The 257,086-nt window shown below is 42.9% G+C and overlaps 6 protein-coding genes and 1 pseudogene across 8 annotated transcripts; 5 read left to right on the forward strand and 2 right to left on the reverse strand.

Annotated features, from left to right (window-relative positions):
* The first annotated feature begins 16,569 nt into the window (after positions 1-16,569).
* Positions 16,570-17,701, forward strand: LOC144719660 (uncharacterized). Its single transcript, XM_078595798.1, has 2 exons — positions 16,570-17,208; positions 17,678-17,701. The coding sequence occupies exons 1-2, from the start codon at positions 16,576-16,578 to the stop codon at positions 17,699-17,701; spliced, it is 657 nt and encodes a 218-aa protein (XP_078451924.1). The 5' UTR covers positions 16,570-16,575.
* Positions 17,702-20,720: 3,019 nt separating this feature from the next.
* XNDC1N (XRCC1 N-terminal domain containing 1, N-terminal like) lies at positions 20,721-29,466 on the reverse strand. 2 transcript variants are annotated; one of them, XM_078595513.1, is made up of 9 exons: positions 29,357-29,466; positions 27,093-27,222; positions 25,963-26,118; positions 24,720-24,895; positions 24,418-24,512; positions 23,624-23,901; positions 22,752-22,896; positions 22,242-22,405; positions 20,721-21,463 (listed from the first exon to the last, which is right to left on the reverse strand). In XM_078595513.1, exons 1-9 carry the CDS (start codon positions 29,399-29,401, stop codon positions 20,988-20,990), a joined length of 1,665 nt encoding a protein of 554 aa, XP_078451639.1. In that variant the 5' UTR covers positions 29,402-29,466; the 3' UTR covers positions 20,721-20,987. The 2 variants fall into 2 exon arrangements, with proteins under 2 accessions (XP_078451639.1, XP_078451638.1); XM_078595512.1 differs by having other exon boundaries at positions 24,711-24,895.
* A 1,185-nt stretch (positions 29,467-30,651) lies between these two features.
* Positions 30,652-36,915, forward strand: OGFOD2 (2-oxoglutarate and iron dependent oxygenase domain containing 2). Its single transcript, XM_078595514.1, has 7 exons — positions 30,652-31,832; positions 32,243-32,296; positions 32,769-32,879; positions 33,921-34,020; positions 34,537-34,661; positions 35,437-35,694; positions 36,306-36,915. Exons 1-7 carry the CDS (start codon positions 31,137-31,139, stop codon positions 36,558-36,560), a joined length of 1,599 nt encoding a protein of 532 aa, XP_078451640.1. The 5' UTR covers positions 30,652-31,136; the 3' UTR covers positions 36,561-36,915.
* Positions 36,916-40,770: 3,855 nt separating this feature from the next.
* On the forward strand, positions 40,771-52,938 carry LOC144719518 (uncharacterized). The gene is made up of 9 exons (XM_078595515.1): positions 40,771-40,908; positions 41,604-41,670; positions 43,509-43,582; positions 44,312-44,441; positions 44,791-44,883; positions 46,993-47,077; positions 49,167-49,285; positions 50,408-50,571; positions 52,714-52,938. Exons 3-9 carry the CDS (start codon positions 43,566-43,568, stop codon positions 52,844-52,846), a joined length of 741 nt encoding a protein of 246 aa, XP_078451641.1. The 5' UTR covers positions 40,771-40,908; positions 41,604-41,670; positions 43,509-43,565; the 3' UTR covers positions 52,847-52,938.
* Positions 52,939-60,942: 8,004 nt separating this feature from the next.
* On the forward strand, positions 60,943-105,486 carry LOC144719519 (uncharacterized). Its single transcript, XM_078595516.1, has 5 exons — positions 60,943-61,585; positions 82,156-82,239; positions 101,145-101,372; positions 102,930-103,070; positions 103,901-105,486. The coding sequence occupies exons 1-5, from the start codon at positions 61,363-61,365 to the stop codon at positions 103,960-103,962; spliced, it is 738 nt and encodes a 245-aa protein (XP_078451642.1). The 5' UTR covers positions 60,943-61,362; the 3' UTR covers positions 103,963-105,486.
* Positions 105,487-120,711: 15,225 nt separating this feature from the next.
* LOC144719520 (huntingtin-interacting protein 1-like) lies at positions 120,712-243,579 on the forward strand. Of its 2 annotated transcripts, none has more exons than XM_078595518.1 (32): positions 120,712-121,063; positions 166,791-166,854; positions 167,512-167,654; positions 169,946-170,002; positions 171,833-171,913; positions 173,859-173,935; positions 174,893-174,954; positions 179,524-179,664; positions 181,242-181,299; positions 182,816-182,891; positions 183,147-183,290; positions 191,544-191,641; positions 192,619-192,691; positions 193,569-193,752; positions 193,924-194,012; positions 194,213-194,329; positions 195,981-196,082; positions 197,506-197,700; positions 205,130-205,277; positions 208,689-208,775; positions 208,899-209,006; positions 210,860-210,996; positions 215,898-216,008; positions 216,710-216,768; positions 222,634-222,664; positions 223,249-223,311; positions 224,508-224,608; positions 228,595-228,700; positions 229,914-230,037; positions 232,056-232,117; positions 232,655-232,766; positions 238,192-243,579. In XM_078595518.1, the coding sequence occupies exons 1-32, from the start codon at positions 120,956-120,958 to the stop codon at positions 238,200-238,202; spliced, it is 3,129 nt and encodes a 1,042-aa protein (XP_078451644.1). In that variant the 5' UTR covers positions 120,712-120,955; the 3' UTR covers positions 238,203-243,579. The 2 variants fall into 2 exon arrangements, with proteins under 2 accessions (XP_078451644.1, XP_078451645.1); XM_078595519.1 differs by lacking the exon at positions 120,712-121,063 and adding an exon at positions 149,067-149,533.
* Positions 201,006-202,605, reverse strand: LOC144719292 (protein FAN-like; annotated as a pseudogene).
* Positions 243,580-257,086: the final 13,507 nt, after the last annotated feature.

Raw genomic sequence — 257,086 nt, forward strand, 5'->3', positions numbered from 1 at the left:
ACCAATTGCTTAATGCTGCCAGACAATCATCTGACCCATAGGTGGCAGCCATCTCAAGCCAGAGGACGAGAGGACTCTAGCCGCCCCGATGCCACGCATATAAAGGATTTATAGTGAAAAACTTTGTTTTTACGGGTTAATTTTTTTTAGGGTTACAGTCCGGTACTTACACACTACATAGATAACGCAGCCATCAAGAACGTCCTCTCTAGACATGAGTCATCGCTTTAAAACGGAGTTGAGAAACCATTTCTTGAAATTATTCGCATCCTCCGGGAAATGTGTAACTCATCCACGTATTACATTCATCACACCTTCAATCCAGCGCTATATTCATTAGTCATGTTACACAGAGTCTGTCAGGAGAAGAGTAGGCTCTATAACCTCCTCACTTTCCAGCAGTACTTATCTGGGGGAGTTGGTGGCGCAATCGTTAGCACACTCCCCGAGTTCAATTCCCAACCAAGGCTAACTTGAGTTGCGAGATGGGTTGTCACCTGTCCTGGTTTTCCCAGGATTCTCTTCGTTTTGCGGCGTCTGTCCTGGAAAAGATGTCAGTCTTCCGGGGACATTGAAAGTCCTTGTTATTGTGTCAGTTGCGTAATAACACACCACTCGGCAGTGCGTCCACACGTATCGTGAGATATTCTTCTTTTCCATGGTATATCCCAGTGTTTTGTTTTGTGTACCTCAAATCGATATCTGAACTGGTCCTAGCCTCCACCTAAGCAGCACGGCCAATCAACCCCCAGTGACCCACATGAGCGGTAGGGAGGTCCCCTTCAGCCAGCAGTGGGTTGACAAAAAGTCTATGAATGATCATTGAAATAATAATAGTATTATTGTGATGATCACAACGTTACTTGGTCTCACCTGCCCAATTTTCGCATTCCTCAGCCGTGCCGGGCGCGGTGTCTGCACCACGAGGTGTCTCCTCCTTGGGGAGGACACGGAGATAGTACACAGTCGTAAACCACCACGCGTGACTCGCATTCCTTGGGGGCCCCAGACAGGCCTTGTACTGCGTTTGCACGTAGCATTTCACGGTAATTACTGTGTTTATTTGGAGCAAATTGTACATTTTGAATGTGTGAGAAAACATTACATAGAAATTACATACTCAATGCGTCCGTTCGTTTGTTTGTGTGCACGCGTGTGTGTGTGTCAGCCCGCTTTGCTTCATGTGCGATGCGGTCAAACCGATTGTGTTGCTGCTAACTTGCGTCAGGGAAAAATCACCTGAAATGTTTTGAAGTCTTCATTTTTATTAAGTACTTGGCAAACGACCGATGTTATTTATTCCATGCTATATTTTACGCACAAGTCACGGCCATATAGATTAGATTGGTTGCGCTCAGTTTTCTCCGGTTCTTGAAGCTCACTCAAGCCCATTACTTACGAAACGTTAATCCGTAACGTGAATTCATAGGCGGTATACCGCACATAAGTTAGAGATACATTCAATGCATCTGTGGAATTCCAACACGTGGAGATGTGAAAGGTGGCGTGGAGGCATTGGCCATGCATTTTAAAAAGCTCTACGTCAGACCTTATGAGAAGGAACATTGAAAAATTCTGCCAAGTTAATGCGTGGTTGAGTGACCACCAAGTTCCTGTGGATAGCGCAGCAGCTATAATAACACATACTGGACACCCTCCCTTCTCTGCTAGGATTCAACAAGACGCATGGCACTACTCTTAGGCATCATGCCATCTGGGGCTTTTATCATATAGGTGGGGCCCAAAAACGTAAATGTTTAAACTGGCCAAAATCACCCTGAAAGCGCCGATCTCGGAACACGCGCAGGGCTGAGCTTGGTTACGACTTGTATAGGAGAGTGCCAGGGAAAATGCAGACCATGTAGACTTGAGCTGGGAAATGGTCAGGAGATGGTAGTACTATACATCATTGAATCCTTAAATCTATATGCATGATGGGTTTTCTCCAGGTACTTCAGTTTCATCTCATGTAACAGTCATGAATGGAAATAGCCAAACAACCAAATGGAGAAGCCTTCTGAAAGAATCTTGTAACTCAGTGAGGCTTTCCTGTGTAAATAAATGGCATTGCTATTGTTCATGACTGAATACATTTTACTCACAATTCTTCACTCCTGGCATATGCAATCTGCAAAACAAAAAATATCTATATTTATACAAACACACAGCGTAATTGAAATAATAGTTATGCAGGTGCCGTTTACACACAAACTAAAATGGGCACATATTGCTAATTGTAAGAACATCACAAAATGCAACCATTGACTCGCATTGTTTACAGCACAATCTACGATAATTAATGTTAATTTGACACCATATATTTATGAGATGTGTATGCAATGATTGCTATTTTGCATGTGCACGAGAAGCGTGCTGATAGCGACTTTAATTGTATCATCGGTACTCTTATCCTGAGAAAAAGACAAATGTAGAGGATTTCTTTTCAATTTTTTCTATCTAATCAAACCTGTGAACATGCCTCTAATTTGACACGAGGAGCTCAAACTTTCATAGGCTTTCAGCAATAGGCAGTGGTGAGACCTAAGGCCAGTTAAAATAATGGGTGCTGCAGGATTTGCGACTCCATAGTATTCAAACACAGTATAATCAGTAGTCTGTCGATTTCTAAACACTTTTACTGCATACCGATTTTGAAAGAAAAATATACAAAAACAATGTATACATGCTGTACGTATAAAGTTGTATCAGTAGCTTTGAAAATCTGTATGCAGTAAAAGAGTTTACCAATTAACGGTGTATAGACTAAATTTACTGTATTGGCCAGTATTCAACATGGGCACCTACGATTTTTGTCTCCTCAATTTAAAAATAATTCCGTTGCTCACATTTGCAAGTGCCCTAATGTTGTCACTCCACATTAATTTGATCATTTCTTAATGGTGTGTTTTTCTCGCCGAGCTATTATTTGAGTACTTGTTTTTCATTTTTACCTAGAGGACATACCTCCGTGACTGCAACCTTATCATCATTTGAGCCTTTGTTGATTCTCAGAACATATGTGGATAGTTGTGATGCATCTATCACTGAAAACCAAGGAAACATTTACTATATATACTGTATTGTATATTAGTTGGTTGATATGAAACTGTATTTGGCCCACAGTTCACATTTTAGAAGTGGAGCCACTTAATATATTTAGGTTTCTTTTTAAGTATTCATTATATCAGGCACGTGACAAATCATCCGTTTATTATGCTTGTGATGTATGTGTAGTAACATTGAATGAGTCACTGTAGCGCGTGCCGCTGGGAGATTGGTAGACAATGGAGTTAGGGGTAGCAGCCCGATCTACCAGTTGCACCTGTGGGCAAGGCGCGGAGCCTTCTGGGGGATCCAGAGGGGTGCGGGGCCCGAGGGCGGAGCCGGGCCACGCTGGGCAGGATAAAAGGCGACGTCCGACTCACAGTCGGGGCTGCTGCGATCTGGAGTGGAACTCGTGCAGTCGTCGTGATCGTCAGCCTCTTTCAAGCTGTGGGTTTGGCAGCATGTTGGCTGTCCCGACCCGGTGTGTGGTTATCACCTAAGGCTGTGAAGGCCGGAATAAAAGAGAGAGAGTACCTCCTACTAGTGTCTGTGAATTAGTACACTACATATGCATTGAATTGTGCACCTGACAATTCATTTCATTTGTGAAAATTGTATGTCAATTATATATATTTTTGGGGATAGTGAACACACTGTACAAACGAGATACGGTGATGAGATGTTAACTACCTTGCCTGGTATGAAGAAGGTCGTGGGTTCGATCCCCACCCTGACACCTGTATATTTGGAGTTTCCATGTTCTCCCTGTGGTGGTGTATATTTTTCTCCGGGTCCTCCGGTTTTCCCCTCCACATTTCCAAATGCGTGTTAAGAGTATTTGGCTGCTGTAAATTTATACATAACAAGCCATTTCTTTGAGCTATCATGTGTGGCCAGGTCGCTTCTGAAAAAGAGTTCTAAAGCTCAGTCGGCCTCGCCTGCTAAATGAAAAGTGTTTAGTTTAAAACTGGAGACAATACAAATGATACGACACAAATGTAGGCGAAAAATAATTTATTGTCGAATCAAATTCCGCTCCCAAATCACGAGAATCCATCCATCGCCTCGCCGGGCGTGGTGGTGCGGTCTGCCTCAGACCTGGTGCAAGCAATGACATCGGGGGGCCTCTCCCCTGTCGAAGTTGACCCTCTTCGTATCCTGGCTCCTGGGCTCCTCCGGTCCATGGATTCCAGTTGACCAATGAGGTCGTGCAGTTGCACCTCCAGCACACCCGATAGCTATATCATAGCACACTCAGTGTACATAAACCCGCACACGTGGCATGTAAATCTAGACTGAATCCACAAGCACAACGAATGCGCAATCAAACAATCCAGCGTTGATGCGGCCCACTCCATACAATTTTGGTCACCTCAATGCTGCTGAGAAGAATGAATCTCTGATTTGAGGATTAGGGGGTGCAATTCAATGGTGGGGGAGGGGGGGTATTGGAGGGTAGAAGTGGTTGCTATGAGACCGATGTAGAGAGAACGTGCAAAATCTAAGGTTTCAACTTGTGTATTGCTATCATCTCCACCAGTGCCCTCCACCAGCACACGCATATGTCTAGAGTGCAACATCACCTCGGATAAAAACAAAGAGGTTGCACACGATTGGTTGAAACGTGGAATAAGTAACTTTCTATTACGGTACCTATAGGTTTTAGAAGCGTTCAAATCGATTTGCAATCCACTGCTGGATGAAGGCTTCCCCATGACGCGTCGTTGGTTGTTTGACCATCACGTGCCACTGACATTAGCCATGGCCAGGAATCAAACTCAGGTTTGCTGGGCTCCTAGTGGAATACATCTGGAGTGTGTGTTAACTTAGGCGCACACACTTGTGCTTGGAGGCAGCACGTTTATTTAGCACAACGGGTAACTCTGACAGGATAACAGCATAGGGTGGTGACCACCACAGCTAACTTAACAAACACTCGGATAGATAATTCTATAGGGCAGCTAACTGGCTGCCTGGTCCACGCGTGCAGACCGGAAACTGAGGACCGAGGATCGAAGATGGCGATTTTATTCCCAGAGCCGGCCACGAGGGTTCTGGAAGGGGGCGTGTCCAAGGGCGGAGCCAGCCACGCCCCTCTTCCAGAACTCTCGCAGGGACTCTGGATCTCTATCACATGATCCTCTCACCCCTGACTGGCCCCCCCCTGCCCCACCTCGTCCGGTCACGTGCCCTCCCGGGTTCACCTCCTCGCTGTCACGTCCTCACGCAACCCCCTTCTCAGCGACACCCGGGCTCACAGTACCACCCCTCACTCGGCACTGTCTCTACACCACGGTGGCCCCCTCGAGGCTATTACACATTAACCAATGCAGCAACTATAGTAAATATTTAGTAATAAGGTGCAGCAGTGGGGCAGGCCGTGGGAGTCATCATCTCAGGCAGATGAAAGTTGCCCTTTTTGGAGGTGGAGGTCTCTGTGCTCACAATAATGCACTGTGACTGAAAATAAATACAACGTAACTCCAATTATTGCACCCTACCACCTTTCCGTGTCGATTAAAGTACCCGTCTCTGTTTAAGTACAGGTGCACGTAACGCCATTTGCACCGTGCATTGTCTGATGTTTGTCAAACACTCGCCATGTGTGCTCGAGAGTGTCAACTGGACCATCCCACCCCCCCATGTATACGTATTTATCCCACGCGATGTAGCATTCTCTTATTTTGAATCAACCCTCCCTCCCTGGCACGTGGCACAAGTATATTAAACACATTCCTGCGGAGGGAGCTGGTAGGAATGTTGGGTTGCTCGGTCAATGGCCAGGGTCAACGGCGGCGTGGTGTATTCCGCAAATATGCCCGACTGTGAGGGCGGGCACAAGCCGGCGTGAGTAGGTTAAACGTTGAGTTTTATAAGGGCACCACGGGGTGACCAGCCCCTCCCCACTCAACCCCACCCCTCCTGCTCTCCAACCAGCCCCACGCTCCCCACCCAGCCCCTCCCCACCCTCCCCACCCAGCCCACCCAGCCCCACCCTCCCCACCCAGCCCCTCCCCAGCCTCCCCTCCCCACCCAGCCCCTCCCCACCCTCCCCTCTCCACCCAGCCCCACCCCTCCCATTTTTGGATGTAAGACGGACGGACGGACACAATAATCCCGTGGGCTGGTGTAACCAGGAGGTTCCTACCAGTATCATCAGTCGTGTTCAGCGTGTAGTAACCTCATTAGTATATGAAGGAATAAATAGGCTATGGTGGAGAGACGCACGGTGGTGGGCCATGAGGAATTGAGTTTGAAATTCCTAGCCATGAACAATGAAAGAAGTTCAACATACGTAGGTACATACGAAAGGGAAAATAGGCTTGTCGAGTTCCATGACCTTTTCAAGATGATTTCCCTGAAGATGTTTGGTCCATTTATGATTCAGTATTTTCGATCAACAATCTACATTCTGTACCGCAAACGTAACTGCTATTTATTGGTGCCAAATCACACATTAATCAGTATAACTTAAAGGAGTCCCCTGCGATCTGACATGTCACTGATGAGCTAGCGAACCAGATCCAAGTTTCACACCTGTCAAAACAAACATAATTATACACCGAAGGCTTTTCAGTTAAAGCTTAAGGTTTTAGATTGCTGATTGGTGTTTTTTATGTTAAAGTAACAGTTTTCATTTACAAAAATTATATGTAATTTCCCACTCGTACAGAAACAACATAATAACAAGGTGAGCCGTGAAATGCCACAGGTGTGCTTTTAAACACGATGTGCAGTGGTGGCGGTCCATGGCTCCATGCAAGATGAGGAGACTGCAAAGTCAACTTGGAGTTGATCAGTTTCAGGTGATAACGTGGACAGGTGGACTCGTTGGTAATTGAAGCACGTGGCAATGTGCGGTGATTGCAATGATCCATCGCTGGGCTCCCACCAGACCAATTCTCCTGGGAGGCTGCTTACGTGTGCTGTGTACGCCCGTCTGCTGGAGAAAGCGCTGACGATGAAGCCACTGCCAGTGCATTTTAGTTGCTCGTTTGCTTTCCGTGTCAGTCTATGGGTGTGTATGCGAACCTGTTGTTCTCTATGCGAGCTTGTGAGTCTCAATGTGACTCTCGGGGTCTCTTTGTGAGAAAGTGCTGATGATGTAGATATTGCCAGCGCGTCCCAGTTTCTTAATCGTTCTGAATGTGAGTTCATGGGTCTTTTTGTGAGTCCATGGGTCTCTATGTGAGATTGAGATAATGGTGAAACCACTGCCAGCGCATTCCATTCACTCAATAAGTTCACCTGCACGTGTCAGCTCAGACTGGAAAAGCCAAGGGGGACTTTGTTGTTTACGAGCCGCTACTCATGTGGAGGCACTTAACATTGTGACACAGATACTATGTAAAGGCCTAGGTTAAATGGGCAATTCGCTGTTTTGTAAGTGTTTAATAAGTAATATTTAAACATATTTTTTTTTAAACACGCTTTAATGAAATGTACCGTACGAGTAATGGCAGAACTCCACGACTCCAGGAAGTGGCCCCGAAGCTTGCCATAACGTATAAAAAGATTTCTTAGAAATATATGTATTTTATTTTTAATGATAGAATATAGTATTGTCATCAGTATGACATACGTATACCAAGTTTGCAGTCGATACGACATTGGGAAGTGGGCTAAAATTGAGTTACAACATTTGAGAATACGACAACAGACAGACTTGAGGATACAACAGACAGAGTGAGTCATTTTACCTACGTGACTTTACCGAAAAAACCTAAGAGTATGAATCCTTGCAGTCACGAAAGCTTCAAATCTAGAATAAAATCTAGAATTAAGAGTACAGACAGAGTGAGTTAAATAAAAACGTGTAAAAAGAGTGAACAGGTATGTGGTTCAGTCTATGTCTCTGTGGACTTAAAGGTCAAGTTAGGTGACACTGCGGGTAGAGCGCTTGACTCGCAATCGTGAAGGCTGCGAATTCAAATCCCGTTCAGGGGTCTACTCATCCCATCACCTCTCCAGGGTCGATAAAATAAGTAACACTTTTATGTAAAGTCAACGGTGATTTTCTGATAGAGAGACAGGCTCCTGTCGTGGGAATATGGTATTCCCACTAATGGACCAAGTACTCTAGCAAATATCGACATTCAAATAAAAAATCAAAGCCCCACTTTGACTTTTTATTTTATTTAACTTGCAGTAGTTAATTTGTCAAGTCATGTTATAATGTAAATGTTCATGCGAGGTATTGATGAGACATCACACTTCGGAGTAGCAAACAATAGATTACTTTTTTTTAATGTAGCGACCACGAGTGGCTGCAAGTGGACACACGAACCCATTGCATGCAATATCCATATACCGTACCAATAAAAAAATAGATTCTGACATGCGTGATTCTATACGTGCATTCTGAGCTTTAAGTAAATCGCTCTCATGGTGGAGTGGTGGCGCAGCAGTGAGCACACTAAGCTGTAAACCCGGCTACCTGATTTTGATTCCTGACCACGGCTCACACCAGCAGCGAGTGATATCTGGACCTGTCCTGTTCCCCCACTTCCGTCACCCTCTTCACCAACCCACACTAACCAGCGTGGAATGTGTGGCCGAAACACTCCCCATGACTAAGACAGTGCAGGGCGACTTTCACCCAGCAGTAGGTTGATAAGGGACAGTGAATTAGAATGATCATTACGGATGATTTTGTATGGCCATTGAAGAGCAACCATTAGAGATTCAGTTCGAAGTGATTTAGCCATTCAATCGCTTTGTCTGAGAATTGGTGTTTTTCAGACACGTACACCTGTCCCCTCAACCACTGACTCACTCACCCATAACCCCATTCGGCCACCACTTACTCATTCACTCACCCAATCACCCACCACCTTCAAGTTTATATTTGGGGCAGTGCGAAATTCTGTGGTCTGTAGTGCTGGTGTACATAGTCGCAGTGGCACACAGAGTAGTATTGCATCCTCATGTATATATTATCAGTACTATTGTTAACTTAGTCGTCGACATTAGTCGATCATAGTTGATGCACCATTGTACCCATGGCAGTTGTATTTCAATATGATTACGTGAGAGCTGAATTCACAACTGCATGCACTTGTAGAGTTCTCCTACGTGTTTAAGGGTGGTACCGCTTGTTGTTAGGCACGAAGCTCCCAGCACGTGGTAACGAAACGTCGGACATCATGCCGAACAACACGCAAACACACCGGGGAGAGCTGTACCTGCGCGTACAGGTGAGCTCCTACGTGCCACATCCACAAGCAACCCCTTGCCACTCAACAAGCAACGCGCTGGTCTCTCTCTCTCTGCCTTGCACAACCGCGCCCCGACACATGCGGGGCGAATTCATAAATAAGGGCCGGACCCTTCAGACACCACAGCCTCGGGCGAAACTACAATTACAGCTCGCGAGAAGACGCGCCGCTTTTGCGATGATGATTAAAGAAAGGGATTCGGCCGGTGATTGTGGGAAGAGTGCCTGGCGTCCGTCGTAAACAACGCGCCCGGCGACAGGAGGAATGACGGGGGGGAGGGGGTGATGCAGGCATCCGTCAGTCGCGACGCGCCCGCTGCGGGCGGGATTGTAAATGGGGCATTTCGCCTCCCCTCCCTCGCTCGCCCCACCCATACCTGGGCGCAAACCCACGTGGTCCTCCGGATTGCAGCGGCCACAATTAGAGAGACGTGGGGAGCGAGAGTTTTTCTTAGAATTATTATTTCCTCGGTGGGACTATTGGTGTCTTATCGACGATGATCATCATCATTATTATCGTCAACATGCAGCGTTCGTTCGTTACACGCGGCGATGGGAAGGTGTGAGACGATTGGGGACCCGAGCCATATCTTATTTAGTGGAGGGAGTGGGCAGCTTTTTCAACGCATAAAATCTCAGTAATATGATAGAAAGTATACACACAAGAGATGTACTGAGAATGGATACATGTTGACGAACATGGAGATGTAATAAGTAGAGATATTTATAATTATATATCCATGTTAATTAGCGTGTTTTGTTTGTGAGGGTTTGGCTTTGATGCGCGCCCTTATTTATTTCACCAATCCCGGGTAGCTGGGATCTGCTTGGGGCCTGAAGGTTTTGATTTCGTCAGCGACGCCACTTGACGCTGCGCGTGTCTGATGATTGCTAAATACGCCCTATACGTGACGTCGAGAGCGCAGATTCAATTGAAGATTAAAATCCTCAGTCACGACTGGGTGAGTGGTAACACGTTCCTGCGGAGGTAGCTGGTAGGAACGTTGGGTTGCTCGGTCAATGGCCAGGGTCAACGGCGGTGTGGTGTATTCCGCAAATATGCCCGACTGTGAGGGCGGGCACAAGCCAGCGTGAGTAGGTTAAACGTTGAGTTTTATAAGGGCACCACGGAGTGACCAGCCCCTCCCGACCCAGCCCCACCCCTCCCACCCCCCACCCAGCCCTACCTTCCCCACCCAGCCCCTCTCCACCCAGCCCCTCCACACCCTCTCCACCCAGCCCCTCCCCACCCTCCCATCCACACCCTCCCCTCCCCACCCAGCCCCTCCCTCCCCACCCAGCCCCTCCCTGCACGATGGACACAATAATCTCCTGTGGGCTGGTGGAACCAGTGGGTTCCTACCAGTATAAGCTTCAGTAGAACTCCGTTGTGGGCAGCAGAGGGCAGTGCAGAAAAAAAAGATTTGTTGTATGGGTAGCATGTTTCCACATATATGGCCCCAGTATTCATCAATCCGCAGTGCCCAACGTGGGAAGATCCTCATCCACCAATTGATTTCCAAGCGATATCCATCCATTTATTTCACCTTGTGAAATGTTTACATTTTTTGTAAACATTCATCTTGAGGGAGTGGCGTCGCACATTAATAACAGTTTGCGAACATTTCGAGACCTTGGCAAGGGTACAACATTCAGGATGATTATTTCCTGAAATACAGTACATGAATGTCAACATATTTATGGTTTATTGTGTTACATCAAAAAATATGACAAGTAAAAAAAGACAAATCTCTAAAGTACGGAAACAATTTTTATTACTTGTGAACGAAGTCCGTAACGAGTATTTGTCACGTGTGATTGGGTAAGTACTCATGTCTGTAAACTACGTAAACAATCTTGATTTGAAGCTTTCGTGACTGCAGGAATCCATACTCTTTGGATATGTCGGTAAAGTCACGACGTTTCGATCGTCTCTCTCCATGTGGATGTCTCTCTCTGTTTGTGGGTTGTCCCTCTGTGTGGGTTGTCCCTCTGTGTGTGTCTCCCTCTGTGTGTGTCTCTCTCGTTGACATGCTGGTCTCTCACAGTGCAGCGGCCAACGCCGCAGATCTTGTTTGCCTCGTAGTTGCTTTTGCCGTTTTTTTGTTCTTGTTGCCCCGCTCTCTGACATTGACACAGCCGCTGTTGCTGCAGCCGTCTCACATTGACATGCTAATCTCTTACATTTACCTGCAAATTCCATCTCTAGCTCCGCCCACTTACCCTTGGGTTGAGCCCACCTCAACCTTATATAACCTCGTGTTGCAGCAGTTCTTTCTCCAGCCTCAGCATTTCTCCTGCTGTGTTTGTCTCACCTGATGACGATTGCTTGTATTGCGATCGAAACGTCGTGATCTATCATTTTTTTCTATCTACGTGACTTTACCGAAATAACCAAAGAGTATGTAAACAATCTTTAAATTATGCACGAAGCCAGTATTGATTTCACTATGTAACACAATTTTTGTTTCTGGGTAGAAAGTGTTATTTCGTAATTGCTCATGCCTAAAAAGTATAGAAAATGGCTATTATTCCCCACAAACTTTGCTTTTGTGACCAGGACAGTGATATCTTGAAATGTAGGAAATAACACTTACTACCCAGGAACAAAACATTTTTTTACACAGTATTATTTGTCATGTATAAATTGGTAAGTACCCATGTTTGATCTGCCCCTAATTTAACGCCTGTGAAAAATAGCTTCATAGCTTCTCCGAGATAAATAAAGATTCTCATTCTGAAGTCCTAACTAAGGGGCGCTGCACTTGAATGCCGTTTGATATGTTTCCACGCGTGGAGTGTTTGCCACTTTTTCAAAATGCATTTATCGCCACCCACCCACGGTACCCTTTTGTCTGTTCACAGAACTCCTCCCATCTAATATTGTCCACTCGTCTGGCCATGTGCTGATATGTGCTGATACACATGTTCAACGTGCTGATGAGACACTGCACGTCGACAACGATCCAGAGTTTGCCTACACAGCACTGAATCACCGCTGCTGAAATGCACTCCCACAAGCCCCTCGTGGCCAATGGGTCGTGTAAAACAAAAAAACGCCTTAAATTTTTGTACGTGAATGGAGAGAGATCATGAAGGAGACGTATACGTCTCCTTATCTACTTTCTTATTATTTGGTTCTTTCGGTAAAGTCACGTAGATATACAAATGAAATGAATGAAAAAAAAATGTAAACACTAATATAGACTGTAGCCTGGTTCTTAATCGGAGTGAGTGTACTGGCAGTCTATAATGTAGACTGGAGCATTGGTTATTTTTTATTCACTTAATTTTTCTATCTACGTGACTTTACTGAAAGAACCAAAGAATATGAATTCCTGCAGTCACGAAAGTTTTAAGTCAAAATTGATCTATTTTCTTATTTATATCCTCCACAGCGATTATTTTGAACAACGTTGACGTAGACAGCGCCGATTCAAGTTAAGATAGAAAGATTGTGCGTGTGTGGGTACGTGCCAACAACATTTGGTTACGTGTATGTGGTTATGTGTGTGTGGTTACGTGTGTGTCCTGCGTGCTGTTCACTCAAATGCACCGCTGCCAACGGCAGCATCACACGAGGAGCCTATTGTTAAATCCTTTATATTAAGTTCACTTGCTTGCGCGCTTACGACCGTGCAAATTTTTCGGTCATTTTTAACCCACTTCCCGTGATCCAATCGAGCTGACATTTTGCACACAGACTCGTTGTGCGTGACAATTTATTTTCGTGAATTTTTTTAGGGAAAAAAATTTCACTAACACAATCATATATTTTTCCTAAACACAGAAAATTATTCTGGATGTGTGTCAACACACTATAAAAATGAAACTCTTACTCAAGAAAAACAGAAATGAATAAAAAAAAATAAAACCGATGCCACGCATATAAAGGATTTATAGTGAAAAACTTAGTTTTTACGGGTTAATTTTGTTTTATTCCAAATCACCTGCAGGAACCTGGAATCCTCAGTTCGATTCCCGACCGCGTATCAGTGGCGAGCGAAATCTGAATCGGTCTCCCGTCGGCCCCCACCGCCTCCCTCAATTAATCAACCTTCACTGACCAGCGTGGTGAAGTATGGTCAACCACGACCGACATGGCGCTTACATGTCAATCCCTTATCAGTGCCTACCTTATTACAGACCAATTCAGACCTTATTGGTCACCCCGTACCCTTATACATCTGAACATTGATCCTATAAAGTCCCATTACAAGGGAGAAACACAAACAAATAGATACAACAAAATGTTCGCCCGCATTGAAACAGCTGCACGTCGTATGGACCTGAAAACTCAATTTACCTGTACAAGAATACGGGGTAAACCGTATGGGTTGACAGGTATGACGTAGTGAGGAGGCCTTCATCCAGCGGCGGGTTCACAAAGGATTGTACATTACTCTCCATGTACTTTACTTAAATATACCGTACTCACGGTTGTAACATGTAACCTATGACTAAATCACCCAGAATGTGTTCAATCCCTCGTCACATCTCAAAAGCTAAGCAGTTTTTTGAGCCTGGGAATTGATCGGGAAAGTGTCCACCAAACACAAACAAGTTAGCAGGGAGCCGCAGGACTACGTGGTGAGCAGCAGCAGAGGGCTGTGCAGCAAACATTCATTGTTGTCATGTACTTCTATGCTTTGTCGCCTATGCTTCCCGCCGTCACCAACTCGCACTGATCAAGGTGGTGAAATATGGTCAAAATAACCCGCTCTGCGTGGGGAGGCCCTCATCCAGCAGTAGATTGACAAAACTAATTACATACATGTGATGTGTTATGTCTTTTGCTATGTAAGATATTTTTTAAAAGTCGTACTAAACTCATTTAGGGAGCACTAATCTCAAAGATAAAATTAAAGGAGACATTGAAACTATGAAAAATATATTTGCACGATTTTAATAATTTATTTGACCACCGGGTCCAACGTCAAACCGCCAGGGCGCTCTCCGTCACCACTAGCCAAAGCTCACCACTTGAAAGAAGGGCTATTGCCTGAAACGTCGCCAATTATATATTTAGGAATTATTAACTCGTGTTCAGTTTTTGGGGACCACTAGGGGCGCTCTTTAATTTTTACATAATTTAAATTACTGAAATCCAGTGCTGTGAAAGTGGCAAAATAGTAGCTTGCAGCCTCGAAGAGACTGGTCTTGTTATGAATTGCCATTTAAACCGCAGAGCAAATGCACGCGGGGGGCAAACGTGGCCGAATGGTGGCTGGCTGTGAGCCGGGTTCGAATCACCCAATGGGAAGGCGACATCCACTGCTGAGAGATGCACCCTTGATGCATCATCTTTCCTATCGATTGTCTTTCAATCCATTTTATCCGAATTAATTATCCAGCATAAGTTACAAAAATTCTCCGCTTTTGTTTTGTGCTTGTACAAAACAAACAAACGTGTGAATATTTTCTTAACGTGTTTATGTAATATTAAGTTCAAAAGATATATGTTTGAAATCACACAGAAGAGCTTTGAAACAGAGGCAGACCTATGCGCGCGTCGATTTTCGAGCAAATAAACTGCGCAAGACGCCAAATTTAATATAAATTATTTGGCGATAATGCGTTGGCAGTGGTGTACAAGCACAACTAACAAAATCAAACAGCATATTCGCCCGATTTACGAATGACCGCACAGAAAAAGCATTGGCGTAAAAAATATTTTCCCTTTCCCCCCCACCCTTCCGTTGTGAAATTTAAACATTTCGTGTTGATTTGCACGTAACAAACATTTTTTGTATTTGGTGTGGCTAAATAGACCGATCTTAAGGTGGGGCGTTATCTGACCAAGATAATGCCACTGCGAGTTCTGAATAGATCGTTTTAGACTCATGATATGGCGTTGGTAGCATAATTGGAGTATTTTTACGGGGAGCGGGGGTGAGGATTAAAGCTTAAATGAGACTCGTTTTAGTGATTAAATAGTCAGACACTCCATAATGGTTTGCAGAGTCTTGTGGTGGCTGGGGGTACAGGTAACAGAAAGGAAATGAAATGTGGCCGCACCTGCACCTGTAATTAAAGGGATTGACTTGAGGACCGACAGATGGAGTAGCAACGTCTGGGCTGCAGGAAACACAAGGTCGCTCCTTCTTCTATGCTACCCTCATCGTCTGGATTTCCTCCCCGTGACAATCCGTGCTGCCGACTTAAATGCCCCTGTTCAAGTCCAGACCTCTTTCGACTCCTGTGCCGATGACTGCATTCCTTCTCAATGAATGGTCTTGATGTGTACCAACGCTTAAAAAATATATCTGTACAACTCCTTTTATGGAAGTTTCCGTGAATTGTTCGGGGGGCTACCCGGGACCTCCCCAGGTCTCGTCGTGACCCCTAATTAATTACAACGTCTTGAGATGCACTTGCATATGCGCAATGTTGTCTTGTACTCGCATGGGTTCAGCTGTATGATGCATGCATGTATAACTGACAATGATGATGTAGTCATTTTACATTGGGGAGCCACGGTGGCGAGATGTTAACTATTCTTAGGTGCTGTGACTGTTTCACCTGAAGACGGAAGCTTGTGTTGCCTCCGAAACGTCGTGATTTTTATTTTATTTTCATTTTACTTTTATTAATTTTATTATTTTTTACCTACGTGACTTTACCGAAAAAACCTAAGAATATGAATCCTTGCAGTCACGAAAGCTTCAAATCTAGAGATGTTAACTACCTCGCCTGATGTACAGGAGGGCGTGGTTTCGAACTGACCCTGACGCCTGCTGCTGTATATTTGAAGTTTGCGTGTCTCTCTCCCCGTGGTCGAGTGGATTTTTCTCCGGGTCCTCCGGGTTTTCCCTCCACCTTTAGAATCAACATCATGCGTTTAGAGTTTTTGGCTACTGTCCATCTCCACATGATAAGCAACTTCTCTGAGCTATCATTTGTGGCTAAGTCGCTTCTTTAAAAATGCCTGTATAGCTCAGTGGGCATTACCTGGTAAAAAGAAAAATAGATTCGTTTTAGTTTCGTTTTTTTTATTCAAAATGCTCCAAATTTTTCATCTCGACTTGCTACGCATGCTTAACTTCTTTCGCACCGTACGTAGCGAACCGTGCTCATCGGAGGTGCTGAGCTAATCGGAGACGCAACGGTGCTCGGTGGAAGCGGCGCAAAGGAGCGAGGGAGGTGATGCATGGGGAGCAGAGGGGTGGGGAGCCGCGGCGGGAGGGGGCGGGGGGGGGCAGGTAAAGTCGGTGGGCGGATGGGACGCGTCAGGTGACGGTCTCAGCGAGGGGCTGAATAACCCAGACACTCGCCCGTGCACTCGCAAACCTTGCGAGAGACACATGCGCACCATGGCTTGCGGGCGTCCAAACTGGAACCTCCGGCAGCATCTCAAGGATGGTCACCCAGGAGCCAGCTCGCCCGATCAGCAGCAGCAGCAACCGGTGGCACCAGCTACAGAGGACATCGCCTGCAATCGCACACATATCTCCTCCTCTTCGTCCAACACCAGTCCCACCACCAGCTCCTCCTTATCCACCACCAGCTCATCATCATCCTCCTCCTCTTCCACCACTGCCTGCAGTCGTGCTCCCGGCACCTCAGTCGGCAAGCGCAGCCGCTCCAAGGCGCGCAGGAGGGCGGCCAACGTGCGTGAGCGCAAGCGCGTGTCGGACTACAACGAGGCGTTCAACGCGCTGCGCATCTCCCTGCGCCACGACCTGGCGAGCAAGCGCCTCTCCAAGATCGCCACGCTGCGCCGCGCCATACACCGCATCGCCTCGCTCTCGACGCTGCTGCGCACTCTGGCGCAGGAGGCTGTCCCGGCACCTGAAGCCACATCAGTACCTGCACCTGCATCCGCACGTCCATCATGTTCAGCAGCAGCAACAGCAGCAGCTCGTGCGAGCTTTCCGCAACCGCCGTCCACTGCTGCGCACACCCCGGTTCAAGCCCCAGTGGCAGCGCACGCGGTCCTGACCCCCGTGCGTCGCCACGAACCACCCATTGCTCCGCGAGACGCGGCTCCTCGCCACCACCAGCACCACCACCAGAACCACCAGCAGCAGCAGCAACAGCAGCAGCACCACCACCAGCAGCAGCAGCAGCAGCAGCAGCAACAGCACCAGCAGCAGCAACAGCAGCAGCAGAACTACGCGAAGCCGCACCGGCGGTGCCGAGCGTCAGGCGACTTGCAGCAGTTTGGCGCGCCCCCCCAAGGGGAGCAGCAGCCCCCCCAGAGACGGCTGGGAAGGGACGCACGATTGGGGGGCCTCGGCGGGTGGCAGACACGCTGCATGGAATGCTGACCGGTCGCCTTGTGGTTTTACAGCCCCCCCGCCCGTTGAAGTGTTGCTTGTGGAGTATTATTGGACTAAGTGGTCACGTTCCATCCATTACCTCCTGCATTCGGGACCCGTTCGTTGAATCTCCTGCGCACAATTTTACGCGCAGATGATGCGCGTTTATCGACAGTAAGTACATTTTCTTGGTTCTTTCGGTAAAGTCACGTAGTATTATGTTTTATTTTTATTATTTTATTACTTCCCTTCTACGTGACTTTACCGAAAGAACCAAGAAGATGAATCCCTGCAGTCACGAAAGCTTTAAATCGAAAAGTAAGTACATTGCAATGGCATGTGTGATCTGGCTGTGTACATGCTGTGTACGCTCACCTCTTCCAAGACGTCTGGTCAACGTGGAAGAGGAGACCAATACCCCCCCCCCTTCCGCCAGCAGTGGCGTGGGCATGTAAGCAATTGCAGGGCTGCTCCGTAACCTTGTACGTATACATGCCATGTGACGTCCGAATTAAATGTTTGGTGAGGATACAGTAAGTGCATTGCAATGACGAGCGTGATACACAGTGCACATATTGTGGACATTGGAATTAACAATGTCAGTAAATTAGACTCCTGATTTAATAGTCCTCTGAAACAAGGGGCTCATGCAAACAGTGATATGGTCGTGGAAATTGTTTGACAATAATTGACCACGCTGGTCAGTGCGGGTTGGTGGGGGCAGAAGGGGCAGCTTCAGACATCACTCGCCAATGATGTTAGCCGTGGCCGGGAATCAAAACTCAAGGCAGGCAGCTTCATAGCTCAGCGCGCTAATCACCGCGCCCCCAGAATCAGGCTGAGATAAGGAACTTGTTCTAGATTTGAAGCTTTCGTGACTGCAAGGAATCATATTCTTAGGTTTTTTTTCGTGACTTTACCGAAAAAACCTAAGAATAAGGAACTTGTTCTGTCGGACGTTATTTATACACGGCAGACTTCACGTTAATAAAGACACCGCTTCCAACGTCTCAACTTGTATCCAGTGCAATGTGCAGCCTCTTATTTACGTTTGAGTAACAGCCTTGTGCGTTCAAAACGGCTCGCTTATCTTCGTATAAACATTGGACTGACACGCAAAAAAAACGCGGTACTGAACAGATTTTCCGAGACACGACGTGCCAATATTTCAGACACCGCGGCGTATCGTAAAGGGTGGCACGATGTATTTCAAAGGGGTAGGATACAATGTGGGTACCCCCAATCCCACCCCCTTTGGACATTCTAAAATTGGCAGGCAATGATGCATCAGTTTATTAAAATCAACTGTTACGCTTACGCGACAGGACATGCTTAGGAAGCAATTATTTTGTATTCCGTGTACAGCATGCTGTAATTGGTTCGCGTATACCCCGCATGAACGAGAATCGTGCCATTACACTGGTCAACACACTTTTCTGGCATAAGGTATTCCAACGGTTTTAAGGTAATTTTGGGGTGCTGATTCCAAATCTGGCATCTGTTTTTTTGTCTATCACATCAGGTTTTTGAGATATCAAATATTGAATTTTCAATAAAAACTGCAGAAGAAAAATATTAAATAAATGTGGATATCTACATAAAATTATATTATAAACACACTATCCTAAAAATACAGCACCATATTTTAACACTAAAGCAGTCACTGACTCGCAACAACTTGCAATCATAAGTGACAGTTAATTTCGGGTAAAATCAATGAAAATGGGGTATGCCGATAGCATAAAAATGAGATGTGATAGAGCAAATCTGAGATCAGATTTGGAATCAGCACCCTGAAATTAGTCTAAAACAGCTGCAAAAGTCCAGGCCAGAAAAACATGTTTTTTTTGTTGACCAGTGTTATCTAATCGCGAGGGTGAATTGTTACAACCCTAATTGTAACCTCATTCGTGTGCGGTTAAGTGCATTCACATTGTTAGATATGCTGCTATAACAGGGAACACGTTGGTTGTACGTAAAACATATCCACAAGTTTGATGTGACGTTAAAGTTTTGTATCACTGTTTATATGAAAGTGATCTATGCTTAAATCCATGTTATTAGATGGCTCCAATAGATTTGACCTTGTCATTATTACGCATTTCATGTTCTCATCAGTTTTTGATCACATCAGTTCCTCATAAATATCGAACCGAAAATAAAAACAATTACACCGAGTTGGTCAATGTACAATATTTTAATACAAGTTTAAAAAAATATATAATCCAGCTTGCGAGTCCCAATTAAAATGTCCATTTTGGGAAACACTTAATTGCGGATCAGTCAGTATAAAAAAAATACGGTCGAGTGGAAAAAGCACATTACAATTTCAATATTAACGTTTCTGTAGCTTAATTTTGTAATTTGTGCTGTGTTCAATTTCAAGGTAATGTTTGAAATATTTTCAATTTCTCACGTGACGTTTTTGTGGTTTCGTACGTATTTTGCTTTTGCCATTTTAACGACCCAGGTCACTGTTGCAAATCAGTCTTCCCTGGTCTCTTGAGTTCTCACAAGGCTAAACAGAATAACTTGACACAATGTTAGATGCCAACAGGATACAGATCATATGGTTTCAGTCAGATAGACATTAATGCTGCAGGATTGTAAGGTTCTAATATACAACACATAAAAAGCAGGTTAAGTTTAAGCCTTGTATTTATAGCAGAGCTGTTAATTATCATTACGTGAAAATGAGAGACGTATATTCAAGATGCAGGCATTGAATCGTGTGTGAAAATCAATTGATTTTTTTAAAAATATGTTGCTATTGGTTAAAGTGACCCCCTACAGCCACAAGAGGTGTTATACTCTTTGGTTTTTTTTCGGTAAAGTCACGTAGGTAAAAAATAAAATAAATGAAAACTAAATTAAATCACGTTTCGGAGGCAACTCAAACTTCCGTCTTCAGTTGATATAATTTTGTTTTCATTTCTTTAATTTTTTACCTACGTGACTTTGCCGAAAAAAACCAAAGAGTATGAATCCTTGCAGTCACGAAAGCTTCAAATCTGGAATTAAGAGGTGTTATGTTGCACCACAGCATTAAAAGAATAACAATTCGTTTGAAAATCGAATCGTGACGATTCATCACACCGAGTAGGGCAAATTGTTGCAGGCCCCTTCTCACAGGGGTAAACTGCACATTTGAAATGCGAGTTAGCCCACTGGGGAAAAAAAACCACAATAAGCAAGACTGGAGCATAACTAGTGTTTTAAATGGCCAATAACTGAAAGTATATGATACATACTGCAAGTAAGAAATGTCTTCATCACAATACTGTAACTCAGATATTTGTAAATGAAGTTGCCAATGTTTCACACGTCCCTTTGGAAGTCACGCTGCCGATGTAATTCTCAGCTCAGAGACTGTAAACCATTGCTGGAACACTAAACAGGCAGTGCTTGTACATACCTGCAAGGAACAGGTTGTTTTATTACACCAGAATGAAGCAAGGGACATGTCAATGGGAATTGGACCTGTCAGGGTCTTCGCCACACTGGCTGGCGTGCTGCTCTATTACTCTGGGTGGAAACTCCTTCCTGCAGATGGGACAGGTGATTGAGGACATGAACATTTCACGTTGGCGAGGGACATCGTCGTCATCATCGTCGTCATCATCGATGTCGTCGACCACCAGTCCGCTGTCAGCAGAGAGGTCCCACAGGACCTGCACGTCTCCATCATCTCCGTCTGAATCACTGAGTATCACTGTGTCACGGTCGGTGTAAATTCCGTCACTGAGTGGACGCTCGTGTGCGTCGTCTGCGTCGTCTGTGTCAGATACGAGGAAGGACGTGCTGGAGGTTGTGTAGATGAGGTGGGGCCATGTTTCCTGCTGGGGGTGCCCGGAGTGTGCCTGCCCAGGTCCCTGCGCCTGTTGTAAATCATCCCCACAAGTGGCTGCGTGGACCAGTAGCTGCTCCATGTTGAACAAACCTGCAAAGAAAAAGACATCATCCTCAATGCATAATTCACTCACTTAACATGCAATCAGTCAATTCTCTTTAAAGTATGATGAACTGTATAAACGACAGCGGGTGTTTCGCTTCCTGCAGTTCAAAGTGGAGTCCAGCTTAGCACGGGAACTAGCTATTTATTAAGTGATCTAATTGTATAAACTTTACTCCCCTGCGGTATACAATAATAATTGTTTAGTACATTTGGTATTCATGTCAATGTTATAGTGCAGGGCCATTACGTTTCACAGATGAACATAGTCTGGGAGCAGGGAACATTAGTGTTAAGTTAAATTATCATATAATTTTTCACATTTGGCAAATTTAGAGCATGATGCCGACACACTACTAGCTTCGAATGACGTCAGGGAATCTTTAACGTCCACTGTGGAAGCAGGCAGCACTTATTTTCATGGTTAACACAGCCGCATTAATAACCAGGGCGACCTGCCAGATTAAAATAGCAAACCTCTGCAAAAAGCGAGGAATGTACGATTACTGGGCAATGTCACCACGCCATATCACGCAACGGTTTACCCTTGCAATGTCTTGGGAAGTTTTAAGATAACACAAATTAAAACCGCGCATATAATAAAGTCCTCAAGAGTGAATTCTGAAGAGCTGAGGTTTTATAACGGTTAATGGCAACAGATGCCAATAAAACGGTGCTTAATTACCAGTCATGTCCGAAAACACAAAACAGCTGTCGGATGACACAAGAGCTCAGTACTTCTTAAGCAAGAGAGGCGTAGACTCACCACTGCACATGGGGCAAGCTCGTTTGTGGTTTGGATCTGGGCCAGCTTTCACGTTCCTACGAGGCTCCACAGGAAGGCTCCTCACCGCAGGACCTCCCGAGAAGTCCCCCTGCCAGACCTCACCACTTGCTGGACTGGGACATTTTATGAAGTTCTTCACAGCCCTATAAAATACACAAATACAATTAAGTTGATACAATGTAATGTTGCTTACCCAGTTAGCAAAGCATTACTTTTTATTATAAATGTTGACGAGAGTACGTAGTTCTCTACATGCACTGACCACTATAATATGTATTTTGTAATACATATAGGGTAATTCTTTTCCCCCCTTTGCAATTGGTCAAGATGCAATGGTTACCTAGATGTTATATCTGTAGTACATCACTTAATCATTACACCGATGAAAATCCTTCTTAATATAATTGCATTACATTGGTACAATTCTGCAATGCCTGCTTTTATGTGTAGAGTGACATGTGATGCGTATCATGTTGACGAGTCCCTCACCTGGTGGCGTGTGGGGCCTGGGTGCATGTGGCCATGTGAACTGGTGAGGCAGCCCCAGCCGCTTGGGCCTCTGTGCGACGTTTTTTTCCCGACACAACCGAAGGCGTCTGAACCGCAGCCCTGCGAACAGCAGCAACTCTAGTACCTGTTACGATAACACAGCACAAGAAGCACATGTCACAGCATAGCACTGTTTAACCCGTTAATCAGCAGACATCCTCAGCCCACTACCGCAGAAAATAATTTAAACATAATGACGTGTAACGCTGGGTTTTGGACGATATTACGTACCGTGAATCCTAACACTGCAGTAATATGCAATGTCAAGCTCTTTGTTGATTCACACAGTGTCATACCTCAAGAGTTCAGGCTGGTGACGTGGGGGGGGGGTAGCATTATATCTGACTGTACAGTACATGAAACATTCTATTACATTTTGATTTAAAGCTTTCGTGACTGCAGGGATTCATATTCTTGGTTCGTTCGGTAAAGTAACGTAGAAGGGAAATAATAAAATAATAAAAATAGAAACTTGTATTGTTTAATATTTGTATTACTTTATTATTTCCCTTCTACGTGACTTTACCGAAAGAACCAATAATATTCAATTACATGTTTGTGCATACCTATTCCCCAAAGTGAATATTTTGCTAAATCATCATTAAAGCCTGTGTGTGTGTGATGTGGTACATGAAGAAATGAGAAACGTGCATATTGTATTGGAAAATTAAGTCAAATTTTTCACCATATTAAAAGAAATGTGCCATGTGTGCTTGTGCCCAGTCCTGTTTGACCAACATTAAATCACAGCAACTGCAGGGTTATATATATAAGCCTATAAAAGCAGGACGAAAGTTTCACGTTGCACTTGCCTGTAGTTTGCTGGACGCCGCATTCAACAGCAGGGGGCGTGCGAGCAGTGGTGGCCAATCTCCGGACAGAGAGGTCTCTCCTCCTGCTATCATCTCCAATAGGCGAACTGCTGCCCTGAGCAGCGTGGCTGTTGGCTTTGATGGTGGCCGAATGGTGGGCAGCAGCTGTGAGGAGCAGCCGTGCCGTCCTGGGAAGGGCTTTCTCGTCCACACAGCCACTCTTGGATTTGGGGGCCAGTCGACTCAGCCTCTCTTTCAGCTTTTCCACTCTTTCATTCCTGTACAATCATTCCATCACAATTACCGTTAGGCATGAAGTGGTGAACGCGTTCATCAATTAAAAGTGAATATGCTCAAGATAAATACACTGAATCGTGAGAATTATTTTGTATTCATACGAGCACCGCCAGTGCACTTGCACGGGATACACGGCATGGTGGAGAGTGTGTGGTGACGTCAGCATGCACAAACCTGGCTCAACACTGTGGGATACGGGTAACTTTATCATGTAAATAGACGAGGTAATGCCACCACTGAGTGTTTGTCCGCTGGGGTGCCAGCCAACAAAACTTTGTATAATATAGTATGATGCTGTTATTGTTTTCACATAAAATCTGTTACTATAAATTCTATAAGCACCGCAATGACAAAAACATAACTTTTCTTTCTCATCAAAATGTGAGTCCAATTTGTGACAATGTATTAAGTCGTGAGAGGAAGCCTGCATACATCATTAACCGTTTTATTCGGTGCATATCAAAAGGAAACACGCACCCCCTTTGTATAGAACTCACCTCTCTGTTGGTGTGAAGAAAGTGCGACGGATGGCTGGCAGGGCGAGCCATGGTTTAGAGGATACTCTATCCTCACAGGCTTTTGTTTTCACCGACTGCAAACAAGACACATTTTACTCAGGAAGGTCTCGTCCCATAAGCTACAGGTGAATAATAATTTACAACAATGCAATAGTACTTCAGCCACAATACAACTGCGTGCAATGTGCCTAGCTTCAACAACTAGCCTCAACATCATGAGATCTATGGTCTCAAGTGATGTGCAAAAAAGTAATAAGCAACGCTTTGCACACCTTAATCACCTGTCTCGATGTTGCAGGATATGAAGGCTTTACCAACTCAGTGACCTGGTCCGAGTCTCCAGATGTGCGAAAGCTGATGAACGTGACTCCAAAGGGATTGGACTTGTGGAAGGGTTGAGTGCAGGTGACCCGCACGCGGTCCCACTGCTCCGCCATCACCTCCCTTGTGAAGTTTTCTTCAAGCCAAATACATAACAATATAAAACATGTCATGTATTTTGAGACTCAGGAGTCACTCAATAAGTCCTGAGATTATTTTCTTCAGAAGAGTCCTACATTGCACTGTTGGCCCACTTCCATTTTACGGAGAATTTTGATTGTCAGAGTAAACTGGAGTACTCAGAGAAAACAAAAGCTTATGAGGCGATAACACTCAAAAGTTCACACTGATCGAGTTCACAACCACAATTTGCTGCAATGATATGAAATGGCCACCTTTCAAGTCAGCTGGCTCCATAAACTCTAGCGCTTATGACCAAGTCACTCAAAAGCACCTGATCTGATGACATCTCAGAAAATAAGGATAGGCTTGAGCCTGGTTAGTGTGCCTGAATGGGCAATCACCATGCATAAAGAGGATGTCACGAGGTTTGCGTAGTTACATGTTGGGCAGCAGAGGGTGGTTCGGCAAAAGCCATTGTTGTTATGTACTTCCACGCTGACATGTCTGTGCAACCCCACCTTTACCTACACTGCTTCAAACAGCATGGTGAAGCATGGTCAAAGAACCATCACGACCTGCACCGAGTGGGGAGGCCCTCATCCAGCGGATGCACTTACAAATGTTTAAAATACATACGTGCAAATTTCGATTTAAAGCTTTCGAGACTGCAGGGATTCATCTTCTTGGTTCTTTCGGTAAAGTCACGTAGAAGGGAAATAATAAAATAATATAAATAAAACATAATAAAATACAATTCTCACGTTTATATTTAAATATGCTAAATTCCTCTGTTGATATGCAAATTCCTTTGTCAAGGCGCCCTTCCTCCCCTAACCCAGCTTAAATATACGCTGCCAAGCTTGGTGGTGTTCATTCAGACGCTGTCTTTCCGACAGACCTGTTCTTCACCTGAGGACGGCTGCTTGCGTTGTGGTCGAAACGTCGTGAGAATTGTATTTTATTATGTTTTATTTTTATTATTTTATTATTTTCCTTCTACGTGACTTTACCGAAAGAACCAAGAAAACACATACGTGCACTCAAGCGTGCACCTGCTATGCTGTCTGGGTGGCCACCTACCCGAGTTGAACATGCGCACCGACATTTCATTGTGTTTGGCCTTGGACTGTGCTGCCGACAGCAGAACGGTTGTGGGGAGAAGAGTGACGAGTGCAGTGTCTTGGGCCCATGAGGAGCGGCCCACCTCCACCTGCAGAAGGCCCACGCCGACTGTCCCTACACAACACGACAACATCACAAAGTGAATGAGGGCACAAGCCAAGTTTTGACACGTCAGCAGATTTTCACCATCACGCACATATACAGCCTTTTCATCCATCCATCGCTAAATGAGAGCCACGCCACACCGTACGGTTATATGATCATTCTTTACCACGCTGGTCAGTGCGGGTTGGTGAAGGCAAGGAGCATAGATATAAGAGACATAGTAGAAGTACAACAATGGATGTTGCTGCTACCCTTTTCTGCTCAAAATGTAGCTCCACAGCAGCCTATAAAAACCTGTTTGTGGAGGCCCTTTCAGGCATTATCCAGACTCCATCGTGTTAATCTTTTGAGATCTGATGAGATCAGGTGCATTCCAGCTGATATGGTCACATGATTTTCCATGGAGAGTAATGTATAACAATGATATGCAAAAATGTGACGAGCATCCACGACCAATCGGATAATGTATTTCAAAAGACAAAACCAGTCTGTGCTAATGTCATGGGCAAATGTTATTATTAACTGCAATTAAAGCTTGCGCATCACCAGGAATGTCTCCGTGTCCAACAGCTTTAAGACGATACGTCACACTATTAAACATATTACAGCCTGTTGATTAGACATGTAACAAATGCAGATTCATCAATAAAAATATATATTCTTATACTTTCAAAACTGCACATGGAATCATGCATGACAATCATTTATAAGAAAATAAGTCTTAGGCACTACTAACCGTAACTCCTAACCATGAATGAAAACTGAAGTGGCATCCCTTCATACTTAATCTGCCGAAAGGTAAAAAATGGGCGTTGCAAAGGGCTCGTTATCGAGTAAACTCGGCCCAAGGTAAAGTCTGCAATTTGACAAAGTTATGGTCTATTTTTGGATAAATATCTGCGGGGGACAGTCATGTCAGAGACAGTACTCAACGTCTTCAAACTAAGCCCCACCACTGTCCTGCGCGGCCAACACTCACGCACCGATGTCGATGTAGGCGATGAGACTGGCCTGCTCCAGCTGCAGCTCTGCACGCATGAGGCCACTGCGGTCGGATGGATTACAGAGCCAGCGCTCGCCTGCCAGCAGCCCCTGTGCTGGGTGGTTGGGGTCCTGCAAAGGCACGCACAAAGCGTTTGCATCAAGTCACACACTGGGGAGGTAGGAATAACATACCTGGGGCTGAAATGTATTTCAAAAAATCACTTGGTCTTGTTGATACATACCTACGTGACTTTACCAAAAGAACCAAAGAGTATTGATACATATAATCTAGACTGTGTCCCAGAAATGTTAGAAGATGCACTGAGAAAACAGACTAAAGTAAAGTCATGGCTGCCATTATGGCACTGTAGAGACATTACTCCAATATAGCTTCATTGATAATTTTGTTTCACATGAACCAAACTTTGATCTCTAATTGGACGGCCTATTTACTGGGGGTGTAATATGCATCGATTTATTAATATCGATTCTTGACCCAACGATACATCCATGTCATCGCGGTATGTTTTTTTCATTGTGAAAGATTATATATAATGGGTTCATATGCCTCTTCCAACCACTATCGGCTGCTGCATTCATTGTGAAAAACGATATTCTGTATTCTTGAATCAAATCACGACTGTGCACCACAATTCCTATTAACAGATTCCTGCGGAGGGAGCTGGTAGGAACGTTGGGTTGCTCGGTCAATGGCCAGGGTCAACGGCGGCGTGGTGTATTCCGCAAATATGGCCGACTGTGAGGGCGGGCACAAGCCGGCGTGAGTAGGTTAAACGTTGAGTTTTATAAGGGCACCACGAGGTGACCAGCCCCTTCCCACCCAGCCCCACCCCCCACCCAGCCCCTCCCTGCACGAAGGACGGACACAATCATCCCGTGGGCTGGTTCAACCAGTGGGTTCCTCCCAGTATAACAGGCGTAGACTGTTAAACTCCTTCTAGATACATTGTTGTGTGGGTCATGGGAGTCATTTGACCATACTTCACCACGCTGGCCAGTGTGGGTTGAAGGCGGGGAGCATATACGTGGGGGCTCAGGGATACAGTACAACAATTACAGTTTGGTCTACACTGTTCTCTGTTGCATGGCATGAGGCTTAATCTTGTTTAACGTCCAATATCTGGCCTAAGACCAACCCACCCAGATGTACACCATGTGACGATATCTGGAACCTGTCTTGCTGGGCCCACTACGAACCCACACTGACCGGCGTGGAGAAGTATGGTTAAATACACCATATGGTCGACAGGGCGTGGAGAGGTCTCATCCAGCAGTGGATTGACGAATGGACAGAATATTTGTACTACTCTTGCGTATAGCAGCAAAATGTTAAGGAGCGAAATGCCAATGTCTGCCAGCCTAAGACGAGAAGGTTTCGGCAGGGAGTTTGTGTAGTTCTGATATCTCATCCTTTGAAGGAGCGCAGACGAAAGTGTTTAACTATACACAGCTGCCAACCCATAAGGTTTAGCCGAATTCTTGTACAGGGAAATTTAGTTTTCAGGTCCACACGGCGTTACAGCCGTCTCAGTACGGGCACATTTTTGTGTCCAATTGTTTGTGTTCATTCCTTGTGATGGGACGTTGTAGGATGAACGTTGATAATTATAAAGGGCACGGGGTGACCAATAAGGTCTGAATTGGCCTGTAATATGGGAGGTGCCGATAAGGGTCCGACAGGTATTAAACGATATTGTCCATAAGTTTGGGTTGCATAGTCACAACCGCACTACCGTGGCTTGTGTCTTTGATTTCCCCCATTTACGAAGATCGACCTGTTGCTCAATGTTTGTTGCAATTCGCGTTCAAGCAGCAGCAGCTACAGCTGGCAAGGAAATCGAAAACCACGTCCCGTCTACCACTACATGTTGTGAATGTGATAATTAATTAACACTCCGCGCCCTCCCAAAAAAAACCAAACCACACGCGTTACCCTCATTGCTTTGCAGAAACTCGATACAAGAGACAATAACGATGCGATCTCGGAGTTGCACGAACAATTAACTCAAATCCACGCGTAGACAGACGCACACAGTGACACACACACACAGTGACACACACAGAGGGCCCACCAGGTTCCTATTTCCCGCCAAAGCCGCCCGCAGCGAACGCCGCGGCGTGAACACGCGAGCGGAGCGCAGCTCTCGTTGGCAAAAGTCAAGTGGTGACGGTGATCGATTAATCGATTGGCGAATGCGGGGGGGGGGGGGTGAAGGGGGTGGGGGGCGAGGCTCACACCTACCTGGGAGGTGAACGACACGACGTGTCTGATGCGGAGCGGCGCCATGCGGCCGTCGATCGCAGCGCCACCCTCCTCACTGCGCCGGAGTCGCGCAGCTGCTGATTCGCGTGGTCACGTGGGTGGGGGGAGGAGGGAGAGGGAGGAGGGAGGGAGGGGGGAGGGAGGGGTGGAGGGAGGGGGGAGGAGGGGGTGGAGGGGAGGGCGGAGGGAGGGGAGAGGAGGGAGGGGTAAGGAGAGAGGGAGGGGGGAGGGAGGGGGAAAGGGGGTAAGGGGGAGGAGGGAGAAGGGAGGGGGAGGGGGCAAGAGGGAGGGGGAGGGGGCAGGAGGGAGGGGGAACGGGGGAGAGGGAGGAGGGAGGGGAGAGGAGGGAGGGGGCGGAGGGAGGGGGGAGGATGGAGGAGGGGGGAGGAGAGAGGGGGGAGGGGGGAGGAGAGAGGGGGAGGAGGGAGCTGTCATGTTTTTTATGAATTACCTTGTGAATATACAACATTATACAACATTAACAATGACGTTGTCACAGGATTTTATCCTCAATTGGCTTAGTTTCTGAAGAGTTAGGGAGTTATGAGCTGTTCACAGGGAGTTTTGTAGCCGCAATTAAGATGATGTTTCTTACAGAGCTGAACACGATGGTTGCACATGTCTCTGGACTAGTTAATCATACAATCAATCATTGTTTAAACAAAAATCAGATGGGAACTATCTCAAACCGAAAAACAAGATTGTTTTAGCCATTCCAGGAGATAACATCTAATCGTTTTAAAACAAAAAAATAGCTCAAACTCAAATCATGTAATTAATTACCTTATAGACATTAATAATTCTCAATTGTACAAAAACAACACATCTCGTCCCCAATTTTTTCATGCTGCAATAGTTTGCTTCAGTACGCATTTCATCCATCAATTAAACAGTTACTGAAATATATACATTTAAAACAGTATTTAAAAAATTATAGATACTACCCATAAGAGGTGGGTTTATTTGAGGTCAGACCGCGTGCATATCAAACGCGATCTAACCCCCAAAAAACACCTCTATTATGGATAATATTGATCGCGAAAAACCTACGTGTTAAACTACCGTGTATATATAGTCTATACAGCCGTGCAGAATTACATCCAATTACGAAAAATACCGAAATAACGAGGTTTTTAAAAGTTTCTAGTAATTTTTTTTTACAAAATTCGATTGACGCAACTCATGATCGTGCCCTAACAGATTCGTTGACGAATCGGTATAAATCGCCCAAACGGCGGCTGAGTCCGGGAGGTGCGTAGTGTTGTCATCACGCGGCCCGGCGTTGTCGTAGCAGCTTTGGTCGTGGAGGTGGTGGGGGCGGCCGATTTGTTGACGTTGCGAGTTTGAAAGCTTTTAAGCGTTTTGTTATTTGGCGTGGACAAGTGTGTTTAGGGCCTCTCGTTCTGTGTGGCGTCCTGTTGTGCGCGCACAGTCCCCGCTGGATTGAGCGGTGGTACGGAAGGCTCCCGTGGGTGGTGGTGGTGGCTTTGTGGTGGGGCGAGAGTGAAATCGGCGTGGGGTTTGGCCATAGGACTTCTTCGTAACGTAGGACGTGGCGATTACATTTCGAAGGACACGGGGTTAATCCGAGAGAGGCGACGCAGCTTTGGGGTTTCTGTCCAGGTGTACTCGTCTGTTGGCGGGTTGATTAGTGCCGTTTTGTGCAATGCCATCTTTAATTTCGTACATTAAGTAAATAAGTGATACGTTTTGCATGTGTAAATATACAGCTCCGTAGTGCATCGGTTTTGGTGTATACATGGCAGAGGCGGTCGAGGAAAAAGAGGTAGGGCGTGACATGGAGGAAGGTTTAGATGAAGCTGGGTCTAAGGAAGGTATGGCTGAAGGTGAGGCTAAGCAGGTATGTTCAGATGAAGGTGATGCTAAGCAGGTATGTTCAGATGAAGGTGAGGCTAAGCAGGTATGTTCAGATGAAGGTGAGGCTAAGCAGGTATGTTCAGATGAAGGTGAGGCTAAGCAGGTATGTTCAGATGAAGGTGAGGCTAAGCAGGTATGTTCAGATGAAGGTGAGGCTAAGCAGGTATGTTCAGATGAAGGTGAGGCTAAGCAGGTATGTTCAGATGAAGGTGAGGTTAAGCAGGTATGTTCAAATGATGGTGAGGCTAAGGAGGCATGTTTAGATGAAGGCGAGGCTAAGAAGGCACGTTCAGATGAAGGTGAGGCTAAGAAGACAGGTATAGATGGTGGGTCTGGGGATGCAAAGTCCAAGGATGCCGATAATACCGAGGCAAAGACTGTGACTGCAGCGTCCGGCAATGAACCGTCATCCGAGAAGAGGCCTTTTGATAAAAAACTCCAAGATTTGGCGGATACGGAACCTATTAAGCGTTTCTACACGTGTAAATGTTTCTACTCGAAGAACATCTTCGTGCCCGAGTACGAAATGTTCGTGACGTTCACGACCAAGGCGGCGTTCTGGCGACAATACAGCTCGGTACGGTGGTAACTAAACTCCTCTCTGCCGTGATGAAACACCGTGGCCATGGCATTTTGGGCCCGCCCGCCTGCCACCTACGCTGACGTTTTCTGGAATTCGTTTGAAGTTTTCAACTCTTCCAAGGGGGCTTTTTTTCTTCCCCTTTTTAATATTACTTCTATAGCTGTACTCCCAGTTTTATCCCAGTCGGGTGGTGGACGGCTCTAGGTATAATGATATGGGATTATATAATTGCCGTTTTGGCCTTTTTTTGGCAAGTTTGTATGTTTTTAATATTTGTATAATCTACTCCCTGTGATGCGGTAATTAATTTGTAATTTTTCCACCACGGTGTAGCGGCTCGTGTTTTCTTGGCTAATGGATCTGCTAATGTTGCTTGAATGACCTTTCCCCCCTTGCCTCCGCAGTATTTTGTGAGTAAAGGTTGCAATTCGGAAAAGTTCACGAACATCGTAAAAAACGTGAGTGGCCATTTTTTTAAGTGTAGTGGCGACGGCAGCTTGCCCAAATCGTAACGTGTTGACCTGGGCCATCATCTTACGCTATTTTCTTTGCTTTATTTAAAGGACCGTAATAGTTTGACGTACTTTTGCGTGTGCCAGTTGTACGTGTGCTGTAATGATGCACCGATTTTTTAAAAAAATACGTACTTATGCTCGCGATGCAATCATCGTTGTGCCTATGATGATGTATGGTTTGTGCCTAATTTTAATTGGTTACATTTCAGCTAAAGATGTAGGCAAAATTGTACGAATAATGTGGAATGCATGAGAATACAAATTGGATTGTAAAAGCAAATCTAAAAATAACAATCTTAATTAAATTCGCATGAAACGTCTATGGGTTTTTAGGTGTTTTAAACGGAATTAACGATCAATTGACGAAATGACACGCTGCCACCCATGATGTTTTGCCTCTTAAATGTGGCTGCAGATTGAGGATGAAATTAAACGGCGTAAGTCTCTTGGAAAAAATTACCTGGAAAGTAAGAGGACCATACGGCAGTTGTACAAGCCCCTCCATCCTCACATATACAAACTACAGGTGAGGCGGTTCCAGGAAGCTTGCTTCTGGCTTCTTGCTGTACTATGCCAGGCATGACTGCTTTTGTGTTTTTTAGGTGTCCTTTCCCCCGCACCTCCGATTAGCACTGTTGGCTACAAAAGAAATTCGACATACATAATATCACTGGTCAACAAAAAAAAATTCTGGCCTGGACTTTTGCAGCTGTTTTAGACTAATTTCAGGGTGCTGATTCCAAATCTGATCTCAGATTTTGCTCTATCACATCTCATTTTTATGCTATCGGCATATCCCATTTTCATTGATTTTACCCTAAATTAACTCTGTCACTTATGGTTGCAAGTTGTTGCGAGTCAGTGACTGCTTTAGTGTTAAAATATGGTGCTGTATTTTTAGGATAGTGTGTTTATAATCTCATTTTATGTAGATATCCACATTTATTTAATATTTTTCTTCTGCAGTTTTTATTGAAAATGCAATATTTGATATCTCAAAAAACCTGTGATAGACAAAAACAGATTCCAGATTTGGAATCGGCACCCCAAAATTACCTTAAAACCGTTGTGCCAGAAAAAGTGTGACCATGTATTTTACAAGCCACCGTTTCCCACATTTATTTGATTTTAAGTTCCAGCCCCCCTTGTCCAATCCACTGTTGTATGAAAGCTTTCTCAAGTCGTATCAGTCATGGGGGAATGATTGACTGCTTCACCACTTGTTGTTGAAAGGAGGGGGGGTGGGTAGCACAGGACATAAAACTCACCAATGATGTTAGCCGTGGCTATGAATCAAACGCTGGTCACCAGGTTCCTAAGAATGCACTAACCACGGCTATACACTGCTATCATTCTACAATTGTGAGTTGTATTACTAATTGATAATTCAACGAGCAATCTATGCATGTCTAATTTGTAAATAGTGTTTAATAAAAAAAAATACAAACGCAAAAATGTGAAACTAATTTGTGCAATAAAAAAACTACTTATTTTTGTCTACACTTTAAAAGTTTGTGCCACGTGATTGTGCAATATTTTACCCTGAATGTTATTGCCCCCCCCCCAGCCCTCTTTTCTGGCTCCGGAATTCCGGGAGTTGGTGGAGTACTGCAAATCTAATGATGCCTGCTTTGATGGGATCCTGCAGCGAGTCCAAGAAGTTCAAGGTACATGGCTTAACAACGTGATGTCATGCACTGCACATGAAGCAAAGAAACGCTGTTAATCCGAGTTGTATTGTAATGTAGCACCTCTGATAGGATGTGTAATGTTGCTCGTTTTAAAAAGTTGTTTTGCATTTCAAACGATGCACCGAGCCAATAAGCATAGCCATAAAATGATGATGTCATCACGGTATATCTATTGGTGGGTGGTATATGGCCTACCTTATCCTATATCACTGTCTTTTTGAACATGCACGCTAACTTAACATTAAAAGTATCAATACCCAGCTGCCAAGACGTTTGTGGATTTATTTTGGTTTTCAGGGAATATAAATTCCATTGTTTCACTTGGTTTGTGGCATCTTGCTGTCGTCACTGTCAGAAGTGTCGCTTTCATCCAGTGGACAAGCCGTAGCTGATATATACAACATTTTAGACTTTCCTACCATGGTTTGTAATACATAACCTTATCATATATCACGCTACAGCCTTTAAAATCTGTGCGCACGTGTGCTGCAGCCGATCGCGTGTACGTCTTCCCTGTATTCACGGAGGATTTCTGTCGCAATTTCTTGGAAGAGCTGCAGCATTTTGAGTCGAGCGACATGCCCAAGGGCAAACCAAACAGTATGAACACTTACGGGGTAAGTGCACTTTCTCTCCTCGTGATTCACTTGCCAAGTGCCCTGCTCTGCCAGCAGGTTTTTGACTTGTTGCAGATGTGGCATTTTTTGGGATTCGACAATACCCATTCTCTTTAAGACCTGAACTAAATACTGGTTATACATTCGCTAATATAACCAGCCTGTGTGCGAGGTAACTATCTGTAGGAAGGATACTTTATTTGATGGGTTGGCTACTTTTCTAAACTAACTACTGCCAACACTAAAATTGTAGCCCACATTGACAAAAGTGAACATCTGCTAGTTTTACAAATGCTTCCTTGTAGCCTTGAGCAGGTTGGAACCCACTTTTTAATATAAATTGCATTTTAAAGTGTTTACCTTGCATATTGTTGGACTCCGTTTCTAAAATTGTATATAAACCACAGTACTGCGGATGCAGACGTGCATTTAATAATCCATTATAAATAATTTATAGCCCTTTATGTCACTCTACTCTTGGATAAAGGCCTTCCGAACAGTCGGTTTTGATTACCTCACTACTGGGTTGCCGAATCGTCAAGTGTAAGGGTAAATGTCAGTCTGGCACGCTGACTATTGCACTCAAGCTTTTTACTCTTATCTATGCATTCTTTATTGTTGGCTTAGTTTACAGGGCTTCATCATTTTACTTGGCATCGTGATTGCTTGCTTGAAATGGTGAAAAATGACTCCACAATTTTTTTTAATTATAAATGCCTTTCATTTGTGTGCCATTTTTTTAATGATGCAAACCCTTCAACTGAATTGTGTTCAGGTAAACCTGGATGAGCTTGGTTGCGACGAGGAGCTGATCTCCCCGCTGCGGGAAGACTACCTGCGTCCCATCACTGCACTGCTCTACCCTGACAAGGGTGGCAGCTCGCTTGACTCTCACAAGGCATTCATTGTCAAGTACACGTCTGAGATGGAGCCTGGGCTCTCCCAGCATTTTGACAACGCAGAGGTTACGCTCAACGTATGCCTCGGAAAAGACTTCACCGGAGGGAACCTGTTTCTTGCCGACATGAGGGAGGTGCGGCCATGTGGGGTTTTTTTTTGGAAAGGCAGCGGTCGTTTATGGATTGTCACAACTGTAGGTTGAGGTTTTGTTCAAGAATAGCTTAGTTTTTGCCAAAATTTTACCATCTCGTTTTGATTAACTTTTTGTATCGATGCCTTTTCTAGTATAGCTTACATGTAATAACATTTACATTGTACGGAGTCAATTCTTGCATGCACTTTTCCATTTGGCGTGAGTGCAATAATTGTAATAGGAGTTTAGTAAATGCTTACAAAATATGCAGTCAGCTTGTCACAAGCATGGTGACACTTTGGACTAGTAATCATTGTTTTCAAATGCTGAGATGACCGATCAACGCACTCGCCTTTCCTGTCAGTCTCGAGTTGACCATTTATTGGGAGGTTACTCGTGCTCCTCTGCCGACCTCAGACTGGAACTCTTTTCCTGAGCCATCCTTGCTCTCGACTCCATGCTCTTAATCGCCAAGCTCAATACCTTTTTCTCCTCCTGACTTGACTGTTTTATAAATTTAAAATGCCCACGGTTTTCTAATAGGTAACGTTTCGTGATGCAGTTGCATTTTAGAATTATTCTTAATTAAAACTTTTTTTATTATTCCCTAGGAACAAGGGGAAGAATCCGTGGAGGTTGGTCACCGCAGGGGCTACGGCATCTTGCACCGGGGTCAACAAATGCACGGCGCAAAGCCCATCACGTCTGGCGAGCGCCTCAACCTCATCCTGTGGATGCGTTGCTCGTACCTACGCAACAAAAAGTGCCCGATGTGCAATGAGCTGCCTGTCCTGCAGGAGACTGATGGGTTTGGAGATGGCTTCACAAAGGAGCCGTCACAAATGAATTTCTGCAGCCTCGCGTGATTTGTATAACTATGAAAACCAAAAACACTTGCATTAAAAATGCTCAGTATATTTTTCGATTGTTGGACATGCACTATATTATTAGTTTGTGTACCAGCCACGGTGGGTAACCTTTTGCACTGCAATGTATTGCTGTAATAAGATGTATTTATGGCATCGGATGCCCCTAAAAATGTTTAAGACGTGTACCATGTGGCTTAAACACTGCCAATGCAATATTGTCATGGAGAGGAGGAAGATTTTTTGAAAACCAAGTCTGGAAGTTTATTCACGTTGGTCTCGAGCATGCATCAGTTCTGGTTTGAAGTGTCGAATTTTGTGATTCACGATTGAATAAATCTAAGCAAATACAAAATTTTCTTTCAGTGTTGGTTGTCATTCTCGGTCCCCATTTGTGCAGAGAGGCTGCAAACCAAAGTATTTTTCTGACGTGTCAGAAGCCAATTTTAATTTTTGCAATAGGTTTGCATAATGCTGCCTTCAGCTGTACGTAGTGTGCATGCACATGGCAACTATACCAGTGTTGTAGATTTGCAGTGGTTTTTTTTCAAGGGATTCTGAATTTGAATGCGGGTTTTCTTGGAGTGGTTAATGTGCTGTGATTTATGAACGGTGGTGACATGCATTTCTCCGCTGCAAACATTTGATACATATTTTAGCTGGTCCGGACCATGTAGCTTGCATTGGTCGGTGGTCCATTCCGAATACTGATATTAAATTTTATTAAGCGAAGCAAAAATAGATATTTGCATAATTTTTACAAAATATTGAAACACTACCAATGATGTACCTGCACTCGTAATCTTCATTAGTGTTAGGTCTCCGTTGCACAAGAACATGTTTTGATGGGCTATCACCTGGGTTTTAAAATACAATTTAGCTCAACTTCTGGTCCACGCTAAACTTTGGTAACAAGATTCATAAGGATCCTACATGCCACAACTTGCCGATGAGTGATATGGCGAGTTCCCTCCGTTTTGGCGATCTGAAGTTGACCAAAAGTTGTTCTGATGCCACTGGCTAAATGATCAGCGGAGAGCCATTTAAGCCAAATTTGTTTTTTAGAAGACTTGGAGAAATTAGTTACTTGCTTTCATGCACATGAAACGGGTTGAAGAATAAAAGCCATTGGTCTTTCTTATTGGTGTTCTATAATTTATTTGGGATATGAATTATATTTATACATTTCTTGTTTAACCGCTATGAGCTAACTTAAAACGTGCAACTGTAATTGGGAATGCCTTGATTCGTGATTTAATTATAAAGTTAATTGTAGAAAATGCATTTGGTATGTCACATCGATATAAAATAGCACGTACTGTATAACGGAATATACAGTATATAGCATATATAAATAGCATTTGAACATGCAAATAAACAAGAATACCCAGGGAAATCGAGTTTTCAGGTCCATACGGCATACAGCCGCTTCAGTACGGGAACCACTGTTTGTCTTTCTCCCTTGTGATGGGACTTTGTCGGATGAACGCTGAGCTTTACAAGGGCACAAGGGGGGGGGGGGGTGACCAATGTCTGAATTGGTCCCTAATGAGATAGGCACTAAGCGGTTGACGGGTATGTACCTATCTAATAAAACAACTATACACATTAAATACTTTTCGATTTAAAGCTTTGGTGACTGCAGGGATTCATCTTCTTGGTTCTGTCAGTAAAGTCACGTAGAAGGGAAGTAATAAAATAATAAAAATAAAACAATAAAATAATTCTCACGTTTCGGCCACAACGCAAGCAGCCGTCCTCAAGTGAAGACCAGGTCTGTCGGGGAGACAGCGCATTCAGAAACGTCGTGAGAATTATTTTATCATATTTTTTTTTATTATTTTATTACTTCCCTTCTACGTGACTACCGAAAGAACCAAGAAGATTAAATATTTTATTACATCATCATTGCAGTGCGACCCTTTAACGTCTGTGAAAAAGATCTCGGTAGCTCATCGGATTCCTCCAGTGTCAATAAATTAATCCTAAAGGTCGCGTCACCCACGTGCTTCTGCTGCCACGTGATGTCACCACCACGCAAATGGTTCAGAGAGAGAGAGAGGCCGTGATGCCACGTGCCACCAACCTCCACCACTCGTCACGGTTAACGGTGGCCCTGAACGCCACCCACCGTGACACGCAGGTCGACTGCACTCGCCGCTGTTGACGCATACGGTAATTATGCACTAACCACTTAACAGTGACTACACCGACCACTCGTGTAACTTCACACTCACAGCTGTTGACGTGTAACCCCACACTCACCGCTGATGACGTGTAACCCTACACTCGCCGCTGTTGACGTGTAACCCCACACTCACCACTGTTAACGTGTAACCCTACACTCACCACTGTTGACGTGTAACCCTACACTCACTGTTAACGTGTAACCCTACACTCACCGCTGTTGACGTGTAACCCCACACCACTGTTGACGTGTAACCCTACACTCACCGCTGTTGACGTGTAACCCTACACTCACCACTGTTGACGTGTAACCCTACACTCACCGCTGTTGACGTGTAACCCCACACCACTGTTGACGTGTAACCCTACACTCACTGCTGTTGACGTGTAACCCTACACTCACCGCTGTTGACGTGTAACCCTACACTCACCGCTGTTGACGTGTAACCCTACACTCACTGCTGTTGACGTGTAACCCTACACTCACCGCTGTTGACGTGTAACCCTACACTCACCACTGTTGACGTGTAACCCCACACTCACCGCTGTTGACGTGTAACCCTACACTCACCACTGTTGACGTGTAACCCCACACTCACCGCTGTTGACGTGTAACCCCACACTCACCGCTGTTGACGTGTAACCCCACACTCACCACTGTTGACGTGTAACCCCACACTCACCGCTGTTGACGTGTAACCCCACACTCACCACTGTTGACGTGTAACCCCACACTCACCACTGTTGACGTGTAACCCCACACTCACCGCTGTTGACGTGTAACCCCACACTCACCACTGTTGACGTGTAACCCCACACTCACCGCTGTTGACGTGTAACCCCACACTCACCACTGTTGACGTGTAACCCCACACTCACCGCTGTTGACGTGTAACCCCACACTCACCACTGTTGACGTGTAACCCTACACTCACCGCTGTTGACGTGTAACTCCACACTCACCGCTGTTGACGTGTAACCCCACACTCACCGCTGTTGACGTGTAACCCCACACTCACCGCTGTTGACGTGTAACCCTACATTCACCACTGTTGACGTGTAACCCCACACTCACCGCTGTTGACGTGTAACCCCACACTCACCGCTGTTGACGTGTAACCCTACATTCACAATTGTTAACGTGTAACCCTACACTCACCACTGTTGACGTGTAACCCTACACTCACCACTGTTGACGTGTAACCCCACACTCACCACTGTTGACGTGTAACCCTACACTCACCACTGTTGACGTGTAACCCTACACTCACCGCTATTGACGTGTAACCCTACACTCACCGCTGTTGACGTGTAACCCTACACTCACCACTGTTGACGTGTAACCCTACACTCACCACTGTTGACGTGTAACTCTACACTCACCGCTGTTGACGTGTAACCCTACACTCACCGCTGTTAACGTGTAACCCTACATTCACAACTGTTAACGTGTAACCCTACACTCACCGCTGTTGACACGTAACCCTACACTCACCACTGTTGACGTGTAACCCCACACTCACCGCTGTTGACGTGTAACCCCACACTCACCACTGTTGACGTGTAACTCTACACTCACCGCTGTTGACGTGTAACCCTACACTCACCGCTGTTAACGTGTAACCCTACATTCACAACTGTTAACGTGTAACCCTACACTCACCGCTGTTGACGTGTAACCCCACACTCACCGCTGTTGACGTGTAACCCCACACTCACCACTGTTAATGCGTAACCCCACTCACCGCTGTTGACGTGTAACCCCACACTCATCATTGTTAACGTGTAACCCGACACTCACCGCTGTTGACGTGTAACCCCACACTCACCACTGTTAACGTGTAACCCCACACTCACCGCTGTTGACGTGTAACCCCACACTCACCGCTGTTGACATGAGCGGCTACACACAGAGAGCCGACGCGGCGCAGAGCAAACAAACTCGGACCTCCCACGGCGCGACCCCCACCCAGGGTCAGGATGTGAACTCGTGTTGTTTTATTGCTTCTCCTCCCGCCGTTGTTGTTGTTGCTGGCGATGTTGATGGGTGTCAACTCGTCATTGCGTTGCTAGGTCAGAGGAATCCCCGAAGCCGGTTCGAACCATGCGCACACTCTTCAACAGTTGGACAGGCTCGACACGGTGACCGCGTTTGCTATTGGTATTGATTTTCACTATGAGACATCTCCTTTACCAGCGGCAAAATATAGTTGTAGGTGTTTTACCCTTTCAACTGGTACAAAAATCTGACACCTTTATACAAGGCATCGTGTTTGCAATAACCACAACGCGAGCAGTCAACATGCATTTTGACTGCTTGCGTTGCAAACACGATGCCTTGTATAAAGGTGTCAGTTGTTGTACCAGTTTAAAGGGTGAAAACCTGCTACTACTACCACTGCGGTATTGATTTTGTTGATCGCCGGCAATGTGTGACGGAGGAGTTCACTCGCAAAGTGCCTCCCGGTGGAGTTGGTGGGTGCCAGTGGTGAGCGCACCGAACGAACGACCAATCATCCGGCGGACCAGCTTGAGTTCAGGCAAACATCATTCCCATGCCCCCCCCCCCAGCGTGGAAGAGGACGCATTCATCCAGCAGTGGATTGTGTGGTCTGTGCACGGAGTGGGAACACGTGCAGGGGACTCGAGCAGATGATCTCTTGGGGGTTTCTTTCGCTTCATGGAATCTATGAATTTACTGAAGGTGTGCTCATGTGTTTGTGTTGTTGGGGGGGGAGTGTATTTTATGGTAAAAGGATCAGGCCTTGGATTCCACGTTTGCTCTATGGTTTTGTACCGCCCATTATTGACACAATAATTCATTATTATGAACTTGTGTTGATCCCTTTTCAACAGGAAGAGAGATATCTTACGGGATGACAACACGCCATCCCATAACAAGCAAGATCGGGTTTTAAGCCAGGTGAGAACCAACTGAGATGACACGACTTTTAGAAAAGAAACACCGGTTTTTTTTTAAATAAGGATAGTTCAAAGTGTAAATGGGAGGCAGTATACACCTGTGAAATAAGCCTCAAAGGTAAACAGCATACATTTAATCTTGATTTGAAGCTTTCGTGACTGCAAGAATCCATATTCAAGAGTAAGCATGAATATAAATTGAGCGGCCTTGGCCATGGTTTGGTTTTTGCTGGAAGAGACGGCAGCTGATGGGTAAATGTTGCATTAGGCACTTTTGTCAATGTGGGGAGGTTGACCGAGCGAGCAAGGTGAATTGTGAGCACGGTTGTGTTACATTAATTGTGGCTGTACAGGAGTACATTGATCACCGTGAGAGACAGAGTCTTTTGAATCTTGACTTAAAGCTTTCGTGACTGCAGGAATTCATATTGTTTGGGTCTTTCGGTAAAGCCACGTAGATAGAAGAATACAAATATCACGACGTTTCGATCGCAACACGAGCAATCGTCATCACCTGATCACCTGCTGATGACGACTGCTTGTGTTGCGATCGAAACATCGTGATATTTATTATTTTTTATTATAAATGTTCTATCTACGTGCCTTTACCGAAAGACTATACTCATTGGGTTTTTCGGTAAAGTCACGTCTGTAGAAATAAAGTAAAATGTAACTAAATAAAATTAAAATAAATCACGACGTTTCGAACGCAACACAAGCGATCATCATCAGGTGTAAATGGGGTAAAACACATAGCGAGGGAACACACAGGGTTACATCACGCACAGAGCACACAGAGAACGGCGAACTGCACGGAGGCAAATACAACAAGAAGATTGGAGACGAGAACTCAACAAACCTTAGAAACAAAATGTGATGCATCAATTCTATATTTACCGAAAGATCCAAAGAACAAGACTCTTTTGAGTTTGAGAACTCCCCTTCTGTAGTACGACTCCCCAAAACTGCTTTGGTGCCAAATACATTTCGGGTAAAGTATTAGTATAATCAAACAAAGTAAATACAGTGCCGAAATTAAAAGCACTGCAGACCAGAAATACAACATTAAATTACACCCCCCTTGTGAATCAAAATACATACCGTATAGTGTTGCAGAATCCCGTATTAAAACAATACACGTTGATATGTTTTTCTAAAATACCTTTGAGGTCATCAAGGTTAATGCACAGTGGATCGATAACCAGATCTATAAATTCCATCTTTCACGAAGTTTTCACCCTCTCAGAAAACCAATTTTCCATTCTTTACACAGGTCCTTGTGACACTTTGCCAACACTTTATTATTGGCCTTCTTGAGAGGCGGTGTAATACAGTGGTTACACATCCACTTTAGGGCTACAGTGATGTAGCTGCGTTGTCGATGATGATTTCCCCCCCCCTCCAGCTACGGCCAGGCATACTCCAACCCTGTGTTAACCACTCCCACCTGTTCTCCTGTCACCATAACTACACCACCACTTCTAAATAACCCCACTCTTTATTTCAACCACCATCATCTGATGTACACTTTTACGATTACAGTAAAGCTCTTTGGAATAAGGCGCTATATACATCTATACAAGGTACTATTGTCAGTGTTTTTAGTTTCAAAAACTTTCATAAAAAAAGGTAAACTAAAACGTTATGCCGATTTGATAAACCCTTAACATTCAGCCAAAAAGGGATATTTATATGTGTAGAAAAAAAGCATGATATATTTGTGGTACATGTATTGCTTTGGGTTCCTGTGCGCACGTTGAGCGATGCCCTTACGGTGTTGCCACATTTGTAGGTGCGCCGCACTAATGCATTGTCTGCTTGCTTTCTCAATTTCTGCAGCAAAGGCTCCGCTGGTTCACCCAGTCAAACTGTGTCTGTGGAACACCAGCAGGAACAATGGGGAAATCACAAAAGTAAATTCACTACTGACACCGTGCCCTTCATAGTCTGCACTCGTATTGCTCAAATAGTTGATTACATTTAACTCACATGCATGCTCTATCCCCGTAATAATTGTGTTCAAAATTATTAACGTGATGTAAATTCTTTTTTAAATGCATTGTAAATGTCATATTTACATTGCAAATTTCTAATTTCCCTAACGAACCTAGAAATGGATGATTATACATGTAAATCGTTGCCTTCAGCATGTGCAGCTTTGGCTATGTATAGCTTAAATAAGGCTTTTGGATATTTTTAATCGTTCAATGTGCTTTAAAACACATTACCCTTCCTGGCAAAGTCCATATTCTTCCAGACTTTTCATGCCATGTATTTGTTTTTAATCTGTGAGAATTGGCATACACACAGTGCGGTACTTATGTTTGTTCTCATTACTTAGCTGCTTGACTCTCAATTTGGCCTCTGTATTAAGTCTTCGCTTTCTGGTGACCATCACAAACAAGACAAAAAAGGAATTTAGGTTTGAAAAAAAAAAAATTCATCTTAAAATCACTGCCTCATCAGCTACATAGTGTTCTTTCAATTTCCAATATCTTTCATACTTCAGACCGTGGTAGCTCAATATATCTTGAATATTCACGATGAGGATAGCCGTGTCATCTAACAGCTAAGCTTTGTTAGGCAGCTCAGCATTACACCTAATGTAAACACCGTGCAATGCTGGACGATTCTACTTACAGGAAACCTCAATCAAAGCGATCAACCTCTGGCAAATCACCTGCGAAAAGGAAGAGAAAACAGCATGGCAAGGAGGCAGGGGGTGGACCAGCTCCATCAAGGCCAAAGAGTGCACTCATTTATGACCAACAGGTACTGCACACAGGTGGACAGCAGGGCACGAATGATAGTCTGTAATTGGTGGGCTCCCTCACAAACATTTCAGCCCAATGATAAATATTGGTCATTGTCAGTCATAATTCATCTTCTAGGTGTGGTTGGGGTTCTCAGCATGCTTCTGGGTAGTGTCTTGTTCCACACTGATATAATTTTGGCAGCAGCTATTATGGCAGCTAGTAAAGGTTGTTGTTGTTTGAACTGGGTTATGTTATTTGCTTTGCCCAACTTGTGTCCCAACTTGATACTTGAGAAAACACGTGATGTGTGTTGTGTGTATAGCTTGTGAATGAAAGCCGACGAATATTGCCGTATTGTGTAACAGACGGATCTCGAGGAGAGGATGGCTGCTTTTCAGAGCCAAACATTGCGTGATGACACCCAGGACTTCATGAGCGTGGGGAATTATAAAAACCTGGTAAGGGACGAGCATACACTCGGCGTATTCATAAATCACACGTTACAACATGGCGATGGAATGTCACGGAAGTCTCAAGCATCATTTACACGCCTACAACAGCTTTTAAACAAATGTTGGGTTGATGCAAATATATGAAAGAGTTAAGTATGCCTTTGTGATTGCTTTTGAAAAGCTGGTTTTGTTAGTTGTATAAGCTTTGTGAATGTTAATATTTGAAAAAGCTTTATGTGTTTCAGAGGCATAATTACAACTATTTATAAGTAATACATTTTTATTGTGTTATGGATTGCCAGAATTTATTCAATACGATTATCATTTTGCCACGGCTAAATGCAATAGCACTTCCGCAAAAATATACCCCGGGGGTGCTGTTGATGTGCAGAAATGCAGGCCACTGGATTGTACATCAAACAACTTATTTCGTGATGTTGCATTGGCTGTGGTGCACAAGCACAATTAAAAACAACCTCGACATATTCGTCAATAGCCTTCCCTAAAAAATAAATATATAATGGCCCCTTCTTCATAACACATACATTAATGTGAAACGTGACCCATTATACATATTTATTTTCAGGCATTGGTATTGACGAATGTGTTGAGCTTTTTTTAAATTGGTAAATGGCATTGTTCTGAATAGACATTGAATTCATTGTCAGTGTGCTCTATGTTAACAGTAGTTTTCGATTAATGTTTTAGAATAAATGTGTGCAGATTACATTGCAGAAATATGCTCTAACTTCAAAGATATATATCATGGGACCTCCTTTGCCAGTACCAAAATATGAGAATATCTATCCCATAGTTTTGTTACTAAATCAAGATATGTATGTATGTTCTATTCGAGTAAGCTTGATAAATTAGATATACATTTACTGCAACATTCAAAATCCAACCAGTCATGGCTACTAAGTTATCATTCAGCATTCATTTACCAGTTTGCTATATTTGGCTCCTGGAAAACTATTGTCTTTGTATCAGATTATATGTTTGGGTCATTGACGGTTTCATTGCATGTGTCGTGGGTAAATAATCGGCGGAGAACTACTTGTGAGGCAACACGATATTTATTAGGACTCTATTCTACAGGGTCCCTAACACAAAGGGGTAGCGGCCCCTTCACCCGATACCTGGCCTCCGGACTACACGGGCCCTCACACTGGGACCCCGTTAATTCCCCGTCCTCCGGCTGGGGGCCCTAGGGGAGGCTATGCTGACCTGACCGTGCCAGGGTCTTCGGGTCCTGACCACTGGTGTCACTCAGCTCCGGCCCTTAGAAGGACGACGGAGTTTGGTGTCCAGGGTCCTAACTTCAGCCTAGGTCTTCAGTCTTCAGCTTGGAGGTGATTGAGCCGGATCCTTGAGAGGTCCCTTGAGAGGTCCGACTTATATACTGGTTCGTGGCTTGCTCCTGCCTAGCCACGCCTCCCTTCCAGAACTTTCTGGAAGATGACATCATCCAGATTTGAAGCTTTCGTGACTGCAAGGATTCATACTCTTAGGTTTTTTCGGTAAAGTCACGTAGGTAACAGTACTCTCCTTTTTGTATTTGGATTGTCAACTAATATTGGGTAAAACAACATGTGCACCTGTTGTTCTCTTTTAGCCCCGCCCCCCCCAATACGTTCCATTCATTGGCTACCACATTCAGATAAGCCCCCCCCCTCCCCTCTTAACTTGTATTTAAGAGCTTGTATCTTGGAATTTTTGCCTCACTTGATACAGTAAATCTAGCTGTGGCGGTCCCACCTGATGACGGAGACTTGTGTTGCCTCCGAAACGTCATGATTTATAATTGTATTTCTATTATTTTTATTGTATTACTTTTTACCTACGTGACTTTACCGAAAAAACCTAAGAGTATGACATCATCCCCCAGTCCCCCTCCCGGGGTCCGGGGATTGTGTCCCAGGATCCGTTTCCCAGGGATTGTCGTTGGCCCTTTGAGCCAAGGTCACTAACAGTGGCGTGATAGCGCTTCCGCCCCCTGTTGACGAGAAGGGGGAACTACCAGCCAACAGGATGGGGAGTGCCGATTAATGCCTCTACACATGCACTAAATGTTACTGCTTAACCATTCTGATCGTGCAACTTACATTGCCACAGGAGATGAATTACACTCAGACTCGCCTGGCCGCTTCCAAGCTCATCTGCCACTTCCGGCTTCCAGTAGACATTCGCGGTCTGGAAGGTAAATTAGAATTCCTTCACACGTGTACATCATTATCCCATCCTTTCCCAGTGACCAGTCTTGATACACCCAGCTTGTAATGTTGTCCAATTGTTTACGTGCATTGTGATCGGGCATTGAAATTAAACCTGGGTCGTGCTGCATTGTCAAGTTTGGCTTTATCGCTGCAACAAATGCTTCAGTCAGAATATTACAGCGGATTCATCAGCGCTGGTTTCCATAACCCACACTGTACTGCGGTCGTTATTCAGAATCGGAATATTTATTCATGCTGGAGGAATCCGATGAGTGATGAAGCTCTTTTTCACAGATTTCCGAAAGTTACAACAACAAACAATACGAAAACACGACGGAGGAAGGTTAGCAAATCACAAAAAAAGATTTTTTATTTTAGCAGGTAAAGCCCACTTAGCTATTATCTTCTAATTCAGAAGCGACCTGGCCGCAAACGATAGCTCAACGAAGTGGCTTATCACGTGGAAATTTAAAGCAGCCAAATAATCTAAATACTGTAATATATATAATACGAGCGTACCGAGAGGGCTGTTCTAAAGTGCATGCAAATTTGAATGACCACGGATGCCCTTATACTTTCCTTGTCTGTTACGTTATAATGATGCTGTTACATCGACTACGTTGGCAGCCATTCTAACACGGCGAACATTTTCTCTTTATGTGTATGCTTTTGTTTCTCCAGTTATTTCTGCTTTGTTGAACAAAAAAAACCCACTAATGTTGGAGGGACACAAATGGAAACAAAGAAATAACCAGCTTCAGAGCAATGGACTGATGATTATGAATTTGTAGTGTGCAGCCTGATTTGATTATGTACTTACGACTTGTTATGTCATGATTCAGCAACGTGGTCATTATGGCCAAACATTGACTAAAAACTGAAACGTGCATAAAGCATGGAGAGATGTATGCTTCAATTACAGAGAGAAACAGAAATAGGGACACATGGATTCGAGAACATACACAGGTCTTTGACATAATTCAAACTGAAAAGTAAGTGGGCCTGAGAAAGACCGAGGAATGCAAGTTGTCGGAAAGGACATCCACCAAGCAGATAGAATGATGAAATCAGTTGCAGATATGAGATTACATGAGAGATGACAGTGGATTGGGAATGCCTTCATCCAGCAGTGGATAAACTGTGGCTATAGTTGACGATGATGACCTTCCATTAACATGGAATGGGATTAACTGCTTCATTTGTAGCCAGCGCTGACATTTTTTATCTGCAGGTTGTGCAGACTATGTAACTGCATGATGTGTCTACATCATTAGACCTCCTTTGCCAGTGTAGTAAGTATTCAGGAGGCTTGACGACGGGGTCGGAGGCACACTGATTTATTAACACCAACTTGTGCACAGTAACGGGTACACACAGTACTTAAGGGGTTATCGTTCCCTTTACCCGGCTAACAGGGAGACACAACATCTAACCCCGCTAACCTAAGCCCAAGTCCTCCACTACGGAGCTAGGGGAGGCTACCTATCCCAGCCCTGGTCAAGCTGGGATCCCGGCACCCTGAGTCTCCAGACTGGCTCGTCAGTCTGGGCTCTCGGGGCCACGCCACCTGCTTGCCCTGGTCGGCCCTGACAAGGACAGCGAGCCAGGGGAGCTCCGGGGCCTATTCTAGCTGGTCTTCAGTCTTCGCTGGTTTAAGCTGATACTCGACCTCGAGCCCTCCGGCTCACCACCTTTTATAGTACTCGGCCCCCGGGAGGGGCCCGTGGGGGATGCAGGTGCGGACGTCGGTGTGAGCACCTCCTCTGTGTACGGCCCTAACCACGCCCCTTGTGTTTGTTAGCCATCCGCGCCCATACACAATTACACCTCTACACCAGTACCAAAATAGCACCAATTGAGACGAGGCTCAAAAGAAAGCCGTCTCTGGTGTGGACCAATCAATTTCAAGGACAATGCATATAGTATCAGAGTGTGTTTTTTGTTTGCATTTTGACCACAAGTATTGTGGTTAATGCACACATGATTCCTCGTAAAAAGGTTTCAGTTTTGTTGCCAAAAAACAGGGGAAAACCCCTATTATTGCATGATGTGTTTTCCATATCGTCCCTTCAGGCATAACTCCACGGCAGTACCTACTGCATTACTGCACCGTAGACCGGAGAAGACGCAATCACTATCAATGCATTTTCATCCAAATGCACCTGGACAAACATGGATTCATCTCCTACAAGGTCACACTGATATGTGTACAAAGGCATTGTGATTGTTCAGCCTCTTTGCTAGATGACCACTCAATCGACATTTGAAAGTAGTTTATTAGAGGGGAATACCCAATTATAGTTTATCTTTTATAATCGCACCGCAGAGTAGTAATTTATTTAAGGGGAAACAAATATTTTTCACGTCACTGTTCTTTCATATGCCTGTTAAAATTTTCAAATACCTGAAAAATGTTAAGTCTAGATTACATACATGTTTAACACAGTGTAAACAATGCAATAAGATTATCAATAATTTGTGCACGAAAGATAACGATCGTACTTTATTTCCACTCAGCTAGGCCAGAAGTCGTGTAATGTTTTACAAAAAATTTAAGCACAATTGTAGCCTGTTGCTTTTTTCAAACTCCATTCGAAATAAAAAGAGGAAGAAGATCAGCGTAGAACAGAGGTGTGATCAATGTAGAAACTCCTGAAACTTTTGCAGAATTCAGGACGGGAGCTTTGAGTTTGGATGAGGTTGGTTACGTTAAATAAACGGGCTGTGAAACTGTAAAGAGAGGTATTATATTCTTAGGTTTTTTCGGTAAAGTCACGTAGGTAAAAAAATTAAATTTAAATGAATAAAAGCAAAAATAAAATAAAAATCACGACGTTTCGGAGGCAACGCAAGCTTCCGTCTTCAGGTGGAACCGTCACAGCACGCTTGCTGTATCAAGTAAATGAGAAATTTCAAGAGATCCGACCTTGTATATATACTGGTTGAGGGGGGAGGAGCCAGGGTAGGCCCCTGGATAGGAGTTTTTTTTTATTATTATTATGATAAGGTTGGTGCGGCTGAAGCTACGGCTAGTCTACATAACAAAGGACTGAGCCTTTTTGAAATTTTTTATCTTTTATTTTTATTATTTTATTATTTCCCTTCTACGTGACTTTACCGAAAGAACCAAGAAGACTGAGCCTTTGTTATGTAGACTGGTCGAGAGGGGGAGGTGCCAGAGTTGTTAATGTGCGGCTGCTGCTAATGGGACTGAGAAAAAAACCTAAGAATATGAATCCTTGCAGTCACGAAAGCTTCAAATCTGATGTAAAGAGAGGTCACCATGTTTATGGTGGTCATGGTGACGTGTGCAGGATTGTCAGCAGGCCCTCAGCAAGGTGCATGGCAACACAGTCGGAGCTGCTCAAATCAACACCGTCCTTGACATCGTCGGTGCTGACAACAACAGCAAGTTTGATTTGCACCTCTTCAGTGCCCTCTGTGCCCTCTCCGAGAGGATGCTCTACCACGTCTTTGTGTGAGTATCACGTCATCTCTGTACTCGCGCACACACACGCTGCAACATAGAGAACATGGACAGATTTGACTCGCATTATGCAAAGGGTGCCACATAGGCATTTAACGATTCATTGAGTAAAATCGCTTAAATTTTGACTTAAAACTTCTGTGACTGCAAGAATTAATATTCTTTGGTTCTTTCGGTAAAGTCACGTAGATATAAAAAATAAAAATAAAATATAATTTAAAAATTCTATCTATGTGACTTTACCGAAAGAACCAAAGAATAAAAAGAGTAAAATCGCTTGTTACGATCATGATACTTTCATCGAAGGGTGAATGTACAAATAAATTATTAACCGTTTATACAAATGTATTGGGAATGTTAAATTTAACCTATTTGAATGAACTGGATAGTTCAAACAAGAAAATAACATTGAGAGAGACTGGTTCAATAAGAAAGTACAAATGAGAAAAAAAAATTTAGTCGACTCACAATCGAGATTTGTAAAAGTTCACATCATGGCAGGGTAGAGCGGCACGGGTGAATAATTACATGCCTCGTGTTGATGGATAACACCAAATGATAATGAGCGTTCTGGTGAATATAAGGTAACAAATAACTTAGGGGATAATATCCCTGCTTCTCATGTCTCTCTACATAAAAAAAAAATGATATGCTTTGGGCCCTTGCCGATGAACATCTGGCAGTTTTACAGCGTTAGTATAAGCAAGCCTGACTGATGATAAGATTTGGAATGTAGAAACCAGTTCAGAATGTGCTTACATTATACCAATGCTGATTCATAATTGATTTTTGGATCAGATCGCGTAAGTAAAATGTACACTGTAATCATTTCTCCAGCCGACACAGGCAAATATTAAAGTTATGACGCAAACAAGACGTGTCAATGTATTACTGGTTTAGCACTACCGGTGTGTTGGAGAGCAATCCACAACACTTAACATTTGGGTACGACATTTCACTGGCAGTTATAGCCAGCATCATCAGACGTTAACCTATCTAACAGTTGTATTTTTGGGTACTGTGGAAAATCTCACCCAGATTTTTAAAGTTTTTCCAAAATTCTAGACGATTTAAAAGTGGCTCATGCAATACGTACACAGAGGTTTAATTGTTTTGGGTACATTTGCATTGTCATCGCTTGTATTACCTTACTTATTTTTAACACTCAGTGCTCTGTTAATTTGCGAATTATTTTATCCATTCAATCTCAGCGTTTTTTGACACGTTTGATTTCACTATTCAGACTTTCATCGCAGGACTGTTTTTGCCCAATGTTTGAGCGTCTTGATGACAGGGTTTTTTGTTCTCGTGGGTGATGATGAAAGTGTGCATTCAGACAAGCATCAGTGTGTATTTTCTTTCCATTTGGGTCATGACCAAGCAGATTATCCAGGAGCGGGAGAGTGTTGGCCTCCTTCACCTCCACAGTAAACTGAGGTGATTGAGGAATTCATGAATTGTATTTTCACCATGGGTCATACAACTAGTGTGTCATCCACGAATCTGAAGCAATGAGAGGGGTTTAATGTGCTTGAAGCTCATGCTTTCCTGCAAATATTTTCATGTATAGATGAACAATAACAGATGACAAAGAAACCCCATTGCTGCTCCTTCCTTGTGTGTGTAAATATCTACACTCGAGAGGAAAAAGTGTTCTTTAAGTAGTGTTCTGCCAATTTGTTGGATGTGTTTAGATAAACCTTCATTACTAACCACATCATCGAGTATCTTAATTGACTCATTAACTGGGACCTTGGTGAACTGAGAAATCACGTAAAAACTGACCAGATTCTTCTTCTTAAAGCTTCAATTCAAGTTTGACCAGATTATCTTTAGGGTGCAGTTTATTAGCTAATTATTTCCACGAGGTATTCATAGTTTTTTTTTTAATACAGAAAGGAAGCTACCAATGTGGGGCTGTATTTGTCTTGTTACGAATTGTGTTCATATATATGTAGCAGCACCGATCGTACTGACAATTAGTCTTAAATGAACACAAATTTTGTGAATCTTTGGCTAACCGTCAAAAGTCTTAGTGGTTTTAAGAGGACGTTTGTAGATCTTGCACTGATTAAGGTTGACCTGAAAAGCAGACTTAGTGACGTGGTTGTTCTTGCTGCATTGTGCCCACAGGACAGAAGAGGATGACCACACTGGGCGTGGGAAGAGAGATGCACTGGAGGAGGCTGACTTCTACCTACTGGATATGAAGCTACAAGGATGTAACATCTCTCAAGAAATGAAAAAGCTCTTCAGCGTTCTCTAAGATAGTCATCTTACTCCTGTCACTACACTGCCCCCCCCCCCGCCACCATGTCCAGACCAGCAATATAAGTAAAAATCAGTTTGTTTCAATATCACCTCCGTTTGTTGCATCCATTACATATAGTTTAAGGTTTTTAAATAGGATTTAATCAGGTAAGGAAGGGTTACACGTGTTATTATATAAAAAAAAATAATGCCCGTATTCTTCCATCATTTTAATTTCCACAGGAACAATTGTTGCTGATTGAGACACAAAAACTTATAATAACAAAATCAATTGGAAGCTGTCTTAAGGGTGTCATGTATTGTTGGAGGGGGAGCGGTAATGTCGTGGTTAGCACACTGCGCTACGAACCCGGAAATCTGAGTTTGAGTCCCGCTCACAATCGATAACAGTGGCGAATATTTAAGTCGACTCAGCCTTCAATGAGTATATGGTGCAGTGTGTAAACATGAGTATATGGTGCAGTGTGTAAACATGACTATATGGTGCAGTGTGTAAGCACTGGGGAGACAAAAACAGCCAGGCATGGTATTGGCTACCCACTCAACTCATGTGCCATGCCGGACTTCATAGGTTCTCGCTAACAGCATTTGCCCCAACAGCATGTTAACGTCTATATGGGGAATTGGTCTTTGACATTCATTTAAAACAGCAACTGCCATTCGTTACTAAGTGGCGGTGACATAACCACGGCGGTTGTGCCAGGCAAGGTGCACTTTGAGGCCACGTGCAGTGTGGAAGGCTCGTTGCGAACAGGTCACGGGACAAACCCAGGTGTTATGGGTTGACTGAGATGATTGGCAGATGTACCACCTGCATTCCCCACTGTGCCACCTTGATGCCTTTTAGCCGCCTGGCACTCCGCTCGCTCTTTCTGGAGGGGAACTGCCTCCTCCTGCCCAGTAGGATCCTTCATGTGCCTCCTCCACATAGGCCGATCTTGACACCACTCAGCTCCACATCCTTCTGAACCAGGTCTTGTTGGAATTCCCTACACCTCTGCTGTAGCAGACGGACAGAAAGTATGGCATCTGTGCAGGACCGCCCTTTCCTGAAACCGCATTGGAGCTGCGCAAGCCTCTCCTCAGCGTGCCTGGTAAGGCGATGTTGAATAATCCTTGCCAGGACCTTTTCACATACAACACATACTCATACACATACAATTATATATAGTTTCCAAATTTCGACAAAGGTTCAGATGTGTACACACGTACGTGTCCAAATGAACACACTCAAAACGTAATAGCCTAATTAGTTATTTCGCTGGATCCAAAATCATATTTAAGCCAAATCTTCCAGAATCATATCGGCCAAAACATCCAACGCTTTCCCCTTGATCAAAAAGCTAACCACACTCTGCAGCTTGTATTATAGGCAAGCCTCTTTACTTTCATTCAAAGGCATTTTCTGCGATATAATCCATCACATATACATTTTGTCGTAAATACAATGGGTGAAAATGTTATCTGCCTGATAAGTTATCATTTATAATTATAAGTATCATTTATAATTACTGTATAACTATTGATTAATAATGTGAAAATGTAGAATTTGTAATATCAGGTATTGTTACACCATTGATCTCAGAAATAAGATTGCTTTCACTGATGTAAGACAGTACTGTATATATGTTTCGTACAATATTCAACACAAAGCCAATATAAAAAACAATTTAAAAAACGTACATGTCAACCATATCATTATCATCATCATGTGTGTTGGTGGAAAATGTGATTTCTGCACTTTTGTTAGTGGGGACGGTGCAATATAATGACCAGGCTTTCAGGCAGCCATGTATAAAAGTGGATCCGTTGACAACAGCAGCCTCCAGGTGGCTTATTATTTGTGATGCAGACTACGTTGAAGGCAACAAAAATAACTCAACATATTCGTCATTAAAATTGCCTTAAAAGGAAAAGGATATATAACAGGCGACGTTTTGCGTCATGTGTGAAAAAATATGGCAAACGGTGAGGTCAGCCCGGGTTGTGGAACAGAGAGTAGTGACGAAGCATATTGTGCATGAAGACGTCAAGTCAGCTGAGATTCACAGGTGACACGCGGTGCACATGTTGTAAAGGACGGACTTCTAAACTTCTTTATGGCACACACTGTTTATTATCTTAATACACAGTCCCTATCACACAAAGGGGTATATGGTCCCCTCACCCGTTACCCTGAGGAGACACAGCCTCCGGACCTTGCAGGCTATCTAATCTCCCTGCTATCCCAGCGTCCTTTAGCTGGACCTAGGGGATCTCTCCCCGACCACTGGTTACACTGAGCCCTAGCCCTGATAAGGGCTGGAGGGCTTGGTCCAGGGTCCTAGATGTCTTCGGCCGACTTGGGTCTTCGTGTAGCAGAACTGGCCAAGAGCTCTCAGCGCTCTGGCTTTTATACCTGTTCGTTGCCGGGTTGTCCAATCCCCGGCCACCTTGTGGGACCCTCCGATTGGTCCTTCCCAATCTGGCGTTTGGATCCTACCTCACCCCCTTTGACCCTGACCGTTTGATTGAGCGGGAAAACCTTGTTTACGATCCGCTCTCTCACAGTTTGCGAACAGCGAGTAGTTAACACCACTACACATGTAATCGGATCGGTTGAAGCTCTTCACCAGCTGTTGGAAGTTCCCTGTGCGCGTGGCCACGAGAGAGTGAGTGTTGTGCGCCACGGAGGTAGCGAGAGAAATAAAGAAGGCAACGCTAGAGTACGGCCAAAAAGTAATTTTAACTTATTGATAGCCACCCCGATGCACTCAATAAAGATCGCGGCCAAGAAGAGTGAGGCATAGTGGGGATGGGTTACACACAGTTTTGGAGATGCAACGCTCGGATAATGCACCGTGTTTGATTGGTGTGCACGCATTAAAGGGCGGTGGCACACGTGTGATGGATATGTCGGCATGGTAGGGCCCAAATAGAGTGCTTTGACACCTGCCAACATGAAGCACGTGGAAAGCATGATTCTTGCCGATTGCCGTGTTACCGTCCGTGCAATTGCAATAGGAACGTGGATGAGCATTGGCAGCGTTGAAACTGATGCCATGCCCACTCGAACTTTCACATTGTGTCTGCCAGTTGGGTCATTGCTCTCGGCAAGCGTGACTGGATGTGCATCTACCCCGAGCTGCTCGCTCGATTGACAACAGAAGGACAAACATTCCTAGAATACATTGCCACACTTGATCAGAGCCGAGTTTATCGCCACACTCCAGAAATCAATACTTTCCAGGACGGAATCAAAACATACTAGCTCTCCACCGCCCATTAACATTTTACGGGTTCCTTTCCATGTAGAAAGGTGATTGCGTCATTGTTCTGGGATCAGAAGGGGAGCATTCATGTAAAGTTCTATTATCAAGAGCGCCTACGACTGCAGCGTCCTTTAGGATGTGTGCGCACTAATTAGAAAGAAACATCACGACCTACTGTCCAGCGGAGTTTTTTTCTTTTCAAGACAATGCTGAACTCCATGCAGCCTAAGCCACCACAGCCAAATTGAACAGTCTGGGCTGGGAAGTTCCTTTATTTGTCACAGAGGCCAGACCTGGCTCTCGGTGACTTCCATCTGCTTGACCTACTAAAAGAGCACTTTGGTGAAAACGTGTGTCCTAAACAGCTTCAATGAAAAATACAATTCCCAATATGCTGAGGACATTCATGCAACGTGTCCAACAGTGGGAGAAGTGCTTTGCTGTGGATGGAGACTGTTGTTGAACCACGTGAGCAGCCATAATCCTGGAATTAAAACTCTCTTCTATGTGAGCAAAAGTCAGGGAAGGACTTCAACCACCCTTGTTAAACTACATAGCATTTAATTGCCTCCACGTATTCACGTGCGACTAACAGCTATCACATAGACAAATAATGTTGTAAAATAACTGCATATTTTATCGACATTTATTCTCCAACATCCTTTTATGTTATTATATTATACTAGTGTGAAGTACCCGGTGTTGCCTGGGTCTTAAAAATATTTCAAAACTACTCTTCAAAATCTAACAGCAGTGCGTACTGTGGTGGTACCTGATATGATTACAGCAGTGCATACTGACTGTAGTGGTACCTGCTATCACTACAGTAGTACATGCTGACTCTAAAGCAGTATTTATAGACTGTATAGCACAAAGTACTCACCTGACAGAGTGGCGTGGTGAGGCCTAGTCCCGTGCAGAGCCTCCGGCCTCGCCTAGATTGTCCAGCTGGCCGAGGTGGCACCTTGGCAGGCTGGGGCTGGGCTGCTACCCCTGACCCCAAGCCCCAGCCACGATCTCTCCGACCGCTCTGCAGTAATATCTACGGCCCATAGTAGTAAAATTTAGCGACTGTAGAGTAGTAATAACTGTACGCATCGGGGTGGGGGGGGGGACATCACAGTGAAGAATTAACGTCAGCGTTTAATGTATATTTATAGCATTTTTAACGCAAAAGAAAATGTCCCCCTCACTCCCACCAAAGGCATGCGACATGGCATGGGCTGTCCCCCCCACCAAAGGCATGTGAGTTGGCATGGTCGTGCACGCGTCATAAATAAATAAAAGGGATGCGCACATAAATCGCACTAAATTGCTAATTAAACTAATTTAAAGTTGACGTATGTGAAAAGGAATAGCGCTTGCTCACCGCGGGGCTTACGGTGTGGAACCTGCCTATTTTTTTTTTTACGTAAACCCCACCGTCGGAGAGGCAAATCGTTCGCATATATATAGATGAGAAGGCAATGGTGATCAGGGATAGGTTCCCGAGCTCCACGTGCACCATAGGGTATGGGGCACGTGCGCAATATAGATTTGGGCGGAATTCGTGCTGAGGAATTGAGCTGCGGTGTTGTGAATGTGGAGGGTGTTTCTGATGATTTACTGCAGATGCGCAATTGCCCTTCTGAAGAAAACTTTCAAATAAAGTTTCGCCGTTTCACAAACCCCTGGTGCTCAATTATTGTGGAGTCGCCCACCTCTCCGGAGGATATAACAAAATGTGGAGTATGTTTTTTTTTTATTCTTGTTGCTATTGTCAATTTAGCCGACGGGAGGCGAGGGACAGGGTGGACCGGCTCCACATACACACCTGGAACGCATTCTATCAACCTATATTGCTCCCTCAGTCGTTCTTATGCTTGAACATCGCTGAAAACGGCCAGCAGGTGGAGACTTCTGCTTGCTGTGTAAACATCACTGGCAATCGTTTTATGCCAGGGATTGCTCAACCTTTGAGTCTTTGCGATAGAAGGAAAAAAACTAAGCTTAAAAAAATATACCAACTTGGGATTTGGAGTCTGACCACATAGTTACAGCAGTTGATCTTCAGTGGGAACGTGAGTTGGACAGGGTACAAAGACAAATGTTCCCCGTAGAGCCTTAACAGAATGTTAGGACAAGTGCTGTTAGCAAGCACCTATGAAGGCCGGGACTGCAAACAAGGGGATGGGTGGCTAGCACCACGCCCGGACGCCTTTGTCTCGCTAGTTGTGATGTTTGTACACTGCACCAAGAACTCATTTGAGGCTAAGTCGACCTAGGGGAGGACCACGACCGGTTCATATAATCGTCGCTGGTGTTGGCCATGAGCGGAAATGGAACTCGGGTATGCGTAGTGCGCGCTAACCGCTACGCCGCCATACAGATTCGGGAGGGACAAACCAAGCTCAACTTTGTGATAACTGTCCCATCCTTGTGTAATGACCGACTTCTGCGACACGGCGTGTAGATGGTACTCTTCTTTATTTCACATGCGGGCACAGCACAGGCTAACGTTATCTTCTCCCTCTTCCGAGTACACACTTTGGATATTAACGTTGTTACAGACTACACACATGGTTGATCACACGGCGGGGTTCCGGCCTCGCCGCTGGCTGACGGCATGCCGGTAAGAGCGGTGGAACTCCGCAGGAGATCCGCCACGTGGCCGAACGACGGAGAGAGATGATGGCGAGTAGCGACGCAGTCCGGACCCAAGACTCCACACACCGACCTCGAGTCCTCCTCCGCCTTCGCTTATATTGCCGCAGGCGCGGCTAGGCTCCGCCTCCGGTCACACCCTCTCGTGGAACTTTCTAGACGGTTCTCGGTGTTTCTCGGCCAGCCCCGCCCTTTACCCTTAGCCTTGATACCTCTCCCTTTGGGATTGGATAGTGTTTATAGTGGTGCCTGTACCCGTGCTTCCATTTTCCAACCAATAGATGTCACTATCTCATTACACTTGCATAAGCGATAACACATACCTGTCAACCCATACGGGTTACCGTATTCTTGTACAGGGAAATTTAGTTTTCAGGTCCATATGGCAACAATGTTTTTGTCTATTTGTTTGTGTTTCTCCCTTGTGATGGGACTTTGTTAGATGAACGTTGAGATTTATAAGGGCACGGGGTGACCAATAAGGTGTGAATTGGTCTATAATAAGGTAGGGCACTGATATGGGGTTGACAGCTATGTAGTGGTGTAGTGTATAGTGTAGTGTATAGTGTATGCATAGAATGAACGTTGAGATTTGTTTGGGTACGGGTGACCAATAAGGTGTGAATTTGTCTGTAATACGGTAGGGCACTGAAGGGGGTGGACAGGTATGGATAGCATCGCATTAAAGCTCTGGACGGCAGTCATGTTGGGCGGTTGTGTTTTTTCTCTCTCTCGCAGACCCTGACCAGTTTAGGTTTCACCTTTTTGTTTCTTTCACAATGTAAATGAGGGGTATCGCGTGCATCGGTCAAATGCGTGCACGCGTGGCAACGTTTGATGATCGTCCCACAAAGACGAGACTCAACTTTCAAAACAGCTGCCCTACGCCCAAAATTGCTTATAAATTACTTAACACAATTGGCTTCTCGCGATTAAACATTTAAACGGTGCTGTCACCCCGACAAAAGAATGTCCGTATCGTGTTGCCAGCAGGGGATATTGGTTGTAACCGTGCCGTACTATACACGGAGAAGTTCCTTCATGAACAATAAATAATTGCGATGCAGTACGAATTGAGGTTCCCAATAACTAAGTGCACAAGTTGGATTTGTGAAACACACAAATAATGACGCACATTCCATATTCATCGTTAACACCGTGGAGCTAATGTGCTTTATAAACAGGGTGAGCAGACGTACGGGTGGATGATGTGACTGGGAGACAGAAAAAAGCTACAGGATGGTTGTACAACATGCATGTTGAACTTCTTTCGCGCCGTACGTTGTCAACCGTGCCAATCGGAGGGCTGGGGGGAAGAAGGTTGGATGGTGTTGTGGGCAGATATTCGAGAGCGATGTTAATTCCAACTGCGTTGATGCGTTAAACAGGTGCTAGCTACTACAGTGAAAGACAGAGGTGTGTACGGCTGTGGAGGCTAAAACGCAGTGCCGGATTATAACATATGCCTGTAGCGTATGTTACAAAGGGGTCCTAAATAACAAACACATACATATAACATGTTTTACTTGCATAGTAAAGTAATTGTATTTTTTTTAAATTTGCTATACAGCCAGATAATACGATTAATCGCAAAGCTTAAACAGCCAGTCGTTCATACAAGTCGAAGACGGTATAGTACTATAGTAATAGAGCATGTGCAGAATCGCTCAACCGGAATTGATAGCTTGAAAGCATTTAGCGCGGGGCCCTTGAAAGTGCGGCGCCCGTAGCATATGCAGCTACTTTTGCTACGAGGAGGATAATCCAGCACTGCTAAGGCTATTGCTGACTGCTGCTGCTGCTGAAGGAGTGGGGTGCAGGGATATGAGAGCAGACGTTGGGTTTGATGAACATTGGCAAACACGGATGAAAGAGCGGCTTCCCAGGCAGCGGCGTGGTTGGCATGGGCCGCAGTACAAGGAATTAAATCCCACCCCCCCCCCTTCACAGGGCGGCCCCTGATCCCCTTGCAGTCCATGGATCTCAGCACCTGCACACTTCGATAGCTGTGCCATTGTTCCAGGGTTTTGTTCGGTGGCGGCGGTGGGGGGACAATAGAGTTGGCGACGTGACGCTGAGATAGCGGACAGTGACGAACGAGGGTGAGGTGTGAGTTTAGATTCGTGTTGGGTGGGGGATGAGGGAAGGTGGGGCGGGGTGGTGCTTGTATCTGACAGCGTTAGTCATCTCCATCTCCAATTCCACCTCCAACCCCTGACGGGTACAAGCAGAATGCAGACGTCCCAGCCAACGCAGAGCCAAACGCAGCCCTCCTCCCCATAGCCACCCCTCCCCTCCATGTGAAATCCGCCCCCCCCCCTTATCAAGCGGCGTAGAGCAGCCAGTCCCCGTGGTGCGCACATCCTCTTGACGCTCCACAACCCCACTCGCCCTCTTTGAGTTCCCGAGCCACGCACTTTTTGGTCTCGCAAAAAAACCCAACAACTCCACCATCGGGTCCACTCATACAGCCAAAGGCAACGACAGTCCCAGTGTAGCAGCAGCAGCAACAACAACAACCCCATCTGCGAGGTCTTCCGCTGCCCCTGCTAGAAGGACACTCTCGCACGCTCACAAGTCCCAACGCCGGTTTGCGACGCAGAGGTCCGTGCCCAGGATGTCTCCTTCGCTGGTGCTGCCACTCGCGCTGCTGCTGCTGCTGGGGTCGGCAGCTCCCGTGCGTGCGGACGAAGACGGCTCTGGCTCCGGGGATGGCTCTGGCTGGGACGTGGCCCCGCTGCTGTGCCTGCCGCCCGCTCGGTGGGACGGCGTGCTGGGGCTGTGCGTGACCGACGACAAGGGCGACTGGTCCCTTGGGAAGGCACCCATGTTGCTGCCCGGTAATGAGTTTGTGTGTCTCTCTCTCTGCGCGCGTGCGTGCGTGTGCGTGCGTAAGTTCGTCTGAGCGCACGATTGTTAGTCTGAGAGTTTCTTATCGCGCACTAATTACACGCAGTGAGCCCTTTGGATACGACACTGTTTTATGTCTCTGGCAAAACTGGCTCCGGCAAGGATCCCGACCACGAGCTGGTAACGCGTTCCAGGTCTGCGCGCACAGCACAGGTTTATACTGCTGTGACAATAACGATGGTAAATGTGCCCCCGTTAATTATGCCATTTCTTGAGCCAGGAAAGCCTCGGCGAGTATCGAGGCTCTCTTCTTTTTCAGCTCAGTCCCGAATTACTGGGCTGTTTGGCCAATTCAATTCGTGAGTGGCATCGTTGGAGGAGCCCGGAATACCTGGAGAAGATACACAATGCACACGGGTGGATAACACTCAAAGTTACATACGGGTAGATGAGAGAATCCACGTGCTACCATCTCCTTGTGGCCTAGTTTCACTCGTTTTCTGTGTGATCGACCAACCATTATCTCCAAAGTATTGGTCTACAGGTGTGCACCACCATTCCAACAAAATGGAAATGCAACTTCCTACCCCACCCCCGCCACCCAAATAATCCTGTCGCCCGTATCATTTCGATGAGCAATATGTAATGTTTACTTTTAATAGCGTCATTCATTTCATAGCATCTCAACGCTGATGGACTAACAGACAAGCCGGAAGGAAACCAGGCGGTGAGCCAGAGCTAACAATTGCCCAAAGCCCTGCAGCCCTCTCTGTATTAAGATGTTCTCAGCCGATTAATGAGTGTTTAGGCATGTGGGAGAAAACAGAAGCAATCCGAGAAAACCCGCGCGTGCGTGGAGGTAGCACTTTATACCCCATGCAGAATGTACAGATGATATTAGTCTGCACTTTGTTTGTAACGTCTTCTCCTGGTAAAGCCAGGATATGGCATCTCGACGCACCACGGGATGGAAGTTTTACACCGTTTGTGTCACTCCACCAACTCTCGCTGCCCTCACAGTTCCAGATTACAGGCATGCGTCACCACTGTCCGGTTGATACATATACACACACCGAGTTTTCTAGTTCGCTGTCCGACAAGAGTGTGAAGCTCTGTGTTCATGCACGAGTCCTTTAATCCGATAGAAAATTGAGCTGTGTGTATATGCCCTTTCTGTATACTTCCCTTGATGGGTCTGAGCCTACTTAAGCCTTTTTGAGACTGATGATGACCGATCTCTTTTTCTCTCTCTCTCTCTCAAATAAGAGGCTGGTGTGCCCTAAATTGTCACGCATATTCATTAGACGTGTCTCGTTGTATACATTCATAGATTCTGAAGCATCGAATCCAGGCCCAGCCTCCAGCTCCTCTTGGGGTGGGGGGTGAGGGCCGGGGGGGGGGGCAGTCAAATTACACAAAAGTATTGTGTGGGGGGCACCATGACGGTGACACACTGTGTCACCGTCATGGTGCCTGAAGGATTATCACGGTTGGATATGTACGGCGTGAAAGAAGTTCAACATACATTTGGCGGCGGAGGGCTCAATCCAGCACAACCCTAACAGAGGCCCTGATCAAAAATTGCCTGTGTAAACTTCATTTATTTATGTTGTACTTGCCTACATCTGCAGCCACGAGTGGCCGTTACATTTACCACAATAATTTTTTAAATTATTATTTAACCGGGACCCTGAATCGCAACAATTGGTCCAATTGCTGGGGCAGGGATGCAAGGTATACCACCGGTATTCATGATTCTCAAGCCACCTTACTACATATGTCGTCAAAATATGTATTTGAATATCACAGTAGGGCTCACTGTCAGTGCGCGAGTGATGTCACCAATTTGACATATTCAAAGTATGGAGTTCCATCGCAATAACATTTCTAAAGTGCAACACGAAAGTGCGTGAATGCACAGTCTAAGTGTGCAGTAGCCTTTAGAGGAGAGTTGCTTGTTTTGTTTGGGTGAACTCATCCAAGCGCCGCCTGTGGGATGAGGTCGTGGGTTCCAGCCTGACCCTGACGGTGCCTGATGTATATTTGGAGTTCGCGAGTAATATCTCCACGTGGTCGTTTGGATTTTCCTCCAGGTCCTCTGGTTTTGCCCTCCACATTTAAAAACTTGCGTTTACATTCTTTGGCTGCTTCTATAAATTTGTACCTGTGCTGGTGATGATATTGGCCAATTCGATGTACGATCACGTGTGGCCAAGTCACCTCTGAAAAGAGCTCATAGCTCAGTGGGTTTTACCTGGTTAATACAGTAGTTTTAGTTTAGACTTATGGGAGTAATGTTGCAGCTATGAAAATACATGTACTTGTATCTCTAGATTTGTTTTTATTTCATTTGTGTCACAATTTATTTTCAAATCTATTAAACAGACCAAAGATTGGAAAAATATGACAAACTATGCCAACATAAGCGGCTACAAGTTTGAGTGATTTTAAAAGTAATAATTTGGCATCTAACGATGTCATTGAGCTGCAACCTGTAGATCTAATTTTGGTGCCAGAAATGTTCTCACGACTTGAGAATTTGCGTTGGCTGGCTTCTCTGTTCCCTAGCCTCTAAGCTATCAACTTTACAGATGTTTATAACAACCTGTTCATTTATCCAAAGTTCACCTGATAATAAACTCCACCCATAGCAAGCAGCGTCAGCATTTTGTTTCGTGGTACAGGGTCTTGAATTAAAGTCAAAGTAAAGCCATGAGGCGTGGGTTCGAAACAAAAACAGCATCAACAAGAGGAAAACAAACGGGAAGAACAATAACATCTACACGAATCATCGATAAGTCTATAGCCCTTTATCTTTCCACTGCTGGATGAAGGCCTCGTCATGCCATGTCGGTCATTGGGGTCGTTTGACTGTGCTCTACTTGATGAATGGTGGGGTAAGTGGATTGAACTGGTTCAGCTGATAGCCTTGCCCGGGAGTCGAACCGAGGTTGCTCACGGGGTAGTGCAAGAGCACTTTGTCAGCACTGTACCCTGTAATTATCAAGATGCAAAAGAATGCTGGAGACCTTTGAGGCATTGAGAACGGCTTTGAGAGACCAGCTGGTGAGCCCCACTCACTCCACCCTGCTCCACCCTGCTCCACCCACTCCACCCACTCCAACCGCCTGACCCGTTCTCCTTAGTCCATCCGCTCCACTCACTCCACCAACTCCACCCGATCCACCCACTTCACTCACGAGACCCGCTTCACTCGCTCCACTTGCTCTGCTCACTCCGCTCGCTCCACCCGCTCCACCCAGTTCACTGACTCCACCCGCTTCACTCACTCACTCCACCTGCTCCCCCACGTCTACCCTATTATGAACTGCTATGTCGGCTGATGTCATGTTGCCAATGTGTACAAAGGTATACATTATATTTCCAGCCCACCGTTTTGGGGGTCGTGTGACCATACTCCAACACGCTGGTCAGTGCAGGTTGGTGAATGGGGTGCCCAGGACCATTTCAGATATCACTAGCCAATGATGTTAGGCGTGACACACAACTTAGAAGACCGTGCTCTCGATATAATGGATGGATCCGAAAAATGGACACTGACAAAAAAAATTGACAAAAGCTGAAAAGTAAGCAGTAAACAATACTTAGAATTACGTTGAGGGACAGAGGAGCAACATGGATCAGGAATCAAATAGGAATCGTAAATGTATTGACTTTGGAAAGTAGATTCGGGGATGGCATTTTGCATGGCATCCCAAAGGAGGTAACATGACCAAAAGAGCAACAAAGATGGAACAATGCGGTCGTTTCATGCGCATGAGTAAAGATGCATTGTGGCAGCATAGGACTCTGAGGAATGGAAAAGGCGTTGGGAGGCCTTCATCCAGAAATTGATAGATAATGGCAGTTGTTGACGCGTGATGAATATGCTGATATTGCAAGGTGCATTGGAGTGGGACCTCGCTAAGTGATGTAATACATTACAAATGTGACTTATCATTTATCATTGTGCTAACATACAGCTGGAAATAGATGGTCATGTTTGTTAACATGACGTTTTATAAACAGTATATATATACCAGCAACATCCATTAAGAAAGTATTCCCAACCCCTGAGTGAACAATGATTTATTACAAAAAAACACTACTCGAGAAAAGATAATTGGGCAGTGATAGAGAACAAGAGACTGCTGACCATGGCCGCTTTGCCGGTAGGTGGGACCATCAAAGATGGCAAGTTGATCCGTCTCCTGGCGTCGGCAGATATCATTCATCATGACCGCGGCAAACGCCGCCTGTGGGATGAGCCTGCCACTCAGCACTCCCGAACCGTCGGTGAATTATCAAGTGGAGGCGGGGGCTTGGGAAATGTCACCACGCAGCCGCTCATCCACTCCCCTGAACCACCGACGAGAGGCTGCGGATGGCACATCATTACTTACGCTACATTATCTACATTACAAGGTCGCACCCATTACACACAAAGTGCTTGCCACAAATGAACCCCAACACCTTGCCAGTCTCGTCAAGGAGCATACACCGTCATGCGCGCTTTCAGATTCGCTTCTGCAGCCTTCTAGAACACTCTGCCTGCCGATGATAGGAAGTCACTGGAGCTATGCAATTTTAAATATAGATTGAAAACTAATTTCTTTCTAACTGTTTTTGTGTTTAGTTTGTTGTATTTTCTCTCTGCACTTCTGATTAGCACCCCCCCCACCTCATTCCATAGGTGGGGTAGGTGTCTTTAAACATCAGTGTGTCCTCAACACCTGTGCCTTTAACATACCGCCCAGGGGATGTTCCACCGCCCCATACTACAGTACTGTTTAGGTATTCTGAAGGGGGCTTTGCCTTTTTTTTAAAAATACCTGATTGACGTGCCCAATCAGTACTGGATCCAGTATGTATCTACTCAAGCTGTCGTCAGTGTTACCCTTGTGGTAGCTCGTCCTCTTATGAGGGTATCCCGTTGCAAACTTTACTGTCAGGCTTCACCGCCTGACGGTGCAAGGGGCCTGGACACTGTGGATCTGCTTTGGGAGGGAGGCTGCCTTATCAGTAGGTGTATAGTCTGGACTCATCACTTGTGCCGCTTTTAAACGCGCCTTTAGATTATTTGACTGTTCTTCTTGGTTCTTTCGGTAAAGTCACGTAGAAGGGAAGTAATAAAATAATAAAATAATAAATATAATAAAATAATTATTTGTGAGATTTTTATTATTGTTTTTATTTGTATTATTTAATTATTTGTGAGAATTATTTAATTATGTTTTATTTTTATTATTTTATTACTTCCCTTCTACGTGACTTTACCGAAAGAACCAAAAAGATGAATACCTGCAGTCACGAAAGCTTTAAATCGAAATTAATTGACTGCTCTAAATTCCCACATGAGAAGCCACATCGACGAGCTATCATGTGTGGCGGGGTCGCTCCTGAAAAAGAGCTTCATAGCTCAGTGGGCCTAGCCTGGTGAAATAAAATAAATACTTTAAATAGTTTAATTTACATTTGTGAGGGCGCTGGTGAGGCTACTCTTTGTGAAGAGAGTGGCCTTCGGCTGTAGGTGCGCTGACCGTTCTACAGCAATTAACTCCGGTAAAATGTACTTATCTCTTTATTCTAAATAAATATTATAGAAAAAAAGAAAAGGGATTACTCTTTCCGGCAATAATACAGGTGTTAAAATGTTCAAACACCAAATGGATACCCACGCTTGTGGTAAAACATGCAAACATAGGTGCTTTGATAATTATATATGCATTGTCTTTGTAACTGATTTGCCTACACCAGAGACGGCCTCCTTTATGGCCTTGCCTCACCCGTGTTAGACCAGAGGACGCCAAAAGGCAAACAGCATAAAAGCGATGCTAACATCACGGCATTAAAAGCTCAGGTTGAGCAGTAGTATCTATGGGAACATTTTTGCCAGTATCAAAATGATGAACGAAGAATAGGCTTTACTTTATGCGGCAATAATACAGGAGGCGTTAAAGATGTTCAAACACAAAATAGACACCTATCGGAATGTGTTAAGTCTACATTAACTGCTCATGCTTGTGCTAAAATATGCCAAGAAATGTGCTTTGATATTTGCATTGTCCTTGAAACTGTTTGCTGGTAAGGGTTAAAGCCCATTCTTTTTTTTCCATTATTTTTGCTACTGGCAAAAAATGGTCCCTAAAATAAATATGTTTAAAAATAATGTTAATTTATCTGCTGCAGATTAAAGGAAGGACATCACTTCAAAATATCCATAGTTAAATGTTCACATCAGCAACATCCAGGGTATTAACAGTAGAATCACGTCTGTTCATCTTCCCTTAGAAGCAACGAAAACCTCGTCTCCTGTTGCTAACAGAAACTCAAATTTCACCATCACCTGACCTCACACTTTAATGTTGCCTGCCAACATTAATGTTGCCTGCCTTGGTCACTCTTTCCGGTTCAAAGGTGGAGTTTGTCTCTATTTCCCACCGCCCACAGCTTGAGATCTATTCCACTGGTTTCGATCTTATGTGATCTAGTTTTTCTACTTTCCTCCAATAAAATAATTTGCTTACTTTTTTGCTGACACAAATGTAAACAATCACATATAATTATTCTCTAATCTTGCTTCACCATCACTTGCAGTCATCATTACTTAGGTATCATCAGTATGGGTGCCTTCAAGCGTACTCTACAGGTGACCTGTCGGCTGATCTAACTCAAGTTTGGGGCTCAAGCATTTAATATTTTGGAAAGTCTATGATCGTAGTCTTTGGCATTTCGAAAGCATTTAATCATTCCTGGCATCACACACTATTTTTTGTAACTATTTTTATTTATTTAATTTCCCCAGGTAAGGCTCACTGCGCTATTAAGCTCCTTTTCAGAAGCGACCTGGCCACAAATCAGAGCTCAACGAAGTGGCTCATCACGTGGAAATGTATAGCAGCCAAATACTACAAACGCATGTTTGAAAATGTGGAGGGGAAAAACGGAGAAGCCGGAGAAAAATTCAAATGACCACGGAGAGAACATGCAAGCTCCAAATAAACAGGCGTCAGGATTGGGATTGAACCCACGGCCTCCTGTATATCAGGCGAGGTAATTAACATCTCGCCACCACGACACTATCTTGCCATCGCGGTACACTATTTGACAAGCTACCATCGTTTAGCATCCACTATAACCAGAAAACCTGGATTTCTCGCTTCCTAACTGATGGGTCAATATATACTGCAGTTGATGGTAGCCACTTGGATGCTTTCACCATTTAACTCTGGCGTTTCTCAAGGCTCTCTTTTGTGTACAACATTATCCTCTTTATTAAGGACCTAATATCCTCCACCCACAATACAATCCACTAAGAGCCTTCTGCAGGCAGGCTCCGAGATTGTGGAATCAGTTTCCTCAGTCCATTAGGGATTCTGAGTCTGTTTAACTCTTTAAATCACGTCTTTCCCCGTAACTTAATATAAAAAAGAAAACTATTGTTGTCCGATTCGATTACTCTGTAATAATTATTATTATTCACTTTCATCAGAATACTTATTGGAATTGCGAGTGTAGTTATTGATATTAACGCTATTATCAGCTTAGATTTTAACCATACTTGTGAGTAGAGTTTTATGTTTTACGGACAGCACTTTGAGATACTTCAATATGAAAGGTGCTTTATAAAATAGAGGTTACTATTTTCATAATTTGTAGATGACAGTTCAAGTCATACATCATATTAGTTTAAATCACAAGTTGAATATAATAGACATTGAATTTCCCAACATGCAGATACTCCGTAATCAAACAGCACTGACTTGAATATAGTTATTGATGGGGGTGACCAAAACCTGGCCACGTTCAACTCATGATGATATCACATTTAAAGACTGGTCATTCCACATTATTATAATTAATCAATACATTATATGTTATTTAAATACTAGTGTTACATTTAGGCTAATAGAGAAAACACAAACCTCTGCCAATTAAATAAAATATATATAAGATAACAAAATGGGACGAAATTTGTTTCATTATTGGATTAAATTCCCAGCCCAAATCATGACAAATGGAGCATTGTGGGTGGTGACACTTACAAGTCTGCTCCCAGTATCTACTGCCTCCCTCTCTGTGCCTCCCTCGCCCTGCACCCAGTCTCGCTCTTGTTCATGTTTCCTTCTTGCTCCCCTTCACTGGAACAAAAACTCCCACGGAATATAATACAATCATCTTCACTAACATGCTTCCGTTCCTCCCTTAAAAAAAACCCCTGCTACTGCTACTCCTTGCCAACGCCCCCCAACTACGACCGGGCTTATCCCCCAACCCCTGTCATCACCTTTACCCCTTTCACTACCCCTACCACTATCCATACCACTACCCCAACCCCTATCATAACCTTTACCCCTATCACTACCCCTACCACTACCCGAACCCCTATCATCACCTTTACCCCTATCACTACGCCTACCCCAACCCCTATCATGACCCCTACGCCAACCCTCCTTATCCACTCCCACTTGTCCTCCTGTCACCATAACTATATCACCACTTATAATAACGCCACTCTTTATTTTAACCACTTGCATCTTACGTACATTTTTTTCAAAAAATGTTAAGCACCTCGGACTTAGGCGCCGTATAAATCTATTTAAGATAAGATAAGACCCTGTATTGTGGGGACTTTTATACTTGAACCATCTAAATGTGATAAACCGTGGTTATAGACTACAAGAGCGTACCGTGAAAATAATGAAACCCATTACTATTTGAGTCAAGAGACATAAAAGTGAAGAAGATAAATCGCTTTGTATTCAAACGACTCGGTACAAAAATTACCCGCAGGGGCATTGCAGGATGGCGAGGCTCCACTGATGGCATCCTTGTTGGGTTTTGCCGGAGGTTATTTTTCAAATGTGAAACAGTTACTACGATTACTTCAAGAAAAAAAAACTGGACTAAACTGAACTTAGATCAATCTAGATTTGAAGTTTTCGTGACTGCAGGGATCCATACTCTTTGGTTCTTTCGGTAAAGTCACACACATTCCCCCTTGAACATCTATGATGTAAATAATGTCTGGCTTCTATAAAATGTAACTTAAGTGAATATTATAGGTTACTAATTTGGGGAGTGGTGGCGCTAGTGAATTGTACACTGTGGTATTAACTCACCAACCTGAGTTCAACCACAGCTATCATCAGTGGCCCAGCGATTTACAAACTGGTCCTGCCCTTGCCCCTACCTACTGGTCAGCATTGTGAAACATATTCAAAACAATCCCCATCACCAGCAATGGTGACAGGAGACCTTCATCCAACAGTGGAATAATTAATATTGCAGAAGGAGTTTATTTCACCAACTTTCAAAACATTCAAACCAGAATTCAATTTCACTTTTCATGACACAATCAAAAATCGTCTTTCCATCTTAACAGTGGCCCATTCACAAGCACTCCCATCAATTGTGAAAAATAAGATCAAAGTTTTCAATTCTGCTCTCTTGTCATTCAATTCTCAGTGTGTTTCCTTGCCACGTCTAGACACTCATGATGGATCACAAGTGCATTAAAAATACAGAAATATTATCTAGTTATATCGTTATATGTAAGACGGGCACCCTGCCATGGGAATGTGGACTTTCCATGACAGGCTCAGAGCTGCCGATGGAGGTGAGCGGCCCCCCCTCGCCCCCGTTGCTCGATTGAACAGGGATTACTTGTGGCCTAGTTACGTTGCATGGCTGTGTGGTGGTCATCAGAAGGCAGCCAAATCCGTCCGTTGTTGTACCATACTTCTGTGCTCTCTGCACCAGTGCAGGGCACCTCCCTTGCCAACCCACTGGACCGGCGTTGTGAAGTATGGTCAAGCAACTGCTGCAACTCGCACAACGTGGCGAGGTCCTCGTGCAGCAGTGGATTGACAAAAACGGCTGGACATGGTCGCAGATCAGCACACGAAATGGAAAGCATCGCGAAGCTTCTGTGACAAACCGTGACAGTGGCCGGTCCATCTACGTTCGGGATAGGCAACCTGCGGCTCCGGAGCCTCCATGCGGCTCATTCACATCACCTAGAAAATATATTGAGGGTTTTTCTTTGTTTTACCGAATTTAAAAGAAAAAAAATGGCCCTTGTTATGTTGGTTGCCGACCCCTGCTCTATATGCAATCAACATCAGTCTGGGTCTATACAGCTGTGGAGGTATGTTTAAAAAGCAATTAAAGTCGTTATTGTGGGCAAGAAACCTCCCTCCCGTAGCTTTATTTACAGTGCTTGCCCCTTGGCCAATATCCCACGTGTCAGTGGGGTTTTGACTTTAGACCCTGACCCGCCGTAGTTGCTGCACGGCAAGGGGACCTCCAATTGAACGGTGCGTCTAAAATTTCGATGTAAAGCTTTCGTGACTGCAGGGATTCATCTTCTTGGTTCTTTCGGTAAAGTCACGTGACTTTACCGAAAGAATCAAGAAAACGGTGCATCTCTTCGGCAATGCTGCCGAGTTGGCGAGAGACCGCGTATATCATAGCCTGCGAGCACAGTCCTACGTGCACAGATGAAACACAGCATTCTCACCAAGGATGTGACAGTGCCCTCGACTGGAGGCGTGCTGTTTGTCCTCTCACTGCTTCCCCCACCACACATTGCTGGTGCAGGTGACAATGCAGCTGCTACCTTTGTGCAAGCTTCCTTCAAGAAAACTCCACCCTGGTGGTTGTCGTTGCGCCAGAGGGAGTTTTTTTTCATAAAGCATTGCACATTAGGCGTATCCTTATTACAGACGTCTACGTAAATCCATAAGTCATTTGAGTTTAATGTGATCGACACACCTGAAAGGCATTTCCTGTAAAAACAGCGGAAGGAATGTTTCCATCTGATGGGCAGGATGTCGTGGGGTGTCTGTGTGCGTTAGCGCTGTTGTCATCAGGATGCACTCTGAATGGCCAAATATGGTCAAGATTTGAATACTGGTCGGACACATTATATAAATAGTATATTAAAGTAAATGGCAAATTGTTCATGTTCTATCCACTGCTGGATGGAGTCCTCCCCATGTCGTCACCACTCCCCAAGGCTCTGCGATACAACAGTCTATTTTGTTCACCATATTCAACTCATCACGTCACTCCATCTCATCCTCTTAGGCAAGATCCCTCCCCTGGTTTCCACTCTGTCACCAGTCTCGTCCATCGGCCGTCATTCCTATTAACGATGTTTCCCACCCAAGTACTCTTTGGTTTTTTAGGTAAAGTCACGTAGGTAAAAATGTAAAATAGATTAACTCACGATGTTTCGGAAGCAACACAAGCCTCCGTCATCAATGATGACGAAGGCTTGTGATTTTACCGAAAAAACCAAAGACTATGAATCCTTGCAGTCACGAAAACTTCAAATCTAGAATCCCACCCAAGTCACTATTACGTCTCTGATTTGTATTTCTCTGATCGAGGGGATTCCCTTTTCTGCCTCTCAGTGTGATTTCCGGCTTGCATCTCTCCAGGTTTGTTTTTGTAAGAATCACCATTTGAGCCCCTTTTTATGATCCAATTGTCACAGCAGGTATTATCTATGCACTGATTTAAAAAAAGGGGTATTGTGTGTTGCTTTTCATTGACAAATTCACTCCAGCCAGCTCTCCCAAGTGGCTTTATATTTCATTGTTTTGCTCTCAATCCATCTTCAATCATTGACCAAGGTACACAAATGCAGTTTGTTTACACTTATTTCCATCCAACAGTTGTTAGTTTATTTGTTCGGTGAATCTGTTGTCCATGACTCGTTAACGTATTTTTCCTGTTCAATTATTTCCTGTGGTTAATATACATTGGTTGCTGTAACGACTGTCGTCGGGGTATCCGAGTTGCTTCATACCATCTCAATTTGTGTTGGTCTTAATTTTCAGCAATTAAATTTTCTGTAAATATCTTCAAACGTCGCTGTGAAAAAAGCCTTTGCCAGAGTCTCCTTGCGTTACTCTTCGGTGTGTTTTTATTTGTGTTGCTTTGTGTAATGTCAGTATAATCATTGCATCTTTTATAAAGCCTTTTTCATTTAGAATTTCCTACGTATTTTATTGAGGCCTTGGTTTGTAAGAGCCTGGATGACTTGCATCGGTTGCCACTGAATCAAATACCTCTAAATGTTTGATCACAAAAATGTGTTTGTCCAACGTCAGGTTCAGATAGTAACCCCTTAAAAAATACGTAGCATGTTCGTATTGTATGGGAATGTTTCGTACTCTGTACTTTTTCTTGAGCATGGTAGGACGATTTCAACATTTCTATTGCACAAGAGGAATTTCCCTTTTCACTGCTACACGTAAATAATGTCTGGCTTCTATAAGATGTCACCCAGATATTACGTTGTGAAATTTATTGCGTGGGATGGTGGCTGTGTGTTAGTCATGGACGAGTGTACAGACAGTTATTTATTCAACGGAAAAATATAATCATGTAGTTCAACGCCTGAAACCCCAATTCACATTAAGATGTAACAATATGTTTGATGTATGCATAGTGTCTGTTACTTTAGTATTGTTGTTAACTTAGTTAAAGTACAATACTGTTATGTAATTTTTTATACAGCATTTAACTCAAGCATACTTTATTTTATTTTGTCATTCTATACAGTACTATTCGTATTATCTTAAAGATGTATATGTTCAAATATTTGGCTGACAACATTTAATTATTATTCATCACAATAAGGTTATTTCCATATAGCGCCTCTCTCACTTCCGTGAAAACACACACTGTGTAGTATGGGGGGAAAACCCCATACGGGTGGCAAAGCCAAATGTGTCATAACTAGACCCAGGGTGTATTGAAATTAACATATTTCAGGATAACAATGATACGGACATTTTTTTAAGTTTCGGAAGTTTAGAAATTCCGAAGTTTATTTACTAAGTGAAGCCCATTGAACTCTGCAGCCAGTAGACAACATTGTCAGCAAAGTGTCGCGTATTACAATCTGGATGCCAACTCATAATCCGATACAAGGCCGGAAACAGTAGCGCTTTATGCACGGGTTTAGCTTGGACAGTGATTTTCAAGCACCCTGTGGTGAGAGATTGCACGTTCCCCTGTGTTGCACATTCACCGGTAAATGACATCGGGCTTACTCACACAAGCTGCCATTTGTCTCGAATGCCCCCCTGTGTGTCTAGTCGTGCCCTTCCCCTCTGACTCGGTGGCTGACATGAGCTGGTTCGCACGGTTGAAAGGTTCATAGCTTTATTGGGCAGCTAAGTGCTCAGTGCAATTGGGTTTACTTGGGGGGGCATCATAGAGCCTGCGAAACACCGGGTGGCAAATGGAATTACTGTGTATTATAGTGTCCGCCGAAGCAAGCGGTAACTTCTATTCAATGATATTCACAATAGACTATGTATGTGAGAGGCTAAGGTGACAAAATTAGGGAAGTGTGCTTTTCGTTAAAAAGCCGAAGTATTCCCACACACAAATGGTGTAGTGTGGTGCTCATCCCTATACTTCCAATGAGCACAGTTGGTTACGTACGGTGCGAAATAAGTTCAGAATGAATGCATTTTAGTAGACATTTGGCATTGCTATTTCCCATGGCAGGGGCCATTCCCTCAATGGGATAACTCTTGCTGACATTCCACAAAGTAGTGCTGTATTAATCCAGAGAAAGCTGCGTAGAACCGGGATTTTACTCCAGAACTAGTGCCACAAGGCCCATAATAACAGTTGTGGTCAAGTCAGGGTAAGAAAAAAACATCTTAAACAATTAAATGCAACTTTGAATAGTGCATCGTGTACAGCTCGTCAAGATGAGTCGATTGCCGCATCGCCGACCATCAACAGACAAAATGACTGCATCACGGACATTATGCGATAGCCGGGGTACTATGGTACCCCGGGGTACCACCATAAAGTTAATTAATTCATGCCCATCTCCGATGCCTAATCTATACATTCAAATGATTCTGCCATCACTGACCAATCGGAACACTCCGCGGTGTCGGTCTGTCATCACTGAAGGTTACTTGGCCCGTTTAGCCCACCTCTCCAGTTGAACGGAGTAAAATTTTGCACCAGTCTGGAACATACTGCATGCTCATATCAACTAAGTGGGGTAGGTGGTGGGAAGGACTCTCATGTGAAGTCATAAATGAAATGTGTTAATTAGGTAGATGATTATTAGAAGTGGGGAATTTAAGGAATTTAGATGTTCCACTCCCTGGTGTTGGTCAGTCTTCATTGATTGGTTGGTGCATAGTGAGTGGTGAGAAAGCAGTGTCGAGTGAGTATCTTTCTCCAGGGAGTTGGAGATGTTGTCTGTTGAGTGGTGAGTGCCAGGTGAGTGGGGGGAGTTTTTGACATGAGTCAGGTGAGTGCAATGGTAATCCGTCTGTAGGAGGGGCTGCCCTCGAGTAAATAAAGCAGCTGCAATTACACTCGTAATAACACCGTTGTAGAATAGGTTTAATAAAGTAAAGCCGGGAGAGTGCATCTAAAATCCGAAAAGTATTTCTTCCTTACGCTGCATTGACGTTGACTCTGTAAGCGTGCCAAACAAAGTTTTGATACATTATCTTACTTTAAATCTATTTGAATTATTTCCACTGATGAATGCTGACAAGTCTTACCAACGTTTAAACCAAAAATAACAGAACCAAGCAGAACAAGTTTCAAAACAATGCAGTATCGTCAGAGCAGTTGGGGGTGTCTGTTGTTTTGATGTAAAATATAACTTTTGCTAGTATTGCAATAATAATCTTTACTGACATAATAGCAGGAATGTTTCTGCTCTTGCCAGGATGTTTGTACAAGAGCTACATAGCGAGGCAAATATTGAGTCGAAATTCTGCTAAGCATGCATGAATGCAAGCAATGGCATACTTTGTGTTTGTAATGCTCATTAGTAAGATTTACGGTTAAACTAAACTTTGCCTCGGGTTCGTAGTAATATGAAAGGCATGGGATTCCTGAATCTGATAGTTTATTCGACGCTGCTTCAACATGACACTGCATGGAGAGTATCTGATGATGGGGATAATAAACAAGGCATTACAACAGTCGCCACGCACACCTGGTAATTGTTAGACACGGAACAATTGGCGGTGGAGGGCCTCTAGGCGTCTCTTGACCTTCCCCCTACACTCACTCCTACAAGCCACAACGATGCGCATTTCATTATCCGTGTTTTTTTCCCATATAAATTCCTGCTAACCACGTGGAGACTCACAGATAAATGTGGCTAATAGGATGAATTTGCCATGCAGCTCCTGTTATCTGTGATAATGCACGCATAATAGGCGCGGTGGCTCACAGATAAATATGGCTTACAGGATGAATTTTCCATGCAGTTCTTAGGCGTGAGAATGTACGGATAATAGGATGAATTTAGCGATTGCGGCGAAACCAACGAATGTTTGACAAACGTGAATAATCAGATGGGTTTCCTGCACGTCTCCCAGTATCTGAATTTCGTGCTCACAGTAACCATGTCTGGGTGTGCCTCTTAGCCATGGATGCATGTGGATAATCGGATGTTTCTACATTGCTCTGATCCATGAAAAACGTGGTTAATGTGAATTTTGTGGATTGATTAGGGGATGTAGATACTAGGATTCACATATATTACCATGGATGAGAGTAGTTTAATTGGTGTTACAAAGAATATTTGACGGATGAACCCATAAAAATAACAAGCGTTGTATCTCATTTTCGACATCTATGTTTACGTTTTAGGATCCTTATTGTCTCTTGGCTTCATGTTGAGAAAATACGATGTCTAGATGCCACGTAAGACTGCTTTCCGTGAGGTGTTCAGGAGCTCACGGACTGGTAGTGAGTGTTCAATGTATTCCTTATTCACATTGCTTAGAAAAACGTGAATTACATAATGATACACTTGTTAAAATGAATACTGTTTCTCATGAACAATGTCACGTGTGAGCTTTCATTGCAACCGCACACCCGAGGAAAGAAAACGTTTGTGTCGTTATCATCATCAGCCACGATCAGTCCAATGCTGGAGGAATTCCTCCGCAAAACTATTGCGATGTATCTTCTTGGTTCTTTCGGTAAAGTCACGTAGAAGGGAAATAATAAAATAATACAAATAAAACACAATAAAATAATTCTCACGACGTTTCGGCCACAACGCAAGCAGCCGTCCTCAGGTGAAGAACAGGTCTGTTGGGAATATCCAAAAAACCCATCAGCCATTCAGACGCTGTATTCCCGACAGCCCTGTTCTTCACCTGAGGACGGCTGCTTGCGTTGTGGCCGAAACGTCGTGAGAATTATTTTATTATGTTTAATTTTTATTATTTTATTATTTCCCTTCTACGTGACTTTACCGAAAGAACCAAGAAGATGAATCCCTGCAGTCACGAAAGCTTTAAATCGAAATGTATTGTGATGTACCAATGCACCTAGCCCCCTACACACGAGCTGATTTCCATCGTTCCATATCCATGGTGGATGTAACTTGGCTGACACTCCATCATTATTCTCATCATTATTCTCATCATTATTACTCTTTGGTTCTTTCGGTAAAGTCACGTAGGCATAAAAATAAAATAAATCACGACGTTTCGGGCGCAACACAAGCCTCCGTCATCAGGTGGGAAAGCATGGCCTGCTGCTGATGCAGACTGTTTTAAAGGTTTGAAATGGGTGTAGCCCAAGGGTTATAAAGGAGTGGCTGGGTCTCGTGATGTTAATGTGATAAATTTGCATGTAACTAGTTACGGAAGTGGCTATATTAATGTAAGAGATTAGCATGATGTTAAAGTGAGGAATTAGCATGTAACTGTGCACGGAAGTAGCTATGATAATGTGAGTTTATCGAAAGAACCAAAGAGTATGGATTCCTGCAGTCACGAAAGCTTCAAATCATCATCATTATTCTCAACCGCGGGCCATTATCCCTTCAAGCACGTATCCTGCACTAGCCCACGTACTTTTACGAACGTAATTATGTTTTTGACTTGAGTTCTCCAAGCCATAGTAATGCCCTGAATTACCAATATTGTTTATGTTTTTCACGTGCTCAGTACCCCTCCAAGCACACGTTTTCTCGAATACAAAATTTCAAGCGAAGCATCGCGGAATGATTTCTAAACGACATCGTTCAAGACCTATTGGATGTGGAACATTGCCCACGCAAGGGCTTTCACGATTTATATATTATATATTTTAAAAAAAATCCTGCTTGTGCTATCGTGACCTTTGTATGTTGACAGAAGGTGCTTTATGTTTGACGAGATTATATGTGTGTGTGCCCGAGGTGCTTCATATCTCGGAATTTGTGCCAATGTAGCTTATCCACATGCTGTATGGCGAGGTTGCACAATGGCATGTCTACTTCACCGATTTATAGCAGCACGGTGTTTGCAAGCTGTGCAAAGTCAGTATTAATCCCAGGCAATCGGTGCTTTGGTTTAACAGTGACATCGTTGTGAAAGCTCAGAGTATTGGTTGACTGCTTACACATACTGGCCTCTTGTGTATTCAGTTGCTGAACGTTCACTTATATTACACATTCTAAGTAATTCCTTGTACCTATGACATTTAAGTTATATATAGCTTGGGTATTGCACCCTAGATTGCAACTGACCTCCCAAATCTGGAGTGGTTGTACCCATAGACACAATGTATCTCCAGTAGCATGGTGATGTATGAAACCTTTCGGTATTTTATTTTTATTTTCTTCCATATTTTAACCCAGCTTTGCTTTCGGCTTCATATCATGAGGCAAATAATCCATTTGGAAGGCTCACAGGGCAGTGCAATTACTGTGTTCGAGAACAGTCCCACAAAAGGATATATTGTTGCAAAACTACTTATGAGATCTCTGCGAACTACTTTATTCCATATACCAGGGGAGCACACTTTTGAAAACGTCCTGCTATGAGAGGAACGTTTGTCGTCGTGTGACATACTCACGTTTTGAATTGCTCGGGCTGGCATTTGACTAAATTCAGTGGAAGACTAAATGTCACGTGGTGATGGGTTATTAGTTCAGTCATTGGTGGCCAGGCTGAAAGCATCAACTTAACTCCACTTGAGAACCAAGTTTACTCATATGTGTCTCCCTAGACTTAAACGTAAGCTCTAAGCAGTTATCGATGCTCTGACCCTGCCAATCCACCCACCCCTGTAATCTCTTTCACCATTTATTTTTGCGTGCACCATCACCGAAGCCGTATTACATTGGCAGCGGTTAGAAGAAGGTATTATTGGTTACAAATGTTTTAAAAACATCCCTGTTATAGATTATATCTTGAGCTATTTTTTCACTACATCAAAGGCACTACAACATTGTCATTTTTTCAAACATCCATGCGCAAAGTATTAGTGTGTGGACTAGTGTGTGTAGGTATTTAAACACACATGCGATGACTTGCCTGTACGAACATAAGCGCATGTGTAAAGTCAAAAAGATCAAACCATTTGGTTTGGTTTGGTTTGACCGCTTAGGCAATTGTCCTTAGTGGGCACTTACACTTTTACAGCAGACGGTGGGAGTCCCAGAGGTATTGTCCTTACCACACGAGTTACCCTTGTCTATTGAATAAAAAAGAAAATATATTTCCCAATCATATTGCAACTGAGCTACTGGTGCCATGCCACGAGATAAATGATGAATTGAGAGCTCCCACAAAGCACCGCAGGCTTGCGTGATAGAGAATTACCCCGCAGAAAATGCAGGTTTCACAAAACGTCTTCTGAACGGTCTTCAAGTGATCTTTTCCTGTCCACACATGAAGAGACGCACTTTCAAATATGCCCTGCGATGGGAGAAATGTACGGCACATGACACTAAAAGCGATACACTTTGATTAATGATCAAAGTTGGAATTTAGCTAACTAAAGTAAAAACATTTTATTTTTTATCGTAGTTTTTTTTGCAGAAATTGGCGAACAGGCTGAGAACATCAACTCGGCTGTACTTGAGAACCTGGTTTAATCTTGAGTGACTAAAACCCCAGATTTGAACTCAGGAGTTCGGTGCTGCTGGGTCAGTACTCTGACTATTGAACTAAATTTAGCATTGGTCTACTACGTTTAGGAGTCCCACCGATAATGCATGTAAACATATGCAAACACATGTACACAAACAAAGCGCTTGGGTTACGTTTTTTGTAAAACTGGCCAGTGTGTAAAGTCGTTCAGTGTATCTACCTAATTGGCCATCTGATGACCCTGAGATAAGGGCTGGCACACAAACCTCCATAGAATCACAGTCCTGGCAAACATAGCCTTCACCTACATTATAATTTACCATTGGTCTTGCATCAACACTTTCCTAACCTTGGGTTGCGTTGCTAAGTGGAAACACATCGGGTGGAGTTGGGGAGAAGTATTCTTGTGACTACTAGTGCATGTTCACATGAGTAAATTATGTTGAAAGAGGTATGTTTTCATCATCCAGCGTGTGCAGTGTGTTGGGGGATGGTGGGTGGGTGTGAGGTGGGGGGAAAGAAACGATTAAGCGATGGAATTTGTTTTTTGCACCCAGTACTACAAATCTGGTCACATCAGTTAAATCCCTGCCCCGAGAAAACAGGTCTGAACCTGGTCTGGATCTCTTATCCCTAATTTAACACAGCCTTTAAATGAGCACATTGTACTGTGGATTAACATCTGACTGGCCTTGGTGCCAGCTACAACATCCCCTCTTGTGTCGTGCTTTCCCACAGCCCTTGCCCCAACAGTTTGCATGGCTTCTACAGGATGTGTTTGTCTATTGGGGTGTAACTGTCATAAATACTGCGCTGGGACTTTCCAGAAGGAACCGGGAAGTCTCCGTAAGCCACAAATGTGTTATTTCCAAATTACTTGCCTTAACTGTTTCAACCATAGCTATTGTTTTGGTTCATTCTAATGATAATACTTTAAGCTATAAATCCCTCGTAAGGGTATTAAAAATTACCATTTAAATATTGTTCAAGTGAGCACATTGTCTGGCAATTGTGTGCACTCATTTACACAAAGACAAAGATCTCCAGTGGGGCTGACATGAGAATGTTGGGCAGCACATATCAAAGACACCACGGCATATGAGGGGAAGCGTGGCCAGCACCACGCCCTGCTACCATTGGGTCCCACAGTGCTGATGTTTACACATTTCACCATGTACTCAATTAAGACTGAGTCGATCTAGGGGAGTCTCAGGGCCACCGAATACTGGTCGTGAATGGGAATCGAACTCGGGTTTCCAGGGTCATAGTGCACTGTGCTAATCACTACCACTCCCCGCTTACCCATAAACCCCACACGCATATATCAAACGAAGGACACTGACATTGCTACATGTGCCCAGGCAGTGTGCGCGTGTAATCGCTACGTATGGGTATCGCACGGGTGACGTGTGCGGCCGGTGATTACTGAGGAGCGTAAGTGACACGTGAACACGGCTATCTGCTCAGTTCCTAATAAAAACATTTATAAACGTTGCCACCCTGCTATGTCACTCTCATCATCAACTCTGGGTTGCTGTGTTGCCATGTGATTTTTACATCTGGGTTACTGCCAGGATTCAGTAAATTTTTCTTGAACGGTCCACGATCTGTGCCTTACAATTTGTTTTGTGCTTTGTGCCCTGTGCGCTGTGCCCCGCTTTTGATTGTAGAGGGCGAGGTGGAATGGGACGTCAAGGAGGAACTCCTTGGAGAGGTTCTGGTCACGAAAGAGCAGAGCACATCCTCGCCTACAGGTACTTGCCCCGGACAGAGTGCCACGCATCAGACATTCATTAAAAAAACACGGAGAAAGCGTTGGAGCAACGGTTGCCGCACTTACATTTAAAAAAAATAAGATCGCGCTCATTACACGCAGTGCTTGCCACTTATGACCACAATACCTTGCTGATCTCGTTAAAGAGCATAAACCATCACGCCAACTCTGGTAATCCTCACAGCAGCTGGCTTTTAGCTGACCATCGAACAACGATGGTCACTGCATCACGCGCTTTCAGACGCGTTTCTGCGGTCATCTGAAATGCTTTTCCTTCCGAAATTAGGAAGCCGCTGGAGCTATGTACTTTTAAATCTAGATTGAAAACTATTTTCTCTATAACTGCTTTTTGTGTTTAGTGTCATTCCTCCGCACCTCCGATTAGCACGGTTGGCTATGTACGGTGAAAAAGCAGTTCAACATACTGTACATGAACAACTGAAATTTTATCATTCAATGTTAAGAGTAAAAATGCATGCATTTGACAACTTCAGCAACTTGCCTACCGGCTATGAGTTACTTGTAAATTGTTGTAATGTAATCGACTGGATTTAAACATATATGAGCAGAACTTACGGATAAAATATGTTTTAATCCATCAGCCTATTGGATTTACAGACCAGTAATATCAATCAAAGATTTGTTTATGCAAGCAAACTCTTGCAACGGGGTTGTCTTTCTGGGTTTCATAAGCAAGATCAATCAGGCTTGTTTTCAACAAATGCTGGTTGATTACCAGATGTTCTATAAAAACGTAAACATAGCAACCAATCACGTGGGCAATCACTTATTTTGGCACGCTCTGCCTGAGTAAACTAAACTTTTAATAATTGGTTTTTTACCCTTCTATCTGGCAACAAAACTGACACCTTTTTACAAGGAGTCATGTTTGCATAGACCGCAATACCTGCAGTCATAATACAAACAAAAGACATAACTCTGATAATGTGCACTGTCCTTGAAGTTGATTGGTCCACACCCGAGACAGCTTTCCTTAGAGCCTAGTCTCACATGGGTTGGACCAGATGACGCCAAAAGGCGTCATCTGACTGCAGGTATTGCGGTCTATGCAAACATGACTCCTTGTAAAAAGGTGTCAGTTTTGTTGCCAGATAGAAGGGTAAAAAACCAATTATCATATTTTTACTGGCAAATGAGGTTCCCATAGTGTAAACTTTTAATTTTAGCAGGTAAGGCCCACTGAGCTATTAACCACTTTTTCAGACAAGCGACCTGGCCACCAATGACAGCTCAACAAAGTGACTTGTGTTGAAATTCAGAGCCCCCAAATACTCTAAACGCAAGTTTCTAAATGTGGAGGGAAGAACCAGAGGACTGGGAGAAAAATCCACGCGACCACGGGGAGAACACGCAAACTCCAAATATACAGGCGTCAGGGTTTGGATCGACCCCACGACTTCCTGCGTACCAGGCGAGGCAGTTAAGATCTCGCCACTGCGCCGCACGCTAATAATTTATAACGGGGAAAAAGCCGACCGTTATCTAGCATCTGGCGGCCACGAGCGTCACAAAGCGCCATTTATACAGCGGTACGTTCATTGTGCAGGTTTAGCGCTTCCTGGAATACGAAGGTTTCCGTCGCTCACTTGTGCTCTCGTATCCACCACGCTGCTCACCCGCCACCGCAGCACACAACAGCGCCTGTGTTTACTCATGGGAAGAATAGGAATGCAGAATGACCGCTTGCCTGCCCTTCCTCAAAACTTTAGAACAATCGCCTGGATTGTCACCAACAAAATTATTTATTCTTTATTTTGTGCGGGGTGTGCGTCTTTTTTGTTACGTTGGGGTTTTTCTAATGTCGTTTTATTTCTAGGCACTCGGCTTGGAAATTTATTTACATATTGTTGATTTTTTTTTCTTTTCCAATTTTAGATGCCTGGTTTGTTTGTGTGTCAGTGACGATGTATATGGTGCGCATGTTGCTCATTTCTCCAGTGCAGAGAGTTGATGGTTTCTGTCTGGTTACCACTAACTGCAAAAAAACCCTGTGGGATAAAGCAAAAAACCCCACTCGTTCAAATTTAATTCCAGTGGTGAGAATTGTAACAAAAATATTGGTTGTTGCCCATTTTTATCCGTGCTAGATAGGGCACGCGAGTAAGTACACCACCCCCCGAGTGAGGATGAAAAAGTCACTCGAAGTGGCTTTGGAAGTGCCGTCGTTCTGTGATGTCACCTCCTGTGGCCGTTTTCTAACGCGGGGGTGGTGCAATGCTTCGTGAGAGTTCCATACGGGCACTTAATCTCATAGCATGCCGCTGAATGCACGCCTGCCGCACAATACAATTGTAAAGAACACCAAGGAAAATTAATGGATTGATTTTTTTATGGCGAGGTACCGCAATGTGCAACTGAGTTACTTAATGAAAGCCGCAACATATCATTGTTCAACATAGGATACTTAATTATAATAATTTGCACTTATAAGGCGCCTTTACAAAAGTCTCAACGTGCCGAGAATGAAAATAAGAAAGATAATAAAGAAATAACTGGGTGGAAGAATAAGAGTCCAAGAGGAACAAAACTAAATCGGATTCATATTTTAAAAAATAGGTTTTTAGTCGTGATTTAAAGATGACACTTTCCGAGAGGCTGATCTCCACTGATAGGGAGATTCCCACAACTGGGGTGAGGGGGCACCAGTAGGGATTTCCACAACTTGGGGGGGGGGGGGGCAGGATGAGGGGGGGCACCATTCAATTCCCAATCACCCCAAGAAAAGTAATCGCGATGGAGGTATACATAAAAGGGAACAATCAGCAGATATTTGACTTGGCTCCTGAATATGATGTGGAGCAAGCCCTCGCAAGGCCATGAAGCCAATTAGTTAAGGTTTGTCACATAAACAAAACATGCCAATTCGTTACTAGTTCAGCACACCGGTGCGTTGGAGAGTAAACCCACAACTTTAACAATTTGAGTACAGCGTTTCACCAGTAATTATAACGAACATCATGAGGCGGACATCAAGAGTTGTTTTAATGATACATTAATATCTACGTGATCTAATCCAAAAACCTCTATTATGGATATTGGTCGCAGAAGCCTTCGTGTTAAAAAACCCTTAAATATGGCAACATTGAAAGAGTGCAACGTAGATATGTTGGCCATTTAACGCAAACGATAAACCGCGGTGTTTCTTTGCTCTACACGATTATTATCAATACGTGCAGTGGCCTTAGCACGCTTGTTGATTTTAACTTGGCATGCTTGTCACATTCAGTTTGGCAAAGCTTGCCCTGCTCAGCCTTCGCATGCTCATCATATTTTGAGTGCTAATTCATTCAGTCTGGCACATGGTAATGTGGAAAAAAAAACATTACAACGGCGATTACACAGCGGAGTCCCACAACAACAACAAGTCGCAGCGGCGGCGGTGGCAGCAGCTCGCCAAACGTTCGTCACCCTGCAGCTGTACTTATTTCCAATGACTAACGCAAATTCACGTTTCCCAAGAGGTCGGTTCACCGAACATAAATAAATACGTGTACAACAACAGTGCCTCTTGCTTGACGTGCTTGTGCCAAGTGGTGTTGAATCGGGGGCCTCTACCCTCATTGACCTTGCGTGCCTGCAGACAAGCCCACTCAACAACGGCGTGTATCCGGGTAGGACCGTCTTCTTGCACGGCTCGGCCCTAAGTTGCTTAGTCAGGTTTTTTTTTAAGATACTGGCCTGATATTTATACAACAATTAACATTCCACCCAAACTATATAATTGCGTGGTGTGTGCACGTTTTGTTGGATTGTAGGACATACTGTATTAGATTTCACATGAAGGTTAAAACAAATCACTCACTAATTTTTGCGACTGATGAAACAAAAATTACAGCTCCCCGTTCCCCCCCCGAGTTTTTTGTCAGTGTGTATAGTTGCCTTTGCAGTGCCTGGTGAGTCAGTTCTACGTTTACGTGTGCCTACCAGTGTGGTTCAGTGGTGAGATCAGTGTGCTGGATAATGTACTCATTATCCAGTGTCATGTGAAAGCATCAGCACTGGAGAAGAAAGAGGTGAAATTTCGATTTAAAACTTTCGTGACTGCAGGGATGCATATTCTTGGCTCTTTCGGTAAAGTCACGTAGAAGGGAAATAATTAAAGAATAAAAATAAAACATAATAAAATAAAAATCTCACGACGTTTCGGCCACAACACAAGCAGCTGTCCTCAGGTGAAGAACAGAGCTGTCGGAAAGACAGCGTCCTAATGAACACTGCTAAGCTTGGCAGCGTATGTTATTGTATTATGTTTTATTTTTATTATTTTATTATTTCCCTTCTACGTGACTTTACCGAAAGAACCAAGAATAAGAAAGAGGTGGTCAGTTGTGGTGCCGTCCGCACCCCACCCTTGTGTGCTGTGCCGGCCTAAAAAAGGTGCTCGCAAACAGGACTTGCCTCAACATTGTACAGCACTTGGTTATAATGGGGGATATTCTTCTTTGTGTATCGCTGTAACGGTGAAGAATGTGGGAGTCTTGGTTTAACTTGATAAAGATGGTTCTCAGTATTGGCTTGGATGCAACAAGAGTGTCTGCCGTTGTCACAATTTTTCTATGACAGTACGGTATTGTGGTTTGTTTAATTACAATTCTAGACTCATTCACTCGTGTTATGTATGCAAATTTAAGTGCCGTATAAAGTGTCGGGTTTGTGTTCACAAAACTGCAGATGTAACCCAGGTTTTGGCCTCGTAACAAGAGACCGCTGAGCCAAGCATAACTCGGTGTCTGTGTTAAGTGACGTCCTCAGCCGTCGCACTTTCTTTATGGGAACTTGAGTTCCAACTAAATATACGCTTAATATATTCATGTCATTGTTCTGGAAACTGGTGACAAACGCTTCGTGTGCCACCCGCGTTGTTGCCAGTGGAATTTCCTTATGGTTCAGAGTTCACTGGAACCCAGCCTCACCCCTTCAGCAATGTCATTCCAGGAACGCTATGTACCAAGCAAACCATCTGCTAATTCGTGCAGACAAATAACATCCAATGGTGGCTCTTCTTCGCAAACACATGCCTCTGTGGGCTGTTACATTGGCTGAAATGAGATACGAGTTGAAAAATGTGCTTCAATTTATAAGATGTCCATTGGCAAATAATTCGTGCCTTGTGCTCAGTTGGGGACATTGTACTCATCCAGTGTCAAGAGCACAGTGCGCTAACCACCAGAGGTGGGACAAAGTCATTGTTATGCAAGTCCAAGTCGAGTCGCAAGTCATCAAATTCATGACTCGAGTCTGACTCGAGTCCAAGTCACATGACTCGAGTCCACATCTCATAGGTGGGACAAAGTCATTGTTATGCAAGTCCAAGTCGAGTCGCAAGTCATCAAATTCATGACTCGAGTCTGACTCGAGTCCAAGTCACATGACTCGAGTCCACACCTCTGCTAACCACTGCACCACAGTTCCCCAATACACACACTGGTATCCACACACATAAACACAGAACTCTGACTTACCAGATAATGAGTACATTATTCAGTGTCATGTGAAAACATCAGCACTGGAGGCAGACGTGGCCAGTTGTGTATTTAAGGTAGTATTTATTGATGTACAGCTCCAATGCATAAAGGCCTCTCACCCACCGTGTTAATCATGGTGGGTTTGGACCATTCTTCACAGCGCTGGTTAGAAAGATGTGGCCATTGATAACACTGGTCAACAAAAAAAAAATCTGGCCTGGACTTTTGCAGCTGTTTTAGACTATTTTCAGGGTGCTGATTCCAAATCTGATCTCAGATTTGCTCCATAACATCTCATTTTTATGCTATCGGCATACCCCATTTTCATTGATTTTACCCGAAATTAACTCTGTCACTTATGATTGCAAGTTGTTGCAAGTCAGTGACTGCTTTAGTGTTAAAATATGGTGCTGTATTTTTAGGATAGTGTGTTTATAATATCATGTTATGTAGATGTCCACATTTATTTAATATTTTTCTTCTGCCGTTTTTATTGAAAGTGCAATATTTTATATCTCAATAACCTGATGTGATAGACAAAAGATTTGGAATCAGCATCCCAAAATGACCTTAAAACCGTTGGAATACCTTATTCCAGAAAAAGTGTGTTGACCAGTGTAATTAGCTGTGGCTGAGAATTGAACTCGTCACCCGGCGGAGTTTCACGGTGAAATTTGATAACCACTAAACCACCGCTCCACCACCCGTCCGCTCACCCCCAGTTCGTAAACTGGTGCCATTCAATTTAAATGTTTTTTGGGGGTAGTAACAGGTGCAGTGTAAACAGTTGTAGACACCGTGAAGTTGTGATGGGCAAGGAAGGGTATGCAGCACACGGCATCGACTCAAATCATTCACAAATGTCTACAAAGCACTCGGTGCCTATACGCTCGGGTCTGTTCGGTGCATTCCCGTCGTATCGTTCATTGCTTGGAACTGAAGGGGGTTGTTTTCGTTCTGTAAAACAGCGCAAAGCTTTTGAGAGACATCTGCTCTGCATTTTTTAAAATCTTCGCCGCCCACCGACTGCTTGGCTGGCCAGCGTGGCCGGATACGGTGCATTCGTTGGTATTGGGCAAGGGAATTCGCGTGTGGAAGGGAATGCTGTGGTGCATGCTGTGGTGCATGTGTGGGCAGGCAGGCGTGCGTGTCTGTATGTGAGGAGCGGTGGTGCAGCGGTTAGCGCGCTGCGCTACGAACCCCGGTGACCCGAGTTCGATTCCCGCTCACGGCCAACACCGGTGACGAATTTTGTCTGAACCGATCTTGGGCCTCCCCTAGGGCGACTCGGCCTCAAATGAGTACCCGGTGCGGTGTGTAAACATCGCCACTGGGGAGACAAAGGCGGTCGGGCGTGGTGTTGGCCACCCACCCCCCTTCCTGTGCCGTGCCGGCCTTCATAGGTGCTCGCTAGCAGCACTTGCCCCAACAGTCTGTTCAGGCTATACGGGAGGGGATCTTGGTTTTTGGAATTCGCGTGTTTAACTGCAGCCACCATGGGCTGGAACCGTTCCCCCCGGGCTCGGGCGGTGCCGTAAGTCGCAGCCCTCAGCCTCCTACCCGTGCGCTTACGGGAAGCGCTGTGAGTCACGCCAGGAGCGCTCTTTAACAGGATAACAACAGCGGTGACGAAGCTTGTGCCCCCCACCTTACTTTCCACCGCGGAATGAGGGCCTCCTCTGTCCCACGTCGTTTGGATCGTGTCATTGTATTTAACCACGCGATGTTCCCCACTATTTTCGGATGTTAAAAAAATGGGAGACACATTGCTGCGAAGTTAAGTTGATCCACCCGTGTGTTGGTTAACAAATACATTTTATGTACAGCTCATCTATCCACCACTGTATGAAGGCCTCTTACACACCGTGCTGGTCATGGTGGGTTTTGACCATTCTTCACAGCACTGGTCAGAAAGATGTGGCCCAAGAAGGATTTTGACACCACTGACCATTGATGGTTAGATGTGGTCGGGAATTGAACTCGGGTCGCCGTCTGTGCCGGATTAAGCTAGTGCGGGGCCTGTAGCATTCTGTTATAAAGGGGCCCTAAATAAAAAAAACCAGAAATATTAAAACACTTCCTATACAGCCAGATAATGACAAATCGCTAACCTTAAACACCCAGTTGTTCATAAAAGTTGAAGGCAGTACAGTACTATAGTAATAGAGCAAGTGCAGAATCACTGAGCCGGAATTGATAGCTTGAAAGAATTTAGCGCGGGGCCCTTGAAAGTGTGGGGCCCGTAGCATATGCTACTTTTGCTACTAGGATAATCCGGCACTGGTCGCCGTATTTTAATGTTCATGCACCTGCGGTATTAACCAGGGAGGCCGCCGGAATCGAACCGTGAACCTCTGCAACGCGCTCTCGCTGGGCCAAGTGAAGCAGTGGTGTTTGTGAGCTTTTTGTCTGGTTAAACGTCGCCTCCGGCTCCAAAATCCATAAAACCTGCTCTGCAGGATCATCTCCTCGTCCTCGTGGGCTCGTGCTCCTGTTACCTGCGCGTCTCTGTAGAATATGTGTGTGTACATGCACACGATCAGCCATTTTGTCAATCCACTGCTGGATGAGGGCCTCCCCACCCCGTGCGGGTCATGGAGTTTATTTCGCCAAACTTTACCTCGCTGGTCAGCAGGAGCTGGTAAAGACAGGGAGCATAGACGTGGGAGTAGGGTTTACAATACAACAATGGATTTCACTGCAACAGCCTCTGCTACCCACCACGTAGCCCCGTAGCCCAATGACAAGCTGTTCCCTTCAGGATGGTCACCCATCCAAGCTCTATCCAGTCTCAGCCCTATTGAATGCAATGCTCCCGAATGTCCGAACCTATGCCGTAGCATGATGTACCTAAAGGCTTCCCAATATTATATAGGCCCTTGGACGATAATTACGTAACAGAATGCCCGGACATGGTGTTCCTCTAAGAGCTTATCCGGTGTGAGGACTTGCATGATGCCAGCCATTGTGCTGCGACAGCCTCAATGATGATCATTCATTACACACTGATCTTTATCCAAGTTAAATCACATAGTGTTCAAAAGCTGAGGCCCTCCCTCCAATTTCATGTGAGGGGCAATAAATTTTGAAATATATTTCTGAGCCAGATTCTGATATTTCAAAGAGACTTCTGGTACCTCTCAGTGGGTTCTTACCTCATTATTGTATTTATTTATCTGTACTTAAGCTAATGTCCTTGAGATTTCTGAGACTTTGCCATGAGACTGGTTAAGTGATGAAGGATTGCTTCAATTCATGTCAACTTGAAAGCAAGGTGTCCGATGCCACCATCACTAGGCCTGTGAATTATTTTAGAAGTAATGAGCGAGGTGCTAGCACATGCATATGACGGATGTACTTTGTGTGTGCTGGCAAGAGTATACCCACGCAATCTGTCGGCACAATAATATGAGAAGTTCCACCTTGTTCCTGCTCAAAAGTCCCCCCCCCCCACATGAGAACCAAACTTGGTTTAAATTCCTTCCGTGTGGTGGCTCCCAATGTCTGGAACAACTGAGCTAACATGTTTGGGATTAAAACCTTACCGTCCTTGTCCTTCTACTGAACATCTGTGAAAAAGAGCTTTATAGCTCATCAGATTAATTCACTATACATATTCTGATTCTGATTATTCTGATTCTAAAAAACTTTTGGACATTAGAAGCCCTTTATGTGTACGTGCAATTGATCGCTCTGCGTTGCAGACTATTTTTGTGTGGGGTGCGTTCTACTCGCCTTGTTATATTATTTGTGCTGGTTGTACCATGTTGATGCACGGCCTTGCCGTTTGGAACTTGACCTTGTGCACTTGTTTTTTTATTCCATTGTTTATGTTTTTTTTTATATAACCAAGTTTCGATTGTGCAACTAGATCCCAATAAAAAATTGCATTTATTGCCTCATGGGTTTTACCTTTGCCAAAAATAAACCAAAGAAATGTAATCCAAAAGCAATAATTTTAAGCTGTTGCTGTATTAAACGAAGAAGAAACTTTATATTGCACTTTCCAACGTGTGTTTGTTTGTCCTCGAAAGTGTTTAATTAGTGATAATGTTAATTTTAAAGCAGTAAAATGAGGTCACGTCACCACGGCGAGTGACTTGCGACTTTGCAAGATGACGTCAGGGAATTTTGGCATCACAAAGGCAAAGTTTATTACCGCTGGTTTTTGTAAAACCTTTGATCAATTTGGCTGTTTTTTTCTACAGGGGGAGTCCCTCATAGCAACACAACCTTATGCCAAAATTTTTTTTATATTAGATTATCTTTCTTAGATATATCGACGGGACACAGCTCATGTGTTCAACATGACTGCAGTTTGAAAGTGTTAAAATCACAAATTCTGATGATATTTTTTTTCTTAAAGTAAAACATTTTCAATTTAATATTTCTATGCTCCCCCATGTCTATGTTCCCCGTCATCACTAACCTGCACTGACCAGTGTGGTGAAGTTTGGTCAAATAACCCCCACGACCCAAACGGTGTTAAAGAGGCCCTCATCCAGCATATGGACTGACATCTACGTGTACTGTGTTTTTGACAGTAGTCCTTTTTTAAATCTGAAGACTGGCCCTGTCCAGAAGAATCTTAGCTTCAGGCATTGTAACAGTGTATGTAACATGCACACATCCCATGAATAAGTAAGTTATGAAGATCATGTAACAAAAACCTTGTAAAATTAGGATAAAGTATGCACATAGCGATGAATTGATGTAGCTGTTGGGTTGCATTGGGATCTGTAGATGAAATGCGCCTTAGACGTATTAATTATTATGTTATTACTCATGATATGGTACTGTACGCAAGTGATATGAAAATGTTATTCTCATGTAACTTTTCGGGTCAAGCAAACACATTTTACAAACGAGATGGAAAAAAACTCAAATGAGAGGACAAGCGTGAGACAAGAACAACAATAATAATCACTTCCTGAATTGAAACGCGATGCTGTATGATGACAAATTATTGAATGCCTTGGGGGTAAATTTGTGTCACTCATGAACCTGTAATTCGATAACCCCAATATGAATAGACTGCACAACACTCGACTGTGTTGTGTGATGGTAAAGGTGCAGCTCAGCAATTGCTTGCTCATGCCACTGCTGGCAGAAGGGCCTCCACTAGAAGGAGCCCTGTAGAGAGCCCCTCTTGAAGGTAGTTTGACCCTTCCTTTTTTTTACACGGGACGTCTTGGAAAAGATGGCAGCACACACATTTTATCCCATCGCACATGACTTTCTGTTCAACTGACCGTGGTTGTACCCATCTATACTTTGGGTGGACAGAGTCGGTGGGGGGGGGGTATTTAAGAAATGTGTCCATTACTCTTTGGTTCTTTCGGTAAGTCACGTAGGTAGAAATAAAGCAAAATAAATCACGACGTTTCGATAGCAACACAAGCCATCGTCTTCAGGTGAAAATCGCGACAGCCGCGATGTCTGCTGCGAACAGCTCGATGTCTACAGCAGACATTTCTACTTACGTGACTTTACCGAAAGAACCAAAGAGTATGGATTGCTGCAGTCACGAAAGCTTCAAATCCAGATTGAAATGTGTCCATTGTTTAAACTGCCACATCGGCAGATCGAACCGGGCGGGATTGCAATTCCAGTGAGCTAACCAGTATACTATGGCAGCATCTCGTGGTGTATGGTTGGGCAAGTTCTGGGTTTTAGTTACGTATGGCGTGGGAGGGATATTTAACACCACTTCTTATAAGTCCTATGTCGCACAATTCCTCTAAATGCGCGGCAAAATGGGAATTTTGCTATATTCAGCCGTCAATCTTGATAACATTTGTGTACATTACCTCAGTTTTGACTGAACAAAAATATCGGGACACGCTCATGTGTTCAACTTGCGCAATTGCTTGAAGTTATGTATGCATTTTAGTTGAATTTGGCAATGTAGCTGCAACTCATCAAGACATTCATGTGGGCTACTTATCTAGCGGAGCATTCAAGGTCAAGTTGCGATTGATGTGCATACTTTTCTAGTCGGAGCGAGGAACGCTTGCGGTTCGTCAAGGCCGCTGAGAATAGTTGAAGAAGGTGAAATTGTCTGTGGGTAAAAAACCCCCAAACCAACGCTGAAAATAACTCTCACTTCCTTGACGGGAAACGGACGAGTGAGCGGCAGAACAGTCCGAAAACATCGTGTTTCTCTGCAGGCTCATGACGAATTATTTACACGTTACACTTTAGATGTAGTCTACAATGGGAAACCTTAAAATGGTTTAGCCTAATCAAGTTTACATTGCTTAAAAGTAACTTCGGCCAATAGTGGTGGAATGTTTCACCCATAGCGGCCAGTCATTTGCCGTGTTCATGTGCGGTGTGTTCGTTGAAAATATAAAGGGCCAGGATGAGAGGGAGTTCACACCGACTCTCTTCTTCTGTATTACCATGCCTGCCTTTTGCCATGGCTTTTGTGACCGTGGTCAAGTCCTGTGAAACTTCAGCAATTTGACTGTGCCTTCTGTTTGGTAAAGGGGACATCCTTTGCGTTGGGAGCCTCTAATCACTGTACAGTATGTAGTCGGCAATTATGTGCCAGGAGGCTGGCCACATTGTGGTATGGGTGGCTTTTTGGGGTGCCGTGGTGGCGAGATGTTGTTTCCCTCGCTTGGTGTGCAGGAGGTTGTGGATTCGATCCAAATCCTGAACCTGATAATGATGCTCTATATTTGGAGTTTGTGCCTTACCTACCCCCGTGGTGGTCGCGTGGATTTTTCTTCAGGTTTCCTCTGGGTCTGCCCTCGACATTGATAAACATGCATTTAGATTTATTTAGCAGATACTATATATTCCCACGTTTATAAATCACTTTGATGAGCTATCATAAGTGGCCAGATCACCTCTGAAAAAGAGCAAATAGCTCATTAGGCTTTACCTGAGTAAATAAAATAATAGTAATCGTATGTTTCTTAAACACATACATGAAGATGGTGTGCAAGGGTTAAGCCAAGTTGAGTATGTAATGCCTTGGCAAGAAATGTTACTTGTGTGTGTATATACTCATCAGAGGGTGCATTCATGCTAGGCAAATGGCCCTTCATGCAACATGAGTAAACTATGCCGAACTCCTCTCTGATTCATAACCCGAGTGTTGTTCATTCCAGGCTGGTATTTATAAAAACGTTACACGTTTGGGTCAGCTTCTGAACAAGATATCTACTCTTTTATTGATTAAAATAAATTAACATTCACAACAATATATTATTAAATTGTATCGCAGGTGTTAGGCGTATGATGGCCCTTTGTGTTAAGATATATTTATATTCATCGGTTACAGCACATGTGATCACCTTTGATCATTTAAAGTTAAATTATACGTGAGTATATTAGGTAATATCCATTAATCAGTTATGTAAACAAATCGTGTTTTTAAAAGTGATACCTAGGGTTACCTCAGTAGCATCCTCAAAGCTACAAGTTTGCAAGTTGTAATAAATGTTTGGTTATTAACCTGTGCGTGTGTGTTGGTCTATTTATTTTGTGTTGCTGTTCATCATAGACTGCATATCATACATTAATGTTGCCTTCCTTAATGAAATATCTCTTACATTTTAATATTAGTACTTCATGACATTGTGCCATTAATGGACCACCACACAGAGTGCTTTTTTTTGCCAGAGTAACTTTGTAAAAAAAAATTGTATTCGCGAGTAAATTCACGACTGACTTAATATCCAACAAGTCTAGTCTGAGGTGACACTCACGTGTCACTGTGGAGGAGGACACAAGACACAACTTCTGCGACCGCCTCCCCATTCCCCCCAAATACATTCAAGTGCGGTGTGCATACTTGCACTTGTGGCTCTTGAATTGCAAGTCGAGTGAAACACATCTTATGATAAATCAATAGTTTTATGAGGAGTTGGCATCAATACATGTTTACGGCAATAAGTTCACACGAGGGCAGGATCTATATGGTATTACATTTTTCTAAATATTTGTTTAAAAAGAACATGGGCATTGGCATGTTGTTACTTGTTTCCCGTTTAGTTTGATTCTGGAGCTGCATTTGTGTGGCTGCAAGTGCACTTACGACTCCGTGCTTGGTGTATGAGAGGCTAAAGACGATGCGAAATTAGTCACCTTTTGGGCAATTCACCATAACATCTCCCACATATAAGCCAATCATTCATTTTATTGGCCAAACATCTCAATGTAAGACCCTTCCTGATATATATATTCTTGAGACAGTGGGTTGAATAACTGTAAATGTTTTTAAAAATAATTTACATCCATTGTAAATCCACTGCTGGATGAAGGCCTCCCCGCATGCCTTGTGGTCATGGGGGTTGATTGACTGTACTTCAGCAAACGGTCAGTGTAGGTTGGAATATAACTTCCATTACAATACACAACTGGCATTATTAATGTTTTGTAAGTGTTCATCAATATAAAAGCATCGTATTGATGAGACTCAGCCGAATTAGTGAGTTGCACGGTTGGCTACCTACCGTGTGAAAGAAGTTCAACATACATACATAGGTATGTGAGAAATATGGAGGAGATGCGTTGTTGCAATGACTATGTAATTGCCCATAACTGCAGCCAGCAAACGCAAATAAAAAAAACAATGTCAATTGTGAAAATGATAGGCAGCCGTGATTCAACCTATAACATTTGAACATGACAGGCCACAGGGAACTCACTTGACGTCAATTAGACAAAGGCTCAAAAGCTAAGGTGCACTTGATCCTCGCACAGCGGGTCATTTATTTATTATTTCGTTTTTCTCTCCCGAGTTGGCCGCTTACCAGGCTGAAATGCAAACAGCGCCCGCATCTCCAACTGCGCCCTGAAAGATCGCCTCAATATCAGTGGCAGCCATTGCTTCAGCCATTGCCATGGTTGCAGGGGGGGGAAATGCTCACGAAACAAATTGCGCTTCCAGGGGGAAGGGGGGGCTATTGCTGTCACCACGGTGACATTTTTGTTAGGGTAGTTAAAAGTAAAAATGAAGTTAAATGTTTTCATGAATGTTCATTTAGGGGGAAATGCATTTGCCTTGTAAGCAGATGCCTGACAGATTTCATTCCATCTCGAGACGTTTGTCAGGCTGCATTTTCCTGTGCAAAGCGGCCACGTGCCAAAAATCCATGACCAAGACATATCTATTGCACGAATTAAACATTAATAATATATCTCAATGCCCTTTTGATCCTTTACAACGCTTTGCGGTGATGTAAAAACTCTCTCGGGTTGTAGAGGCAATGTGCGTATGAGCTCACGATTACGCTGTGTAACTTGTTGAACGTGTGCAGATCAGGCAGGCATGCACAAATTCACTTGCCTCACCGATTCGATTTCTAGATGTGATTCGATTCAACAAATTGACAATTGAATCTCATTTTAACTTGTGAAATGTTGTTCATTCTTAGCTTACATTTACACGAGCATGATAAGTAACATATGATTTGTATATAATTACAAATAATCGATTCTTACATGAACACTGATGTGCTTGTTTTGTGAGCTTGTGTCGTGCGGGTGCGGTGTATGCACGAGTACCGTACTTACGTGGAGAAAAGCAGGTGCAAATTCGCTTTATTCGTACATTTGTGCATCTTTTACATAGAGAGAAAATGTCATTCTCAACTCATAACCGACACAGTCTTCACCCACTCCTTTAGAGAGAGAGAGGGAATGTCAGAGACGTGCGAGGAGGAACCACATTCAAGCAGCCACGCGATGAGCCGGCACCAACAATTGCCCAAGCTCTACGGTCCCATATATATCAAGATGTTATCAGCCAATGAAGGCGTTATTGGCCAATTAATACATCGGTCCATGTGACACACACACAACTTGTACGTGGTCTCCGGATATGGCACTTCTGTAAAGCAGTATTTGGAAAGCACCGCAAAATACATAACCGTATGGTTTCCCCAATACAGGAAATGAAAAATGATTTCAATTTGTCAAATGGAACAGAGAGAAAAAAAATCACAACATATTTGATATGCAGAGGAAAGCAGCTCCAGAGCGGATTTCCCTTCCTGGCAAGCAGCCTGAGGGCACTGTACACTTCCTGAGATACCCCGTGTGCTGCTGTTTCCCTTTTGCCAGACATCGCAAGTGGTGCTAAACGGCTGTCCGTGCAACACAAGCCCCCCGTAGTCTCAATGAAAAAAAACCCCAAAGATTTCTAATTATGGCATTGTACTGCGTCTGCGTTGACAAACCATAATAAGGATGGATATACAGCCTGCCGGGGGAGCATAAAGTTGCTGTCGAGTCAGTTTTTGGCCAAATTCATTGGTTTGATTCCTGCAGAAGCCCATTAATTTATATACAGTATTTATATGCAATTATTCTTAAGTCCAAATTTGCGTAGCATTTTTAATTTGAGTGTGAAGCCCGCAAACAGGAAGACTGCTTCACAATTTTGGCACATCGCTTGATGAAGCTGGTTGTAATCGCCAGCAAAATGTCGTACTCAAATTGTAAATGTTGTGGGTTTCATATTCTTTGCCTTTACTCTCCAACACACTAGTGTAGTGTACTGAAGTTGTAACTAATTGGAACGTTTTGTTTACATGACAAACCTTACTAATTGGTTGTCGTGTGGTGGTGGGTTAATAACACATTTATATTTACGTCATCTAAACAAAAAAAACCTTTATTATGAATAATATTGGCCGCGAAAGCCTACGTGTTAAACTGTTCGGGATTTATTAACGAACATTTGGTAATTAGAATGAGGTTTTGATGATGGGTTTTGTAGTGTAGGCAGGTCTGGTTAATTATTACTGTTGTCTTGGCATTTACCAAAGACTTTGTCACTTTCAGAATTTAAAAACTCGAAATTAAGCAAAACCACTCTCAGGTATCCAGATAATGTCTTTATACTTAAGTAAAAGTCGACTGACAGATGCAGAGAATATAAACACACACACAGGAGGCGATGGTTACGTGAGCATTCACTTAAGAGTGGGTCTACATAGCTTGGTCGTGTCATTCAATGTTTCCTCATTCAACTTGACAACAGCCTTGGCTTTAGGGTGCTCATGAAGCAGAGTGAGCCATTGATACAATATCTTCAGAGCAGTTTGCTCACCGATTCCTTCTCGACCATGATGTCGATTCAGGTTATGCAGCCACACTGCACAATGTCAATTTTCCTCTTCCCCCTCTGTCTCTCTTCTGCTTTAGGCAAGGATATAACGTAGTTTTCTTCTACGCCCTGGCTTGTGTGGCCAAGGGGCGGCCCACGAAGGCCCCGGACACGCAGCGAACGGCCTCGGTCGCTCGCCGTCGTCACTTGCGGAGTCTTGCGCGAATATTTTCTCCGTTGCGCTCGAACCTTTTCCGAGCGGCTTCTCTTCACGGCGGCATGTCAAGTTTAGATCAGACTCGTTCAAGCCGCAAGTCTGTCGTTTGCATAACTATGTTGCCCTTGTCAAAAATGGCATTCTCCTGGTGATCTACCATACATCAGAACGCACAGTCGGAAAACGATACAAAACGACGTCAAAAGGAAAGGTAGAATCGGCAAAGCGAGCCAAACCTCATGATAAATGAAATAACGCACACGTTGACAACAACCAGGCTTCTTCTTTAATGATGCCGACATCTTTAAGCACACGCCTACAGTGATGCAGACGTGGCACTTAAAACTTAAAATTCGTAAACCAGCAAACATTTTGCTTTTCTGGTGTAGGCTATGAATCGATAGTACATATGTGTTCGACCATGCTATGTTTATGGAGAATTTATCTGGAAGCTACATCCGTATGTGCATTAGCCACACTGACATATCAAATGTAACGTGATGTCTGACGAAAAGAAATGAATTAGCATGCCTCAGCACAAACAGCTGGTGCGCACACTGTGCCGTTTCACAATATATTTGAAATCTTCTCTCATGCCATTAACAAATATAAATCATATTTTGAAGCTTGCAAAAACAATCCCGCGTCTCCGAGTCTCCCCCAAAGTTCACGGGCACACAGAGTTCCTCTCCTCTGTCAACAAGAAAACGGTTAACAATATATGTGACCTTGTTGATAAGAACAGCAGGCCAGGGAGGGAATTCAACTCGTGCTACATGAAACGCTAACTGTTATCGTTTATGCCTCCCCCCTTTTAAAATGAGAGTCTATTTCCACAACATTGGTTTGTCAAGACATCACTAATTCCTTCCCTTTTTAATCTTATTAGAGTACACCATCTTAACGTATACCCCAAACCTCTGCGCTTGACGAAAATCACTTCTCAAATCAGCGATTGGAGTTTGCAAGCAGGCCCACCTGCACTACAGTGGGGCATCTACGCAGCATATAGAGGGGGGTGGCGCGGGGGTAGTTAAATACAGATAGTGAAGTTGCATCTCAAGTCGGTAACCAAGTGGAAGACCTGAAGCCAGAGAGGTGGCACGTGGCAATGCAAAACGTTTTAGGACATGAGAGTCAACATCGCAACAGCTGCAGGGCCTTGGCAAAATGATAGAAGCAATAGCAACGTGTCCAATGACATTTTTTTTGTATGTTCAGTGATTCAAGATATAGTTAAATGTTGCGATTAAACGCATCTTGCTTTCGGTGCAGGAAATAAAATTCTACTGTGAATTATATTATCTTGCTCTGTATTAGATTTTTTTTATTGCAGTACAGTACTTGCAACTCTTTTTGGCATGAGCATGTGTACTAAAATGCATTATAGCAGCGAGGTGAACCATGTTCATACCCTGGTTGGTGCTCAAAAACACTTGTTAGTTTCATAAACATAATTTGTGACCTGATCCTCTATGAACGTTTAATTACCGTGAGAGTTCTGATTGGATCTTACTCCTCTGCCCCATCTTGTCCTCTACTCTCTCAGTCTCTACCGTCCCTCCGTGTGCCTCCCTCGCCCTGCGCCCAGTCTCGCTTTCGTTCATTTTCCCTTCTTGCTCCCCTTTACTGGAACAAACTTCCACTGCACATAAAAGAATCATCTTCGCCATAACCTGCTTCCATTCCATCCTTAAAACAACCCATATCTTCTACCCAGAACATTTTGCTACTTCTACTCCCTCCCCCCTGCACCCGAGCTACGACCAGGTCTTCCCCAACTCCGATCATCACCTTTACCCCTGTCACTACCATGAAACCTATCACTACCTCAACCCCTATCAGGACCCCCAACCCTTAACCCCTCCTTAACCACTCCCACCTGTCCTCCTGTCACCATAACTACACCACCACTTTTATTAACGACACTCATTATTTTAACCACGTACTTTCTTCTTACGTACAATTTAATTATTTTTGTAAAGCGACTTGGAGTAAGACGCTGTATATAATTTATATAAGATAAGATTGCTGATAGGAGTATACAAGATTGGGATAAATAGATGACTTAACAAACTTGGCATTGAAACAAACTTTTGTTCTCTCCACATCAGGTGCGGCTGAGGAAGACGGCAACAATAAAGGGGAGATGGCCTCGTCCCAAGAAAGAGACTACTGGAAGGAGGACAATGAGAGGTGGGAGAAGGAAGAAGTGGAGGAGACGGAGGAGGATGAGTTGGAGCATGCCGGGGTCCAGGCGGAGAAGATCACCAGTCTCTTGGAGGAGATCAATGACGAGGAGGAGATTGCTCACGATCCCAACACGTTCAGCTTCACAGGAAGTTGGTGGCACATATACGCGCACAATTAGCAGCACTCGCCCTTTTCTCAGTACAAACTCTTAGATCCACACGCAAACCAATACACGTAGGACGGCAGTGGTAATTAAACACATGGCTCATGATGTTCAGTCTTTTCGTGGTAAATATTGGCATCTTGTACGGTAAACAACAATTAGGCAAAGACACTGGGAGACAAACCATAGTCACAGACTATGGCCATGTAGGCTGGGCTTGCACACTGAACCCCGCTTACGCCCCTACACACACCGATGTGCATGTTATCACAAATGCTGGCCAATGCACGCAGGCACTCTAATTATAAACACACGCTGAATTCTAAATACACAAACCCATACAGAGCAGTGTGTTGTTGCTTGTCACTCTTGTGAGTGCTCCTATATTAGCTTGTGAAAGCATAGCAGACAGCTTTTCACCAGCACTAAAATATTCCATTAATCAGAGGAGAACATTTCTGATGACATAGGCCATGCTTGAATGTGCTGCTGGGCATTTGTTTTTTTTAACAATAACGTTCAATTATGGAGTAAGAAAAAAGCATGTAAAAGTAGCTTTAGTTAATCTGCTTCTGAGAGTATTTAATAATAAGTAATAATTTGAATTGTACACTGTACAAGGCAACTATATCAATATAAACATAACAAAATAAGGACATACCAGGACAAGTAAGACAATAAACAAAGCAAAAGGCTCTGCAGTTTGAGAAAGAGGAATGGTGCACCACACACATTTTAAGCATTCATATTTACAAAAGTATTGATTCAGTGTATGTGAGCTAAAATCATGAGTTTCCACTCGCTCACCATTCTTCTGCATACTTTACTCACTGAACCATGATCCTGTTTACCTCTCCTCATTCAACGGTGAAATGGGCCTCTTGGCAACCAGTCGCATGCAACGTTAAGCCAGACCTGGAGTTGGGCTGCTTCATATTCGGACCGTAACTTCAATCAACTCGGCAGCTGTGCGGTGTTACAAGATGACCCATCTCCAGGACCATCTCGCCCTGCAAACATTCGGACGGCCAGTGGCCCAATGCAAACCTCCCTTCACACTTCGATTTCTCATTCACACTTCTGCTCAGTGCACATTAATCCTCAGCGCCATCTATCCATTGCCTGGCTGTGTGCTCTGTTGCTGTCCTACGCCACTTGCCCTTAGTTTCCTGGCACGTTTCCCAGATCGCTGCATGTCCTTGCTTCGTGTTTCCTTGGCACTGGGCCTTGAGAGTGCTGCCCTGTATGGTGTGCCCCATCTATCCACAAATCCCAGCAGCAATGTGCCCTATTCTGCAGATTGTTACGCTTTCCCACCCTTTGTTGACGGCGTTTACTTTTCCGAAAGAATGTGTTCAGTGTGCCCCATACCATCTGTACAGTATGTATCTTGCCTCTCTTTCCTTTGCCCAATAAGCTGTGCTGTGCCTTTGTGCTGTACATGCTGCTCTCTGTACGGTGCACGATCAGCACAGGACATTCACATTCCTCGCTTCCAGCTGCCCTGATCACAGAGTTATCATGCACACTGCGTGTTTCCCAGGCAAGCTGTGGCTATACGCGTCCGTTGGGCTTGTCACCATCGCCGGGACTCTCGCTGTCTTGGCCGTCACTATCAAGTACCGCAAGTCGGCCGTGGCGGCCATCAAGGAGAGCAGCCGGCCCAACCACTCCATCACCAAACGTACGTGTCGCTCCAAACACGACATCCAGCTTCACTGCCAGCGACATGCCCAGAGAATTCACCATTTTACGGTGGCGGCCTTGAGGATGGTCCCAATGTCAACAACATTGCATACCACATTGCAGTTGTTATTGCAGCTACAAAATTAAATGCCCTACAATGCAATGTATACCAATGGTATCGTAAGCACACATTTTTTTGGGTGTTAACGTGTCACGACATAGAGAAACTTCGCAATTGAAACTCTGCATTGAGCAGTGCATCACTCTGTCAGATAATGGCCCTGTAAGATGGTCTCACAGAACTGCTTTTGTAGTTACTTTAATAGACTTGTTCATACATTTTCGAGGCACACATTGCAAAAAATGTTTGTCACATGTCAACCATGGTCTAATGTGCAATTACAGTATTCCCTCGTTATTCATGAGGGATATGTTTCGGAGATGCTGGTGAATAGTGATATTGGCCTACGACAACCTATCTTTATCATATGCTTTATCCTCATCACTTTATCTCATCACTTTCTTTCTCTCTCTCTGGATGCATTCGTGTATAGTTGCAAATTCGATTCGCGGACAGCCAAAATCACGGATAGCAAATTCGGGAATACAGAGGCAATCCTGTATTGGTAAACAGATTCAGATCAACTCAATGGACTTAAAGAGCCTGATTTAATCACAAGCGGCTGCCTCGATTCAAACCAAGCATCTCAGGGTTCCAGCTCAGTGCTCTGATCCCTGAGCTACCAGATCATCTTGAGTAATTAATATTTAGGCATGTATTATTTAATTAGAGATCTCTAAGCTAAAATAATTGCCTTTCTTCCACAGTGCTGCGCAAGTGCCCGGAGTCCAAGCCCATCCTTGATGAGCAGGAGGAGCGCTTGGTGTAATGACTTGGTCCTTTCTCATATTATTCTCCAGTCCCACACAGATTCCTTTATTTCTTCTCACCAAACTTAAGTTGTTGACTTTGGCATAATCATAATGGATAGGCAAAGTGAGCAAAGACATATGATTATAATGCAATAGAATGTGTAATTATATTACTGTACTTGCCAAGATGGCAGGCATATTTGGTTTTGTGGGAACAGCCCACTTTGGTGTGCTCCCAAACTAATCACTTTCCCGGGTCCATCGTGGGCCCATGCCCCCTAGACGTTCAACGTGTGTTCAATTCCCACCCCAGCCACATAGCCATTCCCTCGACCAGGGGTGGTGACCCTACAGCCTGCAAAACAAATTCGGCCCACGAGTTCACCTCATATCGCCCACAGCCATGAGGCATGTACCACTTTGAGACCGCTGAATAATTATCTGTCCATCCCTGTATCTTGGATGCCCTAATTGGGTACTAGAAGATAATATTTTTGACACTTTCTAATTGTAGCATGCTCAGTCACCTCTGCCACTGTAAGGGCCTTTCGATTAGCACGGGTGACTATGTACAGTGCAAAAGAAGTTCAACATACGAAAGAAGTGAATGAGTGGTGTGTTAACCTGTGGCCCACTAAACTTATTTCAAAGTCCTGTTAGGCCCTCAGGAATCAAAGAGTTCTCCACCTCTACCCTTGACCCACCCCTCCCACAGGCCAAACATTTTGTCCAATATATTACAGAAATGCAATTTGCTTGCTATATATATCTTTATTGTGACATGATACACTTTTATGATATTGGGATTGATTATTTGTTGTGTAGAGGATACTCAAAGTGGGAATCTCTGGTCAAATGGCAGGACCTGAAATGTATTTGTCATCCTAAAAAACGACCAACTGGTCTGTACACAACGGGACCACGAGTGATAAATACCTCCATTTCCAACGTTTAGGCAGATGCTCGGAAATGCTCACGTACGTGAACTACCATACCCTACTTAGGTGAACACCAATCCCATCTAGGCCTGTGCTTATGGCATCATTTTTTCGGGAGTGGGGTGTCTGGGATGCATTGCAGCGGGGTGTCTGTCCACTGGCCAAGCCATGCCAAGCTGGCAAGTGGTTGTCTACTAGTTAATTGGCTTGGGATAGTGGTGGTGGGTGTTCAAGTAACTGCACAGTAAACGGTATATATACTATATAAAAAATAAATATTGCTTTTATCTACATTTAAATCCACTCCAAATGCTGTTTTGAAATGATTTAAAATGTAGTAGTGCTCCCTACTTTCACAAACACAAATACACAAACTTCTGCAGCGTATAAGGTCAAGTGAAACATTTTAAAGCATAGTTCAAGTAGTTTCCTGTATACAGCCGATTTTCTTTGTTTTTTTTCTTTGCGGTTATCATTGGCACCCTACCTTATACTCTGCACATGTGTGGATTTGGAAATATTGCGTGTGACGGTCTATATGTTTCACTGCATACACAGAAAACACACAAGGTTGTAAAATAAAATAAAATATTGAAAACGTTATAATGTAAGTTGAGTTACATATTCATAACCATTGAACAGTCTGATAAGTGGACACCCGTGAACGCTTGGCCTGCAGGCTGGAAAAGAAAGCTCCAGTGACGCCACCGCGGGTGCACATCCATACCCACGTGACTCTTATGTCAGCAGCAGAGAGGGCAGCGAGGCAGAGTTACTGACATCCACACGACCCTTGACGCACGGCCACGTGCATCGAGATCGGTGCGATTGCCAAAGTAGAGCCACAGGGTGCACGTCAGAAAATCGGCGCCTGCGTTGTTGAATTATACACGCTTTTTTCGACTATAATACAAATTTTGATCTGGTTTGTTTTATTTTCTCAAGTCTTACAATGTTAATATTGTTTCGAGATTTGTTTTGAATATTTTTTTGTTGTTTGATTTACGTTAACAACCAATCACACTTCACGCGTGGTTTAAAATTTGCTTCACTGTCACGGTAGTGAGTATGCATAGTTTGTATAATGAAGAGGTAGCCCCAATAAATATCGGAACAATAACTGTGAATGTATAATGAAGCCAAAGCACGCAGGTAAGACCAAACAGGCGTTCTTACATCGAAGTCCACTCCCAAAGGATGCTGTAGAAAATATTCAAACGTGGCGGAGCAGAGGAGCTACAAAGATAATTATAATTACATTTCCATTGATGTTTCAAAGCAATTCTTTTAACGGGTAATTGTTTCCATGACTTTAGCGAGACTATCTCCTTTATGACAAAAAAATTACTTTTAAGAAAAATGCCTACATAACAATCACAAGGTGCGAACGAAATAAATAAAATAACTTGAAGCTGTACACCTGAAAATCAGCATGTGCATTCATTTAAATACTATTTGTTGATGCAGATAATGTTTAATTTCGGCGTTACGGAATTGTAAGGTAAATAAATGGCTAAATTGTTATGTTATTTTACGTACACAAATACACATACCCCACTTTAAAACAGACGAGTGAGCAGCAAGCAATGATGGGGCGACATTGCGTGTGGACTCTTAACCTCCTCTGCTGCTGACTTGTGAGTCACGTGAGCACACACACACAGCGTTGGCTGACACCAAACGAGCAAACATGAGCTTGAAATAAACTCAAGCTGTAGTCGGTAGTGATGTCCTAAAACGCGTACCTGTCAACCCCGTATCAGTGCCCACCTTATTACAGACCAATTCAGACCTTATTGGTCACCCCGTGCCCTTATACAGGGTGCTTTAAATAAACGTTAACACTTATATGGGACTATCGTTTATGAATGGAAAAAGAACGGATAATACACTGTAACATGGTAACAAATGTATATTAGTAGCTTCAAAAAGTCCGTCTCCACTTGTTCGCCAGCATTGTCGACACACGCCTGGAATCTTTTCTACGTGGTCTCCAGAGCCCGGAGGCATATTTCTTGTGGTATTGTTGCAAAGTCTCAGAAGTGTTCACATTTTTTTTAAGCACCCTGTAAATTTCGATTTAAAGCTTTCGTGACTGCAGGGATTCATCTTCTTGGTTCTTTCGGTAAAGTCTCGTAGAAGGGAAGTAATAAAATAATAAAAATAAAGTAATAAAATAAAAATAAAGTAATAAAATAATAAAAGTAAATCTCAACGTTCATCCTACAAAGTCCCATCACAAAGGAGAAACACAAAAAATAGACACGTTTTTGTTGTTGCCCGTATTGAAACGGCTGTATGGTGTTTGGACCTGAAAACTCAATTTCCCTGTACAAGAATGGGGTAAACCGTATTGATTGACAAGTAGGCAAGTCACAATACATGTGGTAAAGGGATTCTCAGAATTGGTGGTGGGTTTTAGTTTTTTTATCCTGTTCCAAATTGTCTCGCACGGTATTTCCAAGAGTAAACAATGTCGCATGCCATGCACAATATATGTAACAAGTCCATTCACGACGTGCCTTGTTGGTGCAATTGGTAAACCTCGTCATCTTATATGCATTCGAGAACTCGTCATCAAGCGTCCGTGATTACATTAGAAAAACATTTTTAAATATACAGAAACATTACCATTGCCTGTCACTTTTACCAACCTTTAAACTGACCCACGTGCATCCATTTTGACTGCCAATCACTGCTGAGAATCCAGTTTTAAAAAATGGTAAGGGAGTTGATCTTTCAATGAGTCTTTGCTTAACTGGAGAAATGTTTAAAGTTGGTCTGACAATTTTGTTTAATGTACGCCAGAGGATTTTTTTGTTCTAACATTTCAGCTTGTATTGCCGAGTAAAATATCTTTTTGCAAACTAAAACACAGTAGACACACACACTGTGCCTTGACTAAAGCAGATTGTATTCTAAGAAGTGCGAGAATTTTGGATTTTGGGGAGGCATTTCAGTTTGGTCTGTGTCCATATTCGTATCCTGCAACAGGTATAGTTAATTTGGGGTATAGTTAACAAGTATAGGTGTTAACTATACCCGACCACTGAATGTAAGCCCACTGTTTTTAAACTTCAAATCAACTTTTTTACACCAGATGCTAGTACTGTAATACAACGAGAAACAGAGTACAGGAACTCTGTCTCCCCATTACCAACTCGCTCCTCGACACTTAATTTCCTTTGATTATCCATAATTATACTGCTTGACACCTTTACAGGCTGATCAATGTTGGTGTCGTAGAGATGAATATAATAATGCTGATAAATGGCTTCTTTATCACTGTACGTTGTGCGCATCTCCCCAGCGGAAACAATAAAAAAAATACTTGAGTAGTGTGAGTGTTGTGTTATGCGAAGTCCTCTGTTGTCGTGTGTGGTGGTTCATCGTGCGATGTGCTGTCATGAAAATTGGGCCTTTTTGCCAGCATCAATGTATGAAAAAAATAAGAATAGATTTTACACTTTTTGGCAATAAAACAGGAGGTGTTGTGATGTTCAAATGCCAAATAGAAAACTTTTGCAAGGGATTAAGTCTGCATTAGCCACACGTACTTGTGGTGAGCAGCTGATATCAGAGCATGTTTGTTTGCATGTTCACCACAAGGACACGTGGTCAATGCGGACTTCATTCCTTGCAAAAGGTTTCTATTTGGTGTTTGAACATTTTAACACCTAAATCTTGACTTAAAGCTGTCGTGACTGCAGGAATTCATATTCTTTGGGTCTTTCGGTAAACTCACGTTTACAGGTTAAAGTAAAATAACAAAAAATAAGAAAAAACTACGACGTTTTGATCGCAACACAAGCGATCGTCATTCTGTTGCCATCGAAACGTCGTAGTTTTTGTTATTTTCTTTGAACCTATCTACGTGACTTTACTGAAAGACCCAAAGGATATCTTAACACCTGTTTTATTTCCAGCAAGGGTAAAACCTAGTGATGTCATCAGTCATCAGTTTGTCATGGAAAAGTTGACAGCCATTCTGCACAATCCCACATGTGATGGAAATTCCAATGATTATGGCTGTGGAAATTTTCATGATTACAAGCCAATGCAAGGTTAAAAGTGGAAAGTGCTCTACTTTTGAATTCCAAAAAGCCCTGCTTATGATTAAAATAATGAGGCAAGGTTGCCCCCTACAGTTCATATAGTGCAGATGCATTTTTATACAGTACAGTACTTTCGCGATTTATTAAATAACACAATGTCAACACATTCCTCAATCTTGTTTCATATGGCTGATGTAGATGCAGGGCAACAGCTACAATTTCGCATTTAGGTGGTCAAACCAGATAACTATCAGGAGTAGCCGAGCGTATCGCTCTACGTAATGTCTCGTTCATATTTATTGATCGGGTCATTCTATGTTGTCCGGTCTATTCTGGATGCCCACAGTCGCACACTGGAGAGTTTTTAATTTTCTATTTGTGTATCAGGTATCCGCATCTGCCGTGGTTTGTGCGGATGCGGTTCAGGGTGGACCATGAGCTTCGTGGAAGATAAAACCCAGGGATCTTCTGTGTTGGGTCTTTCACAGAAGTTCCCTGGGTTTAATCGGGTGGATTGAAGCAGTGAATTGAGTGCGTTGAAGGCCTGTTCTTCACACGCTCCAGCTACCGTGCTTGGGTCATACAACGATGCCTGGGTGCTGCTAATCTAACAATACCGGACCGCAAGAGCCCTGTCTAACTATAAAGCCTCCAAACTAGTGGAGAACACAAGGACTGCTCGACAAAAACATCAAGCGAGATCTCAATCGCCAATTACATCAGCCAATGGCCTCTATTTCTTCACAACATCCCACCGCCATCAGCACAGAGGAAGTAAGGGAGGGTCTGGCTGCAAAGAAGACGGGCAAGGCTTCTGGCAGAGATGGTATCCCCCCATAATTCATGCATCACTTAGGCCCTAGGGGACTCCAATGGCTGGCATAACTACACAAAAACTCTGAAAACCGGATGCATCCCAAAAGCATAGCAGGAGGCAATGGTCATTGCCATACCCAATGCGGGCAAGCCAACCGACGACCTGGGAAGCTATAGGCCGATACCACTCCTGTACACAACCTATGAACTCCTGGAACATATAATCCTCTGGAGAATCAGCCCCCTCGTCGAGACAGTGATTCCTGAAGAACAAGCGGGACTTCAGCCTGGACGTAGCTGCTGTGACCAAGTTTTGGCCCTTTCGACACACATCCAGGGTGGATTCCAGAAGAAATTCCAGTCCGGCGCAACCTTTGTGGATTTGTTATCAGTTTAGATTAAGGGCTTGACGTTGAAGCTCACAAGGGCCATTCCCTGCCTCGAAACAATATGTCTGATTTAGATAATGCTGAGCAATAGATGGCTTTGTGTCTATGTCGGCAACAAATCTAGCTCACCTCGGTTCCTCAACAATGGATTGCCACAAGGTTCAGTACTCGCGCCAATGCTCTTCAATATCTATATGAGCCACATGCCACCAACGCACATTTCTATATGCGAATGACCTTTCCCTGGCAACACTAGCAGCCACTTTCAACAACATCGAATCCACTCTGAACCGAGACCTAAACACCATTGGGGAATATTTTTGGAAATGGAGGCTCAAGCCAAATTCCCACAAATAAAGTCACTGTATTTCATCTTGATAATAGGAAGGCCAAAGCACACTATGAACGTGACCTTCTGTGGAAACACTGCGACACGACCCCACTCCAATCAATCTCAGAGTGAAGCTGGAACATACACTACTAACCTTCAACGACCACCTGATGAATGTAGCTGCCAAGACCAAAACAAGGGTCAACCTGGTCTAGAAACTGGAAAGCACAAGCTCAGGAGCATCAGCACCCAGTGCTAGGGACATCAACGATTGCCCTTGTGTACTCCGTAGCCGAGTACTGTGCACCAGTATGGACCAGAAGTTGTCGCTCGACTTGTTTATGTCCAACTGAACACTGCGATGCGGCGTATCACTGGAACCCTCAACTGATAATAGAAATAAAATAATAACAATTATTATATTATTTTATTTCTAATATTATTATTATATTAACAATAATAATTATTCTAATATGTTATTTCTATTATTATTATTTGTATTTTTTTTTATTTACTTTTATTTTTACCTACGTGACTTTACCGAAAAAACCTAAGAGTATGAATCCTTGCAGTCACGAAAGCTTCAAATCTAGAATGATTCATGTATCCACTGATTTCTCATGAACCGGGTCTCGTGCATTTGGTGACAAGAGACATCCCGTGAGTTGAGCCCCTCCCGACGGGCAACAATCAGGTTCCCCAACCCCAACTCTCGCCTGACGTGGTCCACTGGGTTTTTTTTTCACCTTCTCAAGTTAGCATCAAAGACCGCACGTCTGTGTTCTCGACAAAAAAAACCGCAAGGTGTCAGTGACCTCGGGCCTACACTTCATTCATTGATCGCTGTAAGCGTACCCCACCAACAAAAATGTTGGACAAATTGTACAACGATTTTACAAGTGTCGTGAGATCGGTGGGAGACATGCGAGGGAGATGATAAATAAAATGTTGTTATCTTTGCAATGTCTCTGATATTTAGTGGGAGTATCTAAATAAATAAAAGGATCACCCTGTATATAGTAGGCTGACGTTTCTGGCAAAAGTCCATGATCACAGCAATGAAAATGCAGGGAAATTGGGAAATTGACTTTATAGTTTGAGACCAATACATCTTTGAGACATCTAGGAAATGTTAAGAATGTTAAGAAGACCAGTTTTGAACTGATATGAGTACAGTATCAAACAAACGCTTAAATAATAAAATTCTCTATGGAAAAATTGATTAAAACGAACACTAAAAAACCATATTTGAATGTAGCTATTCATCATGTAACAAAACAGTTATTCTGAATGATCTGTTTACAGAAGCCATGCCTCGGCCACATGCTTTGGGTGTGAGGGTGGCGCAGTGGTAACACTTGTGCCTCACAACAAGTAGAGCCTGGGTTTCATTCCCAATTCGGGCCCCTGTATGTGTGGAGTTTGTATCTTCTCCCCCTGTTTTTCATGAGCCTTCTCTGGGTTCTCCGGTTTCCTCTTGTAGCTAAAAAAAAGCACGTGTACAGTATCATGCAACTGGTATTGGCCAAAATCCCAATCGGGAAAAAAATACTTAGAAATCATAGTACTCAACTGGCATCATACATTTCGATTTAAAGCTTTCGTGACTGCAGGGATTCATCTTCTTGGTTCTTTCGGTAAAGACACGTAGATTTACCGAAAGAACCAAGAAGATGGCATTATACATAGCAACATCGCCCCCTGCTGTGATAACTTGACCGGGCCATTCTAAAAAAAGAGTTGACACTCATTGAGGCTTTTCTGGATTAACATTCATGGTGTTGGATTTGCCCAGAATGTGTGCGACTGTGGGCATCCAAAACAGACTAAAATGGTTATAGGTGAATTCATAAATGTCCCTGAAGTTTAGTTTAATTCGATGTATTGTAGTGTTTCGTATAACAATGAGTGAAATTGTTTATTTGTGAAAAATACTTGGCATCAGCAATTTTTTATGTGTGTTGTACCCCAACAATGTGTGAGCTGTGTATGGTTAATGATCATTGAGTGGCGGTGAATGTTGTGTTAGTGTTGAGTTGTATTACTGTTGGGGACTTCGCGTAAATATAAACGAGCAAATTGTTCAAAGAGGTACCCAAAACTTGGCAATAAATTGTCAACGACAATGGGTAAGTCTTCTCGGCCAAGGACTACCCATTATTTATAAAATGATGACTGTAATTAAATACAGTAATCGGATAACCCAGTTCAACATCATACCATGTTGCCTGCATAGAACACATGTAACCAACTAGGTGGCCACCTTTGGAGGATAAGATTCGTGACTCCCTCTAAAAGAAGGTCTCTCACATTTTATATTTTAGCGTAAGAGACAAAACTATTTTTTTAAAAACATCTCTCGTAACAGCATTGGGAAGGCCTTAGTGCCCTCTAGCGCTTTTCAGTGGCGGTACAGTAATTGATTTCCCAAATGGGTGATATAATGCAATACTTTGTGAAGAAATCTACAGGGAGAATGCAGCGTGTGTTATTGGCAGATGAGAGCCTCTCATTGCAGATAGGAAATAATTAATATGGCACAATAATCAATTTTCCTGTAGATGGCGTTAAATAGCCCAAGTAGCTGTGTTTTAACAAGGACTCTTTGAATTTTCATTTGGATTGCCAGTGTGTCATTGACGGATTTGTTGACTTGTTGTTATCTGTGGATGTTAGGCCATGTCCCACAGGGAGAGTGGGCATGGTTGAGTGACTGCTGCCCCTGCCACGTGATCTGGCTGGATTATGCTGAGAGCTGGGCTGCAGTAATGACACGGGGAACAATACATTAATATAACCAATTAAACATTCTACATTTACTTTCAAACATCTACAGTGGTGGTTTGAGAGCTTTATAAACTTATCTCGAGTAATTTTGACATCAATACAGTATTTAACTTGCCATGTGTAAGTTGTGGATATGTACTTATGTTAATATGTAAAACTTACCTGTGTAGGGTCAGATTGCTGTGAAGTTCTGTTGAGGCTTCTGATGTGTTGCAGTTGTGGATTTCAAAAATATTTTGTTGTTGTTTTAGGTGTGCATTATTGATTGAATGTAAATGCAAAAAATATTATTAATTAAGAATCAGGGGCCTTTATTACAGTTTCTTTGATAATCACAGACACGTTACGTGGCTATTTGTATTTTAGGTTATACAATTGTCAAGAGTTATATTATTGTTGTGAAAAAATAATTGATATTGATTTATATATTTATTTTCCATGATTGTTTTGCTATAAGAGAGAGCGAAGGCAAATTTCTGTGAATTGTTATTATTGGTAAAAAACGGATGTGTTGCAGGGGAAACATCTGTGGTGTGTTAGAGAATGTCGGGAGCATACAATCAAATAACACAACGCAGACACTAACTATCCATGCTCCAATGGTGCCATATATGATAGATACATCACGACCCTCAACACACATGCGAAAGAGATCGGCCACACGAGCAAATCCAGGATGGAGGCCCGAGCAGAAATATTCGGCATTGTGGCAATGAGAAAGTCATTATTTATTCGTTGCTTTTCAGTCGTTTAAACAAATCTATCCCCACCCCTCCATTTTAAACCATTTGTGCTATCAGTGTAATTTCGTAAGATGAAAAATACATCTTAAATCTCAGAGAAATTTGCCCCTTGTGGCTGAGGACAGCCTACGGAAAACATTTTACAGGACAAAAACCATCAAGTGGAATTTTTGTCCTTTACACAGCAGGTGGCGAAATTCCCATACTGTATTCTTTGGAGAGATTGTTGTACCGCAAACTCATTTTGTGTAATTCTCAGAGCTCGAATTTAGCCAAATCAAGTGGAGGCACTGTGACTCTTTCATGCCTCGCTGATTTGTAAATTGCGGTTTGGGGATTCTCATGGCGTACAGGCTCTCACGGGGTATTGCTGCTTTCTATCTCATTGTGCGGTTTTCCAGTCACATTTTTTAAGTCTGTCCTCTTTGCAAACGGTTCCCGACAGTTAGTGATTGGTTAGATCACAAAAATATACCACGAAGTTCGCTCCCAACTTCGTCACCGACAAATCTGTGCAACTAGTGGCAACTCACTCGGTCATGAGCCTACTGTGTATTTAAGGGGTTGGTCATCAACATAATTATAATCAGCATTTATTGCACCTTGCAATAAAAAAAAGGAAAATGCGGAGTCAAAAATAGCATGATTTGTACAAAATGTGTGGATGTCTTTTCGTCATAGCTTAACACGGTGGTTGTCGTGTCTGACCGCCAACGAGCAGAGACATACTTGGCCTTGCCACTACCACATCTACCTCCCCCCGCTTTCATTTCCCTTTTCCTCTTTGGTGATTTTGTGTTGTCGTCATTTGTGTTTTGTAAGGCGTTTTGAGATGCCACGGCACTTACGCGCTTGATAAATGCAAATCTTTATTTAATGCGATGTGTTTTGTCGTGCATCATGAAGCTACGATCTCAGCATGCCAACTCGGCTTTCAGAGCCAAGTTTGTGAAAGCCAGCATTTTAAACAATATTGAGTACACAAAGTGCAGGCTGAGCTAAGTTTACAATAACAGGAAAATAACAGGCCCCAGGAATTGTTTCATGTTGTTGACTTTACAGGCACTGGTGATTGTTCAGCCCATTACAGAATAATGTGCTGATCACTTGCATTCTTTATTTTTGTTCACTTCTTTACAATCGAATTTATGTTTTAAAATAGTGTCTATTGTGCTTAACTTCATTTTAACATACTCGTTTGATAAAATATATGCCTTATTTATTTTTACTCACAAATGTCAGTAACTTGCTTATTTTGGTTTTGTTCTAAAACATGTAATTGCAGTAATAATTGACATTTCATGGCCACATCTCCTCGTCAAATTAAAGAATATATATTCACGGATAGCATTTCCATAAAGTGACCGCGAATCACATCTCCAGACCTCATTTTATGAACCTCTAACACGCATTAAATTGTGCGCAGCCAGCGTGATTTAAAAGTTGGCAACCGTGCAGGAAAAAGACATTGAAGTCACTTTCCACCAGTGATTGGGGAGGTGAGTGGGAAGGAAACTGATGGTTCTGGTGCCAGAATATTGCACGTACATTAATGACCAATTAGTGTCTGCATGTTGAGGCTTCATGATCACAGGGGTCGCCATAGCGTAGATAGCAGAAGTCAGTTGGCGGTGGACGTGCATTAATGAGCATTCTTTGAGGTCACAATTCCGTTGAAGTATCGATGGATTTTTTGTACTTTCTGGTGAATTTAGCAGACATTAGTGGCTGGAGGGGGTCACCTGATTCTAGATTTGAAGCTTTCGTGACTGCAAGGATTCATATTTTTAGGTTTTTTTCGGTAAAGTCACGTAGGTAAAACATTAAAATTAATAAAAGTAAAATAAAATAAAAATCACGACGTTTCGGAGGCAACACAAGCTTCCGTCTTCAGGTGGAACCGTCACTGCCACGACAGCTGTATCAAGTAAATGAGAGATTGCAAGAGCTACCACTCCGTATATATAATCAAAAAGGTAATCCATTATGTTACGTTTCGATGCATGTATTATTTCGCTTTAGATTAAAACATTTAATAATTGATGTATCGTAAACTTCTTGTTGTTCGATGCTGTTCTGGTAGGATATAGTTTAGATAACGATAGCTTTCTCAAACTGTTGTGCTAACGTGGAAAGTCTAGCTCTTAAATTGCCCTTCAAATACATGATGTGCACTGCCTGCTGTTGAATAATCCAAAAGGACAGGGCACATCTCAGCCTTGCCAAGATGACTGAATGTGTCCCATGTTTTCACGCTGTGAATTGAGTTGCGTCTTTTCAGGAAAACAAGACAGCATACAGTTCAAGTTGCGTTCTTTGTAATTAGGGTACATCGTGTTATCCATAGGTACTCGGCTGGAGTTTTATTTACAGAAAGTACGCAATTGTATCCAGCTACTCATCCTTGTTTCTCTCTTAACATCGTCAATCCTCCTTCAAAAAATATCCTGAAGCAGAATCTTGGTGCTGGATACCACAATTGAAAATGTGATATGTAACCTTGATCCCTACCCGTGTATTGATAGTTCAATTTCAATGTGCAATTATGTTGTGGTTGTGTGGTGTGATGCTTGTTGTGGTTTTGTTGCCTAGCCCAAGCTTACATTTACAGTTGAAAAATCAGCAGGAATTATGTACTTATGCATTTTTTTGCGTGATTTGCTTACATGTTTCTATTTGCACACATCATTTTATTTTGTATTGTTTGTTGTTGTAACCTGCTGATCCGCCTCGACTGGACATCTGTGAAGAAGAGCTCGATAGCTAATCGGATTCTTCCAGTCTAAATAAAGATTCTGACTCTGTACTATAGTCTATAAAAATATATAATTCATGAGACGTGGTTTATCAATTTGTTTTGTTCAATAATGTATTATGAAATTACGTCATAGTATACTCCCTCCAAAAATGCACGGCTTACATGTTTTATACTGCTTCCTCTTGATAAATGTTACAGTACAGTATACAAAATATAACAACATGTGAAGATGTGCTTCTTAATAATGCACCTTATAGTATGTTCATGCTAAGGTTGGTAGATTGCGTGATGGCACGTGTGGGTGCACAGTGGGTGTCATGGTGTGGGAACGGGCAGCGGGTGGGCTAAAGAGATAGATATACCGTGGCAGACAGGCAATCAGCACGACTTTTATCCAGTAGTTTGGCAGTCGCAGCCTTCCTTCTGACGGATGTGTGGAGGCGGGGGGTTGATGTTGCTCAGAACTCGTGGCCCAGGGAGGGGACTCAGTCGCAGAGTTCCCGAGATGAAGGGCATTGCCAAATGTCACAATCTCGTTGTGCGACGAAAGGCTTGCGCAGTGCTCTTTCGTCGAGTATGATATTGTGAGTGCTGACATCCATAGAGTTGAAGCACTGGCAACCCGATCACGGGCCAGCTCACATGCCAAGCCAGTTATTGCAGAGTCTTGACTATTTAAAAAAAAATTAAGGATCACAGTGGGTCCATGGTGACCCTGAGGTCGACTGCGTGCGGCTCGTGGCTCAGCCCCTGCACATCGAGAGGAATGTTGAGTTCGTGGGCAGCACTGACTGGCATTGTGAAGGTGGAATACGTTCGACAGTCAAATGCTCAAGGCTGAAGAAGCCACTCCCCGCATGCCTGTTGACTTAATGAAGCGCATGCATTCAGTGCATCGTTGTTTTCGTCTGCTAACAGCTGGTTTGTGCTACAATAACAGCAGTCTCTCATTTCCACATCTGACACACAGCCTAATGTTGAGCCTGTTGTGCTGATGTACACAGTATGTACTGTATGTTGAATGTATGTCTCCCCATGCGCAGCAAACCGTGATAAACGGAGGTGAGGGGAGATACACAACAAACTAAACACATAAATAAGTTTTAAATACATGAGTTTTCAATGTAGATCACACAGCACTAACGGTTTTGTATTTAAATTATGAAAACCGTGATGGCCAAACTCTGCAGTGAGGGCAGATAATCATTGCCTGCCCTGTTACGAAAGCAGTCTGTAAATATTATCCTAAAAGATACAACCAGCCCCTTACAGAGCAAATACACGTGTCACAGAATGTTTATATTAAACCTACCAAGGATGCATTTGCTTGTACTTGTTCTAAGTTTAATCACAATGTCTCTGTTGTGCCAGCCAAAAATAAAATTCCAGTTATAGACCAGCGACACACTCCGTGGGAAGCAACACACATTCTTTCCATAGGTGGCAGATTGCCACTTGTGGATTGCAGGAACCAGCTGTCGTCTGCTGATGCCGAAAGGAACAGAAAACCGCGAACGTAGATTTTATGTCATTTTTAGGCAAAGGGCCGAAATGTTTGTTAATGTGTCAATCTGTTGAATTGGCAAGTTATTTGTTTTGTTGATGTTCATTTAAGATTACAGTAATGTGTTAGGATGTGGTGATTCATCATCAGCTATTGTATATCCACTGACGGATGAAGGCCTCTCCCCATGCTGTTACCATTCCTCGTAATCCCACAATGCTGCAATCCATATCCGATGCATTAATTAATTTCAATGCTCCATCTCTGTGGGAGTAGTCCTCTCACGCGTGTTCTCTTTTTGCTGCCATTCCGTGACCAATCTCATCCATCGACCAGCATCCCTTCGAGGGACATGCCCTGTCCAAGCCCACCTTATTTTCTTAATTCAACACTGTATGTGGTCTATGGTTTGTGTTTGTGTCCTGATTCATGTCTTCCTCTTCCTGTCTCTCAAGAGCATTCTTGAGCATGTATCTCCCCGTGCTTCTTTGTGCATTTTTTTAACTATTGTTCCATTTTGTCAGTTTTAATAACGAAAAGCAGCTTGGGAATGAAACAAGTTTTAATCAACGGCTACTGACAGCGGGCATATGTATTAATGTGCCTAAAGAGGAAACATGGACTGACAACGTATGAATGTATTTGGCATGGTTTAAACAAATACTGTACGTTGTAGATTATACTTGTTTTGTACGTGTCGTTGCCACTTACCAATCTGGACACCCTTTGAAACATTTAGAAGATATTTAAAAAGTTAATTATGAAGATAAACAAAAAATAAAACGTAGAAATGCACACTTAGAACAATACCGAGCAACAAAAAGGAAATCATGGACCAGATAATAAAGGCAAATCAGTGACAAGTGACTTAAGAACACATTCCTGCGGAGGGAGCTGGTAGGAACGTTGGGTTGCTCGGTCAATGGCCAGGGTCAACGGCGGCGTGGTGTATTCCGCAAATATGCCCGACTGTGAGGGCGGGCACAAGCCGGCGTGAGTAGGTTAAACGTTGAGTTTTATAAGGGCACCACGGGGTGACCAGCCCCTTTCCACCCAGCCCCACCCCTCCCATTTTTGGATGCACGACGGACGGACACAATAATCCCCTGTGGAGGCTGGTGGAACCAGGAGGTTCCTACCAGTAAAAGTGAGCTTGGGCATAACAAATACTGATGGAAGGCATTATGGCTGATGGTCAAGACTGGTAATGGAATGGCAGCCAGTGGAGGGAAACGTGCCTGAGAGGATGACCTTATTGCGATGGAGCAATGAGGTCAGCTTCTGTGTAGGAGCGAAATGTATCGTGGTATCTCGAGACCGTGACATGGGGAGGGCCTTCATCCTGCAGTGGATAGATCATGGATAACGATATGGATTAACAAAAATTTGGCAAGGGGGGAAAAAAACTCCTGACCGCCACAATAAATAAACCAAACCGGAATGCTGAGCTTAACATTAATGTTGCAAGTCTTTTTTTTCCCTAAACACCCCTTCCGAAACAGGAGTGTCATCGTATTTGAGAACGTCTCAAAATCTCGGAGGTGAAACCTCTTCTCACGTGGTATGCTCGCCACGCGGTGCCACTCAATGCCATGCTGGCGGCTGGGGCGAGCGAACTGCCTTCACCCTCCGCAGCTGCTGCAACAGGAGCCCCCAGTCCCAAGAAGCGCGTTCATTCTGCATCTTGCCGCTTGCCCCCCACCAACCCCCTCTGCGCCCCCCACCGTCTTCTCCCAGCACGCGACCCACTTATCAGAATATTGAAGATGGAGCAATCCGAAGAGCTATCAAGCACTTTTCACAAATGTCCATTAGAGGAGTGGGGGTGGGGAGGTTACAACAGCACACAATACAAAAAGCACGGGCCGAGTGCAAAGTTATAGGAAAGGTATTATGTTTTATTTGTATTATTTTATTATTTCCCTTCTACGTGACTTTACCGAAAGAACCAAGAAGATGAATCCCTGCAGTCACGAAAGCTTTAAATCGAAATTACAAAAATCACTAAAACTAATATATCGACATGGGCGGGGCTAGACAGACGCGGGGCGGGGCTAGACAGACGCGGGGCGGGGCTAGATAGACGCGGGGCGGGGTTAGTTTAATAGGGCAGGGCTGGGGGGCGGGTCTCGAAAAGATTGGGGGGAGCGGGGAAGGGGGGTGTGGGGGGGGATGGCGAAGGTTGTGGGGGGGGGATAGGTGGGAGCGAGGGAGGTATGTGGGGGGGGTAAGGCGGGGTGTGTGGGGGGGTAGGTGGGAGTGTGGGGCGATAAGGTGGGGGCTCTGGGGGGGATAGAGCGTCGGGGGTGATAGGGCGGGGGGTGTGGGGGGGAATAGGTAGGAGTGTGGGGGGGGTAGGGCGGGGGGTGCGGGGCGGTTGGGCGGGGGGTGCGGCGGGGGGGAAAGAGCGGTGGGGGGGGGGGTGCCCCATGCTCCCGGCGTGCACCGCGGCGCCCTTAAGTTCCCCGCTCCAAGTAACGGGACCGCACGGAGCGGCTAGACGCGGCCGCAGCGAGTCGCCTCACGCCCGGCGGCAGCGGCGGCAGCGGCAGCGGCGGTGTTGACGTCGCTCTCGCCTCTCGACGAACTCACTGTCCCCGTAGTCATTTGCCGTTGCCGTTGCCCGTTTGCCCTTGTTGCTTGATGTGTTTTTAAAGTGGTACCCGTGAAGAGCAAAAGCGCGGGTGCCATGGACAAGATGCCGAGCTCCATCCGCCAGGTGCCCACGCAGCTGCCCCGGGTGCTCAGCAGACGGGCGACGGGCGGAGGGGACCCCGACGGATTCGAGAGATCGCAGGTGGGGACGTGGGGTGTACGATCTTTGCTGAGTGGTTGAGCGAGCGAGCGAGCTATGGAGTGAGTCTGTGGGTGAGTGGCTGGGTGAAGTGCGTGGCTAGGTTAAGGAGAAGTGATGGACCGATGCGGTACGGGAGGATGTGGAGCTGAGTGGACTTGCCGATGACTGGTACCAGAGGTGTCAAGATCGGCCTCTGTGGAGGAGGAGGCTCGTGAAGGACGTTGGAGGCAGTCGCCCTTCAGCAACTGAGGACAGAGCAGCGACGCTCACAACAACGAGCGGAGCGTCAGGCAGATAAAATACAGCAAGTTGGCACAGCAAGGGGGTACAGCCGGTGCAATCTGCCAGTCATCTCAGCCAACCCATGGCACTTGGGTCTGTCCCGTGACCTGTCAGCGACCCTTCGGCACTTCACGTGGCCTCAAAGTGCACCTAGCCTGGCACAGGCACCGTATTGACGCCACCGCCACCTAGTGGCGAACGGCGCCTTTTTGTTGTTGGGTGGCTATGGATGGGGTGAGTGCCCTGGGTGTGTTGGTAGTTTCACCAAGTTTTAATGAGTGCCTGGGTCTGTAGGTGAGAGGGTGGATGATTAAGTAGGTGATGGGTTGTGTAAGTGCAGAGGATGGGAAACCAAAATAACAGGAAGAGACATTTTTTTTTTAATCTGTAAAACGCAATATTTCAAGAGCCACAATGCGCGTGAATACGGAACCGTGGACCTTAATAAATAATGTCACTAAACAGTGCTTTCAGAGCCGCAGTTTGCCGACACCTGTGTTTGTGAATCGATGACTTAAGTGAGTGTGTGGGTCAATCGAAGAGGAAGTCGATGATGGGTGTGTGTGTGAAGGAGTGGTGGGGTGTAGGAGTGGATGAGAGGGTGAGTAAGTAGGCGAGGGAATGATAAAGTTGGCGAGAGAATGGCTGGGTGGATGTGTGGTTGGGTAACTGGGTGAGGTAGTCGGAGTGAAAAAAATAGTCGATAAAGTGACTAAGCCAGTGGCTGGGTGAGTCAGTGAATGAGTGGGTCAGTGATTGGCTCGATCAGAGCTTGGATTTGTGAGTGGTGTTGCTAAAGGCAGGTTCAGTGAGCCAGATAATGTGCTATAAGTGGCTGTGGGTTATGGTTAGTACAGCTCCGTGGATAAATGGCCGAGTGCATGGGGCAATAAGTAACTGGTTGGTTGACAGGATACATGCATTGCTGCATTAGTATGTGGATTGACGGGGTAACTGGCTATGTGAATGGATCATTGAGTGACAGGGTGAGTGAAGGTTGAGTGGATGAGTTAGTGAGTGACTTGTGAGTGCCTGGCTGAATGGCTGCTTCAGTGAAAGAGTGGCAGGAAGAGTGGCTGGATAAATCGCTCAACGTGTGAGTGGCTGGGTGAGAAATTTTAATCGCGTGTACTACGTATTGAAATGGATGGGTGATTAGGGATGTGAGTTGTTGAATGAGTGGGTGAGTTTTCGGCAGCGTTGTGACTTTTGAAATGTCCAAGTGAATTTATAAAGGAGTGGTTGAGTATCTGGGTAGATAAGTTGCGTGGTGAGTGTATATAATGAGTGTGTAAGTGAGTGGGACATGAGTGTATGAATGTGGTGGATGAGGTGGGCAAAAGTGACTTGGTGAGTGAGTGAATGAGGGTCTGAATAGGAGAGTGTTCAAGTGAGGTAGTGGGTTAAGTGAATGTCTGGTCAGTGGGAGATTTCATGCCTGGCTGGGAGAGAGAGAGGATGAATGGGTGAGTAAGTGTAAGCGGAAGCAAAACGATTGGTTAATTCATTTTATTGTGTGTTAGTGTACTTTCAAAAGCAACAGTATTTTCATCATCAATTTGATGACAATAAATACTACATACAGTACAGTATATCTATTTTATTTAATGTGGCCCTCGTTAAGAGGACCTTAGTGCTTTGTGCATGTGGCTCTGCATTGAGCTGGCTTGTACTTCACAAGATTCAGCCTTCATAGGGATTGGAGGGATGCAGAGGTTGATTGGGAAGTCTGCATGTGAGGCTCCTTGTGAGATTGCTCTGGCGCGATAACCCTTTCATGGATATTTTTGGTATCAGCTTCTTGGCTGGTCTTATAAAAAAACATCATGGCTTTTCGTTTTCACATGTGCCAAAGTGTTAAACTTATGCCAGCTGATTTTTTTTATTTGTTGGAATTTTCGCCGGTGCTTAAAAAAAGGTTTTAAATTGATAAAATGTGCCATGATACACACGTGAAAGTGGTAGCATTTGTTTATCTCATGTGATGGGATATCTTACAACCATCACATGGCTTTAGAACACAGACTTAAATTTATAACTTTTTTGTTGCAAAAAAAAATCTGTTTATATCTGCAACATGCCACATGAAAGAAGAATAATGGAGTATGTTGCTGAGGTCTGAATTTTCCATTTCATGCACAGACTTGTTTGTCATGGAATGTGGTTCACCTATGAGAGAGCAATAGCCCAGGCATATAAGAATGTGGGTATGAAGCTCATCAATGATGCCCTTATTTACCAACTTCAAGACAAGTACACATGCTTTGTGACAGGAATACACATACCAGGCTGTAAATATACAGCATGATTAATTTATAGATGCACTACAATAGGTCTGATTGGGGAGAGATTAATTCGGACAAGTAAAAAAAGATGATGTAACGAGATGTATTCAGGCAAGCTGTAAATGAGAGATGATGAGAGATGCAGCCGAATTAAACCATAATAACGTTTTTTTTGGTTAGATCGCATAGTAGTAAAAGTAAAAGCCAAAATGCAAGTTCAATAATTTAAATATTTATTCAGGTGAGATAACAGATAATAGAGAGATGAATTCAACACAGTCACTTCACAAAGATAAAGGAGATAGGAGAGATGTATGGAGAAAAAAAGCAAGTGACTTTTGTCATGTGAGCACAACAGATACATGCAGTGCAAGATATTCAACCTAATTACATTATTTCACACGGTCATGACAATTTAATAAGCTACTCTACCTAACAAAGCTACTTAGAGTAAAATGATAACAATAGTTAATTATAAAAAAAGACGGTTCTGCTCTTTTATATTTGCTATTTGGCTGGATCCAAATACAGAAAAGTGGCCACATTTTAATTCCAAGCATTCATTTGTTGCACCCTTACATGTGCCTTAAAAATACTCTTAGATGTGCCTTAAATACTGCTATATCGCTTTTGTGCGACTTCTCCAATATATGAACCACTGTTCATTTGTACAGAATGTAATGTTAATGTCTATAAATGTGGATGTATATTATAGCTGCATAAAGGTTACAATTTCTGTGCGTGGCAGTTCAAGTGATTACTATAATGCCTTTGAAGATAACTTCCCAAAACTATTTTTTTCCCTCTTCTCTCGACTCAGCATTTTTCACATTACAGTATATGCTTGGAGTGTGTATTGCAAATCAAACTGCTCTTGCTGAAGGCTGTGAGTTGAACTGGAACAATAATGTATTTTAAATGACTAGGCTTCGGTTACAGACAATCATGGTGAAAATATGCGGCACCTGCTCTCATGCAATCAAAATGAGCAAATAGCATGTGACACGGAGAACTGTTGTTGTTTTGCATGCAGCCACATCTAATTATACAAAGAATCGCCGAACAGTCACCTGGGATGTGGTTGGGAAAGTTTCCTTTGGTACAAGGAACGTTTTAATCTAGATTTGAAGCTTTCGTGACTGCAGGAATCCATACTTTTTGGTTCTTTCGGTAAAGTCACGTTGGTAGAAAAATAATAGATCACGACGTTTCGATCGCAACGCAAGCAATCGTCATCAGGTGGGACAACCACAGCAAGAAAAAACTACTACTTCAGCAGGCTACTACTTAAGCACTTTTTTTTGCTGTGGTTGTCCCACCTGATGACGATTGCATGTGTTGTGATCGAAACGTCGTGATCTATTATTTTTCTACCTACGTCACTTTACCGAAAGAACCAAAGAGTAAGGAACGTTTTCTTTGTCAAAGCCATTGGCTAGTTGGCTGGATGTCTGTACTTGCATTCCTCCCGTCATTGTCACTAGTTTATTTATTCAGGTACTGTATTCGTGTTCTGTACAGATAGGTTATTTGCTAATTGTTTCTCAATACCTTGCAGCATGGTAGATAATTAATCTGTCAAATGAGAACAGCCAATATCTCATTATAGAGGAGGGGTAATAGCAACAAAAAACTGGCTAAGGTACTGATTATGGAAATAAATAAATGTAAAATTAATTAAGATGTGGTATTGTGGTACAATAATGCCATATCTATCCTATCTCATAAAGTCCCTGCCCGTGTAGCTGACAGGCAGCATCTCACCTACAGTGCAGACTCTCAGGGGTGAAATGGGGCGCCAAGCCTTTGCAGATCGACAGTGGTGAATTTGGCATTTGAATCTTATGGCGGGACCCCTGGGTCAAAAAAAAATATCGTAATTAATTTATTTTGGCGACTTGTCCCACCGCACACATAAACGCCGCGACCCACCTGGCGCGGATCATTCTGTTGTCATGTCGTCCAAGCGCAGCGAGGACGAATGTGCACAAGAGCTGAACAAGCGAATGCACTTTATGCTCGGGTATGGGCAGGATCATAAGTCTTATCCAAAGCTGCTAAAACTTCCTACACGACTTAAGTCCTTTATTTGTCATAACGGTATGCATAACACAGTGAAACTGCTCTCTTCATTATTATCTGCAGCCAGGATCAATCGATGACAATCCTATTACCTGCAGATATTTAACAGATGAGATGCGTTGCACTGTTAATTCCTCCCGTTTGATAAGACTTCTCTTGTCCGTATGCATCTGTGCAGATAGGTATTTTTTGTGGTTAAGCCATAGTCCCCACATACCGCTCGTATCAATGCGGATAAGAGGAGTGGCGACCGACTACTCTGTAGAGTAACATTGGTATAAACGCCTGTTACAATATGAACAGCGCATTGAAAACGCGTACTATTTTATGTACTGTTTACAAAGTGTGTTCACAAATCCACACTGAGAAACACGATGATCGACAGAGGGGTGTAAATACATTTTTTGATAGTGTATTTAAAAAGAGGTACTGCAGGTAAGTAGTTTTCAGTTTTAAAGGCATAGTTTAACAAGACAAGACTTGCCACTATCCTTGAAACCCATCGCTGAAAAAGAGAAAAGTTTTGTTTACATTATAATTTCATGTTTATGCGAGAGCCGGGGGCTTATGGGACCCCGGGGTCCCGCCATAAGGTGAATTTGTTAGGCATCATTAGGACGTGCACACATACAAATTAGGGGATACGACGATGTCAACCGATTTACAGGAATGTAGAGCAAGTACAGGGGATGTGTTTGAATTCGTGTGCACATGTACAGTATAGATTGCATCTTCCTGTTTGTATTTCTTTCAGGACTGAGCTTGTGGGGGGAAAACACACCGTAGCACCTCCCATTGTCTTTTAATTGGAGCATCAGGCAGCTTTGTAATTGTAGGCACTTGACAAATTTACCAGCATGTAATCCTCGGTGTATTCTTTATTTATGTGTGTGTTTGTGTTTTGTGGGCAGCAATGGCGCATTGGTTAGCCCACATTGCTGGGAACCTGGAACTCCCCTAGGTTGCCTCAGCTGTACATGTGTATCTGGTGGAATGTGAACATAGGCATCGAGGAGACGAAGGCAGAAAGGTGTGGTGCCAGCCACATACCATCGGTACTGGACACATTCGTCAATAACATTAGCGAAATAGAAATCATATTTATACTAATAATAATACAAATTTAAATTTACGAAGGGCCCTTAAACTATCATTCTCAGGGAACTATATATGTCATACTGGTAGGAACCACCGGTTCCACCAGCCCACAGGGGATTATTGTGTCCGTCCGTCGTGCATCCAAAAATGGGAGGGGTGGGGTGTGGAGGGGCTGGGTGGGGAGGTGGGGGGTGGGAGGGGTGGGGCTGGGTGGGGAGGGGCTGGTCACCCCGTGGTGCCTTATAAAACTCAACGTTTAACCTACTCACGCCGGCTTGTGCCCGCCCTCACAGTCGGGCATATTTGCGGAATACACCACGCCGCCGTTGACCCTGGCCATTGACCGAGCAACCCAACGTTCCTACCAGCTCCCTCCGCAGGAATGTGTTATTTTGGGCAATGGTCCGTCTGCCTAGCACATGGCCTCTTATTTGTTTGCGATGAAGAAGTGCCATTGCCTGAAACATCACCTATTTTATACTTGTTATTGTGTTGAATGTTTTTTTTAATAGGTTCTGAAAGTGTTCTCTTTGTATTCGTTGGATGTGTTTTTTTGTTCCAATAAAAATGATTCGTGATGTGAAAAATACTGTTTAATCCTGGGCACTTACCAATATGCATGTAACCTGACTACACCGAAGGATACATGGGAGTTGGTAAGAGTGCAGCAGCCTAGATGAGAACACTGTAGAACCATCCACAATTTACATGCCTCCGCTTACAAAAAAGCTGCACCTTACCTATACAAAATATCACCAAAAAGCCGAGATGTGCAGTCGTAAAAATGTACTTTGTTGATTGCTTTTTGTAGCACAGTGAAAATGTTAATTATTGTGTGCGTCAGTTGCTGCATCGCTGGCAGTCCCCCCCCTGCATTTAGTTGGACAGAGACAGAACTTTCGATTTAAAGCTTTCGTGACTGCAGGGATTCATATTCTTTGTTCTTTCGGTAAAGTCAAGTAGGAGGGAAAAAACAAATAATAAAAATAAAACAATAAAATGTATTATTTTAAAACAATAGAATGTATTATTTTATTGTTTTTTCCCTTCTACGTGACTTTACCGAAATAACCAAGAATATAGAGACAGAGCTGTCGAGCCTGGCGAAGGTTTTGCGTGCCGGGGAAGGGCAGGAAGGAAGGAAGGGCGTGGGTTGGTGTGTAGGGGAGCGGGTGCTAGCTAGTCTGGCTCACCGAAAGCCTTGCCAAGCACCGCTGTGTGTTACGCAAAGCATTGATAACTGTTGGTGTTGGCCTTCTGACACAGGTTTACGTGTGTGTATGGCGTTAAATGGGTTTGCCCTATGTTGGACAGCCTAGGAGCATACTGCAACAGGCTTTGGGCAAACAAGTGCCTTGAGTGTAAATTGAAATACATTCTACGTACATTATAAATACATTTTAACACGTAGGCTTTCGCGACCAATATCATCCATAATAGAGGTTTTGGGTTAGATCGCGTAAATATATAAATGTGTTGTCAAAACCCGCCACCACCTGACACAGCCAACTAGTAAGGGTTGTCACGTAAACAGAACATGCCAATTCGTCACTAGTACAGCACACCGATGTGTTGGAGAAATGTTCATTTTTAGTTGAGAGTTTGTTAGTCTAGCAAATTTGTTAATTTGGTCATTTGGACAATTTGGAACCTGACGCTGGCACCACAATTGGCCTGCTCTTGTGAATGAAATCAGGGAATCTTTAACGTTCACCATGAAGCAGATGGCACTTACTGTGTTATCATGAATACACCTTCAGTGATAATTACGGCAGCCACTGGACTCACACCGTGAAAATCTGTATCAAGTGGTGAACGCGCTACAACCAGGCCACGTCACTGCCCCTAGTATTGTCGGATTCAGTGTGTCCGTCCCCCCATCCCCTACCTGCCATCGCCCACCCCTATCACCCCAGCACCCTCACAACTGAAATATGATTCACATTGTGCACATTCTACAGTAACGTATAATACAGGTAGTCCTCTACTCACAATGGAGATGCGTTACGACGACCCCATCGTAAGTTGAAAATATCGTAAGTCGAAGATGGCCTAGCCTACCCAGGAGTCTTAAAGAATGGTGATAATTTAGCAAAACAGCAATTTACAGTACCGTACTGTATAAACTATATGCTGTATGTATTTATTAATTACAATACTGTATTGCACGGTAAAATGTATAGTAAAAAAACCAAGGTAAATTCTTCCCCTACCTATATGAACTGCTATTTAATAGAAAGTTTTTTCAGGAAACAATCCTATCTGCTATAAAAACGTTTAACATGCATTGAACGTATCGTATCATGGTAACCCTAAAATGAAATCGCTAAAGCTACGTATCATACATGCATGGAACATATCGTAATGTATCATTGTACTGTACTCGCCAAGATTCTGTCCGTCTTCTGCATACGTGAACGATGTTAGGTTCTTGATGGAAATTTTGTCGTATCGCTATCGCCATCGTAAGATCGAAATATCATAAGTGGGACCATCGTAACTCGGGGACTACCTGTAGTGATATCCACTGGAAGGTTGGGTACGTTGGTCGTTCCGATGTACATAACCCCTCCATCCCCCATCGTCCCCCCCCTCTCCATAATCAACCCCCCCCCCCCCAAACGCTAACGTAAGTATTGCACATGCTCTAGGGGGCTACCAAGACCTGTCGGATGATGTGCTGATTATTTTATTATTTAGCCCACCTGTTGGGACAACTGTAAATATCAAATCTGGCTAGCTGGGGGGCCGGCTTAATGATGTTTTACTGTATAATAGAATAAATATAGAATAGAGTTTTGTTGCTATTGGGCATTTGCCCTGTATATAAAACCAGCCAAATGTTTTCAATCAAAGTGTGGTGAATAAGATCAGCATGAGCAAGATTATCCTTGATGGCCGAGGCAATGTCATCTCACCTCAATACCTTGTCTACCCTCCCGATGATACCATTACGTGTGAGGTCATCCTGTGATGCTGCGTGCCATGCTCCTTGTCAAGTAATGTTTTGTAGCTTCAAAGGTTGTATTATTATTGCTTCTGAAAAATACTGAGGACACGCATGTTGAAGAGAGCTGCAGAATCCATCTTTATCAGTCCCTCCAGAAAAACGCGGAGTTTTTTGGTGATTGTTGCGGGCAAAAATCGTTGATTATGCGGCACGTTTTCTTAAAAAATGCGATGGAATATGCGGGATATTTATGCAATTTTATGCGATAAAATTGCGGGAACTTGCAAAAATTGCGGGAACTTGCAAAAACTGCGGTTTGATGAAAAAGAGAAAAAAAAGTGATTCCCCCAACACCCTATTCACTAGGCTACTACTTTAATGTAAAGAGTCATTTCTTATTACTTCCTATGATAAGCAAGCATACTACATCACAGAAAGTGCTGGGAATATTTAAGTTCTCATCTTGTTTTATTTCAGACCTTAACAAACAGATGGCTCAAACTTACAAAACATTGAGTCGAAGAAGTTCTGTAGCTTTACAAAATGAATATGCTACAACTTCTGTAAAAATGAATAAATAAAATATTAAAAAATAAAATGTGTGCTTCCTGTTTTACAGAGGTAGCTATACAAAACAGACATCTTCTGTTAAAATAAGTGTTTTCAATGCACAGTAACGTAAGCAATACAGTAACAGTACAGTCTTACAGTAATGTCAATTTACATACTACTAACAAAAAAGTGCAATCTTACAACTGTAAAGTTGCATAAACTCTTCATCATGGTTTCATTGGCATCGCGGGGTTTGCAGCTTTTCAATGATGTCGCGTAATGAGTGACGTCACTTCATAACGTTCCCATGGCAACAGGGGAAATAGCTGCGCTTGTGTGAAGTAAACGCAACATTTTTCAACTTTCTGCTAAGATATATGTGACTTTTTGCAACGAAAATGCGGGGATTATGAAATCATGCAAGCCCGCATATTTTGCGCGCGGAAATCTGCAATTTATGCGGCGAAAGTGCGGCGTATTTGAAAAAACGCGCCCCCCGCATAAATATGCGGACTTTGGCTGATTTTGCGTGGAATCTTGCGATCGCATAATCGCGTTTTTCTGGAGGGACTGCTTTATGCACGATTTTTCTTCCTTGTGTGAAGTAGACCTTACGTTTAAAATCAAACAACTTCTTTGGTGATACTGGATTTGCAGCGGTGCGCAAGCACGTGACAAAAACTCAACACTTTGTCAACATCACTGCCTTAAAGGGAAAAGTGTATACATAATAGGGGATGTTTGGGCAGAGAGACAGAGTGGGTAGCAGTTAGAGACTGGCAATCTGCACCAGTGATTCTCAACCTTTTTTGGCTACTCTACCCCTTGTTGAATTTTGTTTCAACCGAGTACCCCCTTGCCTGACCCGACATGGTTCTGAGAAATAAATATATGAATAATGAACATCAATATTTTAGCCATTTGTCCATTTTGTGAGGTATCCTAACAATCTATTATCTGCAAGCGAATTAACAAACAATGAACGGACGCTCTGCATGCGTGAAGTACATTTTTTGTTCTCGCTGGTTACTCTTGGAAACCACATTGTTTACAATCAATGAGTTTAGAAAGGTATTTTATACCATTCTCGGTTACCATATGGATTAAAATGTATTACAACTTCATTAGTACTCGTCGTTGCTGGTGGCCTGGCCTATTGGGCCTTTGGTTCCTGTTCTCAGGAACCGTGGTAAAAAAACAAGCAATAATAGGGAGCATCCCTGAAGAGGGTTCTGCCAGCATTTCAGCAAAGACAATCTCGAGTAAGGTGGAAGTGCAAAACGAATAAAGCTCTCAGAGTGTTTACATCGGTTAGATCACCACAGTTACAATGAATTATTTAAAATGCTTGCAGGATTTACCGGAGCACCTTTGTCAGATTGTGGACACTTCAGTGATAATTTTAAACCTTTGCCCTCCCCACATAACACGTGGCATGTGTTGTGCTCCAATCTTAGGTGACAGCTCATTTATGCTATGTTTTTTGAAGCCGCAACAGCATACTGTGTTCAATAAGTAATGCGTGCTGAAAAATAGACATGCCTCGCTCAAATTGAACTTGCCTATTGGCACGTGTAGTAGTTTTTTGTGGTATTGTTTTACACAAACAGCACAACAACTGGCTTCACCCTGTATCTACGTGGAATTTAGATGCATGTGGGATCGGTTGCATCAGTTTTGAATGTGTAAGATTCTGTACTTGAGGGTCAGACCATTTATTCACTGAAATAAAACGACCGAAATGGATGAAGTGATGAAACATTATATTTTGGTATAGGTAGCAAGTTAATTGCTATTCTTGCTTTGGTCTTATATATAAGCAGCTGCTATCACCAGAGCAGTGCACTTAGTAAGTTAAATACGTAAAATCAACATAGCATGTAAAATTACGTCATTTGTACAACGTGAAAAATGTCTCGCAGATGCCAATGTTGAAGCAGCTTCAAAATGTTATTGCCAAAATGAATATGGCCATGGCGACCCAAAATTATCCTGCATTTAGGGGAAGTGATGTTTTTTTCTCAAGTTATTTAATCTCAAATATAATTTCAACATGACTAGGGGTGTGGGTTTCTTGGAGCTTTGCACCATGATTTATTTCCGAATCCCGTCTTGGCATCGTATAATGCTGCCTAGTCTGTGGAAAGTGATGCCTTAATAAAAAAAAGAAACATTTTAATTGCTGCACATTATATGCACATTGTATAATTGATAGTCACGCTATTGCAGAAATGTTCCCAGCAAAAACACGTTTTTAAGAAGCAGTTAAAACCGGAAGGCTTATAAGCTAATTACATAATTACACAATTTGTTTTAATACTAAAGGATAAGTCTCCTTGTTTTGCATAATAATTCCAGCAATCCACATGTGTCCGACAGAATATTGGTAAGATATGCTGCCAAATCCAGCTGCTCCAGGAACAATTTAAAAGCTCCCCCAATTATTTTTCACCCCAAGGGATATAATGGAAAATTGCAACTTATAGTGTTAGCTAGTATTAAAATAAGCCAAATACATTACTATATTTAAGGTCACGGATTGAAAGGCATGCCTGGTGGCTTTATGAGAAGTGGCTTAATATGTGAGTTCCTACAGAATACTTCTGTTGTATGTTATGTATGTTACCTGCTGCTCTGCTGTTCTGCTTGTTCATACTCATTGGTATGCCTAGTGTACAGACAATAGAATCGGCCATTGGTAACAGAAAATCCTGTCTGGCTTCCAGTAGTATACATATTTAAAGTAATCTATAGTGGTGTACTAGCTATACTACCCGGCTTCGCCCGGGACTTGGATTCTTGTCTTGGATTAATACACGGCCTACGCGGAGGGTGGGGGCGGGGGGATGCGTGACATCAGCAGGCACACTGTGTAACGCTGCCGCATGCGGGTGACATCACAGATGTGACGTCACCGCTCACTTGCCGTGCAAAATATATCCATTATTGCGCTCCCCCTGCCCCCCAAAATACAAAAGTCTATTTTATACGTTTTGCATTGTTTACAGTCTGGAAGCTACCCACATGCCAAATTTCAAGTTTGTTGCATGTCGGGAAGTATGCTAAACATTTCGAACAGACACACATATTCACAAATTTTCCTTGTATTTATATAGATTATTAATAAGTATATACTTGTATGAGTTGCACTTGTGTAGACATTCACGATAGTGCCACATCATATCATTAGTCCTGCCCACGCAGTTGTATCGTCACTGGTCAAATGGAAGTTTCAGGACAGGAAACCTGGCCTGCGTGCCTTTCAGCATGTCGGGTTGGTCAAGAGTTACTCGAGGCCCTGTATGTTTTACTGTCGTCAGAATTGAAGTTTATCTATTTCAGCACCTTTCTGGCCTCTCTATGTGTTGTGAAGAAGGGTCATTGCCTATAATGTTGCCTATTATTGATATTTTTTCTTTTTATAGCAGTGTTATTGATGATTGTGAGCTTTTGTTATTTCAGTACCACTTAGTTGGATGATATGATGATGGCAATACATCATTGTGATTTGGGTTTTGCTAAAATGAATTAGGATCACTTGGATATAGCTAGGTTTACCACCGAGCAAATGACGTTCGATGTTGTAAAGCACAACTTGTCGCTTATATAGTACATAAGCATGATATCACACTCTTAAGTGAATCTATTGGATTTGCTTATTTATAATCCACACTTTGTCTATAGACCTGAATCTAGACTTGTGTGATGATTGCACTTTAATCATTGCCCATCCCATAAATGCAGCATTCACGCTCACATTTAACCCCTTGCTGTAGGCATGCACCACAGTGATTTCCTCCTATCATATTTATAATACAGATATGACAGTCAAGTGCTTATATGCATAGTAGGGATAAACTAACTGCTCAGGTTAGTGTTTCCTCTCAGCATTTTAAAGGTACAGTTTATGAAACGAGTACACACCTTTTATGTTGAGTTCATTACTTGTATATCACCATGTGGAAGTGCATAGTTATTTGACAGATTGATTAGATTTTAAGTAGTGAACATCTTGTATGTTGAACTTCTTTCGCACCGTACGTAGCCAACCGTGCTAATCGGAGGTGCGAGGAAAGGATGGCAAACTCAACACAAAAAGCAGTTCTCAAGAATTGAGTTTTCAATTTAGATTTAAAATTGCGTAGCTGCAGTGGCTCAAATAATGTCCCATTGTGAAAAGAAAGTTGTTCTCAAATATATATTTTGTTCTGTGTTGTAATGTGACAGATTAATTGCTGGATGGGTTTTAGTACTCAGGTGGCTGTTTAACATAGTTTTAAATTAAGTGTACATATCCAGAGGATTACACTAATCCAAGCGCTGCATGGGTCATTTATCTTAATAAGGAGGCGTTTGATTGTAGCCAAGCTCTTTATGTCAATGGCCACACATCGCTACAGTGTATTGCTTCCCAAACTTCTGTCCTTACAGCTCCCAAACCCTCTCACAAGTAGGGTTGCCACTCCATGCGGTACAAAACAATGGGACATCATGGGAAGAATAATATCATCTCGCAGTGCCAGCAGAGGGGAGCGCTGTGTGTGATAGGCATCGCCTTGAGTTGTGTATTATTTCTCAGTTGACAAAAACCGAACACTTTTAATCCTCGGAAATTCCAGGACGGTGGAAACTCTTAACAATCCTCCTTTGTACAAACTACATTCGAGTGACGTGCATTGGTTAACATGAAAAGCTGGAATCGGAAGGGTGGTCTGACCATAACAAGTGGTTGAGAAGTCTTTGCTCCATGGATCTTGGTGTCAGCCACAAACCTTGCTTGGCCTAATCTTTTTGTGAGTAGAATGCAGTATTTACATGGCTCGTAATGTATGAAATTACTCTGCCAATGAAATATGAAGAAATGTACATATAATATTACACATGTCCAAAACACTTTAATCAATATATCCCTTCAGGAGTTTAGTGTTTTTTTCTCTCTAAATATTAGACTATAACAGTATCAATATTATAAAATGGTCCAAATGTGTTTGGATATTGATTTTTTATTAATGTTTTTTAAGTGTGTTTATATCAAGTCTGATGTTTACAAGAGCACCTAAATATATATTAAAAAAATCGAATCTCTAAAATATCCTTATATGCTAACCAACTAATTTATCTTTTGTTTAAACCAAAATTCTTTACAAATAAAAACACCAGCTTTGGCAGTTTCAAACTGCGCAAGGGTTAACTTGCTGCTGGCTCAATTTCAGCTGCTGGAGGCAAACATTTTAATGCGGCCAACAGTACATGCTGTTTAAATACAGAAATGGCACAGAAGACGCATGACGCGCATTTCCCAAATGGCTTGAGAATGGTACCAGTCCCACCTCAGGCATTCTTTGGCGGTTCAGTAAGCAGGATGCGTCGTCTTGTTGAATTGTCTTAACTGAGACCACGTTGGGTGCACGTTAGTATTAATGTGTAATGCCTGATGTGTTTTTATATTTAATTTAGATGCACTTTAATTTTTTTTCTAAATTCAGTTTTGTAGCAAGTTGCTTTTCATTGCAAATTTGGAACAATATTGGTCGAAGGTGCGTAATACATTTTACAGTTCTTTTAAAAATAAAAATAACCCTGATTGCGCATTTTACAAATCTGCTAAATAATGTTTGTACTCGAACTCGGATTATATGATCGACTCACACCGGCAGCATGTTGTGAGATCCCGGGTTCATTTTCACCTTAGCGGCTTCATCAACAAGTTCATTTTCATCTTAGCGGTTTTGTCAACAAACAAAATCACATGTTCTGGGGTTTATACATAATTATATCGCATGTCCATGAATTACATAATTTTCGATCATGTAGAGTTTGTTTTTATTTCATTCGTCATAAGTTATAGGCGAAACAAATCAGGTAGTTACTTTTGGTTCACCCTGTATATACTGTAATACACGTAAAAGTTCCAGGTTTCTTGTGTTGTAGTGTAAAAGGGATCACAATGGCGTTAGCGCCAACTACCGTCACGAGAGTGGAAATGCACGTCGGGAGTCACTCTCTGCCACCAGAATAGGGTTGGCATGGAAGCGGGCCATAGGGGGCATAGTTCTGGTGAAGGTCGGAGAAAAAGCAAGTGAGGACGTGATACTCTGTGTGAACCCGAGAGGGCACGTGACCGGGACAAGGTAGCGAGGGGGCTCGAAAGGGGGCTCGGGGGACACGTGATGAGGGCCGAGAAGCTTCTGGAGAGATCCATAAGGGGGCGCGGCCGAGGGCGGGGCAAGGCTACGCTCAGAGGCATCAAGCCGGGGTCCGGAGAGCGATCGAGGCTCCCTCTGGGGAAGTCGGTGTGTCCTACGGTCTTCGGTCATCGCTCTTCGGTCTTCGCTGTGGGTCGTATACTAGATGGGAAGGTCGGCAGTACGTTCCTGACTGACCTTGTTATGCAGTTGCACTGTTGGGGTCTAGTTAACTTGTGAAATGTTCAGTAGCCGGTCTCTGTTGGGCTGAGTAAATAAACGTGTTGGCTCCAAGTTCAAGTGTGTGCCTCCATGAAGAACACTACACTTGGAAATTTAGCTGCCTTGTAATATCGCTGTCACGTTTAAATGCATTTTATTAAACGGAAGCTAAAAGTGATACAGCTGAACTTTGGACAAACAGCGACATCCTTATTATATGTATCATCACCGATTCAGACATTGAACCCTCCTGGATTAGACGGACCTTGGAAAAAATGGGGCCTGCTGGACCGAATCAAAACCACCCATGTTTGATAGTGGCATTACCTTGTTGTCCTTCCCCTAACACCTCCGATTAGCACGGTGGGCTATGTACGGTGCGAAAGAAGTTCAACATACATACCAGATACATACCAGTGGGAAACCATAGGAAGCCCAGTGGAATAAGACTGTGGATATCGTGATCAGGCTGTGGACCACATTGTGAACCATTGTGAACTTCGTCAATTCAGCGCGTGGATTGAAGACATCCGTTCAGATTCCCCCCAGGCTGTGCTTTGGCTATAAGACTTGGACATGGACATAGGAGTTGCTTTACAATGCCATATGTAAGGCTGATATTTATGTCGAGTGAAACTCTTCTTTTGCGAGGTGTTGTGGGACATGCACTAGTGTCACAAATCCTATTGCACTTTACAATCGATTATCCATGGGCAGAATATCCATGTTATAAATTAACTATTCTTTATGCGAGCTGGTTTAACTATTAACTGCTCCTCACTCGCCGAGGGTCAAACATGACTCAGTGCCCATGTGCCGCAAACACGTTGGCAAACTCATTATTTTAGGAAGCAATGAAAACATGACAGTTTCTATGGCTTCACCCCCCATTCTAAGAAGGAACATATTAATACTTTTTATAGCCTATTTTAAAGTTTTGGATTATTTGGTTTTATTTTAATACAGGCAGTCCATTCCCCCCATCACCGTGGATAATTGAGAGTTGACTGTTTTTGTGTTTAACCATGCAAATGACTAATTTCATCTGCCTAGTTATGTGTAAATAAAACATGGATATATATAATAATTTTTCCTTTACTTCCGGCATCATTCCTCTTATCTGTGCGAAGGTTCAGATTAAAGAGAGAGTCAGCGCACGAAAAATAGGATTGTGTGTGGATTGATTCAGGGATACAGGAAAACATGTATGAGTTTTAAGTTTATTATCTTTAACTCTGTGAGAACTCGAGAGACCCAGGGTAATGTGATTTGCAAGAACATGGGTGTGGATAAGAGGAGTTTAACTGTGCTGCAATTCGGTACTGTGTTCTAAAATGTGTGCCAGATATTAATATCATATTGAAAGACTAGATAGCTGGTATCACCTTGTCACCTTGTGCCGTCAGGTCAAGTATGACCTCTGGTGATATCCACCACCAGACTCCACCATCCACACCTGTCTCTCGCTGCCTCTCATAGCTGGGCTAGTGTTAAGGCCAGTGGTGTCCTTGATGTCATCCATCCACCTCCTCTGAGGTCGACCTCCACCCCTGCTAGCTTCTCTATTCCCAAGCAAGACCGACTCCTCTCGTCCAGAGGTCCTCATAATATGTCCAAAGTTTGCCAATTTGTACTTCACGAATAAGGCCTCGAGTTGGAGAGTTTGACTGACCTCTCAGGACAGACATATTTGATATTTTGGCTGTCCTTGGTATAGGTAGCATCTCAGATGTGCTGATCGTCTTTCGTTCACTCAATCTCGGCAACCACTATTCACATCCATATAGGGAAACAGGGAATACCAGAGCTTTGACAAGCCTCTTGGTGTTTATGGTAATGCTCTTATCTCTCCATATCTTATTGAGCTGTGACGTGGCTGTTCTACCGAGAACTAGAAACCTTCTGATCTCGTGGCTACACTCCCCATCTTCAGCAATCAAGGAGCCCAGGAATACAAAGTTCTTCACAACTTCAATTGATTCATTTTCCACACTAAATGCGTTTAGTTGTCCTGTTGCCATCACCTTCATCTTTTGGAGATTGAGTCAGACTCCAGCCTTCTCACTAGCTTTAATATTTACCAACAGGGTTGTAATTTCAGCTTTGCTATTTGCTGGTAGAGTGGTATCATCAACATATCTTAAGTTGTTTATTCTTCTGCCTCCAATCTTTAAGTCTGCCTCGATGGAATCCAGCCCTGCCTCTCGTATAACATGCTCACTGTACACATTGAATAGGTAAGGAGATGGTACACAGCCCTGACTTACTCCTTTCCCACTGCCAAGTTCTTGTGTCTCCCCATATTCTGTTCTAACCGTTGCATTTTGGTTGGCATATAGATTACGTAACAGGCATACAAGATGAGTTTGCATTCCCATTTCCTTCATTGTAATCCACATAAGTTCATGGTCCACACAATAAAAAGCTTTGCTGTAGTCAATGAAGCAGATTTACAGCTGTTGCCGGTATTCGTTTGATCTTTCCATTATCTGTCTGATGTTTGCAATTTGGTCCCTTGTTACTCTTCTTTTCCTGATGCCTGCTTGAACATCTGGTAGTTCTCTTTCTACATAGCTCTCCATTTTCTATCTATATAAAAGGGAAATTTGTGAATATGTGTGTCTGTTCGAAATGTTTAGCATACTTCCCAACGTGCAACAAACTTGAAATTTGGCATGTGGGTAGCTTCCAGATTGTACACAAAGCAAAAAGTATGAAAATAGACTTTTGTATTTTGGGAGGGGGGCGCAATAATGGATATATTTTGCACGGCAAGTGAGCGGTGACATCACATGCGGGTGACATCACATCTGTGATGTCACCCGCATGCTGCAGTGTTATGCAGTGTGCCTGCTGACGTCACGCATCCCCCCCCACCCTCCGCGTAGGCCGTGTATTAATTCAAGACAAGAATCCAAGTCTCGGGCGAAGCCGGGTAGTCTTGAATAATCTTCAACAAAACCTTGCTGGTATGGGATATGAGAGCTTATAGTACGGTTGTTGGACCATTCTCTGGGGTTGCCTTTCTTATGTATAGGTATATACTGGAAGCTTCCAGTCTCTGGGCCACTCGCCACTAGACCAAATCTGTTAGCACAAAACTGTTAGTATCTTAATAGCCTCGTCTCCTACTCCCTTGATGAGCTCAGTGGGTATGCCATCTCCTCCTCGGGATTTGTTTGTAAGCTCCTTCTGGGCTTTGCGTACTTTGCAGGTAGCTGGTATTCTGTGAGCCAATTGGCCAATACATCCCTTCATTTGTTGTAGTCCATCGTGAATTAATTTTCACGTGACCTAGACTAGAACCACTTGCGACACAGACAAACTATAATGACCAAGCCACTCGTTTTGAAGCAAAACGTTACAAAGAGTTAAAAACGACATTCCCATTCGAGAATCCCGAGAGGACATGCGTGCCTTCCATTACCCAGCCTATGCATGCTTCATCACTGCTGGAAATGTATATTGTATTTTTGCCAGTGCTATGTTGCACAAGCCCCTGGGCTATTAAATATTGAGCACCAAAGATGTTTAAGTGGTTTCTATGATATGAATTTGAATGCTAAGCTCTGATTAGAGCAGAGTAGTCTGCTCCATTTTTTTAAATAATGTTTTGTGCAGATTTGAAGGACATACTTTGTCGAATTATTGTTGCAATACAATTGTACATTCACATGAGGAATTATAAGAATACAAAGGTGAATGCATTTTTAAGCGTCTCTAGTCAAATATAAAGCAGCTTTGATTACCCTTTGTGGCCAGTCAGGCATGTAAGCACAAGCTACATTTTTATATATCATATTATACGAATTAAATATAACTATGTACTCTCGCCATGAGTTCTGTATGCATGTCCTAATGTTACATGTTCTGCACCAGCAAGCAAAAACAAAGAATAAAATAGACCTTCGGCATAAACCATTGCATAAGAAGTAACACATTTGTTTTGTGATGGAAGCAAACGTATGCAACAAAAGTGAGGCATTGTATGAAAATAAAATAATGTCGAAGGGCTAGAATAATGCCAGGTATTTATTATTTACCCTAAATATGATTCTCATTACCAGAAGACTAATGGAAACCGGAGAAATACAACGTTTATTTCAACCCACACACAGTTAAATAAAGGTCGGGTTTTGGGAAATTGCTGAGGCAACACTTTACCCCTCATTCAAATATAACAGGAAACTAACTCGAATTATATGGAGGCTGTCAAAAGGTTTTAAATGGAAATTTACGAGCAAACGAATGCATTATTTTAGCTTAATGCTTCAATATTCTTTTACAGTTAATATGTACTGTTTACTGTATACAACTTTAAATAAACATCTTGAATTTATAAAGAGCTTAATTAACATGAGGTCAGTGTGAATTGTTAAGAAATCATTTAGTTTTTCACAACCTCAAATATAAATTGGAAAACATCCCACTGGTGATGAAATATTTGGTAGGACCATCGAGGAGATCCTCTCTTACCCGCCACTCAATTACCCATGACTCTTAGTCTCGACGAGAGATGTAGGCTGTATTGTTCAGTCATACTATTAATTATCCGTAGTACTATACTGGCTATCGGCCGATTTTTCCATCGCCATTGTGGAATGCCTTCCTGTTATGCATTATTTTCTACTAGATAAAAGACAGTTGGACTGAAATGTTATCTCAATGTTTCAATTTTTTTGTCTTGTAATGTCACATCTTGGAAAACCTCGCCGATGTAATTGAATCCGCAATATCGGCTTCCCACGTCGCCATGGACGAGGTGTTCTCCTGTATTTGTCCATTATGATTGAGGTAATTGACAGTTGTTCATGCTCTAAAACTATTTGAACCCCTCTGCTGTGCAATGAGTGTGAAATAATTGTGACTTGTGACTCTTCAAAGACAAAACATGATCTCTCTGGTTTTTTTGTTTTCTCTCTCTGCCTGTGTCCTCTCTTTGGAATTTTCACACTTAAATTCTAACTTAGCAATCTTTGAAATACGTAATCAACCAGGCTATGCGTTAATTGTGTGTTGACCGACTCTCTGTGTTGCATTACATTACATTTCGATATTTTGCTAGGTTATTTAATTTTAGTGTGTCTTTCTCCTAATTTTCAAGCTTGCGTACCGTACCACGTCGTCGTCCACTCATTGATATGCTATTTTTTTCTCTGCCCCCTCCCTCTCTCCGCCCCCGCCCCCTCTCTATATTTAAGGCCTCGTCACAGAGACGATCCCTCTCTCTTTGTGCCGATACATGTTCCCTCTCTGTGTATCTTTGTGATATCTGTCTGCTTATATGTCTGTCTATAGTTTTCTGGTTAGATTTTTGTTGCCATTTCTTTTATACCTGATGATGATTGCTTGTGTTGCAATCGAAACGTCATAGTATGCTATTATTTAAGTTATTATTTTATCTTTATACGTGACTTTACCGAAAGAACCAAAGAATAATTCCTGCAGTCACGAAAGCTCCAAAATTAAGAATGATATTATTTAAGCATTGTTTTTGAACGTAGCATTCATGTGCAATGGAGTAAAAATGTATTCTGTTCACGGTGAAAACCCTACTACCGACACCAGTGTTATAACTGAACCATATTAAGTGATGAAGTTGGTTTTAAACAAATTCAGTCCTGTGCATTTGTGATCACACAGAAATAGAAACGGCAGTGTGGGATTCGAGGGAGTGTGTATGAGTATTATATCTCATGACCGATGAGCACTAAGCAATCACTTGCAGATGTCTGTTGTGGTAGACGTCTTGTTAATAATTGGCCGTGAATGCAGCAGTGAGTGCTTGAAATAGAAGCTGCATTTATGATATTCATGCTGAGACTGGAGTGAGTGTTTTACATTTATGTTTTAAAATATAAAAGAAACATAATTCTTAAGCTGTAACCTTCTGCTAGCTAATTGCTGAACAAATATCGAGAAGAAATAACTTATTTTGGAAAGTTTAGTCCTCTGTACATGAGCTTTGTCAAACTTTTTCAGCAGTAAATACAGAAGCGATTCATTTTCTTCAGCACATGTTGGTCAGAGATGGGTTTGGGCCAATAATTCTAATGGCCTTAGACATTGAGTGCGTGGAATGACTTATAGACAGGAAAATAAATGCATGGATCAGAGAACATGCACACGTCAAATACATCGTTCTGAATATTTATAACGGCACACGTTTTAGCGCGGTTGGTACGGTGCCAAAAAAGTTCAACATACATATGTAGTGACATTGAATGAGTCACTGTAGCGTATGCCGCTGGGAGATTGGTAGCCAATGGAATTAGGGGTGGCAGCCTGTTCTACCAGTTGGACCTGTGGGCAAGGCACGGAGCCTTCTGGGGGATCTAGAGGTGTGCGGTGCCGAGGGCGGAGCCTGGCCACGCTGGGGAGGATAAAAGGCGAGCTCCGACTTACAGTCGGGGCGGTTGCGATCTGGAATGGGACTCGTCGTGCCGTTGTCGTCGTGATCTTTGCCCTCTTCAAGCTGTGGGTCTGGCAGCATGTTGGCTGTCCCGACCCGGTGTGTAGTTATCCCCTAAGGCTGTCAAGGCCGGAATAAAAGAGAGAGAGTACCTCCTACTAGTGTCTGTGAATTAGTACACTACACATAATTACACATTGCTAGAAGGGATCTAAGGGAGGGAACGCTCCCAAGAGGACGTCCGCTACGGAGATGGAGCAATGGGAAAGGCTTGTGTGTCGATGCTAGGTGAATTGTTGCATCGTGCGAACATGTGAGCTGATGGCAGTTTGGGGATACCTTTATCCAGCGGTGTATTAATTTTGGCTGGTGATTATTATTATTATGATATATACATCACTGACGTGAATGGGAATTGAAGACTAGTATGCTTGTGTTGTTTGTTTGTATTGCACAAATGCCAAAAAACTACCACTTACAATTGTCACTAAAGCAAGACATGTTTTCAAACATAGCATCCTTTACCAAGTTGTATGTTTTGTCATTTACACTTCAAGTTGGCCTTAATCCATGTGGGATACATTCCCAGTCTTGCTCTCTTTAGAGTTCCAACAAACATGCAGGCATATGCAGGTGTACTTTTACTTTTCATGAAAAGTAAACAATAGTGACTTATGAGTACTGTAACGATTCTCACTTGGCCCCTTGCGATTTCATGAATCGTTATGATTCGGTTCAGGAATGAATGATTACGTGTTTACATTGCTTCTTGTGGCTGCAGGGGTTATGGTAACCATTTGCATTCGATGCATATCAATCGTAATAATTGATTCTTACACACAGGATTTGATGCATGCATGTGCATAAGGATTGTCATTGAACAAATGTATCATTGCCATTCATTTCCATTACAAGACTGGTGTGGTTAGAGTGCATTATCCATATTACATGTATATAAAAACAATCTCTTTGCATATTAATAACCTTGACAATTACACATTCTTATTAATGCGAGAAAAAAGCAAGCTATCGTTGCCTTCTGTTAGAAAATGGAATGCTATTTCTATATGTTCAGGGTTTTGAAGATCTTTTTCAATGTGAAAGATGAATGCTCCAGATACACATGGCAGACAAATATTTCTATATTTTTACAAATGCGTTAAAATTTAATACAACAAATGAGTTCAATGTTAGATTTGCAGGCACTTTCAAGAAGTGCTGATCAGAAATGCCTGTTGTGCTGCGGCTGCCAAGAGCTCCACAACATGAGGGCAATATGTCCCCCCCTTCCCCCCCAAATTTGTCCAAAACGCAGAGGTCGCAAACGGGTTTTGATTCCTTACCCGTACCCGGCCGCACCAGGGTCGCAAATGGGTACCCGTACCCGTACCTAGCCGGGTACGGGTACCCGTTCCCTACCCGTACCCGTACCCTACCCGAAATGAGTGACAAACGGTTACTCACCAGTGACTCACGGCCTACCCGTACCCGGCCGCACCAGGGTCGCAAACGGCTACCCGTACCCGGCTGGGTACGGGTAGCCGGGTATCGGGTAGGGTACGGGTATCGGGTACCCGGTTGCGACCTCTGCCAAAACGTGATTTATTAATACTGCCCTTAGTTTCCACGGGCACGTGTGAAAGCCGGTGGTGATAAGGGGCTTTCCCCCTTCAGCTGTGAAGCTAAATGACAAATAACGTGCCACTTTTTGGGTCTCGCAGCAAAGAGTCTTGGTCTCGGCGTGTGGTCGGTTTTATGGGGGAAAGCAATGAGTTGTGCTCGTGCTGTTGTCAGTTTAATTCTCAAAAATGTCCTCGCTCTCGGCTGAGCGCGTGCCATTTAGTTGATTGAGACATTTTGTAGAGCCCATAATAGCGATTGAATATGGATGGATCGATGGAATCTCCACATGCCAGCACCCTGACATCTGCCTGCATACCTGCCTGCTTTCAGCATATCTTACATGGATAAACTAGTGCACTGTACATCTAAATATTGTAGTATCACAGCTATTTGGAGAGATGCTGTGTTTGGCATTGGCCTTACATGCTTTTGCTTTTCTCTAGAATTCATTACAGTATGTAAATATTTTAGTCTTTTTGGTACATTTCTTTAGCAGATATGCGGTCTTAAAATCGGAGGTTTAGAAAAAAACGTAAGTACCATTCATTCTAACCACCAATGAAGATTGAATCTGGAACTGTAAGTCTGCAATCGATAGCGTGTTGTTGCAGTCATTGACTATACAGATGGTGTGCCTTGAGTAGTGGACATACATTTGACAACACTAAGCTGTATTGTGTGCCGCAGGGCATTACATCATCGTTGGGATAACCATCTGTTCATTAGCTGGTGATAAGGACGCGTTCCTTAGTGGTGTTCAAATGGTTATATTTTACCCGTATATATTATTCATTTCAAGCCTGATGTTATGGTCAGACATAATTCACATGGAATAGTGAGTCAATAAGAAAAGCCTTTGTAGTAGACAGACTTCCCCAGTGTGCTAAAAAGGAACACACAGTTTAAAAAGCATGTACGCCTAACATAAGTACACATTTGAACAAACAGTCGGGGTCATTGACTGCTGCGAGTGGAGGCCAACATTTTACATTTGGACATTTTGAACGCCTCTTCGTGCGAAGAGTGTGAAAGCAATTTGGCTGAAATCTGTGCGAGTCAATGATCAAAGTACAGGGACATGTAAAAACAGTGCAATTTTCTTTTGGGGAATTTAACCACAAGAGGTTGTTATTATAATGATGAATATTCTTGTGGAATTTGGTGTTTATTTTCTGTTGAAAAGGCCCATGGTGCCCACTGCTAAGTGATAACCATTGAGGAAAATGTTCGCCTTTTTTATCTCCAATATTTATAAAGCTTCGGAGTTGCTGCAGATGATGGTAGTGATTAGAATGTTTATATGCTCGGTCTTGTGAATGTTTCTGCTTCTGTACCACTGGTACAGTGTATAAATAATTTCGTACTGTCTGCAGGGAACTGTATGTGTGTGTATATATATGCGAGGCATTTTAAAGCAATTTTCTTTAGTTAAAACGTAGAACGATAAATTAAACAACTAAATTTCAACCGAATTTATTGACAGCCATACTCTTTGGTTCTTTCGGTAAAGTCACGGACGCTTGTGTTGCTTCCGAAACGTCGTGATTTAATTTATTTTATTTTCTACCTACGTGACTTTTACCGAAAGAACCAAAGAGTATGGATCCCTGCAGTCACGAAAACTTCAGATCTAGTTTATTGACAGCCCTCGTACGTCATGTCCACTGACAAATGAAAGGTGCCCCTCCGCATGTTGGTGGTCGTGGCGGATTTTGACCATACCCCACGATAGTTGTCGTCCTAGCGAGTTGGGGGTGGTGGAAGCGTCCAGGACTGGTTCAGATTTCACTTGCCATTGTTAGCCGTAGCTGGGATTGCTGACTCGAGGTCACAGTGTGCGAGCTCATGCTCAGCTTTATTCTTTAGCCTATAGGTGAACCTGTTTATTCTATAACTCATTCTCAATTATATTCTTGGTTCTTTCGGTAAAGTCACGTAGAAGGGAAATAATAAAATAATAAAAATATAAAACAATACAATTCTCACAACGTTTCTTGCTGTGTTTTTTCACACCTGATGATGATTGCTTGTGTTTCAGTCGAAACGTCGTGAACATTTTATTGTTGTATATTTTTATTATTTCCCTTTTACGTGACTTTACTGAAAGAACCAAGAATATGAATCCCTGCAGTCACGAAAGCTTTAAATCAGAATTCATTCTCAATTATTAGTTTTTATCTTTTACGGGAAAACGTGTTCATGCTTATGGAGGAGATTTCAGTTGAGTGAAGGTACGTCGTCTGCATATCCCTTGGAGCGTACAACCCTATCGTTAACTTCACATTAGTGTGGAGGGCCATTTTGAACGTATATTACATTGAACGAGATTTGAGCTATCCCTGTTTTTTCAGAGGGCACATGTATGTATGTTGAACTTCTTTCGCACTGTATGTAGCCAACTATGCTAATCGGAGGTGCGGTCGGTCGAATGTCGAACTTAAAACAATTATAAAATGCTAATGTAATGCAAGAGTGGGACCCTCTCCTCATTTTAGCTGCATACGTCAACTGAAAATGTAGCTCTGTAAATGAACGTGGACATCATGTATTATGTATTGCGAATGAGATGTGTTTAATTTAGGTTTTAAAAATGTATGATTAAATATGAGTGGTTCATATTCTTGGTTCTTTCGGTAAAGTCACGTAGAAGGGAAATAATAAAATAATACAAATTCAACAATAAAATTCTGACGACGTTTCGATTGCAACACAAGCAATCGTCATCAGGTGATGATGTTGCAATTGAAACGTCGCGAGAATTTGATTGTTTTATTTTATTTATTTTATTCTTTCCCTTCTACGTGACTTTACCGAAAGAACCAAGAATATGAATCCCTGCAGTCATGAAAGCTTTAAATCGAAAAATGAGTGTGGTTGTTCGTGGAGTTTACTTGTTGTTTTTGCGTGACTGTTTTCACCCAGAAAAGACTCGCTGAGTCTCGGTACTTTTTCTGGGAGGTCGTTGCTTGGGATTTATTTTTTCATTTACAATTTCTCTGAGTATTTTTTGCTTGTTGAGGGAGGCTTGTGTTGCCTCTGAAACGTCGTGATTTAATTTAGTTGTTTTCATTTATTTTATTTTATTAATTGTTTTACCTACGTGACTTTACCGAAAAAACCAAAGAGCATGAATCCTTGCAGTCACGAAAGCTTCAAATCTAGAATTATTTTTTGCTTGTTTGCAGAAAGCAGAATACCTGGAGAAAACCCCACACCTACAGAGAGAAACGTCACAAAAACATGTTAGCAATGTACTTGTGTATCTCTTATGCTGACAGAAACCTCACTGGCCCTGTTGTTTGGTGCTTTTGCAAATGACCTAAGCTTGATCTAGTTATGCTCCCTCCTTGCTACTGGAATTTGTAAAGGTGGACAAGTTAACAAATCTTATTTCATCCAGAATACTTTATACAAGCGGTGCCCTTTGTGGCTCCATGAAAAGTTGGTGAAAGTTGTTGCTGGGAATAAATGGTTCTAAAATTGTAATCAAGAGTTCAAGTAGCAACGTCTATACTAAAAATCGCAATCTGGTAAATGGAGTCGAAAGCTTACGTTAGAGGTATATGTGAAACGTCAATTGAATTTGTACCACTGTCAGTACAGTGTCATATAAATAGGAGCATGGCCCAGCCTGTATTTAAAACGTATGTGTTTATTCATCCTTAGTTGTTGAAATAATACATTTTGGACGACAGCTTGGAAGAGTAATTAATTTGCGTGTCCGCTGGAGGGTGCTCTCCTGATTAACTGAATCGAGGCACCCGAATGGATCGATGGAATTAGAACATAAGGTGCAGCATGTGCACTACCCCTCTTGAAGAGAGAGGAATATCTGAGGATGAGAGTTGCCCCTGGGGCCACACGGAAAGACCGCTGGAATAGCAATGGTAAGAAAACAACCGCTCGGAAATTAATCGCTGAAAATCTTAAAAACGGCGCCGAGACTTTACATTTATAGGACGCGCGGCATTTTTGTATGGGTGCGTGCATTTTACGTCTGTGAATGCAACGCGTATGTCTCTACGTACGTGTGTCTGTGTGTATATTGCTTTCCCCGGGTCATAGAGGCCATCAGTCAGTGGCCCTTGGAGGAAACAGCCTGTCGGCTGATCTGCCATTTCCCTTTTGCGCCTTCTGTCTTTTTCTGCGTGCGGCCACAAAGCGAGGCGTTCTTCTCTTGGGGGGGGGGGGATGGTGGGGTGGGTGGAGGGAGGAGTGAGGGAGGGAGGGTCTGGCCCCAGTCTTTGGCTCATTATGGTTGCACCGTTAGTCGCAGGCATTGTGTGCGTGCGTGCTCGTGGGTGAGTGGTACATGCACACAGCAGGGGCAGCGGTGGGTGTGCGCTCGGGTGGAGGGGGGGGGTGTCTCTGCTTGTGGAGCGTGCGCGTATGAGAGAGAGAGCGCCAGCGCCGTTAGCTGTTCGTGCAGAGAAAGAGAGAGAGGAGAGAGAGGGGAAAGGAAAGCGAGAGAGAGAGAGAGCAGCAAGTCAAGCCATGCTGCTTGGCTGGCTCTGCCTAAATCTACGTGTGCAGCCATTTGAGTGATTATTTAACGGGGGACGGACGTTGCAAAAGAGAAGAAAGGAAACAAAAACGGGACCACAAAAAAACCAGAGACAACAGACATCCAGTTACGGGCCGAGCTACTTGACGGCTGCCAGTGACTCAACAAGTCCCGCGGAATAAGCTCGAGAAAAGTTGCAAGCGAGCATCAACGGCGCATGGGTGTCGGCTCGGGAGAACTGTACGAGTTTCCATGCCATGGCGGATCACAAGCTGGTAAGTTACTACTACTGCTGTTTGTCCTGTTCAGCTGAACGCCCTTTAAAGGCTGGCGATTGTGTCAGGGGTTGGGGGGGGGGTGGAAGCATGCCTTTTGTTCTGCCTTAAACCACAGGCCGATTGCACATCGAGCCTGAGAGTGTTTTTTTTATGGCGGCTCACAACAGCGTTGCGTTAGGGCCGGTAAAGCGGTTGCTGCTGCTGCTTCTTCTTCTTCCTCTTGTAGCGACGTTTGCACGGGAACCTGCGTGCGTGCGTGCGCCTAACGCAAACACGCAATCGGAGATCCAACCACATCACGTCGCGTGCATCATTGTACAAGACCCCCGCACATGGACGCACATTAAAGGGCGTGCTTAATTCCATACCATTCATCCTTAAGATTGTTTCTCCGCATTTTGTGCGCGGAGTAAAGTAATACAAGTAGTTACAAACACATATTTGGTGTTGTACGCAAAGACCACCCCAACACCCCCGGATAGCCTTAACATAAATTTGGTGCCAAGTGACGTTCAGAGAGATAGCACCTGATATGAGGGCCGGCAACGAACGGCACACAAGGGGGCTGGGTGGCCAGGATCACACCCTAGTGGCAATGTTTACACATCGCACCAGGTACTCATTTGAGGCTGAGGTCGACCCTGGTTCGACCGGCTCAAGATGAATCGTCAACTGGCGTTGAACTGAACGGTGAATCGAACTCGGGGTGCTGGGTCCGTAGCGCGGTGCTGCTGGCCACCGTTGCCACCCACGTTTTGTACACGGCGGTACACACATCTGCACACAGAAGCACCAGGCACGTGCAACAAATGTGCGCCCAACGTTTGTTTGCAGAGGAGACCCGCGCGTGGTCTCTTGTTGCTTGGTCTGATTTCAGTGGCTGCCTTGTGGCGTGTCCGTCACCTGAGCTGTGCGAGTTAAAACAGGCAGCTGGTACTACCACCGCTCAAGGCTGTGCCTTTATTTGATGCATAATGCATAGGCAGCAAGAAATGTTTACAGAGGCTCATGTGCAGTGGGCTGAATGACCCACAAGACACAACAGATAAGGAGGAACAAATCTAAAACACAGTATTTGTATTTAATGGTTCAGAGCCATTTCAATTTGTGCTACCTCCAATAAAAATCTGCAGTGTTATTTTTTAAAAATAATAAAGAATATTCACAATGACCATTTGAATGTTGGTGTTGTACATGCATGTGGATCCTGCTTGTGGAAAGCCACCTTGCTGGATCCAGCACGCTGTGTCTCATAGTTGATAATCTAACATTGGTTATGAGTAACGCGTACTACGTGCGACTCTGGGTCGGTCACACTTGGGGGTTGGGATTCTGTGGGTTTTGGACTGCTTGCCTCTTGAAGGAATTGTGTTCCCCACCACAGTAATCCAACCACATCCTCGCAATAGTTATTATTCTACACTGTATAATTCATGACATGGTCATATCGCAACCGGATATGAAAGCATGTGGCGAAGGGATGTGAAATGTTTGCACGCGTCCTGAAAACGAAGTGATAGTGTTTGTCCAGACTTCTCACTCTCCCACTGCCTGGCATCTGTGCTTGAAGCAAAAAATGTGCGTGTGTTTTTTTCACATTCAATAGTCTGTACCGAATTTGTAAAAGCATCTTGGGTTTTACATTTCCTGCCGTACGAATGACTAATTTCCGCATGGTGTATCGGGCACATGTAGGTTAGGTTAAGGTTTGTTTGGTTTAATTTAAAAAAGGTTCGTTTCAAGAGCTGATGGTGAGGTGGCATTTAATTTTTTTCAGTTATCTCTCTTCCCTTTATACATGTTTTAAAGGCCTAATTTGGACAGATACAATGTATTGTCAACGTGGTAATTGCTTGACTGTGGTACATGCTTTACTCTATCATGACCCCTTTTTGAATAATGTATTGCTGTGCACCAGTTCATATTGTCATTAGATTATAAAGAGCATTAAAAAACCCTTTGATAAATACCTTTCTAAGAGTGTTAAGCCATTGAGTGAAAATGTATTCATCTGCTAATGTTTATTGATTTGTAAGACATCTTGCGAAAGTTAACACATAATTTGCTTGCATTATGGTGTCGATAAAGACGTATCCTTTAAATGGATTAAATGCTGAATTATTTAGGTGACTAAAACGGGTTTAATGAGTTTAGCTTCCTGTTAGTTGCGGTCAAATTATGTTTAGTAAAGCAGAAAAGCAGATTAATTGCTGGAATATCAAATGTGGTTTTGTTTTCTTGGATACAATCGGACACGGAAGATATTCCCTGCAAATTGAAATTCACATACCAGGTCCTCGGGGCGGCGATTTGACGGCCCACATGTACAGTGGCTCCACGTGTGGAAATTGACTCGAGGCAATGGCTTGCTCTCCCACACAACTTGCGCCTCATCGAGACTCCCCTTAAATGTTGGTCTATTGCACCCAATCGCGTAAATTCTCGCATGATTGTCGTGACAAAGTTAAGACTCGTTTGATAACTTTCCTTACGTGATAATTGTATGACCTGAGTTTTACCCAATCACTTGCATTATCTGGCAATACATTCATTTTGTGATGATAGATTTAAATCTGATTCTGACCCATGATACATTTTGTTGATTTGCGCGTGTGTGCGCGTTTTTATTGTGAATATGCTGCGTGTAAACAAATCTTCATTCTATGAAGCAGACGGTGCAATTTTTTACGGTCACTACATCTGCAGTATTAATTGGGGCGGCTGCTGGATTCGAACTGTGAACCTGTGCAACAAGCGGTGAACCCGCTCCCGCTAGGCCGTGTCACCGCCAGATGACGGCGTTGACATTAGTTTTATTAAATAGACTTAACATGCTCGTACGCTGAAGTATCAATATAATTTTTCCCGAAATTGTGATTGTTCTCTGGAGTTGTGTTTGTGCACCTTTTAAAGTTTTCCGGCCAAGGTTGAAAGTGGGCAGGGCGCATGGGGCTTAATAACTATTACAAACATCCAATATGAAGAAAAAAAACTCGAGTATAAAGTTGTGTTGCTGTTAAGGACTTGGCCGAGAGAAATACAGCCAAATTGACCAAAATCTTGGCGACAAAAAACAGCGCTAATAGGATTTGCCTTGCCAGCCAAGCTATTGACGTCATGATGATGTCAAACATGCGTAGTGTGACATAATCTCTCATGTGGCTTGGAATGTAACGTTACAAAAGCTATTTAAATATATCTGAAGACAACGGCACATTGGAATAGCATGGCAGAATCCAGGTATATACATGATTTGTCATCCTGTTGTGTGGACCAGTAAAACCAATGTTTAAGTTGTGTTGTCATCTATTTTTTTTCTTTCTTGTGTGTGACTTAAGTGAAGTAGGAACTCAAGATAAATTATGAAATCTAGCTTGTACTTAAATTAAGGAAGTATATCTTTGTGGTGTCAATGGCTAAATAAAAATGTTACGTTTTAAACTTGAGTGATTCCCAGCTAAAGAAAACACCAGCAGAAAGTGATATTTTACTGGTAGGAACCTCCTGGTTACACCAGCCCACAGGGGATTATTGTGTCCGTCTGTCGTGCATGGAAAATGGGAGGGGTGGGGCTGGGTAGAGAGGGGAGGGAGGGGTGGGGCTGGGTGGGGGGTGGGAGGGGTGGGGGCTGGGTGGGGAGGGGCTGGCCACCCCGTGGTGCCCTTATAAAACTCAACGTTTAACCTACTCACGCAGGCTTGTGCCCGCCCTCACAGTCGGGCATATTTGCGGAATACACCACGCCGCCGTTGACTCTGGCCATTGACCGAGCAACCCAACGTTCCTACCAGCTCCCTCTGCAGGAATGTGTTAACCAGTTCTGGGCGCACCCCCTTTACCAACCCGCACCGATTAGCGTGGAATAAAGTGTGGTCAAACATTCCCCTCAATCGACACGGTGTGGCATTCTTCCAGCAGTGGATTTACAAAGGGGTGTAATTTATGAGTTGGAATTAAAATTCATGAACACAAAATACATATATTAAGTGCGAAAGACCCTCAACATACATGTGCTTCCTGTGTGATAGGCCTTTTATGCACATGAAACTCATGTTGATGCTATGACGATAACCTTTATTTAAATGCTTGTGGCGAGTGATTCCACGGTTTTGTGACACAGGACCTCAAGAGTATGTTGCTAAATACGCAAATGACATGTTATTTATCTAGGAAAGGCTCGCTAAGTCTTAAGACCCTTTTTCCTCCATTGGGATGTTTGAGAAATTCCGTTTTCTGGAAATTTTGTATCCGTGAGAAAACCCGAGTACCCATCACCTACAGCTAATGAGGGAAATACTTCGAAGTCTGCATGGACAGGTTCACAAACACACTTGCTCTCATGCCATCTCCTGGCCACCAAGCATTCCAACGGGTTTCGAAGTTGCACAGGTCTCCGTGATCCATCCATTGTTGTTTCAGGCAATTGGAATGCAGGCTAGTGTTGGGTGTTGGGATTTTTTTTTTAATTTGTATGAAAAAGTCATGCACCTTTCATTTTTCAAATGCATTGAGCTTAATTTGAACAGGTTTTGTGACGACATTCTATGATTTGCCTATTTCACCCAGGGCTGTTTGTTTTTGCAATAGACTGATGAAGTTATGTATACTATGAGATCTCTTTTACCAGTGGCAAAATATAGTAGTAGGTTTTTACCCTTTTAAACTGGTACAAAACTGACACCTTTAGAAGTTATTTATGCAGTGTTCTTTAGGACGGCACACATGTAATATTGCATAGAGAGGCTTGTATTTGGTTGTTCATGCATCCATCGTGAAACTAAACAGATATTTTAATTAATGATTCAATTCACAATTACGTACTTAGTGTCATCAATTGAGCATCGAGTTGCTGTCCAGCATTGAATCGCTGAATTATAATTGATAATTGCATTACAGAGCAAAAAATTGTATCTGAGTCAGTGACTCAGAAAATATGTATGCACTCATTGCGCCGCACTGGCTGTAGCATCTAGTCACGTGCCTCCTCCAATTTACCATCCACCCAAGAAATAGCCAGGGAGAATTTAATCCCCGTGTATAACTATATGGAAAGCAAGGATTACGTAGTACTTTAGTGTAATTTTCGCATGTTTTTTTTTATTTCGTATCGCTGCTGTGAAGTTTCAGTGGAAGGGAAGAATGAAGTAACAGTTGCATTGTCCATAATGAGTTTGCCTACAATGATTCCACCCCTATTTGTAATTTGATGAATTTAAGATTCAGAGTAACGATCTGATTCAAGAATCGTTTTTTTGTCTCATTCTGTTCTGTCTGGTTTGTTCCATTTGGATGAAGGGTAACATTTGCATGAATTGTCAATAATGTATTTTTATGCAAATCATGTGATGGTCTGTATTGTGAGTGTACAGTCTATTTAAATGCATTAATCTTTACATGACTCATACAAAGTTAGACCTTTGTGTAAAATGGGGTCAACAGCACTTTGTACTCTGCACACAGTTAAGCTGGGAACTCGATTGGTGAATCAGACCAAATATCTTAATAGACCTTTCATCACATCTGTTCATATCTAGTTTGCTGCTCTGATGATTGGGAAGTGTGGTGATTATTTCACTTTCAGCTAGTAACTATTCCAATCAATCTCCACCTTAGCTCTCTGGAAAGGCAACATGGGGTCATTACGGAAATGAGCACACCATCTGCCTATTTGTGTAGCTGTAAAAGATCAAGCGACTTTGTATTGCTATTACACGTTGGCGTCACGGTATTGATTATTGTCATATTAATTCATTTTGTATCATGCAGGGGCGCTTAACACTATCCTGCATTTCTTTAGAGGGATGGTAGCAGTTTTTTTGTTGTTGTAAATTACGACAATGTAATGCAGGGTTTGTAGTGATGACAACATCTGGAAATGCTTTTCACCACATTCTGCTTGTTATCTGTATGTCCACAATTACAAGTTGGCAGTTGATATTTCTGAAATTTGGTTTTGTCTTTGATTGCAATTTAAAATAATTTTACTCTGTTTACTCTGTATTTACTGCATACACAATCGTCTTATTCGAAGTAAAGTCAGCCAACATGTCATGTTATGATGGCTGGATATGCTATTAATATTACATAGAGATGGGTTATGGACAATTCTGTTTGTATAGAGCGGTTGTGCGGAGCGATGATTGAATAATTGAGTGTCTGCATAATGTATGTCTCTCATATATGCTGTATATGCATTTAAACATTTAAAATAAAAACATATGCAATGTACTATCAACCAAAAATGAAGAGCATTTCATTGTCTAAATATACGTTCATAGTTATATTTTTGTGGTGGCGGCAGTGGCGCAGTGGTTGGCGTGCCCGGCTATAAACCTGACGACCTGAGTTTTATTCCAAGACCATGGCTAACATTAGGGGCGAGTGATATTTGAACCGGTCCCCCTTCTAAATTGGCACTGACCAATGTAAAGTATGGTCAAACAATCTCAATGATCGGCAGCAAGGGGATGCAATGACAACGGCCGTTAAGTCAATTATGTTTGAATCGATCGCAGTTGTGGGAAAGATCAAATTCCGTGTATCTGCAGGAAGTGATTTCAACATCAGTTTATGATACATGCATGGAAGCTGTAATCCCTGCCCCATTAGGAGGGGAGTTCCAGAAATCCTTGAGGTTCCTGCTATTACTCAACACAATCTTGCGACAAATTGCTAGTATCTTACGTTTCTATGCTGTTGTGTGCGAAGCAACGGTGGCAGTGTTTTGCAGTGCTGTAAGTATGTCCTCATTTCCTGACAGCCTTAATGTCGGGCCATTGAAGCAGACTAGATGTTTGTGTGACCTAATATCGGCTGACATTGCACAAATACAGTTTTGCGAATGCATTTAAAATACCAGAGGGACTGAAGTGGGTCTTGCTTCGTATTGGGTATTTGTCTCCATTGCTCAAACTCAGGAGAATTATTCAGTAATGTGCTTTTGATTTGATACATTGTTGCATGGGGTGTTGCCTGAGTGTAATGGTTAGCACAGTGAAGTTGCTATCCAGAGGTCTCTAGATCGATATCCCAGCGCGGCAGTTAAAACAATGGGGCAAGTTTCTTAAATATCCCCACCTCTGTCCATGCAACAGCATAAATGGGTTCACCATCGTTAAAATAAAACTAAACAATGTTTTATTTACCAGGTAAGGCCCACTGAGCTGTATAGCGCTTTGAGAAGCGACCTGACCACAAATGATAGCTCAACGAAGTAGCTTATCATGTGGAAATTGATAGTAGCCAAATACTCAAAACGCATGTTTCTAATTCTAGATTTGAAGCTTTCGTGACTGCAAGGATTCATACTCTTAGGTTTTTTTCAGGAAAGTCACGTAGGTAAATATAAGTAAATAAGAAAATAATAGAAGTAATAATAGAAATAAAATAATAAATCACAACGTTTTGGAGGCAACACAAGTCTCCGTCATCAGGTGGGACCGTCACAGCTAAATTTACTGTATCAAGTGAGGCAAAATTCCAAGAGACAAGCTCTTAAATACAAGTTAAGGGGGAGGGAGGGGAAAGGCTTATCTGAATGTGGTAGCCAGTGAATGGAACGTGTTGGGGGTGTGGGCGGGGCTAAAAGAGAACAATCGGTGTACCTCGATTTGGGGTTGTTTCTAAATGGGGACAGAAAATCCAGAGGACCTGGAGAAAATCCACACGACCACGGGGAGAACACGTATACTCCAAAAATACAGGTATCAGAGCCGAGATCGAACCCACGATCTCCTGCATACTAGGCAAGGAAGTTGACATATCGCCAATTGACAGGTTGTGTGTGGTAAGGTAAAGTGTGCGCACTCCCACCCCTTCCTAGATATCTGGCCGGTATGATGGCAGGGGTGCCGCGGTGGCGAGATGTTAACTACTTTGCCAGCTAAGCAGTCGTTTGTGGTTTCGATCCCGACCCTGATGCCTGTATTTTGGATTTTGCATGTTTTCCCCGTGGTTGTGTGGATTATTCTCCGGCTTTTCTCTCCACATTTAGAATCATGCATTTGGCTGCTTGAAATTTCCACGTGATAAGCCACTTAGTTGAGCTATCGTTTGTGTTCAAGTAGCTTCTGAAAAAAAGCTATATAGTTCAGTGGGCCTTACCTGGTAAAATAAAAAAAATAGTTTTTGGTTTAATCTTAAATAGATTAGGCCAAAATACCCTCCGCAGCGGTTCTCGAGAGCTCACTCGAGTTGATCCACTTCCGCCAGCAGTGATGTGAGCAGCAATTGCAGGGCTCCACCGGAACCTTTTACCAATGTATATCCACACCTGCTAAATCCATCAGCAAAAACAACACTGCCTCCGCTCAGAGTATTTTTGTTTCAAACTGTACAGTACTGCATAGCCAAGTCTCTCATACATAGCTATTTTGTACTCAGGGTAGATTTCTGGCAGATCGTCGTCATTGCTGACCATATACAACATTTGCTGTGACATCTATGGTGAAAGCAAGGGCGTTCTCAAGGCAAATTCCTCTAATCAAATCTACCCATCTTTGTCTGGATCATTCTGTACCTCTACGGCGATTTTATTTTTAACTCATTGGGGTATTTCAGCACATTAATTCTCGAGACTTAAACACCATTATTTAACGTGGTTTTTAAATTTGTGGTGATTATAGCAGTGATAATTCAAAAGGCTTTTCTGCACATACAATACTACTTTGTGATTTCTTTATTCTTTTGTATTTTTTTAAATCTTTGCTGAATAGGAATCCCGGAGATAGAGGCATATTCATTGGTGCTCTAAACCCACCAAACTGTCACGACAATGCATGTAATACAGTTTATTTGTGTTTCTGTGCTTTCCATTTGCAGCTGAGTGGTCTATGGGTTTTTGACATTCCATGCCTTGTGTTAATTGGTGGTAGTTGATCACAGCTTTATACAGCTACCTTTCAAACACATTCATTTGCCTGCACCCGGCATTCAGGTTTGAAATTATATTATAATGCGATGTGTTGGCTGTATATTCAATTGATTTTTCAATTATCCTTCAGCGTAAATGGAGTTGTAATGGCGACGCTAGCATGCTTGTTGATTCCCACTGAAACTGATTGAAATGTACCGGACATTTATTTTTACATCTATGTCTCTGCCCACTCCTGGATGAAGGCCTCGCCATGCCGTGTTGTTCATCAGTGGTTCTTGACCATACTTAACAAAGTTATCAGTGTATGTTGGTGAAGGTGTGGATGGGTTGCGGGGGGGGGGCTTGGTGCCCAGGCCCGGGATAAGATATTGCTCGCCACTGATATTAGCCATTCCTAGGAATTGGACTCCGGATGCTGGGTTCATAGTGAAGTGTAATAACAACCACCCCATCACCCCCCCTTAAAATGCAATCCAGTTATGATTTATAGAGAATTCTAAATGTGACGTTATCTCAAGATGCTGTACAAAATGCACCTATAGGTTAACTATGGTGAGGGGCACATTATCTATTAACTGCCAATTTTATAACTTTTCCTGACGTCAAGCAAGTTGCTCTCAAAGTTACATTCCATTATGTTGATTGGAGCTACAGATTTGAAGAATGTTTATTCTGCCCAGTTATCAGTGGATAGGTTCAACCCTTGGAGCTTCCTCCCATGCCAAAAAAAACAGCTTTGTAGAGATTCAGACACCACTTTGCTTATTCCCCATGCGGCTTGAACCCCAATTTCACAGGGGTGCTGGTTGTGTACTGTGACAATGCATTAGGTCCATGGGCCACTCAGCCAGCTCTGTTATTAATTTGAATGCGCATCGGGGATAGCCTGATTCAGTCTTTATAAATGTGCTCATTCTTCTACTTTTTTGTACCCAATTAAGGATACATTACTCACGCCAGTGCATATCGAGAATGTGTTCTTTTGGCCCTGTTATGTGGCCATTGTGATGTTGCAGACTCGAGCAGCTGTCTATTAATAGACAGAAGAAGTGCACATTGAAGCAAAGTTTAAGATTCCAAATGTTTAGCATTTCATGTTAGCACTTCTTTAATACTTTTTTTGTTGACTGAATACAATTGGTGGTACAAAATATAGCTTGGTGCATAATTGAGTGGCCTTCCTCGGTAAACAATGATACTAATAAACTAGATTTGAAGCTTTCGTGACTGCAGGAATTACTCTTTGGTTCTTTCGGTAAAGTCACGTAGAAAATCAAATGGAATAATAGAATACGACGTTTCGGTTGCAACACAAGCAACCTTCATCAGGTAAGAATAAATGATAAAACACAGACACGGAAACAACACAGGCAGACACATGCAGAGAGAGAGACACTCACAAAGGCACATCGAGTGTGACACACACCAAGATAAAACACAGACACGGCAACAACATAGGTAGACGCATGCAGAGAGAGACACACACAAATACACACCAAGTGTGTCTCTCTCTGCATGATAATAATATAAGAAAAATGATGGATTTATTTGTAGGCAGGAGGTGATCCTTTTTAAACTCGCTGCATAAGTCCAGGTCTCCCTTTCATAAGTTAAAATGTATCTGAATAGTTGTAAATAATAAAAAAAATGTTGTTTAATTCTCTCTGAAATATGTTATCCTTCATTTTAGGACGTCAACAAAACGAGGTTACTGCAGGATTTTAAAAAAACGCCAGTCCTTGCAACCCACCACCATGCTCCGTCTTTCCAAATTACACTTCCCATTCAAATACAATTTAACTCATTCCACAATGCACTCACCCGATGATTGTTAAACAGGTACCACGTGATCCGCGAAGCAATGAACGCATTTTGCGCCACCTGGAACACGGTATAGACGTTCACACACTGAGATCTCAGTCTTGATGTGATTCGGCTATTTTAACGCTGACATCGTGAATTGCTTAGCGCCTCACGTGGGATGTGTTTAACAATCATCGGACGTGTGCAGTGTGGAACGAGTTAATTTGGATTGAATTGGGGAGTAAATTGGGAAACGCGGACTGGAGTTTAGGGAACCCTGTATTACGGTAACATTTTGTGGTAGTGTGAATAGATGTTTAATAATGCATCAATTGTATCCATTGATATCAGTTCTTAAGCTTACGATTCATCCAATTGAATTACTTGTGTAAGAATTAGTGTTTTTTATTCCTATACAGGATGTCCATAAAGCCACTATCAGTTATTAACGAAGTACACTTAGATTGTTTGAGCTAGGTCGATAAACCTACATGAGTTTTAAACACAATAAAAGTGTATATGTCCGCCATGGTATTGGCAATACATATGTAATGACAGGGTGACACCTGCCGGCCTGTAAGGGTAATTACAGTTATAGCTGTATTACATAATGACTTATTATGAAGGGGCGTATCTCGGTAAAGGTTAAGGGCGGTGTCAGTTGAGAAGCCCTGGGAACCATCCCGAAGGGTCTAGTAGGTTCTATAAAGGGGGCGTGGCCAGAGGTGGAGCTTGGCCACGCCAGGCAGATATAAGGAGCACCGAACCAGAGCTTCGGGGCTATTAGTGTGGGGTCTGGGTCTTGGTTGCATTTTTGCCGTCATCATCTCTTCGTCTTCGACCACGTGGCTGTTCTTCTGCAAGACCAGCTCTGTCGCCGCCGCTACGCTCGTTAACCAGCCAGCGTAGCATGGGACAGAGATGGGCTGCGTGTTTGGACAGCCTAGGTGTAGCCGCGTTATGAAGTGTGTCGCCCTGTGTGCTCTTAATACATAAGAAGCCTTCTACTAGATGTGTGTCGGAAGTCGCTCACTGCACATATATCAAGGTGACGGAGAGTCTGAGGTCATTGCCAACATCTTAGGTCTGTTTCAAATGGCTTCTGTTGTGTGCTGTTGGAAGATCACTCGAGCTTTGAGTGGGAGATTCAATTGCTACACTTTTTACCACCACTATTGTGCAACATACAGAAAAATAAAACGTATTACTTTAATGGCTAAAGTAAATCGGATTATAAGACAAAGTAAATTGACATGATAAAAAACTGAAATATAGTAGAAAGCGACTCATTGGGATAAAAGGGGCTTATACTGCATCTCCTTAATATTACTTTCCATGCACCTCAGCAGAAAGAGCAATAAAATAATGACCTGACAATTAATTTGACATCGGTTATGTCCATAGTTTTATTTCAACTGTCATTCTTGGGATTGGGGTGGGTGTTTGGGGGATGAGATTAGTGTGCATGCAATAGAGTACAGTCACGTGCTAACAACCAGATAGATGCCTGCATTAATTGGCAGATAGTTTAGGACGCAGACTGCAGTTGTCCATCTTACTGTGCTCATTAAATGCATTGTTCGCAGTCGGGGAGGCATCTCGAAGACTGGGCTTCGGCGGGATTTGTTCGATTTGCAGAGCGACGTTGCCAGCACAACCTTATGCCTCTGTGCTCCCCAGTCGCGCTGCTTGGACTCTGTTGGGGGAGGATGATATTCCGGAGTGGGCCTCGTGAGAAATGGTATATTTAAAGCCTCGCTGGGTGTGGAGTTGGAAGCAGCGGGTTGGAGGGAGGATCAGTGCTATAATCGTAGAGCATTAACGAATGATTTATGTGTCTCGCCAGCTCCCTGGCTGTGTGGAGAGGTCGGGCCAACACAGGGCTACTGGTGCACGGTCAGCGCATCGCTCATTCATAGGGCATGCGGTGGACAATGTCACTTGCTGATAGGCTCTGGCCTTTCGATTGGTATGGCGAATGCACTTGATACGTAATATGAGCGTGCATGTTCCATCAAGTAATGCTGACTTTTTAAAACTGTTTATGGATAATTTGATGCAAGCCCATAGCCAAATATATTTTATTCAAAACAAGTAAGGTACAAATGGGTTTTTACACTTTGTGGTCTCATCAATGTGGTGTTGCTGTGCTGCACCCATTATATTTTTTGTCTTAATAAAAATATGAGAAATAATTCCGAATGTACCCGCACTATTTATGTACAGAAGTGAGGTTGCAGGTGCATCTACGAAAATTTCTGCAATTGCATCCATTGTGTGTTCACTGCATTTGTAATATACTGTGTAAGGCAGGCGTTGTGCATAGCAAATCGAATTTGTGAGATGGAATGCTGCAATAAATGCACAATAAAGAATACAGTTATTGCAGACAAAGCTATTTCTAATACTATTACAATCTAAACATTTCCTGGCCTAATTTAGAACAGGATATGTACTTGGAATGGCTTACTCTTGGAACGGAGCGCAAACAAATGATGTCAAGGGAGGGAGGGACGGACTAGCTAGTTAGGATACCTAATTTTTTTTACTATCGGTTAACATATTGTTCATTTTTCATACATTTATTTATCAGTCCCATGTTGGGTCAGGCAAGGGGGTTACTTAGTTGAAACAAAATTAAACCACGAGTACAGTCGCCAAACAAGGTTGAGAACTACTGCGTAAAAAAATTGTCGTTTTTTGTATGTATGTTAATCAGTGCTTGGCCACGGTAAAGCTTCCTGTAATCTCCATATCTTCATATATATAAAAGGCAAAGTTGTGATTGCGTGTCTGGTCAAAATGTTTAGCATACTTCCCGACATGCAACAAACTTGAAATTTGCCATGTGGGTACTTTCCAGACTGTACACCATGCAAAAAATATAAAAATACACTTTTGTGTTTTTTTGGGGGGGGCTCAATAATGCAAATAAAATTTGCACGGCAAGTGAGCTGTGACGTCAAATCTGTCACGTGAGTCACGCATGTGGAAGCGTAACGCATTGTAGTGTAGTGGTTAGCGCACTGCACTACGAACCCGGCGACCGGAGTTCGATTCCCGCTCACGGCCACCACCGGTGACGACTCAGCCTCAAACGAGTAACTGCTGTGGTGTGTGAACATCGCCACTGGGGAGACAAAGGTGGCCGGGCGTGGTCAGTCCAAGTCCCGGGCGAAGCCGGGTAGTAAAGCTAGTGTATTATAAAAAGTTTTTGCTGTCTGCCTGGCTGGGCCACTCACCTAGCGCGCACTGACTGGCTGGAGGTCATGCGGGTGGGGCCACCGAGGGGAAGTGTGGTTAGGGGGGGGAGCAGTGGTGAGCGTTGGGGAGGCAATCGGGGAGGGTTGTGAGCGAAGGGGGGCACAGGTGAGGGGGGGGGGGCGACTGCGGGATATGGAGTGAGGTTGGGGTGGAGGGCGTTGGGGAGTGGGGGGGGGGGGTCCGTTGATGAACGACATCTATTATCAGGAAAAAAAAGTTTTGCTGGCTGGAGGGAGGGACGGACGATCGGTCAAGTCCAAAGGACGTTCAGGCTGCTGGTCTTACACGAAAGTCGTTTTTTTCACACTGTATTGCCAAATTGTTTTTGGAATGAAAATAAAACCAACTAATAAGGATAAGCAACTGTTTACTAGCAGACGGCTCTGAGCCAGTCTACAGTACTCTTAGCCTACACTCAGGTGGTTAAAGTAGTTTCTAGGTATCGGACTCGAGTGTGCACAGTGCTGTCGGTTACGATCGGCTAATTTGCCGTCGCACTGGCTCTGTTGACCTTTAAATATCAATGCAAATAGTAGTATTGATTATTTTATTTTTTATGTGCACAGGACTGTTGGGTTTTACATTCCGTCGGCACAAACATGACCGTGTATGCTCAATAAACATGCTGTATAAATACATATACAGTGATGTAGGCATGTACCGTTACCGCGATTGTCTAAATTCAATTCATAACATATATTTTTTATTTTTACTGTCTAGTTTGCATTGTTTTGTCTCATTTGTAAAGTTGTATCCACTACATTAGCCAACATGTGCATCTAATTTGATACAAAAAAAACTAATTCGGTGCTCGTTTACAATTCAATGCATGTATCGTGATCATAATAATCGATCTTAGTAAAATAATTGATGGATGGTTACATCCTTCCTCTTGCGTATAAAATACGTGTATGATCTACAGCATACTTTCCTGTAATACGGTACTGTTTTCTACTCGTATGTATGACATGGGAGTTGAGTACAGCACTGGTTAGCCACTCCGCTATGAACCCAGCGACTTGAGTTTAGTTCCCAGCCATGGCTAATATCAGTGGTCAGTGATGTGAGAAACCGGTCTGCCTGCACCAACCTGCGCTGACCAGCATCGTGAAGTTTGGTCTAAAACCCCCATGGCTCAGATGGCGTGGGTGGGTTGAGAATGTATTGCATTTATTATTCATGCATATGACATGATGGTTTCAGGGACAAAAAAAATGTGTCATAGCTTTGAGAGGAGCTGGTATTCGTTTAAAAGCGATAGTGAAAGTGAACCACCACTTTTTAATGTGTTGCGTTGCCTCCACTGTCTTGCATTGCGTTCATAAAAATATAAGTGAGAGGGATTTATTGATTGTGATATACTATTCTACATTCAACAGTAGCCTGCGGATACTTTATTTCATATGATGAAATTCCAATTTTCAGGTTTATCCCTTTTTGTTGAAGAAAACCTGATATAGTTTCTGCTGTAAGGGAATGAAATGTACTGTACTGTATAATTTTTTTAATTGAATTTCAGTCTCCTGAGGGTCCTTGTGATGAACCACTTGACCATATATAGCATTAAATATATATTTTTCGTCTATATGTTTTTTAACCTCACATTGTGTATATTAGAGGTGCATTGATTCATCGATTAATATAAATTCTTAAGACAACATTACATACATCGAATCAAGTCTTTGCTTGTATGTTGTATGTAATGGGTTCACGTGACCCTCCGCAGCCACCAGTGGCCGCTACATTCACCACAGTGTCAAAACAAACATTTTTGAATTCTCAACCTGGAATCGGGCGGTTAATTGTTACACCTTCAAAGTATATTAACCCAGGAAGGTCCTCCTTTTGGAGTGATTAGCAAACTCCGTTCATGAATGTTTGGTATTCGGGAGGAAATTGGAGTACCTGGAGAAAACCCACACGAGTGAGAAGGTGACACTCGGGACTGCCATCTCCTGAGCACATCACGGAGCCCTTGTCCGCAATACCTGGAAAGCCCTGGTGGTCACTCATTCGAGCGCTACTTGCGCTCTACCATGCTTGACGTACGAGATCTGATGATATTTTGCCTACTGTATTTGGGTTATTTTCTTTGTGGGTAGACCTTTCCGCAGATTGTGTCATGAGAGCGACTTACGCAAATGTTTGTCTTTAGTTGTAGCATCGGGTTGCAGGTTTCAGGCTGCTGTGTAGGCCCGCACACACCCATTCAACCCCTTTCCGTCTGGCAACAGTTGAAGAGAGTTGCATATTTAGCCACCTTGTTTAACCTTTATGATCAATGACTGCCCAGTTGTTTCATCTGCTTCTGTCATTTGTCATGACTCTAATATTCTCGTGGGAGTTGGTGAGGAAATGGGTGGTATTGATAAAACAGCGACTAGCTGTAATTTTCTTAGGGCAAGTGCATTTAAGAAGGATATATTATATAGCATCTATATGAAGGTGATTCCATTTAGCACTGATCTCACATTGTGTCCGGAAAGACACTAACTTTTGATTTCACCAGGTGAGGCGCACTGAGCTACATAGCTTTTTAAGAAGTGGCCTGGCCAAAAATTATAGCTCAACGAAGTGGTTTATCATCTGGAAATGTGTAGCAGCCAAATTCTCTAAACGCATGTTTTTATATGTGGAGAGGTACACCGGAGGACCCAGACAAAATTCCTCACAGCCATGGGGAGAACATGCAAACTCCAAATATACAGGTGTCAGGGTTGGGATCGAACCCACGAACTCCTTCATACTAGGCAAGGGAGTTAACATCTTGCCACTGAACTGCATGAGTTACATTGTACTGGAAAACCCCACGCAAAATCTATTGGCTCCTCTAGCTAGATTCATAAGATGAAACTGGCCTTGTTAAAGCATGGAGACCAGTAAAGACCAATACAGCTCATTAACCTAGTCCTTGCAATTATATTTGTCCTGCAACTAATAAATTGTCCAGGTTCAGAGTAACAAAAACAGCAACCGTCGTTGGTGTCGTGTGTTTTCTGTTAACGTCAATATGACCAATGCCGTATCTGCTTTTAGCATTCTTGTGTGCTTTATATTTATGCAACAATTGCCGATGCCGTGCCTTGTTATTTTCCACCCACTGCACTCTTACTGGGATTGTGCTATAGTTTTAGAACTTAAAGTATGTACGCAAAAAAATTACTTTTACCACATTTTCGGTAATAACCTCCGTTGTCACATATTTCTCTCTCAACAGCGATGTTTGGATCTAATTACGTACATGCAAGCAATCATGTCGGCCCTGCTAAATAAGTGCGCACTTGTGTTTGTGTGTGTGTGTGTTTCATGCAGACGGTGAGCGTAAACAAGGCCATCAACAGCCAGGAGGTTCCTGTCAAGGAAAAGCATGCTCGCAATATCCTTTATATTCAACATCCACACACCCATACACATTCCGGGATGGTACGCTTCAGAATGAATAAAAAAAATTGCAGGGAACTCTTCTAATTTTGCCAACGGCATCATGTCATCGATAATAAAGTTAGTCCTTGCAACGAGTTCCAGATATGTATTTGTCTGGAATCTCAAGGAGGTGCATCACCCGTGTTAGAGAATGGCCTGCAGAAGATGATATCACAACCACTCTATAGCCTTTCTAGTAACCACTTTATCACATTGTGGGCACTGCACTCCCCCCCCCCCCACACATACCCTGCTTTAGAGATTGCAGTAAAATACATTTATTTTTTAATTCTCTGCTTACATGGTGCCAGATTAGTTACAAAAACTAATTTAACGTGATGCTTTTTTGCATAGTCTTTGTTAACCATGTCAAGGCATTGTTTATTCTTGGGAACTCTGTTTAATCATGGGTGACTGAAACCCAAATTCGAAACCAAGGATATCAGTGGTTACCTATGTATGTAGATTGAACTTCTTTCGCGCACCATATGTAGCCAACCGTGCTGATGGAAAGCGTGGCTCGCCACTGCGATCTTTGAGCCAACCAGTGACCGAACAAAAAGTTCACAAATTTCTGCTGTTGTCCTTAGCACCCTGTTGCTCGTTTTACTGTGCATCCTGGGCACGTACCAGGAGAAAGGTGCCCACACCTTCTGGTCCGTGGTCAATCGCCTGCCACTGTCCAGCAATGCCGTGCTGAGCTGGAAGTTCTGTCACGTGTTTCACAAGCTGCTTCGCGATGGCCACCACAACGTGAGTTGGCGTGCGAGCGTTTGTCTGACTGTGGTCACATGTGCTTCTGGCCGTGACGACGCTCTTTCCATACGCATGTGTCTTTGCGTGTTGGAAGGCACACGTTAATTTTGTGGGATGAGCCAGCGCGTGTGTGCATCTCTAAATCTTAAAAAACTAATTATAAAATAATTCACAGCCCTGTGCCAAGTCACTGCTGGATAAAGGCCTCCCAACACAATGTCAGTAACAGGGGATGTTTGACTATGCTTCACATCGCTCAGTTTGGATTGGTGAAGGAGGGGGAGAGGGGGTCAGGGCAAGTTCATATATTACCTTGTGCACTGATGTTAGCCATGGCTGGGAATCCGTCGGGTCACTGGGTTTTTAATGTAATCTGCTAACCAGTGGACTTAACACTGCACCACCGCCCCCATCTATAACCCTAACCATGCTCTAATCCTAATCTGTATCCTTAAGTATTGCTAATCCATATCTATAATTGTAACTTAACTTGTACCACTATAAACCATGGCGTTTATTTCTGGTTATAACTTGTTTTTGTCAGAACTTGACCAGAGATTCTCAAGCCTCCAGTCCTCGCTGTTTCCTGCAATTCACCTTGACATATTTGCCAGTGATATTGCCATTGTGATTTTTTTGACAACTGGCATGGCATACAAAATACAACTCCTGCAATGAAGTTAATGGGATTATTAATGTGCATGACCAGATGGTGTGCTTGATTAATGTTGTTCCTGTGAAATGTTACATTTAATGTAAGGGAGGAAACCGGAGTACCCGTAGAAAGCCCACCATGCGCATGAGAGGGTAGCAACTCTAAACATATTCATTAAAAAAATCTACTGCTATACCACTACCTCATGGTCACCTTGCAGCCCATTCTTACAATATTTGACATGACAAAGCATTGTTAAATTTCTAGACAGACTGCAGTCTATAATGGAGCATCGATTTTGCCCATAGCCATAAAAGACAAAGATCTCCATATAGTCTCAGCAGACTGTTGGGAAAGTGCTGTTAGCGAGCGTCGATGAAGGCCAGTAAGGCACATGAGGGGTGGGTCGCCAGCAACACGCCCGGCCGCCTTCATCTCCTGAGCGGCGATGTTTACACATCGCATTAGGTACTTGTTTAAGGCTGAGTCGATCTAGGGGAGGACCAGGACCGGTTCAGATAATCGTCACTAGTGTTGGCCATGAGTGGTAATTGAATTTGGGTCGCCGGGTTCAAAATCCACTATACAACCGCTCCCCACAGCCACAGTACATGGCATCACAGACACTGGGCCACGCTGTTGTCATCTCTCTCCTCTGCCTTCCATCCTGGGGCACAGCAAGAAATGTAGCCACATTTTTTCACAGTTCCGCATATGGGTATGGTTACAGAGGAATAGCGGAAACATAAATATATAAATATCCTGAGTATGTACAGCATGTTAACACACGTTTTGTAAAACTATAGACCACAGAACATTCGCAATGTCAATGCCCTCTAGGGTTTACTGTTATGAGACATACATGTGTTACCTTTAGAAAAAAAGCTTCTAAATAATCAAGTGATCTGGAGGAAGGTTCGACATGTTTGGCTATTACAAATAACATGCATTTATTCATACGGTTAACAACATTTTGTGCATGTGACGAGGCGTTCAGAGCTAGCACCACAGCCGTTCGTATATACTTGCTACATTTGGCCCAGCTACTTAAGCACCGATTGTATATAGGGAGGCCCTTGTTGCAATCTCCATCATGTGGAAATGTATTCTATGCTGTTTCTTGTGAGAATTATCTATGCAATTGAGTCTTGCATTAGTTTGTTTAGTTTGCTGGAGTCCACTTCTAACATATTGCACTGGCAAATTATGGATTGTTCAACAAAACCAAGCATTAGTTTAATATTTAAAAAAATGCATTACATAGCTTCTGAAGTAACGTGAAATAAGAATGTATTGTATTCATTCAATATTGTGGATGTTCAGAGAGATATTTAGTGTAGCATGAAGCTATTTGTAAATACTTGGCAGCTAGATAATGCTAGGGATTTGGTTGAATGAGTGAATCCTTCATATATTACATTTTACATTAATCTGGAATGGAACACTCAGTTAATCGAATGCTGCACGTCTGCTGCTGCTGTTTTGTGAGAAATCCATTTTACATTATCAGGATGCCGCGATGCCACACTTGCAGCACATTATGTAATGCATAACATTAGAATATATGCGTCTGAGTCATCACAATAAATTAGCTTATGTTGAGCTGGCGTATAAAGCTATCATTGTCTTGCAGGTTTTGAAGGATTCCTTGCGTTACAAGAGTGAGCTGAACGACATGGGAAGAATGTGGGTAAGTTATGAGCTGTCTCAACGGTGTGTATGCATGTGGCAGATAGTGAAACAAATAAACACGCCTCTATGCAATTTGTTTCTTGCAATTTATATGTAATTAATTATAAAGCAGTATCAATTATGAATTTGGCGCACTATCAATTTGCTACAGCTGCGTTCCTTGGTTGTAGTTGTACCATGTAATTATATTTCCTTATCTGTAATTAACTACATAGTGGTGTAGTAATGTGAATGTCCCCTGACAGGTGACATTCAATTTAATGTGTTTACCCGATTTCAAGATATTTCATGCATGATGATACTATGTGCAGAATCAAATCTTTGATTTGGAAGTGAAGCTATCGATATTGAGTAGACAATAGACAGGCAGCCAGCAGTTGTTTAGGAATAAATACCAATTCTACTTTAACCCTGGTGGGTTGATACGCACATTTTTTTATGTGCACATATGTGAATGCGAATGGAAATGTATTTGTATGCATGTAAATATATCCCAAATACCAACGGTGTTTGTATTAGTATCGTTGCATAGGAAAGGTTAACATCACCAGTGGGTCGGATTTATTCAGAGTCTTGCGCGATCATTATTGGGGTTGGCAGTGTCTGCGTTTACATGTCTGTGGTTGCCGTCTCACAAGGGTCGTTGTGAGACGAGTGTGAAGTCACTGGGGCGTCTCTGTGACTTGTCCTTTTTCACGTGATCATCCGGGCCGGGCGGAACAGCGGACTCACTGTGTGCCAGCTCGCGTGCCACACCCCCCCCCCCACCGAGCCGGCTGCGTGCGTGCGTCACTGCCCCCTCGCGGGGCCTGTGCTCTAGGGCCCCCGTCGGTCCTGGAGACGCGTGGCCCTTGTGCGGGCGCTGACGTCGCGCAGCTGAAAGCCATTAAGACCCCACTCTGCGCGGCGGTTTTTACAATCCCGCGCAATGACACATGGGAGTTGCAGAGTTTAATGGGAAACGTATAAACACAGAGCTGGGGAGGTCTGGGGGGGGGGGGTGTGTGGGATTGTGACCGGAAAAAATTGTACCCCCACATGGAAGGAAGTATGTGTGTACACTCAAGCTATAGATGTGTGCAGTGTATCTGTTTAATATACATATGCTATACATTTTCAATTGTGACCCGCAGTGTGACAGTGTTGCCATTAAGAGTAGTTTGTTATGTGCATGCTCATCAAACATGTCTCATGCACGGCAAGCATGTGTTTCAAGTATGTCAAGTTAAACACATATTTCACAATTTAGCATGCCATGCTGTAAAGTGCCTTTCTTCCACACGCTTGAGCTGATTACTCATGAATAGACCAATGTAACCCTGGTGAGGGATACCTTCTAGCTGAATTGGATATGCTTTATTTACCGTACATTTATAACTGAACACAATACAGGGTGACCATGAAAGCCCTCCCTGGGTTTAAAGTGTAGGGTATCTTCATGTCAAATGTTGCAGTGTGTGGGCGGAAATAGAACGACTGAAACGTTTGTTTAATGATTAAATGGAGTGTTGATTTAATTTTGCTCATAGGTAAAATGAATGAAAATGTGAATACAATAGTTAATTCAAACTTACACATTTTTCTTAAGTTGAACAGACTGCATCCATCATGGCGGTATTTTTGTGTGAATATTCCACGCATTTTTCTCCCCTAATAAAAACACTTCTTAATAGCTGTTGTAATTTAGTTGTAAATGAAATACATCTATCAGCGAAAGTACACACCACTGCTTTTAACAGTGACTGTACCAACTGAGCTGCAGACTTTGCACGATGATGAGAATGTATTGCAAACAATGCTTGGAGAATTGCACTTTTATGTGCTGCAGGGACATTTGAATGAAGGATATGGTCGGATGGTGAGCATGTACGTGAAGCTGCTCATTACCAAGATGGATTTCCATATAAAGGTGTGTATTTGAAATGAGTTGTGTTAGTGCATTAGTGTTGCAGCATGTCTCACATTTTTATATAGATAGAATATATTTAGCTTAAGTCACTTTTAAAGGAAACTATAGCATATTCTTAGGTTTTTTCGGTAAAGTCACGTAGGTAAAACATTAAAATTAATGAAAGTAAAATAAAATAGAAAATAAATAAAAATCACGACGTTTCGGAGGCAACACAAATCTCCGTCATCAGGTGGGACCGTCACAGCCAGATTTGCTGCATCATTTTTTATTTTATTTTACTTTCATTAATTTTAATGTTTTACCTACGTGACTTTACCGAAAAAACCAAAGAATATGAATCCTTGCAGTCACGAAAGCTTCAAATCTAAAACTATAGCATGCCACAGGAGCAGCAAATAATCGATACGTGCTCGTATTAAGACATTTCCAATACCTTCAAACCAAATACGATTAACATAGCAAGTAATATATGTTTTCTGTCACAGCCAAAGTAGTTTAGAAATGGAAGTTTAGAAAACAGGTTGTAAGTCGTATGAAATTAACCTATTTTATTTGAGTATTTTGTAACATCTAGCAATGTCCCTCCACTGGTGGATTCTATCAATTGTCTCGATTTAGGAATTATTATATATTTCTAACACTGGTGAATGTATGAGCCATTAGTGTCTGGCATGGTCATTTGAAGCGATGACATAAAACATATGAATGGAACAATATTGATTCCTTCATGTGCTTAATTAATAATCGTGGAACATGCATTGTTACACCTAGTTATAACCAAATATGTTTAGAAATCTGGATGTTAATGTTTTTGTTTTTGACTGGTTGTAAGTCTTATAGAATGGTGCTTATTTGCTTTAGAAATACAGATTGCAGTTCAACGTATATTGGTGTATTTACATCCTGAATATGTTTGGATTCGATTTTTTCATAAAAAATGCAGTGTGTTACATGGAAATATGAGAGCAATGTTTCCGTGTAATATATGGCTCAACTGATTTAATTTGCAAAGGCGTATTTATTTGAAATTTTAAAATGAGAGCTTGGAAAAAACTAGTAACCCACTGGCAATCTCAAATTCCCATAAATAATGGAAAGCTGCCTTGTAAACAAGCTGATTGGCGATGCTCTGTTTACAGACTGTGATTAATAATACATTATTTCCAAATGAATTGCTAAAAAAATATTCTCAGTCACATATTCTTGGTACTTTCGGTAAAGTCACGTAGAAGGGAAGTAATAAAATAATATAAATATTATTTATTGTTTAATAAAATAATATAAATATTATTTATTGTTTTAAATATTATTGTTTTATATTTATATTATTTTATTATTTCCCAGAATATGAATCCCTGCAGTAACGGAAGCTTTAAATCAACATTCTCAGTCACAGTTAGATTGTGCTTTCTTATTGTTTTAACTCGTCATTACAATCATTCTCATTGAAGTGGAAACATGCTGGTGTTAAGTTTTGCGAAATGTAATTGAAAATTATTGCCAATTATGGGTGTTTAATTATGAACATGAGCAGCCAAAGACAAAGATCTTCCTTAACCTCATCATACTGTTGGGGCAAGTGTCGTTAGCGGTCACCTATGAAGGCCGGCACGTCACACGCAGGGGGTGGGTCGCCAGCACCACGCCCGGTCGCCTTTATCCCCAGTGGCGATTTTTACACATCGCACCAGGTACTCATTTGAGGCTGACTCGAACTAGGGGAGGCCCAGAACCGATTCAGATAATCGTCACTGGTGGCCGTGAGCGGGAATCGAAGTCTGGTCGCCGGGTTCGTAACGCAGACGCACGCACACACACACACAGCATTCTGCTAAGTATGCTTGTCATCCTTCTTCCATGTGAATTTTGTGGAGGTCAGTTGCGCTAGTTGGAGGTCAGTTGCACTAGTTTACTCGCTGTTCTCTGGTCTCTTACTGTACAGAACCCAGCCTTCCCCGGGAACCTCATGATGACGGACGCTCAGCTGGAGGCAACGGGGGAGAACGACGTTAATAATTTGTGAGCATTTGTCTCCAGGGCCCGAGTGGCTCTGCTTGCGTTTTATTTCTGAGCGGAGGAGGTGGCAGGTTGATGGGGGCCACAGCTTCTCTTGGCTGTTGTGGTCTTGTTTGTCAATATATGCTGTGGACTGCTATTGTATATATATATAAAGCGGTGTTTAATAAGAACCTCTTTAATGCTCGTACAAGTTATGCATATCAGGTAATCTTTCAGGACCAACATTAGGATGTGCTGATTGTGTTTTCCAGTTAAAGCATGTGCTACAGCTAAACTGGGACAGTGGGAATGTGCCTTCTGCCTTCGCGGGCAATCGGTGGCCCCTGTGGTGGCGAGATGTTAACTACCTCTTCAGCTATGCAGGAGTTTGTGGGTTTGATTCCGACTCTGACGCCTAAATATTTGGAGTTTACATGTTCTCCCCATAGTAGCGTGGATTTTTCTCAGGGTCCTCTGCTTTTTCCTCTCAACATTTAGAAACAAGTGTTTAGAGTACAGATCTAGATTGAAGTGTTTCGAGTATTTGACTGCAATAAATTTCCATGCGATAAGCTGCTTTGTTGAGCTATCATTTGTGGTCAGGTCGCTTCTGAAAAAGAGCTATAGAGCTCAGAGGGCCTTACCTGGTAAAATTCAAAAAGTTGTATATTTTAAATTTAGTGGCATATCCAAACAGGAGGCAATAGGGGTGACCCACCCCACCCTCCTACCCTCAATCCCTCCCCCAAATCCCTCACCATGAGAATTAGAAAATTGGTACTTATTGATATTTGCCAGAGACCATACCGTTAAATTGTTTTCTATTAATGCAGGAACCTAATTAAACACTTTAGCATTAAAACACTCTTCCGTGATTTATAATCCAATTTGTTTTAACTTTTTATCAATTTAAATGATAATTATACGTTTCAATGTTTTCTTTGACTTAAAAAATATACTTTTTGTGATTTTTTCCAGTTTCCAGCTGACAGTGGAAATGTTTGATTACTTGGAATGTGAACTCATCCTCTTCAATGCTGGTGAGGACTTGACACAGTCTGGATTGACTCGGAACTTGCTGCTCATTCGCACATTTGAGTCGCACCTTGTGGTCATTGTGATGCATTTCATATCGTGAGCCCAGATACAGTTAGATATGGTCCCATTATTTGATCATGTCCGTATTGCAATGTACAGAAGCGTTGGACCTCTATTCATAGTTAATTGAGCGTGAACTGGTGTGGATCAACAACTTTGGGAAATTTTAATGCGAGGCTTTTTCCTTATGTGATATGGCTAGTACCAATGGTAGATTGTCCTTTTTGTTTTGGCTATACAGTATGTATAAATGTAAGGGTCATGTAAGGACCCCTTGTGGTAATTAATAGATTTATAAATGCACAGTTGCTGGGAAGCGGCGCATTGGATTGGCCGGAATGTTAAATTGGGGTAAAAGGCTGGAACGCAGGATGACGAGGTAACAGATGGTCAGCGGTGGAGAAGGAAGAGAGAAGGTGTTTGTTGGAGAAGAGAAGGAGGAGGGGCAGAGAGGGAAGATTCTGGAAGGTTCTGGAAGGTATGGGGGAGAGAGAATAAAAGGCGAGCTTGGAGAGAGAAATGGGGCTTTTGGCCGGTGAAGCTTTCTACGAGTGGGCGTTTTGTGTTGCTGGAATAATGAAGTTCCTTTACCAGGATTAATCATGTGGACTCCCTTTCACTTATAAAGGAAGAGTAACATAGCATTGGTAGGGCTTTGGTGTTTACATTTTTGGTATCATTATTTTTATGAGAATATGTTTATTTGGGTCAACTGTCCCAGAAAAGCTCCAATCAGTTTGCAGCAGACAGTGAAAGGCACGGATCTGCAAATCTTTAATGTAAAAATCAATCATTTGGATGGAAATAAAAGTATTGAGGACGTTCTCCATCAGGTTCAGGCGGTGAGAAGTCTAATTAGAACAATGCTGAAAAAGCAGATTATTGAAGCAAGTTCTGAAAGGCAAGATGTTGGGATAGAGGCCAAGAGGCAAACGAGGAAAGATGCTGCTTGAGGGATGTATAAAGAAAGGAAAGGAGATCGCACAGTAAATTACAGAAGAAAGCTCGAGATCAGACAGGATGGGGGAGTTTTTAGCCAGGAACCTGCTATTGGCCAGAGGAGTATAGAAGAGGAAATAGCAAAACTTAAGTCCTGTTTGAAGAGTGATGAGGCTAACTCCTAGTCACCCGTCACTATGGTGAGAATTGTATGTGCTTCTCATGCCCTCAACTGCAAGGTTAATGCCGTTGAGCTGCTCGTGCACAAAGTAGGTGTGAGGACACTATGGGAGTGCATAGAGAAGGAGGAGATATTACGTCTGCTTTGCTCACATGCATGGAATTTTGATGAAAAAAAAGCGTTTGATGTTTCAACAAGCTATCGAATGAAATGACAATTAGTTTTTTTGTCATGAGAAAAGAATGACAACTTAAATCTACATCCCAGTGTCTTACGTCTTAGGAGATGGGCATTTATTTTGTAATGGATTAATTGCACAGTTAAAAGAGCATTTGATGGCTCACCATACATATAAAAACTTAAAGTATTTAGGGCCACCCTGTGATCTTATTTTTACAATGCGTGAGCTATAAGCTAGCTTTTAAAATACTTTGCTCTCGCTGAAAATTATGTGGCATTTGTATTCGTGACATAATTTTCCATCAGCAGCAGGCTCTCTTATCTAAAGCTCCCCATAAGCCTGCAAATGCACTTCGGACACCAAGTATTCAATGTTGTTTGTATCTTGAATGCAGAGAGTGTGAGCAGTGTTCTAACCTAATTTTTTTAAATATATTTTTGAAAATGTTAATAGAGTGGTGGTGCAGTGGTCGGCGCACTGCCTTATTGAACCCAGTTACCTGAGTTTGATATCCAGTCAGGGTTGACATCAGTGACGAGTAATAACTGTTATTGGGCCCCTCACTTCACCAACAGCGTGGTGAAGTATGGGCAAACTCCCATGCCCGACAGGGAATATAGGGACCTTCATCCGATAGTGTACTGACAAATGGCTGTAATTTATTCTTCTCATTTTTAATTATTTATAGAATCCCCCTTGCATATGGCATGATGATGTATCCTGTGGTGTGTCAGGCAGTTAATTTTTTTTTGTGGCATGACACGAACCTTATTGATCGTTAAGTAGTGCTAAATGTTAATCCTGCACTGCACTTTCATAATTTATAGCAAGTCACTGCTCAGTCATCTTCTATTATTACTATGCAGAATTATTTTAATATCTTACTACATTCGAAATTCTGCATTAATTTCATTCAGTACTGCATGATGATGATAAAAGCAGTTAAATAATAATGAACCAGCTCTGGTTATATTGAAGAGATGTCGTTGGATGTAATAAAAATAATTTCATAACATATAACCACATATAATGACCATACAATATTGTACGCAATATATTAACATGTGTATAAAATGGGCATAAAATGTTGTATGGTCATTATATGTGGTTATATATTACGCAGACCAGAATTAATGTGAATCGGAACTAAGGTGTAACTAATCATCCCCACCTTCCCTGGTGAGTCACAAATGTAACACGTTCCTTTGGAGTGGGCAGGTAGGAGCTTGGTTGGACAGCGCATTCGTGCACGACAGACAAATATGCACGACAGACAGACAAATAATCCCTGGTGGGCAGTGTGGAACCTGTTGTTCCTACCTGTATTATGTTTAAACATTGCTGTGAATGTAGCTGCTACTATTGCCATTGGTGCTTTGCTGGCATGACCCTGATAGGAGACTGTTACATTCAATGTACAGTATGCAATGAAACAAAGAACCATTGATTTTTTACGCACATTTGATGATGCGTGTGTCTTGACCTTAAGAATTTCCAAAACTGTGTTAAGGAGTTGCAGCTGGGATAGTCTTGAACTTTTTTTTATTACATTTCGATTTATTACATCTTCCATACAGCATGTCAGGCAATTACTCCGTTCAGGTGCCACGAACCCCGTTCTATCCCACCTTTTATTCCCTTCCCCACCCTTTCTGGAACTTTCTATGACTCCACAAATCTCATTTATTTCTCCTAAGAGTCTCCCAACTTAGCTCCTCATTTCCAGCTAGTTTTCCCGGACGACCAATTCGATTTGAATGTTGTTCATCTTCAAATCTGATTGCGCGTGCCCTACGTTGGCTTATCCTGTGATGGCTCCTCACCAATGAGAGTTGGGCGTGCTATTCGAACGCAAGAGCCGTTAAACCTGGTGATTGTATGTTTATTTATTTCCAAATAGAGTTTGCCTCTCGGCATCCCTTACAAATGGATTAATCGATGCATCACTATGCCTTCACGTAGGCACACCCGATTATAATGTGAGAGAAGCTTAGGTTGAACATAATTTTACCCCCCAAAATATTCTTCTGACTTTTTTCTTGATATATTTACTCAATGCTTCTTGTTATTGTTTGACAATAATAATACATCCAGTGCAGATGTCCAGACTGTTTTAAGGTTCCAATCATGTAATAAAAATAGGACAACTTGCACAAAGTGTGTAAAACATACAAAACAGCCTCGGTTTTTGTTTGCCTCTGTTTGAGAGTTATGCCAGTAAAATATTGTTTAAACAAAGCAAAGGTCCCTTCGTCATGTCCACCAAGCAGAGGGGTGCCACGGTTGTGAAATGTTAACTACCTCGCCTGGTATACAGGAGGTCGTGGTTTCGATTCCAACTCAGACGCCTCTATATTTGGAGTTTGTATGTTCTCCCCGTGGTCGCATGGATTTTTCTCCGGGTCCTGCGTTTTTTTCCTCCACATTTAGAAACATGCGTTTAGAGTATTTCGCTGCTATACATTTCCACATAATAATACACTTCGTTGAGCAATCGTTTGTGCCCAGGTCGCTTCTGAAAAAGAGCTATATTAGCTCATTGGGTTTTACCTGGTAAAATAAAAAAAATAGTTTAATTTTATTGTTTCGTAAATAGAGGAACCAATTAATTTCTCGCTAGCTTTCTTCAATGAGATGTGATGCCCATCTGGTTGTCTCCACCAGACGGGCATAATTGAAAACCAGGTAAGCTTCCATGGAGCAACAGTTCTTCCGATTGGACAGTGTGTGTATATATATACAATGGACACCAAACCACATTGCAATCAGCCACACCTAGAAAATCAATTTTCACAGACGGTATCAAATGTAACATTCTGCGCGCACCACCCTGGTGTGAGTGGTCTGACATGTACACTCGTGAATACTTGAGTCCAGTGGGTCGCGAATAGGGAATATGTTACATTTAGTAACTCGCGAATATGCGAAACTCGCAAATCGCGAGGGTTTACTGCATAGCTCAGTGGGCATTACCTAGTAAAATATAAATCGTTTAGTTGAGTGAAATAAAAATAGTGTAGTTTTTGGAAATTCACCAAAAATTTAAACAGTAAAAAATAAATCTATTATTCAACCCATGATCTGTCACCCTTTCATCAGTGCCAGAACGCCAGAACACACTGCCAGAGCACATTGAAAGTGTTTGAATAATCAACGGCTGGACATTGCCTCCGGTCCCCCTCTCCGACCCTTGCCGCTTCCCATTGGCAGTATTCAGCTCGATGGACATGTCACGGCCTGTGTCCATGACCACGGCGGGACAGTGCCGGCTGGCACCGCTCATCCCCGTCGTTCTGGACTGCAGCCACCTGTACGACTACATCGTCAAGCTGCTTTTCAAACTGCATTCATGTGAGTAAAGGAGAGCTGGCAAAAAAAGCTTCCCCCACCCTTCCTCTCAATTCTGAATTTCACAGCAACTCCATGTAAGGATTGAAATTCAGATGTGTGTTCTTTGTGGAATGTTCTTCCGATCCTCCCTCCTGCCTTCTGCCCCTTCCAATTTCAAAGGACTTAATTGTTTGTTTTACAATACAGTAGAACTTTTTAATATAAACTGATACGTATCTCCCTCTAGTTGGTGCCACAAGTGCTGTGGATAAGAGGCGTGCTTATTCTATTTTTTCGGCATACAGTTTGTATTTTACAGGGTTTTTATTTGGTTGCATTTATTTTTAAGGATGTCAGCCACATTAACTTAAAATATGTTTTTTTACCCGCGGCAGAATTGTCACATCTTACAAAATGTCTTGTGTAGTACAGATCCAATCGACTGCTTGCAAGCTCGATTTGTTTTGCTCAAAAATACATGTGTGGGAGAACTATGTTAAGTCTACAAAATAGTGTACACTCAGACCCTGGTTGTTGGATTCATATGGGCTTGTGTGTACATGTGTTTGTTGGACTGTCCTGCAGGGTTATTACAGCCCTCGCCACGGAACATTTTCACTGGAGGTTTAGTGCTGCATATTTTGAGGCAAAAGAAATGTGCATCTGTGCAAGTGGCGTAGCGCTGAGCTGTGTTGTGAATTGATCTCCGCGCTTGTTTTCTGCACCATTGTGTGGTGGTTTTTGAAAGCCTTCTTTAGAACAGAAGGTACTTCTGGGTACTTTATACACATTTGCAATTCTGTTTTGTGTATTACAAACGACATTTTGGGATAGTCCTTCAAAAAGATAAATGTTACCCTCCACAACTCGGCTTAAGCGCATTGGGTGCCACAGTAGCGATATGTTAACTACCTCGCCTGGTATACAAGCAGTCGTGGGTTAAATCCCGACCCTGACGCCTGCTGCTGTATATTTGAAGTTTGAATGTTTCTCTCCCTGTGGTCGTGAGGATTTTTCTCCAGGTCCTCGAGTTTTTTCCCTCCATATTTAGAATCGTGCGTTTAGAGTTAATTGGTTGGTATACTTTTCCAGGTTGCTTCTGAAAAAGAGCGATACATCTAAGTGGGCCTTGCCTGATAAAATAAAAAATAGCTTTAACAGTGTTCTAGTTTTACAAAAATTTGAAGACTAGTCTGTAAATAAATCTTGCATTTGTAAAATGTTACAGATATGGTGCTAAAAATATAAAACGTATAGTTCGGTACGGTACATGAATCGACAAATGAAAGGACGGTTGACGGGAAAGAACGAAGACGCGTTGCTTCCTATTGAGGCCATTCGGGCAGCAACTCGTTGCAAATGAGATAATTTGAGCACTGTAAGCAAAGTGCTTATTAGATATGGTGTGTAAATATTTCATAGTAAAATCAAACTTCAAGTGGAGGAAGCTGTAATGGACCATGAATAGCTATTCACCTCAATGGTACATTATGAAGGTTATACATTGGTGGCATGAAAACCATATTACAGATATTGTACCTCAGTGCCATGAGCGTCACTGTACATTCCACAGAATAACATGCATCATGTGTGCTCAGGTCTTCCTGCTGATACACTGCAAGGTCACAGGGACCGATTTCTGGAGCAGTTTAAGAAGTAAGTCAATGCATTAATCAGAAGAGCACCATTTTAAAATGTTTTTCTTGGACGAACTGTTCATCTGCAATAAAATCCATTAATGCACGTGTCGTGACATTGGGGATGTCACTGTGTGGTGCCGGCCCTAGAGGACCATGGCGTGCGATGTACTTGCATCGCGGATAGCATCATGTGTGTAACAGAGTGATGCCGGCTCTAGCAGAGCACGGCGTGTGATGCTCTGTCATCGCGTACACCCCGTAGGCGGGTGTAGTACCAGCCCTAGCGGGGCTTGGTGAGCGCTGGGATAGCGAGGGCACCACGCATAGCGTGCAGTGCGGGCTCCCACTAGAGGGAGCAGGAGAGTGTCAGCCCAGGGACAGTGTTGCCCCGGGTCATGGCACTCTGGTTGACCCCGTAGGCACGTGATCCGGAGTGTCCATAGGGAGGCCCCCAGGTAGGGGGGCTAAGGGGTGATCACGTGTCCGGGGAGAGCTCTCTAGAGGGATCGAGAGAGGGCTGGAACACTCTCGAAGGTGGGCGGGGCCAAGGGCGGAGCCGGCCCCGACCCGGGAGGATATAAGGTGGGTCCCTGGGAGGGACCGGGGTTGCTTCGTTCTGCAAGCTGGAAGCTCCACGTTGTACATCTGAAAAGGCACCAACACGTGGCCCGGGACCCGAGTACGGGTCCGGTCCGTCCCGTCGTAGCCATAACTTCTGTATGGTAGTGTAGTTAGCTGGGTGGTCACCACCCTCGGCTGTATCTGGTAAAGGTGCAGCTACCCCTTTATATGCGTGTTGTGTAATAAATGTGTTGCCTCTGAAGAAGAACGTCTGCGACTCAGTTGGACCCACTACACTTGCATGTGGTTGTGATCAACTTTGAATATCCAACGGCTCTAGATAATCATGATCATTATGGGCAGAATGTGGAGACTTAAATGGTTATTATTTCAGGCATTTGTTTGCTCACATTGAAAAAAGATCTCAACTTCTTCGGCCTTCAAAATATATTGTTTTGCAATAGTGGTGCTAATATTGCGAACATGATGGCCTTAACAATTATAATAATAATAATCTGTAATGCGATGATGCAACGCTTAGGTGAGCGTAATTTAATAATATAATTATCAAATCAACAGAACACGAACACCCAATTTACTGCAGCCTTCTCTGCTCTTACATAAGACTGCTCTCACATTAATAATCATGTTCTCACATATGAGACCTCAATATGAGGTTAGCTTTTGCCACCCTTGAATGCCAGAAGCTAAACTATCTTTGTGCATTTTTACATGACCTACGAATATCACGTAATTAACAATACTTTAAAAACTATAATCAACGCAAGGATATGTCTTGAGACATTCTCCACCATGACCGTGATGGATAAAAAATGTGATAACTTATAGTTTTTGTTGTTGGTGGTGTTCATGGAGTTTCAAGACTGTTACGCAAAACATTCACAAGCATGTGCATTACACGCTGGATTTCAAAATTCAATATTTGTTTAAATTCTGTTTATTCTGTGCAGGTTGAAGGAATACTTGCATCGCTCCAGCAACTTGCAGTACTTCAAGAGGCTCATTCAAATCCCTCAGTTGCCAGAGGTAAGAGATGATGGCCAAGCTTGACATGTTTTATAAAGTCTTCCAATGTCTTCACAGGGGACTGAATTGGTGTTGTACTTGTGCTGCCCATTGGTGACTTTTCAGCATCGCAAAATATCCCATTTATTTAACGTTGCTTTACTGTATCACATCGGCTGGCATTTTTTCACGCACGGTAACACTCAAGTGCACCGTGTCCTGTTTGTGGCGAAACGTAAAAAAAAATGTTGCCGGGCTCTGGGCCACGTTTTTCAGATCCCCCCCAATTTCCTGCGTGCGTCGGCGCTGTCCGAGCACGTGAGCCCAGTGGTGGTGATCCCCGAGGAGTCGGCGTCTCCGGACAGCGAGGCCGTGCTGGAGACAGACGATCTGGTGGATACGGACTCCACCTCAACACAGGTATGTACGTCCACCCGCCTCGCATTGAAGCAACTTGAAAACATTCACCTAATGATGTATGTTTTTGGCAGAATTTTTTTACACTTTTTTTAATGAGAATATCCATATTCCAAGAGAAATTGTGATTATTACCTACTATAATCACTCAGAGATGTCTGTCCGTCCCGTGTGTGACTTCACTCCACGAGGCCCACCCCCCCCTCATTAATATTCATGAGTGGGTGGATTTTTACACTAGCGCAGAGGAAGGTTGAACTGAATGAAATAATTTATTACGCAAAGTCGCTTCAAATATGACGTTTATTTACAGAAAGTGACGGTAAAAAATAAATCTACGCAGCACAGTGCTACATCCGTACGTGATGTCACTGCAAAAGAGCCGCCCCCCTTAATTCATATTCATGCCCGCTTGGAAATTTACACAAACGCACAAGAAGGTTGCGCACTCCACATGCCGCACCCCTCCCCTCATTAATAATCATGAGACGGGTGATGTCACTCCACATGCCGCACCCCTCCAAAATAACCATTAGCGGGTGACGTTACTCCACATGGGGCAACCCCCCCAATCATTAATCATGAGCTGAATAATTTTTATATTGAATATTTCAGATTTACTGCAATATATACCCATCCATGGACGGGCAAATAAGCTAGTTACTACTATAATGAGCCAAGAATGTCTGTTTGTGTGTAACGCGCGTGACGTCACTCCACATGCAGCACCCCCCCCCCCCCCGTCATTGATATTCATGAACGGGTGACTTTTTACACTCACGCAGAAGAAGGTCGAGCGGAAATATTTTTTTCGCAAACTCGCTTTAAGTTTCACGTTTCTTTATTGAAAGTTAATCTAATAAATAATTCTACGCAGCAACAAAGTGGATTTGGTGTCTTGATTTATTTCTTCAGCACTTGAGACAAAAGGTAAGTCTAATTTATGCTTCTACATTATGGTAAAATATACATTTCTCGGTGATTTTCCAGATATTGTATCGAATTCTAATTTATATCAAACCCAGCGACGGAAAGCAGAATAGAATAAAGTATCAGACCAGTGAACTTGAACAAATTGATGGTCAGTTATATACAGTGCTACAGTGAACTGCAGTAAAGTGTTTTATGACTTCGTTTTGTGCCAGATTCACTGCCATTAATACAGTGCTACAGTGAAATGCAGTGAAGTGTTTGATGACATACTTTCGTGCAAGATTCACTGCCATTAAATTTGCACAAGATACAATTATACTGTGCTCAATTTTTTCGTACATATCACAGCTTCCGTCCAAGGACGGGCAAAGAGGCTAGTTCAATATGATTACCAGGAGCAGTGGTACATACCTCTAATTTATTGCTTTGAAGGTGAGGTTGGTGGATTGTGCAAACATTCGTGTGTGTTTTGACACTCCAAATTTACAGGACTACAAGGTTGCTCGTAGATCACAGCAGGGAAAGTAGGTTGCTGACCCATTTGTATGAATTTTGAGTTGGGTTTACATTTATGAGTTAAGTTTGAAGCAGATTTCTCCAGTTACTCTATTTTGTCCTTACGGAAATAATTTGTGCAATGTATTCATCGTGTTCTGCTTTTGATATTAATACAAAGCACGTTTTCAATTTCCATGAGCATGCAAAACAAATGAGGGTTTTAGGCCTTTAATGCGACTTTTTGTATTGGACATTTACACCTCCATAATAATACATAAAATAAAAATATAAGTAAATTAACAAGGCAACCAAATATTAAATAATTTTGTTATTTGTTTACGTGCAGCATCTTGAGAGGCATTCACATTTAGATGCTGCATATACCATATTGTACTGTTTTGCAATCTACTGCTGGATGAAGGCCTCCCCATACCGGGTCGATCATGGGACTGTTTGACCGTACTGCACCATGTTGGTCTGTGTGGTGTGGGGTTGGTGAGGGAGAAGGGGTGAGGAGGTAACACCCGTTTTGGATATCACTCACCACTGATATAATAGCCATGGCTATTAGGAGGGCGACTGCCTCCAACTGCCCGGTAGCGTCCTTCACGAGCCTCCTCCACAGAGGCCGATCTTGACACCGCTCGTACCAGTCATCGGCAAGTCCACTCAGCTCCACATCCTCCTGTACCACATCACTCCATCTCTTCTCTAGCCCATGCCGCGTCCGTTTAGCCTCCTGTATCCGGCCGAACAAAAGCTGTTTAGGCATGCGGTGACTGGGCATGTAGGCTACGTGACCCAGCAAACGCAGCCTTGCCTGCCATACATCTAGTAGTCTCACACACACATGGTCTGATGCAACATTCCAGAAGGCCCCTTTTACTGAGTTTTTTTGTTTCGCTGTATGTGCACAGTGCTAAGCGGTATGCCCCTGGGTTAATATTTTGATCGATATTGTCAACTCATACTTTTTTACTGTGAGTTATAGGAAGTTTTAAAATAATTAACTGGCACCAGAATATGATAGATGCCCTCTGAAGAATGATGCCCTCAGCAAAAATTGTAGGTGAATGTTATCTGACATTAAACTAATTTTTTGAAAGTTAATTTATAAAAAGCATACATTCGATATGTAATGAACATAACAGGTTTTGAAAAAAGGCACATTACAATTATTTTAATATACACAGGTAATTTAACATGTAATGTATAAATTAAGATACTCAATGAAACGAGTTGTATTTACAATAAAATGTTACCGAAGTTAAAAAATGCAGTTTGTACTCTATGGGGGCAGATTAGATTTTACTTCGCATATAAAAAACAAATCCTAAAAAACGAAGCAACAAAAAAATAGACTTGAGTGTGGCTATGGGGCATTTCAGGTCATTGTTGACGACTTCACAGTGTTGGCGAAGATCCAACCAACCCTGGTTTATGTGCGTCGTTGTTTTGATTTATCCAGACAGGCTTTACAAAATATAAAGGCACGGAGAAATAACAAGTCAGGAGACGAGAGTTCGAAGCGGTGGTTACAGTGTCGACCGGTGAAGCTGGATCTCAGGATTTTACCCTCAGCCCACTGTGTGTGATGTGAGCTCTGTGGAAGGGTGTGTGTCGTTCAAACGCTGGTATTGCTCGTCACAAGGGAACTAAACAGGAAACAAATGTAACAACCGACTACAGATGCAGGAGGGGTCATGGTGCTTGGGAAAAGACTGTCTCATGATGATGAGGAAATATAAAATCCTTGCTACTTCTTTTTACCTTTCACTCTCTTACATGTTCTAAATAATGCGTAGGGAACGCATTTTTATTGGGGTGTTTTTGGCCACTATAATTTAGAATTCTCATGTAAAATTTATAAAAAATATGTATTTATTTCGGTTTGTTAAACTTAAAACAACCAAACACTCATCTGAGTTGCTCCTTTAACTGTGGGGGAAAACAATATTTATTTCAGTATAACAGCAATTTTTTATGCTTGTGCCTGCATTATTACCCATCATCAGTGGCAACTGAGTAAGTTTGCTTGCAAAAAACGATTATATTAAATTCCGACTACATTCTATTCTATTTTGGATTTATTTAGCGCCCTTTCTAGGGCACTTTAAAATTCATAACCATGCGCAGCCCATTCCAGAAGTACAACGTAAGCATTTTAATCCACATTTTTGCCTTTCAGAAGTCAAGATTGCTAGACAGGAAATTATTTCCGCTACTGGCATGCAAAGAGTTACGTTGACCCCAAGGGGATGGATTCTGTATGTATGTTGAACTTCTTTCGCACTGTACGTAGCCAACCGTGCTCATCGGAGGTCTGAGGGAAGGACAACAAACTAAATACAGAAAACAGTTCTAAAGAAATGAGTTTTCAATCTAGATTAAAAAGTACACTGCTCCAGTGGCTTCCTAACATTGGCAGGAAGAGCGTTCCAGACGGCCGCATCTGAAAGCGCGCGATGCAGTGACCGTTTTTGTTCGATGGCTAGCCAAAAGCCATTGTGTTAATGACCTGAGTTTGTGTGACGGTTTATACTCCTTGACGAGAGCAGCAAGATATTGTGGTTCATTTGTGGCAAGCACTTTGTTAATGAGTACGACCTTATAATGTATTAATTCGGCAACCGGAAGCCGATGCAGCTCAGCGAGCACTGCACGGACATAATCAGATCTCAAGCTTTCAGGCATTGGAGACACTCGGCCCTTAATGTTCCTGCACGTAGCAAGGCACAGTTTATCTTTAACTAGGTGGAGCACGCAAATACCAGTCACTGAAATGAACCAGAACCTGTGCCTTTCCATTGCTCTCCCCACAAATCAGTACCATGTCTGACTACTTGGAAAGACACATGTCGATGACTCTGGTCTGATACCTATAAAGTTATTGGTTATGTTTCTGGAGCAAGAAGGAAAATGTGTAATACAACATAAGTGTCTAGGCCAATCAAAACTCTATACTATCTAACATTGCCACTGCATGTTGGGAATATATCAATGTTGCATCAAGTATATAAGACAATTTATTTATATATTTTTTTAATGCATGAACAAAGTCAAATGAGTAACACGTGTGCATAGCACATGCAATGCAGCTTACTTTGTTAATGTGTGTCCCAGAGGTTATTATACAGTATTGCCATGTTGATGACCATTCCCGACTTCTGCAGGCGATTTTCAGCTTGTAATATGTAAATGCAAAAGCTGGTGCGGTGGCAACTCATTCTTGGAAGATGCTCACGCACAATATTCAACAATCAAAATTGAAGCTCCACACGTCTGTTGTGCATCTTTTAGCGACGCTTGACCATAGTGGAGTTTGCGGTGGGCATTTTCTGCCACTAATGGTCACCTCTGTATTCTGGGTTTAGCGTACATTTGTATAACAAAAATCAAATAGTGATTATTAAATTTTACACCTACGTGACTTTCCCGAAAGAACCAAAGAGTATGGATTTCTGCAGTCACGAAAGCTTCAAATCAAGATTGATTCGTACATTTCGGATTCACGCCATTCGTATCGCACATGGCTGTCATTGAGGTGCTTGTTTAAAAAATATAGTTTACCAGTAGAGGGCGATGTGGCTCCGTGTTTTTTTCCCCAATGAAGTAATTTGCAAGTACTGTAATTCGTAAAATTTGCACAAATTGAATTTTCCAAACATTACATTTCGACTGTGAATTGACTTTAAGGGATTTATAAGAATATATATGAAGCTAATTTAATTATATTTGGAGGGAATACAGGACATGCTTGCACGGGCAGTCTCCATCAAATAGCTGCCGCCAAATCAGAATAGCAATCGGTTCTATTGCACACAGGTGCTTGCCAACTCTGCAGTAGCTAATTTCAGCAGACATTGATTTTGTGTCTTGTTGGTAATGTGATATCTCGGGCACCCACTCGTATATTGGCAGAATACCTCTCATCCTTGCTTTTATTAGTCTCTCAGACAGGCTGTTGAAGAGTTCGTGCAAGTTAACCTGCCAAAAGCATCACTTGTAAACAATGCATTCTTTATTCTTGCATTGCTGTACGAGTGCAGTGCACGGTCAAAGATATACTGTAAGCAGGATGTTTAAAATCTAATGAGCTTGCGGTAATCACTTGTGTTTGTCTTGCTCAGCTTTTTGAACGTTATCAAAAACATTCCCGTGGTGGCTGTGTGCTTGGCTAAATAGTGCTACCCCCTTGTATAAATAAATGGTGATCCTTTTTGTAAGTGAGCAGGTCATTGAAAACATTGTGTAACTTGAGTTGTTGGTTGTCTCCATCTAGTGGAGGATTTTAAAATGGATGGTGTTTGTCGATTCAGCAGATACCAGGGCAGATACCAGGGCAGATACCAAGGGCGTTCATTGTGCGTTATCAGATTTAGAACAGACGAAAATGAAATTGCCCTTTTATTGAATCCGCCATGAATTATCGTAAGCATCGGTGATACCACAACCCCTATAACGTGCTATGTTGGTCACAAGTATTATATTTAGTTACATTTCTTCCAGATTAGCCTACCCTCATCATTTTATATATACCCGATAGCATCATATCTCAGAAGTAATTGAAGCTCGAGCCTGGTTAGTACTTGGGTGGGGTAGCTACCTAGGCTTTCTAGCTGTTTGGAGCCACAAGATGGCGGTGCTGAGTCTCACCTCCCTGTTCAATCATGTGGGGTTACACCACATACATACAGGGTAATTGTTCGTTGAAAACTAGGCAGTTACAGAAACAGCGGGTCATTCATTTTCAAAATATGATGCTTCTCATCCACTCTGTTGTTTACCCGCAGAGAATATATAAAAAAGTGCATACTGACGTCATCACCTGATTCATTATTATTCTAGTCTCCTTGAGCTCCAATTATGAGTTGATCCAGTCTAGATTTGAAGTTTTCGTGACTGCAGGAATCCATACTCTTTGGTTCTTTCGGTAAAGTCACGTAGGTATAAAATAAAATAAACCAAAGAGTATTGATCCAGTCTGTTATTTTCAGGAAACCTGTGGTGAGGCACATGGGGTATTTTCTCAGATATTCGGGCCCTGTTGTATCTTATGCGGTAATATTGCTTAATAATTGCACTGGTTTATGTATTTGAAAATAGTATTTTATCCATTGCTCATTCTGTAGTGCAGTGCAAGGGCATCTCCTTGGCTGTTTTCCCTGGAGGGGGGAAGTTCGTGTTAGCGTAGGATGATCAGTTGCGTTTTTTTGTTGACTTGTATTTGCTTTTATTATAATTTATTTGAAGAAGTTCTGTGCAGGTGTATAACATAATACAATTTTTGGTTAAATCCATACTTCCATTTTTGGAGGATGATGCTAATTCGATTGTGCGAGTATAATTGGCATTATTCACACACAATCTAACCCAAAATACTAATTGTGAATTTTAATATTCGTCGTGAAAAATATATAGACATTTCTGAACGTGGTAATAAACTCATAATCTTAGCTTCAAGAAAATGATTATCTGATTGTTAATTCAGGAAAAATATAGTTTATATTATACTTCTTGGCCAGAACAAAAAGAATGCCACCAGACCGATGTTTTGTTCTGAAACTGACAATAGTAAATTCTACATACATGTGTTGCAGTGATGTACGGTGAGGTCAATGGCTGGGTAGGCACTACCTAGTGTCCTAGCCAGATTCACACACGGAGGGGGGCGTGGCCTCACGAAAGGGGGCGTGGCCTCACTGAGGGGGCGTGTTAGACACGTGCCCCTCAGTGAGGCAGATGTGATAGCTGCCTCCCCTGGTGTTTTTTCATTGCAGTTTCATGACGAGACCAGCGAGCCTAAATCTCTTTATACACTTACGTGAAATAAGTTACCTGGAGTATGGAAGGCGAGGACATGAAATGAAGGGGTCTACAAACATTACATTGGTGACATTTTGAGATAGTAACAGGCGCGCGCTTACTGCCCGCGCTCCATCCAGTTACTGAGGGGTTGCGCAATCAGAGGGGAGGCCAAGCGCGTCGCTGCCTCACCTCTCGTCTCTTCCTGTATTTGCAGCGGAACTCCGCAAATTTTTCAATTTTGACTATAAAAATGATTGGAATCGTACAGAAATGACATTTATAACACAGATCAGTGGAAAATCGTAATATTTATTTTATTTTATTATTTTATTTTATGCCTCCCCTGACCACACGTCGCTGATGTGTTGTTATCGAATTCTGTATTCTGGCCAAAAATGTGATTCTTTCATCGATATTACATGCAATTGTCAACGCACTGTATTTTTCAATTCAGAAACAAATCCAATTTTAAGCTACTTGTGCCAAAGTGCTGTGCAGTGCAGTCCCTTCAGACACCTTACACATCGTGCAAACATAACAAGTAATCATGTATCATCTACCACTTTGATTAATTTCTCTGCACCAACTTTTATGTTTTTTGCCCTTTTTAAGTCACCATACTTCTATGTTTTATGCAGCGTATACTATAAAAGTTTTACAAATTCCAATCTCACACTTTTCCATTAACAAGTTCAGCAGTGTTCTTTTTTTAATCTCATATTTAATGCACATTCTTCTTATTAAGTTGTGGTATGAGTAAAAAAAACTATGATAGTTGCAATGTGTTTTCCTAATCTACACCAGCACAGGGGAATTATTATTGTAGGGCCCTTTAAATTTTTCTCTTGCCATATAATTTTTACAACCTCCCCATGTGAAACATTTTTGGAGAGTTGTTGAGAACAAGTGGCAGAACAATGCAGAATTCAAAAAAGATTAATTCTTAAGGGACCCTATTAAAACCAGGATGGGATATCCAGGAGAATTCACAGTGTCATTTTTCTTCTGTCGTTTTAGAGCCAATTCGACGATCGTTTTGATGACTTGTTTGGAAGTTCCACAGTCAGCACACCTTTCAACTTCAACAGCCAGAATGGTGTCTCCCGGGACGAGCGGTGGGTATGACACACGGACAAAAGATCTATAACACAAATAGTCTGTGCTAATGTGGACATAAGTCACTGTTTGGTATTTAATACAAGGTAGTTTTTTGCATCACAAAATGTCAATAAATAAAATCAACTGTTCATTTTGCAGGGCTGTCAAACAAATTAGTTAATTTGTGCCATTAGTTGAAAAAACTGTTTCCAAACATACTGCATATTGCCATTCATGTGTATGATTGGTTTTGTTTTATGTGCAAGTGCTGCCAATATTGTAAAAATGGGTAGTAGTAGTGGGCTTTGCCTGCGTTACATGGCGTCATTGTGACACTTCCAAAAACATCACATTTTAAAAATAATATGTCATTAGGATTCACCACCATTTTATACCTTTTGGATACAAACGTCACTCTTGGTTTTAAAGTTAATTTATGTTTTCTTATGACCATAGACTCAACTATAGATGTACAACATTTATATTTCCTAGTCCTTCTGGAGTATCATTTGAATTTACATCCGTCAATCCCTTGCTCACAACCATCAACAATAAAATTGTGATTGGAGCTTGAAATTAGCACCACACTGATGTAAACTCTAAACCTCATTAAACAGCATTAAATTATATCAAAAACAAGGCACACTAATTTAATATATGTGTGTATATTCGTCATTAACATTTTACAGTGTTCTTGATTAACACTTCCACAGAAAATTACTTCTTATTATTGTCATTGCTTTCTATGTCTCCATGCTTACTTGTAATTTTTCATCTCATCCTGTAATAATAGTGAACTCGTGGTGGTATTTTTCTTAATAAAAAATTACGGCTGCTGATTATCTCTGTTAATAAAGTCACTGAACTGAAGTATTTAATTCGGGTTCATTGATAGTGAATTCAGTTGCCCTGGAAATCATTTATATTCTTGTAAAATTACTAAGGCTCTCGTTACCAATCTTTAACAGATGTATCAAATCTTCTCTGTTCACAGGGACAAGCTTATCGAGCAGCTTTACAGGGAGATCAACGCCTTGAAAGAGGAGCTGGACACCCAACGGCTGGAGGTGCCGCGGCCTTAATTTCCATTTCACATCGCAATTCACGTTCATGAGCATTGTGTAAGGCTTCTTGTGAATCTCAAAGGGATTCGCACTGAGAGAGTCCCCTTCACCACGTTTACACTGCTCATTTAACCAGCAGCGTACACTCGTGCCTCTTCAGCAATCATTTTGTGACCACATTGAACTGAGGAACAGCCACGGATTGTGCGTTTGGAAAACTGAATTAGCTACAGTGCTAAACTCTCCTATTTATACTATTATTAAAACCGATTGAGCTAAATATATGCAATAGGTACGTTAAAATAACGATACAAAATATGATTGCAGGAATGTGAAAAAATGTCATTTTAATTTAGTATTTGACGAAATTCCACGTGAATTAATTTACACATTGTGCTTGTGAGGGAGTTCTTTATTGCTGTGAAACCTTTTCTCTGCTGGTCATACTGAATTAGTACGTTTCTTAAATCCCCGCACCTTTATCCACCAAGCAGTATACATTCATATGCCACAGTAAGTCGATTTGCAGGACACACGTGTGGTGTGGTAAAGCGTGGGTATCCCCACCTCCTTTAAGATGTTTGGTGGATGAATCGGCCACATAGCCTCGAGAGGGGCTCTCTAGAGCTCCCTCTCCTGGAGATCATTCTACCAGCAATGGCACGAGCAAGAGGTTGCATAGCTGCGCCTTTACTGCTTACATGTTTCTGTGTGTGTTGGAAGGTATTGTATGAAGCAAGCCAGTCAACCCATGGCACCTGGGTCTGTCCCGTGACCTCCTGCCAGTGAGCCTTCAACACTTCATGTCACCGCCACTTAGTGGCGAAGGGCGTTTGTTGTTGTACGAAGCAATACCGAGATCCTCGTGTTTCTCTGGCAGACGGAGCGCGTGGCGTCGGCCCTGCGTAGCCGACTTGGGGAGCTGGAGGCCGAGCTGGCGGAGGCACGGCACCTGCGCGGCCAGGCGTGGGACGAGACGGAGTTTCTGCGCACTGAGCTCGAGGACGTCAAACGGCGATCCGAGGACACGGAGAAAACCCAGAAGAGTCTCACTGAGATAGAGAGTCAGTGGGGCACGTGGGACAGACTGAGACACAGTTGTGGCGTGCACTCACATTTGAGAATAAGAGAGATTGGTTTGGGGAAGTTGGACGAAACATTACCAAATGAATCATGAGAGCTCCACAACTACAAGACGATGCTAAATCTTGTGAACTTTTCTCTGTGCCTCCTAGAACGGGCGCAAGCGAATGAACAGCGCTACAACAAGCTGAAGGAGAAGTACACGGGACTGGTGCAGAACCACGCCGACTTATTGCGCAAGGTTCGACTTTTTCACACGTAGCACTTTTTACTTTCAAATTAACGTCTTTACCAAAGTGGTAACATACCGTTTTAAATTTATTTATTTTTCTTTCTCATAATGATTGGCGGAGTTGCCTTTTAAAACGGTCGGGAATTGCGATAGCTTGCATGATGTAAGCACCGGTTGATGTAACAACGGTGCTCCGGTGCGGGACGCAGAATGCAGAGGTGGCTCGCCAGCTTACAACCGTGCGGCAGGCCAAGGAGGAGGCGGAGACTGCTCGGCAGCAGCTGCAGTCCTCCATGCAGAGCATCATGCACCGAGCAGAGGAGCAGGTGGGAAAAACAAAACTGTTATTGGTTGTGCTAAGGCACACACGTGCCACAGTACACTATAGTCATGCTTTACATCTAGTAATTATCTAAAAGTACACAAGTACACATGTTGAACTTGTTTTGCACCGTACGTAGCCAACCGTGCTAATTGGAGGTGCGGGGGAAGGACAACAAACTAAACACAAACAGGGTAGCGTCATAAGTTGTGTATGAGCTTCACTGGCGTCCTGTTAAACGCATTCTGTATAATCTTGCGGTCCTCTGTTCCAAGGCACATTCTCGGTCAACCAACCTATTTAGCTTCTGCTATCTGAACTTATGTTCTATCTCGCAACCTCCGATCTGCCTCGAGTGGCCCCCTTGTCAAGGCCGTTTCTAGAACCAGACCAGGCAAACGTCTCTTCTACGTCGGAGCTTCAGTCACCTGGAATTAATTATCTCCTCTCTCACCGTGCACATCAGCGGCAGTGTCGACCTTTTGATATAATCTCGTATTTTTTCTGTAATTTATTCTCCCGTGCCTCCTGAATGTCCTTTTAAAGTTAAATTTGTGCATGTTACAAACTTAATAATTAATGAATTAGTCGATATATTTCCGTATTCAAATGAGCATGGAACAATTTTGCATACACAATAGCATTGTGCTCGATTGTATGATTGTTAGGTGGATAACGTTCAGTGTTGTATTAGCACTATAATATGCTCTTACCTACTTTTATTTTATTATTTTTGTCCTGGTCTGCCTTGAATAATTGTCCTCGGTATAGACACTCTTGAGGTGTTTTTACAGTTGTGTCCCTCCAACATATATCTTCAGTTAATTGTTGTGCATTACTTAGTGAATTTGTTGTGCATTACTTTCTGTGTTACTAATTTTTTATCGACAGCCCAAATCTGTAGCCTTCTTTATTAGATTGTCAGATTATTTTATGTCATTTATTTTAATGTTATAACGACTGTGTCATCAGAAACTCTGGGATGGATGATAATATCTCTATTTATGTTCATGCGTAGAATTTTTTTTTTCAACACATCTTATTACATCGTTGTGAATAGCCTTGATCAGAGTGTATTTCCTTGTCTCCCCTTGTGACATGCATTTTTTGTTACTTTATACTTACACGTAGAGTATACCAGTAAAAATAATAGACGTGTTACATGCTTCATTTGATGTGTGTATCATCAGCATGATAGTATTTTAATCGGTGATCCGATGCCCCATTTATATATGTAATAATTAGTGTAGTTTACATACGTATGATAAACATGCACTTCTGGTACATATCCTACGTGTGCTGTACCTCGCACAGTATATTACAGAAGGTATAATACAGCCCCTCTGCTTCCAAGATTTCGATTTAAAGCTTTCGTGACTGCAGGGATTCATATTATTGGTTCTTTCGGTATTTCCCTTCTACGTGACTTTACCGAAAGAACCAAGAATATGCTTCCAAGATGTTTGGCCAGCATGAAACAGTAGTCCATAATACTTTCTAGAGGACCTCTCCTCGAGGTCGTTTTGCCAGCAGTGGCATGATAGAGCAATTGCAGGGCTACACCTTTACCTTAACCACTCACACTTCAGCATTCATTGCACACATACTCGTGCACAAGTATATTACTTTTCCACGCCTGTGTATGTTTGTGATAGGTTCGGAGTCAGAGCGAGGGCGTGGAACAGCTGCAGCAGGAGCTAGAGACGGGCAGGCAGGCGGTGGCCTCCCTGAAAGAGACGCTGCGCTCATCACAGGAGGCATGTGCTTCTAACAGCTGGCATCGCCGATCACATACAACAAGGGAGGGTTTGCTGCAGAGTGATGGTTAGCACACGGGACTTGCAATAAAAATTCGCTGGGTTCAACCTCCCGGCACGGTAATTGAAGCCATGGGCAAGTTTCCTCAACACCCCCCACTGCTGTCTTATACCAGCAGTATGAATGGGTGCACCACCGTCGATTGCCAGAGCCCACTATTTCCAAGCTTTTGACCAGCATGGAAGAGTCGGATAAAACTGTCTCTTTGAGGGGTTTTCTAAGGCTCCCTCTCATGGGAGACCCTTCTGCTAGCAGTGGCGTGAGCAAGTAATTTCAGGGCTGCACCTGTCACCCTTTTGCAGCTCAGCGTACAAGTCCATCTCCTTTATAGTACAAAGAGTTAACTTATTTTGTGAAATTCAGGATCTCTCCAACTTTTTGACATCAGAATTCTGTGACAATCTCTTCTGTAAGATTAGGAGATGTTAACTACATTTCCTCATTACAAATTAATACAAAATCTCCCACCTCAATATGCATGCTTGTTTAATCAAATAAATTGCCTTTTGGGTGTGATGGTTTTGCATGTTTGCCAATTCTGCTGCCTATTCTCACTTACATTTCCAAGTACACTCTTGAGACATATTCCTTGCAATGTAAATATGAAGAATCATAATTAATGTTTTCAACTCATTTCAGTAAAGTTTCTTATTAGTCATGGCCAATGTACAGTGTTAATTAGGAAGGCTGATATTAAATTCAATACAAAAGTGTGGATAGAGCGCAGAAACGTTTACTTTATCATGAATAATAAGATACCACTATCAACTTTTGGATCGTGACATCGTGTAATGGTTATGACACTGGATTTGCAGCCTCGAGGTCACTGGTTCTATCTCCCAGTTTGGCAGTTGAAATAATTATTTATTTTCTTAAATGCCCCCACCACAATCCGCCCAGCAGTATTATAAATGGGTGCACCACAGATGATCAGCAGGTCGCTTGTAGTGGGGGGTAAACTGTGGGTTTATGCATTTATTCCAAGGTGCCAGACTAGGGTTGAAAAGTAGACCACACACACTCAAGAGGAGATCTCCAGAGCTCTCTCTCTAGTGGAGGCCCTTCTGCCAGCAGTGGCATGGGCAATCATTTTCAGGGCTACATCTTATCCACCTTAATCTTATCTAGTTTTTGAACCGGTGGATAGTACAAATTACTCAATTAGAATATACATAGCGACCATTGCTCCCTACAGAAAACTCAGTAGGACCTTCCTGAAAAAGAGGCACGAGACTCAAGCGAGGCTTTCCTGGTTAAACAAGTGTGATAGTAGTTATAATAACAAGAATAAAAACCTGTTGTGGCTTACGGATTGGATGAAAAAAAATGTGATGGTATATAATGGCCCCCGTGTGCTGGCAGGCTAGCTCGGAACTGAGTGCCAGGCTGACGGCACTGGAAGCTGAGCGGGCAGATGTGGAACGCGTGTCAGGCGAGCGGGCGAGCGAGGTGCAGACCCTGCAGTCACGCCTGGACGAGACGCTGAGCACATCCAAGGCAGAGGCGGAACGCTCCGAGCAGGAACTGAGTGCACTGCAAAGCCAACTCTCCCACAAGGTGGTGCTTCTGCTCCACGGCTTGCTTGTCAGATGATGTGTAAGGGTGGCTAAACATTTAAATAAATATATTGCGTTAAATTGCTGCCCCAGGTAAGTGTGCGCTGCCACGAAGAGCAGCTTTGTATGCGGTAATTATTTTTTCCCCCGGGACTTGAGGTACATAGGGTACGGTTTAAGGTCAGAAAGAAACAAAACAAAATTAACAAAATTTTGGTGGTGGAAAGCGCACGTGTATGAATTGTACATGAGATCTGTAAGTTGATCAAGCACAAAGTAATTATTTCACATTGGCATGCAATTATAAGATAAATATTTTTTTATCCTCATTTTAAGTGCATTAATTTAATAATTCCACACGACTGTGGAATAATGAAATTGCCTCTTAATTGCATAGTGTGTAGCCATGGTGATCGCTTGCATTGCCCTGGTGTGGTCTCTGTGCACTGGAGACAGTGCGCTCTCCACTGGCTGCTGGTGTCTCTCCTCTGACTCTATCCCTACCAGCAGATCTATTCTCTGTGGTTTGAATACATTAAACTAACTATTTTACCAGATAAGGCTCACTGAGCTATATAGCTCTTATTCTTTGGTTCTTTTCGGTTAAGTCACGTCTAAAAATAAAATAATAAATCAAAATAAAACAACACATTACGACGTTTCGATTGCAACACAAGCAATCATCATCAGGCATAAAGGAAATAGCAACAAACATCTAACTAGAAAACTATAGACCGACATACAAGCAGACAGACATCACAACGGCACACATAGAGAGGAGTATACAGGCACACGAAAATTAAATAACCTAGTAAAATATTGAAATGTGATGTAATACAACACAGAGAGTCGGTTAACACACAATTAACGCATGGCCTGGTTGACTACGTGTTTCAAAATTTGCTAAGTTAGAATTTTAAGTGTGAGCAACAAATATCTAACTAGAAAACTATAGACAGACATACAAGCAGACAGACATCACAACGGCACACAGAGAGAGGACACAAATCGGCTGTGTGAGCAACAAAAATCTAACTAGAAAACTATAGACAGACATACAAGCAGACAGACATCACAACGGCACACAGAGAGAGGACACAAATCGGCACAAAGAGATGGTCGTTTCTGTGACGGTCCCTTAAATATAGAGAGGAGGGGGAGGGGACGGGGGGAGGGAGAGGGCGGGGAAAATCAGCATATCAATGAGTGCACGCCAACGTACTCCCATTGTAAGTGAGATGATAGACGCGGCACGGGAGGCAAACCAGAAAATTAGGACAAACGCGGTACGGGAGGCAAGCCTGAAAATTAGGAGACAAGCACACGAAAATTAAATAACCTAGCAAAATATCGAAATGTGATGTAATACAACACAGAGAGTCGGTTAACACACAATTAACGCATAGCCTGGTTTATTACGTGTTTCAAAATTTGCTAAGTTAGAATTTTAAGTGTGAAATTTCAAGGAGAGGACACAGGCAGAGAGAACAAATAGCCAGAAAGAAAAAAGGATAAGTTTAAAACTTCCCCGTAGAAGTGGTTCAATCTTAATTTGGGAGCTTTCGTGACTGCAGGAATTATTCTTTGGTTCTTTTCGGTTAAGTCACGTCTAAAAATAAAATAATAAATCAAAATAAAACAACACATTACGACGTTTCGATTGCAACACAAGCAATCATCATCAGGCATAAAGGAAATAGCAACAAAAATCTAACTAGAAAACTATAGACCGACATACAAGCAGACAGACATCACAACGGCACACATAGAGAGGAGTATACAGGCACACGAAAATTAAATAACCTAGTAAAATATTGAAATGTGATGTAATACAACACAGAGAGTCGGTTAACACACAATTAACGCATGGCCTGGTTGACTACGTGTTTCAAAATTTGCTAAGTTAGAATTTTAAAACACGTAGTCAACCAGGCCATGCGTTAATTGTGTGTTAACCGACTCTCTGTGTTGTATTACATCACATTTCAATATTTTACTAGGTTATTTAATTTTCGTGTGCCTGTATACTCCTCTCTATGTGTGCCGTTGTGATGTCTGTCTGCTTGTATGTCGGTCTATAGTTTTCTAGTTAGATTTTTGTTGCTATTTCCTTTATGCCTGATGATGATTGCTTGTGTTGCAATCGAAACGTCGTAATGTGTTGTTTTATTTTGATTTATTATTTTATTTTTAGACGTGACTTAACCGAAAAGAACCAAAGAATAATTCCTGCAGTCACGAAAGCTCCCAAATTAAGATTATATAGCTCTTTTTAAGAAGTGACCTGGTCACAAATGATAGCTCAATGAAGTGGCCTATGTGGAAATGTATAGCAGCCAAATACTCCAGACGCACGTTTCTAAACGGGGACAGAAAATCTGGAGGAGCTGAAGAAAATCCACGCGACTACGGGGAGAACATGCAAATGCAAAATATACAGGTGTTAGGGTTGGGATTAAACCCACCACCTGAAAACCAGGCGAGGAAGTTAACATCTCTCCAGGGAGATGTCAACTATATATTTTTTAAAATCAAATTTATTTTCGCTCATCTGAATAAACTAAACCCGATTATTGTATTTCTCTTTTATCTGGTATGGATACAGCTTTCTTGTTTTAATAGCTATTCCATCATCACACATTTTGATCTCTGAATATATATTTTCTATCTAATCTGAATACATTTATTTGACATCTTGTTTGAAACATGTATTTTCAATATTTTTTTAATTATATCTCTCACCTGTCATCTCTTATCGTCTCACTCACTTTTCAAGCACACTAGAATACATCTCTTATTTCGTCACTCTCTTTTCTCTCATCTGAAGCCATCTCGTACTATTATCTCACCTTGCCTCTCTTAACTCTCACCTTTTCTAGAGCTCTCACATCTCTCTAGATCTCTGCCTTGGATACATCTTACCTCACTCCATGCCTGTATGTCTCAGCATAATACAATACCCATTTATATAAATGCGAGCGCATCTCAACATGCTGTACAGAAAACAATATAGTATTTATTTCACAGAGAGAATTGATCATAGGCAAAGGGAAAAAAAGGAAGGACGGTCCTGAGCCTGGACTTGGAACAGCAATGTGTTTATGTTGTAAGTGGGCATATCTCAATGCAGGCAACGGTACCGCGCTCGTTTATCTAAGCAAGAAAAAAGAGCTGCTCTACATGTAAGTTTTATAGCTCTCAGGAGAGCGACGACTCTGAATGAGTGCAGAACACTGAACTAACGAGGAGGGATGGCTCACTGCCACAGCTTCTTACTGTGCCAGTGTTTGTACAGTCAACTCTAGATTACATGGGGTAATTGTCGAGGGACGAGTAGCCTTCATAGAATTAAAACACACCGAATACACAACATGCAAATTAGGTGATAAAAATGCGTGTATTTTTACATGTGCATAATGGTAGTGAAGATGTGTAATGTGTCATCTGGATGTTTGTTAAAGAAATCGGTCACGAGTCATGGGTGAGGCAGCTAAACATTTACCTGCTGTGTGCGTGTGCGTAAGAGGGATGCATTGCTTCTAAAACTAACAAATTTTTGAAAGCACAATTAATTTTCATCCCAGCGTAGACATGGATATTTTAGAGTTAATGTATTAGGGGGTTATGGTTTTGCTTGCCTTCACGAGCCGATCCACCCAAGTGGTAAAGCCGCATGAACAGCACTTGGCTAAGAGTCCAAAATATTATTTGTTTGTCCTTACCGCCCATCATGACTGAACATTTTTCTCGTTCAAGTGTAGACATATTACTGTTTCTTTGTCCCCAAGAATTTTGCTGATTAGCTCCCAAGGCAATTTCATGTTCGAAAAAAAAAGATAATGCCGCATTGAAGAGCTGTGCAATCTTTGAAAATATTTTCAATATTGAGTCTTAAGATGTGATGAACACAGCAGTCATCGGACGATGCATATGTCGAGATCTTCGTCTGGTTGTAGTTGCTCGAAATATGTTGTCTGCTTTCCTCGATCAGATCTTCGAAGCAAAAGTCTAAGGGATTCAGGTCACCTATCTGGTCTATTGCCCCGTGGACACGGCAGTGGGAGCGGACGGGCAGTGGATGACCAAGTGGTGGTGTCACGGTGCGAGACATTGGGTGTGGTGTCTTGAACAGCTGCAATGAATGGAAGAGGTGTGCTGCAATAGCCTCGCAGCCCTACTGCTTGCAGCCCAAAACGAGGTCCATGCCCTTGTGGAGGTGCTCTGCAATGCGCTTGCTGCTGTGCGCGAATCCGCCAAATCTTTAGCACAACGAGGCGGCTCTGCATTATAAGCCCTGTTCTCCCACCCTGTCACACTCCCAAACTCCAGATGGTGAACGTTGATGAGGAAACTAGTGTCCGTTTTATAAGATTCAGGATTGAGTTCTTTGAAGTCTGTTGCACCTTCCAAATTGTCTTTTTTCCCGTGCCCTTGCAAACGTTGTTAAGCATTCTGTCTACATTGCCAAACTTTCCGTTCTGTAGTCACAGCATCCTTTGTTGTGCCACACATACAAAGTAAAAGGGAACATAGCCCTTGGATGAGGTAATGTCTGTCATACAAAAGCTTGAGCTCGATTGACATTTTGCGGAAATATTGCCAAAACTATCTCGCCTTTCTGGATTCAGAGCACCAATGGACTCTGCCCAGGTCTCTAAGCTCCTGTGGATTGTCCAAGTCCAGTTCTTGGCTGGTGTCATCGGTGAGCATTCACGGAAAAACTGGCTACTTTGACAGGTCACTGCAGCTGCAGTCTGCAAGGTCGTTGAGTGCAACGGGTAGTCGTAGTTGGAAATGAAGCCCCTCTCCGCTGTGTGGTCCACCATGTGGTTGTCAATCCATGGGGAAATTTATTGTACCCCTCATATCTGTCTTTTCTGTGGTAAATCTTCAGCGGTTGATCCATATATGTGTTTGGGCCACGTGGTAGTTTTATGCCAAAACACTTGTCAATTACCCTCCATCACCAAACAAGCTTGTCATGTTTACACAGATATTAATACGTGCCAATGCATTGATTGAATTCATTAATTCAACACGCATAGTCAGCGAAGGACCATTGCGCCAAGCGTGTGACCTCTTGTGACAACATTCGCATGAACTGCTCTTGCTGCCGTACACCGACGTGTCTTGAGTGATTTGTTTGATTCACGGATCACAGGGGGGGGGGACGACGACTACGGGGGCACTTCCAACGCCAACCGCCAACTGCAGTGCGCAATGTGCTGGCATTTGCGCATCAAGACGGGCAACGTGTCCTGAAAGTGACAACCGGCTCCCTCCAACTGAGCTCTCGATCGCTAGGAGACCGGTCGTAGATGCAATGGTGACATTTCTGACGAAGTCGAGACAAGAAGGCGTCTTTGGCATCACATGTGAAAGGACTGCAGCCGATCCAAATCGGCTTGAAGCAATGTTCAGACCTCCGCACCGTAAAACAATACTGACCAACAATGATCACTGGTGGCTTCAGACTTTCGTGATTTAATTGACATCAGCATACATATGTTGAGTCATGAAAAGTCCAAATATAGATTATTGTATTGGCTATGGTGTAGGACGCCCTTAAAATAGAGGCCAACAGGTTATTGGGCCCTTCCTGTTGAAATAAATAAAGTCTCATCTAAATCTAATCTAAGAAAACCCACTGTTTTAAGTTATCTTAATTACATGTCTGAGCAAAAATAATTGTCTATACAAAACAACTCAAGTCCATGCCAGCGTTTGAACATTCGCCGTATTTCTTTGAGATTCATCTTCAAAATGGAGACCTGGGAAAGAGTTGAGCAGCTGGAAGTAAAAGTGTAACTCTTAGACGAATGTGGCTGGGAGTTGCTGTCCATATCATTAACTTTTCTCTACACACGCTGTCTCGCCCGCAAAGTTCTGCCTGGATTTGTTGAATGAGATCCTGGCGGGTCTTGACTGCAATATAGTCATCATCATTGCGGCTTGATCTGCAAGCTTTTTCCAGTGGGATGCTTGGTTCAGCTGATGTATTGCATGCAATATATCCTCAGGGTCTCCGTGCTCAAAATATAACTCTTGGCTTTTATGTAATCTCATTGCCCTTCTTGATTACAAAGACCTGCTTACAAACCTTACAGCCAGACTCCTTGGTTTATCAGTGAGTCATATTTACACATAAGCCAATTTCTTCAATTTGGAAAATTTAAGTGTTGGCCACTTTAGTGCCCTCTGGCTTTAAAATAAAAAAATTACACAATTATGGTTACAAACTTGCAAAGCACTTTTGGCAGTACTTTACTGTGTACTCTAACTGTATTAAGGTTAATCTAGAATTGGATTAAGGTGACTGTGTGAATACCGTTGACACGTGTGAGCATGAGTGACAATTACCACTTAATACTGTGCACCCTTTTAATGATATACAGTAATTCAACAGTGATTTATGTCATGGTCAAATCATATATACAATTGTGCACTTATCACTAATTTTCTTAAACGCATCTGTGTTCTCTTCACGATGGTATATTTTTCTCGTTCACATCTTTGTCGCAATGGTTTCCCCAGTGTCTCCTCACATTGGCTTGTCTCACTATATCTCTGTGTTTTCTGCCATATTCTTCTCAGCTGACTTCATTTCTCTTCCATCTTTTATTTCTTCTAGTCCCTTGGCCTTTTGGACCATTGGGACATGACCATTTCCTTTTCCAATATCTCCTTGCACTGCCCTCTCAACTCCTCTCTATCCGTGGCTGTATTTTTCAACAGATAGAGCTTCCATCCTGTCCGATGTTTCATATTGGACGTCCAATCAGATCGAGGTCTTTCTCTTCCCCGAGCACCTTCCAGTATTCCCGCTATCACGATCCTTTGCAGCCAGTCACCATTCATCTTAGTCACGTTTTTTCCCCATCTGGCTTATATTTTACGATATTGCATGTAAAAAAACGATGCTTTTTGCTTCCAGCTCTAGGTAGACAAATTAGGTATTCTGTGTTCACTTGTACAGCTAAAAAGTTATATGCAGTGCACCCCAACGGTTAAGCACATTAATGGTTTAATTTAATTTTGTGAGCACAAGGTTCCAGAACATTAATCAATTGAAAATATATTGTTCTTCGATGACTATGCACAAGTAAAATATTGTTTAAAAGAACAACTAATTTGTCAGGGGAGTGATGGTGCAGTGGTTAATGCAGTGCATTATGACCTTGGCCATCTGAGTTAAATTCCTGGCAACTGACCAGTTTGATGAGATATGCTCAACCACCCCCATGACCGAAATGGCATGTTGTGCCTTAATCCAGCAGTGAATTGACAGAGGGCTATGTAAGACCTTATCCGTGTAATTGTGTGTGCATTTGTGCTTACTATTGCCACACGCGTCTTGTGTGCCTGCGTGCTCACTGCTAGTTGCCAAGAGGCATCGTTGACCTGAGTGTTATGGTTGTGCTGCTGCGAAGGTTGAGCAGGAGAGCATGCTGAAGGCCCAGTTGCTGGCTGACCAGAAGGCCCTGCTTGACTGTGCTATGGCGGAGGCAGAGCACATGGTGCAGAGTGCTTTGGAGCAGCTGGATGACCCTGCACATATGGGCTGCACAGCCTCACCTGGTACGTGAGCAAATACACGGTTCTCCACAGCCGGTTCTCCACAGCCTCATCAATGCAAGAGCCCACACATAGACCTGTAACAATGCATCAATTGAACAGTCGATTAAAATAGATTGTTACGCTCAAGATAAATGATTTTAATTGCATGTGTAAGAATATATTTTTATTTGGTTCTTTCGGTAAAGTCACGTAGAAAGAGAAAATAATAAATTAATTAATAGCATACGACGTTTCGATTGCAACACAAGCAATCATCAGGTACAAATGAAATAGAAAACAAACCTAGTAGACTTAGAAATATAATGCAATACAACACAGAGAGTCGGCTAACATAACAGTCAACACCCTACCTGGTTGATTACGTTCTTCCAAAGATTGCTAAATTTGGGAGCGAGACAAAACACAGACACGGTGACACATAGACAGACACATAAGCAGAGAGAGATAACACAGAGACACACACATAGGCACACAGAGAAACAACGCCTCTGTGTTGAGGCCTTAAATAGAGAGAGAGAGGGGGGCAGAGAGAGAGGGGGGTAGAGAAATTAGCATGTCAATGAGAGATTTGGAGCTTTCGCGACTGCAGGAAACAAGAGCAACAACACGAGGGGAGATGGAGAGAGAGAAAACACTAAATCAAACAAACTTAGTCAAATTTGGAATTGCAATGCAACACAGAGAGTCAACACACAATTAACTCATAGCCCGGTTGATAACGTTATTCCAAAGATTGCTAAATTAGAAGTTAAGTGTGAAATTTTAGAGAGAGACAAGACACAGACATGGAGACACAAAGGCAGACACACAAGCAGAGAGAGACAACACAGAGACACACAGAGAGAGAGAAAAAAAGCAAACTGCAGGAGATACTACAGAGACAACACAGAGATACAGAGAGAGAGAGAAAACACACTTAATTAAAAACAAACTTAGTAAAATGGAAATGATAAAATAATAAAAATTCAACAATACAATTTTACGTGATTTTACCGAAAGAACCAATAATATGAATCCCTGCTGTCACGAAAGCTTTAAATCGAAATTTAGTAAAATTTGGAAATGTAATGCAATGCAACACAGAGAGTCGGTCAACACACAATTAACGCATAGCCTGGTTGATTACGTTCTTCCAAAGATTGCTAAATTAGAAGTTAAGTATGAAATTTTAGAGAGAGACAAGACACAGACACACAAGCAGAGAGAGAGACAACACAGAGACACAGAGAGAGAGAGAAAACAAACTTAATACCTCCCTGTCGAGGTGGTTTAAACTTGATTTGGAGCTTTCGTGACTGCAGGAATTACTCTTTGGTTCTTTCGGTAAAGTCACGTAGAAAGAGAAAATTATAAATTAAATAATAGCATATGACGTTTCGATTGCAACACACGCAATCATCATCAGGTACAAATGAAAGAGAAAACAAACATAGTAAACTTAGAAATATAATGCAATACAACACACAGAGTCGGCTATCAACATTCAACACCCTTCCTGGTTGATTACGTTCCTCCAAAGATTGCTAAATTTGAGAGAGAGACAAAACACAGACACACAGACAGACACCCATGCTGCTGTGAGTTGCACTATTCACTACAATATAAAAAAAAAACGTGAAACAACACAAATAATGAGTTTACCGAGGGATGGCTAATAGTTACGTAACTACCCACACAGACTACATGGCCTTGCCTGGAAACAGAAACTTAAAATGTTTCCATTTATTTTGAAAATTATACAATAAATGTTCGTATACTGTACCGTGTTTAATAGATATGATAATTCGACCAGATAGTGATTCAAATAATTGTCACGAAAATTCATCCCTGTGAATGGGTGCATAATAAACACAATGATGTTCTAGAAGAGCTAGTTGGCTGAAAACTGTCACGAATAAAGTTGATTTGATTCCGATGAGTAAAAAATATCTTTACAAACTAAAATTTGTGCCTAAAGATTGTATGCCAAACTTTAAAATTGTCTTTGTTTGGACTTAGGTCTATGAAAGTTTTCACTGTACTGTATATGGAAGTTTCAAAGAGTGGGCACTGAATAAAAATGACATACATTTCCAATTTTGGGCTTCCAAAAAATGGGGGTGTAATATTTCGTAATATGTTTTTGTTATTCATTCTAGGCCTGTGAGAGGTCATATCCGGAGGTTTTGAAGGGTGCGGATATTTAAAGATGATATCATATTATGGACAACCTCAAGTTTTGGGTACTTTTTTTAAGTGCGTGAAACTAAAACCAATTTTAAGTAGGAGAATCTTGCTATTGGTTGCTCGTATATGTTTCTCTTTATTTAGATTTGTTTTCCAGATGGCCATGGTCTACAATTATTTTTCAATTGAATATTCATTAATAATATTGCAAGAAGCAGGTGGCTTTATTCATGATCTTTGGAATTCACAGTTTCCTCTGCAATATTTAACCTTTTCCAAGGCACTACAGTAGAATAATGTTTCCATATGATCCACACTGTTTTAGGGCTGATAATATTCGTCATTCAAATCGCTTCAAAGGTATGTAATTTATAGATGAATGTGTGACAGCTCCTCAGGATGTATTGTATTCATGCTATTAAAATATATTCCATCTTGTCTTAAATTCGAGTATCCATTATACGTGATTTATTGCTGCAGTCTAAACATTGTTGTCTTTGTAATTGCTTAAATGTAGATTTAACTAAAGATACATTGCAACCCAAATGTTGTACACTTGGACATGATGAATACATGTTAGTGATGTCTTAAGGGAATGTGATGTTATAATTAAGACATAAGCAAATCTTATGGGATAAAGTGTGATAAAAACGTGTCTCGTAATGCTTTTTACGTCTATAATGCAAGTGATGAAAAGCCCTCAGGTGGGTGTAAGTAAATATTGACAGTGGAATAAAAAATGTTTAACTATTGCTCACCCAGGTCCAGGAAGTGATAGTGACACTTGTGAACGATTGGTGTACGTAGCTAAAAAATAAATTAAAATAAATGAAAACAACTCAATTAAATCACATATATGAAAACAACTAAATTAAATCGGTGATTTAATTGAGTTGTTTTCATTTATTTTATTTTTTACCTATGTGACTTTACCGAAAAAACCAAAGAGTATGAATCCTTGCAATCACGAAAGCTGCAAATCTAGGATCGGTGTAAGGTTTTATTGTTATGCCATATGCTATATTTCTTCAGGCATTTTAGCCATTAGTGATATGCAGAAGTATATCTATATCACTATACATTTGGCTAAATGAGGGATTGTTGCATTATTTAATGTACAATGCGTATTTCAGTAAAAGTGTGTATATATTATGTAGTTGGAAAATTTGCTCGTTCATAAGTCCAAATGAGAAGCAAAAGCAGTGCAAATACTAATTATAATTATTAACGTCTCTTACATTTCAGATTACTTGATTTCGCGAGCGCAGTGTGGTGTGGACAGCACGGATCGGCTCAAGGAAGGGCATTCACAGTTCTTGGCCGACAGCCATGGTGAGATCATGCATTGTCCTGTGCCATGCAGCAGGTACACTCACGGAATGCACATATGTCCCCTTTTTATATAGACGTTAACTTTTGTTGGCTTGGAGTTGAAAAAGATGTGCTGCATTGCAGACGCAAGCGGGCTACTGGGCAGCGTGGCAGCGTTTGCGCACGTGGTGAGCGACGTTATAGTGCAAGGCACCGCCACTTCCCACGCGTCCCCCATTGACCAAGCCGACAGTGAGTAGTGGCACACGAACACCGCTATAAGCCTGCATGCCCACTCACACCACCTACACTGGCAGCGGTTACAGGGTTCACTTTCCAATGAAAACGTATACCGCCTTCCCCACCCTTCTTCCCCCCCCCCGCTCCCATTAAACACTTTTCACTCGCATTTATCAAAGAGCATCTTCGTTTGCGTATTCATGTTGATGTTCAATTTCTATCACTTTGGGTGATTTTTAATCAAGTTCTTCTGTACCAGCATTACTGGCAGCTGATGAAAATTGTGTTCAGCTACACTATGAATGCTTGACTCCGTTGACATTGTTGTGTTGTATTTTTGCTATTAAACGGGGTATATTTACCGTGCTGTGAAATCGTTAATATATAAAAAAGATATATTTTTAAGTGAAATACCTATGGTCATTGATAGCGATTAACTTTTATTACCGCTGTTCATGAAATAACTCCATATAAACACAATTCTATCCCTCCTAAAAGACAGCTTTAGCTCTCATGGGAAAGCATTGCATTTTGCCACCGAATTTATCATGGGAAACGGCAAACAACCTGAATACCCTACATTTGCAACATGTAACAGGAAACAATAATTAAAACATATATTGTTACTGCATTCTTTGGCGATATATTAAGTTAAGTATTCCGTGCATTACTTCTTAGACACTTATGTAATGCTGTTTTGTGGCTTTGTTCATGCAGAAGATATGATTTTAGCAAAACTTCTAAAGGTCGACGGTCATGTTAATTTCGTTTGTCTGGCGAAGCTATGTTTGTATCGTACGTGTTTCACAGACACTGCCATGTCAGTCCCTTGATTTGGCCCCTTTATTAAACGTCTGTCATGGTACGCATGAGACTGCCTTCTCACTGCCTACAGTTCCAGTTTTATCTTTCTCTGATACCCACGTACATGAACCCAAGGTTATCTCTAATGTTTTATAGCATGCTGATACAACACTCTCTCCATTTTGTGCTTCTCTTTCATTGGAATCCTTGTGGTGCAAAGAGCCACTTAATTTGGCTGAGATTAAAGTGGGCCTTGGAATAATTAACATTTTCAAAAAAGCCTGCACAATAATGTACAAAACTTATCTGTCTGATATTTAGGAAGATTTACTGGAGCCTGAGTGTTGAAATTTAATAGCGTTTTAGTGCAGTTTTAGAGCTGGTTGTAAACAGTGATTCATGCTTATATTTTTTTGCGGTTCGTGCGAATCACTTTCCCGTTACTATTGTGTCGCATAGTGTAGGATCAGCTTATTGCCCTGCATGGTGGCTCTTTCCTGCACTTGAATGGTTCGAGTATCTTCTGCCTCGGATGTTTCCTAAGACATATTCTGGCAAAATAAGTCCTATGATTGTTTAGCTGCAACATGTTGTACTGGGCTGTGCCTATTTTGTGACAATGCAGAATAAAAGCGTAAATAATGAATTATATACGAGGCGCTTCCAGTTACAAAGAGAAAATTATAGCTATGCAAATGGAATATTGTATAACCAAAGCACTATGACATTTTAAATGATATATTTTGTGTAAATGGAAAATCATAACGCAATGGTATTCACTTTACATTTAATCAAAATGATGGGCCTCCACACACCATTCCTGTTGCAGATATGTATGTTATTAATGCAACAACTGTACCCACAGCAGTAGTTAAATGCATCGGTATTTGGCAATAAAAAGCACCATATATTGAGTGAACTAAACTGTTTGAATATATAAGCTTGAAATGCATATCAAGGTAAGATTCCTATATTTTCTGTCCGAAGGCAGATTATTTGCTACATTGTTCCGATGTGACAATTTTCCACATGTGCGCGCACACGTCGTCTTCATGTCCTAGAACTGTCGGACTTGTGTCGCCACTGTGGAACACAAGCGCTGACATTCCTCGGCTCCCTGAAGGACTCTGCATCTGCCAAGGAGGCCAGTCCAAACCACACAAGAGAAGCCCTGCTTGCTATTCTCGCTATTGCACAGGTGCTTTCCCTGCCACTACATTCCTACGTTATTGTTCCCTCGTGCATGATTTATAATAACATAGGTTTGTCCACAAATCAGGCATTTACTCTCTTCCTGAACTCGTCTTTCTAGACACTATGTTTTTTTTTGCCAAGCCATTGCTAATGTCAGATATATTTAAAACTATTTTATTTTGAGGTGGCTTTTGGTGACTTAGGGGTCAGAACGCTGAGCCAACACTGCTGAGAATTCTGGGTTCTGAATTCGAGTTTCAGCCACCCGTGATTAAAGCAGGTTCTCAATTATATTGAGTTGCTAATCTTAAGATGGTCATTGATTACTGCAAAGAAAACCACATTCTCTGTTTTTTATTTTCACTAAACTCATGTTCTGAGAATTACAAAGTAATGTTTTAATGCCATGGGATGAAATGTATTTGTTGCGGGGCATTTCGGAAAGTGTAATGTGCCAAGGGTGAAAGAAAAAATAATTTCAGAACATGGGGGTTTGTGTTAATTCTGAAGGGATACTTTGTCTCAATGTGATATGACACCAATAGCAAAATTGTAATACTACTGTGAAAAGGAAAAAAAAACCCCATAATATATTTAAGTGCATTATTCAAATGTTCACACATCCACACTGCACTAGCCTAAACCAAGGCTACGTCTTGTCAATTTTACTCAGAAGCAGGGTTAGAAACCCAGCAGCCTCGATTTTGATCCCTTGCTGGCCAGTTGATTTGTGGCATAAAAAGTTGCCTCGCATACATCCAAACTGGCAGACTGCACAAAACCAGTGGTGGTTCTGACAGAATCAAATTCCACAAACATTTTACGTAGAAGCCAGTTGACTGTGAGTGGCAGTCATATTCATAACTATTTTTAATAACTCTCCCTTGAAAAGATGTGTGCAGTAGGGAAATGTGTTTTTTTGTGTCAGCGTGAAGGGCATTCACATTCTCTTAGGTTTCAACTACCTTCTCGCTATTCTTAGGTTTTTTCGGTAAAGTCACGTAGGTAAAACATCAAAATTAATGAAAATAAAATAAAACAAAAATCACGACGTTTCGGAGGCAACACAAGTCTCCGTCATCAGGTGGGACCGTCACAGCCGAATTAGCTGCATCAAGTGAGGCAATGATTCAAGATGTAATCCCTTATAAGCAAGTTGAAGGGGGGAGGAGAGGGGGGGGGGGAGCTCATCAGAATGTGGTAGCCAATGAATGGAACGTATCGGGAGGGAGGGGGGCGGGGCTCAAAGACAGCACGGAGTGCTAAGTACAACGCATCGGGGGGGGGGGGGGGGGGGCCAAAAAAATGGACGACGGCTTGGATGCGGTTGCTGCTGCACACGCCAACACAATGGACAGAGAGGGGGAGGGGAGGTCTGATACACATGATAGACAAAAGAACGAAAATGCCCATGTTTATACCAATGCTAGCTGAACAATGAAGAGGGTACTGTTAAAAAATAACTGGGGATGTTAACACTCGGTAAAGTAAAGTAAAATAGTGCCTGTCAGATAAGATGGTCCAAAAAAGTGTAATTAAGTCTTTTTTGCGTGGTTGATAACATCTTTCCAATGATTACTAAGTTTGTACCCATCATCACGGTTGAAATTATGTCTGTGTTTGTATATTTGTATGGCTTCGTGTACAAACCTTTGATTGTAGCCGGGAGGTTTGCAGAGAACCTTGGTCTCGGAAAAGACAATTTCATGAGAGCCCACCGAGTTGTAGCAATGATCGGCAACGGCAGAAGAATCAGTTCTGCCGTGTTTCAGATCTGACTTGTGCTCACGGACACGATCAGAAACATGACGTTTCGTTTCTCCAATGTAGCAATCGCCACAAATGCAACTCAATTTGTAGACTCCAGGATACTGTAAGTCAGGAACGACATCCTTCACAGATGGAATCAGATCACGGATTTTATGCACTGTACTGAATCGGACTTGGATCTTATGTTTGTTTAGAATTTTGGAGATCTTTTTGGTCACGCCTGCTATGTATGGTAACGTGATGGTTTTGGTCGCAATTTCATGTGGCTGTTTCTGTGTGGTGGGAGAGACAGCTCGGCGGATAGTACGACCGTACTATCCGCCAAGCTGTCTCTACGACCGTACTATCCGCCAAGCTGTCTCTCCCACCACACAGAAACAGCCACATGAAACTCCGACCAAACCCATCACGTTACCATACATAGCAGGCGTGACCAAAAAGATCTCCAAAATTCTAAACAAACATAAGATCCAAGTCCGATTCAGTACAGTGCATAAAATCCGTGATCTGATTCCATCTGTGAAGGATGTCGTTCCTGACTTACAGTATCCTGGAGTCTACAAATTGAGTTGCATTTGTGGCGATTGCTACATTGGAGAAACGAAACGTCATGTTTCTGATCGTGTCCGCGAGCACAAGTCAGATCTGAAACACGGCAGAACTGATTCTTCTGCCGTTGCCGATCATTGCTACAACTCGGTGGGCTCTCATGAAATTGTCTTTTCCGAGACCAAGGTTCTCTGCAAACCTCCCGGCTACAATCAAAGGTTTGTACACGAAGCCATACAAATATACAAACACAGACATAATTTCAACCGTGATGATGGGTACAAACTTAGTAATCATTGGAAAGATGTTATCAACCACGCAAAAAAGACTTAATTACACTTTTTTGGACCATCTTATCTGACAGGCACTATTTTACTTTACTTTACCGAGTGTTAACATCCCCAGTTATTTTTTAACAGTACCCTCTTCATTGTTCAGCCAGCATTGGTATAAACATGGGCATTTTCGTTCTTTTGTCTATCATGTGTATCAGACCTCCCCTCCCCCTCTCTGTCCATTGTGTTGGCGTGTGCAGCAGCAACCGCATCCAAGCCGTCGTCCATTTTTTTGGCCCCGCCCCCCCCCCCTCCCGATGCGTTGTACTTAGCACTCCGTGCTGTCTTTGAGCCCCGCCCCCCTCCCTCCCGATACGTTCCATTCATTGGCTACCACATTCTGATGAGCCCCCCCTCTCCTCCCCCCTTCAACTTGCTTATAAGGGATTACATCTTGAATCATTGCCTCACTTGATGCAGCTAATTCGGCTGTGACGGTCCCACCTGATGACGGAGACTTGTGTTGCCTCCGAAACGTCGTGATTTTTGTTTTATTTTATTTTATTTTCATTAATTTTGATGTTTTACCTACGTGACTTTACCGAAAAAACCTAAGAATATGATTCCTTGCAGTCACGAAAGCTTCAAATCTACCTTCTCGCTGTTAAATAAATGTGAATATCCTGATGCATTGCACTTTTCCATTCTGCAAGTGACATTCTCACTTGAAGCTGCACTTACACAAAAATGAGTGACCGAGTAAAACATCCAAGAAGAGAACATTATTATACTCATTGGTTCTTTCGGTAAAGTCACGTATGTAGAAATAAAATAGTATAAAAAAATGTAAATAAATCACGACGTTTCGAATGCAACACAAGCGCTCATCCTCAGGTGAAAATGGCGTAAACCACACAGCGAGGGAACACACAGAGGGACATCACACACAGAGCACACCGAGAACGGCAAACTGCACGGAGGCAAATACAGCAAGAAGATGGGAGATGCGAACTCAGAAAACCTTCGAAATATATTGCGATGCAAACCAGTCGGCCAACAACACAGTTAGACACTAAACCTGATTGACCACGTATTTCAAAAGGCTGCTAAATCTTGTGTTCATCTTCTAAGTTGAACACCCAACATAAACAGAGGATAAGGACTCGTGAACATACACGAGGTACAATGTAGCAGAGATACATACACAGAGGAGACACACAGGGAAAGGATTTGCTGAGTTCGCGTCTCCCATCTTCTTGCTGTATTTGCCTTCGTGCAGATTGCCGTTCTCGGTGTGCTCTGTGTGTGATGTCCCTCTGTGTGTTCCCTCGCTGTGTGGTTTACGCCATTTTTACCGGAGGACGAGCGCCTGTGTTGCGTTAGAAACGTCGTGATTTATTTAAATGGTATTTTTATTTTATTTCTACATACGTGACTTTACCGAAAGAACCAATGAGTATAGTAATTCTTGCAGTCACGAAAGCTTCTGTCATAGATTAAGGGAACATTATGTTGCCATTCATAACTTAAATTTGCATAATTAATTAGGTGGTGTGTTTTGCAGAAATGTATTTAAATTTGTTTGCTTTATATAGCAGTGACTAGGGATGGTTCGCACACTGGACTTGTAATTTAGAGGTTGCCTGTTTGTTCTCCTAGTTGAATCAATGAGCAAGTTTTTCAAATTCTACTACCTCTGTCAACCCATGAGAATAAATCAACACGCCACAAAATAACTGCATAGTGTCAAAGAGTAAGCCAAAATACGCCGTTAATAGGCTCTCTGGAGCTCCTTCTAGTGAAGGCCCCTCTGCCAGCAGTGGCATGAATAAGTAATTGCAGGTCTGCACCTTCACCTGTACCTTGCCACAATTGAAGCACAATACCTTGCTGATCTCGTCAAGGAGCGTAAACAAACACACAAACTACGGTCATCCTCGCAGCGGCTTTTGGATAGCCATCGAACAAAGACCGTTACACCATTGCACGCTTTCAGATGCACTTCTGGGTCCGTCTGGAACGCTCTTCTGATATTAGGAAGCCACTGGAACTAGATTTAAAACTAATTTCTTTAGAACTGATTTTTGTTTTTAGTTTGTTGTCCTTCCCTGCACCTCTGATTAGCACCGTTGGCTACGTACAGTGCGAAAGAAGTTCAACATACATGCATACAGGAATTTTTTGGGAAGAGGACAGTTTTTTGTAAATGTCATTGTCAGCCTTTATCCCTCCCTCCCACCCTCCCTCCCTCCCTCCCTCCCTCCCTCCCTCCCTCCCTCCCTCCCTCCCTCCCTCCCTCCCTCCCCTCCAGGAGCTGCGTCCACGAGGCTTGGACGTGAAGCCAGGGGAGCTGGGAGACCTCGTGGAGCAGGAGATGGCTGCGACGGCGGCTGCCATCGAGGACGCCGCCGCACGGATAGAGGTGACGGCCAGCGTGTCCACCTCGAGCAGACGACGGAGCTCGCCTCATGGCCATGTAGATACAGATACACCATGGGCGCCACGGTGGCAAAATGTTAACTACCTCGCCTGGTATATAGGAGGTTGTAGGTTCGCTCCTGATCCTGACGCTTGTTATATATTTTGAGTTTGCATGTTCTCCCTGTGGACATGTGGACTTTTCTCCGGGTCCTCCGGTTTTTCCCTCCACATAGAGAAACATGCATTCAGAGTATTTGGCTGCTATACATTTTTGTATGATAACGCACTTCGTTGAGCTATCATTTGTGGCCTGGTCACTTCTGAAAAAGAGATATATATCTCAGTGGGCCTTACCTGGTAAAATAAAAATTGAGTTTTAGTTTAAATTTTATATCTTGGTTGCTAGGGCTGGACCGATTCACCCTTAATCAATTTGAATGAGAGTTGTGATTCAATTGAGGAATCAATGTTTTTTTTTTACAATTTGGTGAATGGTAGTGCCTCTTGTGACTGCCGGGGTGACATTGTGAATAATGAAAAAAACATCTATTCTCACGCAATTTGATGCATGTATCGTGAGCTTGTAAATTGATATTAATCAATGCTCACATTAATGTATTTGATAAGGGTACTATAAAGCCACGTTGGTCTAACAGTGCTGGTGTTCAGGATCGTACCATTTAATAATTGTGTTGTTTGCAGGATATGTTGAGCAAGGCACGGGCGGAGGAGAGGGGAGTAAAGTTGGAAGTGAATGAAAGGTTCGTAAGTAGAGCAAGTATGAGGTTGATATTGGCAGAGTGCTGTTCTACACTTTCATTGGAAAAATACATACATAAATCTGCTGAACAGCTTTGGCTTTGGAACTACAGGTCCATGCAGATGGTCAGGAATAGTATGAATCAGAGGTGTGGACTCGAGTCATGTGACTTGGACTCGAGTCAGACTCGAGTCATGAATTTGATGACTTGCGACTCGACTTGGACTTGCATAACAATGACTTTGTCCCACCTATGAGATGTGGACTCGAGTCATGTGACTTGGACTCGAGTCAGACTCGAGTCATGAATGTGATGACTTGCGACTCGACTTGGACTTGCATAACAATGACTTTGTCCCACCTCTGGTATGAATAGTCCCATACATTTACCCTGAAAGCCTTACTGGGTCGCAATACTCTTCTTTTAAGAAGGGTCTTGCATTGGGATGTTTGGCCAATTCTATTAGTGCATGGTATGTGAGAGGAAATTTGAGTACCTGAAGGAAATCTGCACATATGGATTGGTCACATGAAAAGCATGCAAATCACCCCACAGATGGATACAGTAATCCATAGCTACGCTATCATTCCCTGCCACCAGTATATATACTGTATGTTAAGTGCATGAACGTAATCAATTCAATCTCTCTTATTATTTGGCCGGATGGCAAAGCAATTCTCGCAATCACAAGGTTAAAATGTTACATTCTGGTGAGGAGCTGACTCTCCTCTATTTTGATAAAGAGTACCACATGTGGGAAATCAACAGCTATCATCCTATGGGGAGAGACTGGACCCCACCAGAGGAACAGAGAGTTTTTTTGCGTGTATTTTAATCACTGGGTTGGGGCCACCAACAGAGAGATGGCCATCTTTCAACGCTCATTGAGCTGTTCTGGCAGCATGGCTGTGAATATTGGCTAAATATATCTACTGTACACTGTATATCCTCCATCTGGGCATTTTTTCTGCACTAAACCAAATACATCCAGCACCAGTGGCTTGTATAATTAATTGCTGAGCTTACCGATGTTGCACAACGATTATTTCATTTTAATGCACATTCTTTTGGGATAGTCCGAGTGTGGACAGGCTTAGTCTCCTTCTTAACAACGTGAACCCTGGCAGTGAGGTGACGGAGTAAGTCTGCTTGCTGTGTGCCTTCTGGAGTTAATGCACTCAGCTGTGTAGGGTGCAGTGTGTTCAGCAAGCATGAGAGTGACCATTTTGGATATGTTTTTCTCCTTAGCTCAATATGCATGGACTTTTTCAAGCCTGTCTTAAATCCCACGACTCCCCTAATAGCAGTACACTCCATGCAGAAAACCAATGTCTTGTAGAGACACTAACAGTCAGCTTCACTCAGAAATATAGGAGGTTACATGCCTCTCTAACCTGTCCAGGCTTAAGATCTTCCTTTTCTGTTTTGTTTTTGACTGTTGACCTCTCCAGTAACACCCTCCCCCAATTCTTAATATCTGTTGTTCCACCCATCCCCAACCCCGCACCCTGTATGCCATTTTGTGATGGGGTCACGTGTATGTATCTTGAACTTCTTTCGCACCGTACGCGGCCAACCGTGGTTGCGTTTCTTAGTGTGACTTTGATGGCTTTCCAAAAATGACGCCTGGATGGGGCTATTCAAAATATTATTTCAGTGAGATATAATAATTTAAACATATTTGAATGTATACACTGTAGCATCTTAATACTTGAGTGTCCGAGAATGCTGTATGGAGCAAGCGTCGACAAAACATCAAACAAAAAACGTACTCTGATAAAAAAAAAATGCATTGTTTTTGAAACTGATTATCAGAGCATGTTTTTTGTTTTCATTCTGACCACAAGTATTGTGGTTAATGCAGACATGGTTCCTTGTAAAAAGTTTCAGTTTGGTGTTTTAACATCTCAACACCTGTTTTGTTGCCAGAAAAAAGGGGAAAACCTATTTTCGTATACAAAACATTGCACTTTTATACAATATAAATCCTAAAGCAAAATCAAAGGATGTGTTCTTTTTAATTATAGAGATGCGAAGGAACGTGTTTAATCTTGATTGAAAAAGGAGATAATTTGCAGTGCTGCCAAGCATGGGGACAGCATTGCAAACATCAGGGGCAGCCAAAGAGAAGGAGTGACCTTCGACAGTTTGAATAGTGCATGTCTCTCTACCCATGTGCACACCTTTGTCATAATAGAGTACACACACTTTCAGAATTTTTATATTTCTGATACTTGGTAAGCAAAGAAACCGCATGTTCAATATTATCCGTCACTTTTCAGATAATCTGTTCATGGAAACACATTTGGGTTTTTTTGGGGCAGGGAATTATTTACAAGCATAAAATATACCACAGTGATATATAATATAAACCCATGTTGGTCATGCTGTGATCAGTCACCAGGTTACACCCCAGACTGTTGGATATAATTGCATTTAGAATTAGTCGATTTATGAGATAAAATCAGCAAATATCACTCCGCCTGAGAACGTTTTCACATTATCCCTTGGCAATTGAAATCTTGAATCTTACATTTTCTGATTTCCTTCTGTAAAATGGAACATTGGGGACAACCTAACCTCAGGAGGCAATGTGAATGTTTAAGGCATACATATTTAGCATGGTAATATAGGCTTCATTGAAAGCCCCATGGGTGAACTTCTTCATAAATAATATAGTCCCCATTTAGTATGTTCCTAACCCAAACACTGAAATAGCACTCAGCACAGTTAATGGAAGTAAGCAAAATACTTTACAGTGCTTAAAAACCCAATGAACTAGCTATGTTCTTTGTGCGGATGAAAATGTAAAATTGATGATGGCAAAATGTTATAAAACCAAGTCCCCATCCTTGAAATGCAATGTTTCAACACATTTCTGAGTTCTGGCCGTGATGATATATAAAAAATACAATCTCTACGTGCAATACATGATCGTGCTTTTATGCATGTCACATGTTAGAGTAAAATACCAATTGGGAATTGTGATATAAATTCTGGTGTTTAAATGCTTGTGTAAGCATCTCTTTTTTTCTGTCCTGAAGTTACCATCCATCATTTTAGATCATCTGTCAGTCTTCTTTTTCCAAGCAGTCCTATCTTTTGTTTTGTTACTTTATTTTCTGAAGGAAACTTTCTGTTGTAGTGCAATGCTGACCTCCAACTTCTGCTTATCATTATCGAGTCTCTCAACGCCATTGGACTCCCTGTTGGAAAGCTTGTTGTGTGCAGTTGTCAGTCATATTATCAAGTGCTCCTGAAAGCTGAAGAAACTATCTCTACTCTCAGCTATTCAACATTATTTACTTGTTGATATATATATGTGTGCACAATATATATTGCACACGTCTTTTTTGAGATTGAGTTTTTTAAACCGTATCTTGCCTATTGAAGACCATCTATATTATTGAAATAAAAGATGCATATTTTGCTCTTCTGCTGTAGCAGTCGGTAATTGAGGGATAAAACATGAAAGTAAGATGGAGACAGTTTCAAATAATAATAAACAATACTTTTGTTGGGTAATTTTTCAAAATGAGATCTGTAAATTTGATATCTCTGGCTTCCTCAAAAAGTATGCAGCCATGCAGCAGATCGATTCATGTCTACACATGTACCCCCATCCTATGGAGACTTCTGCCTGAGAAGGGTTCCATGGTAGTGAGATGTGAACTACCTTGCCTGGTATACAGGAGGTTGTGGTTTCGATCCAGACACTGACGCATGTATATTTGGAGTTTGCATGTTCTCTCCGTGGTGGCGTGGATTTTCTCCAGGGTCCTCCGGGTTTTCCCTCCATCTTTAGAAATATGCTTTTCGAGTATTTGGCTGCTATAAATTTCCACGTGACAATAATCAACTTGGTTGAGCTATCATTTGTGGCCAGGTCACTTCTGAAAAAGAGCTATATAGCTCAGTGGGTCTGAGCTGGTAAAATAAAAAATACTCTTTGGTTTTTTCGGTAAAGTCACGTAGGTAAAAAATAAAATAAAAATAAAATAAATCACGACGTACCCAGTTTACTGTTTAATTACTGTACCCAGTGGGTACAGTAGTTTTGCTGTGACGGTGCCACCTGAAGACAGAAGCTTGTGTTGCCTCCGAAACGTCGTGATTTTATTTGTTTTTATTTTCTTTTTTACCTACGTGACTTTACCGAAAAAACCAAAGAGTATGGACCCTTCCAGTCACGAAAACTTCAAATCTAAAATAAACAATAGTTCATAGTTTAGTTCCAGGTGGCTTTATTCTCCTATGGCTACATTATAAAGCTTTCGTGCAAAGATGGTTGAACAATGTTTACTCCTTGGGCACACTATATGCATTCCAGCCAATACTTATCCCCACTGCGATAACGTTGTGTACTGTCTAGCCTAATTACAAATGATCGCGTAATAAATAGTCACCCCGCAGTGCAATTTTGAAAAGTGCGTGCATGCTGTTCTTGCATTACAAGCTTACATCTTGCACACAGTGTAGATAATTGTATGATCACAAAGACACAATTTGTCTTGCGCATGTTAACTGTTAATCTGACACGACACTAATTATCCAGTTTCCATAAGGTAGGTAGGTGAATATTGAGGATTTCTCTGGGTTAATAGCATTGTTTTGAAGTTACACGAAGAGTGAATATGAATATCAATTACCCTGCATCAATGGCACTCTTTTCGTGAGTGTACATCATAGTTACGAAAAAATGTGGTTATTAAAAGGATCAATTTATTAACGGAAGAATGCTTTGTTTAATACAAATAGAATTCCTGTTTCTGTCAATTAAGTAACGCACTACCATCCAATGGCCATTCAATGTAAACGTTTGAAACCGTTTTAACATTTTTGTGCATGTTTTCAAAGAGAGAGAGGGTGTTTAACATATTGCCAGTTTTGCCTCTGGTTTGAAAATGACACCCCACTCCTTAAACGGACATTTTCATACTATGTTAGAAACATTCATAATAAAGTTTTTTTTTGGGTTCGATAGCGTAAGTATAAATGTGATAATTGTTTTTTTACCCTTCTATCTGGCAACAAAAAAAAGGTGTCAGTTTTGTTGCCAGATAGAAGGGTAAAAAACCAATTATCATATTTTTTACTGGCAAATGAGGTTCCAATGAAGTATAAATGTGTCGAAACCCTCCACCACCCGACAAGGTCAATCAGTAAGGGATTTGGCAAGAAGACAAATGGTTAATACTTCAGCCCAAAGGTGTGTTGAAGAGTGAATCCACAATTGTAAATGTTGTGGATTCAGTCTTCAACACACCTTTGGGCTGAAGTATTAACTATTTGTCTTTTTGTTTACGTGCCAAATCCTTTACTAAATGGCTTTGCCGGGTGGTGGAGGTTTTCGACACATTTTTATACTTACGCGATCTAACCCAAAAAATACTTTATTATGAATAATATTGGTCGCGAAAGCCTACGTGTTAAATGTTTGAAACATGTTTTTCTCGCTGGCATGCGGGGTGGGTAAGTGCACATGGCCGGTGGCGACGGCACTGCGCACATCTGTGTGATGACGTCACACCCCCAACCCTCTATCCGAGCTGTGTATCCCACGCAAAGGCGTGGGATACACCACCATACTTTAATTCTATTATATGAGAATAAAAACAATTCCGACTGGCTGGAGGGAAGGATGGACGGTCAAATTCAAAGGACTTGTGAGTTGCTGGTAATATATTACACTCCTTTTGAACATTAACGTATAGCAATTGAGCCACCTGTCATTTTTGTAACTTTTATAATACTTTCTTCATTGCAACAGACATTTTTCGCTGTTCAAATTTTTAAAGCCATTATGTTGTACTCCAGTGGCTGTCATGAAGTCACACTAACATGCATCACCTCTGTTTTCTGCAGGATTCTCGCCTCCTGTACAGATCTGATGAAGGTACATTTCATTAGGATTTGCATATAAATATACAAAAACATACATTTCACTAATGAATACAAGCAGGCAGGATGGAAATTCCAACTAATTGACAAATTTTACTAACGTGGTTATTTACCAACACATTACTCCAGTGCTTATTTAAATGTAGTTAGCCAATAGGATCTGTGCCTGCAATGATGCAAACTTCCACAGTTGCCTGAGTTTCTTTACAAACAAGACACAAATGTGGAAAGAGCACACAGCCGTTGTGCATATGCAATATTCATTGGCCTTTCCTGAAGAAGTGAAATTGTGGTCCCCTCTCTCATGTTATAATGGGGCGTTTTTATTTGGCATTTACAGATTTTATTTGAGTTACATTACATATGACATTTCCACCACACCTGCACCGGCCTTGATTAACATTTAACAGCAGTCTGGATTCAACATGGTAAATATATTTTTTATACATTGTGTATAAGGGAGTTCACAACAATGCTTATTTCTATTTTTTTCTTAGACCGCCTGAATAAATTTTACACAACCTTGAATACTTTTCTTACATTTAAAGATGTGTTATAGTGATGCTTTTATACCCTCAGACCATAAGAGCTTTGATTCTGGCCTCTAAAGATCTTCAGAAGGAGATAGTGGATGAAGACAGGGTAAGTTAACATCTTTACAATGTGCCTGGATTGTTATATTTTTATGCACGCATTAATTTACATTTAACATTTTAAATGAGTTTGGTAGCAAAGGGAAAAATACCGATTTTTTTGTAACCAAACTTTTTGAATTTCATGTAGGATTTCTCGTTAAAAAATACATTCTGCAGCACTTCCATCAGAGTATTATCTCCATCCCACTAGACTGCCCATCAAATTGTATTTATATTACTGGCGCTCTTTATGGAGAGCCAAGTGTGTCACCAATCTCAAGCTCTGGGACCGTAGTTAACGTTTTTTAAAGCCCTTTGTGCAAACTATGATTGACCTGTTAAAGTCAGACCACCTAAGGATGAGACTGATAAAGTGCAATATTGCACGGCCTCATTTCACTTTAACTCTATCGAGAACAATAAACAGGCTCGTTCATTTGTGGTGTTCCCTGGGATTGTATAATCTGCAAAGGAAAAGTTTTTTTTAAGCCACTCGATTGGATGATGGTTCCTTTCAGGGGTCACCACGTCCACAAATTAGTCCTCATTAAGCATATGCCTCATGGCTAACTTGTGTTGAAATTTGTACCTGATGAAGGCTGCCCCCAAAGTCTACTCAATCCACTGAAAATGAATTTCGAATTAATTTACTTGGCTTCATTTGAGTATTGACTAGAAGGGCCAGCCAAAGTTCACTCAGAATTAAATTAATGTCTGACACTGTAAGCTACCAGCCCACCATGTTGTTTGATGAATGTAAAATATCCACTTGTAGTGCTTTCAGTTTTGTAGCATAAATTATTATTCATGAGTGTTGTTCACAGCTGCTTGTCTGTCTGCAAATCTTGAAAATATGTAACTCATTTTAGCAGCAGCATGTGATAATGATGTAGTTTTTAAGTTACAGCAGACATAAAATCTATTCACATTTGTCTCTACATAAACATGCAAGCATTTATAAGTCAAATATGGGGAGCATTGTTTGTTTATTTTTTTTTACTTATATTCTCCACAGTGATACTCAAATGATTGTTACCTGTTTAGTTTTTTAGTTGTTACACCGATGTAAATATATCGTATTTGTCATTTACATTGGACTTCAACAAATGTTGTCAGTAGTAGGCTTTCATTTTCGAGGGACGGCTCCTCGATATGTCATGTAGCTCGAGCATTTGCGGCTGCTATGTCACATTTGTCTGCCAGGGGGCGACTTCGCAGAAGGAATTCTACGCCAAGAATTCTCGCTGGACGGAGGGACTGATCTCAGCTTCCAAGGCTGTGGGATGGGCTGCCACTATGCTAGTGTAAGTCTCCATCTTCTTTGTTAATGATAGACTCTTAATGGTCACCCAACTCTTAAGTCCCTAGCATGATCCACTGTCTAGATCATGTGGCGTAACCGTAGCAATGTTACATTTGATACCACAACATCGAGAAGTAATTTAAAGACTTTGCACAATCTACCTTAATGGATTGATTATTGCCTTTCAACTGTAACTTTTCCTTTCACCATCCTTAACTTGACCTCCAAATATTGATTCTCAAAATAATATAATGTTAATCTTGGTTTCCCCCCCCACCATATTCCTAAGCTGTAAATAAAGCTTCGGGATAAAATGATTAAATTTGTACATATTGAATTGATTTGAATACCATCCTAGTTTTGATATATCGTGGTATTAACTAGCTTTTCTGAGTGTGCTTTGTCGAGTTCAGTGGGAATTTGCCATTAAATACACGTACATTCTTGTTTCTTATTTTAACAGATAAACACTGCACTACTGTCACCAACCGGATCTGAATTAAAAAATGTCCTAGTTATGTAACTATATGCCTGTATGGATATATGATGCAGTAGGCTGCTTTAAACAAATGACATATGACCCTGTGCAGTGATTCTAATTAATATTGCAATCAATAAACAGCTGCTCTCAACTACAAAGAGTGTTTATACAGTGTAACAGCCACCACCAATGCCTTTTGTTCTGTATCCCTGGAGAAATGTGAGGCATTGCTACTGTTTGAACATACACACAGCAGCAATGCTTTACCATCGCTGTCTGTGGCATGTTACAAAAGCTTGTACTTCTGTTTTTTTTGCTTATAGAAAAACCTCAGGCCACTGTGGAATATAGGTCGAAATGCATTTGCAGGGCAAAGTGTGAGAGGTGTTATGCTGATTGGGTGCATAAATATGGGAGAGCCTTTTTGGCTTGTCTGGCTAAGCATCACATCCAGTCTCTGCACCGATAAGATTCCTGGATGAAACCTGTTATTATGCGGATTGATTTTTTTTTACACGTAAAATACATCTATGCAATCCTTATACATGCATTCTACGTAAAGTAAAAATCAACACACTTGTCAACAACACTGCCCAAAATAATATGGTATTGAATGAGCAATAATGTTGGCGAGTTTTTGTTTGTTATTTGTGCTTGTGATCTATTGGCAATGCAGCGGCACCAAATAATTTGTCTACATAATGTGTGTTTTCTTACCTGATCTGCGGTAACATTGTAAGTTCTTACGTTGCTTGCATCTTAGTACGACAGTATTAAAACAATGCAATTTTATAAGCAGATGCAGATGTCTGTTTATAATTTGAAAGCTAACGTGGCTTTGTTGACTGATATGCGCCACAAGCCAGGCGTGGTAATACAAATATTGCATTGTGGAGTGAGAACCTGATGTTGATTAAGGGATTATTCAATTTAGGTTCATATTTGTGTCTGTCTATATTTATCTTGAGCCCAGCTTTGCAGAATGCTCTTAATACATTCTTGAAATCATGTTCTGTTTCCTTTGGTTGTAATGACTTGGCATCTAAAAATCTGAGTTAGTTTGTCGGGTACCAGTTCACAAAACAAATGCATATATCTGTCAGATGGACACAATTGGAAAAAACATTAGAGTATATATATCTTAGGCAGTTCTTTAAGATGGGCAGGGATCAAATCTTGACTTAAAACTTTCGTGACTGCAGGAATTAATATTCTTTGGGTCTTTCGGTAAAGTCATGTAGATAGGTTGAAAGAAAATAACAAAAAAACCTACGACGTTTCGATCGCAACACAAGCGGTCGTCATCAGGAAAAGGGGGTTAGCTTCTAAAGGCAAACTGTTTATAAAGGTTTGAAATGGGCGTAGCCCAAATGTCAGCAGCATGGACGGGGCAGCTAATGTTAATGTAAGTGGTGAGCAGCGACCGCGATGGCTGTGGGTTTTCCACCAATTAAAGGGCTGCCAGAAAAAATGTGCATGTTAAGATCGGTGAGCAGCCTCCACGGCGAAGGCGCTGAGGTGGCTATGTTAATGTGAGAGATTAGCATGTTAATGGCAGATCGCAGAGCCACCGCCACCTCTAGGTCGGCGCACGAAGGTGGCTGTGTTGGTGTGAGAAATGTAACCTGTTAATGTATCATCATATAAAGTGGAGCAGGTTGGAGTGCTGCTGAAAAAAACGTCAATTAATAATGAAAAGCAAGGTAACAATGTGCAACAGAAGAAATATTGTAATCGGTGTATATCACTTGCTATGAAATCGGCATTGGAAATATGGCTATTGACAAATAAAATGGAACAAGTGCTCAAAAGGAGTGTGAAGAGAATCCTTGCTGGAAATTGCAGTTAGAGACAGAATGTTGAACACATGAATGAGAGAACATATGCAAATTATATGCATGATATTGAAAGTTCAATGAAAGTGGGTGGACAGGGCACGATGCCTGGTGGTTGAGACTAAAGATGGGAGTGGCAGCTAAAGGAGAAAACATGCCTGAAAGGATGACCACCGCCAAGATAGAGGGATGAGATCAACTCGTACGTAGCAGCGACATGGATTATTGCATTCTGAGACCGTGAGGGATGACAATGTTTGGGGAGACCTCTATCTGGCAGTGGATTATTCATGTCTGATGACAAGATTGATGTATGTTCCCACATTGCAAATAGAGGTTCACCATTTGGAAGATTCCTGGCAGAAAATATGTAAACAGATAATATCAATGTAAGGTTTGTAAGTTGTAAAGTTTGTAAGTTGTAGGCTTTGTAAGTTAATAGCCAGAGTTAATATAGACGTGAATTATCCAGTAGCATCTGTTTTCATTTATTGGTATGTAATGTGTTGTTAAACTATCTGGGTGGCTTAGTGGTCGAGACAGCAGCTCACAATCGGAAGGTTGCGAGTTCAAATCCTGGTTGGGGGCTGACTCGACCAATCATACCTCTGGGGTTGATAAAATTGGCAGTACTTTATGATGAGGTCAACAGTACTTTTTGTACAGACCCCCACCCCATAGAAATGTGGAATTTCCACCAATGGCTCTGCAGGGCTGTAAATAGGGGATGAGCACTGCCTCAATAATGCTAATTTCGTTAGGAAATCACTTTTAATGTGTCACGTTATGCTCTATGGGGTTATTGTGTTAAGTTTGTTACTCCAATTAATGTGCTGGTAATACAGTCAGGGTCATCCATCCGGTGAGGCCGGTAAGGCAATCTCATTACTCAGCGTGAGAAGCTGATCCCCCATGGTGCTTTACAGAGCAGCTTTAATATACACATATATCACCAATGTATCAGTCTCTCTGGTGGCTTATGTTAAATGTCATGCTACTTTACGACACAGCAGCCACAGCAAATGAATGTCAGGTGGTGATCTGATTTACTCTACTGTGTTTGCTTTCGACAGGTACATGCATTAATTAACGTACAAATAGAAGATTGACACCATTGCAAAAACGTGCATGAATTGCTATGTAAATTAAGCCATATAGATACGTATTCTTGGTTCCCTTCTACGTGACTTCACCGACAGAACCAAGAATATGAATCCCTGCAGTCACGAAAGCTTTAAATCAAAATTTATATAGATACGTGTTATGATAAAGATATATAATATTAAAGGGTAATGAAAAAATAGGGTAAGGTTTGGGAAAAAAATAATAAAAGGCAAAACATGATGTGAAAGTGGTACATTTAATAGGGAAAATAAAGCAAGAACAAAACAAATAAATAAGAGGAAAGTGTGGCATAATTCAAAGTAATTATTACACAAAAGAAATAACCATAATGGGTGCAGAAATTAAATTTAAGCCTCAACTTTATAATGTATTCAGAGAAGCCCTTATTGCAGCCTTTGAATTATAAACACGAGTTACAACGTGTCAAACCAGGGTTTCAGACGGTGCACGAATATGTTTATCTCACCGGAGCCCGTTTATTTTGTACGTGTGTGTACGTGTGTGTATGTGTGTGTGTGCACGCATGCATGCCCGTTGTGCATGAAGGGATGCAGCAGACCAGGTTTTAAAAGGTAACGGCAAGTTCGAGGAGCTGATGGTGTGCTCGCGCGAGATAGCAGCAAGCACGGCACAGCTGGTGGCCGCCTCCAAGGTAGGAAGCACAAAGGGTGATGCTCTAATCAGTCGCTCCCTGACCTGTGTGCTCGGGGCATGATTGCTTGTGATGGAACTCCCTGCAATGCCGATTTTTCTTGACGTGGTTTGAAAGGGGCTAATGCCTCTTATTACAACATGCCCCGCAATTTGAGCCTCGTTACAACTGTGTTTACATTTGCCCCTGATGGGTGAATTCACGTGTTGCTTTTAAAGTGAGGCTTAAGTTATAGTGTGAAACATCCACATTCAATTAAGAATGAAGGCTCCTGGTGCGGCGAGCTAAATGTTGAAATGTTTTATGTTGCATTGTTTGGTAATGCGTCTAACAGTTTCATTTTTTTTGCCAGCGTTGGCACACTTAAAATTGTGAAGTAATATATTTTGTTAAACCAGCGAGATGTTGATCACAAAAGGATTATGCGTTTTTTATGTGTACACAGTATTTATAACTCTTGTAATACAATTGTAATGCTAAATAGTGGTTTATTAATAATTAATTTATATATTAATTAGGATTTACTTACTTACATAGTTTATCAGTCACAATATATATTTTACAAGTGTATTTAAAGTCACGTTCGTTATTTTACGCACAATATTAAGTGTGTGTTATTTCAGAATGTGCCGTACTCACGGAAGGTGTTAAGTGTGATAAACAAGATAAGTTGTAAGCACGCATGCAGTGGTAACAATTAAAAGATTAACCGATTCACGATTGGTATAATTTGATAGATGTCCACGTGCGTGTGCATGCATGCACAGCTGTAGTATGTATTTTTTTACTTAACTTTCGTGACTGCAGGAATTCATATTCTTGGTTCTTTCGGTAAACGTCGTGGGTTTTTAGCTTTTATTTTTCATTTTATTATTTTAAATTTTTATTTAATTTTATTATTTAAAATTTTTATATGTAGTATGTATGTTGAACTTATTTTGCACCATACATAGCCAATCGTGCTAATCGGAGGTGCGGGGGAAGGACAACAAACTTAACACAAAAACCAGTTCTAAAGAAATAAGTTTTCAATCGAGATTTGAAAGTGCATTGTGCTACTGGCTTTCTAATATCGGAAGGAAGAGCATTCCAGACAGCCGCAGAAAGCACGATGCCGTGACAGTCTGTTTTTCGATGGGTTAGAAAAAAGCCACTGCGAGGGATGACCGGAGTTTGTGCGGTGAATGTGGCTCTTCGACCGTTGCTTGCGCAGGTTAAGGCGAACAAGGGCAGCACTAACCTGCAGCGCCTGCAGCAGGCGTCGCGCACCGTCAATGAGGCCACCGCCAGCGTGGTGGCCTCCACCAAGTCTGGAAAGGCGCAGATTGAGGAGAAAGGTACTGAACCACTGCGAGCCTCCTCGCATGTCAATTTGGAGACGATTTGTTCATTTTGTTTTTGAGTCTTGAAATTTAGATCGATTTTATGTATGTATGCTTGTTGAGCTTCTTTCACAGAGCACGTAGCCACACCCATGGAAATCGGTGTGGGTTAGCTAATTTTAGATAGTGTTAAAAAAAACATGAATTTAACATCTAATTTGTGACTTTTTATTAAACTCTAGTATGAGTTCAAGTTTGTATCCCTATGTGAGGTGTAGGTTACACCCTAATTATACAAATAAAAGCAATGTCGACGAATTCTAAATTCTCGGTATGAATTTCATAAATACATATATATGAACCGCTTTAAAGCAATATTCATTTTTCGAGGTAGCTGGTTAGCCAGGGTGATGTCATATAAGCATACTGAGCAGACATTGCTGTGGCTTGAAGCTAGGCAGCCCCATATGATTAAACTGATTTCTCAAGTATAGTGAGTTCCTGGTCTTATTCCAGTTACCAAGCACAGAAAAACTATATTAAAAGTGTTTTCACTTACTTTAGGCTCTGAGAATGAAAATGTTTACGCACAGTTAGAATATAATCGCAAAAAAAATATAAAGTGAACATGAAAGTAAAAAAGTAAGTAAAAAGAAACTGAGACTACTTTTTTTTTTCAATCTTGCAGTGTAACATCCGATTTGTTAGAATAAAAATGGCTGAATCATGCTAACACATTTGACAAAAAAGGGCTTGCAGACTTGATAACCTGCTGTGTTCCTTATTATTTAAAATTATATTCACTAGAAACTTTCTTAAATGAGGTGCAGTTGATACGGTGGGCCAAGTTTTTCAAACACCACCGTCTCTGCTCACCTGGCAGCACAAATGGGCACATCACACGTTAGTCAATCAGCAGGTCGTGTAAAGTGTGGGTACTTCCACAGCTATTCTAAAATGTAATGTCAGTGTGCAAGAGTAGGCCAAGTAGCTTCTATAGGGGGCTGTCTAGAGTCTCCTGCTCATGGGTGCCCTTCCACCTGCTGGCAGATGAGCATGCAATTTGTATGTCTGCACTTATACATTTAGAAAAAACATATATAAACAACATACATTATTTGTCTATTCTTACATTTTCGGTACAAATAAATATATAATTTGTGTAGAAACTGTTTCACACACTTTAAATAATTCATGTGAGTATCACTTTTGTGCTCTGGTACCAAAGTTACTGTTGGCACCATCACCACCGCGCTAAAGTGGATCTACAAAAATCCCTTGAGGTCTGGCCCTCACAGCGTATATATCTTGTCTGCAAGTGAATTATTTGAGTTTAAATAAATCCTGCATTGCTGTATCCCGCCAAGAAAATCACAGATTTTTGCCTCTCATAGATTCTCATATTATTGTCGATGTAGCTGTTTTTCGCTCTTTGGAGTTGGCGCTGGTGCGCTCTTTAAATTTACCCCACTATTACATGCAGCTTCACTAACTCTGTATCTGACTCTTATTGCTTTTCTTCTTGGCCTTTCTGCAAACGTTCCACAAACATTTCAAAATTCATATCCTGCCTCTGAATTCATAGCCTTGCTTTATTTGTTTTCCGCATCGATGGTGCTCACGGCCCAGATGCGCTTTGTCTTTTTTTCGGGGGTAGCTTTTGCCTGAGAAATCTCCCTCTCTGAGCTGTTGCTGCTAATGTATTCATTAATTATCCTTCCCTGCCTCTGCTTCTTCCTATTTGTTCCACTTATCATCCAAAGCACCACCATTTCTGCCAAACGTGCTTGGATATCAAAGGTTATACAGCTTCCCAGTTGTGAGTGATGATTTGAGGAATGTAAGTGTAGGTGGTATTTATGCTTGGCTCTGAAATGGGTTTTGGTAAAACAAATGTGTTTAATGTGGTGATTTTTTTTTGCGGCACTGTCTACCCTTGTGCATGTATGTCAAGAATATATTGGGGTTCCGTGTTTTGCATTATTTTCCTCGGTTTAGGCTATACTGTACAGAAAAAATACGTTTTGTTGCAGAAACAATGGATTTCTCCAGCATGACTCTGACTCAAGTGAAGAGACAAGAGATGGACTCCCAGGTAAGGTGGCCCAGTGGTGGTCACTGTAGTCATATAGAGGTTGAATATGGGTAACTACATACTCACCAGTCAAGCCCGCATACCCCAGACTCACCTCAATCCAAGCCACGTACATCAACCTCATTTTGTCATCTAGTACACCCCCAAGCCTCATCAGGTCATGCTCGACTAATTGTAGCTTTTCACGATGTTTTATGAATTTTACTGTTGCCATTTTAAATGTGTGCACTGTTGAACCAACAATTAAGGCAAGCTGGACACGTTTTGGGGACCCTTTTATGCAATATTGATTCAGCGACTGATATTGATTGTTATGCTCATGATATATGCATAGAATCTTGAATTGTTCATTTTAGATTATATATGTTGTATGTAATTAGTTCCATAACCCCTTCAGCCATTTGAGGTGTGCACATTGTATCACAATGTAAAAAAAATATATAAATATCTTGGGAGATCATAAATCTCGTAATTGAAACTGACAATTGCAATGTTACATTTTGGGGATCGTTTCTGTGTGTGATGCTCGCGCCCCAGGTACGGGTGCTGGAGCTGGAGAGCCTGCTGCAGAAGGAGCGCGAGCACCTGGGGGGCCTGCGCAAGAAGCACTACGAGCTGGCAGGGGTGTCGGAAGGCTGGGACGAGGAAGGTAGTAGCGCTATCGCCCCGAGCGCCAAAACCCACCATGGCCAATTTACTTTTGGATCAATTCACCGCGTGCTTTTCGTGGTCCCTTGTTACCCTTATCACGAAGTGCATTGCCATTTAATCGAGCAAATTCAGTCACCTGTCCCTTAACAAAAATGGGGACCGGGTGTGGGGGGGGACAACGTTGGGGTGGGGGGAACCTAGCAAAAACAAATGTTGATGTTACTCAGGGATTGAATGGGATATTTTTTTACTTCATTTTGTTTTAAAGGGAAGAACTATGGGCGATTCGAGGGAAGGTAAAAGCGAGACATCATGACCTATTTTAATTCTTAAGTATTATTTAAAATAAAGAGTTATGTTTATGTTAGGAACCAAGATTTTCAGTCAAGCCTATGATAGTAACTGCTGTTATTCCTCATCTATGTGCTCACGGGGATGTAAACGAAACATTCCGATCATGCGATACTTTGTTTTACGTGATTCTTCCTTTCACATTAACTGAATATTCAGTAGAATCTCTGAAATTAATTGTATTACTGCATAATTACAAGCCTTTGCAAAGGACCATTGTTATTCTTGAGCGCAAGCAATGTAACGAAATTAAAAGTTATGGAGGTAATTTAATATTGTCGTCAGTTGTAGATGTTTTATCCTTGTACAAAATGCTGTGCGTTGTTTTATTTACATATTAAATGCAAAAATACTCCAATATGAATTCAGCAAACAACCCGAGCCGTACCCTAAATAGGGGAATCCTGAGTTTAAGTGAAGTTTTCCTCGGCAGAAAAATAATTATTAATCATTAACCATGTTTTATCCAATGCTGGATGAAAACTTTCCAATATCACCGCCATCCCTCACAGTCCAGAAATGCCAAAGCCATCTTTCTCCTACGCATGAGTTGATCTCATTGCTCCGTCTCCCACGGTGGCCATGTGTCCTCCTTTGGCCCCATTTATATCACATCTCATCCACGTGCTCATATCTCATTTATAATTTGCATCAGTTCTATGATCCACATGCTCATCATTCTACCTCTCCGTGTTCGTCCCAGCATTCAACTCTGCTAGCTTATTTTCATAATTTACAAAAAAAAAATCATGTTCTGTCAGAGTGCATATGTCTAATCCATATGTCATGGCATAATTCTTTTTTCTATATATAATCTATAAAAATCATTCTTATCTAAGGCAAAATTGTGGATACATTTTTATTTTGAGCATGTCACTGCTTTCCATACAGTTTCTGCTTGCCAAGTGCATAGATCATTTGATTAAGCTTCAGAACCTGGAGAGTAGATACCCCCCAATAAACCAGATTCCCAGTGGTGACCAGGCCCAGTGCTGCCAAGGTGTGAAAACTGTTTAATGAATATCTGAAGGTCTGGCTAGAGGCTTTAAATGTGTGCTGAATGAATACAGCGTACATGGTATTGAAAAATATATCCATATTTAAATACATTTAATTCGACAGCGGTTTGAACTGTGGTTGAAATATTTGCAATAATATTTACAGCCTAGACAATTAAGTAAATTAGTCATCTCAAAATTGTAATAGACTACAATTTCTGTGGTCGATTACTTGAGCCCCTATAAAAATGGCAGCCACCCCCAACATCCTGCCTCCCAAAGGTGGGAAACCCCCTACAGGCCACACCCCCTGTGACATAGCTGATAATGTCGATGATAAGCCCCTGCCATCGCCTCCTGTCCAGTGGTGTACACGTGGGAACAGAGGTGGGACCTTTTTCCTGCTTCTTTGAGTGATCAAAACAGTCATTGGTGGAGTAATCAGACCAGCTCCCGACGTTCCTTATGTGCTTAAGTTGTTTTTACCACGAGGTGTCAGACAAAAAAACCTTGAGTGATTTTTCCACAGCAAAAAAACAAGCATGAGGATAAATCACACCCAAAATGTTGGCAAATACCTGAGACTGTTTCAAATCTCGATACAATGTGTCTCACGTCATGGAAGACGTAAAGAGCTACAGAGGTATGAAATGAATGCGACAACAATCTTCACGCTACGAGTTTCATTGACCTTGCCCAAACTGATATCTAATTATCATACTTTAGCAAAAAAGTACACCTTGTAGTCCTCCAACTGCTAGTGTAAGCAGTTATTATGGAATAAGGCACTATTATAGAATATTGGAAAAAAACACATTTACTAAATCAATATTTGAGCTTGCCATGCAAGAGTGGTAATTTCACACAAAGTGAAATTTGCATTTACACCATTTTTTTCTTCTGAGAAACTCTTTGGTTTGTGCTTGAATAGATTTTATATCCATAAAACATTGGTTCATTAGAATATCAGGAAAGAGTGCTGTAATTGCCAAACTCATGTTGGGCAGAAAGTTATTTAAGATTGACACCAAACAATAATGTATCTGATGTAAGCACAGCTTCAAGAAGATCGTGTTCGTGCAACACAGTGCGACTTTGTGGTAAGAAGTTAGTATTTGTTTATTGCCTTGGGCGAGTGCTGAATTTCCATTTTAGTGCACACTTCATAAATGGAGCTGTTTACTCTTTGGAGTGCACATTTTAATATAACCTATCTCTAAAATGGAATTTTACTCAAGAAGCACCATGAACCAGGAGAATTAATTTTATAGATTGCAAATTTTTTTTTAAGTTTAAAATACAGCATGTGTATAGCAATCCAACTAGCTGCAGGGCTTAATTTGAGATTTTTATTTATTTTGGATGGATTCCATATTCATATGCTGTTTTTTATGACCATCCTTAACTGGAATATATTGTTATTATGATTTCTGAAATGGTAGTGAACAAGAAAAGGTAATTTTCAACATGAATACCGAACATATTACAAGCTATTCCACAAATGTATCTTTGATGGATTAATTTCCCCGGACAAAAGAGGTGTTTGGGGCTGAATGTGACATAAAAAGGGTGACGTAGCGTTCACATGGTGCATTGCTAATGTCACGAGACATCTAGCAGTTCACGGATGTCTGCTGTGCAGTTGCATATTATTGCTGCACCGTTGTTACCCTCTGTGAATTGCACAGCAGGACTCGTGATATAGGAAAACGTCTCAACATGTTTTGCAACACCCACACAAAATGGGAGACGAAAAAAGATGTTTTGTTCACATGAGGGCATATTTGTTTTTAATGTTTAGCAAATCCTTTTTTACGTAACGTCGGCATTTATAGTTCAGCGGCAGCCTTGAATGCAATGGGTGCAAATGTAATAATATGCAAATGGAGCCTGGGAGATGCAGGTTGGTGCTTTGATTAGTCTATCACGAGCAGAGCTTTTACAGTGTTTGTTCACACCGGTGAACAACAAACGGCGACATTTTGTGAACAAGCTGTGTGCAATGCAGCAGGTGCAGTACATACTGTTCAAGTATGTGTCCTGAAGTAAAAACGAAGCTTTCTTTCCCAAAAACATTTTACATTGTGCCGAAAATATTATTTTATAAAATACCGGCGTTTCGTTTGTCCCTTTATGCGTTTGTCCGTCAATTAAATTACAAGAGCATTTCAGATGGCCTTAATCAAAACGTTATAGAAAGTGGACCCCCCCCCTCAAATGTGGGGGTAACAATTTGATCCAACAGGTTTACAACAACAATTGTCACCCCCCCTCCCCCCAAAATCACTTCCTCCACCCCCCCAAAAAAATAAATCAATTTTTTAGGCAAATATGCCTACTCACCCGACATACAATAGATTCAGTAGCATCTGCACATGGGGGGTGGGGAAGAAGAGGAAATCAGTGGAGGCAAAGCCCTCCGCAGGAGCTTGCGGCCACCGAAATTCTAGTATTTTAAATAGCAGGGATAATTGTGAACAGGCTGAATGAATCAAACAATACACATAACGTTTAACTGTTGAACGAGGCTGCATGGTGGGTGGGAGCCAACCCATTGTTATGTGCAACACAAGAGATTCTGCTTGTTCGTAAATAGTAGTTGACGTATGCCGATGTAGTGGTGATACGCGCTGGGTGTATATGTCGTGTGCCAGCGCGTATGTACGGGTGTGTGTGCGGTGACGCGCGCTGACGGGGAGGAGCAGGCGTCAGTGCGCGGGTGGGGGTAGTGCTGCTGATTGGCTGTGTGCCGGTGACGCGCCCAGAGGGAGTGATCGGGTAGCAGCGCGGTGTGATTGGTTGGGGAGTGGAAACACGCGCTGAGCGGAACCGGATCGTGGGGATAGAGCGTGGGGATTGGGTAACTGAGGAGCGGTGCCGACGTTGAGGTCCGCATCCGCTCCGTCTCCCGGGAAGAAGGGGTATATAAGGTGATGCACAGAGGAGCAGGGGGCAGAAGTGGAACCATCTAAGAATGAAGAGGAAGGTGCAGAGATAGAGCCCGGAGAGGAGAGTAAGGGAGAGTAGAAGCTGAGTGATGTATAGTGTGTAGCCAGCGAGATAGAACGGTCTACACGAGCTGAGTAATGTATAGTGTGTAGCCAGCGAGATAGAACGGTCTACACGAGCTGAGTAATGTATAGTGTGTAGCCAGCGAGATAGAACGGTCTACACGAGCTGAGTAATGTATAGTGTGTAGCCAGCGAGATAGAACGGTCTACACGAGCTGAGTAATGTGTAGTGTGTAGCCAGCGAGAGAGAACGGTCTGCACGAGCCGAGTATGCATACGGTGTAGCCAGCGAGAGAGGAAGGTCTGCACGAGCCGAGTATGCATACGGTGTAGCCAGCGAGAGCGGTGCAAAGTCTACACGAGGCGAGTGGAGAGTGTAGCAGAGGCGCAGAGTCTACACGAGGCGAGAGAGGAGTGTAGCCGAGGCGCGGAGTCTACACGAGGCACAGAGAGCCGGCAGCACAGAATCCTGAGTCAAGAGAAGTGCAGTGTGAAGAAGAGAGGCCACGCGTTGTATTGTTACAAGTCAAGATTTAATAAAAGAAGTGTGTTCCCGTCAAGGAGTTTCCTGCCGTCATTTTCCAATACTTCACCTGTGTTATTATACATTTACTTTACCAAACGATGTTTTCCTTTAAATGTATCCTATGCAGCGTATTGTAATTGAGTAATTTTGTTCAGAGGCTTTGAGTAGGAATGCAATGATTCATCCTACTTGTGATTTCAAGAATTGTCACGATTTTGGGGTCATGATTTGTATCCGTTTTTTTTTACATTTAGGTGAATATACTGCAGTAACAATAGTTAATAACAGGGATAATGTTAACATACAGATAACATACAAAAATTAAACTGTTACATGCATGATTAAAGTATATGCATGTATCATTTGCCCAAGAATATATGTTAATGTGTGAATCGACGCATTGTCTAGTTAAATAAAGTCACCGCTGTCTGCAGACTTCATTAATTAAAAAGTGCACTTTAACAAAGAACAGTGAATTGAGATTGACAGTTGCACATTTATTAACGTTTTTTTTGCATTGTGGATTTATATTTTCAGATCAAAAATGAACATCCTTGGGATCAACTGTCAGTCTTCGGAAAATATGAAACGGGAAAAAAATCAGCACAAAATATTCTTCACCCTTTTATACATTTTACATTAAACAAAATAATCAAAAAGAAAAAAACACTTTTTCAGTATTTCTATATGGAGTATTTTAACTGTGTCAGGTTGATGGTCTTAATTTGCCGGTTGTATCAGCTAATGCCGTGGACTGTACAGTTTTGCCATGGGGGGGGGGGGCAGCCGGGTAAATGTACTGCACCACACGTTTCACATGTTTGAGTAGTTCTACTGTTAACAGAGCATTGTTTTTTTGTTTAAATGTGCACGCATTCATTGAGTAACAAATGCCTGTTGTTATCATTGAGGAATATTTTTCAGCATACATTGATGCATTTCGCCAATGTATTTGCCACCCCCATGACCTTTGTGAGGATTAAAAAAAAATAATTGAAGGTTATTGACTCCTAAACTGGAGTTGTGAACAACCACTGAATTTAAAATAATAGACTCAGTTTTTTCTGTATAAAAAAAAAATTCAATAATTTAAATTTGAATTAACTTTATGATTGAGCAGCTCATTGCTGTGCATTATCAATTGCTCTGAAAAAGACAACCGCTTGAGATGTGAGCACACTATGTATATATATGTTTTTCAAAGGCAGAGTTAATAATCACATTGCGAGGTGTTACAGGATGTTAAAAAAAAATGATAACCTGCATACTCTATAAGAAAAGGTATCGGGGTATTTTTAAGTACACCTAAGCTGCAAGTACATTTCAAAATTGTCAATTGTCTATGGCGTGCACACAATGGCTTTTGTGAATTATGTCCTTAGAAATTGTAATGCCTTTTGCACCAGTGTGCTTTGCGAATAGCAGATGGGAAACTGAGAATCAGACAATTGATCCAGTGCAATTGCATTGGCAGGGATTTTTTTTCGCATGACTACTCGCTCAACAAAATGTTTTCAAAATTATTTTTATTTTGGATCTTTGATAAAGTTTGCGTAAAACTTCGAGGTGTTGTATCACAATTATTCACTTAAGTATATGAATGAGATATATTGCCTTTGTAGCGGAACAGACAATTGTCAAATACTTTGCCGTTTAACTAATGGGATTTTATGATAATCGCTAGCAGACCATAAGAATGTAAAAGCAATATGGACCACCAGAGAAATTAACACCTTTGACAGTAAAATACAAAACATTATTTAAGTACGTGTAAATGGGCAGTTGAAGTATTCAAAGTCCACAAATGGACATTCGACGTCTTTGCTAATTGGATTACCGAAAATATTTCGAAAAAAAAATCTAATGTGATTTTAAGCACAAAAATCAGTTGTGTAAGTGGTCATACTTACGGCCAAATTCATGTCAAATTTGTGTCAAGTTGAAAGTGAAAGTGGCAAGGATAATAGAAAATGTGACAACACATAATGCAACAGTGCTGTGCATAAACAGTCAGGTAAGATCACTTGCTTGATTTATTGGTTTTTATGATATACTGTAACTATTAATCTTTGCATTATTTAAAGTCGTATTTAAAAAAAAAATTGGTAGCATTACAGGGGTCATATTTCATTGACTAACTTCTCACACTGGGGCTGAGAGATATATATCTACACATGTTGAAATGTTAGAGCAATTAGCAGGCATGGATGCGAGTTCTGTATGGATCTAATCAACTGTCCCATCTTGGTCACTCCCGTGCAGTCCACGTCTTAAGCACTTGGAAATGGGAACACCGAGATGCTGAGAACAGCGAGGCATTTTCCAAAACACAAAGGATTTTAAAGTAGTGTTTCGTCTCACACTGTCGATTTGTGTTTCATAAAACTGTATTTATATTTTGCAATGCGACTGCTCCGGTGTCTTGTAACATCGATTGAAATGTTTTAAATGAAAAAAAAGAAATATAAATGTGTCATACCTAGACGATGCAATAGTCAGCATATATGTATATCAATTAATGAAACATTTTTATTTAAGGTTTTGTTTCATAATCTGCTTTCCAATATAGTTGTGGGTAAAAATGGCAAAAGGCACAATAGTTTATTTTGTCTAACCAGGTGAGAACTCACACGAGACCAGGATAGTCTCATTTGCAAAAGTGAACTGGGGCATTATTCTGCAAGTCGGGGGGGGGGCAATGATTGTTATGTATAATCTCGATTGAGTCATTTACAGATAATTTATGAATTTGCCAAATTTGCACCCTGACGCCAGCACGCAATGGGCTACTCGAGCAAATGACGTCAGGGTACCTCTTAACGTCCACTGTGAAGTGGACCGCACCTATTATTACACAACCGTAGTAATCAGGGCGGCCGCTGGATTAGAACCGTGAACCTCTGCAACAAGCGGCAAACGTGCTCCCGGCTAGGCCATACCACTGCCTAAGACACAAGTGATACTGATATAGATGGAAGCTTGACATCTTCAGTATTAAATGAGCAATAGGCTGGCTTGCCATGTATGTATGGAAATTGGTAAAATGACATGCCAAGAATGTGTATTGTGCTTCACTGACGACCTAAAATAAATCTTATTGGTAATCAGTAATGCACATCTTAGCTTATAAACTATTGTCCACTCGAGCGAATTCTTGAGAACACGAGTAATATGTGTAGGCAAAGCGGTGGTACCAATTTCCACCGTCTGCCAAGATCCAGCTCTTTTTACCCATTTTAACAAAATAGGTGTTTGCATCACAAGGAGCTGAGTGGTTGATTTTTTTAGCGCTGACGTCAGGGCACAGAGCTGTAATCTAAGGGTTACAGGTGACACTCCATTTTCAAGCCGGGCGCAATCACAGGAGCAGTACTGACAAGTGTTAGAATTTCAATGGAAAAGGAAATGTCAAAAATGCTTGGGATGGCACTCAGAGTTTGTTGATATTTTGGCATAAAACGTTTTGTAAGTATGCTGCCACCGATAGTAAGTGCTGCTGTCAAAGTGTACAGGTGGTTCTGATTTAGTTGTCATTGAGAAAGCTATTTTCCCTTTTATTTGAATTATGGGCTTCCATGCAGTTATCCAATGCCTCGGTATGTGTTTGTGCCTGCAGGCTCCCTATGGTTTGTCACTGATAAAACTACCCAACCCCTCCGCCACCTTGATTCTCATCCTGATGTTCCCATAAAAACTCAAAACAGCAATTTGACCACATCTGCACAGCCCTAGACATCTATAGAGGCCATGAATTTCCAATCTTGCTGCAATACAATAACATTTTAACCACAATGCATGCTACACTGTAAAAACATACCCACACAAAAATTGACATTTTATGCATTCAATGTTTATATTTGAGTTCAGTGCAATGGCATTACCTATGAAAACATTAACCACATTAATGTGTAGCTGTAGTGCTTTGATGGATATACGTATAATTATAATGTTCCTTGTAGCATTGATAATACAATCTGGCCCAAACTTTGATCAAGCCAGAAACATGAATAGGAAAACGGCGGGCAAACACCGAAACTCCACCTGGCCCATTTAATTTACCAAAGCACGTGGAATATCCATTGCATAATGTTTCACATTAGATCTGCAGGCACATGGGTGTACAAGCAATTAAAGCAATTACCCCCAACAAATTAAACAATACCATACAAGCACAGAAACACCTTTTGCATGCTCTAATTATATACCTAATTTTGCAACTGATATTCATAACTGTAAAAATGCGTGTGCCATAGTGCACACATTCGGTAGGAACCTTATTCATACATTGCTGAACAGTGATGTTTGGTTTTACATTCATCATCCACAGGTTTATTGACACTCCTAATTCAAAATAGAAGGCGATGGAGAGCATACCTTGCATAATTATAGAAGTGACATTTGCATTTATATGGCGACATGATCACTAACAGGAAAGTGTAGAAATATCTAAATGAAGTTAAAGCTTGCTGGCCAGTGTTTAAATGTATCTGGACTGATAATAGTAGTCTATCAAACATCAACATTTTTGGCAAAAAAAGTTGCAGAATAAATCCGTCCGATCAGTATAATAAAAAAATTAGTTCATGAGTTGGGTTTCAAAGAACAGTTACAACTAAACCATGTTAGGTCTACAATTAGAATATATGCACATTTGAACTGTGGAAGGGACATAAATGATAGTGAAATCGTTGTGTTAACTTTCCTATTGCAACCCTTGGCTTGACATACTTGTGCTCGAATAAATGGTCTTATTTTGCATTTGGTGCAGAATCCATGAAAAACTTTTGTTGTTACGCTGAGCATTGCCTACCGCTGTCATTAAAAGCAATGCACACTGTTTTAACCATCAGACGGTAGCATGGGATTGGAAAATGCATTCATGTCGGGTGATAGCTGCGAGTGCACGTTGCTCACAACAGGATGTGAGCCACTGGAAGAAAGTCGACTCCTCTACCTTTGTTCTTTTCCGCTGCATGATATACATCAAAGTTGGACAACATTGTGAAATGTCTTAAAAGTTTAATACAGCTAATGAGGAATACAATGATTGTGAACGGCATCAATATTGCGGTGCAGGATTTTACATTCGTAATGTAAACCATCGCATGTGCTCCAAGGGTGTGAATTGAATACGTGAGTGATGCCAAGGGCACGTGAGAGTCCGAGCTTATGTCGTAGTCACACTGCATCCCTTAGTGCAACCGCCACAATAGTTTACAGGGTGTCCATGAAGGTATCATCCATTATCAAAGAGTTATTATTATTATAATACAGCAGTTTGAGCTGCACGGTTAGATTCTGTACAAAACATCTATGCCAAAAAACGTAACGCTCGAGGAACATTCACCAATGTGTAGAGGAAGCATTTGAAACTGGAGATGTTCTGGGAACTCTCAAATCGCGAGACTGCGTGTTGCCATACCAGATATGTAGAGGTTGAGATTATTAGAGGGATGAAACTCCTACAATAAAATGCTTGTACTCCCGAGTGTGGCTATAATTTTATTGACATCCTATATTTTAAAAGTAAAAAGAAAACACATGGAAAATGCTTGGAATCTGTAACATCATTTTAGAAAGCTGATAATTAATAGAAATTATGTTCATAAACTACAAAGCACTGCAAACATATGCCAGTGAATGGACAAAATATATATGTACATTTAGGCTCTTATAGTATTTTTGGTGAATGTTGATTTTGTTCGTCCTATGTTATTGCAAGCCTGAAAATATCAAGCATTAATTCCTGCATCGTCCTACGTCATGCATAGTATTTTTACTCTATACAGTACTGACATTTTTATGTGAAGGTTGTTTGACTTTTTGACATACGTTTTAACCAGCGGTATCTCATGTCGATAATCATGCATTGTAAATCTGTTTTACCTTGTAATACTACGGAAAATAAATTAAGGAAAAACTCTGCTTTCTACTTGTGCCAATGCCTTTTTCCCCCCAAAAAGCTTTTGATCCTGATATTAATGAAAGTCGTTTTTGACTTCACAAGGAGAAATGTCATAATTCACGAAGATAGAAACATTGACAGTGACGTAATAACATTAACACAACACCTACAAGGCAGTCAAAAATATTTGAGAGACAAAAAGAGTCAGTTCGAATCCAGCGACCGCCCTGATGAAAACTGTGGGCGTGTACTAATCGTGCAAATATGAACTGTCTACTTCACAGTGGACAGAATCAGAATCTTTATATAGACTGCAGGAATCCGATGAACTATTAAGCTATTGATGTCCAGTACATGGCAACCATTGCACCGCAACTGCAAAAACATGGCAGGACCCTCATAAACAAGGGTCATGTGAGACATCGATGCTTCTCTGGCAAAACAAATGTAATGAGAATTTTTTTCAAATACGAACACAATAAAACTATTTAGTTCAACTAATATAACAATTAAATTTCGATTTAAAGCTGACTGCAGGGATTCATCTTCTTGGTTCTTTCGGTAAAGGCCCTTCTACGTGACTTTACCGAAAGAACCAAGAAGATAATATAACAATTGTTGAATGGACACAATTGAAAAACACGTAGGGTATATTATTGAAGTTGTACTGGGATAAAACTAGTTAAATAGGTGAGTGAGAACAGGTTGGAGTGATTGTGCAAAATGTTATTTGATAATGAAAATAAACATTGTGTATAGCAATGTGCCTCACGGTGTATAGTACCTGCCATGACCTATGGATTGGAAAAATGGAAATGTGACAGCACATGGAATGAAAGCGTTAAGGTATGTAAAGAAGAGTAGAGATATGCATTGCTGGGATGCTGGGATTACATTGAGAGTAACCAGGGACACAGATCATGTCAGAGACATCACATTGAAGAAAAAGGGCTTAAGCACGATATACTGAAGGGATGTACAGCATGTATGTTGAACTTCTTTCACACTGCACATAGCCAACCGTGCTAAGCGGATCGTCACTAATGTTCAAGACTGGTGACAGTGGTAGCCAAAAGAGGGGTAGATGCCCGAAAACATGGCCACCACAGAGATGGAGCAAAGAGATCAGCTCATGTGCACGACTGAGATGTGATGTGGCATCACTGGCCTCAAAAGTACAGAAAATCGATCTTATTCCCCACAAACTTTGCTTTTTTTTTTACCAGGACACAAAAGCAAAGTTAATAATCCACTCTATTAATAACACTGTGTAACAAATGTATTTATTTTTTGTTCCTGGGTAGTGTTATTTCCTAATTGCTTATGCCTCAAAAATACATCAAATGCCTATTATTCCCCACAAATTTAGCTTTTGTGACCAGGACAGTGATATTTTGAAAGTGACTTATTTTCAATGAGAAAACGTGTGCATTTATGTCATTCCTTCACATGAAGTCCTGATAAAAGCAAATTTTGTGGGGAATAATAGCCATTTTCTATACTTTTGAGGCATATGCGATTAGAAAATAACACTACCTAGAAACAAAAATCGTGTTACATAGATCACATGGAAAGCCCTTCATCCAACAATCGATATGCAATTGCTGATAATGATCAAATTATATGGAGGTGCTCTCCAATGTTAAAATTTATATTAATACACCGGTTACAAAATGCACTATTATTGAAACTTTAAAAAAATGAGCAATATCATTTTCAGGGGAAAAATTTTACGGAAAAATATGATAATTATTAAATAAGTGCATTCATTTACCGCACTTTGTTAATCCATTTCGGAATGAAGGCCTCCCTACTCCACGCTGGTCGTGGAGGTTGTTTGTCTGGACTGTACTTCATCACGCTGGTTTGTGCGGGTTGGTAAAGGGTATCACTCACCACTGCTGTTAACCATGACTGATAATCAAGCTCAGGTCAGTGGGTTCATAGAGCAGTGCGCTAACATTTATTTATGAATTATTTTTTACTCTCGGAATGAGATACTTAAATAATGGAAAGTTTGCTCGTGGGTGCAACTACCTTGTAATTACTTTTCTTTGTCAGGAAAATGAATACTCTTCGTTATAACGAGGCCAGTTTGACACGGCTGCTAACGATCAGTATTGAATGTTCAGTTCACTTTCACGATGAGTTGAATAACCAAGGAAACACATTTAATCGCATACTTAACACGGCACTCTTAGCTTTCAACATAAAAGCATAAGTATAACATAAATTTCCCCACTTAATGGAGCTGAACTAAGACCTTTAAATAATTACCTTCTATAATCACCCAGAAATGTCTGTCCGTCCCGCGCGTGACGTCACTCCACATGAGGCCCACCCCCGGGTGACGTCACTCCACATGAGACCCACCCCCCCTAATTCATATTCATGAGTGGGTGGATATTTACACTAACGCAAAGGAAGGTCGAGCTGAATTAAATAATTTATTACGCAAAGTCGCTTCAAATTTGACGTTTATATACACCCCTCCCCTCATTAATAATCATGAGCGGGTGACGTCACTCCACATGCCGCACCCCTCCCCAAAAAACATTAGTGGGTGACGTCACTCCACATGGGGCAAACCCCCCCCCCCTGATTAATAATCATGAGCTGAACAATTTTTCGATTGAATATTTCAGATTTGCTGCAATATACATGGGCAAAAAAGCTAGTCTATTGCATATTTATCTGTTCATTTGATTTTCCATGATTAATTAATTGGTAATGAATAGAATACATACTTTTCCAATCCTCTGACCTGCATCAAATTTAGAATTTTTCCTGGCATGGGTAATTTTTCGTCCAAGCACTTTGTTGTCCTGGGCGAATGGTCAAGATTATTCAAAGAGATATGTTTTATGACTCATTTAGCACCCAGAATCAGGGACATATTCCAGAAATTGTAGTCCATTTACATATCAACGGGAAGTCACTTGAGAGACATTTCCTAGGTGCTATGCTCAGTTTTTCCCATGGCTAACAATGATGAATTTGCACTGTGTTGCATTTTGTACAATTACGGGTGTTTTTTATATTATAAGAACTGCTTTTGAGTTATATGCCCGATGTGGTTTTCCATTTGAGACTGCAAATAACTATTCACACATTAACCCAGCAAGAAAAATAAATAAATAAAAATCTAATCCCAACAGAGCACAGGATTGCTGCTAGTGTATGCCTTCCAGTGTCATTGTATGAAGAAACAAAATGAAAACGTTGAAGATTTAAGATAAGGTGTACTGGGAAATATGTGATACACTAGTTGGCCTGTGGCCTCATCTTTAGCATTGATTTTTTTCCACCTGCTGCACTTGTTTATCTATGCATTATTTTCCTTTATTCAAGAGAAGTTAATGGTTGAAGTACCTCCATATGTAGAGTTGGGTTTTTTTTTACTCCACCTTCCTCTTTAGGCCATGCCCCTTTATAGTTAGCCCTGCCCCTTTCCCATGAGGCCTCATCCCTCATCTTTAGGCTCTGTCCCTCCTCCTCCAACACTGTATTTAAAGACACTTCCCTTTTAAAGCAATATGTCAGGAGATGAACAATATCCGTTAAACGTTGATCATTGTGTCTGTCAATCTTGAATATTTGCTCCATATCCCTGTACTAGCCAATCAACCATCAATTATCTTCAGCTAATCTTTGAGGTACACTGATCTTTGAGGGACACCCAATTGCTTGCCTGGTATTTTGTTTTATCGAGGAAAATAACGGAGAGTGGTGCCATGATATGAACAGGACAGAGTGGAGGTGGAATTAAGGATTACAGCTCTGCCCCTTACATCCGTGAAATAATAGCACGTTGTAAAATTTTGACTGAAAACTTTCGTGACTGCAGGAATTCATATTATTGGTTCTTTCGGTAAAGTCACGTAGATAGAAAAATATATATTTTATTTTCTATCTACGTGACTTTACCGAAAGAACCAAGAATATACGTTGTAAAATATTTAATGTGCAGGCTCTCAGACATGGCCAGGTTCGGCGAGCAAGAGTTCAGGAATAGGGGTGTGGCCTGGTCGTGAGGAGGATACGAGCTGGCGCGGACCAGGTCTGGTTGTTGTTGTGGGGATCGTCGTCTCCATCGTCTTCGAGTAGTCTTGAGGTTAGAGTTACATTGTCTCAGAATAGAGTCGTCTAAATTACCCAAGTGTATATAGTCACTCGCGGTTACTCAGTAAGTTGTCAGCAGACTTTATTCAAAATAAATATGTGATGCCGCCGCCACGAAGCCGCTCGGCGGGCGCCCCATCCCCGACCTCGCCACCACCAAGTGACGGAGCCGACCCCCGCGTCCCCCCACCTCACCTCACATAAACACACCCGCACGCATTTCCTCCCCCCCCATAGAGCACCGAGGGGAAGTCACCTGGCCGACCGGTTTTAATCCAAGAAGCCCTTATCGGGATAACTTTCACGGTTTCCGGTGACCAGGGAGTTGGACGACCTCCCCCGATGCTACTTCGCGGCGCTGCGACCGGCATTAAGATTGCAAGGTCGCGGCGAGGGGCCACTGCGGTTGAAACGCACCCCCCACACCCACACACGTATCAACGAGGCAGGCAGGGGAGGGACGGGACGGCATGATTAGCATGACCGCAGGGGCTCTTGCGCGTAGTCGCTGATGGTTAGGATAATTACGCTTGAGCGCGTAGGCACTATTATTAGGGAAATTAGGGAAGTTGGGGAGTAAAGGCTGAAATTACGAATAATGAGAGGTATGCGGAGGCCCGTGCATGAATTCCCACGGCAAGCCTTTGTGATGGATGCCGCTGCATAATTGGCATGACAAAGGCATGCAACGGGGCAGTCAAGCCGACCACCCATTGTGATGGGGAGGCATGAGAATGAAGCTGATTAGAATATGCGCCGCGCATAAATGCGGGAAGGAGCGAAGAGTGCTGGGGGAGGCGGAGCCCTGGGACGGGAAGATAGGATAAAAAGCGAAGGTAGCAAGGTAGAGGGGATCTCACTACAAGAAGCCAGCGATCAAGGCGGCTCCCAGCTCTACCCTCCGGACGTCCGAGGGACGTGCCCAGACGAGCGGCGAGGAGAATCCACGGGACACCGGATACTTCGAACCGTGAGTAAGAAGGTGAATTAGTATCAGAAGCCGATAAATAGGGAATAGGTCCAGGGGTAGTAGAATAGGCCAGCCTCATCGATTCATACTGATTTAACATCAATTCCCAGGGATCCGAAAATAAATCATTAATAGCTGATCGTGGCCTCGTGTGATCTCGTTGAGAAGTGTGAACGCGTGTGGTGCTGTGTACACAGTGGTTCGCCACGTGGGAGCGCTGCGCAGAGCGGCGCAAGAGAGGGTGTCGCGTGTGGAGCTGTGTGTGGGTGTGGGCGTACGTTCGCTACGTGTAGGATACAGGTGCGCGATTAGGAAAGGGAGGTATTGTGGTAGTGTGAAGGGGGCGTAATACTACTCGGTAACTAACCATGCCTACTACGCGGACCCGCGGTGGAGGGGAATCCTCGAGCGACGGCTCCCACCCCATGGGTGAGGAACCCAGCAGCGGTTCGCCTAGCAGCGGGGGGGCGAGTAATGATGTCAGCCCGGCCGTTAGCATTATCGAGGGAGGGATCTCGGGGGCCAGCGACCCCCACATATTGGTGTCAGAAACGGGACGATCCCCCGCGGCCCCAAGGGAGAGAGGCCCCCCAACCCAGGTTAAAGTAAAATGCACATATATGGGCAAAGGGATTCCATCATGGAAATCGTGTTCCCGCAGCATCAGGGGGGCTAAAAAGGTTAATGGGTGGACAGATGAGGAGGCGTTGCAGCAGTTAGAGCTACATTTCGATGGGCGGGCAGCTGACTTTGTGGAAGCTTTGCCCGCGAGCGTACAAACTCAGTGGGAAGAATTAATGTGCCAACTCGAACGGCGCTTCGGCACCTATGACAAGGAGGAGGCGCAGGCGGCCTTAGAGGCACGCCGCCGTCAACCCGGCGAGGATCTGCGAGATTACGCCGAGGACGTACGCACGCTGACCCAGCTCGCGTACCCGGAGTACGAGGCAAAAATAATTGAGGGCCTCGCCGCCGGTAAAGTCCAGCGATATTTGGCACGCACCCCGTGGTGGCAGCCAAATGTAGACGGTGCACGCCTCTCCTTTAACACCCTCGTCGAGCGCGCGCGTAAATGCGAGAAGGTCTCTGGTGAGCGCACGCAGCCATGAGGGAGGGGACGAGAGTGCGCCGTAGCGAGCCTACTCTCAGACGAGGAGGAGGAGCTCGCCATCGCAGTAAGGGGACGGGCAAGGGAGCCCCAGAGACCCAGCGAGACAACCCCGGGGTGGGTAGCCAGGTTACAGACCGGCATGGGAGATATTTCTGGCCGGGTAAACCAAATAGACGACAAAGTGAGCCGGGGTATGGCCAAGCTGCAGTCCTCCTTTGAGACCATCCAGTCTGAGGTGGGGGAGTTAACTGGAAGGGTAGCCCGACAAGAAGCGGGGTCTGGGCCGCGACATACTGGGGAGAGAGGAAGCGGGCAAGGGGCCCGCTACAGAGCCGCCCCCCCTCCCCGGACATGTTATATGTGCGATCGCCGAGGGCATCTAATGAGAGACTGTCCTGAACTCACCCGGGCTACGCAGACGTGGGGGTTAAACTCTAAGGCCCCCCTAGAGAGGAGACCACCTAGGGGTGCAATTGACGCGGTCCCGATACAAATAGACAATAATGAGAATAATGGCGAGCGAGTGATCTCCACACAGGTTCCAGCAGCAACGCCCGCGGAAACGGTGACTCCTGGTGACTGGCTACGGGAGTTGGTGGCGGGGATCACGGGGGCCACGTCGCTGGTGGAAGGGGAGGTAAACGGAATGCGTACCCGAATCCTGCTGAACACGGGGGCGGTGGCCTCGCTCGTGAGCGCAGCGCACTGCAGCGCGATCGGGGTCGACGTGCGTCACCTGCAGGCCCCGGACCGCGTGCTGCACACGGCGAGCGGAGCCGGAATGGGGCTGCTGGGGAGAGCCACCCTAGAGGTCCGCATAGGCAGCCAGATGTGCACCCAGGAGTTCTACGTGTCGAGTGTGTTGTGTTACGAGTGTATTGCAGGTACCGACCTCCTAGAAAAACTGGGACTCAACGTGCAACCCCGCCAGTGATGCGCCACCATGGAGAGCAGCGGCGAGCGGATTCCGTTCCTGGGACAAGAGCCGACGCGCCCCCGCTTCGCACCTGTGGCCGCTATCCTGGCGACGGCAGTCACCATCGGGCCACTCACCGAGATGCTGGTGCCGGTGGCAACATCCCCCACCGACCCCGCGCTCCGACCATCAGGGGAGGTAATGCTAACTCCTCACCCGGAGTTGGCAAAACGGTATGGGGTCGTGGGATCCGCCACGTTGGTAAATGCAGATGGGGACCGATTGTTTATGCGGATGTTTAACCCTCACAGTACCCCAGCGATACTGCAATGGCGCACCCCGATAGCCACCGTACACCCCCTGCACGCACGCCACTCTGACGACTCGGTGTTCGCACTCTGGGCTGAGGACCCCGGTCGTCCTAAGGGTGACCAGGACCTGGCCTGGCGAGTCGGCCCGACTCCCTGAGCCGAGGTCGTTCCCCTGTTCGACGCGTTACATGTATCATAGGCAGATTTACCTAAGGGAGAGGCCGATCGGCTGCGCGAGTTACTGCAGGAGTATGCCGACGTGTTCAGTGAACACCCATCAAACTCCCTGCGTACCGAGTGGGCACACCCGAACGCGCCCAGATCAAAGAGGCAGTTGGGGACATGCTTCACGATAACATAATTCAGCCCTCGGCGAGCCCCTGGTCAGCCCCGGTGGTACTAGTAACGAAAAACGATGGGTCAACCCGGTTCTGCGTCGATTACCATAAATTGAACGCAGTCACGCTCGGCGACGCCTTCCCAATACCCCACATCGACGACACTTTTGACAGCCTCGCCGGAGCACAATATTTTTTCACCCTCGATCTCACGTCCGGGTACTGGCAGGTGGAGATGGCGGAGGAGGATCGGCCGAAAACCGCCTTCACCACCCCAATGGGACTATTCGAGTTTTGAGTACTCCCGTTCGGACTCACCAATGCGCCCGTGACGTTCCAGCGGCTGATGGAGTTGGTGATGCGGGGCTTGCAATGGGAACAGTGCCTGATTTACTTGGATGATGTGATAGTGTTCAATAGATCTTTGTCTGAGCACTGGTCCAGGTTACGAGAGGTGTTCCAGCGACTGCGAGCGGCTCATCTCAAGCTCAATCCATGTAAGTGTTACATTGCACAACGCGAGGTGGGGTACCTCGGGCATCGCGTCAGCGAGGCAGGCGTGCGCACCAATCCGGAGAAGGTACGCGCCGTAGTGGAGTGGCCACGGCCAAGGAATTTGACGGAGATCAGATCATTTTTGGGGCTCGCCACCTACTATCGTCCATTTGTAAAGGGATTCAGCGAGATTGCACGCCCCCTCACCCAACTCACTTCCCCTAAGCACCCCTATCACCCAACTCACTTCCCCTAAGCACCCCTATCAGTGGACGGGGGCCTGCCAGACGGCCTTCACCACTCTCAAAAACCACCTCACCCACGCCCCCACCCTCGCTTTCCCCGATTTTACCACCGATTTTATTTTGGACACCGACGCCTGCAGCAGCGGGCTGGGCGCGGTGTTGTCACAGGTGCAGGATGGGACGGAACGAGTCATCGCGTACACCAGCCGGACCTTGAGTGGGGCCGAGCTGAACTATTGCGTGACCCGCCAAGAGTTGTACGCCGTGATTTTCGCATGTAAGCAGTTCCGGCCGTATTTGTACGGCAGGAGATGTCGCGTAACGCACTGACCATTATGCTCTGCAGTTTCTTCTTACATTCAAGGAGCCGCGGGGGCAGATGGCCCGGTGGCTGGCGCAGTTGCAGGAGTACAACCTGCAAATCGAGTATTGGGCTGGCCGGATGCATGCAAACGCGGACGCCTTGTCGAGGCGGCCCACGGTGTACGCCGAGACAAGGCTGGAGGAGGCCTGCCCATGTTTCACGGGGGGACGCTGCCGGCAGGCAACGGACCCCCGAGAGGCAGCGGCCACTGATTACCCCCCAGCGAGAGAGTGCAGTGTGCGCCACGGAGACCCTCATAGGTGGCACAGAGGATCCCGTCGACCGCCCGGCAAGCGCAGGATCCACGGCTCGGGGCCCGGCGGACCACCCGCCCCGATCGGACGGATCCAGGAGGACGTCGGCTGCGCCTTCCCGGGCCTGAACGACGAGCAGCTGAGACCCAACAGCGGGATCCGGATCTGGCGGCGGTGGAGGCGGCACTGCGGGAGGGAAAGAGCGCCCTACTAGGACCCTGGAGCGGTTTGTATGCCCGGTTGTGTGTGCAGAACGGAGTGGTACGGGAGTTAACCGAGGCCGGCCAGCCGGGGTGCATCTGTGTTCCTGCCCAGATGCGACCCCAGCTGCTACGGCTGGTGCATGACCACCCACTCGGGGGCCATGACGGGGAACGGCGCACACGAGAGACCCTACGTCACCAGTATCTCTGGCCCAAATTGACGCAAGACGTGGCCGCCTGGGTACAGGGTTGCCGCGCCTGTCAACAGTGCGGGCCGAAACCGAACCGCTATCAGGTACCCCTAAGGCCGTTCTGCGTCAGCCGCACGAACCAACTGGTCGGGATCGACCTACAGGGGCCATTCCCGCAATCCCATCGAGGCAACCGGTATATCCTAGTCGCAGTAGAGTATTTCACCCACTACCCTGTGGCAGTGGCCATCCCTGATTAAACGGCCCTGGTGGTGGCCCGGGCATTCGTGGAGCATTACGTACTTAAGCACGGGATCCCAGAACGAGTCCTCACCGACCAAGGTAGCGAGTTCGAGGCCGAGCTGTTCCAGGCACTGTGCCGAGAATTCGGAATCCAGAAGGACCGAACCACAGCATACCACCCCCAAGCGAACGGTATGGTGGAGCGCATGAATCAGACCTTAGCGGGGAAACTCAAACGTATGGCGACCGCAAATCAACGGGATTGGAACGAACACCTCCCGTACGCCCTTTTCACCTACGCCACCACCGTACACACATCGACGGGACAAACCCCGTTCCTAATGATGTTTGGCCTTGAGTCTCGTTTACCCGCAGATCTGCTGTTCGGTGTTCCCCCACCCCAAATGGAGAAAGGGAGCCACCCCGTCGAGCACCTGATGGAGACCCTACGAGGGGTCCGGGGCCGGGCCTACCCGCAGGGGGAGGCCGCGCATCGGCGACAGGAGCAGAGCACCCGCCCCCGCGTGGAGCCCCCCCTCTTCTCCACAGGTGAAAAGGTATGGCTACACACCCCTCGCGTCAGGACCGGACAGGTGGGGAAGCTGACGACCTACTGGTGGGGACCATGGACCGTGGTGTGGCAAATCTCCCCCTGGACAGTATTGATTCAAGGTGGAGAGAGAGGACGCGAAACGGTGGTCAACGTCCGCCGTTTGAAACCATGGAGCGCAGCTCCGGCGGAGGAGATCCCTGCCGCCGGAGTACCGCAAACCCACGGGACCCCCACACCACCCGGGCTCGAGGACCTCGCGCACTACATGGGCCCCGCCGGACCCCCAGCGCCGAGGCGCCCCGGCCCCGCCAGGGGATGGCGGGGACGACAGCCCCTAAACCCTTCTGCTTCTGAGTTTGTACCCCAGCCTGAAGGTACCGAGGGACAAGGAGAGCCGTTGGAGTGGAGGAGAAGGCCACCGCAGGAGCGACAGAGGATAGAGCCACCCACCCCGAGACCAGCCACGAGGTCCGGACGGACCCCTCGGACCCCGCAGCGTTTCCTCGTGAGCGCGGCCCAAGCAAGGTGCTCCAGTCAACCCGAGACGGGGACCAGCACCTCGGGGGGCTATGTGATGCCGCCGCCACGAAGCCGCTCGGCAGGCGCCCCATCCCCGACCTCGCCACCACCAAGTGACGGAGCCGACCCCCGCGTCCCCCCACCTCACCTCACATAAACACACCCGCACGCATTTCCTCCCCCCCCATAGAGCTCCGAGGGGAAGTCACCTGGCCGACCGGTTTTAATCCAAGAAGCCCTTATCGGGATAACTTTCACGGTTTCCGGTGACCAGGGAGTTGGACGACCTCCCCCGATGCTACTTCGCGGCACTGCAACCGGCATTAAGATTGCAAGGTCGCGGCGAGGGGCCACTGCGGTTGAAGCGCACCCCCCACACCCACGCACGTATCGACGAGGCAGGCAGGGGAGGGACGGGACGGCATGATTAGCATGACCGCAGGGGCTCTTGCGCGTAGTCGCTGATGGTTATGATAATTACGCTTGAGCGCGTAGGCACCATTATTAGGGAAATTAGGGAAGTTCGGGAGTAAAGGCTGAAATTACGAATAATCAGAGGTTTGCGGAGGCCCGTGCATGAATTCCCATGGCAAGCCTTTGTGATGGATGCCGCTGCATAATTGGCATGACAAAGGCATGCACCGGCGCAGTCAAGCCGACCACCCATTGTGATGGGGAGGCATGAGAATGGAGCTGATTAGAATATGCGCCGCGCATAAACGCGGGAAGGAGCGAAGAGTGCTGGGGGAGGCGGAGCCCTGGGACGGGGAGATAGGATAAAAAGCGAAGGTAGCAAGGTAGAGGGGATCTCACTCCAAGAAGCCAGCGATCAAGGCGGCTCCCAGCTCTACCCTCCGGACGTCCGTGCGACGTGCCCAAACGAGCGGCGAGGAGAATCCACGGGACACCGGATACTTCGAACCGTGAGTAAGAAGGTGAATTAGTATCATAAGCCGATAAATAGGGAATAGGTCCAGGGGTAGTAGAATAGGCCAGCCTCGTCGATTCATACTGATTTAACATCAATTCCCAGGGATCCGAAAATAAATCATTAATAGCTGATCATGGCCTCGTGTGATCTCGTTGAGAAGTGTGAACGCGTGTGGTGCTGTGTACACAGTGGTTCACCACGTGGGAGCGCTGCGCAGAGCGGCGCAAGAGAGGGTGTCGCGTGTGGAGCTGTGTGTGGGTGTGGCCGTACGTTCGCTACGTGTAGGATACAGGTGCGTGATTAGGAAAGGGAGGTATCGTGGTAGTGTGAAGGGGGCGTAATACTACTCGGTAACTAACCATGCCTACTACGCGGACCCGCGGTGGAGGGGAATCCTCGAGCGACGGCTCCCACCCCATGGGTGAGGAACCCAGCAGCGGTTCGCCTAGTAGCGGGGGGGGCGAGTAATGATGTCAGCCCGGCCGTTAGCATTATCGAGGGAGGGATCTCGGGGGTCAGTGACCCCCACAAATATACATAAAGAACCACACGGTCTTTCTGAGAGCTACATTACACAAGTGTAGTGTATAATACACTGAATCTCACACACTGTAGTTGGAGGCAACACGTTTAATAAACGCAACCCTAACAACTCGGGTTCTCTAGCTAGGTGTGGTTATCTGTTCGCTATGTACGTGCGAGTTATTGTAGCGAATGGGCCAGTCAGCACACACGCTGTCTGACCCACGATACTGAGCTACAACCTAACCGACGACGAGGAGTGAAGAAACAAAGAGACAAACGGACGCGGGACTCCAGGCTGATCCCCACAATGGACCCCAATCCCAGTCGGGGCTCCCACTTTATATATCCCTGGCCGTGGGCTCGCCCCGCCCTTGGCCACGCCCCCCGCTTGACCACGCCCCCGCTTGGCCACGCCCCCTGCTGAATCAAATAAGGAGCTCCCGGCTCCCTGTCATGTGTCCCTCCATTATCCGGCACTCAGCAGCACTTGTGAAATAGTGGCTGGCGCTAACCATAGAGTGACAATATTTTATGTCACTGCACAAGCATTGAATGTGAATTATGTAGATTCTTGATTGTCACGGCCAAGGACAAATTCGCTCAGTCAGATAAAATATGACAGCAGCACTTAAACTAACATGTAATTCTGTTTATGCATGGACCTATGCTTTTTTTTAAACGGTAAACATACTCTTCAAGATAAGCTAATTAGGGTGCAGATGATCCTATTAGAGCGTGGGCTTTGAATCATTTTGATTTCATTAGAAAAATGTCACAGTCGGGAAATTTCAACAAAAAAATCTGAAGTAGAATTTCATGAGCGTCATATTTCCCACATTTAAACAAGGTCTCAATGTTACCCAAAGCGATATCTTCTCTCGTCCAAGGAGAACTTGCTTGACGACACCAAAGTACCTTTCCCGTACGTGTGTTGAGCTTATTGATAATTCGGGTTCTTAATGTGCACACACACACTGTATCGTGATATTTTGTGACATACGCACACCTTAACGCGGGAATATATAGCCGCTCGCATAATCACAGTTACAAACAGTAGGAATCCGCATATGGGAGACTCCATGTTGCAAAATACGTGGTTAATAATTTACCAGAGTATCGTTACTCGGAGGGGTATACCAATTTATCCCCCCCCCCACAACCGTGGTAATTATGTGAATTCTCTTTTATGATTCGGCATCGGGATTTGATTCATGAATTGATTCTTTCGGTAAAATT

This window comes from Lampetra planeri, chromosome 6 (assembly GCF_965212315.1).
Source record: "Lampetra planeri chromosome 6, kcLamPlan1.2.h2, whole genome shotgun sequence".
Taxonomy (NCBI): Eukaryota; Metazoa; Chordata; class Hyperoartia; order Petromyzontiformes; family Petromyzontidae; genus Lampetra; species Lampetra planeri.

Excerpts from the sequence above, each read along its gene's own strand:
- LOC144719660 (XM_078595798.1), top strand. The coding sequence starts at position 16,576 with ATGGCTTGCGGGCGTCCAAACTGGAACCTCCGGCAGCATCTCAAGGAT. Across the intron at positions 17,209-17,677 it reads CGCACGCGGTCCTGACCCCC|ATGATGCGCGTTTATCGACA; the intron begins GTGCGTCGCCAC and ends TTTTACGCGCAG.
- LOC144719518 (XM_078595515.1), top strand. Across the intron at positions 44,884-46,992 it reads TGGGGAATTATAAAAACCTG|GAGATGAATTACACTCAGAC; the intron begins GTAAGGGACGAG and ends ACATTGCCACAG. Across the intron at positions 50,572-52,713 it reads ATGCTCTACCACGTCTTTGT|GACAGAAGAGGATGACCACA; the intron begins GTGAGTATCACG and ends TTGTGCCCACAG.
- LOC144719520 (XM_078595518.1), top strand. The coding sequence starts at position 120,956 with ATGGACAAGATGCCGAGCTCCATCCGCCAGGTGCCCACGCAGCTGCCC. Across the intron at positions 196,083-197,505 it reads CGCTGCGCTCATCACAGGAG|GCTAGCTCGGAACTGAGTGC; the intron begins GCATGTGCTTCT and ends GTGTGCTGGCAG. Across the intron at positions 205,278-208,688 it reads GGGCTGCACAGCCTCACCTG|ATTACTTGATTTCGCGAGCG; the intron begins GTACGTGAGCAA and ends CTTACATTTCAG.
- XNDC1N (XM_078595512.1), bottom strand. The coding sequence starts at position 29,401 with ATGGCGCCGCTCCGCATCAGACACGTCGTGTCGTTCACCTCCCAG. Across the intron at positions 22,897-23,623 it reads CGGCGTCCAGCAAACTACAG|GTACTAGAGTTGCTGCTGTT; the intron begins GCAAGTGCAACG and ends TTATCGTAACAG. Across the intron at positions 22,406-22,751 it reads CAGGCCCCACACGCCACCAG|GGCTGTGAAGAACTTCATAA; the intron begins GTGAGGGACTCG and ends TGTATTTTATAG.
- LOC144719519 (XM_078595516.1), top strand. The coding sequence starts at position 61,363 with ATGTCTCCTTCGCTGGTGCTGCCACTCGCGCTGCTGCTGCTGCTGGGG. Across the intron at positions 82,240-101,144 it reads GAGCACATCCTCGCCTACAG|GTGCGGCTGAGGAAGACGGC; the intron begins GTACTTGCCCCG and ends TCTCCACATCAG. Across the intron at positions 101,373-102,929 it reads CACGTTCAGCTTCACAGGAA|GCAAGCTGTGGCTATACGCG; the intron begins GTTGGTGGCACA and ends CGTGTTTCCCAG.
- OGFOD2 (XM_078595514.1), top strand. The coding sequence starts at position 31,137 with ATGGCAGAGGCGGTCGAGGAAAAAGAGGTAGGGCGTGACATGGAGGAA. Across the intron at positions 32,297-32,768 it reads TCACGAACATCGTAAAAAAC|ATTGAGGATGAAATTAAACG; the intron begins GTGAGTGGCCAT and ends ATGTGGCTGCAG. Across the intron at positions 34,021-34,536 it reads GCGAGTCCAAGAAGTTCAAG|CCGATCGCGTGTACGTCTTC; the intron begins GTACATGGCTTA and ends CGTGTGCTGCAG.